The 288,358-nt window shown below is 42.2% G+C and overlaps 3 protein-coding genes and 1 long non-coding RNA gene across 10 annotated transcripts in view; 2 read left to right on the forward strand and 2 right to left on the reverse strand.

Moving 5' to 3' along the window:
* The window catches only part of LOC125882859 (uncharacterized), a 23,499-nt gene extending 8,952 nt beyond the window's left edge, over window positions 1-14,547 (reverse strand). Inside the window, exons 1-2 of the long non-coding RNA XR_007448416.1 lie at window positions 14,439-14,547; window positions 12,729-12,788 (exon numbers count right to left, since the gene is read on the reverse strand). This is a non-coding gene — a long non-coding RNA (uncharacterized LOC125882859). The remainder of the gene's footprint in view (window positions 1-12,728; window positions 12,789-14,438) is intronic.
* Window positions 14,548-33,418: 18,871 nt separating this feature from the next.
* On the forward strand, window positions 33,419-173,237 carry foxp2 (forkhead box P2). 5 transcript variants are annotated; one of them, XM_049566430.1, is made up of 19 exons: window positions 33,419-33,502; window positions 69,200-69,266; window positions 69,969-70,034; window positions 105,406-105,592; window positions 123,375-123,464; window positions 134,010-134,147; window positions 137,298-137,387; window positions 140,009-140,189; window positions 141,374-141,659; window positions 144,020-144,124; window positions 151,111-151,198; window positions 152,991-153,074; window positions 157,628-157,838; window positions 158,844-158,947; window positions 159,103-159,204; window positions 161,718-161,839; window positions 162,094-162,163; window positions 163,161-163,486; window positions 168,379-173,237. In XM_049566430.1, exons 4-19 carry the CDS (start codon window positions 105,416-105,418, stop codon window positions 168,521-168,523), a joined length of 2,319 nt encoding a protein of 772 aa, XP_049422387.1. In that variant the 5' UTR covers window positions 33,419-33,502; window positions 69,200-69,266; window positions 69,969-70,034; window positions 105,406-105,415; the 3' UTR covers window positions 168,524-173,237. The 5 variants fall into 5 exon arrangements, with proteins under 5 accessions (XP_049422387.1, XP_049422386.1, XP_049422389.1 ...); XM_049566429.1 differs by lacking the exon at window positions 33,419-33,502 and adding an exon at window positions 59,027-59,409; XM_049566432.1 differs by lacking the exon at window positions 33,419-33,502 and adding an exon at window positions 59,027-59,409 and having other exon boundaries at window positions 158,871-158,947.
* On the reverse strand, window positions 45,250-53,697 carry ppp1r3aa (protein phosphatase 1, regulatory subunit 3Aa). Of its 2 annotated transcripts, none has more exons than XM_049566428.1 (4): window positions 52,826-53,697; window positions 51,328-51,386; window positions 51,144-51,229; window positions 45,250-49,316 (listed from the first exon to the last, which is right to left on the reverse strand). In XM_049566428.1, exons 1-4 carry the CDS (start codon window positions 53,605-53,607, stop codon window positions 46,134-46,136), a joined length of 4,110 nt encoding a protein of 1,369 aa, XP_049422385.1. In that variant the 5' UTR covers window positions 53,608-53,697; the 3' UTR covers window positions 45,250-46,133. The 2 variants fall into 2 exon arrangements, with proteins under 2 accessions (XP_049422385.1, XP_049422384.1); XM_049566427.1 differs by having other exon boundaries at window positions 51,144-51,235.
* Window positions 173,238-204,267: 31,030 nt separating the features above from the next.
* Window positions 204,268-230,470, forward strand: mdfic (MyoD family inhibitor domain containing). 2 transcript variants are annotated; one of them, XM_049566416.1, is made up of 5 exons: window positions 204,287-204,655; window positions 204,944-205,107; window positions 207,130-207,240; window positions 221,154-221,534; window positions 227,427-230,470. In XM_049566416.1, exons 2-5 carry the CDS (start codon window positions 205,014-205,016, stop codon window positions 227,675-227,677), a joined length of 837 nt encoding a protein of 278 aa, XP_049422373.1. In that variant the 5' UTR covers window positions 204,287-204,655; window positions 204,944-205,013; the 3' UTR covers window positions 227,678-230,470. The 2 variants fall into 2 exon arrangements, with proteins under 2 accessions (XP_049422374.1, XP_049422373.1); XM_049566417.1 differs by lacking the exon at window positions 207,130-207,240 and having other exon boundaries at window positions 204,268-204,655.
* The last annotated feature ends 57,888 nt before the right edge of the window (window positions 230,471-288,358 follow it).

The following is a 288,358-nucleotide window of genomic DNA, read 5'->3' on the forward strand; positions in this document are numbered from 1 at the left end:
TTCCTTACACAATATGAATGGCCCTGGTGGGAATAATATTCCTAGCTCTTTCTGGTTTAATGTTGTGCTCTCCTCACTGCTCCCTCCTTTCTGACCTTACATTCTTTTCATCCATTTGCTGCCATAGGCTGCATTCTTTTCACTTTGGATCTCAACTGCGTACAAGGAAGGACACAAAATAGCTGCAGTGAAAGGCCTCAGAAGAGCACTCTGCCATCAGGTGAAAGAGAAGGAGGGGAACAGAAATGAATAACCTAGATGGCTCAGTAGTGCGAGGGAATTATTACAGCACGTTGAAAGAGAGAAATAACCTCCATGTGAGTAGACACTGTAGCATTCATTATGGTTCTAAAACATTTCTAAAGGTGCGCCCACGTTGTGTACAGCCAGGTCCTGCCAAAAATATGAACCTTATATATTTAGAAATAAATTATTCCACTTGAGCGTTTTCTCTCATTCTCTATTTTATCTGTTGCACCTGTGCCACGCCGCGGCTTGAGCTGGACCCCCTCGCCGCCTGTCCTCTCATGCATCATGTCAAATCGCCACCGTAAACAACCTATTAAGTGACCTATTTATCTGGGCCAATTCTGCTGGCTCACTCACCCCAATTACTTTGCCAGTGGAATGTCTACTCTAGACCACTTCACATTGGTTTACACTTAAATCGATACTTCTGCAGAATCAGAAAGTGCTTCCATGTGCTGGCCCTCTTAGCACCACTTCTCATGGCACCCTAAACATGTTATACAACATTAGAGTTTTGCAGAATGTGTAGCTGTATGTGTGTTCTTAAGGGGCAGGAAGAGGAACTCATATTAGCTGTATTGTCTTTTTGTTTCTGCCTTGTTGTTTCGATTAGGCATGTCAAAGATAGTCATCTCATGTATCCCAATGGCTGCCAGACAGAGGAGAACGTTGTCTGTAGCTGTATTTTTCATGTGTTCATAATAATATGCACTTTTCTGAGTGCAGCCTCCCAGGCTGAAGAATGCTTCAGGATGTCAGTTCCATTTACTTATGAAGTTGTACCAGTGCATTTTCTGCAATTGAGCCGTCAGCGGCTGTCAGTCAGGGGAAATTAACGAGTCTGCTGATTGCACTGCTGGTAATTACAGAGTGCAGCTGGAGCAGTGCTGTGTCAAGCCTGGGAGATATTTTAAGCTTACGTCTGTCCTTTCTCCCAACAGCCAGGTCAAGTAATGCTCTACAGAGGATCAGCTAAAGGCTCTATACTGACCACAGCCAATATCTGCAACTAACAGGAGTGCCTAGTGGTTAGAGACATGCTGCCATAAGTAGAAAGTCATGGGTTAATTTCCTGCAGTGGCTGATGTATCAGTGTCCTTCAACAAGACACTGAACTCTTAGCCTCTTGCCTACGACAAGAAGTCACCCTGGATAACTTTTTGTCCACTTTGTCTCCAGTGTATTTTTTGCATTTTTATATTTCATATTTTTCTGAGTCATGTTGACAAATAGCTTAATTTTGTGTGCAATGTGAAAAAAAATGTGAAAACAAAAATGATGGCTTATAACTACAGTAGAATCTGCAGGTCAAACGCCATCGTCCAAGCTTGCAGGTGCACTTTACTTTTTTCATCCATGCTGCTAACAGATAAACATCGTTGTGAGCTGGCTAGTCATCGTCACAAGCACAAACCCACACCGAGCCATGTCTTTGATGAGTTAACTTATGTATTTATGAGCACACACCCACTGAGCCAAAGAACAAGCTGAGAGCTGCTGCTCTGACACACCTTGTTTATGCAAGTTAACCCAGTAGCACATTTGAACAGAAGTAGCAAAGGGTACTTTCATGACAGCTATTTTGCTTGTGTTTATACAATTGTGGCATATAACCAAGTTGAATCATTCACTTTCCGTAACTGCTTATCCTGTAAGGGGTCGCAGGGGTGCTGGAGCCTATCCCAGCTGACATTGGGCAAGAGGCAGAGTACACCCTGGACAGGCTGCCAGACTATCACAGGGCTTACACATAGAGGCAGACAACCATTCACGGTCACATTCACACCTACGGCCAATTTAGAGTCACCAGTTAGCCTAAACTACATGTCTTTGGATTGTGGGAGGAAGCCGGAGTACCCAGAGAAAGCCCACTCTGACATGGGGAGAACACGAAAGCTCCACACAGTGGGGCTCCCCCACCCAGGGTTCGAACTCTGGGTGACTCCTATAATACGAGCCACTGAACTAAAGTTAATCAAAAAACAGAGAGTAACACTTGCTGGAGTGGGGCTTTAATGCTTAAAATGATGCATAACCAATAATGAATGATAAAGAAACTCTCCTGATGGAGAGATTCTATTGCTATCTCCTAGAGATAAACACACATAACGAACACTATGTACTGTAAATCAGACAATGAGTGTGTTAACTAGCTTTGGATAGTATGTGCTAAATACTAGATCATATAGTGAATTGGTCATCATCCACAGAGCAAATTTAGGAACAGATTGTCTTCGGTGCATCTTCTCTTTACAACCACCAAGATTTCTTAAATACCACTGACTAGCCCACTAAAACCATTAAGATGTACTCTATGTGCCTTTCTTTAATTCAGGATTCACTTAAGAGCTGCAATCTTTCCAGTTAGTCGGAGGACATTATTTAAAATCTAGCCTATGTCGTGGACTGAGTAAAGTTTAAGTGTTCTCGCAGCAGTCTATAAAGCTCTGTGTAACAAATGACCCTGCCACTTAGCCCCCACTGTGGCTTTTAACAGGGCTATCTGGCAGAGAGAGGCAACAAGGGGACAATGTAACTGTCCTCAGCAGGTCCATTTATTAGTCCACACACATGGGTTTTACACAGTGCAGACACACATTCTGCTCATCCGCTCTTCAAAGGCCTGCAATCACAGGGTAAATGTAGCAGTATATCTCGGTTTGGTGGCTGCATGTGCGTATTAGCATGCGGCTCTCTCTTCAGCTGAAGCCTGACTATACACAAAAAGTTTAGATAGCTTCATTTCCATATTGTCTGAGTAGTCACTTATAGCTGTGTCAAACATTGGTTCTAATGCTCACCAAAGCCTTCACTATATATGAATATTTCTGATACCAATTTCACATTTTTATAGTGTAACTAAAATATTTCCTTATGCTTTTCTTTTCTGTCACATATTTTAGTAGCTACAGTACAATGCTCATCATGGCAACAGCACCATATTAGTTTATTTTTGCATCATTTCTGTTCATTTGTGTCACTTCCTGTCATTTCAGACTCAACCATTCCTTACCCAGCAAATAGTTGCTCTCAGCTCATACCACTGCTCCTCAGTCACCTGCTCATCACCTGCCAGTGACCCGTCATCCATTCCCCTAATAAGCCCCTTAGTACCTCCCCACCTACATACAGTAGCCTATACCTTACCTGATTTGTTATCTGTTGCTGACATTGTTTTTAAAGGAATAATGTGACATTTTGGGAGCTTATTTGCTTACTTGTCAAGAGTTAGATGAGATAGCCATCTATTTCCAGGGGACTCGTTGTCACTTTGAGGTTGCCAGGCGGCCAGGAGAGCGACTGTGCTTGAAAAAATGGTCCAGCACGTAATCTGTATTGGAAGCATTCTCTACTTATTGTCCAAGTTATTATGTTCAACAATCAGATCAGAGCCAGCTTTAGGAATCCTGTAGAGATCAAAAGAGGTGGAATGCATTGGCCAACATGCAATCTCTGAACCCATCGGATATAATCTGATGACGATTTAGCTATTCATTAACATTTTAAATTAAAAAAAAATGTAATTGTATTTATATGCAAATATATGACTGAACATTATGACTCTGTACAGATAATGTCTCAAGTTGCTAATCGGACAGTAAACAATGGTCGGCGCACAGAAGAGGAAGACTTGACCCAGATATCCACTATCCATATATCTGCTGGCTACACCAGAACCCTTGAAATACTGGCTGTTGCCCCCAGAGGCTGAAGATAAATAGGTTAATAGGGTTCAGATTGTCCAGCACATGAGAGTGACAGCAGTCTTGTCATCTAACTCTTGGCAAAAAAGCAAATGAGTGTATTGCCTAAAATGTTGACCAGGTGAATGTCCTTTTAACCTTACCTCTGAGTTCCCACAACACTTATCAGAACTGTCCCCTTGTTGAACACGTGAAATGATCACGCCGAAGCTTCCCGTTTGGCCTGAGATTGTTGTTGTGATTGATCAGGGTGTTCTCATGCACAATTCATGCGTATTCCTACAAAAACACAGGAATTTCTCCAGGACATTCCCCAGGAGACTGAAGTTCAGAACCATGTGAAACCACATGAACTTTGAGCCATTTTATGGGACTTCATAACCATGTTTCTTTTCCTAAACCCAAGGAAAGTGACTTTACTCATGTAAACCTACCCTACGTAACTTTACGTTAAGTACGTATCTTTACATTAACTAATAGATATAAGAGGAACTATTTTGTGTGCATTTTCATAAGATATCCTGTGAACCATTGTATGAGATACGTCAAATTCATGATCACTTGCGTGGGTCAAAAACATTTTAGCAAGTGTCTTAACTTCCTTTGCATAATTAGCTATTGTAATTGGCTACCTGAGGGAAAACATACAGTTCACATATGCAGACACATATAGTCCTTGGTTTTGATTCCACACCTTTAAAAGCAAACACATGACATTCTATGTAGACTTTTATCCTACCAGAACAATCCATTTGCTAAATCTTGATTTATATTTGATCTGAAACATTTAGTACAACATTTTGCAATTCACCTCTCACTTTGCTGTATCCATCATGAACAACATGACTGCATTTACTGCACTGAATATAAAGCTTTTACTCAGGAAAGGTGTACCAGTTAGCATGGCCAAATCTCTTCTTCGCCTCCAGCCAGCACCCAGCCGTGCTCAGCGACACAACATAATGTCAGAGAGCGGGCATGTTTTGACCCTATCCGAGCCAATCAATCTGATTCAGTAAAAGGGTGCCAGCTAGCATGATGGAAAGGAACCAAGTCCCTCTCACTGCTTCCAGCAAACCCACCTGCATACACACATACATAGATATATCTTAGTGCTTAGAATTTCTGTGCCTGAGGCAGCTGTGCTCTTGAGTTTGTCCTATAAGAGTGCATTCAGATTTACAGATGAGTGAATCATCCCATTCAAACTCCAAGTCAGAACATCATTTGTGTCTATTTCGTCTCTTTAGAAAGCTTCTGCTTCTTTTAAATCTACATTTTTTTATTCAGTACAGGAGGTGGTGGACAGATGAGCACAACCATCCCTCCTACACATCATCCAAACCAAAAAAAGAATTCATTTTGAGATTTTATCCGAACAGTCTCGGAGGCCAAGATGCAACATCAAAACAGTGTGACCACTAGAATGAAGTCTTCCCTTTAAACAGTAGCTGGTATAAGTAGAACAGGTATGAGGTGAAGAGATGAATGTATTAGTGGAGTGTATTCTTTCGGTTATTCATGGTGACTCAGCTGTTCATGCATTAGTCACAGCTCTAAAAGTGGTGGCCCTCAGACACTCTCTGGTCAAAGCCTACTGAACAATATTACAAAGAAACAACATTTTGTAGAGAGGCTCAGCGCGTCTTGTGGTTTGTCGGTGTCTAAAGCAAAAATTCAGAGACTTTAGTTATATAGATTACCTTAATTAATGCTGGGAATTTGGGATTCTCGTTTAGACATGAGTGTGCATGGTTTGTGTATGGATATATTCATTTAGCAAGAGGGTGCTAAAACCTCTCTAGCATTATCTGTGGGTGCAAATATATGACAAAGTAGGTAAATGGCACGTATAAAAGCCCACCCTGGATCCAGAGGTGTTAGCCAACTATAGACTAATATCTAATCTTCCCTTTCTTTCAAAGATCCTTGAGAAAGTAGTCGCAGACCAGCTGTGTGATTTTCTCCATGATAATAATTTATTTGAAGAATTTCAGTCAGGATTTAGAGTGCATCATAGCACTGAGACAGCACTTGTTCAAATTACAAATGACCTTCTGATTGCCTCAGACAAAGGACTCGTCTCTGTACTTGTTTTATTAGATCTTAGTGCGGCGTTTGACACTATTGACCATCAAATTCTGCTACAGAGACTGGAACACTTAATTGGCCTAAAAGGTTCTGCACTAAGCTGGTTTAAATCTTATTTATCTGATTGTTTTCAGTTTGTTCACGTTCATAATGAATCATCCTTACGTACAAATGTTTGTTTTGGAGTTCCGCGAGGTTCTGTGCTCGGACCAAGCCTATTTACTCTATATATGCTTCCTTTAGGTAACATCATTAGAAATCACTCTGTAAATTTCCATTGTTATGCGGATGATACACAGTTGTATTTATCGATGAAGCCAGAAGAAAGTAATCAATTAAATAAACTTCATAATTGCCTTAAAGACATAAAAACCGGGATGAGCACCAATTTCCTGATGTTGAATTCAGACAAAACTGAAGTTATTGTTCTTGGCCCCAAACAACTCAGAGACTCTTTATCTGATGACATAGTTTCTCTAGACGGCATTGCTCTGGCCTCTAGCACTACCGTAAGAAACCTCGGAGTAACATTTGATCAAGATTTGTCTTTAAATTCTCATTTAAAACAAACCTCACAGACTGCATCTGCGCATCTGCGCAATATTGCGAAAATTAGGCCTATCCTGACCCAAAAAGATGCAGAAAAATTGGTCCACGCTTTTGTTACCTAAAGGCTGGATTTCTGTAACTCTCTATTATCAGGTAGCTCTAGTAAGTCCTTAAAAACTCTCCAGCTAATTTAGAATGCAGCAGCACGTGTACTAACAGGAACTAAGAAACAAGATCATATTTCTCCTGTTTTAGCTTCTCTGCACTGGCTCCCTGTAAAATCCAGAATTGAATTTAAAATCCTACTGTTAACTTATAAAGCTCGAAATGGTCAAGCTCCGTCATATCTTAGAGAGCTCATAGTGTCATGTTATCCCACCAGAACACTGCGCTCGGAGAATGCAGGGTTACTCGTGGTCCCTGAAGTCTCCAAAAGTAGATCAGGAGCCCGAGCCTTCAGCTATCAGGCTCCTCTCCTGTGGAATCATCTTCCTGTTATGGTCCGGGAGGCAGACACCGTCTCCACATTTAAGACTAGATTTAAGACTTTCCTCTTTGATAAAGCTTATAGTTAGGGCTGGCTCAGGCTTGCCTTGTTCCGCCCCTAGGTAGGCTGACTTAGGCCTAGTCTGCCAGGGGACCCCCTATAATACACCGGGCACCTTCTCTCCTTCTCTCTCTCTCTCTCTCTCTCTCTCTCTATCGTGTCCTGTTACTTCATCTTGCTAACTCGGACATTCTGGATGTCACTAACTCGGCTTCTTCTCCGGAACCTTTGTGCTCAGGTTAACTCGTATTGCAGCGGTGCCTGGATAGTGTGACGTGTGTGGTTGTGCTGCTGCCGTGGTCCTGCCAGATGCCTCCTGCTGCTGCTGTTATCATTAGTCATACTTCTACTGTTATTATACACATATGATTATTGTCACATATCAGATATTAATATATACTTTCAACATATTGTACCACAGTAGCCAGAACTATAATTGTAATATTATTACTTTCATTAATGTTGTTGTAAGCTACTGTCATTACCGTCTGTCCTGCATCTGTCTATGTCTCTGTCCCTCTCTCTCTCTTTCTGTCTCATTGTGTCATACAGATTACTGTTAATTTATTATGCTGATCTGTTCTGTACGACATCTTTTACACGTCTGTCAGTCCTGGAAGAGGGATCCCTCCTCAGTTGCTCTTCCTGAGGTTGCTACCGTTTTTTTCCCCCATTAAAGGGTTTTTCTGGGGGGAGTTTTTCCTTATCCGCTGTGAGGGTCCAAAGGACAGAGGGATGTCGTATGCTGTAAAGCCCTGTGAGGGAAATTGTGATTTGTGATATTGGGCTTTATAAATAAAATTGATTGATTTCAGAATTCTCCTTGAATTTTATTATAGAGGACTGCCAATGCTCTTATAGCTAATGAGCTCTTTAAGGAACACAAGCCTAGGAAACAGACAAAGAATAAATAACTAATAATACCTGGTAATTATCTTAGAGAAAAACACAGCTTATAGGTTGGAGGGGAACACTTCAGAAGGTGCATAAATTGAGAGCATGATACAGCAAATGCTTTTAATTTATTTTGAAACCATAATAATTGAGTATGGCTTATATGGGTTGGAAACCAATGAAAACAGGTGTCCGACCTTCACCTGGGAGAGCGCTGTTCATGTCCCGTAAGATCTTGAGGCCAAACCCAATTCTTTTTTCCTAAACCTAACCAAGGTTTTTGTTGCCTTAACCCAACCATGTGTGTTTGTTTTTGAAGGAAAGAAAATGTCAATTCGCGGTGTTGTACCAACATAGTTGAATTTCCTGTGAAAACAGAAGTCTTTACCTTGAAAGAAGACAATGCGTGTAACAGGTAGAACTTGACACTGTGTCCTAGAATGTCAACAACCAATGCACCCACGATACCTTGCAAACGGTATATGGAGGTGGAAAGTCTATGACCAAAACGTCAATACATGACGAGGTTGGAGTGATAATGTGTTGGCAGGGCCATTATCTGAGGAGGGCCTACAAAGATACTAGAATGAATAGCTGTGGATTCAGGTAGGGACCCATGGAGAATACCAGTGTATAGGGTCCAGAATTTTGTGCTACACCCCTGGCTGTCTTCCAAACGAGATCTGATCCAAACTCTGACATGCTAAAGTGTGCTCAGGATGGCAACTTCCCATTGCTCTGATGGCCCAGAATGCTGAAACCCCGGGAAAAGACCAAGCCGAACCCCCAGAAATGTCCCGCTGGACCAAAAGCCTACTTCTCTGACAGCCTGTTATCCTAAAAACAAATAGCCATCGCTCCCAAGTCCCGTTTCTTCAAAAACACACATTACCTATGGTTAGATAAACCTAGCGCCAAAAAAATGTTTACATTGTACATCTCTGTCAACCACAGATAGAATACATTTATCAACCATGCAGTGGTGAATGTGTGGTTAGGTTAAGGCACAAAAACCACTTGGTTTTGCTTTGGGAAAGATCATGTTTTGGCTAAAAAACATAATGTTTGGTGACACAGAGGTCACTGGAAAACCAGGGAGAGGTCAATGAAAAGCATCCAGGTTCAATGGCTCAGACATCGCTAGGAAATGCCGCGAAGTGTCGGTATAACACTTGGGATTGATGGCTCGGTCAGTATAAGCACCTGAGATTGGTGGCTCGACCAGTGCTGAGAAACTGAATCTACTGCAGGGAGGGTGTATTTTCTGAGACTTTGGAGCAATGGGCATTTGTTTTTGGGATAATGGACTGTCGCAAAAATGGGTTTTCAGTCCAATGGGACATTTTTCAGACTGATGGTACTTCAGAATTTAGGGCCATTAGAACAATGGCATGGCACCCTTAGGACAGGGACTACCAGCTGAGGATGTGCCCAACTATCCTAACAGTGTTTCTTTGTGAAACAAAATCAAAGACAAAATCTCTGTCTGCAGAAGCAACTTTTCTGGGAAAACACACATTTGAAGGCACTGAACTTTGGCATAAGCAGCTCTCCAAAATCTATATCTCATAATATTGGTATTAGTCAAAGATACAATAATAATAATAATAATAATAATAAACAATATATCATTCATGTGGAAAAGTAGGAGAGAATTTCCAAAACAGTATTTTAAAGACTCATTTTACACCAGAGTCATTAGTGTCTTTCTTGGAAAAAGAGCCATTGGTTCAGGGTCACTGCTTCAGATTATCTTAAACCTTTCATCCAAGGGCAGAGTATTACATAACTCTGTCTCTATCCTCTGCCTCAAATTGGAGAGGCCCAGGTCGCTCCAGATGTCTGTGTCTGCATTTCATGTTACGCTCATGTGCGTGCCAGCATTCTTGTTTGGGTATGTGCGCATGCTTGTGTGTCCACTGAGGCTGCACAAGGTTCCCTAAGATGGTGCCAGGAACACAGAGAGAGGAGCGATGTCAGGGGTTTAATAACATAATCCCTACAACCTCATCATAACAGCAGGGGAGATGTCTGTGGAGTCTAATTTAAAAACAATAGAAAAATGAAGCCACGCTATATTTTTTCTCCCCACTTTCCTCCGTTAATTAATTTTCCACCGCCATCTCCGTGCCGTCATTTGTATAGTGTTGCCATCTCTGCCTGGAAGAAATATTTACAATGCAAAGAAATAATGACTCTTACTTTACTTTGTCTGGTGTGTTTGTAAGTGCTTTTGCTCCGATCTATAAAAACATGATTTTGCACACAAGGCTTACATAGATTTTTGCAGAGTCCTGGCATTGATTGGAGATGCAATTTGCCAACCTCTAAAATCCTTCAGGCCAATTTCCATATACTTCTTGCTCGAATAACAAACAATGTGAACAACGAGTGGGGAGTGGAATAATATCTTTTAACAATGCAGCGCAGGAGAGAACAGTTTGTGGACAGAAATGAAGTCTACTGCATTAAATTCCGCTTAAATTAGGGGCCATAACAAAGCTGCTGTGGTGTCACTGGGGTTACTATAGTTTTATGGCTGCACAGCTGCACGGAAACAAATGTTATCATTTGTCTGCAGTGACTTTTTAAACCAAATAATACAGAGCTACTTGTGAGGTTTAAAATTGGAACGCTATGATTAAAATTGAAAGTAAACCTTATTAAACATTGTCAAGCTTGGGTGAATTATGCAGACAAACACAGCCTTATCGCATAAGTCATTATACAGCCTGAATGCCTGCAACCTTTTGATGGCAAGTGTTTGTGTTATGTAAAATCACAAAGCAGGCATGCATTCACAGAGTGGCATTTTCTTTCCAAGAGTCATTCATTTTACGCAGAACAATAACACTGTCATGCTTTTCATTCTTCTCACATGTCTGGGCCTCACTCTGGTGCAAGGCAAAATGAACATAGGGAATGTTCTTAGCCAACAGCTGTTGACCCTCCATCTGACCTGGGAGACTTGTGGGAACCTCTGGCACTTGGCCGAGTCAGCACACAAACACACACCCACAGTTTGCACTTTTTTTTTTCCCCGTACGGCGAAAGATATCAGCCTGACTGAACGTTATTGAGACCCAGAGGACTACATGCGCTCAGGCATGCATGCACGCACACACACAGAGGTAGCTAGAGTAGGACGCAACCTTGAAAAAGCTCTGCTCCCCGGGGAATTTCCCCTGAATGGCCTGTTTGCAAGAGCAGAACAATTGCGCGTTCACTCCATCTTTTCATCCCTCCCTTCATCCTTCCATCTATCCAGGGAAAAGAGCGAGCGGAACTTTGATTCATGAGCCAGTGCCAGTGGACAGATGTTTTCCTGGGACACTTCACTGGGACACTGGGACATATAATATGAAATGATAAAATGCAGGAATAAGGAAGCCAAGGAGGAACAAATTGTACCGCTGAGATTGATTTTCTGTACAGCATTTTAAAAAGGATATTATTTATTCCATTGCGCTGTATTATTTTTTGACATAAACTCAACACACTGGGAGGATGTAACACACATGGACATTCATGTTCATTTTCCACATTCCATTTTCTAGTTGTACACACCAACCAATAGGAGTTGCTATTTCAGTGCCAATGATATATGATCCCTCACTGGCTTCCCATTAACGAACACTGCCAACTGACTGTTCACTTCACCCTTGAACCAGTTGTCCAGTTGTAGCTCAGCAAACATAACTAGGCATGGCCGGCCTGGCAAGCATGTTATAGTGGTGTGCATGGGACTCTAAGACAACATATTCTCAAACATATCCTATGAAAATGAATAAGAATAAAATGAAAATGCACACACAATAGTTAGTAGGATATTTAACAAGTAAGCACCCCACAAATTTGTTACGTACTTAAGCTAAAGGGACATGTTTAATGTAAAGTTACGTAGGTTGGGTTTAGGAAAAGAAACATTGTGATGATATATTAAAATGATTCAAAGATCACTTGATTTCTCTTGAAAACCGGTCTCCTGGGGAAAAGTCCTGTGCTGTGTGACCCATCCACCCTCCTGCCTCCTTGAATGGACTTTCAGTCTTTACACAGCTTCCTTCTTCACCACTGTCAGTGCATCAGTCACGTGATTGTAGCCTTTCTGATTATGTGGGATATATACGAAATACTGGCTCGCGATTACTTAGGTTACTAGTTGTGGCGAATTACTTTTTGTTGGTAATTGTACAAACAGTGCATTATGACAGCCTGAATAAGAATGATACTCAATACATAAAAAGTCTGGAGGATGGTAGTAACCTTTCTAAACACCAAAACACAACGCGGAAGTATTGTAAAAACAAGAGCCATTTATATTAGATTTGTACTTAAAATTCTTTACATTCCACGGCTAGCTTTATCCTCCAATATATGCTCCTTATTTTCCTGTCTTCTAAGTGTCTCATCAGCTGGTGAGAATGATAACTTTTTACCTGTGACATGTAAGTTCATCCTCAGTCTTTTAGTATTGTATCATCTATGTAGCCATCTCGTGCATGTGTAAGACCCTTCTACTGGCTTCTTGTTCTGATTAACACATTAAAAGGTCAGCTGGATTCTACAGCCACATTTCTGCTAAACACAGTCAGTATAGTACCCTTACGCCTCGTTTCTATTCACGTATGTGTTTGCGGAGATGAGGCAACCAGAACTGAAATATGAAATATTTCACAAAACATGCCACGTACCTGACAGGTCCTGTTTTTGTCCCATTAATGTTCCAAGCACATATTCCAAACCACTGGACGCTGAAAAACAGATAAAAAATTAGCCTCTCCCCCATGGCTACAGGTAGTTTCTATCAGGTTTCTATCCATTTGTAAAGAACTGCACTTCCTTGCGTTGGACACTAGAGGCATCATCCGTATATTTACGGATCTACAGACACCAGTCACTGCAAAAATGAGGCATTAGAAACCTTTATGTAACCTTTGCAGACATTTTTTTTTCATTTTCAACAGTGTCTTTATTGAGTGTCCCCCCCACAAACAAGATTCAGTTCAACTACAGATCAAGATTCAACAACTAAATACACAGATATAAGGTATAAATAACAAGTGTTGCATGAGTATGGAAAGCCTGACAGGCATAGCAACAGTAACTGAGAAGGGGCAGGGCTTAGCAGATGGTCAGCTGTGGTAGACAAGTCTTTTCCACTGTGCTACCCATACACTGGATTTGGTTGGTTGATAATAACACTGGTGTTTTGTATTTTTGTTTTTTCTCCTAAGCATTTTACAAGCTTAACGACATGATTGCAGAATGCAGCGACTTAGACTTAAGCACCTAAACCTTCTGTTGTATAAGCCTAAATGACGATGAAACCTGGCAAGGAGGAAAAACTGTGAGGAGGATTTGTAGCGCCTCTGTTACTTTAGATGATGCCACCAGCATCGATATCTCACTCCATTCACATCCCTAATCTCCCTTGTAAAGGGTTCATCTCAAAAAGTCACGTAAGGTTATCTCCACCAAGGTACAATCTTAGCCATAATGAGGCTCATGCACTGAGCAGAATAATAAGGGCTAGAATTCAAAGCTGTGCCCTCGGATGGAAGCACATCAGCTCCGACTTTTTTTTTTTTATTCTTATATTTCTCATGTTAAGTGATGTCTCGCTGAAGAGTCTTGCTTGACAGTCCTCGTATCATGCAGGAAGACATTAGAGGGTGATAATATAGCTGCTGATATGAGATCTGACCAGTCAAATGATACTGTGATTCCACATCACAACATAATCTCCACTGTATGAGGGGTCTTACTCTGGATTCGTCTCTGCTAGCTTTTGTATGAGCTGCATGATTTTCCCATTTCACCTTTTCTCCACTGTCATGTTGATTTAGAACACGTTCATGCTCCAGCTGTATTGGACCACAACAGAATGAACAGGCCCACACTGGAGCTTGTGATATGTTCTTCTCTTTCTCTCTCACTACTCTTTCTCCCTCTCACTGTTGCTGGCTAGGTTCTGTCCTTGGCTCAACCTGCCCCCAAAACGAGTATACATTTGCATGCATTAGGGCTCTCCCGTGGCTTGCCTTCTACCCGCTGTGCCGTCGAGTCTGATTAATGATCCAAGTGTGCCACTTCTCACAGCAGCCGGGCAGACCGCCTGCCTGCTCTCACATCAAACATCCAAATGTGGGCAAAAATGTAGAATTTGATTCGCTACATGTAAAAAATGTAAAACAGATGCTTGCCTATGCGCTTGCAAATGCACAAGAATACAACATCTAACGGCGTGTACGCACTTTTGTGTGCCCACGTGCATCCACATATGCACATGTATAAATATACATGCCGTGCAGGGACACACTGTACATCACACAGCTTGCGATTTTCATCCGCGTGCTTTCTGAGTGGAAATAAGAGAGACTAATGAATGAACATACACTCACCTGCAGAGAGGGCAGCTTAAGGCCATCACATTTTCATTATGATCACATAACTGTTTTTCCTTAGCATCTTATGGTAAGGGGCAACACAAGCTCAACCACTCTTCAGGAGGACATATTATGCACTGGACAGAAGTCTACATGTAATTTTATAAAAACACATTGAGCATTAAATCTCTTTGATTCATGGGGCTTGGCATAGAAAGTGGATGCAGCTGGAAAGTGAGGAGGTGGCGACTGTCCAATAGTGGATTGGACCAGTGTGCCATGACACAGCGTAACTGAGTAGGATGACATTTAAAGGACCTTTTTAGCCATATTTACTCCACTATGTAAATTAACAGCCTGTTTTTATTAAAGGTCCAGTGTGTAAGATTAAGTAAGATATATTGGCAGAAATTGAATATGATATGATAAGTATGTTTTCTTTTGTGAATAATCATCTGAAAATAGGATTCATTGCATTTTCATTACCATAGAATGAGTTGTTTGTATCTACATAGGGAGATGGTCCTCGTCTATGGAGATATGTTGCATCACCGTGTTTCTACAGTAGCCCAGAACAGACAAACCAAACAATTTTTTAACTTCTTTAGTGATTTTACTGGTTGAAATCACAGAATCAGGTGGTTTGGAGAGAAAGAGACCTCAGTGGATAATTTAGCTCCTGGTAAAAGCCTCCTGAACGTCTGGATCTTAAGTTATCAGAGAATAAAGGTGAGCACACATTAGCAGGTGCTGGGCTTTTTCTATGACATGCCAAACAGCATCAGAGAAACACTGATTTGTAATGTGAAACTGCTTTATCCAGTGTTTTTACTAGTTTAAATCACCGGCTCCATTTGTTTTGGAGAGGAAGAGACCTCTGTGGATAATTCGGCTTCCGGTTAAAACCTCGTACACAATAACCATTGAAGGAATTCTAACCAGGAGATGTTTCAGCAGGTTGAAATCTGCAATCTTCACTGCTAGATGCTACTAAATCTTAAATTGTACACACCTGACCTTTAAAGGATACATACTGTACTCTAGATCAAATTATTTTCCATGATTCTTGCATCAAGATCGTCATTTAATATCAAAAACACAGGGTTTAGTCTGTAATACATTCAGCTTGTTGATCTATGTTATGTGTATTCACAATAGCTGTAGGTAATTGAAGCTAGGAGGGCACTGTGCTCCATCGTGAACAAAACAAATACTAAAATGAACACCCCACAGACCTGGCATCAATCATGGGGAGTATGTGAGCTGCCTTATTGAACATGCCTCTGTGTGTTCATGCATGTGTGTGTTTCTCTGCAGCTGCGTGGGTGAATCCTGACAAATTGACCAACTATGGCGGTCATTTGGCACAGCCGCATGTGTGTCGATCAGCCGTTTGACATTTATTCCAAGGCAGAGGAGAGAGACAGGGGAGGAGGGAGGGAGATGGGAAGGACTGATGGCAAGGAAGGCTGGGGGTAGCCGTGGAAACCCTCCATGCGTCGGCCCAGGCGTGAGCTGCCATTGGCGGAGCACTCGCCGTTTTCCTGCTCAGGATGGCATCGTCTGGTGCATGGAAGACACCTCTCACGTTCTCTTCCTCCTTTCCCTCCTTCTCTCTCTTTCTTTCTCTTTTTTCTTTTTTTTCTCGCTCTCTGAGTCAAGCTGTCTCCCACAAGCGATGCAGAGGCTTGCTTGTTCAAATGGAATCCCCCACCCCTCCCCTCCTCCCCCTCCGTTTTCAAAATGAGGGCAGAGAGAAAGAGAGAACAAGGCAGGGAGGGGAGGACGACAGATTTGAGAACAGAAGTCAGAAAAATACATTTATTTTTTGACTCCCTCTCACACGCCAGTCTGCGGCTGCGTTTATGGAGGTGTTCTGTTAGTGTCACTACCACAGTGGTCACATCTCATTTCCCCTGTGTTTACATACTCAGCCTGTCAGGATTGCGTTCACTCTCCCCCATATCCATTGTCACACATGCTGCCTGCTGAGCATGGACTGAACTGAACCCTTTGTAGTAGGAGTAAAGGTACTGTCTGTGTGATTAGAGCCATTTGCTCAACAAATATGACAGCGCCTTCTGTGTATGTGTGTAAATGTTTACGTGAATAAATATGTCCATCAGTAGGTTTCCAAGACAAAACAGCCTACACTTTCATCCTCACCTCCTCCATTTGCAGCAGTGAAGCAAAAATACGAACAAGCGGTATTTCAGTACCCAGAGCTGATAATTGAGTTGGGAAAAAAAATAAATCAGCCAACTGAAATTGTCACTTAGCTGACGCTTTTTAGGTGGTGCCTGTAGAGCGTTGTCATGGAAATAAGCATAGGTACAGTGCATGAGGCTCTAAAACTGATCTGTTACCATGGCGAGGGCTTCATTTTAGCCGAGCATTCCAGCCGTAGTTGTGTTAATCATGAAGCGCTGTGAAATGTACGCCTCATAGCGCTTTTCACACATAAAACACACTCGTTCCCAGTGATCAAGCATCTGCTGCAGAATCATCATTATGATCCCGCGCGCAGGGATCCTCTCTGTCCATTCTAATTCTACGATATGAACCTGCTAATCTCTCGCCATCCGTCTTATTTTGCATCAAAGGCATGTTTGATCAAAGGATAATTGGAATGACACATCATACAAGACCTTACACTTTTATCATTATCTACTCATCAGAAAGGGAAGGGGAAAAAAAGAGGTGTTTGTAGTGGAGAGAATGAAAGGGAACCTGAGGTCTTTGTTGATCCTGACGCAAGGCTTTGAGACTCAATCTGCCAATCCTCAAAGGCGACCTGAGGAAAAGTCAAAAGTCGTCGCCACCTTCACATTCCTTCATTGCCATTCTGTATGTGTCAACTGTGTTTTACTGCTGGAAATGTTATTTCGACAGCACAAGGGATGTGATCTTTTATATCATCTCACAGATGGCAAACTAGATGGTGATAGGGGGAGGAAAAAGGACAAAACCTTAGTTAACTGCCCCCAAAATGTGTGCCTCTGTCTATGTGTCTGAACTTGTTTGCCGTGTGGTTGGATGTACAGTCCTATTGTATTTTGCAAATACTTGTGTGCGTGCACCAGAAAGCAACAAAGCCCGCAGCAGGAAATAAATAAACTAGGACTGGAAGAAAGGAAAGCAAAGGGAAAGTGTGCAAAATCCGAGCATCTCTTTCCTATCGATTCAATGCAAAGACAGTCGCCATGGCAACACAGCAGTCCCACTGTAAGCGTCTTTCACTCTCCGCCCCCTCTTGCTCTGCTCGCCGACAAGGTATACAGGCACCCGCCGACGCCGAGCGATTATGATATGTTTTTCTCTGATGGAGTGTTGACAGGCGGGCTCCACCGCTTCTCCATTCATTTCCCTATCTGCATTCTGATGCAGCTTTTAATATACTGCTCCCACACTCAGAAAGGGGTGTATGTCTACTTATTAAAGTGTCCCCTTACCTAACTGAATGCCTGATGAGGAGGGTGGAAAAGTTCATGAAAGGTCACGAGGAGCTGAAGTGTGATGGGCGATCATTTGTGTCTATTGTTTGTGTGTTGGTCAGGAAGATGGAGTGTGAGTGTGTGTGTAGGGGCAGTTAAAGAAAGGAGGGATGTCAGGAAGAGAGAGGGAGAGAGCGCGAGAGAGAATGGAGAGACAGTTATTCACATAAGCTGGCAGCAGCAGGCTGAGGTGCTGTTTCCTCTCGCCTGTCAGTCAAACTAAAATCAATTGGTGTAAAAAGCAATGAGGGAAACTGGACTTAGGCAGCCTGCTCTCTCCCTCCTTCCTCTCTCACAAACACACACACCCCAGCACACAAACACACACGCACACAATATCAATTCCAACTCTCTCTTTTTCTTTTACTGTACAGTCACACACATACCCCCACTTACAGTATACCACACACACTCCCATCCTCTCACATTTCACTAGCCTCGTAGCTGGTGAACCATAACAGGCCTGTCTTCCTTTACTCTCTCCTTGTTAGCAGAGAGAGAGAGAGTTAAAGAGAGCGAAGTGAGAAAGAGAGCTACTGTACATTGTTGAGAGAGGAAGATGTGGAGGGGGAGCCTGAGCGTGTGCATGTGAGTTCACACACCTCAAGGAGAAGGATAATAGCTGCTTTCCAGAGACATAATTTCAGCTCGGTGAAGAGAGACTTGATATATTTTAAGTGATGTCCACGATAAAAAGAAAATGTTAAAAGGGCTCTCACAGAAATCATAATTTTGTCCTTGTTTTTAATTAAATATTGATGCGTCTTTGTCCATCCTCCTCTTTCTATATCTGATGCTACGACCCCGCTCACGACAAAGTCTTTACAAAGGTCAGACACTGCTCTTGGAACATGTGTTACTATGGTTACTATAGGGTTACTATAGTACTGTCAGCCTACTCTGCACAGATATTGGCAAAAACATTTCTTCTCTGAAGTGTGCTCATCGAAGTTGCAGATATGTCAGATCATGACTGTAAAAGTTGAATATTTTATGATGTGAACACAAACAACATCCACATTATTTACCCAGAAAATCTTGGCACTGCTTCTTTCAGGAAACCACACACAGGTTACATTTGTACTTTTCATGCAGACTGGGAGATGGAGGGGACAGTGGATAGTGTGTGACCTCGGTGAGATGCCTGCCAAGCTGCAGACCACTGTTCAAGAACAACAAACAAAACTGGTTGTTTTAACGAGTCATTGCTGTTTTTCCAGTGGCTGTTAAGACTTCAAACGTGTTTTGTAGCAACCCATTTGTGTTTTTACAGCGGCTTTTTAGGCTACAAACATGAGTTTGGTGTAGCAACATATCTGTGTTTTACAATGGCATTTTGGCTCCAAATGTACGTGTTTTGTCACAACCAGTCCGTGTTTTTCCAGCGGATTTTAAGGCCTCAAACATAGGAGTTTTGTCACAACCTATCCGTGGTTTTCTAGCGGCTATTTAGGCCCTATATGTGGATGTTTTGTAGCAACCTGTCTGTGGTTTTCCAGCGGCTTTTTAGGCCCTAAACGTGGATGTCTTGTAGCAACCTGTCTGTGGTTTTCTATCTGCTGTTTAGGCCCGAAATGTGGGTGTTTTGTAGCAACCTATTTGTGTTTTACAGTGGCTTTCTAGGCTCCAAACATTTATGTTTTGTCAGTGGTTTTTGCTTATGTTTGGTGTTTTTTTTGTTTTTCCAGCAGCTTTTTAGACACAAAACCTGGGTGTTTTGTAGCAACTCTTAAGTGTTTTTCCAACGGGGGCAGTGCCACAAAAAGAAGGTGTTTTTTTACCGAGACATTGCTGCTTTTGCTGTTGGGATCGTGCCTCCAAAACTAGGTATTTTAAGCCAAAACATGATCTTGTCCAAACTATTACGAAGTGGTTTTTGCGCCTAAACTTAACCACATGTTAATGTTGTACCATTAACAAGACTTAAAAATAAGAGAGGCTCAGACATGGAGTTGCACATTTGAGGGTTTACTCGCAAGAAAGACTAAGACTTACTTAGAAACATTATGACAATTTATAGTGTGTGAGAAACAAGCATTGGGACCACAGCAGTGTTAAGTTACATAATAAGGTGCAAATGTAACAAAACCATGGTTTGAAAAAACATACAATGCCAACATTTTTTCTGGTGACTGGGTTGGTTTACCATGTAAAATTTCTAGTGTTACTACAACGGGAAGTGAATTACAACGCACTGGTTATTTACTATATCTATAACTACATGTTTCTCATGAATAGTGGGCACAATATCTCATATGGTACAAAGTATATCAAGATTTTTGAGCCATGTTAGCTTCTCTGTGAGACTGTACTCGAGTGAAATGCTAACATTAGCATAAAAATATTCTCTATAATTATGATGTTAACATGCTTGTGTTAAGTAGGTAATGTTTACTGTGTTTGCCATTTTTGTTAGCCATAATAACATGCTAACATTTGTCAATTACACCTCACCTCCAAAGTCCAGCCAAGGCTGATGGGAATGTCAGTAGTTCACAGGTATTTAGTCACAAACCAGATAGTAGGATAGACATTTTGGCCGGATGGTGGTATTAGATGTAAAGTTGTGGGACCAGTCAGATTTGGGGGTCAGTCAGATTTATCCTCTGGAGACCATGGGTGTCTATAATAAATTCCACGGCAGTCCATTCAGTGGTTGTCAAGATATTTTAGTCTGGACAAAATTGGTGGACTGACCAATGTTATCATCCCTATAGACCACACAGCCTTTTCTGTTTTTGCCTTTTTACCATCCGTCCTTTTTTAATCTATGTTTAGTAAGATTATCAGTATGTACTTATTGTGTCCAATATTTTCATATCGAGTATACTAAGTCATTGACATCTGATACTGATGCACCGAAGCACCCTTTAATGTACTCATGAGACGCACTGGGCTGCGTCATTATTATACAAGTCAAGCAACTGACGGATGAGAAAGTCCGCATAGGGTGGGAGGGAGGTGAAGTGAATGGGTCAAACAAACCCAGGACTCTCACCTCAGCTTGTTCTCATTGCCAGGGCATCACACACCACCATTTTGTCATGCCCCTCAACATCTGAAATTGACACCAAAGGCAGCTTTTGGAGTCTATAAGATGCACTGGGCTTTCAACTAACTCCAGTGTGAACCTATCAGTGGCAATACTTGCCTTTAACCAATGGATAATGACACATCTTTACTGAGTGTCCAAAACGGACACTATAGAGGTACCTAGAATGTCATAGTTTGACCTGTAGGGTTACTGACTTGGTGTCAGTATTTAACAAGGTGGGAGTGATAGTTTGTTGGTAATAAATATTTTGCTTCTCTGCCTCTATAGCACGTACACATGGGGCTTCTGAGAGAGAGAGAGAGAGAGAGAGAGAGAGAGAGAGAGAGAGAGAGAGAGCAACCTGCCATAGAGCTAATATCACCAACAAGCTGACAGTCTAAAATGCAAAATGCTTTCGAGGGAAAGGGATGAAAAGTAATTCACAACTTCCAGCCAAATTGCTTGGTAAAAACCAGTGTTGAACCCCTTTCATTACCCAGACACAAAGAGAATTTGACTGGGATTCTTCCAAGGCGAGATAATTATACATCACTTTGTGAGATAGTCTCAGATGAGCTTAAAAAATGAGCGGGATGATGAGGTTACAAGAGTTTGGCTTTTCTCTTTGAAAAAGTATGGCTTGTATCTTGAGTGCCTGTGTGAGATTGTACACTAAATCACTTTCACAAAACACAGCCTTCCACAACATCCAGTGATCTGTGATGAACTCCAGTAAAAGTAGAAGCCGAGAAATTGCTTTTTGTACCATAATTTAGAGAAAAACAGCGACTTTATTATCTATTGGTCTGTTACAGGATAGCATATTATTTTTATGTGCCTTGGAAGTATGGTGTAATCTCTCTCTCTGCACTCATACACACACTCACTAATGAGGTAACATATTACTGTAGTATATATAAAATGTCATTTCCTATTGCCTTGTTAACTCTGGAGGCAAATACATGGTTAGCACCTCTCATGTTGTACTCTCAGTATGTGGCAGCATGTGGATGCAAAAACCACAGCAGAGTATGTGCTGTGTGAGTGATCTCCCATTGGGAGTCCTGTAGAGAGAGCATTAATCAGACCCAGGGGACCTGGGGCTCAGACAGGGCCTTCTACAAGGCGTTTGTGTGCCTGTGGGTGAGTGTGTATGTAATGAGGGGTACAGGGGGCAGTGTTGGAATGACTTTTGACAGACATCTGATGAGTGGGGGAAACACAGAAAGAAAAGCAAGACCAGGATACCAACACCGGTCTGACTGGCTATACTGATCACCAGAGTCAGTAGGATTTATCCTATGAGAACCATGAATGTCTTTACAAAATGTCATTGCAATCCATCCAGTAGTTGTTGTGATATTTCCCTCTGAACCAAGCAGTGTGGGTATCACCAGAGTTACAAGGATACATTGTTTGTACACAATTTTCAAAGCCATTCATCCAATAGTTGCTGAGAAATTTGAGTCTGATGTGAAAGATTTGGTTCATTACTTTTAAGAAGCGAGGCTTTCTTACTGTGTTTTTCGTACATGGTTCTTTTGAGGGAACCTATTATGCTATTCCACATAATTATGAATCAGTAAATTGTGTATAACCCAGGAATTTGGGAAGGCTGCGATCACATGAGTAATGTGCTGATGGGAGTAAAGATGAAAGTAGTCGCAAAAGGAGGCAAGTTAGGGTGGTGAATGGTTCACAAAACACAGGACTTTTCCCAGGAGTCTAGTGAAACCAAGTTAACTTTGATTAATTTTAAAGGTTCCTACCTCCTACCTCGTTTGGTCCGGACTTTAGGACTTTTCCGTTTGATCCGGACCAAATTTACAGGTGTGAAAGCTCCCCCGGACCATGGTCCGGACCAAAGACCCGAAATTTGGTCCGACCAAAATAGATGGTCTCGGTCCAGACCCAACGAAATCATGGTTCGGACTTTTGCAGTGTGAAAGCTTATTTTTCGATAGTTCGGACTTTAAAACCTTTAACCCTATGGGCCCAAACGACGCATAGTGCGTCCAAATTCATACCTGTTCTCTGTGGATTTTCTCTGCGACTGTGTGTCATAGCAAGAAGGATGTGCATATCACGTGAAACAGCGGAACAGTAGCTTTCCGCCTTTGCGCACCCAGACAACTGTAGCCTAATTATGCATGTATGACAGGGCAGTTGTCACCATATGCACTGAGGGAGACAAAAACCACTATTCAATGCGACTATCTGCAATCAGCACATAAATGTATCTCTATGTCAACTGTCCCGTCACATCTGATGTCAGATCAGAGGGGACTGGCACTGTTTGGCACACGTAATGGAGCTGCTCCCGCCTGTACCCCCGGCTGTGCGGGCTCGCCTGGCTCATCCTCGTCCTCCTCCTCCTCCTGCTGCTGCGGTGTGGCACCGTTTGGCACGTCTGGCACGTTTTGGCACACGTAATGGAAACCCAACCTGATTTGATTAACACAGCTGCAAACTAATGAGTTCACATCCCTCTCAGCCAACCACAAACAGCCACAGCATCAGATAGGGAGTATATATTCAGCATCTGTCATCTTAGAAAAGTCAAAAGAAAAGAAACAGAGTGAGACTGCGAGAGAAAAAGAGAGAGCGCGTGCGCGCACGAGAGAAACAGTCAACAAATTGTAAGTTATGTTCGGTGTCTTAAGGGTTTACGTGCTTCATGTGATTGTTTATACAAATGTTAAAATATTCTTGCTTAACGTGATCTACAAAGATGGAGTACATTTTTGCAAGGAGGAGGAGTACGCTGCTGCTCTCTTCTGCCATGGTGAATTAAGTAAACTCTCATTACAACTTCGTGCGGCGCATTTAAGGGCAAAGAGAGGGGCTCATTTGATTGGTGTGATGTGAATCGGCTGTGTAAAACCCACTCCACGCCTTCTCTCCTCCGTCTTTCCGACTTGCGCAGGTAGGAGGGACGGAGGTGGGAAAGAGGAGTAGCTGCGCCAGAGAGCACGGTGTACCAAACTTGCAAAACGCCTAGTTGGCGAAGTGCAGGTGCGCTGCGCCTCCCCCTCACCCGGTCTGCGAAACTAGAGGCCACGTAGGTAACGTCAATATGTCATTTGGTCCGGTCGCCTTAATGTAGTGTGAAACCAAACCAGTCGGACCAAATGTATACAATGTAGCAAAAACATGGACCTTGGTCTAGACTTTCAGGTGTGAAAGCCCCCTTAAGGGTGGCATATAGCAATGTGGACTGCACATTGCAACTAGAATTCCTTTAGTGTTCATTGTTCAGGAGGTTTTTAATTAATTATTTGCAGAGGTCTCTTCTTCTCCCAAACAAACGGATCAGGTGAGTAATACTGGTAAAAACACTGAATGAAGCAGTTTTATGTCACAAATCAGTGTTTCTCCAATGCTATTTTGCATTCCACCACATGCTAATGTGCACTCACCTTAAGATCTAGATGTTGAGGTTTTCACAGGGAGCCAACCCTGTGATTTAAAGAGTTTCTCTGACGTTGCTTGTCATGGAGGGGCTGCTAACTACAGTGGCCTAAGTAAAACATGAAAAACCCAAATGACCCTATCCATTGTTTGCTTTGTCCATTCTTGGCTATCGTAGAAACATAGCGGTGCAACACAGCCAACCCTATAGACCAGGACCTGCTCCCTATGTAGATATAAACCGCTCATTCAAAGGCAACAAAACCATGATGATTCTTATTTTCAGGTGACTAAACACTAACGATAACACACTTATTATATTATAAATTTCTGCCAGTATATCCCCCTAAATCCTACACACTGGACCTTAAGGTATGATGTCACCATGGTTCTTTGCCTAAAACTAACCCACGTAACTTTGAGTTAAGTCCATAACATCACACATGGGGCACTAATTAGTTAGATATCATATGAAACCTTGTATGACAAAAAGTTATACATGTAGCTTCATGCTAACATGAGGGAAACCTGTAGTCTTGGTTGCTGATGTCGTTAATTTCTCTCTGATTTCAGATCAAATACTGCTGAAACATGTCTGGTTGTGAAGATTTTGGTTTACAAACATTACTTGATGATTTTTCACAGTAGAAAGTGCCACTATACTCAGTGCTGAGAAACAAAATATGCTAGACCTGTAAACACTGACCAGTCCGGACAGACAGTTTTCTTTGGGAGGGGCTCTTAAAGAGACAGGCGCTAAGACAGAGGGTGAATACAGATGTTCCAGCACAGACAGTTTAAGGAAATTAAAGTGTTTTTTGAACATTAAAGCATGTAAATGTTGTGATAGAAACCCAAAATACAAGAGTGAACCTGCAAATAGTCATGATAGGTCCCCTTCAAGGGATTTGAGTCACCATTAATTAGCAGCATTCTTCCTGACAGGTGTGAAGTGGAGGGGAGAGCTTATGTTCACAATATATATTTGTGTGTGTGTGTGTGTGTGTGTGTGTGTGTGTGTGTGAGTGTGTGTGTGTGTATAAAGATAAAAAATGTACTACAAGATGGATTTCGTGTCCATGCAGCGCTAACACAAGGTAATTAGACAGCAACTTGCACCAAGGACTTTAACGCTGGGTAACATTGCCCAGGTGATTTAAGTTACACACACTTACATGCACCAAACCTATTGTCATACAAATACACACACATAAAGGGGCCGACAGACACAGTCTTACGCTGGTGATTTACAGTCGCAGAGCTGTAAAAATCGATCGGAGTCAGGGTCACCTCATACACAGCGGCAATGTACACATCTCATCCCTCCATCTGTCTTATCCTCCTTTCTTTACATCCTTTAGAATCCCTCTTTTCTGCCATCCATCTGCTCAACAGCCCACATCTCCCGTATATTTTTCCTGATTTTGTCCATTTCATTTGTCTTTTTTCCCAGCACTTGCCTATTCTTTACCTTGTCTTTCCACATGGCTTACAGCTTCCCATAAATTATGTCTTTAATTTACATCCTTCTGTCAGAATCTGCCCTCTTAATCCTTCTCCTCAACCCCTGCTAGTCTGTTCCCTCTGCGTCTTACTCTCATCCATTGTACGTCGTTAACCTCACATTGCAGTGTGTGTGTTTACAGTACCTATAGCAGTTTTGTGTGGCAAGTCAAGGGGATTACTGCTGGGCATATCAGTAGGAGAAAAAGGAGAAATAGTGCCGTTGAGGAGGCAAAGGGGAGGTGAAGTAGGGACGCAGACAGGAAGAAAATGAGAGGAAGTGGTTGGAAGCAAGAGCACCAGAGGGATGAATGATGCTATGAAAGCAAATGGGAGTGGACAAAATATTCTCTTTCAATATCAGTTAATTGAATGTTATAGTATTAATTAGACCGCTGAGAGTTAAGATTCCTCCTGAAACTGCGAAAATGTCAGAACGCTTGTTTCTTAATTTCATATTCAAATTCAGAATTTACTATTAATGTCTTACACTGAGAGAAGAGTGCAAGTTCAGAGCCAGATGAAAAGTATTACAATTTGTGATTCAGTCCTAAAAAAAAAAGAGATTTGTACAATCTTAGTTATATCCAAGAAGGGTTCTTCCTGAAGGGCTGATGTTCCCATTTGCTTCTGAAGAACCCTTTTTTTTAGGAAAGGGCTCAAGGGTTCTTTGTAAAGCAGGATTTATACATCTGCGCCAAATCCACGCCATATGACCAACACAAAGCTTATGCCGTAGCCTACACTGTAGCCTGGTGTGCAACAGACCTCCTGTCTATTTTTGTAAGCTGAAACCATTTCCCTCAGTGGAAACAAAGCTTTTATGTACTTTTATTTCACAGATAAGAAACAATAACTTGTGAAGACAAGAAAGCCTCCACAAAATAGCATTTCAAGTCTTGTGTGTGATTTATCCTGGCTTCGTATGAGTAGAGGAAATCTCCGTCGGTCACTAGGCTAATTTATACAATGTAAAATGCCACAAACTTGTGCTAATAACGTTAGCATGTTATATTTGTTTGGAAAACATAGTATATGACAGTTTTTTTTGTCAGTGAACCTTATGAGTTGTAATGGAGCTGCATTTTGTAATGTTACCTTTGTTAAATGTTGTTGTCTATGGCTTCATGAGTAGAGGAAAAGTCTGCAAGCCACTAGGCTAAATTATACAGTGTGAAATGCCATAGGCTTGTGCTAAAAACATTAGCATGTTGTATTAGTGGGGAAAATCTGTCCAGTAGAAGAAGTGCTTTGTTTATGACTGCTGCAAATTATAATGAAGCTGATTTGTGTACTTTTAAATGTAACTGTCCCTATTAAGCCATGTTTAATGTGTGTTTTGGGTGATTTTATAACCAAACTTAACAGTACTTCACAGAAACCCAGCTGCCGACTAGTGTTTTGGAGATGTTCTGCAAAGTGACACAGACACAGTAACACTGTATAAATGCTCACAAGGGCGTCGACTAAAGGCCTACCTTTCACATATGGTTTTCGGTATAACCCCTCATGATAGTTTCTAAGTAGAACACTCTGAAAGGGATCCAGGTGGATAGTTTATAAAAGGTTGTACCAGGAACCAAAAACAGTTTTCCTATGGGAACAAGCCAAAGAACCCTATATGGTTTTAGTTAGCATCTTTATTTCTAAGAGTGTAGGGACAGTGAGAAAGAAAACGCAAGTTGAAATGAGGGAAACGATTGAGGCTGAATCAAAAGACAAAGACAGATCATCCTAATTGTGTGACCTTTTCCTCAAAAACAAAGACGGATAGAGTGAGAGAGGGAGAGGGTTTCGTGAAGAAACCCATTTGTGTGAGCCTGGCTGCCAACAATATGTTGATTCTCAATATGGTGCACTCTTTGTGTAATCCCAACTGCCCACACACGGCCATATAATGCAGTACACAAGCACACCTAGAGGAAACACACATGCTCTACACACTCTGCAGCATTTCACACACCCACCCCACACACCCATACGTGCAAAGGCATCGTTACGGGCGCAGACACACATGTGAGGTGAGGTTTTGCACACGTACACCCAGGGATGCACAAAACCACACACGCATTACGGTACGCAGGCACGAAACATGACACAATTTACCTTGGCTCCAGACTCCCTGAATGAATCACCCTGAAATCTGTCCCTTCTGTCCAAAACTCTTAGCCTCAAAATCCCATTCTGCTGTAAAGAGCAGGCAACACAGTCAGTGCATAATGTTGCTTTATGTCTCTTTGACTTGTCATACAGAGGACAAGGGAATTATACGACCAAAGCTCTGAAAAAAAATATCCTTTTGCCAAAAATGACAAATACAGTACGTTGAGTCACCTTCACTATTATTTCTGTTTCACAGTAAAATATGAACCAAAATTAAAGTTGTTAGTGGCGTTTTAACAGGCCCCACAGCTGAACTGTGTATCTTTAGGCTTTGAAATAGTCCTAAGAGGCTCAGCGACATACAAGAGAATGTCAATGGCTTTGCTGGCCCTTCCCCATGCATTTCCCATTTTACTAGTCTTACGGGAACCCGAGGGCCTTCGAAATGAACAGACACTGTGAGCTGTGTCTGAGTGATTTAACCCTTTTGTAAGACCAACATCACAGAGGGAATGAGAAAGGATTGAGAGAGGGAGAGAGAGAGAGAGAGAGAGAGAGAGAGAGTGAGAGAGAGAGAGAGAGAGAGAGAGAGAGAGAGAGAGAGTGAAAGTGAGTTATATGGTTCTGTCAAATGTTGCTCTGACATTTAGGTCAGGCCAACGCTCTAAATGGCATGCAGACAGATTTACTGAGGGCTTTCAGAGAGGCCGACTGCTTGTCTTCTGACTGTCACGTACTCAGGGCTGGTCATCACTATAGCTATTCTTAACCCTTTATTACCTTTGCCTACGTGTCCGTGTGATCCTCAAAGCTGTGTTTTTGTCCTTGACTTACCTGAATGCACTCCTGACTAGAGGTACAAGTAGTAATAGTAGGCTACTATCTGAATCTTAATGTTATTTAAACTTTGTGTATTTTTACTTTACATACGAGGCTCTATTGAGATACTGTGTTCGCATTCTAGTTCCAGGGCTATGGTAATGTTGAGATTGGTCAGTTAGCATTTTTCTCAGTCCCTGTTTGGTTCGGTTCAATTGAACTCAAGTTCGTTTGCCCCCTAAGTGCAGTTTGTTTGAGCACGTAGCGAAAGGGGACGGACCACTCTTCAAACTGGAAATGGCGGCTGAGGACATTGCGACCGTGAACGTTGCTGCATTGTACAAATACATGTATTTTTTGCACTAAGCACCACTATACTGTTGTTGGGTATAAGCCAGCAGTATATTTACTGGGTTAATTTAGCAGTCTGTAATGATTTGGTACCGTGAACGATAACGCAAATGCTAGTGCTAGTTTGCTAACTAACTAATTAGCAGTCATCATTTCCGGTAAGCGCACAACGGCTGTGCTTGGTTTGAGACATTACCCTGTCGAAATTCACACACTACGCCAATGAGTACATAGTGCACGTAGTATACTACGTGGAGGTGTACTAATGGAATTATGTGATTTGAGACAAAGTAACCGTTTTCTAGTTGGAGCCGCGCCTCGTTTTCAAACTGTATGGTTTGCCTAAAATGAACAATGACAGCAATATAGTCCACGATGACCAGCACTAAAATCAACCTGCGTAGTTGTCCCTCCATTGTGACATTAGAAAGTGTCACATTTAACTTGCAAGTGTACTCTTCTTCAAAGTTTTGTTTACTTCCTAGATTTTTCCCGCATGGAAATTCTGACCAATCAAGAGCAGTTTTTTCACTCAAGGCATTTTATCTGGTCCGATTATAAATGCTGCCTTGAGAACACAAACCAACTCTAGGCAGCCCACCCACACCCACACCAAGATCTTTTCCTGACCCTAACCAAGTGGTTTTTGTGCCTAAACCTAACCAGACCTTAACCACAGGGCATCATGATGATTTCGGAACCACGGGACTTCGGAAAAATGGATTTAATATGGTCGGAACAATGGGATGTCGGACCAATGGGCTGTCGGACCAATGGGCAGTTCCCCTCACATTAGCTTAGAGAGGATCTCTTGATGAGGGGTGGTAAGAGGTAGCCTACTTGTCCTAATATTACATAAAGTAGATGTCAGTTGGCGTGGCCCTTGTTTTGTGTTCACTGTGTTTAGAATATTTTTAGTGCTTTATCTTTTCGTCAAACAGCAATTTCTGACAAGGGAATGAAGCCGTTATATTCCTCTCCTCAAATCCAGACTCTGAAGCCAGATTCCATTGAGAAAAAGAGTAATTTAACATTGCTGAACACAAGAGCTGTTGGTCTAGCGCCTCACCACTCAGTTATTTTGTTTGCGTTGTTGTGTGACTTTGCCGTCTAAAAAGGCTAGTTCAAATTCACCAAAGTCACACAGTAATACAAACCAGCTAATTGATCGAGGCAGCCGTAAACCCACAACTCTCGTGTTCAACGAGCCAAAATTGTCAATGGACTCCGGTGGCTTTGAAAAGAGCATAGATGGGTGGAAAGGTAAAGTGGTGAAAATACTCTCTATGTAGCGAACTCTTCAACTGTTTTAGATATTTTTACTTGGGACTTTTTTGTTGCCTCCCTCCACAGCCATACATCACTTAGCTTCCATGTCGGCACTCCTACCTCTTCTCCAAACTGGGGGCATGCCAACATCTACAGTATGTAATACTCTGACTATGGAAAAGTACCCCATACAATCCCTGTTCACAAAATCTACACCATCCCTTTAAGGGTTGTTTTTGCAGTTGGGTTAGTTATAAAGAAACACAGATTTGAATGCTTAATATTTTATAAACTCTGAGTGCAGTGAACCTTTCCTAAAGTTTTGTGTTGTTTATTGGAGTTTGCTTCCACCACAGTTCATCAGACACTACATTAGCGTTAAGTCATCAGTCACAATGCTGGTGACAAAAGGCCTTTTTATTGGAAATGCATCGCTATGGAAACAGCTTTGGTATAATTTATTTTCTGCCAGCTGTAAAACAGTGCAAGTGGAAAAAAAAAACTTTGAGTCATTTATAATGTTTCAGTTTGAAACTGTGGTGGGTGGAAGCTGAGACTGGACTTACCAAAGAGCATAAAGCAGATCAGAGAGTGCTTTGTGTGTGTTTGTTTGTGCCTGAACATTTCTACTGACTCAAGCTATCTGAGTAATACAAATAATGATGTCATCTGTATTAGTCCTGTGTCCCTACGTGAGTGTCAACATCAAGATCTAATAGTGATGAGATAATTAAGGGAAAACATTCCTAATTTGTTTCTTTAGTAGTTCTAATGCACTTTGTTTGTGGAGTATGGAACGTTATGTCACGCTGTGTGGGATGGTGTCGCCATGTTCTGAGGATCACGCTCTGTTATCTCTATTATCTCAAAGTCATATGGACATATGTTGTGTATTGGGATTCATGTTTCCAAATACTGTTGCTTCGTCACTGCAGTCCAATCCTCCCTGTTCAAAAAATTTAACATGGAATGATGTCAACTTCACACTGTAAGCACATTTTAAAGTGATGAGTCACTTTAAAACCAGCTTCATGTCAAAACAATGTGGCTAATGTGTGTAGGCTACATGAGCTATGGTAAAGTTCCATCCATCTAACATAACCAGTGCCTGATCCCTCTTTGCCCCCTGGTGAAACTCCGCCGGATGAAGTAAATGATGTCATCCGGCAGAGTTTGGCTGGCTTTCGGGCTGTTGCTTGGGAGCCAGTCTTTTTTTATTGCCGTGCCAACAGCTGAGACACAGAGTAAAGAAACAGATCAAGAGACAGACCTGCCCATATTTAAAACTTGAACCGAAATCCAATTTAACGGTAAAACTAGGCATTGCTGATGGAACATGTATCAAGATGATGTTACTGTATTGCCTATCTCTTGCCTACAATTTTATAAACATATTTTAGTGCCTTGTTTAGCTGTAATTGCTAGGTTTTGTTAACAGGAAGTGGGTGCCATACTGTTTCCTGCACAGTGAAAACCAAATAGCTGAAAAAACAGCAATCAAATGCTAAAAATATGCAGCACTGAATAAATATAAACCAAGATTCTGTCACTGAGTTGCCTATTTCTTGCCTCAAATGTGTTCAGAAACATGTTTTAGCTTACTTTTAAACTGCAATATGAGATTTTTTTTGGCAGCCGGCCACCATTGCTTCAAACAGACACATTACGTCACCCACCAGTGGGAGCGTTTATTGGTCTGGTGCAGTGCAGTGCATTATGATAGAAGCAGGTTTTCCTTCTCTTGAGCAAAAACATCCTTTTTCTCTGTTTCTCAGGTTCTATAGCACCAATTTCAAAACCATTTGCATCTTTCTACTGCATAGACATCCTAGTTTTATGAAAAGGCCATCTTTTCAGCGTACCTCTTTAACTGCAGCTATCCTTGAAAGCTTTCTTGTGTTACAGAGTGAGTCTGTCACTTTAAGAGAGTGTTGCATTATGGGTTGTCCGTAGCCTCAGTGTTGCTAAGCTAGTGACTTTATGCCCTGTCTGTTCACTGCATGTTAGCTAGAGCTAGCTAGCCCAAAAAGTGTGTAGCGAGTCCTGTTTAACCTGCAAGAGTTATTTGCCAACTCATGTTATGTGTTTTTCTGGCATGAGGAAAATGAGTGGAAATTGTCTACTGACTGTTTTTTAACTGAAGAAATATTGTATACTTGATGGTGTGCTAATGTTAGCAGCCCAAAGTGCCCACTTCCAACAGCCTGACATGATAGCTGCACCAGGTAAGATTTATACTTTATTTCCAAACCATATGTTCAGCTTTTATAAGAGAAACAGGTTCAAGAGTAAAGACCAAGTCAGTTTAATTGATTGGTTCCAGTCCCAACACAAGGCTAGCCTAATAACAAGCCTCCAACACCTGACTCCACACATTAATGCTAATCCTCTGCTTACTGGGGTGGTAAAATACAGAAATTATTCTTCATTTTCTTGGTGACATGCTAAAACTCTTGTTGTTAGCCCCAGTGTCAGCCACAGAAACTAGAAATTAGAAACTTAAGTAAACAGGGCAGGCAATACTGTGTTGTCAGGACGTTGTTTTAAGTAGCAGTATATCTTTTTCACATAAGACATTTTGGCACAGCAAAGCAGGAAAAGCACAGGTGTGAATTTTAAAATTAATGACAGCTGAATTCTAATTAACTGCTTTGGTTTTAGGATCCTTGTATTGTGTGTACATATTGTTAATTAGTAATTAGTAACACCTGTGCTTTTCTTACAAGTAAAAATGGCTGCTGTGAAATAGGTCAATACTAATAGCGCATTCATGTAGTGTGATGTTAAATTAATAAATAGATTTATGTGCTGACTAGGAAAATTCACTTGAACAAAAAGTTGGCAAAAATTTTAGGGTACGACTTGCTGACTTTGACACAGGGCTGTTTCAAGACACTCTGAGGGCCCCAGGCAAGAGGCACCTTGGAGGTGGGCCGTTACCTGCCACAAAGAGAGAAATGTGAACGGCTCGTTTCTCCTCTGACACATCACATACCTGTGTGCCGCCACGGCTCAGCTGTTCGGGTATTTCTGGGTAGTCATGAAATCAACAAAGAGGAAATTATTGGACCTGGAGCTGGACTTCTCCATTGCCGGTAAGCCCATCTTGTGCCGTATTTGACAGGAATAGGGCGTCTGTGACCCCCGTTCAGCCCACAACCGACAGGATTCGCCTTTCATTTCTGCTGCTGGTTGAAATCTGTACTCACACAGCGTGCTCCTGATTGATTTGTTTTGCTTGCGCAAAACTATTTTTAGTCGCAAATGCGAGTAAAATGCTCGCACCATAGAGCTCTGTGGAAAACAAATCACTGTAGCATATATAAACAAATCTAACCTACAAGTAAAAATAAATAAATAATAACTTTCACTGCTTAAAGATATGCAAAAGCTCAGCTAATACCTGAAATGTCACTGGGTACAAACCACGCAGCAGCATATTGAGCGCCAGGTGGCCAGCGCACGCCGTTATTGGACGGCGCATGGACACTCACCCTCTTGCAATTGGACTTTGAACTTATCCCACAGTAGTGGTACCGTGAGGTGCCGTAGTACTATGGTATTCCAACAATGCTAGCGCAGGTGGCAACCAATCATGCGGGACATGGTCTCAATTTGCGTGACACGTGAAAAGAGACAGAAATGCTGTGCAGTCTCACACAATGCAGGATGTCTAGTCACCCTACTTAGCCACTTGCAAGCAGCAGCTAGTAGGGGGCCCCATTAGGGGGGATTCCAACAAAGCCAAGCGGGAGGGCCAAAAACTGAATGTGAGATAACCTCAGATTTACAGAGTACAATTGTAGCTGTAGCCGTAGCTATGTCAGTGAGTTTTCAGTTTATGAAAATAAATTGTAATGTTTTGGCTTAAAAACATTGAAACCTTTTTTTGGTTGTACTGAAAGACCTTAAAACGAGCTGGACATTAAGTTTTTATGGTAAGTACATTTTGTTTTAATGGTTTTAATTCTGGGTTTAGCTCGCAAAAAATAGCATTATCACCATAGCTGTAGATGAGCCATCCTAATCTAGATAGCGTTTAGCATTAGGCTTAGCTCCAAACTTATGTCCAAGTATGGTCATGTCTGACTCCAAAAGTCCACAAACCAATGGGTGATATCACGGTGGCTACATCTATTATTTAACAGTCTATGGTTGCATATCAGGTTGTTTACATGTAATTTGTAACATGGTATTAGGTTGTGCCCGTGACTTGCGTCACTGTCCACATAAAGTTACCTAGATTTGTTAGAAAAATTAATCATCAGAATTAACCCCGATACCACGTCAGGTAAAGCAGTATTTTAGTGGTTGTAAGGGATGTACTGGTGCACCAACAAGTCAAGGACAAAATCATTTTGTGTTATCTGCGTTAGCATATTTGACAGAAACATGAATCTTCACTGGAACATTAAACACACTGAGCAATAAAATACAACACATCTTCTCTGTAGCATCCATATTGTTTTCACCTTCTGAGTTTAAAAAGCTCGCGAACACACCAAAGATGGGAGAACAACTCTCCAACTATGGAAATGGGGCCATTTGAGGAGCATGTGAATGCAGATAACTAAAGGCAAACAAGGCCTGAGATTGGTCAAATTAAAGATACTCATCCTTATTTAGTCCTGGTGGTTACTGCTTTGTAGAATAACTATGGAGATGGCAACATGAAGACTTCACAGTGTCCCTTTACTAGCCAGACATTAAACCCATTCAGGATAGGGCATTACTGTAAACCACAGTATAAGGTTTCATTTGTTGCCATTCCTAATGCAAGTAAATCACAGTATTAACAGTAAGCTACAGTATTGTCTTCTGAATGTGGCTGTCTATAGTAATGAAAATATGGTAAGATGCAGCAACCTTATAAATTCAGGCAAGAATAAAGATAAAAACAGCGAGTGCTCTATACCGAAAGTGGCTGAATAATCCGTACATACCATGTATAGGTTGGATGTTTGTGTTGTCGACTACATGTTTTCCATATTGTTTGCCTTTGAGAGAGAGCAGGTTTCTGGCCTTGAAAATATTAACGATTAACGGCTAATGGCTGCGTTGCTTGCTGGCATACAGAGAACAAAGAGCTGCTTGGCACTGTGGTTTTTCAACAAGGTTCAGAGAGGGCCGCTGAAGGGAAATTTTCTCAGGAATGGCATGTCTCCTTGTATTAGTTGGCTGGGTTGCAGGACAGCAGAGAAAAACAACTCATCATGATTCACTCTGCACTGCAAAAAATGTCCATCTTTAAAAGCCACTTCACCTCGCACTTGTTTTCCTTTTCAAGTAAAATGGGGTGAAATTATTTAGGCCTTGAAAGAAAGAGGTTAGCCCAGAGTAGCTGACATCTACTGCAGCCATCCAGAACCACCTGGAGGGACAACTCGCTCTGATCCCAACTTATCAAATAGCACCGCTTTGTTAGTGGACTGAAATGTCAAAATATGACGTGTTAGGTAACTTCCTGCATCAGTTTTGGATGCTCTGGGATGGGGTGTCAAAGTCCCCTTTTTTTGTACTGTGTCTTTTTAAAATACACTTCCATTTTTACAGGAAATGTACAGTTTTTGCTTGTTACATGGTTACAGTCTCTTTTTGAAAAAATAAAATAAACTTACAACATAGTTAAAACACCCTGTTTTGATATTTATTTAGGCAAAAAAAGCGAGGGGTTAGGGTCAGAAAAAACATCATGGCCTGCCGAGTTGTTACTAACGTCATGTAAAGTCGACTTAACGTCGGCAGCCAGTCGCCGTTACAATTGAACAGCATCTGCAGCATCAGGTGGAAATGTGGTGGAGCAAGACCGAAAGTTAAGGGGGGCAGGAGAGGTGGTGTATAGGCAGTGTAGTGGTAGCTGATGAGGTGGATGTACTAACTTGGTAGATGGGTAGGTTACAGAGGAAGAAGTGGCCGTACTCTCCTATATAGTCTAATGGCTTTTTGGCTGATAGGTGGGTATACTGTAAATGGCTGTCAAAAGATGTGGGTACATCTGCGTATACCCTCCACTACACCACTGTGTATATGTCCAACAAATGCTGACCTTCACCTGGGAGAGCAGTGTTCACGTCTCGCAAGACTATAAAGCCAAAACCTGTTCTGTTTTCCTACACCTAACCAACTGTTTTTGTTGCATAAACCCATTCACGTGTTTGTTGTTGAAGGATAAACAACATCTATTTGCATTGTTCTTCTGACATAGTGTGCTTATTTGAAAGAGACTGTATGTGAATGGTAAGTTTCCTGTGGAAATGGAAGTGTATTTTGCGAGAAGACAATGCAAACGTCGATATGTGACATGGTCGGAGTAAGAATGTGTTGTCATGTGGCATGCTTCACATACTAGCACACTACACTAATAAAAATGATTCCACTGGCTTTTGGCGTTTGGCGTTTGGCACCGGAAACGAACAGCAGGCTGCAGAGTTTGCTGTAGGCACTTTCTTTGTCTTTATACTGCAGTAGTTGGCGGTGGCGGTACAAACTGCCACCAGCCAGTGCGTTTCATAACACTGTCAAAGGTACATCGGTATCTGACACAGACATCCACTGATAAAGGGGTGGAATTTGATGAGTTCAGTTGATGTCCACTGCATCAACAACTGCCGCCACCCAGTGCGTACCATACCACCACAGAGGTTTCTTTGTACGTCAATATCTGACACTGAGATCACTTACAAAGCAGCGGTATTTGACGAGTGATGAGAGATGAGAACAGGCTGTAAGGACATAGAGAGCAGTGTTTGACCCCATCATCACCTTGGTTTGTCCCTTAGTGTGGTGCACTCTGTGACTTTGTATTTAAAAATGTTATATAAATAAGGTTTAATACTGTATTATTCCCTCTCTTGTTGACTCATTTGGTGCTGGTTACCAAAAACTTCTCACCTATGCACTTTTCAAGTTCTCTCCTCGTCACTCTCTCCTCACTATTCCATGTTTGGTGCCAAACCATGACTAAATCTGACTGAAGCTCATGTTACAGTTATACAGCATTCCTCATGAGTGAAATATCCACCCCTCCTCCTCCTCCTACTCCTCCTCTCCTGCTCGTCTTCCTCCTCATTCTTTTCTCACACCTCCTCGTTGTGATGAAACAAACCCAGCCGACAGCACTAAAGATGACAAACAGCTCTGTCATCTCGTGGTAATGCTGCAAATGAAAGCAAAGGAAGTAGGAGCACTTATAATGAGCACCATAAAAGCACAAGATATATTGTGGAATGTGTTCTCTGAAAGTGGAATATATGTGTTTAAAATGAACCAAAAAAAGAATGATTTAAAAAGTCAGATGTGTATATTTTGTTAAAAGTGACTAATGGCTTTTCTTTTAAGAGTGAATTGGTAAACAAATTTATTCTACTTTTTTAAAATGAGTAGTTTGGGAAATGAACTGAAACACAGATGTTTGATTGTATTCATTAAGCTTCTTTTCATATGGTATTAACATGCATTTCGGTGAGCCGAACACAAGCAGACAGCCAAGACACATCACACGTGTCTATCATGTGTCTCGAGCTGACCACTTGTGTCTAGATTTTGTTACCGCCTACTTCACTTATGCTAAAAGGTCAAAGGGCCCTGCGCACATTTATTACATCCACACTCTTGCTAGCTGCTCCCAAGCATACTTGCTAGTCATGGTGGCAGTTGTGTTAGTATGTCTGGAGATATCACTATCAGCAGAATTCAACACCTACCTCCATAGGGCAATCGATGGACAGTCACACAACACTTTGTACAGTTTGTTGTAAGTTGGGAAAGTTTTGATGACTTATGCTGTGTCTCAAATCGTGTACTTCTGTACTTACACTTAATATTTTGAGTGCATAAGTGCATTCACACTGAGAAGTATGGAAAAATGCAGTGCACTATGAGTACCCGGATGGTGCAATCAAAATGGTCAAGAAGTTGAGTGTGGAACTATGAACACTTCTCGCCCTCAATGTTTGCCATCTTGGCTACATAGCGAAAGGGGAGGGACCACTTTTCAAACTGGAAATGGCAGCCAAGGACAATGCGACCATGAACGTCGCTGCATTGTACAAATACATGTGTTTCTTTGCTCTAAGCACCACTATACTGTTGTCGAACATAAGCCAGCAGTATGTTTACTGGGTTAATTTAGCACTCTGTAATGATTTAGTACCGCAAACGATAACGCGAATGCTAATGCTAGTTTGCTAACTAGCTAATTTGCAGTCGTCATTTCCGGTAAGTGCACAACGGCTGTGTTTGGCTTGAGACAACACTACCCTGTCGAAATTTGCGCACTACGCCAGTAAGTACATACATTTAGTGTACATACAGTAGTATACTACATGGAAGTCTACTACCAGAAGTACGCGATTTGAGACACAGCAATAGTCTTTGTTGGGGATTGATACATTAGCATTTACACCAAGGATGTAGGTTTTATTTCACCAGAGGGGGACACATCTGAAACGGGGGGGTTAAGGGTTTTCCCCCAGGACATTTGGAGTGTCAAACACTTGATTTTCTGCATTCTAGTGAATTTTTGTGCACCAATTTCTGCCTTTTCTGCATCAATTATGGTGGAAACATTTAACTTAATTAAAATAAAAGTCCTCCGCTACTTAAATGTGTTTATTGGGGGAGACAAATGTACATGGTCTCACTATTGAGGGGAAGCCCATAGTTTACACTACAAAAGATATGTGGTTACATGCATCCCAGGCTACCTCAGTAAGTAATTTAAGTGATCAGATCATACTGCGTATTGGTGGTTGTTTACACTTGTATTTAATACTGTCCACTTGTGATTAGATCACCCAAGACGCCATGTTAATACCAAGCAAACAGGTCTGTTGATAGTATGTGGCCCCCCATCATTTTGTGTTTAATCTGATAAACACATAAGAATGTTAAGAAACAACCTTAAGCCTTATGGTACCACTCCACTGCTTTATTCTCAGATGAATCCCCCAGCAGTCAGTATACTGCAATTAGCACTGAATGGGAGGTGACAGTGTCCCACGCACGCACAGCTTTCAAATGCCAAGTGACAACAGCAGAAAGACTGGCTGTCTCCGTGATGCAAGAGCCAGCGGACATCTGGGAATGTCGAGCTGCTAAGGGTAGTCAGAGAAGGAGGCAAGGGGTACGGACAAGCATGTAGGTTTGTCAAGAGAGAGGCCGAGATGGCGAAGAGGGGGGAGGTCGGGAGGAGATGAATCTGGCAAGGTTGAAGGTTGAGGGAGCGGAGCACAGGACGCTGACAGGGAGGCTGCGATGGCGGAATGGAGAGACGGATGAATAAAAAGTGGTTCCCTAGACTGGGGTAGAGTGTGGACGATGCAGTCTGTCTGGTCTCCAATCTGTCAGCAGAGTGCCTCTGTTTCCCTCAGGCCACACAACACGGCCCTGCCTCATTTTGCGCTCTCATCCACTCACATACCATGTCCTCATGCACCCCCTTGTCCCTGCCAGTGCACTTCACTGCACAGTGATTTTGCCACGGGGATATATATATAAAAAATAGATTGTCATGTGTTTGTCGCTTTCTGGGTCAGACTACTTATCATGCAAAATTACATTTTAACTTTAGGATTATGCAGATGGTGTCAAATGTTTGCTTGAGGTGAACTCACGATTCCTATATTATTTTAGCATCAACCAAAACCATCAGCCATGTTTTTTTTGTCTTAGCATGTAGTGGAGTCTTTGAAAAGTGGAGCTGCATTGTCATCTGCTGGAAGAACCGAAGCATTACACCTCAGTTTTTAGAAAAAGTGGTATTTTTTCCTCTGTAAGTTACTGGCTTGCACATCCATGTTGCTGTGTAACAATATCATGGCAAGATGCATTAGCCTTAGCAGCTGTAGTGGTATTTTCTATATATGGAGCATAACCATAGAGAGTTATTGACCTTAAAGCCACTCTGTACCTTCCTCATTTTCTCTTTGTTATAAAATTATACTCCCCTAAATTACCACAAGACAACTGTAAGAGGAAACAGTAAATGCTTTAATCTCTTAAAGCTTTGATGACTGATGCTGGGCCACAGGAAGCTCATGTTGAATACTAATGCTAAGGAATGCGCTCCTGAGAATATCTCTCACATGATCGGGAGATCCTTATTATAGTTTCCATCTCTATGCTTGCTTACGCACGTACACAGAGACGCATGCCAACACACACAATCCTGTATACACACTGTAATGTGAGAATGAGGAGCGCATCAGCATATGATGATGCGTTCTCATTTTAGTCAAGACATGTATCACAAGGTTCAGGGTGTGATCCAGAGAGTCAATTAACTTGTCTTCCTCTGCCATCAGGGACACTCAGTGACCTCATATGAACCAGGGTTGAAGCTATGCCGGGCTTTTTCTCTTATAAAAAAAATATATAAATTTTAGAAATTCTACAATTCAAATCAGGTCCTGAGTTTTATCACCCATTTTTCTTAATATGAATCCGGCAAACTCTCCATGGAACGAGACAATGCAGATTTTTTTATTGCTAATGAACAACTTTCACTGATTGAAGTGCCACAATAGGCACATAAAGAGGTAATCCTGACCTTTAAGGTACTCCATTACTATTTGTATCAAGAAACTCAACACTGTATTTCATGTAAGTAAAGTACATGATAAGATAGATAAATAAGATTAGTAATTTATTGCAGTTACATGATTTGTGGATAGCTACTGTACCATCTGCCATCTGGATTTGTGAACGTGCAACCCAATCCCTCTAACTAGTGCACCACTAAGGAATTCATTATCTCTCTGTTCATGCATGTTGGCACCTAGTTTAGTCAACAATATAACAAGTAGCCTTGCACTGCAGTGTAGCCTCAGCTCATCAAGATTCTGTCCTTGTTTCTCACTTTCTTCCTGTCACTGCTACTTTTTGTCCGCACACACTACAGTAGCAGTGCCAGGTTTGCACTGTGCCTCCTCAGAGCCGTGCCCTGTGAAGAGTAGCCTTCCACTGTGCCAACATTGGCTTCTGGCCAGTTTGCTAAAGGTGCCAGCATGGGATTGGAGCCAGCTTACAAAAGGTCAACATACCCCAGACGGGATCAAGTGACTTCTACTGAACTGCGGTGTCACTCAAACCGCCACTTTATCCCACACAGTGTCGCACAGCGAGACTTCTCTGCTTGTGGTGGAGATAATATGTAGAGAGACAAAACAGCCTCACCAGCACTGAAGCATCTGTGGAAATATAGTACCAGAATGAAAGTTGAGACAGTTTCTGTTGTCACAAGTTGTGTAGTGCATTATTTTGTGAATTCCATTTGAATAACTGAAATTTACAACGGTGTATTAGGGTCATTGTTGATTAGAAACAGATAAATAGATAATAATATGGAACTAAGAAAACACTTAAAATTACCATGTTTGAAGTTGTAAATTCATGAGATGAAACTCACAAATGTATAGGAGAAAAAGCATGACTATTTTCTGATAGTATAAAGCCATAAATATGTGAGAAAAACCTCTGAGACTACTGTCACAAACTCACAAGAAGAATGCCTTAAGAGATTTCTGCCATAAAATCAGGTGAGGTAGCACTGAGAACAATAAAGTAGGGAGGAAATCGTGGATGGATAGGTCAAGTGTAGGACTTTCACTCAGGAGACCAGGGTTTGTGTGTGAGACATACTTGGCTTATCATTTCTAGACTCAGCTGACTTATTATTTTCAGTTTGTAGGATGTTTAAAGCTGCACACTGTCCATAAACTTTAGTAGTAGATGAATAGGACCATTTGTGACAACATCATATTTTGATGTTGATAGAAGGATGTGCTGGAGAGACATCCAGCTGATGGCCAGGTAACCTCCTGGACATGTTGACTGGACGTTCAAACAACAGCTATTCAGCATCTCAGTATTTGCAGGGATTTCCTGTTTCCCAGTGGCGTCTGTGACAGGATCAGGTTGATCCAACAATGCAAAATAAAGCGATGTGATTCCTTGAAAAAAAAAAAAACTATTTTTCTGAATTATTTTCTCGTAAATTTGTGACAACAATCTCAGAGAATTTCTGCTTTTTTTCTCTCCTAAATTTATGACTTTCTAATATCAAAGATGAGCTTCTTCCTCTCCTGTAATATTGAGGTTTTTCTTGAAATGTTATCCTCCTCCCCCTCCCCTAGCCCTGTTTTTATTTTTATTTTTTTACTTACAACGGCTCTATGGGCCGAAATAGAAATTTGCTCAAAGCATGTTTTATTATTTTTTCACTACCGTATCATCATGTTTTGTGTATTTTTATCTTTCTTTAAGGTTGGAAATGGCTACTATTTGGCATTTTGCCATCCATCAAATGCTTGCTGGACTGTTTTTCTCATCAGTGGAGAATAGAGATAGAAGCATACATAAGTATAGACAACTGATGGACACATTATCGAAAGAATCCATGGACACATGGATTTATACAGAAGTAATTTTAACCATTCCCATGTTCTTGCAGTTGTAGGAAAGCCTACTTCAAAGTGTATATTGTTACTGACAAAAGAAATTATGTGATTTTTTTCTCCATCACTCCATTACTTATTCACAGCAGTGAAATATAATTAACTATATATAATTAATTTCCCATTACATCACAAAAATGCCCTAATATAGTGTGTAGGCTATATAATGCACTTCTTTTTGTGCACACTTGTTGCACTGGCTTCATATACTCATCTGGTACGTTACCAGATGGCAACATGCTATAACAAAATGGTCACAGTAAATGGTTTCCCAAATAGCAGGTCACCATTTGGAGAGGCATCTGGTATGAGCAGTGATTTGGACCGCACAATGTCAAAAGGCTGAACTTTATCCTATTGTATTATTAACCTGGTAATATAGCACCTTTAGTAAGTCACATGAGCAACATGAGCAAGGATGAAATGGACTATTTTCTATGTGAATCTGACTTAATTCAAACTCCTGTCAGCAGGCACTAAAATTGAAACGATAAATGACTCCTTAGAGAGAGAGGCAAAGATGGGAGCCTGGTTTTCACTGTATAGACTGCGAAGGTTCAAAGAGTTGATTTATCTGATAATCAACATGTAATGCTTCTGAAACTTTCTAAGATTATATTCTTCAAAGACAGTTATGAATCTGACCTTTATTTAAATGGTACAAGTTCCTGGAAATGACTAAATTACCTTTATAGCTATCCCCAAATCCAAGAACAAAGAACTACTGACTGTTAATCCAGTCTGTGAAGGGTGTCATCTCAGAATCAGTGACTTGTCTTGTGAGTAGTACTAAAAGAGTTTGTGGCTATTAATACACGGTCTGTGAACAGTTGCCAATAAGGATTATGACCTTTTCCAATTACACTACAGACGACTATAGCTGCATACTGAACAAAGCAGTCATCTGACATATGCAGTGTACCTTGTGTCAACTCCACCTTGTTGTGAAGCAATCAAGGATTTAACTTCCAACCCAGTCACCAGAACAGAATGTTGGCATTGTACGTTGCAAACCACAAATGTTACATTTGTATATTTCATGTGTATCATATCAGCCTTTTTAAAGTGACTTAGTATTGACTGACTTTATCATTGAAGGGAATGGTGGATGGTATGACACCTAGGCAAGATGCCTGACAAGATGCAGACCACTTCAGACCATTGTTTAGGACCAACAAACAACAAAACAAGCTGGGCTTTAGCAAGTCATTACTGTGTTTCCAGTGGCTTTTTAAGCCAGAAAATGTGGGTGGTTTTCGAAGACAGTGCCACAAAAAGCACTATCTCCAGTAAGAGAAATCGCTACGAGATCAGGATAGTGCCACAAAACTGATTATTTTTTACCAGGGCATCACTGTTTTTCCTGTCAAGATAGTGCCATGAAAAGCAGTTGTTTTTTACTGTGTTTCCAGCAGCGATTGTGCCCCTAAAAGTGGGTATTTTAAGCCTTTAAGACTTGCATTGTTGAAACATTTAGTTTCAATGTATCAACTACATAATAGCGTACAAATGTAAACTATCCTTGGTTTGCAGCAGTGTACAATGCCAACATTTTTTTTTTTTGGCAATTGGGTTGCAACTTCACATTGGCACTTGGTGACATTTATATTCAGTAAAATTCACAATGACAAAACAGCTAAGAATTCAGTGTGTATTGTTTTGCAGAAAGCAATCATTATTGTAACTGATGTATAAGGTTAGGTACAGAACAAGTTGTTCATAGACTTAGGCAGAAGTTCTAAAAAGACAATAATGACCTTTTGCATTTTTTTCCAGAGACCTACTAAGTGCTTCAAAAACAAGTAAATGAAAAAATGATAAGATGGCAAAGGCAAAAACTAAAAAAGAAAATGCATAATACACCTTATTAATGTATGTCTAATACAGTATAAGTAAGCAGTTTAATAAATGGAATCTAAAAATAGCTGAAATTAGATAGTAAAAAACAGAATCTAGAATAACAAACCTAAGGATAGCAAACAGAACATGGGTTATTATGGGTACGAAATTGGGTACAAATAGATCTAGGATACTCTTTGTACCCATCGTATTTTTGGTGTGAAGGCAGTTATTTCTTGTTGAATACCATACAATATACAACTTGTTTTCTAACTTTCCCTGCTGTTGTTATTGCTCATTCAGCCCATAACCAACAAAAATGTTGGCATTGTATATTACTGCAAACCATGAATATGTTACATTTGTACTTCTTATCCACTACGTAATAACGTACAGTGTTACATATCACATATATGGTTTGCAAAAATGTACAATTCCAACCTTTCTCCTGGCGATTTGGTTATTTCATGAGTGTGGCCAAAATTTGATAAAATATAAAAAATGGAATCTAAAAAAGTGCAACATTAATCAACATTTTTTACAAGCAGTTTAGGCTGTAAAAGAACAAAAAAGTTGTTTCTTTCTGAATTTCTTTTATTGAAGAACAGCAAGGAAATAGAAATGTCAAATCTCCAATGCCCCTCTATTGCAGACATCCTTTGTCTACAAGAATCAAAGTCATACTTTGTTCCATTTGGTGTATTGTAAAGTGATATTGGGCCCATAAAACACTGCAAATATACACACATCATACACATAACTGTTTACACTACATCAGCAATAACAACATTCAACAACAGGTGAATTTTTCTATAAATTTCATTGTTTAGTGTTCCAATTAAATTCAAGGTTATTGGAAAAGATACATCTGATTTATGAAGAAAGACCAAATCTCTCCTGATTTACTAATACAGTGGTTCCCAATTTGGAGTATAGGACCATCACAAGAGGTTGAAAGAAAAATTTAAAGAGCCACGGGGCATAATGGGAGAGGAATTAAGTTTAAAAATACCTTTCTACTGCATCAAATTATGTTTATTTTTTCATCCTTACATCTAAATATTTTAAATGAAGCAAGTAAACCCCCCAAAAAATCTCTCTTTGATTGAAATGGTCATACATAGCTCGCCAACATTTGCCCAAGAGGTCACAAGCCAAAAAAAAGTTGGCCACCACTGCAATAAACTCACTTAGAGTTAGAAAAGAAACAACCAAACATGAAAACACACAATCAAACACACAGTGCTGTGTGTAGCATTTGGGGTTTTTTGCACCATTTTTGTAGCTTCCAGTCATCTCCACAATGGTCTGACCAGTCTGAATAAACAGTACGAAGATATTGAAGGCATTACGTTTAATTTAAGAGTGATGATGTTTAAAAATGCTACACACAGCAGTTTTTAACACCCATCCTTCTCTCTTAACTCTCAAGCTATCCCTCCATCCCTTTGTCCGTCGTCACTCGATGTTGTTTCCACTTATAAAACCACCAGCTCAATGAAAATACGTAGAGCGCAAATGCTGGGAAATCATACAGGAAAACAATGAAAAAGAATCCAGCAACTAAGACGATGCAGATTAGAAGTCTGGTGATGTGACTGAGGAGGTATAACACAGTCCACCATACAACTCTATCGGACTCTTTTAATTTGTCAGAGGAGGAACTTGGATGCTTGTGGGATGGGTGGGCTGATTGATTAAAACCCTCCCCGTGGGCGACACGGTCTTCTATTTGTCTACCTGTCTCCTGACGGGAGACTGATCTTTCTTTTATTTGAGTGCCCTGATCCTTTGGAGAGCTTTGGACTGATTCAGTCAATGACTGCCTACTCTGAGCAGCTAAAATGTGGGTGAGATCTTGACTTAGATGAGCACTTGAATTAAAATCTGCCTGTGTTTCTGACAGAGACAGGGTTTGTTCTGCTGTGGTGAGTGAGTGACCTCTTTCTTGTGGGGAGTATCCCTTGCCCTTAGTGGCTAAGGTTTGCTCTAGGCCTTCACAAAGACTTAAATTAGGATCTGTTGGTAGTTCTGTCAAGGAAAATACACCTGAATCAAAAGCATCATCGCAGTCTTTCTCAAAAAGAACGTGGCAGTCTTGTGTAATATCAGGTACATCTCCTAGCTTGCCCATTCCAATATCTGTGTCTCTATTAAAGGCCTGTTCTTGCCGACCAAATACCTCTTCCCAAATCCCCCTGACCAAATCTTCCCCAAATCTTTCTATGAACATCTCCTCCAATCCCGACTCTATCACTTCAAGTGCTGCAGTATTTTCTGCTGTAATGGGTTCTTTTGTTCCCTCTGACAATTTTTTATATTCAACACCTGGAGAGCTCTCAACTTCTGCTGACAACTCTCGTTCTTTCAATTCAGTTGGTGCGTTCTTCCTCTCCCCCTGAGGGTTCTCCACATTACCCCTCAACTCCCCCAGCACTTCTATTTCCAGCTTTCCAATACTCACCCTCTCATCTTTGTCTCTCTGACTCATATCTTGCTCTGTTCTTTCTAATGTCTCAGGTTGGTGTTGAAGTACTGTTGGAGTGTCTTTCTTTGCAACATTCTTGTTCGCCGTATCTTCCGGACCCATTTCATGCCCTCTGTCCCCTTTCTGACCCTTAATATCATCCTGTGAATGACTCCATCTCATTTCTACCACCTCCACTGGGTTTGGGTTGAGTATACGTGTTGGAAAAGGCCTGAATGTATCATGGGCTACTGTCACTTCCTCTTGTTGTTCAGTTATTCCATCACTCCTTGTGCTCTTTCCTTCCTCTTCCTGGTTTGAGACTACGCCACTTTTACCTGATTTTAGTACATTTTCCTGAATTTGTGTTGAGTCCTCCTCTTTCTGAATACACATCTCTTCCACTGTTTGGTTTGGCCTTGACTCTTTATTATGTACTTCTGAAGTTGTTGATGTGTTTCCCCTCTGCCACAATGAATTAAGGTGCAAAGCCTTGTCATTATGTTCCTCATTTAATACCTGGATAATTCTTGATTCTGCACCAATTAGTCTCTTTGTATCTTCGCTTTCTGAACAATAGGAAAGTTCCACCTCTGTCTTTTTGAACGCTTCCAAGTCTTTATTTGATGCAGCATCTTCACTCTCTGATTCATCCAATGTGTATTCACTTGCCAGTATTTGGCTTTGCTTGAGATTTTCCTCACACATTTGGCTTGGATTGGATTCATCTGCATGTGACTGTGCAGGTCTTATTTCATTTTCATTGCTCTCATTCTCCTGTAATGGATTTTCACTGTTTTGGCTCAGCCTGAATTCCTCTTGTTGCTTTTCATCTGCATACCTCTGGGAGATTTCACACTCTTCAGTTTTCTGTGGCCTAAATATCTCATCTGTAGATATTTTATTTTCCATGGAGTTATTCACGATCCCTTCCTCCACTCCTTGTCTGTATGTGGAAAAGACAAACCTCTCCCCATCCTTTGTCCCCTGCCTGATTGTCCCCCTAAATGCCAGTGTGTCATCCGTCGCATTGTGTGCAGTACCTGTAACCTCCCCTTCCCTGCTGGAAGAAAGACCCTCATCCAGCCTTGCTCCCTGTGAGATCCTATCAACGGCGGTGGCATTCTGAGACTCTGGCATTGCTGTCATGTCTGTTGTCTCCGACTCCCCTGAGCTTGTTACTAAGTCTGCTGTGTGTGCTGTGAAGGGCTCATCTCTTCCTATTCCTTCTGCTCTTTCTGTTATTCCTTCTTTTTCTTGCTCCCAGATCGCATGCTCATGACACTCAGTTGATCTGTCAACAGAGCCCTCGGACACAGGCGCTGCCCCCTTGAGGCAGAATTCCTGCGGAGTGTCTGTTACGGAGTTTGTCTGTGACCTTTGGGATGCATCTTGTGTCGCTGTGTTGTCATCTCTCCGGCTGCTGACACATGCCTCTGCTGGCTGGTGGTCGTCAGTGTTAAAGGCAACATTAGCCAATGATATTTCGCGCGTATCTGACAGCTGCTGACATACAGCTGAGGTGTGTGCATGGAAGGTGGTGGGTGTATCCGAGCCCACCTGAATTTCATGCTCTTGACTGCTGGCTACATATTGGGCACTGGGTTCTTTATCATTTGAGGGAGACACCGAGGCTGCTGTCTGCAGCCATTCTGACTCTGGAACAGCAGAATGGTCCGTACAGCTCGGCCCATTAAGAAATGCCTGCCATACATCGCACACAGAGGTTTCTTTATCAGCAGTATCATCTGTACCGTTGAGAAACGTCTCCCACGTATCACTGACAGGAGGTGTATCTTCTATATTTTCCTCTGACGCTTTTGACAAGGTCATTTTAGCCCTCTCAGTCCACATGTCATCCATGTCAGATGCCACCCACTGATTGGCTTTGTCATTATTCCAGTCCAGTGTAAGCAGAGGAATCTGGTGGTAGGTGAGCACCTGTGGAGTCTCGCTACATTGTTTCTTTTGCCGTTTAAAGAGAGAGCCAGCAGAGTCCCCCCATGTAGTCGGCGAAGGCTGAGAAACCTTTTGGCCATTGGCTGAGTCATGTGAATAAGCCTGTGGTACTTGCTGCCTGCTTTGGGAGAGGTAGTCTTGCACACGTGCCAAACGTGCTGCTCTGTTCCTGCTTTTTATGCTATCCACCTGTCAAAAAGGCCAGAGGTCAAAGGTCAAACCAAGTGTTAATGCATGAGCTACTTGAACTATAGCCAGAATCTACCAGCTCTGTTAGTCTCTAAGGTCATCAGCTACAAAAGTGAACACAATGGTTCACTCACTGAGTACTCCTTGATGTGTAACATTACAGTGATGGTGCAATACATTGCAATACTGCTGCAGCCTCAGCGCACAAGCCTATTTTTGTTTACATCATCAACTTGACTGCACCTTTACAAGCATGTTGCATTTATTATTAATAGTTTGCACATTTCAGACGTGCGCTCAAGTGTCAGGTAAGCTGACTTTCCATATCCTTCTGGGGCCCACTGAGCGCTGTGCAGTATGACATACATATTTAGCTATGGAGATAGATTTGTGTCAGTATCATTTGTGTGAACAGATTATAACCATAGTTACTGCACATATTATATTTTTGGATTATTTTTACAATATGACTTAAGTTACTGTGATATTTATTAATGGGTACATTATTTATATTGAAATAGTAATAGATTCATTTTCATGTGCAGTGTTTAAGTGGAGTCATTGTGTTCCCTTGGTTATGAGCTAATCGGTTCCTACCTGCCCTTGTTTTGCGGGGACAGATATGAGTGATTAACAAGAGAGAGTGAGTGCCTTGTGCTTAACAGTGAAAAGAAGTTGCTGTGATTTGGAATGTGTTAGCACTGTTTTGCAGTGTTGGTAAAAAGTAAACAAAGAGAAAGAAACAAATTTTGTAGCCCGCTTATTACCTACAGCCTGGAAGAACTGGGGAACACTATCAAGAGATCAACAATCTGTGTGTAGGCGTGTTATCTGTAAATATAAAAGATCTTCCACAAATTAGAAAAAAAAGTTTTGGGAACTCAAAAGTAATTTGCAAAAATAAAATGAATCTGCAAATGCCCAAATTCCACAAATACAAAAAAAAGAATACATTGAATTAATTACCAAAAAAATAAATCAGGAAATGTCTTTCTAACATTTACAATTTTCAAATAAGTATTTGTGAATCCAGTTTTTTGTTTAAGATTTGCATTTTACACACACATACACAGTTTTAAGACAAACTTTCCACCAGTCCAAACGAAAATCCTCTTGTATCACTCAAACTTTTTGAGATAGCATGATCACCTGTTAATGACATCATTTCCGCATTGGCATTTTTTATATAAGAAGATATTCACAAATGCTTTTTATTAATTTGTAAACGTATTTAATGAATTCACAGATACATATATATATATATATATATATATATATATATATATATATATATATATATATGTATCTGTGAATTCATTAAATAGTGTATATAGTGTATATATATATATATATATATACACACTGTATATATATATTTATATTATCTTACACATTTAAACATGGATTGTTGATGTCGTTGTTGTTCTATTAACAGACTTTTATCAGAGACCCTTTTCTGGTTTCAATTTCCGTCGAACAGTCTTTTATTTCCTCTGTTTTTATACAGGAAATTGTTGTTTTATCATCTTTTAAAACCTGTCTGTTTTATTTTGCTGCCTTGTAAAGCACAAGTGCTTTATTAATTAAGATTATCATAATATTCTTATTATGTCTTCATGCAAATGATATTAAAACAAGTCTTTCTCCATATTTGGCTCAGCTATCGTATCTCTGCAGCAAAAACAAACATACTTTCTCACTTTATATTATCAGATTGTTTTTTTTGTAGCGAGCAGTGTTTACTTCTGGGTGATGCTGGTGTTTCAGTTTTTCCCCCCAGACTCCAACAAGAGTCTGTCCTTCTACAAGATGATAAATGAACCTCACCAAAGGTTTCTGTTCTTCACGGTACAGTAGTGATTGTACATCTGTGCTGTCCTTTCTGTTTGCCTCCTCCGCTTTAGGTGCAGCCTCTGCTCCTGCCAAAAAAAGATTGTTTTTACGTTTACACACACACTTAATGCATGTACATGTATGCAAACACACACACAAAAACATTAAGTATACACACCTGCAGCAACTGTTGATGTGTCGCTGGTCTCTTTGGTCTTTCCCTCTAAACCTCCCCTCCTATGGTTCAAAATGAATAGAAATACCATAAATAAGCTCACAGATATGTTTTACAGCGATCAAATCATTTCCTGTTTCAGTGTTTCTTCCTCAGCTTTACACATTCTGTTATATTTTAGGGATTTGATTCAACAGTTATTTTACAAAATGTTGCAAATATTCCAACAGGGGCTGGAGAGAAACTTAATTTTCCTCTGTTAGGTAGATAAAAAAGAGTGGTGATAGGTGGGAATGTCAAACCATTCCAGCTTTTCAAATTATGAGAGCCACCTCACTGGCACCCTCTTTCCATTAACCACCATGTCTCAAGGCTTAGTTTTATTGGGTCCCCTTTATCTATACGACATCTACAAGTCATGCTAATAACTAAAGTTTAGTGGAATGGTACATTAAAGAGGGGGGTCAGAGCTTTCACCCTGTCTGTGTATTTTATTAGACAGCCTCAATACATTGTAGTCTGTTGTTTTCCTTCGTGTTACCTGTACTGACCATGCAATGATTATGATACACACATGGGTGGATTGTAAAACAATGGGCCCCTGGGCACACAGCTCCTACACAGGAGCAAGACATACAGACTTTGCGGTGGTTTTTCACCTATTGTTTTTAGTTATTTTGTGTCTTTTTGCTGTTCCTTCGCATCTCTTTGTGGTCTTTTGTGTCTCTTTGTCGTCATTTTGAGTCTCTTCCCGGTACGTGTTAATTTGAGCAACATTTTGCAGGTGAAGGCCAGTGTGGCCCCTGGCAATCGGGGCCCTGGGCCTGTGTCCAGTAGGCCCGTTCAGTAATCCATCCATGAATACACAGTAAGAGGTGTACACAACATAGCTGTCATGCAGACAGCTTATACCTGTGCCAGCAGCCGTTGAAAATGAGAAAATTTAAATGTTGTGATGCATTTGTCTGCTGTATTATCACACTTCCATAACTTTTATAGTGCAGCAAGTAAGACCACAACATGGGTACATACATAATACATACAAAGGACATACTGTTTCTGAAGCAGGGACGAGTTTGTGTCAAAGAGGGTAAACAAGTATATCTGGCTTCCTTATCCAGGGTGAGACGTCATGGAAACCTTGACAGGCACCTGGCCTTACATGGGCAATATGTGTCCTGCAGTCCATTACTGAAAAGTTACATAACAGCTTACTGTAAACATAAAATCGCCCGGCTAGCCTCCACCAAATGAGAAGAGCAGCGCTGTTTAAATAGACTCTCACACTGTGTCAAATTTCCTACCGCAGTACCGAAAGTTAGTCAGGACCTTTTCTTGTTTGTGGTTGATTTGTGCCAGTACAAGTTTGCAGGGGATGGATTCATAATAACCTTCATTTTATTTGAATATTGATTACTGTGTGATGTATTGTCACGAGGGCGATGTGACTTCCTTCAGCAGAGACGTGTTTAAAAAAAGATTCAGCATTAGATTCTCTCACCTGTTAGCTCTAAGACAGCTCCTCTTGCTCTTGTAGCTGCTACTCTCCTCTTGCACTTGAGGCCCCTGCTCCTTTGTATTTACTTTCTGGTGGCAGAACAGCACATAGTTCATTTCCTTGTTGTTAGCCCAAAAAGTGCCCACTGACGTCTCGTAACGGAGACAGATCTCCACTCTGGTCCCCTCTCTCTCAAAAGGAGGCACCAGAGTATACTTAAAGGTAAACCTGTCTGTTTTCCTATCGCTGGAACCAGGCACGTACTCCGCCATAAGGTCAAAGTAGCTCCTCCAGCGATCCAGGGTGATCCGGGCATAAACAGACTTGCTGTAGCAGAGGTTGACCACCCTGATGATGCCACGGAGTGTGGTGGTCCCCGGCAGGAGTTCGATGCTTTCCAGCTCAACCATCTGTTCTTGTAGCCTCTGGTCCAGCTCCTCTGGGGACGAGGGGACTGTAAACAGACAGGACATGTAGTACTCCTCCAAGGGATGGGTTGCCTCGTTCTCAGGGGGCTGGCTGACTTCTGGGTCCGTCACTTCAACATTGTCAAACTCCTTAACCGACACCAAGTTGAGGCCAAATGCATCGGCGAATGACACCCTCCTCCAGGGCATGACCGGTGGGGGCTCTGCTTCCTCCTCCTCGTCTGTTTCCTCGTCTGTGGTGGAAACTGTGGGAGACGAGGCCTCCATTCCTCCCTCTTCCTGCTCCCCATTTTCTTCACCTCCCTCCTCTAAAACCGCCCTGTCCTCCTCCAAGGGCTGGATGTACAGACCCTCCATAATGTGCAGCGGTCTGAGAGGCGGCTGTCTGCCTGTCCTGCTGTCCGTCTGGCTCGGAGGGTGGCACAGACCCGAGTGCCCCTAGCCTGGCTGCAGTGATACTGTAGAGGGGAGAGCAGGGAGAGGACGTGACTTGACAGATGGAGTTTGGTTACAGCTGAACATCGTGAGTCTGAGCCAGCCCTATAAATAGGACACATATAACTAGACCACAGCAGGGCCGGTTATCCTCTCAGTTATCCTCGCACAATATGTTTGCTAGTTACAAAATAAATAAAGGAAAAGAACTTTATAAAAGTATAGCTAGTGTACAAACATGTCCATGTTTAAAATATATCGACTGGGTGTCTATATTTTGCTCCTTCTAATGTCAAGATAATCCAAAATCTGTACTAACAATCTGTATATTAACTTTACTTTACTTCTTGTGGCATTATGATAAACAAAATAACAATATGGCTGTGATGGGCATGTTGATAGTGCTGAGTGTAATGACACAGTGTTCTCTTGTCAGGTGATATCAGAGACCGTCATGTACCCATCATGAATCATTTTAATAACGTGATCTAATCTGTCTGTGTAAATACACAGCTGGACAGCTTTATGCCAGATGGGGGTGGTGCTTGTTTCAGGCCTTGCAGGAACGGAAACTGACTACAACTTGAATATTCACTGGCTTGAACAATATTTTATTTGCTTTAGCTGGATGTTAACAAATGCAATAGATCCTCCACTGTGTTCTAGATTGAAATATCTCAACAACTATTGATTCCCTTTCGATTTTGTACAGACTTTGATGTATGTATGAGTTGTAGTGACTTTTGTGATCCCTTACTTTTCATCTGGCACCATCATCGGTTCAGAAATTGAATTGTTTAGAAATTTGGTATATGATTGAAATAAAAAACTGCATAGCTACTTACATTTCCATCATCAGCAGCTCTACTTTGTGATCAGACAGTGTTAGCATGCTAACATGCTCAGCTAAGATGCTGAACATGGTAAATATCAGCATGGCGTCATTCACATCGTTAGCATGCCAATATTAGCATTTAGCTCAAGTTACTGCTGCGCCTAAGTTCAGTCTTTACAGAGATGCAAGTTACTCTACCTACTGTACAGTATATTCAGTTACACACATGAAAGCTGCTGTTAAATATTGGCTGTCTTTATGTGAGCAACTCCTCAGTTTTTGATTTGACAATGTTAAATATGAATAACACTGTTTGGTAGGATTTGCATAATTTTGTGCAGCAGGATGCTGCAGAAAGTAGAACCACAGCAGAAGGGCTACAGTTTAAAGGGATAGAATGTTGGATATATTGGCTGTAGAGATGTCTGCCTTCTCTCCAATATTATGGAACTAGATGGCACTCAGCAGGAATGTCTCTTTCCAGAAATCATGACCTGGTTACTCAAGATAATCCACAGACCTTGTTGGGGTCAGTTTCATGTGGGAACTATTTTCTTTCCACTGGACTACACCCACCAACTGTATCACCACACAGAAGGAAGTGTGCATCTACTGCTAGCTCACTTAGCACCACTGAGCTAGCTAACATTACAGATCACCTGGGGAGAACACCAATAATATTTACATCTCATGCTGTTACAAGCATGAGCCTCTTGTCCATGAGTAGATGCACAGTTCCTCCTTCGGGGGCGGCCATACAATTGGCAGGTGTACTTTGGTCGAAAGAAAATACTTCCTACGTGAAACTGCTCACAACAAGATCTGTCGATTATCTTGAGTAACTGGGTCATGATTCTTGAAAAGACACGTTGAGTTTTTCAAGTAATCATTTTTTGCGCTTTGAGCACCACAAGCTGAGTGACATCTAGTTCCATTTTACTGGAGAGAAGGCAGACATCTCTACGGCTGATATCTCACACTACAACAATCTAAATTGATAAATAGCAATACAGGTAAGAGGAAAAATATGTATTTTTGATTTGGGGTGTGAACTGTCCCTTTCAGAATGTTTGTTTGCAGGTATTTAAGTGTTCCCAGGACAATCTCACCCGACCTGCTGAAGGAGAAATGCTCAGGAGCGGCTTCTGACCTCTGACCTCTCCATGTGCAGCATGCGCAGAAAAAAAAAAGATAATTCCCCCTGTAATTCCCCCTAATGTCTCAAATTGTATTAGTGCTGATACTGAGCTTGAAAGGCCTCTGTGTTAACGGAGTATTGGCACCTGCATTGACTATCTACAGATCCTTGTATCATTTCCACTGAAGGCAGCCTTCATTCTTTGGGTTCACCGCATCTTGGAACAGACTGAAGTATATTCTGTTCTTTGCAGGGAATTGAGATTGTGTGTGTGTGTGTGTGTGTGTGTGTGTGTGTGTGTGCTACAGTCTGAGATAGGAAGTTCAACTAATCCTCAATATGCAATGTAACTATACCCCAAAATCCAGTATATCTTGTAAATAGACATTACTGCAGGTTATACAATCCTTCACAGGTAGGTGAGTGGGTTTGTGTTCTCAAAGGCCTCTTTGTTCTAAGGTTTGGAGCCAAAGAGGTTCTCTTTTTACTTTTAATTGCAGTTTTGGTCTTTAAATAGCAGAGGCAGGACCAAGTCATCGTTTTGCAAGTCTGAAATCTTGACAGTCAAGTCCCAAGTCAGAGCAGGTAAGTCCTGAGTCAAATCCCGAGTCTCAGATAAAGTCCTTAACTTTGAGTTTTGCATACGAAACAGGTCACAATGTGCTCTTCATGAAATTTAATGTGATTTTAACAACAGGGTAATACAATATTAAATTTACAAAACTCATGAATGCTTTTTAAAATTTAAATTTATTTGTTAAAACAAGTGTGACTGAACATTGTACTTTCACAGCACACAGCACTATTAACTCGTACCACACAGAATGAATGTGTGTGTTTCTGTCCTGTCTTGTTGTATCTGACTCATCTTATATTGGGAAAAAAATTGACTTGAAGGAAGATATCAAGTATGTTCACATCAAAAGGTTCAAGTCCAAGTGACGTCACGAGTCAAAGTCCAAGTTGTGTTGCAAGTCTGTTGTGATTCTGTCAAGTTTCGTCTGAAGTCATCAAATTTCAGAGTTCACACCTCGGTTAAAAAGTATCACAGATTCACATTTGCAATTGTAAAAGCAGACACATAAAGACAAGTGTTGAAAATACTAGATATCAACAGTTAATAGAAGAATTTTAACATTCTCTTTGGAAGGAAAACAGATGGAATATGTTATTTTGTGGACCCTTTAGATTTACTAACAGAACACCTTGTATGTCTCTTGTATATCAGTAGATGGCACTATGTGATCAGAGTAAAATCCATGTCAGATTAGCCCCACACCTCAGCCCAAATGAATTTGCATTTTCAGTTTGCACTTCTTTTGTGATAATGACTTCCGAGCGCACAGATGGTGTTAGAGAAATATCATTCAGTATAAAGGGAAAGGGGAATTAAGGAAACTTCCCAAGTGTTATTTACAGTCCATTGTCTGATGTGTTACTTTGGACAGACTGTTACTGGAGTTGGCCAGTAGGTGGCAGCATACCACCACAATTCCTTTAGACTTGTTTTCCCTTCCCATCCTCATTATTTCCCAGATGCTGTTTCTTCTTACTTTTTAATTTCTTATTTTATTTTTTTAAAACAGTAATTACAATTTGTAACCCAAACGAAAACATAAAAATCCAATAGAGTAAATTATGCATGCTATCATAAGCTTGTCCCATATTTTCTACTAGAACAATACATGTTTTTATGATATGAAATAGAAATTTCACAATTTTCTTTCTCCAAAGCTCAGGCCAGTTTTAGAATTTTTTTTTGGGTGTACTGTGTGGCAACGGTGCAGCATATTCTGCATCACCCCACCAATGTGTGTAAATAGCATCACTAATAGGGAAGGATTTCCCTATAATATTAATATGAACATTAATAACTAATATGGAGATGTCGAGTATTTTATGTTTTTAGTCAATAAAAAAATCTATGTTTTATTGACGTATTTTAAATCCACACTGCCATGCGGTGTAAGAAACACCGGCTTCAATCTGTGCATCTATCATTTTTAAGAAAAGAAAGCAAATGTAAGTGTCTTATTCATACACAAATAACAGTTCCCACAATTGCTCATTCATAATATACATACCACGAAGCACAACATTTCTTAGACTTTTAAAAACGTGCCCACCACCCTTTCTTTCTTTCTTTCTTTCTTTCTTTCTTTCTTTTTCTTTTTTTTTCCCAGCTGATAATAATCTGGTCATTCATTTCTTGATCGTGAACGTCTCAGCGGTTTGGAAAAAAAAAAACCAAGACGAGACAGTATAAAGCAAAGCCTTTTAACTTGTGCTCTATGTGTGACTGGCTCCGGATCTGCTATTAAATGAATAAATAAGCTTAAATAGCTTGTGAAGGTGTGACACACTGGGTAAGAGAAATTCCTTCAGTCAAACAGTGCATCTAGGTATATCTGATTTTTGTCATAGCATGATTTATAATAAGTTATAGTTAGTCTAAACTTAAGTTAACATCTTTACTATAAAAACATAATTGCGTTTAATTGAAATAAAAATGATAAGTTGTGAGATATTGACCGGTATTGATCACCCATCATTTTACTGTATGCACACTCCTCCAGACAAATATTAAGATAGATATTTTCTCTGCGAGGTGTTTAATAAGGTGTATAAAATGTATTTAAAAATTAAATCTGATTTAAAATGTGTGAGAAAGTGATGCTGAACGTGCAGCTGACAACCTGACTTTAAAGCTGCTTTAGTGTTTCCTTTCCTGGTTTTCACAATCAGACATATTTTATCTTAATTTTGCATCGATAATTTCTCTTGATTCATGTTCACAATATTAATTAGTATATGTCTTTTATGCAGAATTCTAAGCGTTTTAATAGAAAAGTATGTGAGTGTCGTAGTGTATGGCACATCCTATATGAATATGTTAAAGATAAAAGGAAAGTAATAATGTTTGATGTCGGTCACTGAGAAGGAAACCACAGGAAAAAAAAGTGGAAGTCTTTGTTGAAATATTGCAGGAATATTTATTGATTTCTTTTTTTAAATGAAGTCTCCATTTGTCTTTGCAATATCTCCCCTCACAAGTCAGTCATATACACGCGCACTTATCTTTTGGTCGGAAGGACCGTCCCGTTACCGGAGGGTTACCGGCTCACTCCCCAACAACACCGAAAGACTACCGTGGAAGCTTCCTAACACACCACGCGCAACCCTCCGACACTCACAGAGCAATGGCAGCCCGTGAAACGTTTGAAAAAGGGGAAACAAACTTTTCAAAATGACTTTTTTGTTTACATAGCAGGTGGCCCCTGACGTCACACGGGGTCGCAGTACGCCCAAAAATAACAACACACCTCCGCGCACAAGCAAGTGCCTCCCCTGGGGGGGTTTCTAGTCCCAAATATACTTGCTTGCTGGGATACTGCTTGATGTGTGTGTTTGAATCGTAACGAAAAAAACAAGCCGCGTTCTTCCTCGCATTTGCGCGTCATTCAAACAGGACTCAGTGTACTGCTTTCCCCCTCTGTTGCATTAGTAATAACAGCGGCGTTGACGGGAGACAGCAGGAGAGAGTGTGTGTGTCTCCGACAGCGGTGCCCAGCGGAGGAATATTGAGCTTTTTTATTTACTCTGCAGCTTGTTGTTCATTTTCTCTGCGTTATGGTGAACTTGGACAGTCACGTGTGAAGATCTCTGCAAACACAGAGGACGACGGCTTCTCACCTGGCGTGTCCCCTTTGACTTTACCGCGAGGAAAAATATACCTGCCGCTTTTTTTGTGGTAAGTTTTTTCCACCCTTGCCCAAGAGCCTGTTTCTCTCCGCACTCTTTGACTTTTTTTGTGTGTGTGTGTGTGTGTGTGTGAGAATTAGGGAAGTGGACCGCCGGCCACAAGTTTGCCCCGGTGCTATCTGGCGCTTTGCAACTTGGCTTGCGACGTTGTTATTTACACGTCGCGCGTGGACTTCCTGTGCTTTTTTAATTAGCGAGCAGCTGTGAACATATTTCACCTAGCATTGGAGTTTTCATGTTGGACCTTCGGGCAGCTCTGTCCAGGCTTTGGCTGCCCTGAACGCTCAACGCTGACTTTTGAAAAGCCGACTTATTGTTTCCTATTTAACCTTTAATTCATCTTATTAATGCGGCTTACAAATTATAGCCTATAAGCGAGTTTTATTCACCACTAACTTTCACATGACATATCTAAAAATTAATTTTACAGCTTAATTTTGTCAGAAATGTGCTGAATTCGGTCATATTATTGCTCTGTTGGATTTCAATCTGATCTAAAGGCGCCTTTAACAACACATTATGTCAGATTATAGCTACAATAATGTCACTGAGAGCTATTTATGCTGTATTTATTGGTTGTTTATAATTGTATTAATTACTAAAATGCAAGTAAACAGTGGAATAATTATGTGTAATACAACTTGCAATATGTACATTATGCTAAATTTATATATATTTCTTATTTTAAATTCCTTTGCTGTTGTAGCCATGGCATTTTCATCTCTCACACACAGGGGTTGCATATTTTAAAAGTATTTTTTTAATATCATGTTTTTAAAATAGCATTGTCACACTGTTTTAAGCTGGAACCTTCACACCCAAAAAATGCAATTAGATTTAAAGCACAGGCTATTTTTATAATTATCAATGCTTCATCTGCATGATCAAAATCTACGATTATCAGCAGTCACCTTACCGTGCTTGCTCGCTCCATTTTTATATCCCATCTTTTTTCGTTGTCCAGAAAGCATCAGGGATGCTGGTGGCATATCAGAAATCATCATGACTGATTTTAACAAATTAGGCAAAAGCTTCTAAAAGCATCTGCTGACTTCCTTTCTATTTCACTCAGTGTCTTGCCACTGTTCTCTTGCAATCACTGTGGCCCCCAAAAAATCAATAGATGTAACTTTTTTTTTTTTTTTTTTGGTGAAGAAAGGCTAACAAGGTAGTGGGGGAGCTGCTGAACTCTTCGGGCCTGTCCTCTGATCAGCTTTCACCCCTGGATTAGCTGGATCGACCCTCCTTGTTGGAGCCGCAGGGTGCACAGGTGTTCCCTCCTCAGTTATGCAGGTGTGGGCCAGTTCCCCCCTCACTCAGCAGCTCTCACTCTTCAAAGGGCCAGGCGGCAATAAATGCCCCTTGTGAAATATGTCATCGACAGTGCACAATCAGCTCCTTTGTTGTGGTGCCCCTGTAATCATTTCTTAAAGCATTTTTTTTAAAGCAGTGCATGCTCTGGTGTTTACTTGTTGTCAGGGGTAGTGTGTGCGGTAAGTAAGGTCAGATGATTTTTGTAAAACACAATGCGTTTGTTCCCCCCCAAGGCAGTGGGAGAGATGGAGAGAGACTTGCCATTAGTCTCCCTCCAACACTGACCGTTGTTAGGAGCAGTGCACTTATTACCTCGACTCTCCCCACTCTGCGTCCGTTTTTTGATTGCTGCATTTATCATCGGGCGGTCGTGCTCTACATTATGGTAATAGGAAAATGAATGTCCTCCACAGGATTAATGTGTATACCCTGTCATACGTTTCAATCATTTATCAATATTAAGATTCAGCTTTCAGCTCAATGAACACTGGTTGATGCACGATTGTATCTCAGATATGGAAATTGTTGCTTCCATCCAAGCTGAAGTAGAGAACGCTTTGCAATTTATTTTTAATTTCCAAGAGAAAACTTTGTGTGCATTTGCTGTGAACGCAGAAAACTGCTCGCGCTGACAATACGTGCAAAAATGGGAATCACAGCCGAACTCCGGAGAGTGGATTTTTCTGCACATATCACATCAATTCTGTTTTGAGTCAGAGTACTTCTTAGGCAATGAAACACTTGCTCACTTTTGGATTAGCTTTTGAATTGCACCATCACCCATCCCCCAACACCTCCGTAATGAAACAGACTGCTCGCTCAACCCTTGAGGTGTTGCTGCATTTGGGGGGGAAAATGGGTAAGAAAATCGAGGGAGTGGTGCACCAGCTTCACTTTTCTAAACATCTCACTGAGCTCATCCACGTAACCTGCACACTGTGTTTTCACATGCAGCTAACTCGGCCCTGTTACTAAGCTTAAAGGCAATTAAATGGCAAATGTTCAGGTTTTATCCCAGTTAACTTCATAGAAATGTTTCCATGACAACCTCCATGCAAGTTAAAGCAACCAGAAGTGATCAAGTCCTTTTTTTCTCCTCCCCTCCTCCCTCTCACTTTGCCCCCTCCTCTCCTCTGGAAGAATGGAATTTGTGTTGACAGTTTTGGCCTTTAATGGCACTTTTGTGCCGCGCAAAAGTATTTGTTTACGGGGATCATATACTGCAAGCTGTCAGCTTCGGAAAGATTGACTTCTTAAGATAAAAGAGTGCATTACATGCTTAAGAGGCCACCCTTTTGCACTGTAATTATCCACATCACAGTAATGATGTTTTGTGTGCCACAGTTACTAAGAGTCTTGAGACAGCTCAGACTTTTTTAGTTACGCTCTGGGTCACTTCTTAAGCCCGACTCGACTCTGTTGTGAGGGAGAACCGTTGTGACTCTTTGGCCGGAGAAAGCAGTGCAGGGTGGGGTCAGGGGATGAGGATTAGAAGGGAGATTGCAGGCTGCCCACACAAGGCTACGTTAAGAGCTATCTGAGGAAAGCCAGTGGACTTACTTTTTTTTTCACACCGGCCATTTGTTTCATCTCAGTTCACAGCCCTGTGCAGAATTTGTTGAATGTATTTTTATGGATTTCCTGTTTTCTTGGCCAAAGTTTAAAAAGACTATGCAGTTGCATTAGATCAAAACAATCAAGTGTCAAAATATCTCGCAAAGATTGTTTTGCAAATATTATATCTTGCGTCATTAAACCTCCCTCCAAGGCTCGTAAAGCCACAAACAAAATGACATAGCTCTCACAAGTTAGAAAGTGTAGCTCTTGGCTGGCGTGTAAAACCTCGCAGTGTGTCAGATTCTAAAATGGAAAGGGACATGCATGTTAAATTCTAAAACAAACTTTCAGTTTGCTTGCACAACATTTCTTTAAAGCTGTGTAAGACAATTTATGCCTTTTCATAGAGTTCACCTCCTGGCACCACAGTCTTGATGGTGACCTTGTAGTTTAATAGTCTCCCGTCGAGCTGACACTCAGAGCTGCCAAAAGCTTGGACTGCAACACTAACTGACTTGTCGGTCTGCTTATCCAATAAACTATCATTTGAATCGCAGTCCACCAGCAGCAGCTACACACATTGCTTGCTCCGATTTCTCTCTTTTCCCCTGTTCGTTGTTGAGTTAACAATTGCATGTTTACTTGCTGGTCAGTGTGGTGTGAAGGCATGGCAGCTTTTATTCAAGTCACGGTCAGATGGACAGTGTCCTGGTGTGAAAAAATGTGTTGGTTTTGGGGTCTTGCCCTGAATTAAAGATAGAGGGTCACTCATGGTAAAAGGCAAGGTCACTGTTGCTCAGACCGCGTTCAGCCATCAGCCTGTCACTTGTAAACAGTCAGACTCTCATGTGAGACAGCACTGTAGGCTAACAGTGGGAGCTATCCGCCATTTTTTGTCTTTATTAAGGTGTCTTTCAGTGATGACAACTGTCTTTGGTTATTAGTTGTGTGATGGATACTGTATCCTGCACATTTGGCAATTAAGGAAAGTGACCAAAAAAAGGAAGTTACACTTGTTTTGATCAATTTATAATGATCTAAAAAATTGATTTGTTTTTAATGTATGCGTGACAATGATAACAGAGCTTTAGCTGTAGACTGTTTCTGACCAGGATACAGATACATCAATACCTAACAGTTACCAAGGATTCCTTCCAAGGATCCTTCCTCTTTACCCAGAGAGACACACAAGGAGAGAGAAGGGAAAACAATGTTTATTTCAAACATGTTGTGAGAGGGGGAAAAAAACATGGGGGGGATTCGTGACAGTAACAGTTTTTGACAGGCACATTAGGCTGCAGAAAGAGCATCCAGCTCGGGGCTGAGGGCATATGGTGCTGCCTTCTGCCGGCGTAGCTCTAGACCAAGTTACAACACTCGCGCAGGGTCACGACTGTCTCAGGTTTGTTCCTTCTGTCTCACTCATCTAAATAAAAACAGGAGGGAAAAAACGGAAGCGGGGGGTTGGGTGGCGGCGGCGGCAGTGTTGAGTGGGTTCGGCGGGGCAGGGGGTGTCATATAGTAGCTGTGTCTTTCAGTAAAGGACAAAAGGAATGTTTCCAGTCGAGCCCTTTGGGCCAGGACATAATTTGGTCAAAATGTGCAGGAGAGACATTTGACATTTTCAGAGATGCATCACTGTTAGTTTGGGGTTGTTTCACAGCAACACACTCGCCACCACAATGTCTGTTTCTGGCATGGCAAATCTAAATTTGCATAAAACATAATAGCAGTTATCTGGTTACAAGCAAGTATAGTGTTGTGATTTTATCTCCTTTCACCATCTGAACACCCAGCTTGCGCTCTTGGATGGCAACCCCTAATCCTACTCTAAACAATGACCTTGTTTTCACCACATTGGCTCTGTTGGGTTTTTTACTCTGTAATGTGGAGAGGATGGACTTGGATAATGTGTAGGATGACGCAGGGCTCTGGTCTGAAGACAGCGGATCGGTGGGAGGGTAATTACAGGCTACTGTGCAGCTCTCCGGATTTTCCCCGGATCACAGCGATAGGCCTCCGAGCTCAGCCTCCATCGCTACTCTCCGAGAATGAAATAAAATGGCCACAACATATGGAGGCAGCAAAACAATGGTTTATTTTTATGATATTTGATGAGTGGTTTTTAATTTATATTGTCACTTCTGGCAAGCAGCAGGGCAGATGGTGCAGACTTGAGTGCCCATTAGAGCCTAAATACCTCCAGGCAGCTGTTGGTCATAAACTTTTTTCTTTTTTTTTTTTTTTGTTTTTTCATGCATGTTTTTTTCTATTCATTTTCTCTCTTTAACACGGTTTGGGTCAAGAGGAGTCAAACCTGTTACAACACCTGTTTCTGCATATGCAAATCTGTTGTTTTGTCATTTCATTAGGCAAGGCAAAAAGACAAGGGTCCCTTGTGGTTGCAAATGCGACTGGCACCGGGCCCAGTTGGCATGCTGCACAGCAGAAAGATGCTCGAGGCGGGGTGAGGGGAGGGACGAGAAGTTGGGTTTCTGTAGTAAAGTGAGTCAGGCATTGGATGCCGTCACACTACAGCTCAGTCTGGACGGGTTCCCAAAGTTTGGAGTCAAAGTTGTCTTGGAATTAAAGAGGGGGCCCATTATCTGTCTTTATCTTCTCTGTAAAGAGGAGCTGTAAGTGAATGACGAAGGACATGCCCAGTAGCCAAGAAGTGGCGCACGCGTGCCTGGCACACGCAAAACACCTCCTTCCACCCTCTCCCCCTGCCTGCCCCCTCGGTGTCCTCTTCTCTACCCCTCCTCCTCATCCACCTCCCATCCTCATCCCTTCATCATCTGGCGCTCTCCTGCAGCGCTCGCCTCTTAACCACATGTGCCAGCGCCGGGCCTGCTCTTGCTCCGGGGCTAATTGTTCGCTGGTAAACTGCATGCTTGTTGGTGGGGGTCTCCCCTTCATCCAGGCACACTGCTACAAAGCAGGATGGTGGCGGTGATGATGGCGGTGTGTGTGCTGGGGGGGTGGGTGGAGGGGGGTACAGATCATGATCTCTCCATGCAGTTTATTTTCGCTGTATAAGTCTGAAGATTGTCGGTTGTAATCCGGCCTGTGCTCTGAATGCAACAAATACACCATGAAATTAAAGGTTATTGCAAGAGCGTAATGCAAAAGCTCTGTTTGAGATTAGCAAAGCTGTTTGCAGACCTGGGGAGAATGAGGAGGGAGGAGAGGACAGCAGAGTGTGCTTTTCTTTCCTGTTTTTGACAGTCGGTCCAAGAATCCCCCTCTGGGAACTGGACTGGTTTGTCATTTTTTAAAAAAAAACAGAATTTATTGATATTCTTTGATTTGCCTGCAGTCCAGCTGTGTCAAAATCCTTAAGGACACTGCATCTACTTTTTTTGCTGTTTGATTTTCTGTTCTCGTGGTTCAGTATAACTGACCTGTAGAGTCCTGTCTAATCCATGGTCACTCGTTCTAATCTAGTGCTATTGTAGTCTTTTCATTAGCGCCTTCCTCAGCCCGGACCAAAGAGCTGGATGGATGGATGGATGGAAAGACCTAGGACTAGTCCGGTGCTGAGTTAATCTCATCTGATAACTGAGGCCTTCCTCTGCCTCCCTCTCCTGTCTCTCCTTTCTTCTCTCCCCCTCTCCATCTTCCTCCTCCCTTTCCCAACCATGGATTGGTGGGTCTGATTTGTAGTTCTGCTCCTCTCTCACCACGCAGACGGCATTAAAGCCAGGCCCCACAAGCCCCCTCTGATATGGGAGAGTTCATTAGAGATGTGCCTTTGATGGGCAGCCTTTTCATGTGACTACCGGTTTTTCAAATACCTTGATGTAGAAGCTTAAGAAGGCATTGTGCAGTAAGCCCTCCTTTTGATGCGACTTATTTAGATCTGCATAGTAAATCAGGGGGGAGTAAATAACCAGCCAACAGATGGAAGCAAGGAGATAAGGCACCAGCGAACAATCGCATTTGTATTTTGTTATGATGTTGACAGCAGCTAAAATTCACTAATCTAGAGCCACTGATCTGCATTTCAAAGAAATCTCATTTAGCAGCGGGGAGGATAAAGTTCCTCTCATTGTGTCTATTTTATTGCATTCTTCACTAATTTATCTGCCCACAGATTTAACGTGCAGGGCTCGGTGGTAGGAGCCGGCGTCCGCGCATTGCATAGGGGGTCTTAAATACTGTGAAAGCGGTTACGTCTAGACTGTGAGCTGAGGGTAATTACACGTCTGACCATGAATAGAATGAGTTTGAAGACTCATCTTTCTTCGGGCGGGCCTGAATTGCTCGACTAACACTGATAAGGAGCATTTGGTCCCCACAGAAATATTGCCAGTGACTTTCCATAATGCCCCCCCTCCTTTTCCAACACCAAGGATGGTATTTACTTTTAAGATAAAGTTATTGTGTACAGTAATCTGACTTGTTAGCATAATGTCCTCTTTCATCGCAGGACCCTCCTTTTTCTGCAGTGTGGAAGTATTTGTGGTCCGGGTCTTAAATAGTTTATCTTGACTTAGTGCACGAGCGCTTTATGTAAATATCAGCCTATAGCATTATTAGGCCTTCATGAATACTTGAATGCATTTGCCATATTTATAAGTTGATAGAATTTACCAGTGGTTTTGTATTTGGCATAAAGATATGTGTGGTATTTGTAAATCCCCACGAATTGGAGGTCATACAGACTAATAGCATTCCTAATGCTTTTCCAGTGAATAAAATATGACATCTGCACAGCCCAGAGGTGTTGTGATATTGAAGTCCGCTAAGCAGCAAATAATTTGAAGTAAAGGGGCATTAACTTAGAATGATGTTTTATATCTAAATTATATTTACTATCTGTTTTCTTTGGTTGGCAGCTTTAGTCATCCCATGTAGCTTGGCTTTTTGTAAAATCTCATAGTATTTTTCAGACATTTGTTCATGCCATTACTTTATATACATAGAACTGTATTTCTCAGTTGTTTGGTGTGTAGTAATAAGGCTTTGTAATGGACTAGACCAGATATTGTCTTAGATTTTGGCTATCGTAATATCGTGTTTCCTGGTTTTAAAGGCTGCATTACAGTAACATGTTGTAATTTTCGGAACTAACAGTATTAGACTATTCTACCTGTTCTATTAAGCCTGTTTCCCACTGGACAAAAAACTCACTAACACCCACGAACATCTGGCTTTTGAAATTAATAGGAAAAGTTACAATCTGCATTTACTCACGAGCCAAACAACACTGCAGTAGTCACGAGTAATTAGCAGTTCTAGGTCCGATTGGCTATGATTGGCAGTGATGGAAATACGACGATAGACGGGGTAATATTAGCCCCTTTGCTGGTGTGATGCAATGATGGGGCTGCAAAATACTGTCCATCTCCATCTAATCAGTGCACGAGCATCATTCAAAATTTAGTTTTAAAGAGAAACTGAATAACAACACCGTATCTTCCATCCGTATGCGATATATTTTGATACTGCAAGCAAGGTGATTAAATGTGATTTTAAAATCTAATTTTAGCCAAACTGTCGCGATATAAACAACACACATGTATAAAATCAGAGCAAAGAAAACTTTTCTTCTTTAATGAAATTAGAACAGTGGAATCTGTATTTGTATTTGTGTGTATTGATAATGTATTATGTCAGAATGGAAGAGTCAAATGGCTGAAGATAGATTACAGCACTGCTATCTGGCAGTCAGGGGTTAGAAATACTGCCATGAATTTTTGTGTGTAAACTATTTATTAACAATTGAGAATCGGTACAGTGTATCGATATTTTCTTACATTCCTATGTAGACGTACAAAATGAAAATTAATCATATGATTTTGTGTGATTCTAAACTCGTCAAACCTTTTCATGTCTGTTTCCCAAACAAACAGTGTATTAGTTTGTGCCCACCCCTGCCTCAAACTCTCTCACCCCATTCTGAGTAAATGTTGCACAGCAATCTGTGCAACATTTTCCACAAACTCAAAACAGTGAAAAATTATAGCAGTTGGCATGTTTTGTTTTCAGCTGTGCTCTTTGAGCTGAGGGCTTTTTGTACAGTTCAGAGAGCACATTCCTTGGGATTCAGCAGTCGTTGGTTGCCTGTAGGGGTCATTGGAATTCTGGGAGAATAAAGGGGAAGGAGAAAAAAAAGTCTCGGAGAGGAATATCCAGGCCGTTTTGTGCCCCCTTGTGCCCCCTTGTGCCCCCAGCTGCAGAAATGTGCCCCCACAATGCTCTTAAACGAGGGGAATTATTATTATTTTTGCCTAATGCTCTAAATGTGGCGTATGTGCAGTAAAAACGTCCAAAGCAATCTGTAGCTGCAGCTGTGGTATTGTACACTCTTGCTGCAGTTTGTGTGATTAACACAAAAAATCATCAATACTAATGGCCTCTAAATTATACCGGTGCCATAGCATGTGTACTTAGACGCAGACAGCTGAATGGACCTACATGAGAAATCAATCGTGTCAGTTTAATAGTGTGATTTACTTGGCGCTGAGAGCTTGAGCCTTCCAGGCACTGCACCTTTTAACTTGAGAGAGAGTGAGGAGTGTGTGTGTGTGTGTGTGTGTGTGTGTGTGTGTGTGTGTGTGTGTGGGTGGGTGGGTAATGGGGTGGGGGTGTGGGACTGTAGCTTTTACTGTACTGTACGTTGCCTGTTTGTGCATGCACTCACACACACACACACACACACACACACACTCTCTCTCTCTCTCATGCTTCACAGCAAAATCCAGGTGCACTTTGTTGTTCCAAAGTTTATTGCTTTCACCTACAAACCGCACAGACAATAGTTATGCAAGACACAATCTAGCCCACACATGTCCACGCCGGCTCTGAACGTACCTAGGAAATGTGAAAAAAAAAAAAAAAAAAATCAGCATTTCATGAATAGATTTGGGCTAATTGTACACTTTCTGTTTTGTTTTATTCAGATAGCCGACATCGCTGGACTCCTTCCACTCCTGTGACGGACAACAACAGCAAGTTCTCTCCCATAGGGTGAGTTTTTGAACATGGTCCCTTCATGTCCATCTGTCAAAGAAAGCCTTAACCTTGAGGAAGATTACAGTAGCATTAACAGTGTCTTTTCAAGGATCAGTGTTAAAATTAACAGTAACCTACAGTGTATTCTCAAGATCATTCTTCTTTCCAACTAAAACTCTTTTAAGGGATGTCTTTTTTTGATTGAATAAAATGATAAACTAATTTAGTTTTTTAGTGTCTCTTTGGTTGTGATGTTATAGTATTGTTAGCTCTGCTGTGTTGGGCTGATTGTAGTGGCTAGTGGAGGTCAAGGGGGGCCCATTCCCCACTCAAATGTAACAAATCTTCATCTTGTCCACCTTGATAGAATTCCCCCTCCACTGGGCAACCTTTCAGTTGTGCCTGTTTGGTTTTCACACCCCAGGGATTTTCAATCTACTCTAGCTTAGAAGTTATGATATGCGTTACGGCTGACAAATGTGGGCAAGCTTACACATCAGGGGGTTTCTTTTTATTTACTTTGTTGATGTCTTGATTGAGATTTGTAGCTGAACAGAACAGAATAAAGTGAACAGGGTTATATTAGCACGAAACCTGGCGTGAGTGTACCTGGTATGTATTACTCCATACTCGCTTTACAGAAAGTTAAAGACAGAGCTGCAACTTTGTTCATTGTATTGCTCATATTTTCAGTCCAAACATTTATTTTCTTTTTAGGATGAAATATGTACACTCTGCGCCCGTAGAAAAAAGCAAACGACGCACACTGTAAAGTCCAAAGTGGTAAGTGAAAGCAGTTTTTATTGTCCTTGCATGCCTGGTGATGTGTTTGTTTTTCCCAGATAGATGTGTCCACTGTAATGAGTCACATCAGTCATAACTGTTTGTGAGCTTTGGCTTCAGAGTAACACAATCCTGGGTACTGAAATGACAAAACAGCCGAGCCAGGTATGAGGAAAGTATACCTGTTAGTACATGGACCAAACTTCTCGCATCATTTAGAACCAATAACATTAAAATGTCATCAGTCAAAAAGTTGTCTGGATGTGGGAGATTCATTTACATCTCCAGAGGTAACTGATTTCAGATACCAAGATAAATATTTGTGTGCATTTCTCAAGCACAGTATTGTCTGAGCTGAATATTAAAGGGACAGTTCACCCCAAAATTAGTACATTTCTAAATCTCTTACCTGCAGTGCTATCTAACAATCTAGATTGTTTTGGTGTAAGTTGCTGAGTGTTGGAGATATCAGCCATAGAGATGTCTGCCTTCTCTCTGATGTAATGGAACTAGATAGCACTCGGTTTGTGGTGCTCAAAGCGCCAAAAAAATACAAAATCTCAGAGGCAATGTCTCTTTCCAGAAATCATGACGCAGTTAGTCAAGATAATCCACAGACCTTGTTGTGAGAAGTTTCATGTAGTAGCTATTTTCTCTTTACTGAACTACACCTACCAACCATATCACAGCGCAGAAGGACGAGTGCATCTACTGCCAGCTTGACTAGCACCACTAAGCTAGCTAATGTTACAGGTCAGCCCAGGAGGACGGCAATACAGTTTACATCTCATGCTGTCACAAACATGAGTAGATGCACACTTCCTTCTGTGCAGTGATACGGTTGGTGGGTATATGTTGGTTAAAAAAAAAAAAAGAAAAAAAAAAAGAAAATAGTTCCTACATGAAACTGTTTACAACAAGGTCTGTGGATATCTTTACTCTACTATCCTTACCTAGTCATGATTTCTTGAAAGAGCAATTGCTGCTCAGTTTTTCAAATGTATCTTTTGGTGCTTTGAGCGCGGCAAGCTGAGTGCCATCTAATTACATTATATTGGAGAGAAGGCTGATTATCTCCAACATTTGGCAACTAACACCATAACTGATTTTTTGGATGAACTGTCCCTTTAAATAATACTCACTTAAAAGTGAAATATATAGATGATATCAAGTTTTATTGTGAATCAGTCAATAACTAAAGTCTGACTCTTTGACCCTGCGTCTTTGGAGTTCTGCAAAACTTTGACATGATCAGAAATAGCTCCTTTTTCCAAGCTAATGATACAAGATGGTGTTTGTCACCAGATCAGCCCACAAATGAGTGTGAGGAATCTCAGATCACGTAACTGCAATGACTAATTGTATCTCCATCATGACTAATGTGGCCATTCTATTGATTAGATCTCTGGCATATATTAATGCATCCATGTTGCACTAGTACACACACACATTTCACTTTCACTTTCACGTAGTGATGGCATGAAGAAACACAATAAAACTTTTAATTTTGTTGGTTTGGAAGTAAACAGGGCAGTGTAGAATCAGGTTATAGGTCAAAAGAGTGGTATGTGAATGTTTAAGTGGAATGATTTGCTATAGGTATGTAGCAAATATGTAATCATTATGATATAAATCATTTAGAGGTATACTATGCAGGAATTTTTGGTACTGATTGTAAACACAGCGTTCAAACTTGGCCCCTCCTCCCTACATGCATGTGCACCAGAAGCCACTATTGTACGAACGTTTGATTTGATGTAATGGAAGAGCCGATACTCTACCAATCGCTGGCACCTACCTGTCCAACAGAAAACAGGCCAACTCTGTGTCGCTCTTCATCTTCATCATCTCCTTCAGTACTTGCCAACAAAACTGAAAGTTAACCCCAGATTTACTCAAGTTTTAGAGCAAGCTTTGTCCACTTGGTGTTTTGCCTCTCTATATACATATTCATATTTATACAGTATTTTTGTGTCCAGGGTTTTCGTAACCTCTTGGATGCATGCTGCTACTACCTGGTACCAGGACCATCCTGAACACAACAAATTAAGAAGAACGTTTAAAAAATACACTTCTAGTGGGGCTTGATTGAGCCTAAACATACAAAAGAACAGTGAAATGTATAGTGGCTCCATAGAAATAAATATCTTTTGGTTGAAGGTGAAAATGTCTGTCTGTAGGCTTTGAATCCAGGCCTGAGGTTTATTCAGATATTCTACCCTCAACCTAAGGGAAGAAATCTGTTTATCTTCATACGCCATCGTGAAGTAGTACCTTTGAGGTAAAGATATGATTAAAGCATATAGGCAGAGGCAAAGATTCTGGGTGGCTTGGCTGAAGAACCAGGTCCACCTACCCGAGAGTCCTATCTTCCCAGAGTGAAGCAGAGTCCAGATTTCCCTTTCCACCTAAAAGAGATTTAAACATTAGTTCTTAATTTGTCTAGTATTCAGTTAAATCTTCAAAGATGAACTCTTACTGCATATCTGCTGGCCTAAAAAAGTCCTTCTAATCATTGCAAAAAAGTGTAATTGCCCCAACACTGCAAGCCGTACTTCCAGTGTAGACATATATAAAAATCTACAGCAATTAAATATATCTTTGGCTGCTTTAAAGAAGCTGCAGTTCAGACTGAACAGCCCTCTGCTCACATTTCCAGTTTGAAATTGATTTCTTGTCATAGATCAGAGACCTCTTGTCATTCCACTTCCAATCCTCAAATGGTTTCTCTGAGCTTGCTAACTGTCGTCCCTGTGAGTGGGCAAACAGGGGGAACCTCCACGGATCTTTACCCTGGGCACTCAGAGCAGTCGAGAGGGTAGAGGCAGAAATCAAAGGGACTTGGATCATTCCCCATTGGCAGCCTCCATTGTCTAGCTGATTTGGGATTGGCGGAGAAGGTGAAAACTGCGGGGTGGACTGTGGGGGTGGATGGAGATCAGGCAAAGCAACCCCCCCCCCCCTCCCCTTTTTTTTCTAATCTTTATCCACCATTAACCCCAGTGCCCCAGTGTGTGGCTGAGATCAGGGCCATTGGTCAATCCCCCATTCACTGCCACCCAGAATATTTTAAAGTTAAGCCCCCTCGCTTAACAAAAAAAGTCTTACTCATCAAAGGTTTACTTTCTCCTCATTCCCTTCCTTCCTTCTGCTCTCAGTCCCAAGGATCTGTTGCTGTTCTTCATGCACCCTTCTCTCTATGGTCCACTGTTTTGTCTTCGCACTTAGGCAAAGGGGAGGGAGAGAAGTTAGAAGTTTCTGGAAGTTCCCCAAGTTTCCATATTTCGATTTTAATGAGGTTTGGTTTAGGGTCTGATAGCGCCGCGCTGTGAGCAAATTGGAGCAAAAGTGGATCGAGCAATGATGTCCTGGCCTTTTGCTGATCTCTAGGATTAGGAGCTGTCCTGTTTTTAAATAGACTCCGGAATCATTCTTACATTATTTCCGCAGAGGAAATATTTTTCACACCTGTGATGTATATTCCCAGCTTTTTTCCTTTGGCCCTTTGCTGGTCAGACCGTCCCATATGAAACCCATCACACATTGAAAATATAACCATAACAAGGCTGAATTCAGTCCAGATCTCCTACTCCATATGGACACTTAAGATTTTTCTCTCTTTCTCTATACTGTGGCCTTTCTTGGCAGGTATTTATCTAGCACAGGTCTGATGTCAAAGAGAAATGACTGAGGGACAGAATAGAAAAACAAGAGTGGATGTGGAGGTGTGGGGCTGACGGCGAGGAGTGAAGAAAAGAGATTGCATCGAGAGTGTTTGTCCAGAGTGCACAGTTGCCATGAGAATGGAGTTCGAAAGCAGGGAGGTGAGGAGGCTCAAATGAGAGTTGCTGTCGCTTCTTAAGGAGAAGATAAAGAAGCTCAATGAGTCTATTGATCTTCGTGGCTGCCTATGCCGTTCCTCCACTCTATTTTTTATCCTGTTGTTTTTAAATGCCAAATCTTTGTGCTATTTTGCAGAGCAATACATGATTTAGGAGTTTATAACAGGGGAAAAGATACATTTGCCCTCAGCATAGTCAGCCTCAGCCCCCTCCAGTAGTTCTCTATATGTGTGCCTCATATTTGTGATGACTGATACTTTAGAAATGACTGATTGCAAACACTGCATGCACCACGTTAATTTCTACAAACAAGCAGGGATCTAGTGTTTCACGTGTTATTTTTTCCCTGCGATTTAATTGGAGAAAGCTTGGGTGCGGAAGCCGGACCCGATGGCATCTCTCCAAGAGCCTAAGATTATTGTGAAACCCAACCCGAGGCAGGCATGACATCAGAGCAGCCTGACATTAGTTTGAACTCCTCATTTCAGGTGGGAAGAATTACGAGTGGCTTCACTTGCAGGTGATCGTGTCCAATGAATCGGTCGCACACAGTTGCGCATTCTTCTCCCAAGGTCTAAATGCTGATTGTCTTGACAGATTGAACTCGTGTGTTATCACCAAACTGTCACTCAGCCTCATTTTTCAGCCTGCACACATAGCTCTCTGTTTATGTTAGCCCTTCACAGTCCAGTGTTTTATAGGGACATAGTCATTATGACATAAACTAAATCTACACTATTTTAACCCCACTGATGAGCTGTATTAGTCTCAGACACCGCATGCAATGATAGAGTGTATAAAACTGAACTCTGATTATTTAGGACATTGTCAAAATGTAAACACTCTGTTACCATTGTCACCTACTGTGTGCTATCCACATAAATTTGTTTCTAGAAATAGAGCCAGGCAGTGTGGCCAGAAATGTTGTCACAAAAAATATTTTCATATCAGTCGTTATCAATAACTATCATGATAAGTATCAAATTGTCATTCCTTTAAGTTTAAAGGCTGTTTTTGAGGGAAAGTTGAAGAAATCACAGTTAATTGTGGTTGAAAACTATTTATTGTCAGACGATGACTAATCTCTCAAGACAGATTCTGCAATTTACATTGTAGAATCTGCCGGCAGCCCTGTGTGAAAGACGACTGGGGGGGGGGGGACTTTGAGTTTGAACGCTGCAGCGCTTTAGCAAATCACAATGGAGGGGGCATGGCCGAGATGTGTAGGTGTCCCCAGGAAATGTGTACCTACAGAAACAGCAAGCTCCGCATTCATAGCAACCGCTCCACCCAAAACGCCGTCTCGTCAACGTGAAAAAAAATATTTTTTCCAGCGGATGTCTTAGTTACAACATGGTTGAGCTAACTGGAGTAGTTTCATGTCATATCCGACAACGGGAGGCCTTGCCTTAGAGAGGTCGCCATCTTGCGCCGCCATGTATGTACGGCAGACCAAGCGGACAATCCAGCCTGCCAGAGAACGCGTTTCGCGTGTATAAATGAACCAACGAAGACAGCGGAAGGAAGGAAGAAGGAGGAGGAAACAGCAGAGAGTGTTAGTAGTTCGTCGATAGAGAGTAGTGAAAAGTTTTTTTAGTTATAAAGTTTGTGAATGGACCACACTTACCACACAACAGGAGAGAATGAACCTGAACCGTCATCTGCGAGGAAAAGAAGATGATATATCTCCTTAATGATGGTAGCAGTAGCACCGAATCACATTCTGTGCATTCAGCCTCTCTTCTTGCCTGCTCAGCATCAAACACATGGAGTTCCTCATCTGTATGCTCCGGCTCAAACAGGTATGGCTCTGGGTCCGTGTCCGCTACAAGAAACTCTTCAAAATCGCGTTCAAAGTCGTCCATTGCAGCTACTATAGTCTGGAGATATCGCTAGGCTAAATAAACAGCTGAGCTCTGTTTACCGGCTACGCTGTCAGTCAGTGTGAGGGCTGGAGATTGAGCAGAGAGGGAGGGGGTGCCCACTCGGTATGGCAAACGAGTATGTGTGTATGAAGTGTGTGTGTTACGCTAGAAGAGTCAGAGTTTGGGACGGAGTCTTTTACCCCCTGGAGTGTTACCAGAGTTTTTGGAGTGCTCAAATAAACTGGCCTTTTTCCCGAACGCTCCCCTGGTCTCCTGCTCGTGAGGGATTCATTACAATATCGTAACATGGTTTAGATTTCTAAATAAATATTCACCTCGTCGCTAGATAGACCTACTCCTGAAAAACTCGTGCGCAAGGCTTTTTGTCCCTATGAGGCCGCCGTCATTTACTCGACGGGAGGTGTGAGCGAGTGAGCCCTGCAATCTAGAATTTGACCACTGATGTCACTGTTTTCAACCCATTTTACACACTGGCCCTTTAAGTTGTGAGCTGTAAATTTGCCAGGCAGAAGATAATTTTATTTCTGAGCCTTTCGGGACAAAGCCTCTCCTCCTTTGGACAGCTGCCTCCGTGTCCGCAGTAGCCTGTAGTGAAGAGCAGTGTGAAAGTGAGGTGTGGTCAATCTGCAACAAAGTCTGGGGACCAAAACATCCCCAGAAGTAAACTGCACATTGACTGACAAAAAAAGGACTGCTCTACTTGAAGAACCTCAGGCGACTGAGTGGTCATTGACTGATGAATTGAATGGCCAACTTTCAGGGGGCGACCCTAGTTATAACATTACTGTACACATTAGCTTGGTGACGGTAAACCTTGGTGGCTGGTCTTGTCTTTTTCGTCCTTTTTAATGGGTATCAAGTAGCGTTTAAGGCTCATTTGCGCCCCCGTCTTTAGTAAAAGTTATTTTGTGGTAATTGTTGTTATTGTCTTATCGTCTAGCCCTATCTAGGAAACACATCTCTGTATTTGTACCATATCAACCTCAGAAGAAACTGCGGTAATGAGATTTTGGCTTCCTGTAGTGGAATAAATAATCAAATACAAAGACGGTTTGTATAATTGGAAATGAGCTTATTTGTTCTGTTCCATTTTATGTATATACAGTAATAAGATTTAGTTTGTGACTACTAAGTGACTATGGCATTCACGTTGCTTGACTCAGAATAAACTTTTTTGCACATTAAGTTTTAATTCATAACTACACTTTTTGATTAAATGTTTTATTATGACATTTTTTATTGTCTGAACATTCTTAAGATTCCTTTATGAGATATAGTGTGACATAGATAGTTTTTTTGTTGTTTTTTTAAGTAAAAGTTTCAAATCAAACCACACGGTCACAGCCACTGAAAAAGCTTTTACTCCAGAGGCAACGAGCCAAGTCCTTTGTTCATAATGATCACTTGATCACGGGCTGAAAAGGGATACAGGCGGCGGCGAAATCCTACAAGAGCTTGGAATCTGACTTCCTCACCGCAAACCACAAGCCCAGACAGTGCAAATGTTACTACCTGGTTGGAGATGAAATGGGCAGAAAGCATCCTCATGTGTGTGTGAGGAATAACACACACACTCACACAGCATGCTCGATCTGGGTCATAGAGCTGACAGACAGTGGAATGTGAATGTGTGTATGTTGACAAACTCCACTGCACTCTGAATGGGGTTTGTGATTACACCTCATCATGCGTGCTGCATCGGTCCTGTCCCTGGCCCCCGATCCTTCTCCCTGCCTCTCTCTTCCCTTTTTGCTCGCTCTCTCTCCCCATTTCTCCCTCTCTCACCACAGTGCCTCATGGGCAATCATGTGGTCACACTACCTGACTCCTTGCTGCTCAAGAGTGCAGTTGACAAAAACAGCCCGAGGCCCGTCATGTGGAAAAGATTCAGTCGGCGCACAGCATACATTCTACCCCCCACCCTACAACTCCTCACTTTCTCCCACTAAGTAACTGAAGCACCGGGGTGTTTCCTCCTTCTGTTCACCTGTGAAGGGAAATAGCATGGCTGTCCTCCTTTCTAGGTGTGTGTGCGAGAGTGGATGTTTTTTGTGTTTGCAACTTTGTGGCCATAATGCGTGGATGCCGCTTTAAACAGTGTGCACAAGCGCGTAAGGGGTGAACGCGTGTGCTTCTGCCAGCCCCTCTCCCTCCCACACTCTGAGAGGTGCAGGCAGTTTCTCTTTGTCAGTTGAGTTGCACTCCTCATGTCATGTAACATAAAGCTGGCGGTCAGTGAGAGCTCTCAGCTGTCAGTCAGCTTGGTGGTCCTGGCCTGTCAAGCTGCTCACCTGTGTTTATTGGACAAGACCTGCTCCACACTACCCAGGGAGAGCACCTTGTCTCCCGTCCCTTTCTTTTTTTCCTCTCCTCTCTCTGCTTTCACTTTCACTTTGTTTTTGTCCATTTCTATCATTCCCTTTGTCCATCTTCCTCGCACTTCTTCCCAGTCTCTCAGCACAATATCGTTTTTTATTTAGCTTCTCTCTTTTATTTCTCAAATCCACCACTACCTTTCCTCCCAGTTCTTCTTCCCGCTGTCCTGTGCAGTTTATTTTTTCTGGCTTTCTTCCCTGCTTCTCTTTTTCTGCTATCCCCCTCCGTCCGTTTTTATTTTTTATTATTTCGGGACCTCTTTGTCAGTCCTTCGCTTTAAAGCCGCGCCGTCTCTTTGGCGGCGGTGTTCATCTCTTCTCTGCACCTGGCTGAGCACACGCGCGAGCATGCACACGCAGCCGCTAGACGACTGATTGAAACTTGTGTCTCGAAGTTGCTAATGTTCACTGAAGCATTATATTGTAGATAAAGTAAATAAACTAGGTTACCATGGGAGAAATCTCTGGAATAGACTGCAGTGATCGGGTAGATGACACACACACACTTTCTCTCTTTCACATACACACACATAAACATCAAGTGAATGGCTGAAAGGTGTCAGTGATGTTGAGGTGTGAGTGGAGCACGGGGTGGGGCGATATTTTCTATGGCTCAGGAATTTCACAAGTTTAATGTTTTTTGAGGAGCTCTCTAGAAAGGTAACAGTCGGATTCAAGGGCCTGCAGTCAAGCAACCACTTATACTGTCTGTCCATAGCATACAGCCAGTGCATAGTATAATGCAAAGGTCATTTATTTTTTTTTGCTCAGCAAATTACCCGAAAGCCATACTTAACCAGATGGCTTTCACAGATGTTCAAAAACTCTTTAAAGAAAAGTTATTAACTTAGCTGGAGGTAGTCTCAATCATTTTGGACTTCTTTTATTCACATTCTCTTTACTCTGAACCTATAATTCTACTTTTTCTTTTCAGAAGTTCTTTGAAACTGCGTCAGTCAGTCCAATTCAAATCATTTTTGTTGGAGAGACTCATTAGCTAGGCTAGTTAGCATATTGGTTAAATGCAAGGGCCGACTCTTTGTGGCTATGGGGTTTTAAACCAGGGTCCACTGAATGATCCCTCAGGTTAGAGTGCCAGCGAGGCAGTAAAGCCACACATCGAGAGAGCACCGCATTCATATTTCCGCCTGGTATTATATAAACCTCCCTTGTATTCGCCGTGCTTCCATTCTGTGCCGTAAAGTGGTATAGGTGACATGGTAATACATTTGCATTGTGCCCAGTGATAAATACTCTACCAGGTCTTACTCACTCGGCTGCCTCCAAATGTGTCCGGACAGCGGCTGCATTGTCAAAGGCACGGGGGTCATTCAAAACTCAGTCTCCCTCCCTTCTGCCTTTTGTCAAATATTTCTGCGCGGGTGATAGTTTTCTCATTTATTTAGTGAATAGTCGGCGGGTGGAGAAGAAAGAGAGTTTTACATTATGGAAATGATGGAATGGGTTATAATCTCCCACATATTCATCACGGCAGACATTGGACCCTTGTGATACCGTCCTCCATTTGGCTATTGTTCCGGTTCTCTTTCCACGCACTGTTCCCCTCAATGGGCGAAGCGGGCTTTAATCCTGTCTCTCTTTGGAATGACAATGTTTACTAGCTATCATTCAATAAGGAGCCAGGAGCATGACACACATCCCTCTGTCAGTAAATGCTGTGTGAATGTGCGAGGAAGCAGATACAAAAGGAAGGTATTGTTAGGCCCTGAGGATAGGATGGAAGGGTTAGGCTAGTTCTATGAGGCGATTGGATGTTTGTGTGCATGTTTCATTACCCCTAAAACCTTTCTTGTCTCGCCTTTAGTTAGAAACTGAACTTGTTTATCAGAAGAGGGGGTGGCTGGGTGTGACTTGATTTTTTTTTTTTTTTTTTTTTTATATCTTGACCCTCCCTGAAGCTACAAATATTTTCCTTGAGCCTCCCAAAGTGACTTGGGGGAAATGCATGACCCTCCCTCTGCCGTAAATGACCTTTTCTTGATTTTTACATCCACACAGAATCAAGGTTTGACCAAAAACAAATCCTCCTTGCAAATTGCATCATTACACAAACTATGTGTGCACTTCAGCAGAGTACATGACAGCCACCTGTCATTGGTCCTGCCATATAAAAGCTACAAAATTTTATAAGCTTACACATTACACATGTCTGCACGCGCGCGTGCGCACACACACACACACACACACACACACACACACACAATCATTACAACACACAGCTGGCATTAGCAACATGTGCATATAATGAACGCTTTCCCAAATAAACTGTACACAGCAGTGGCATTATGAGTAACTTAGCACGACAGACTTTTTAGATTTTAAAAACTTAGGCTTTGATGTTTGAAAGTTAAGAGTTAAAAACAAAATCCTGGAGTTGGGAAAAGTGCAGAATTTAGCATTGTCACATGATCTGGTTAGTGCAAACAGTTTTGTTTTTTTTTTTTTGGAATTTTCGATAAGACGTAGAATAAATGGATTTTGACTATGTGAGCCTTGTTTTGCATGATGTGTTCAAGGAGTGTTGGAAATGTGACAATCTGACCATAGTTTTTGTCTCAATTTTGTGTTTTAAAGTTTCTGGCAATGATAAATATTGCAACTTTGGTGATTTCTAAAGAAAACATGCCTTTCAAACCTCCCAGCAGGATTTTGGGGTTAGAGCTTATTTGATATAAGAAACACAACTATTTGAAGTTGCACGTCTCCCCCTAAACCAAAATGAAAAACACAAATCCCGCTCCGGATCTTCAAAGTTATTTGGCTTGCACCCCCCATTTTGCACTGACACCCTCCCCCCCCATAAATAACGAGCAGTCCCTTGCTGTGTATACATTACAGTTAAATAATAAGCCCTGAACAGGCCTATGGAGTTTGCCTGTCCATACAACATGACACTGACATGGCAATGTTGGGTAATTATTGCCTGTAAGTAGGGATTAGGGTTGTGGATGTTGACAGTAAATTGGCTCTAAGAGCGTGTGTCTAACACACCTTTGTGTGGATCAGACACATTCTTGCAGAAGAGTGAAGGTGTCTGTACGTAACCTCCACCCTTCCTCTGTCAGATCGCCCTTGTCATGTATTTACAGTCCACCAATAAATACCGGCTAATTTTTCCCACTCACTTATCTCTTATTGTGAAAGGACGCACAAGTGAGTTAATGAGGTTTCTAAATATATATAAATAAAATCCAGGAAGCTAAGATATTTGTCTGGCCTCCTTTGCTCCCTCCAAATTGTTTTCCCTCCAAAGTCTTGACAGCATTAGGGATTAGTGCCATAGCTGCTAACAGTCATTAGTGTGTTGTTTTCACCATTGTGCCATGCACTGTTTTCTACCACCACCCCCAGCCTTACCTCCTGCGTGTGTCTCCTGCTTTCGTGCCGAGCAAGAAATGAAAAACAATCGTTGCGACCTCCAGCGACCCCTCCTGACGCACAGACAGTTAAATGGTTTGTAAGACGTTTAATTACCAAATGGTATAATCGTTATTCATCTCATCATTAGATGTATGATATTAAGTGAATTGCCTCCCTTGGGTCTCTGTGTTTCACAGATCAATAGATTTAGATGGAGCTTGAAGGGGGTGGGGGGGACCGGTGGGTGGGGTGGTTAAAACACTTCTGAGGCCCCTGGTAGGAACACATGCATTGTTTGTGTGATGCACCGTGGTGACGTTCATTCATTTATTTATGCAATTAGCTTTTATATAGGTTTAATTATGCTAATTCCTCCGTCTGCACCCAGTAATGGCAGTTTTTTTTATTGGATTTACGGCTCCTGGGTTTATTTTGATGGTGAAAGGACATGAAACAATGGACAAGGTTATGGCACCCCAGACTTCCCATCGGCGGAGTGCTTGCGTTTGCACTTCGGGACACTTTGTTGGTATCAAGCATTGTTTGAAGGCATTGTGGAGATTGCTAATGCAGCGTGTACACCTCAGAGGCCCAGTAGCCTGCAGCTTGATATCGCCTGTATTCCCAATGTGAATATGGCTGAGTGGTGATCGGGGACTTGCTGCACCACAAGCTGCTATTCACTGGAGCCGGCACTACTAGCCCGAGTTAATTGTCCATTATCTGCTATTATCTAAGCTCTACCCCTCTCTGTCTCTTTTATTCTCTCTCACTCATGATTCCAGCCGTCACCACCAGTTTCACTCCCTCAATATGCTGTATCCACTGCTTTTTTTTTTTTTTTTACTCTAGCAACCTCATAACAGTGTTGTAGCCAAGTCCTGGCAACTGAGTTCAAATAGTAATAATGATTCCCTTTGTTCCTGAGGTACCTCAAACAGGATTCTGAACATGAAGTCAGCAAAGCATCATGTTCATTCCTTGTCTTATTATCTCTCTACTTGAGTGGGTGGTGCTCTTATGTCTGATAGTCCCACCCACAGTAAAGATTTAAAGAATATATGTATTTTTTTAAATTTGCAGATGTACAGAATTACACCTTTTATGTTTAGTTGGAGTTGGATAACAGTGACAAGGTGTGTGTTTGACAAGAAAAAACTCTTATTCTGGATAAATAAATTCTGTTCATTGAAATTTACAGAGCAACACTTTTATTCTGCTGCCTTTACTTTGATAAGGTGATAGATGCATCTGCTGAGGTGTTTGAGGAATCCTCAGAAATTTCACTTGATGGCACTGTTTTCCTTTTTGCTCCAGCTGAAGCAACAGGGCATGTTTTATGTATGCTGGGCACAATGTGAAAAAGCCCGGCTGTGCCACAGATATGTGTGCTTTCCTTTCTCTCCCCCGTCCCTGGGCACCGAGAAACACGCAGGAACACCGACAAACAACAAGATCGCGCACGATACTATTTTTAAAAAATCATTACGCTTCAGATAAAATGGTTGAAAAGCAAGTACACATTGGCACAGTTACTGCACTATAGTTCATTAATTTTTTGTGTGTTTTTGGAATATTTTCATTCTCTTGGTTGATGCTTCTTTTCCAAAAAAAAAAGTTGGAGGATTTTATTCTGTGTCTTAATTTTTGCCTGCTTGGAAAATATATTTTAATGTAAATTTTAACCCAAAAAAAGACAACAAAAAACTCACCATTCAGCAGTTTAAATTAATTGAATTGCATTCCTTCTGTGCTGCGAGGCGTCGCTTTAATAATTACATCAACAAGATGATACAAACTATAACGCCTGGAGTGTTTCTGCAGTTCATTTCAATCCCACACCTTCCTCTCAACTACCGCTTGATATAGTTGCATTTTCACCTGCAATTAGTCTCCAGATAATAGACCCCCCTCCACACACACACACACACACACACACACACACACACACACACACACACACACACACACACTCACACACACAAAGTCATTCATGCAGTTTACAGGGCTTTAATTTTTGGTAGTGTTATAGTTTAGAAATAAATACAAAGTATTAAAGCATAAAATTCAGTTGAAAGGGAAAAATGGTTGCCCTTTGTCCATTACTCTCCCTGCTGTCTAATGGGGAGGGGGGGTGGGATTAAACAGAGTTTAAATAGAGGTTGGATGGATGGATTGGGGGTGTGTAGGGTGGTGGGGGTCAAGATCATATTAAGTGCTCACAAAGCAAATGGCTCAGCATTAGGAAGTGTTGGTCTGGTGGCCCTGCCTCATGAGCAGCCTTTAAAGACGCAATATATCACAGTGAAAAATAACCACAGCTTGTATTTCAGCGTCGCGCGCATCATAAATAAAGGTGCGCCACGTATAATTGAGGCTCGTGCATGGGGAACTCGGTTGGAGATGAGAAATGGAAATCTGTGTACTGGTAAATAGATAATCACACAAAAGTAATTGAGGTTTTCAAACCCCAATCTAGTCTGCCAGCATGAGCTCGTTTGCATGTTAATCACGTCAGTGATTTCCCTTCATCACAGGGAAGTCCGCGCACACTTCCATAACCAGCTTTTAATTGCATTTAAAATGTCACAGAGGTGGAACACATGTAATTTAGCCAGAACTGTGTCCAAATTAATGGGTACTACTGAGACGCTCCATTGGACAGGGTTGGAAATGAGAGAGGCTGTCCATTGTTTGGGTCTTTATTAGAGATGCCTCAGTCTTCCAGTCTTCTCCATGATAACATCTCTACAGCACCTTTTGAAGTGCATATCAAGACTTCAAAATGGAATCTGACAAGCATTTTGCGAACGACTTAACACTACAATAGATGCCAACTTCTTGCAAAATAAACCAAATGGATGGACATTAAAACAGTGGAAAAAGAAACATCAAAGGGAGAGACCACAAAGCCAAAGTGTTGGGTTTTAAATGGAGAAAGAAAGGGAGGTATGGTTTATTTTCTTTCATCACCAGGTGTTCTTTGGCGTATAAATTACCAAGATGATGTTTCCATAACACAGCTTAGGGCACTCTAGAGAGGGGAAACCTGCAAAACAGACCTATTTAATTTTTCATTGAGGTGGACCATCAGGAGCAATAAGCCAATATTCCTCTTCCCCTTTTCCAGATGCCTTCTACACCGCTGTATCTTACCAAAACCCAAGCCCCTCTTACTTTTTTCCCTTTTTTCCAAAAAAGAAAAAGTTCTGCCGAGACCTACATGAAAGGAAGGAACTGTTGAAATGTTAATTTTACCATCTGCTGTCGAGGCCTGCTACCTTTTTTTTGTGTGTGTGCATTTTCCTTTTTTCCCCTCTGCCTTCTTTAATTCCCAGTAGTTCTGTTCTGTTTCATGAATGTGCTGCTATTTTGGCTGTTTGAAGTCATGGGGTCTCTGCAAGCATGGCTTTGACTGGCTGGAAAATACAATGCCACATGGTGGATGGTGGAGACTGTCCATTACTTTCCTGTTTAAAGCCCGGTCCCTTCTGGTAACCCTGTTTCTTATACCAGTCCCAAGGCTCCAGTTACACTCCCATGCCCACCTCCAGTACACAGTCTGTCAGTCTCTCGAGCTGACTTGGGCTTGCCCTTGCTCTCTCTCCTTCCTGAGTGTGCGCGTCTTTGGGGACCTATTTAGTGTGTTTATCTTAATGCTGAGGATTTTAATCACTCGTTTACAAGACCCCTAGCACCTTTAGCCAATCAAATTTTTTTTCTCTCCTCTCTCAGCACACATTATTGCTAGTTTTCCTGTAAGCTCAATAAACCCCAGCAAATCCGAGATAGAAATGAAATTCTCGACAACTGTGTTTCCCCATCTCTTTTCGCCCTGTCTTCTCATCACAAAAGTTGACACTTTTAAAAGCAAAAGTATATTGCCAAGTTTGCTGTGAAGATTTTGCCAAATGGATAGATTCCATTGTGAGATTTGATAGTTGGCAATTAGGGTGAGACATCCTGTGTGCAGAGTTGCTTAGCATTTTCCTTGGCCGGGACCAGATTGTTTAGTCTGCTCTCATTGTGAGCCGTTTCTGAGCTGCAGTTGACGGTTGTTTGCAGAGCACTGGGGGAAAATGTGAGAGGGGCCAGTGCCTTTCTCTATTTATTTATTTTCCCCGTCCTTGGAGCTGGAATCTGATTTGTGTTCATGTTTCTCTATTCTCTCTGAGCGTTTTTTAAGTGTGGCTGCTGAAATCTAGACTCTGTATGACCTCACTGCACGGCCTGTGTTTCATTAATGACCAGCCCTGTGGTTTGGGGAGAGGAATATTTTTCATATGACACCGCCTTGCATTAGCGCGGAGCGGCAGCTGCACAACCACAAAACCATCCAATTTTGTGGCTTTGAAAGGTGTGAAAAGTTCAGCTCCCTATAGCAAGCATCGCATTTATAATTATAGTCAGCGTATGCAAGAGTGCGCGTATGTGTGTCAAGGAGCGGAACTACTGAAGACTTGTAAAAGAAGCACAAAAAAAGTCACCTGCTAATGAAACATTTGTCTTCATTCTCCTCGTGAAAAATGGAGGTATATTTCAGAGTGAGATGTTTACACACTTGCAGATTTGACATGTTACGCCTAAGAGAAGCCACCTAAAACAACAAGCACAAATTCAAAGTGGAGTAGGTAGCATTTTGACAGCTTGATTCATTTGTAATAAATATTTCATTTCAACATGGTTTTATAATGTTTGGACCCTTAGAGTCCCTAATACAAGCAAGTCTTTTTAAGTCTTTTTTTTTTCAAGTGCCACATCTGGCATGAGAGTTATTTCTTTTCGCAGATTGATTGATTTCCCAGGCTTTGTTGGAAGCGACTCACGCGAGCCACACAGCAATTGACTAAGAAGCATGCAACAATTCACAGACACACGTAGCGAGCCTCTGCACCCCTCCCCTCCCAAAAAAAAAAAAAAAAAAAGCCCAGACACTAGACTACTGTAACTCCGTTTTGTACCTTGCAGGATATTGAATATCCAAAAGGAAACCTCAGATTTGTCCCGTCCCAAAACAAAGAGCCCTTGTGCTGCCGCCCTCTTCTTCTCTTCCCCCCCCTCACTTTAAACTCAAACTGCCGCTGTCATCATAACACAACAAACTTCTTTGAATACATAAGATAGCACGTGTATATTTCCAGATAATTCCCAGCCATTCATCACGGTGCACTCCCATAGCCCTGGCAGCATTAAGTGTTGTGTTGTCAGCTTGAAGGCAGGAGGTGGAACAGGGGAGAGATTGAGGTTAGTCACCGAGGCTCAGGGAGAGCGAACAAAGGAGAAGATTACCTAATAGTCCTGCTATGTATTTGAAGTGGAGCCTGCTGTTTGTTTGGGGAGGTTTTGGGGCTGGATGTGCGGGCAGATGTCTCGCAGGCAGCTGATGGGTACTTTTAAGCTGTCAGAAACATCCCCTTTGCCATTCGTCTTCCTGAATAGACGGCAACAGGCTTCGACAGGGGCAAAAGGCAATACGCAGAGAAAGTTAATGATGTTTCCCAAGTTCAAGTTGGCAAAGTGTTGAAAACATTGCCTCTAAGTATAATTAGGTGGCTTTGTGTAAATTAAAAGTCAGCCATGATGATAGCTTGACAAGTGTTTTAAGCCAATGATGCACGCTCCACGCACTATTTTTGGGGCCTGGTGTTATGAGCTCTCTAATGAGTCTGCTCTCTTCCTGTGTATGTTTGTAAACAGCAGTCTTGCAGGTTGTCACTGAGGGAAAAAGTTCTATATTTTGCTCATGCCAGAAATTAATTCATAGTCACAGCACAAACATCATCGACCTGGTGTAAACCACTTAATTGCATGCCAAGACTGCATGAAACAAACTGAAAACAGGGATACTAGTGTGCATCTGCGAGTAATTTATTTAATTTGTTGCATAATTTTTCTTAGATTAACCTCATTAAGAGAAGACACTAAAACACAGTGTTTGAAAGGTACACAGATTTCTTTATAAAAAACATACTGTTAATATTTCACCAGATGAATAAATTTTATGAACAGGACACGTTTCTTTTTTAAATGTCTTAAAGCTGTTTTTGGACAGTACAGTATAACCCGTAGCACTCTGTTGGTAACTTTTAAAAAATGGCGTCCCTAAATTTATTTTTTTAAATTCCGTAAATTGCAGTCTTCCTTTCTCCTGTGATTTTCAACAAACAGTTACAACTCTTGATTCTCTGAAATCCCTGCCAGCCTTTTCTGTTTTGATAAATTGTACATCTAGTCCTATTTTCAAAGTCATCAGCGATTGCTTTTTTGCCACTCAGAGTACTGAACATGGACAGCTTTTAAAGGCAGTGAGTAGGTATGATAAGTGGCTCAATCCTTGTGCTAAAGCATTTTTACTGAAGGTTTAATAGCTACTGTATAATGAATTATAATGTATTCTCTCCAATTGCAAATTTCCTCTAATACAGCCCTCCTGCCGTAGCAAAAAAGTCCATCTGAATATTATTGTGACCAGCTTTTTAAGAATACAAATCAATTGCATGATTTTAAGTAGTTAGATTCATACTTTTGTTGTAAATTCGCCCCGATGCCAAATGGAGTGGTGCTTGTATAACCGGAATAGCTAACCAATTTCAAGTAGTGACATCATGGTCAGCTCCGAGTCAACTGTATGTTTTAGGATAAAATACGAGCGTTCATGCGAACATTTCTGCCTAGTTTGAACTCATTGAAAAGCAGTAGGCTTATGAATCATCTTGCTGTTCCAATTTAATGGAACATACCTTTCAATGACAGCGTGTACCAGCACATCATCAAAGTGAAACTTCCAAAGTTCCGCTTAACTTGTTGCTGAAATAGTTTCTCGTTTTCAAGAAAATTGCAGCGCACCGAGTCTCAAGAAGTGTATCAGGGAATCTTCCCTGAAGGAAAAATTGCCACTTGCATACTTGTCTTTGACCAAAGTGAAGCCCTCACCCACTCCAGGGGAACATGTGCTGTTTAGGAAGATATAAAGGAGTAATTTTATTACTCGGTACATCTCCCCCTCAGAAGCCATTTCATTTCTCTTTTCAGCCTCCACAGAAGCCTTTATTTGATCTCATATTCCAGAGTATGACTGCCTCAAACCAGTCGGACTCCGTTTATTTTCATTTGGAAAACACATTTAGTGTTGGAGGGGTGGCAGTGGATGGAAGTGGAGAGCAGGGGGTTTGGATGTGGAAGGGACTGAGGCAAGTTTCTCTATCACATGTTAATGTCCTCCTGCAGGGATTTTTTCCACTGTGCCTGATTGTTGGGAGCCAAACTTTATATTTCATTCTCCCAATTTGATCAGCGTGACTTCCCTCGGCGCAATCAAGAAAAATCTTTCAAACACGTCCACTTTGAGTCCTCGCAAATACTTTTCTTGCAAATAAATGTTAAGTTTGCATCCATACAGTGAAACCGATACAGCTGCATACCCTTTACTCAATGCTTTGAAAGTGCAGATCATTGGAAAAGTGTGCCATTTATTAGGCAGCCCACTTAGGCAGCCCAGATGTAGCTGGTCACTTGAGAGGGAGACGTCCTCATAAACTCCGAGACTTAAGAGCGGGCACAACACCCAACTGCAGAGTCAAAATTACCACCACCCATCCACCCGCGCCACATCTTTGGCTATTTACCAAATGCTGAACCAGTGCAGCTGTCTGGAGGAGCCCAAGCTGCAAAAAGGAGTCCCACATTTCCTGAAAACCTTTTCTCCCTCTCCCTCCTATTTATCAGCGTCTCTGTCTGTCTCTCTGTCTGTGCCTGCAGCACCTATATCCTCTCCAGCCCGTGTCTGGTGACAGCACAATGAAAACATTTTTGTGAAAAGTGTCGTTTCAGTGCTCCGGAAGTCCCACTCACCTAAATAGTTCCTTCTCTATGTCTTGTCTGTCTCTCTGTTTTCTTTTTTTCTTTGCCTTTTTTTTAGGGGGGGTGGTGTGGGGGGGGGGGGACGGGTGGGGGGTGATATCGTAGCCTCCACTGGGCTCAGTTCCACACAATGAATTACCTCCAGATGTAATTCCTATCCCCCGCCCTTCGCCCTCAAATTAGTGGCTAGTAAAAATTAGGTTTGAATTAGCCGCGGTGTGGAGAATAGAAGAGTTTGAAATTTCCATATAATGAGTTTATTATTCTTTGCTGGAATGCCGCTTTCCCGAATTAATTTGATCGGGGGGGGGGGGGGTTAGGTGTTATTGGTGTCTAGTTGAATGGTGCTTTAGTCATGAATGGATAGCCACTGTGTCAGCAGTAAGTCAGAAGGCCGAGGTAATGGGAGGACTCTGCAGTCCACTCACCAGCACAGGAACAGGCCGCTCCGCGCCATGATTTCCAAACTTTCTCCATTATCCGATTCATGGTCAGCGTTTAATTTTTCTGTCATCCCGCATGGAAGTATTTTTCATTGCTACTTGCAAATGCAACGAGAGGATTCTTTGGACCTTAGATAGCGGTTGTTGCATAGCATATACAGGTGTTGTGCTCTTTTGACTGCCAGTGGAGCTTGTCTTACTGCCATTCAACTGTATCCATGGTTCTGGGAATGATAATCTCTTTGGCAGAGCTGGAGCTGTGGGATCCTCAGACAATACAGATCACTGTCATAAATGAGTTTCAGATTCATCCCTAACAGGAAATCTGAGTGTGAAACCACTATTATATCTCACTTTTTTTTTTTTTTGTTGTTGGCTGTTCCTTCATGTCGATGACATCTCAGTGGCCAGGAACATTAAAGAAACAACAACTCAGTAGCATGTAGCTTCCGCTGAGAAGGAATTTAATTTAAACTGCAATGTCTTTACTGTATGATAATATCTGCTACTGTGAAAAAAGGGAAGTTGTCTTCCACACTTTGCTCTTTCATCTAATTCCAATCTGCTGTATAACAGGTAAACTGCTGTGAGCCGCACTTGCTTGTTTAAATTTACCCAGCCCAGCCGAGCCTTTGATTTCAGCAACTCGTTTAATTCAAATACGCTTTTGAAGAAAAGCTTTTTTTTTTTTTTTATAAGAAGGGGGTGTTGGGCATTGGAGGCAGCTGTGGTGGTGGTGGTGGGAAAATAAGAGGAGGCACAGGAGGGCCAATTTAACCTGGAGTGTCTGTTGCTATAGTCTACAAGCTCCTCTGTTTCAAGAGGCCCGGTCAGCTTGAACTGTCTGACTTCTGTCATTTCGATCTCTTTTTATTTTTCTGTTGTAATGTATACTTTAATTCCCCGCCCGCCTGCTGTCTGTGTGCAGCAGCGGCGTCGGCAGAAGCAGCTGGAGGGGAGGTGCAGGTATCATTAAGCCTTGGAGAGGCACCAGCGGAACGCTGCTGAGTGCTATACGTGGCTCCTTGCAGCGCGTGTTGATGTTTCTGGGCCCAATGAATGTACAGCCTGGTTTATTTTCAATAGGAACCCGAGGCCGGGCTTGGCCAGCGAGAACCCCCACCCCCACCCCCCACCCTCCCACCCCCCGGCTGCTTACTCGGGCTGTTGATATTGAGTCAAGCAAACACTCTCTCAGGGATGTCCTGTTGGGCGCTCAGCCAAAGTCGCAAATGGAAGTCACATGTGGAGATTCCCAGAGGAAGGCAAAGAGGCCTCAATTCACACCCATTGCCACTACTTTTCTTTTCCTTGTTTAAGTTTTATTAAAAGCAATACTTATCTATCAAAAAATGTGGTTTTGTAGACCAAAGCACTGAGCTTTGCATTTGTCTTAATCACTGATTTATATGATCTGTGAAGAAGATGATTTAAAAATGGTTTATTTCCTAAAATGAGTGCAATTTTTCAAACAACAAAGCAAACAGAACCACCATATTTATTATTGTGATTGCAGCGATCCTGCCCCCTCTCTACCTTCATTCACTGCTCTCACTTTTTTTTTTGCAGTGAAACACATATGCAAATATGTTTGGACACTGTCATTATCAGCCACTTAATAGGCATTTCATTAGGGATTTTCTGAATGCACGGAGCAAGGGAAGTTGCCATGGATACCCTGGTGCTTAAGTACAGTATATTAAAATGGTGCTGCCTTCCAACCACTTATATAATCACCGGTCCGTAATGGTCTCTGCTCTCTGGCCATAAGCAACATATCGTGTGATCAGCGTTGCCCAGGACTAAAAAGAGCCCTACCCCCTCATTATACCTTATTTGGCATTTTATATATTTATTTGTAGGCAGGACTAAAAGGCTCAGGAATTGTGCTTGTGGAACATTTGTGTGGCGACTAATGAATGGCACTGATGTGTGCGCTCTGTTTTTTCACGTGTGTGGCGTTTTGCTCTTTGGAAACAGTGGCTATCACCATGTGGGAGTTGTCAGGGGCAGCTGAGCATATTTTAACAGACGATGAAATCACTTCATTTTGTCTGACTGGCTCTTAAATGTGAGAATGGATGAGGGAGGAGGGAAGTCAAATGGATAACCTCCCAACGCAAAGTGAACATCATTGATGCTCTTGGCACTTCAATAAATGCAACACTCGCAGTCAGAGAAAAGCCACAAAGTCTTTGTCTCCCTGCATCGTTCTCTTTGTCTTTTGTCCTCATTCCACTTGTGTGTATTTAAAAGGCCATAAATACTTATATTTAAATGTGCACCAAGCTTTTTCTCTAAATTTCACTAATTTCTGTCATTTGTGTGCACATTTCAGGATGATAGATGTTAAAGGGTTAATAAGGAGTGATTCACATGGCTAAGGGCTGGGCTACTTCTGACTGACAAACCTCATGGCAGCGCATGCACTTTGTGGCGGCTTGGTAGTACTGGAGAGATGGTGGCAGAAATGACGAGGGAAACCGCCGTGATGGGCGCTTGACTTTGTCTAATGCCCCAGAGGCAATGCACTTCACTGTGGCTTTAATTGAAAATTAATAGTTAGCGTGTGTGTGTGTAAACTGTGAAAATGATAGCAAGGGCCAGGAGACGGTATAAGCAACATCCGTCGTCGTTGTCGTCGCTGCATTTACACTGCATCACAGATCCACTGCTCCCCCACTGCTGCCAGGGTTGGTAACCAGCTGCTGCCACCGTCACCCCCTCCCCACTGTACCCACTACACATGTCTATCTCTGTCTCCCCCCCCCCCACCCCCCCCCTCGTTTCTCTCTCTGTCTCCTTTCACTGTTCTGCTGCCACCACATCAGGACGCTGGTGGGCCTGTTCGTCTCTGTTGACCTTGGCAGCGTAAAGCACTGGAAGAAGAGACGTAGGGAATAAATACCTGAAGGGAGGAGGCACACAGTTGTCACAGATGTGTAGAAATAGGCATAGCATTCCCCCTAGTGAAGCGAGTGTTTCAAAGGCCAGAGGCCTCTTGTTTGTCTTTTCCAGTGAGGCACTCTGAGTAGTTTATTAAAGGGGCTGAAGGAGCTTTCTAGCCTGAAGCTCTTAACGCTGAAAGAGAAATGGGAGAAATTACTGACATAATGTGGATGCTTAGAGCAATTAACAGCAGTTGTTTAATGTTAGCCCCCTTTGCCTCTCTCTGTCGCTGTGTTTTTCTCTCGGTTGCTTGCTTTTGCACTCTTGTCATCTCGCCCCTCTCCCTCTCTCTCTCTCTTTCTCTCTCGCTTGCTTCAACTCCCACTGTCTCCCTCACTCTGCCATGATTGTTTAGTGTTTACCCTCCCCGCCTCAGAGCTCAGAGAGTTGACACTAATGAAAATGCTACATCTTTTGCTCTGTGTTGGTCTCTAAATAATGATATCATACGGCTGAAATATGCTCCAGCGGAGCCTGGGAGATAATGTGCTATTCAGAGCCTGTTAAATCATGCCAATGCACCGCTCAGAGCTGCAAGTTCAAGTGGTCTTTACCCCACGTTAGGGGCTACGTCTTCTCCTAAATAAATCTGTCATAGTTGCCCTGGGTGCCTCTCTTTAAAACATAAAAGTTCTTGCACTCTCTGTAACCTCCACACTGTGGCTGCCTGCATGTGTGTATCTATTGGTGTGTAACTATGAATTTAATTTTGGAGTTGCACCTCTGCCAGATTTAGATGTGTATTTGATTCTATGTATATGGCATAAACTTATGTAGGCAGATGTGTGAGAAAAAAAAAGTCCCCTCTTGTATTAAATCTCCCAGGCCCATGTGGCAGAGCGAGCTGGTGGCAGATGGACTGGCTTTCTGCATCTGCTGTGTGCAGACTGGGGGCTTTGTACTCCTCTCTCCTGGGGAAGACCGAGCCTTTCTTCTTGCCAGTAGATTCCTGTCTGTTGGAGCGACTAAGAAAAACATCTGTGGCATGCAAGGGAGAGAGAGAGAGAGAGGAAAGGAGAAAGAAAGACAGAGAGAAAAAGAGAGAGAGAGAGAGAGGAGGGAATAAAAAAAATTGACAAAAGGATTGGCAAACACCATTAGCCCTAAATGTTCCAGCTCATTGCCTGTTGTGCATTGTTTACAGTAGGGGAAACATGTTGATACATCACATCTGAGCCCAGCCCCGGCTTAATTCAGCTCGCTCCAGCTTTCATCGGCTTCTTTAGCAGGCAGTGGGGACCGGTGGTTTTTGCGGTCCCAGTTAGAGATACTGAACTAATTCATTAGGAGAGACTTGTTCAAATAACTGAATCCTCATGTAAGACATGTGCACAGACACGTTTGCCTTTTATCAAGTGGTAAACCGAGCTTTTAAAAACTGCGGCGGAGGGGAAAAGCTGTGAAATGTTTGTCAGCTTGTGTGTTTCACTTTTTTTTTTGTATAATTTAATGAGATATTAAAAAGCCATAGACTCTCAGCTGTGTTGAGAATTTGTACTTTGGCCAGAGGTAGTGTTCCATGCTGAGAAATGTATTTAAAGTGGAGACAGCGGCGGTAGCGTGTTGGCAAAAGACTCTCGAAAAGCATCATCTTGGTGTTTTGTCTAAGAAAAAGTGAGGGAGCATTCAGCATGTGGAGGTCTCCCCAGTTCTGAACCTTTGTGGTCTCCCTCCCCTCTCAAATTCCTCTACAAAACGCCTCTTCTGAACCCCTCTTACACACACACACACACACACATACACACACTTACACACCCCCCCTCCTCACCATTCCTTTGCCAACTCTCGCCACCCTCCGCCCCCTCCTCTCCGCTCCCCGCGACCAGCCCCCCTACCCCACCGATCAAGCCACTGGTTTTTGTGTACTATTGGTCCTCAGGCGTCAAAACAATCCAGTGGGGCTGCCTGACTTGTTTTAATTAGGCAGCACTGAAACGGCAACTGTCTCTCAGACGTGACCAGGCAGAGGTGCTCTCCCCTCGCACTACTGTAAATACCGCTGTAAATACTTCTCTGGTGATGTCTTTGACAGTAAGCGTCCGCTAGGTTCTCTTTACTTTTTTTCTCCCCCCTTTTTTCCCCACTTTTGATGCTCTGATTTCTAGTGGCATTTTCTCCCTCTCTCTTCATTTTTGATACACACTAATGCTTCCAGGCTTCTGAGAATACTTCTTCAAATGCTTCTTACCGGGGAGAGTGGATTTCTCACTCATTGTTTTAAAGGTAGGTCATTTTATCTGTCACTCTCTCCCTCTCTCCTTTGCAGTCTATTTATGACTTTGTTTGGATGTGTGCTCGTGGTATCGTAGCGGTGCTTTGTGATAGCGTGTTACTTGGTAATGCATGGATGTGACATGGCTAATTGTTTTTAAGAGCCCTATACACTCTCTGCCAGAGCACCGTGTGGAGGCTACCGACTGCCGCTCAGCCCTTCACTAATCCCATTCAGACTCTTTACATCTACGCACACACACACTTTGACATGCACACAATCAGAGCTGAAAGGGAAAGCACCGAACTGTGTGAGAATAAAGCCAGACACACATACCTTTTTTTTGCGGCGAACACACCTCTCGTAGCGGCGTCCTCCAGCCCCTTTTTCTGTCTCCGTTTCCCTCTCGTCTCAGCGATGCCGGGTACACAGAGCAGAGTAGAGAGCCAGTCCGGCAGGTTGTGTGGAAGGGTGCATGTGTGTATATGTGTGTATGTGTGTGTGTGTGCACTTGCTCAAGAGAGAGAGAGGGAAAGAGAGAGCGTTCAGAGGAGCAGATGTGCGATTAGAGCGAGAGTAGCGCGAGCTGCCTGGTGAGCATGCAGCCGAGGCGCGAGGGGAGAGAGCCGGCGAGCATCCTGCAAGGAGTCACAGCACTCCCCGTGTGAAGATCCCCTCACACACTCACACACTCTCTCATTCACACACAGGACCCACCCACACACACAGGCTACCTACACACACACACACTTGCTCTTCCACAGTTGCACTCAAATGCACAGAAAAACTAATTTTTCTTTGTACTTACCTGCAAAAAGTAACTAAAATAAATAAGTATAATCAGGTTTGAAGGCCATTCTGTAAATTAAAAGACAGCAAAGAAGAGATCTAAGTTATAATTGCCATGTCTCTCATTTCCAGTAAAACGGGGAATGAAATGATAAGTAGTGTTTTCCAGTAATTGTGATATATTTCATCAGCGGCAGGCATAAGAAATGATGGTCTAATTATTTCCAGTGTAGAGAGAGAAAGAAGCCACCGTGTCTCTGTCATAAATTTCCATTTTGTACACTGCCCCCCACCCCCCCACCCCCCTTTCCATTCACACACACATATGCACTCACACACACACTCTCCCTCTTCTGTCCCCTCTCCCACTCTCTTCCTCCTCTCCCCCAACTCAAGCCTCTCCTATCGGGCCTGCATGTCCGACCCGCACAGGGGGCCCCGGTCGGTAATTGCCCCGGTGACAACTGGAAATGATAGAATAATTGTCAGGAGAGGCGTCTGGGCTTTCTTTTTTTTAATGGGGCGAGGGTGATTTAAGTATGCATGAATGGCACGGTGGTGGTGGTGGTGGCGGTGGTGGTGAGGTGGCGAGAGAGGGAGAGGAGAAGAGAGAGAGGGAGCGGGGGGAACTGGGGCGGGGGCTGGGTGGCGGCTGGCGGGGGGGAGAGCTGGCTTGTTTATGATGCCATCCCCCATAAACACGGCTGAAGTGATGACACAGATAGTGTTGCCTCTCCACGGGGTGACACCAGTCGACTTGCGGCCGTCGCTCCTAGACACCCTCGGCGGTGGCAGAGGCAAGCACTCTGTTCTCTGGTCAAGCTCTCTGGCACTCCTCACCTTCAGGTAAAAAAAAAAAAAGTCAGGCAGACTCTTGTCCATCCCTCCATCTATCCACCCATCCATCCATCATGCATCCATCCACCCATCAATCGTGTGTCATCCGTAGTCGACTCCAGGCTCTTGGCTGTGTTTAATGGTTGTGTTTTATTGCCGGGCTGTGTCTCCTCTCTTCCCCGCTGGTCGTCCCACTGTGTAACCGTGCAGCCTTGGTCTGCGGGCTCTGTTAATCTGCTGCTTAATTAGTGCTGATGAATGGCTCTGTGTGTGTGCCCAAATGTGTGTGTGTGTGCATGCGTACAAGTGAGTGTGCGTGCCCAAATGTGTGTGTGTGTGTGTGTGTGTGTGTGTGTGTGTGAGTGTGAAAGTGTGTGTGTGTGTGTGCATGTGACTTACTGTGGTATTTCTGCTCTTGCATTGTGTTTTCCTCAGATGTTGCTACTTCCTTGCTAAGCTAATCATTGATCATTAAAAACAAGAGGACAGAGAGTATGGTGAAAGAGAATAAAAAGGGCACAGCCACTGTATAACCTTTCATAAGCTAATAACAATCAAATATTAATCAGTTGCAGATGTGTGTTTTGAGAGGGCAAGGCTTTGACTTGAAGTTTGACTTATTTGTTTTACTCCCGTCTGTTGGTGTGAGGAAAGAAAAAATCTTTGGAGCAGATGTTTAGTTTGAAGAGGAGAGAGGTCACGAGACTGATAATCGGTGAAGCACTAATTATCTTTATCAAAGGCGAGTGGGATAATTTGTTTACTTAAATATTGATGAGGGTGAGCAAGGCATGGTATTGGGCTATTGTGGGCATATTATTAACATTTCATAGGGCTTTGTGCAGGAATGCGAAAGGGACTCCTCTTCATAATTTAATACCCTAATGCATAATGAGCTATGTGATTAGTTCACATGGAGAATTGGCCAAACTCCATTTTGAAGGCAGATAATTTACATTGTTCTCCAGAGTCTGGCATATAATAGGTTCTTTAGCGCAATAAAATTAAATGCTACACATTTTATATTTCAGCTTACAAATCCCCCTGGCAATATTCAGTTTGGAGTCTTCTTTTACAGTTATTTTTTTTCCTCCTTTTTTTCCACGTCTGTCTCATTTTGTTTAAAAAAAGAAGAGGGAAATGAATTTTAAAATAGTTTAACTAAAACACATGTTTACCTACATGTTTTATTTAGAATGCACACTGGCCAATTAACACCGTTCATTAGCCGAGCCGCGTTATTTGTTTTGAAAGTTTAACCAATCACTTTGTTATGCTAATTGTGATGTAATTTAATTTGAGTTCCCGTAATGATGATGCCGCTATTATCCACATAAATGATGCAGTTAAGCAGCACGGCCTCATTTGCATGTGCTTGAAGGGAGAGAGGGCTGAAAGGAGCCGGCTCCCGTATCACTCTGCTTTAATTTTCCAGCTCTGTTCACTCCTGCCCTATGGGTCTTCCTGGCCTGTCGCTGGCTATTGATGATCAGCACTTTTATCTGAATTTTTTTTTTTTTTTAAACGACAAAGAGGCCTTTATTTGTCTGCTAACACGTTCCTAGAACTGCAGTGTGGAGAAATTAAATAATGGAAATACGAGGCTATTAAAAAATGCAAATGATTATTTCTTAGTCGATGTATCAAACAGCAAGGGAACAATTGATTCGAGTGCCCCCACCACACACACCTACACACAGATGCACGCCCCTTACTTCACATTTTCATTGGTCCTGATTTGGATGGTTGGCGGGGGGAGAGTGGCTTCTTGAATTTAATATTTCCATATCAAAGTGGTGCTTTGTTGGCAAGGGCTTAATTTTTAATCTGTTGATTCCATCATCATCTTTGGTTTGGACATTATTCAGATGTGGATTGAGCAGTCGGGTGTGTTTTTTCAAAATGGAGAGGTGCAGTCAGGCTGTCAGGCAGTACACACTGTCAACCAGCCTCTTGCATATTTTTGTAAAAATCAATTTCTTAATCCTAAGAGGAGCAAGAGTGATCCTTTCTTCCGAGCAGTTTTAAAGTCCCCAACCGGGCATGGAGAAAGTGTGACTAAGCCAGTGTTAAAGACTGCCCATTATCTGTTTTGTCGTGGGTTAGACTTTGGTAATTTTCCTGTGGAAAGATTATTTTTTCCCCTGACCAGTCCCCCCCTGTTATGCTCCTAATTGGTTACATAAATCTTGTCTGGTATGAATGAGGAATGTTGCGGTGTTGTCAACTGCAATCTTCACCCTTATTTACCAATTCATTAAGATCTATCGATGCAGGACTGCTGAGGGGGAATGACAACATAAATCAGAGCTGGAGACATAATGGCCCTAATCAACCAGAAATAACTGGAAACGTCACAATGAGCTATGTCTCTGTGGCTGCGCCGGCCGCGGCTCGCTCCCCGCGCCTGTCCGCTGGATCTGCCGCGCTGTGGAGAGGACCGGAGAGTCAGGCCCTCCAACTGTCATTAGTTCCTCTGATATTTTTTTTTCTCTCTCTTCTCTCCTCGACAGTGTAAAGAATTTGTCCATTTTCTTCCTTTTGTTTTCCAACTCTTGCTCCGTGTCAAAGCAGCTCAGTCCTGATCGCTTAGGTGGAGAATAAAATGTCTTTTCTGCACTTGCACACATGAGGTCTATAAATACAGTTAGGTCGGAAGTACCCTGCATTCACCGGCGCACCTCCTCTACTCTTGGTAAAGATGATTGGACGAGACAATGAGGCCTCCCCTCTTTATAGGTCAATTAGCCCTGATTAGGTGGGCCGAGTTAATTAATGGAATTGGCAAATATGCAAATGAGAGCCGACTGATCAGCTTTCGTCACTGTCTCGCTCACCCACAGCGGCGGGGCTGTCTCCTGCTTCAGCAGAATGAGGTGCCTGATGGGTAACGTGTAAATGATATGGGACGAGCCTAAATGCAGGAGAAGAAAACTAGTTTCTCTCCTCCTCTTTTCCTCCTTCTGCGAGGGGCGTGCTGCGCTACATTTAAGAAGCATGCATTTATTGCTGCAGTGGAGGGTTTTTTTTTCTTGTCAAGCAAACAGAAATGGATAAATTATATTTCATCTTAAAATATTTTCCCCTTGATTTTAATTCAACATTTTCATGTTTCCCACCCTTTTTTATAAGTAATTGGATAGCCCATGTACAATAACTGTTTAGCTATTGTCATATTTCAGAGCTGGTTGCACTGCTGTAAAATGAATTTGTATTAACGTAGTATCATGCACACTATTCATGAGTGCCTCTTGCATTTGATTCTAAGAAGACATTGTGCAGACTGTACAATTGAACATGCACTTTACACCCTTTCCTCTGGTTTTCTTTGTCGTTTTTTTTTCTTCCCCCCTCTTTCTGTACTCCACAAACACTGACTCTGACACACACTCACACTCCATTCAGGGACACTTACACACTGTGGCAAATAGTCTGTCTTTTATCTTATTCTGTCTCATCTCCTTATTGTAAATAGAAGAGAATTAAGTTCTGAACATTCTTGACTGGATGTCTCCTATCACAGAACTACGATTTATTGTCAGCTCAAATGAAGAATTGAAATACGACTGAGGTTTTGCTCAATGTAGGGCTCATTGGACAGGAGATAACCACATTTGATTCTGTTGCTTTGAATAATGTTAATCCCGGGGAAAAAAAGGAGCAAAGTCCATTATTCATATTCATCTCTTTTCATTTGGCCCCACTCCTGATTTTGTAAATATGATTTCTTCAGCCCCCTTTTTTTCTCCTCCAAAGCAATCTTCATTCACCGGTGAAACACTTTTGAAATTCCTCTATCTGAGAGCAGAAACCATTACCATACACAGGTTTATAAGAAGTAGTCATTAATGCTCTTTTATGGCGGCCCTTTAGTGCCAAAAAGGAAGCTTTTAATTCTAAGGCATGGCAGCCTGGCTTGCCTTACTTAATCCGAGGGACTGGGTTTTGTCGAACGCAGCTCTCCAAGTGGTCGTTTTTCCATCTCCGACTCCAAACTCACTGCTTGAAGCTGAAGGCTGTAATAAACTGCTTGTGGTCTCACTGTGCTGTGACAACTCGCAACCAGAAAAAATTACAGTACACACCCAAGTACAAACAAACATATGATCATAATCAAAGATTCTTTGAAGGCTGAAATTTATGGTGTGTGTCACAGGCATGTATTCAATCTGATGAAGTTATTTTAAACTTCTTTGCTCTCCATTATTTGGCCTCCGATTACATTTATCATTTTTGAAAAGCAGTGGTTTTAAGCACCGTTTTTTTTTTTTTTTTTTTTTTTTTTTTGTCAGCACATATGTGGCATTTTGATTTATTAAGCAATCTCAAGTATTGAATATGTGAGCCCTTGCCCTTGCCCAGTTACTTCTTTATTTTGTATGCATAGTAACTTATGGCAATGATGAATTAATTTCACTCAAGCACAGAATCTGTGATTATTTTAAATGGTAACCATATCTCGACTTGATCAGAGAGCTGTGAGGAGTCAGCAGACTGTGAAATGTAATTTCTATTATTATTTTTTTTATTTTGATCTCACAAACCAAAAGAATTCCAGCCAGCCACCTGAAATGTGAGCTGATAATGAACGGACGTCTGGGATCACAGATTTACAGGTCACTTCTTTTTCCTTCATCCTAATGAAAATATTTTTTAGCAACTCATGCATATAAGATGAGGATCATTGTTCTAGATGGAGACACAGTGAACATCCTCACACTGAAAATGGATAGGCCAGAGAGTCTGAACGAAAACCGGTGTCAAGCCCGCTGTGTGTTAACAACGTAATGTGCGTGTGAGTGTGTGTGTGTGTGTGTGTGTGTGTGTGTGTGTGTGTGTGTGTGTGTGTGTGTGTTAAATTCCCCAGTGTTCCCCAGACAGTGTTAGAGCACAGCAGACAGCTGTGTATTCCCACTAGATGGATGGCCAGTGTCATAGTGTGTGTTTACTGCACATGATAGAGCGGGAGACAGGCCAGGTAATGAGGCTACATTAAGGGCTTTTAGAGCTCGCAAACAAAGATGGAGGGCTGCTTCTTTCCCCTTTAATGATAGGTGTGTGTGTGTGCTTGGTGTGCACGTGCAAAAGAGAGAGAGAGTGTGTGTGAGGCAATGAAAGGCTCAATTCTCCGTACACCTTTGTTGTGTCACTTCTGGGAAGAAAGAGGAGAAATTCTCCCAATCTCTGGGCCAAATGCGTCGTCAGGACCCTTTCTCAGATCCCCGCACCTGATGGAAGAGACAGATTTGCGTAGCACGAGATTCGAGAGTAAATATTTGCCCAAGCTGAAGAGGAATAGCAAGCAAGGCTGTGGTTGCACAAGGAATGAGAGAAAAGCTGGAGTTGGTCTGAAGCTTTGCAAATAAAGTGTCTGTCTACCTCTGCTTCATCAGGAAATGCCTGTCTTCCTACCGAGCCTCCACCTTAATAGAAATGTTGGAGCCATCAACGAGTCGTCGACGACTGTAAATTTAGAGAGCGCAGAGTTATCTCAGTCTCTCACTATCTTTCCACCACCCCACAACCTAAACACTTAGTATCACTATCATCTTCCTTCCCAAAGCTATACATCTACAGAATTACCAGCGTATTACCCGAGCAATAACAGCCTTCCTCTCTGTTTCCGATCGCGATAATAAGCGGTCTAGGTTCTCCCTCATTGGAAGATTATGGCTTGAGGAAATAGCATCAAATAGCGGGTGTGTTGAAACTCAGGACACCGGCAATTTATGGGATGTCAAACACACGTGCGGGCAAGCAGGCAGCCTCACTGAAGCGGCATTAAAGCTGGCTGCACCGCCGCAGATCAGAGCGAGGGCCCCCAGTAGATATAGTAGCTGGGGGTGGTGCAGCTCCTTCCGACCCAGTTGGTTTAGGACAGACTGAGCCGGGGTCAGGGCTGGTATCCCTCAGGGAGAGGGTACAGGGGCATGGTGGACCTGTGGTGGGCTCACACACAATGTAGATACATGCATGCATATAGTCACACCCTCAGGTGCCGAGTATTGTCACTATCTGTCTCTCTTGAGTATTGTGTGTGTGTGTGTGTGTGTGTGTGTGTGTATCTGTGACAGTTCCATCACCCCCACAGTCAGATCCGCAGCTCGGTAGCCCCGCTCATCATTGCAGCCTGGCTGTGTTTCTAATTGACATTCTAATTGGCAGATTTGAATGCCGCCTTTAGATGGCTAATTAATTTATCTCACCGCTGTCATTAAGGTTAAAGCACCATCTGATCTCTGCGAATATACTTTGCATATATCTGCATTATCATTATGTTGCAGTTAGACATATTGCACCGGTTTTATTTTGGAGGAGGGAGTTTGGAAGATTATGGCGCTGAGATTAAGACGGGTGCTGGGCTGTTATTGTTTGTGTGCGAGATTCAAATTATGCTGACTGATTTTTTTTTTTTTTAAACTCAAGCTATAATGTCTGATTACTTATTTTTGTCCTTTTTTCTTTTTATAATATGAATGTTTTATACATGTGTAAGCACATTAAGAGCAAATTTCATTGGTTTAATATCAAAGCAGCAATTTTCCTTGGACTTCCGGAGTAGTTTGCATTACATTCACATGTTATTAAAAATCCTTATTTCCTCGACTCATATATCTTCAAGTTTTCCGAACATCCATCGCCGGTCCAAGAAAGAAAGCAGGAAAAAAACCGAGAGATCCAGGCTCCATTAGAATGTTCATAAAATTGTAGTAAAGGCAATCAGACAGTCTTTCTCTGAATATTTTAAACATTGGGCATGTAAAATTTATGCCTAATTTGAATACTTATTAGCCGGCTGATCTCGGCTGCAGCCTTGAGTTTCTTATGCTGAGATTCATCACCGGATTGGATGTCACATTGTGCCAGTCTTCCCCCACCACCATCACCACCACCATCACCACCACCTTCCTCCCTCCCACTCACTTTCCTTTTCTCTCTTTCACTCTCATTCTTTTCATCTGTCTCTCTCCGTCACCCCCCCTCCCCCCCACCACCACCACCTTCCCTCACTGCTCCTCTCCCTCTTGTCCTCCCTCTGTCTTCTTCCCTGTGTGTCTCCCTCCATCAGTAGTGAGCGGCGCGGTGTTTAACAGGGGCCTGTTTGTTCACAAGCACGCCTCGTCCTGGCCTCTTCCCTATTTACTTGTGTCCCGGGCAGCTGTCGCCCTGCTCTGTGTAACAGCTCAGTCCTGTTTGTTCTCCCTGCCTGGATCCTGTTTATCCTGGCTGTGGACATCCTTTAAGGCCTGTCCTGTATCTGCCCCTTGTCAAACACACACACAAGCACACACACACAGGGAAGAACGTGTACACACTTCTATTAAAACGGTATTTACTGGCCCAAAGAATACACACGGTACCCATGTGGGCTGGGCACAAATGCTCACACATAATCGTGATCACCATTTGTCTCGCTTTTGTTGTGTGGATGTGGATTATCTGGTGTTAGGTTGCACTTTTTTTTTTTTGAAATATATGTTTTTAAATATAAAAGTGGTAGCTAAAATAGAATTTAAAGTATGAATTATCTCAAATTTTAATCTAAAATATTACAAATAATTGTTTTCCAAATGAGTAAATTCCATAATTCTGGGGTGTACTTTGAGTTGCCTTTTGTTGGTGCTGAGTGTCTTTTATTTATTGTGAGACTGTCGACTGATGTTGGTGGGGCTCCTCTCTGCCCCAGTCAAGGTACAGAGCATTAAATGCAGGGGAAAATGATAAAACATTTATTACTGGAGAGAGAGGAGGTAATATGCATAATTTATGCTGTTTTTAGCACAATCATTAGTGATATTCGTGATAGATTTTTTTCCTTTTCTTCCCCTCCTTTTCCCTCTCTCTTTCACTGGTTTTCCATATCTGATAGATGCCCAGAGAATTAATGTAATATCATATATTTATTTACTGTTGTTAGAATGTGTTGTCTTGCTTTGTGCATCTCCCACAAAGTTTGCAACTTGGTATTAATTGTGTCCCGGGAAGGGATTTTTTTTAATATCACAGATTAAATAAATATATAATGTTTGATTAAAGAAGAGGGGGGAGAAAGGAGCCAATAAGTGACATACGAGCGTGGTGCCTCTATGGAAGCCAGTGTGGCAGATTTTATTTAGCCACAGCACAGATGACAAACCCATTATAGTGTTCATCACCAGCCCTGCACCATGTGATTTGGTGCCTCCTCCTCCTCCTCCTCGCCCTCCTCCTCCCTGCCACCAAATTTTAATTTTGCATGATTAGCTTTGCGTCATTAGGCAGCTTCATTCAGATGCGACACACACTAAAAAAACTGACAGCTTCAAGACGTCAAATATTTTAGGAGTGCCCGTGCTTGTGTTTTCTTGTCTGTGCAGCCTGGCTGTGCTAAAGTGTGAGGGAAATATTATGCTCATTTGTGGATATTAGTTCAAGCATATTTTTATCCTAATTTTCCACAAATGTATTTTTTTAATAGTGATGACAAAAATATTTTTCCTTAAAGGGAAATGCTTAGACTTATGCCCAAATTTTAAGGATAAAAACACATGTACGTACCCCTCCCATTTTAAATAGCACCAGGACGTGCATCTCTTTGTATTGCTTCATTTACACAATGAATGCATAATTGCTCCTCCTGCATCCCCCCCTTCTTCTCCTTTCCCCCCTCCCTCTTCTTTAAATGCTTTAATTTGCAGAGGGGGGAACTGAGGGCTTGATAATGGAAGCGTAAAAAAAAAAAAAAAAAAAATAGGAGGGAAAAAGGGGGGAATTGTAACGAGAAGAGCCCTAACCGGTGCCTCTTAATCACTTCTAGGTTTTAAATCATGATGATGCAGGAGTCGGCCACAGAGACAATAAGCAACAGTTCAATGAGTCAAAATGGAATGAGCACCCTAAGCAGCAGCCAATTAGAGGCTGGCAGTAGAGATGGGAGATCAAGCGCTGGTGACACGAGCAGCGAAGTAAGCACAGTCGAGCTGCTGCATCTGCAACAACAGCAGGTAAGTTGTGTTTCTCCCCCGTCTCGTCTCTCTGCCGCTCTCTCTCTCCCTCCCTCTCACTGTTTTCCCCTCGCTCTCCCGCTCTGCTCTGCTCTGCTCTCTGCTCAGGCAGCGCTGAGCTCTTCTACATAGACAGGAGGCACAATGAAATATATATTTTGTTGTATTGTTTGTGTTTTTTCTACGACACGGGGAAAAACATGTTTGTATAATCGGCTGTTTGTGTTGTTGGTAAATTTTCTGGGTAGTTTGTTGTGCTGTCAGCATGTTTTGCCTGAAGCTGTTGCCTGTGGAGTGATGAAAATGTTTTGCAGTGACTGTTTTTATATATATATTTTTTTGCATTTCAAGTTGTATTTATAGAGAGCTCATGCAGCAATGTGAGGCCATGTGAGAAAGTGTGTGTGTCAGTGAGAGAAAGAGAGAGGCAGACAGAGAAAGGGAAAGAATGTGTGCGTTGAAGCATCGTACGGACCAGTTTGGGCTGTGTGTGTGTGCGTATGTGTGTATGTCATGGCAGCTCTGTATCCACCAGAGGGCCTCCTAACTCGGCACTAGTTGTAGGCTCACACACACATCCAGACGCTGTAACCACAGACCCACCAGCGGCAGAGAAACCTTTGACCGGGACAGTTTTGAAAGACTGATTTGCATGCAGTCTTTCTGTCTCTCTCTCCTGCAACTAGAAAGTCATTTAGATTTTTTTAAACTGCACTGTGAGATCATTCCCTCTCTTACTAACTTTGTGTTATTCCCTTCTTGTGTTACTTTTACTGAATTCTTTCGGTTGGAGGCATGATGCTCCGCTTTCAATCTCTTTAACTTTCCCTTCTTCATACCCATGTTGTATTGTACTGGCTCTATTCTTCTCCATCAGAGCAAGCTGATGGTGAATGAACTGCAGGGGGGTGTAGGAGGTTGGTGGTTCAGTGGGGGGGAGGCAGGAGTTGTGAAAGTCAGTCGCCAGCAGAGTAAAGGAGTCAAGTGTCTCTCGTGTCTTTTCACGGTGAATGATGGCTTTGACAGTTTGCCAAAAGAGCAGTGGGAGATGAGGTCAGAGGGCCGTGCTTCGGGGTGGATGGGGGACAACGCCGCGGGTTTGTAATGATGCGTGCTGTCCTTTCCCCGTTTGATGGGAATTTTCGTGCAAGCGTGCATTTGTGCGCACATGTACTTTTTGGAGGCAGCTGAAAGCCTGTGGTCAGTTCATCCGGGGCGATACAACAGATGATGATGTGTTTCTGTGCGTCTGCATCTATATCTGTATTTGGTGTAGCAAAATGAAGCATGTCGTGTGTGTGTCGTCGTCCCCCCCCCCACGCCATCTCTCTTCCATCCCCCATTCCAACTCAGCACCCATCCTCCAACCCCAGCTCAACCCCAGTGGTGCTGCTGGTGGCTGCAGCAGCATCACAGCACTGTGGCCTTATCCCCCCATTTATCACCACTCTGCCACTCTGAACACAAACACACATCTGATTGGGGTCAATCCTCTCCCTCACTACATGTGAAGGTGTTGGTTCGAGGTCTGCTTTCTATCTGTGTTGATGCTCTTTGCAGATAGAGGGTAAAATAGAAAGAGATAGAAAGCAGGATAAGAAGATACTGTTCGACTGTTGTAACATGGGATCCCAATTTAGTGTCTTACTTGACACTGAAAGCATTTTTTTTTAGCCTTTTTATTTTAGGTTTCATATTTTTATTTTAGTATATTTAAATGCCGTAGAAGTGTGGTGCAAATAAGGAATAGTTGGAAATGTTTTGAGACTTATTTAGAGAGATCTAATATGAGACAACATTACTAATCTAATTGACATAAGCAGATAAAAGTGTGTGTATGTGTTAACTAAGAGGCTATGCTGTAAAAATGAAAAAAAAGGCCACAGCACCGAGAGAGAGAAGCGACGTAAGCATAAAGTGTCTAGTTAAGTCTGAGATGGACGCACGGCTAAGAGCTTGTAGTGGTGGGTTGGTGGGTAGGTGGTGTTGGGGGGGGGGGGGGGGGTGTATGACAGTGTGTGCCTTGTAAAGAGGCCAGCCCAAGCCTTCTCCCAACCCGGAGACAGACACATTGAAATGAGCAGTCCAGCTAACAGGTCTCTGGAGGCTTTTTAAAACAGGGGGCCCTGTGCTGTTAACTTCACACACACTTCCTGTGGCGCGCTCACACTGCATCGCTTTGGAGAGACAGCGCGGTCGGACGAAAGATGGAGGTTTTTTTAAATGCATTTGTTAGCACGGAGTTGTGCTATTTTGCAGTTGTTAGCATGTGCTCATTTGAAGAGGGTGATGTGATGTTGGCAGGTGTGTGTAAGTGAATGACAGTGAGCATGTGTGTGTGTGAGGCATGCAGTATATGTATGTGTCCACCCATCCTTGTTCTTTTTTTTTTTCTTTCTTTCTTTGCACCTGTGTGCAGCTTAAAAAATTTCAGTCCACGTCCGCTCTGAGTCCATTTTGAAGGAAGGCTGTTGGGTGTAATTTTCCACCCATATTTGGAATGACATTGAGTGGTCCAGTGGGTATAGAAGCTCCAGTCTCTCATCATGCTGCTGGGGGGATGATTAATAATAAGCACTGATGAATTCTCCACTGTCCCTGTGGGTTCTGCCATTACCTAGCAGCTCCAAAATACCACCTGCAGCTATAATTAGAAAAGCAGCATCTTAAGGTCTCGTCGCCTCGGATTCGGCCAAAGGCTTTTAGGACACAGATCAAGTTACACAGCAGCCATTTTTTTATATATATATTCAAATATTGATAGATGACTTTTTTCCCATCAAAACAAATAATGCCCTTGTTTTATGTGGTCGTCGTGCTCAACATGAAAGCCACACACTCGCTTATCCATGCATCTGAACGATAACCGTCGTGTCACAATTGAATTTCCAGCCCCTAATTTCTGTCAGGGTTTCATCACCCCATTCCCAAGGTTGTCTAAATAGACCTAATTTGATTTGAGATCACAGATTAGATACCCACTGTATCTGATTGCAATTTGCCAGCTGCAGATATGTATCAGAGCAAGTGATGAATGTTGCTCAGCCCTAATTACTATGCTAAAATGATCACTATAAAAGCTCCCATGTAAAAAAAAAAAATAGGGCAAAGAAATGTGCTGAGCTCACATTACCAATCAATTTATCATTGGCTGCAGTCAGTGCTATGTTTTAATATTAAACGCAGCTATGTATGTACATGGGAGCAATGCATTGATCTTTGGATCTATACCATAATGTCCCATAATGAGGCTGTTAGTTGATTACAGTGGTCTGTAGACTTAATCCTGCCAGGGTTATCAGTGGGATTGATGAGCCAATACTCAGGACTATACTGCCCCCCCTTCTAAATGGGCTCACTACTGTATGGAGTGTATTGATATTCAGAGCAAGATGGAGGCTGTAGCTTATCTACTGTGGCCCGGTCAGTCGTTTTAGACCTCTGGATAGCTGTGGGGACAACCTTCTGTCACTGCAGCCCACTACTCATCCAGATCATTAAACTCAGGCGTAATGAGAAAAGGGTTGCTTTGCAGATTCAGATCTTTTGTCATAAGTGATACGTTTAATTTCCCTCGCTATTGTTTATACATCACATGACACTAGTTGTGTGTGATTTCTTTTTTATGTTAAATGTGTGTTTGTGAGGAGTGGAATTTATTTATTTTTGCACCAAAAATGCGGCAGACTGTTGTCGAGGTCTACCGTACATGTTGGTAAACTGTTTAGGTATGCATTCCAGTGTTTTCCTGAGGCACATGATGCAGCAAAATGCAAACTATCCAACCCCATTTAAATGACTGCAGCGTTTTGACATAAATTACAATAAGTGCGCCAAGGTGCCATCTTACTTCCAGGCTACCCGTCGCTACACGAGAGCTAGGCAGTGGTCCAACTTGAGAGTGACAGCAATTAACCTGCCTTCCTAGCTGTTTAGCTGGAGGAAATAGAAGGGATGAGAAATCTGACAGCAAGTGATGGGTAATATTTAGGGTTTAGGGGCAAATGAAATTCTCCCCAAAATGAAAGTCATTAGGGAGAAAGTTACCCCACAGACAAAGGACAAAATGACAGTGTGCGTGTGTGTGTTTGTGTGTGTGTGTGTGTGTGTGTGTGTGTGTGTGTGTGTGTGTGTGTGTGTGTGTGCACGCTCATTTGACAGACACATGAGCTCACCTCTCTTATAACAACTCAAGTTTGTTGTTTAGCAGTTAAATACTCAAAATACTGACACATATAGTTCACCTACCATCACCTCTCACAAACAAGCCTCAAGCATCTTTCTCTCTGTGCCCTTCACCTGCCTCTCCATTTCTCTCCGTACCACATTTGAGACACACACCCACACACACACACACACACACACACACACACACACACACCTAAGATGCAAATCTGGGCTTTGCCCTTGAGCATAATTTAAAGGCCTAATCACCCAGACTGTCCCTTTGGATGGAAAAGGGAAGGAGGGAGGGAGGATGGTGTCTCTCATTTGCACCCTTGCACAAAGAAGCTCATTAGGTTTATCTTTCAGGCCTGAGATTGCCCCACTCAACTGTGTAAATAAGACACTGGCCCTGGCCTGATGCATCAATCACCTCTCAGGACAGGAGACAGACCTTCGCTGAAATATGAACGATTTCATAAAGGAGCCTTTTGTTACCCATCATCATCTGTGCGAAGATAAGGGGTTTTCTGTAAAGGCTAGAGAAGCATTAGGGAAGCAGCATGTACTGTATGTCTTTGTAAAATTATTTCCTCCTTTTCAGTGAAAAGACAGCTCTTCCCTGGCAATCCTCGTGTCTGACTTATTTACAATGAAAGCCATCTTTCTTTTTATTTCAAGCCTGGCTATCGGCAGACAGTCCCTACAGAATAGTACATACAGGCCTGTGATATATAGGCCTGTAGTTTCCCCCTTTGCGATGACACTAAAGATATAGAGTGTGAATGACAGCATGGCTACTGTTTGCTCACCCTTCCCCAGACAAAACACAGTATTATTCTATTATCTATCAAGACGCCACTTCTTCTCCCCCTTTTTTTCCCCCCCACCGTCTCATTCTTCAGCTCCTTGAAACCTGGCCTGTCCATCTATGTTTAAGACACATTACATGTGGCCTCCTGGAATTTACAGTGGCGCTCTCCCAGTAACTCCATTTCACACAGGAGTCCCCCGAGAGCATGGCGAAATGTCAAGCTGCAAGGCTTGAAAAAGATGAGGAGAAAGGGACAGAGAGAGCGAGCAATGTAGGAATTGCGAGGAGAGGATGAGAGAGATAGACGGGGTGAAATCTGCTGGAAATAAACACTCACGGCTATTTTATGCCCAAGCAGGTGGGAGCTGTGGAGCAGGCGGTGTGGTCTGCAGGTTGAAGGTAGAAAAAGATAGGTCACACTGTGTCTGTGCATGTGTGTGTTTACAGGATATCAGATCAGTGCCACAGAGGTCATTTGCTTTGAGAAGCTCTTTTTGCCTTTATGAAGTTAAATTTAGAGTACATTTTTATATATATTATTTGTTTCAGTGTAGCCAGTTGACATCAGTCTAGATCAGGCGTTGTGTTTGACCGGCACATTTTCTTTCTTTTTCTTTTCCCTTTTTCCTTTGTAGCACATTAACCCAGTGATAAATGAACTGGGTCAGGGTTAACCACCTCAGTGTAAATAAGAGGCAGCCATTCAGTCGCACATACTGTGGCCAATAGTCCTGCAGTCTCCAGCCAACCTAGAGCAGGCCAGGATCAATGGCCACTTCACAACTCATTTCCTTTTACGCCTCCCTAACTGCCCCGCTCCGGCTCAGGGAAATAAATGGCACTGGATCTATAAGTCCACTCACACAAACACATATACAGGCAATGCATACACACTCATACAAACACTCAGTCACACATACTCTGAGTGGACTGGAGCAATTGCTCCAGCTCAATACCCTCCACAATAATTTATTTGCAAACTGCCTCGGCGGTGACTGGCGTATCATCTTTCGTGGCCTCACAATCGAAAACAGGCATTCTGTCATTGTTTGTTGCCACTCCCCTGTCGTTGGCTTAAACAGAGTACCAGTCGTTAATATGGCGGGGTGGAGTGTTACTGTCACCCGCAGCCTGAAAATACACATGTAAATGGCTCTGTTTGCCTCTAATGTGGAGTTAACAGGAGGATAGAGGAAAACACGTGCGGAGGAAAGGGGGGGGTTGCTTTCCAAATGCATACAAGGTAACACATTGCTGTCTGCTTTTTCTGTAAATGGCTCCCTCCCCCCCCAAAAAAAAGGCAAGTGGCTTATAGTCATTTGATAGGCCACGACACCGCTATCCATTTAACAGAGCTTAAAAATCCTACATATGCATATGCCGGGGTGTCTTAAGCTGACAACCAAAAGACAGGATTTGCTAGAAGGCAGCTTTGGAGTGTTGTGAATTTAACAAGCATGTCTAGTATTACAGTTCCTCTCCGCTTTAGCCATGAATAGTAACAAATCAGACTCTGAAACGCATGCCCGATAGTTTGTTGTGTGCACCCCCCCTCCCTCCCCTTCTCTAACTAATATTAAAATGACTTCAAATCTGGTTAAGAAGATGACTAGCAAAAGTAGTAGCATCTTAAATGTCACTGGTGCTCTCTGTCTCTAATGCGCCCCGAATCTCGGTTAACAGATTCCAGGTATCATCACAGTCTTTTTTTTTTTTAGCACACTTGTTAACACTGTTGCTCCGATTACCTTCATCCCTGACCCATTTCTGAATATATAAATGGCTCCATCCTTCTCCCAAGTTGTTTGTAGTTGTAACGCCACCAGGCTGCAAGGGGAGATGCTCTTTACGCATTGCCTCCAAACACCGTATACATATGTAAGAGAAGCCAGCCAGGCTCTCAGCCCCTCTCCTCTTCACAGCTTTTCATACAAATGCAGTAAATAAGCTCAGGCCGTGGGGAATTGAAGGCTCCAAACAGACGAACTGACTGACATGTCACTTAGCGCTGGCTTTGGCTCTCTTCACTGCAGGCTTTAGAGCTGAAGCTGCTGGGTTTTATAGTGTATCAGCCAAGGTCAGGCCCTCACTTTGTTGTCATATGTGTTATTTACAACTTTGTAATGCTGTTTTTTCTATATATTTTTTTTAAATCTAGGGAAATATAGCAAACAGTAAGGCATATATTAAGTCTGTAGATGGGATATATGGAAAATAAACACTTCTAATTAAATCCTTTGGGAGGATACAATTTGTTTAGGGTTGATTCGGAGAATACTCTAGCCTGAGGTTAATGGTGGAAGTCACACTCAGCAGACAGGCCCGCTTCTCTCCAGCCTCCGGTCCCGCTCAAGCAGCCTGCCATTCCTCATCAAGACCTAACCACTGCTTATTTACCCACACTGGTGGGACTTAACTCGCACACATTGATCAGTGATAGCAGTGGAAAGCTGCTTGTTCCACCCTGATAAAAGCGACGCCCATGAGCATATGCAGAACATGCTTTGTGGGCTAGGCGCAGCACTTCAAGCTTGACTAGACACTAAGCTGATATTGGTTTCACGCTTGAGTCCATGGTGCAAAAATCTTCCAATTGAAACCCGGAGATTTGATTGTTTCTTGGTATGCATTTATCAGAAGTTTACATGATAAATATACATTAGCCTGGTGGCTTGGCCATGCGTGGTATTGTTTCAGCGATACCATTCTCCATGCATTCCTTTCCACCTGTTTGGACTTCATCATCCAATTCAGTGTGAACCTGATAATCATAATTTGCACAAAACTTCAAATGGATTTATAGGAGTTCTGTGCATCGTTAGTCTTTGCTGGGGTTTTTGTCACAGAGGGGAAATACTTCTTTGTTGGCACACGTTTGAAATGTGTGAGGAGAGAATCCCTCTCAAAATCACTGAAAACGGAGTGTTTTTCTTTTCACTCTTTCCATATTCTTGACTGTAGCATGACATAATTCTCAGACTCAGAAGCTGAGGTCCCTACAATATGTGTAAAACAACCCCCCATCCCGCTCTTGGCTCAGTCTTGACTTCATTTTGTAATGCCTTCACCGCAGTCCTAAGTGATATGTCATTTATCTTTCATACAAATTTCAACCAGAGGTTTTATTTTCTTAATAACCACTGTAATTGTTCTGTCCTTGTACAGAGCGCTATGAAGGGAGTGATCATGCTTTTGGCACATTTATCAAAGCCCAAGGAAAAAAAATGCAGAAAGGAGGCCCTTTTCTCACATATAGCTGGACTAAGTGTGCGACAGAGTGATAAATTTTCTTGTTAGGAGAAATTACATCCACTAACTTGAGCTACTTCAGCATGAAATTGAAAAAGAAGCATTTCTTGTGAATTTCCATTCTTGATTCAATGAAAGATGTAGATTAGCCCTTTGGAAAAGGGCGGGGAGCACGAATGAAACTAAGGAAGTATGACTCTGCTCACGCTTGCTTGTTCTCAGAAGCGTGATATAGGATGCTGTTGGAAGAAGGCTTTGTTTATGGAAGTAAGGCTCAGTCAGGCTGGTGGCAGATTTAAGAAAAAAATGTTTAACATCTCTTTCTCTTCCTCTCTCCCCCCTCTCTCTATTCCTGTGTGTTTGTGTGTGTATATGCGGTATACGTTTATGTATTCAGACACAAGCCTTATTTATTTTTTATTTTTGCAGTTTTATCACTGGGACTCTCCAAGCCTCTCTGCCTGCTTTACCAGTCACAGTCTGTGCTTGTGATAGCTTCCTCTTTCCATCTCTCTTCACACACACACATATACATGCACACACACACACACACACAAACACACTTCACCAGACCCAGCTCAGTGTGGCAGCCGGTTCTGGTGGTGGTGGCGGTGGTGGTGGTGGTGGGGTGGAACACTGATTGATAGACGCTGGGTGTCAGAGTGGAAGGCAGATAACTATATCTTCTACAGCTCACTTAAAGGTCAAACACACACCGCTGTAATTGGAATATTCACAAGACAACCACCGAGGTACAATGCAGGGCGGAGGAAAGAAAGAGAGGAGGAGGAGGAGCACAGGAGAAGATAGGTGTTACATAAGCATAGAGATGGAGAGAGGAGAGGGGGAGTGATTGTGATCCATGGCCCTTCCACAGGCAGATGTAGTGGCTATTTATTGAGTTGATCTTTCGGGGAAGTGTGGCGTTCATTGAAAGATACAGCGCCCTCAATGGAGAGCAATCCTGAATGAGGTGAGCAGGGGCTAATCGCAAGGCAAAGTAGTGACATAAACTTGTTTTAAACTTTGTAATGGCCATTATGTAAAGCATATGTAGGCTCAGAACAACATAATAATTACAGAATGTAAACATCTGTTTTGTTCATGTCCCTACAGATGCAGGTTAAACTCAGGGTTAGGCATGCAGCGGGTGAGATGAGGCCATTTACAGCTAAGGTCAAGGCGGTCTCTCATCGACCCCAGAACAGGGTTACAATTAGACTCAGCACTTAACCTGAGCTCCTCAGGACGAGACAGTCAGACACTCATACTATTGACCCGCAACAGCAGAACCCCCAAGACAGGATCTGATGTACACACATGCACCCGCAATTGTATCAGAGGGGCACTGGCGAAAATAATTAGAGGCTGATATCACTGTATTTAAGAGGCTGTGGCACGCTCATTTTTTAAGCTAGCACCAAGGTAGTAGCATCTTGTGAAACTAGATCACCTAAGACATTTATTGGCACCAATCATGTCGACTTAGCTTGTTGGGAAGGGGGCTAAATAATATGAAAGCTTTCTGGCGGTGCCACTGGCTCAAGCACTCAAATACACATGCACTACACACGTTGCAAGCTTGGTTTGCTTGTGTCAGTGTTCAAGGCAAAGGCAGTGTGGATTTTAAATGACATCAGCTCCTTTTTTGCCAAATTTGGTTGGCATGAAGACGGATGAGAGTGACACTAGTAACTGTTTTTCCTAATCATTGTTTTGTGTTCCTATGTTTGACTGTATGTGCTGTGTGTCTTTATCAGTGATTTAATGGAGGGTAAACACACTTAAATGCAGTTTACCAACCCCGGGATGCAGCAGCCTTTTATTTAACGCTATAGCCCCGGTCTTTATGTTTATGCGCGCGTCTCCTATGACACTGACATTAGTGTCAGCACATTCATCTTTTCTCCAGCATCTATTGGTATTGGCATTCTGCACAAAACAAGCTCCTCTGCGGCAGCTGCTTGTTCTCCGGTGCCACAGTCAGATTGCTAGTCGCCTCTGGCCATATTTTTGGAGTGGGAGCCTCTTAATAAGGCCTTGTCAACAAAGACAGACACAAGCTCCATGAAAAGCAACTTCATTGTCAGCGTCTGATCCGCAGACAAGAATGATGTGAAAAGTCTAGTTTGCACAGAAATACAGCTGTGTTCAAGCTCCATGAATAGCTACAGTAGGCGTATAGTTAACAGTTTTTTATATCGTGTCATGCAGTCCGATACTGTGATTCCTTTTGGTATCACATTTATTTAATTTGTAAGTGTTCAGATCATCGGCGTACTGTTTATAAGCAACTAGGACAGTTCCAGTTTTTTCCACTGGGCTCAGCCTCTTTTCCAAATGAACTACGTCTGGCCTGAACGCAACATTTCATATCAGGTATTCATCCAGCTGTGTGACCTCCACTCGCCTGGAACTGTGAAAAGGCAAGGGATCATAATCACCTGAAGGGGAAATCAAGCGCTTCGGGAGAGAGAAAGAGCGCGTAATAGAGAGAGAATGTGTGTATTTGGGGTTTTTTGTGTGGCTGCAGATTTTGTGGGGGGAGGCTGCACAGTTGAACACTCATACCTCATGCCAGCTTTGCTTTTGCAAAGACAACACTTGACCTAACACACATACACACACACACACACACACTGCCCCATCTTTCATCCATACAAACACCCTCCCAAGGTCTTCTCTGTCTCTGTCTGTCTCTATTTTCCTTCCCCTCTGTCTCTTTGTGATCATATATAGTGGTTGCTCTCAGTTGTCGAGCTCTAAAGGACTTCCCTAAGAGCAGCAGTAGATAAAGAGTGTTGCTGAATACGCCTGCTGTCACCTTATCTAAACGTTGTGATACAGCACAGGTCAAAGTAAAGACTTTAGAGCAAAGAGAAAGAAGGCTGTTGTTTGTAAATTGAATTGAAGTGGTGAAATATGGAAGGTATGACTAAAGAACAAAACCACTTACGACATCTGTATGACTTGTATGTGAAGTCTTGGCACATCTAAGATTATTTTGGAAATAAGTACAATCAGGTCTTTCTAACCTGATGAAAAATGTCAAAATGCATTTTTTACAGCATGACAAAGCAGTCTTGTTTCAAATTCCACCTCAGTCTCTGTGTTAAAGTTCAGCTCGGAGGTAGCTGAAAATAATTACTCTCTCTCGATAGAACAGATATATCACTGTATTTGCACAGAATATCCATGGTGATAACAGCGGGAGGCGGGATGTCAGTGGATGTTAGCGGTTGCAGTGAACGACAGCAGGCCGCGCTCTTTGTTATTGCTGGCACGGCCTCCCCGACGTCTCAGCAGACACATACATATTGGTGCATATGCACTCTTCAACTCCCACTCAGACATAAACACACAGTTTATCTGTGATGGGCAAAACAGACCCGTGTTTTGTCTTCGTTAGTGGAAAAATAAGTGTGAGGTTACACAATGGTGCTAGACACCTTCCCAAACCCCTCTACCACCACCACCACCGCCACCTACCTCTACTATACGAGCTTTCTTCCTGGGGTAGGAGCGAGCAAATTCATCTCGTCAATCCTCCCGGGAGGGTGTAGCTATGCAGCTCTGTTTACTGTGGCAGAAAGTTAATATAAATTTTCATCAGTGGGGGAAGTTTACACATATGATTCTATTTGTCCTTCATTATTAGCACCTGAGTCTGGGGCTGGGTAGGCATAATTGTCTACAGACACAGGCCAAATAGATGCAAGGGAAAGGCAAATAAGCACACCCCAAAATAATTTGATGCTTGTGTGTTACAATCCTCCACCCTAGGAATTCTTAATCTAGAGAATCAATAAACAAGGGGTGAGAGACGTGGGAGAGAGGGGTGGGGGGAGGAAGACAGAAGGATGAGAGGAAGAAATGAATAATGTGATATGAGGAGGGGAGAGGGAGAGGAGGGAGGTGGAGGGAGAAAGAAGTTGAATTCAAAGTGCAGTGGAGAGGTGGAAAGGAGTTGAAGAGAGCAAACGATCAATATGGAAGGTTTTCTTCCAAATACCTATTATCCACTTTAGGAAAAAAAAAAGGTCCACAACAATAAACGAGCATGAGACAGATTTTTATTCTTGGATGAAGCACTTTGTATGAGGAGCCAGTGGAAGCTGAAGTAGCTGAAAATGCAGAGATAGAGATAGCAGAGCGGGGACACAGGAGCCCATTGTTCTGCTGGATAGCTTTACCTCAGTCCTGAGGCCCGAGCAGATTCTCCATGGACCCCCCCCGTCCCTCCCTTGTTCACTGCAGACTGTTGATTTATTGAGTCATACATTAAAATGCTCATTACTCCTACATGCTTTCCAAATTCCCCTTTTCTCCTTTCTTTCTCATGGAAGCACCATCTGAGAAATTACCCGTAGGTTTCTTTTGGGAATTTGTATGTCTGCATTTTGGTGGCCCCACTCGCCACCGTCCTAGCACCTGAGCCATATTTGGGCAACAGGAAGGGAGCCTGAGTTGTCACATCACATTGCAGAAGCCTTTTTGACATTTGCATGTGTTTATTTGACATTCCTGCAACTCCTCCAGCAGCTCCAGCTTATTTCCTTTCCAAGTACTCAACCAAGCAGAGGGGACTGAATCCAGGTGTGTTGTGTGCTCTGTGTGGGTTTATAGAGGTGATAAGGGAGCTGAGTGTGGAGCCATTGTTGAGGCAGCTGCATGCCATCGCCAGTTCTGACCTTTATGAAAGGATAGGAGTCACTTTTCTCCTGTGGCCGAGTTTCTTAAGGTGAAGGAGATCAATAGCGGCCATAGACGCCCACGCACATCAAGCATGGACTCGATTAATAAAAAAGTGTAACTGCATCAACTGCATGCTTGAGGCTGCTGGTTGCTCTTTGCCCCACCAGCATCTCTGACACAGTGTATACAAAACAAGCAAAGACATGGAGCAGCACCAATCTGAGGCTTTAGCTCTGCACTGTATTGTCAGTTGTGTGATTGAACTTCTAGGTCAGGACAGTGTTTGTAATCTCAACGCCACCCAGCTGCATCCGTTCCCCTATTCTTCCGTGAAGCCTGTTTAGGGCCTCCGCCGTTCCGACAGCGTTCCCCAGTCGCACATTGCTTGTTTGCACAAACTCACGGCCCCACTTTTGTATTCAGACATTGTATGGGACATCTTATCCTTCTCCCCTTCTCTTCTCATTTGTCTATCCTCTCCAGCCAGCCCCTCCAAATCCGTATCCATCCATCCATCTGCCCTGAATCCACTTATATAAGAAGATAGGGTGTAAATATTTTGGTGTGGAGTGTCAGCGCATATCTCTGCCGCCAGCGGGCCGCCAGCCTCAGTCCAATCAGCCATGTTTGTTTGTTCAGCTTAAACTGTTTGTGCCTTGTTTTCTGTGGCATGCGACTCCCTCCAGCTTGAATAAAGTGTCACACTTTTTCTTTTTTTTGCATCCCCACTCCCTCCCCCTTCTTCTGCGTCTGTGTTTCCTGGAAGCGAAGATAGATAAGCCTGGTGGTGTGATGCTGCGTGTGCGTGTTTGTGCGCACCAATAGCAAAAGTGTGTGTGGGAGTTGTCAAAGCTGTCAGCATGACTGGAGTTGTTCTGGCCTACAGCCTAGTGTTGAACAGCAGCCCTTTACTCCCTACAACAAACACACACATACACACACACACAAAACATCTGTTCTGCACACAACAGTAAGACTGTGTTATCATGATGCAACCCATTTCTCACTGATCAGCGATTGATAGGCCATGTTTACAGCTACTTTCTGGAACATGGCAGCATCCTGTCGAGGCCACGACGCCGTGAAGACGTACCTGTCGAGGGCAGCTTATTTCACACCTGTGTCATCATTCCAATATCTGTTATATCCCCTAATAACAACAACTCCCAACGTGATCTGCACTGTCCAAACACAATGTTGCGCCCCTCTCAGATATATCCAATTCCAATGTCATGGCTGCATATCGTGCAGTCTCCAGGTGGATTTGAAAGAGTGACATTCTTGGTGGATGGCTTATTTCTTTCAGGCGTCCCCCCCCCCCCCCCACACACACACACACACACACACACACACACACACACCCCGCCACACAAAATAAGCAATCTGGAGATTTGTAATGGTTTGGCCCAGTATTGCAGGGCCTGCTAATGTATTTCATGCTTGTTTAAGATCTTTGCATGCTCCTTACAAAGGTGCATTGTGATAGGTGTTCCTTATTACCCTGTTCTGTGTGAGTCTAAACACTGGGAGCTGTGAGAGTGGAGGATAGTGGGAGGGAGGGATGAATGGACGGCTGATATGTTTTTTTTCCTCTTCCCCTCTCTGTCAGTCTCCTCTCACTCTCTCCTTTTCTCCCTCTCCAGTGATCTCTGCATGCCTATTAATGTAGCGGAGGAATGCCTGTGTAAACATTCTTGTTTCTCAGTCCGTTTCGCATAATAGTTGCCTGTATCGCCTTTCTCCTGACCTCACTATCTGAAACCAATTACACCAGATCCATTTGGGCTGAATCTTATTTTCATAAGGATCCCCGTGTCGCGGTCTCGGTTGCTCTGTGTGTTATTTTCCCTCCTCTTATTTTTTTCCTCCTTTCCAACCTCAGTGATGGATATCAACATCAAATATGCCTCTGAGTGCCTTGTTATTTATATAGCAGGGCCCAGGCTCTTTTTTTTTTCTCTTCCTCCCTCTCTCTCGCGCGTTCTCTCTGTCTGGCTCGCTCTCTCATTCTGAAGAATGTGTCACATTGTGCTGTTTATACAATGTGTGCATTAATCAGACTGGGGATGTCATTTTTCCTTGCATAGCAACCCAGGTTAAATAGACGGTGCGCCCGCACTCGTCTGTGTTTTTGTCCGCTCCGGCAGCTCTTCAGCAAACTTTTGATGACTTTTCTTGGCATTTTGTGCTTTTTGTGCTTCGAGATGAGCTCCAGCTTGCCATCTCTGTAGAGTGGGAAGTGGGTGGCACAAATTGGTGCTTTTTACTGTAATGGCTGAATACTCAGAGCCAGTGTAAGTGAGCGGACAGGACTTTTTATTATTATTATTCTCTCTCTTACCTTGCACACCGCCAGACTCTCAGAAAAATGGCTAACCCCACTTCCACGGAAGAGGTGACAGGCAGTTTTGAGGCACGACAAACCACTCTGGAAAAGTTTGGCCGCTGTTGATAAGGTCTGTGTTATGTTTGGAGGAGTCCTCTTTATGCAGTCTGAGCAGACTTCTTTTCTAATAAGCTGGGTGCAGTTGATCTCTCTGCTTCACCCCTGCGCGTCACCTCTCATACCCGCACCTCCCTCGATATTTACCTGGCATGGATATTGGAAGTTCAGTTAAAAACATCTCTTTCTTTGTACTCTTGACTGCGTGTTATATATCGAGTGGCTCCCTTGACTTTGGATATAACACAGCGAGTCATTATTGATTCACTGGCGGATAAACATTTCCCGCTGACAGCTACCTCGGGTTGCACTCATCACGCAGCCTTCCCTCTAACTACTGTGTGCAGGACTCACTAAACCTTATAATTACTTTGATTCACCAATCATGGTGAGATTAATTAGGCCCCGTGTTTTAATTAGCGCAGTGATTGGCTGCATTCAAGGAATTTGTTTTGTCTTTTGCCTTCAGTAAAAGGAAGCAGGAGTCAAGCAGTGTTTGGTTTCCCGTCCGTTTTGAAAAAGCACACAAGAAACAAAGCGTCATGTGGCTGTGTGTGTGCAGGTGTTGATGTGTATTTTACTACAGGCAACTTTTTATATGTGTGTGTGTGTGTGTGTGTGTGTGTGTGTGTGTCTTCTGAAGGAAGGCCACAGCTCAGCTTACAGATGTCACATCACACACACACACACACACACACACACACACACTCACACACACATAAACCGGTGGCGACTAGGATCCTCTTACCAAGGAGACAGATCAATGCAGTTAGGACTCAGTGCCAGTGTAATGTGTTTGTTTACTTTAGTTCAGAAAGCCTGGCTCCTCATGAGCACCCAGACAGACAGACCCCCCCCCCCACCAGCACCACCACCACCACCTCTTCAAGCATCCCCCCCACCTCTGTCTTTTCATAATTGATCAGGAGATGGCTGCGTTCCCCGAGGGGTTAAGACATGGCAACTTTTTTTTCCTCTTCCTTCTCATTTTTTTACTGCCTCTCTCTCTCCCGTCTTCTCCTCTTGTTTGCTCAGGATCTCAATGTACTAGTTCAAACATTGTTCCCACCAGCTGGCAGAGCTGCGCCATATGCACGCCCTGTCAAGGCAGCTGTTGTCATGGATACTGGCAAGCACCAGAAAATAAAATGAGCACCCCTGATTCCTGAGGAAGTGTCACTCTCCATCTGAGTTTTATTTATTTTTTTCTCATTTCTTGCTTCTCCTCCTACTCGTCCTCTTCTTTTTTCATCAAAAAAACAGAAACACCTGTGAAGTTGTTGTGTTGTGTGTGTGTGTGTGTGTGTGTGTGTGTGTGTGTGTGTGTGTGTGTGTGTGTGTGTGTGCATGCGTGGGTTTTTTTTCCTCTTCCTCCTCCTCTCCCACTTGATGCTCGTGGGCCTGAAGAATACAAGGCTGTATGGAGCAGCAGCAGCAGTAGTAGCAGCTGTGCACAATGTTCTTTTCTGCCAGACTCTTTCATCCATCTGCTCTTGAAGAATTGGAGTGAAGCTGCTAGCCCAGCTGCCACTGTACCTGTGAAGCCGGAGCTCGCTCGTCACACACACATTCAGTACACACAGCCGGGCGGGAGGGGATCTGTAATCCCATCAAACCCTAGAGAAATAAATTACGCCACATCCCAGCCTCTCTGATTCTTATCATCTCCATGTCTGGCAAACATATCAAACAGCGTTGTTGACAAATTTTACAGTTTACAAATTACAAGATTTTTTCTCCATTTTTTTTCTTGCCATGTGTAAACAGCAGCAAGCTAATTTCATCAGGCAGGGAAAGGTCTCTCTTTCTCCATCTACCTGTCCATCGTTCCATCCACGTATCACCCATCCACTGCTCATAAGCACCCTTAATGCATAGTGTGAAACCTGTGCTGCTAGTTAATTCACTCTAAATGTAATCTGATGTTGATTTTGTCAACTTTAATTACAGCTCCCAGGGACACTTCACATGGTGCTGCCTCTACTTCAAATTGATATTATGAATATGCAAATGTGGTGGTAATTTGCCGAGAGAAGTGGGTATTTCAGTTGAGCACACACTAGACAGGTCAATTCTACTGACGCTCTGTCTTTTTTTTCCCAGCCCGCCACCCCCTCCACACTCTTCTTCAGGGGTGCTCTAGACAAACTGTATTTATCCTTGATCACAGCTCTGTGAATCGTTACTAAAACACATCTCCAACGTAGTGTTAACCACGTCAGAATTTGTTGCGGAAAACACCAGGTGATATTTGACAAGGTTTTGTCCCTGGAAATGTGAATTATCTCTGCTGCCAGCTTCAGGAAGTCTAATAGTTTATTTTCAGTCCCTCTTCCCCTCCCTCCTCCCCATCTTTCTTTCTTTCTCTCTTTCTTTTTTTCACACTTTCTTTTGTCTTGTGTTCCTTTTCTTCCCAGGCCCTACAAGCAGCGAGGCAATTACTCTTGCAGCAGCCAGGCAGTGGCCTGAAATCTCCAAAGAGCCAGGACAAGCAGCGTCCACTGCAGGTAAAGCAGCTCTCCGTCTAATCTCTTAAGTCCATCCATAATACATGCTCCTTCCGAAAAGAAGATTTCCTCTGTTCCACAAGTGTGTTTGATTTGCCGACGCAATCCTCGGACCTGCCATTGGAATCCTAAAGCCGGACAAGCCGGTCCCCAGGAAGCTAAGCGTCACATAGACACAAGCAAAACACAACAGAGACAGATCTCAGACAGCAAAGTTACATCTGTACACAATTTGTGTATTGTTGAGCAAACTGGACAATAATTAATACGTTAAGTAGGGATGCACTGAATGATAGAGCTGATACTGATGTTTAAACACTTTGGCTGATAGCGGATACCAACGTGTTTGTTGCTTATTGTTTCTGTCGTTATTTATACCTCCTTTTATGCCATGGAAACAAATAAACCTTCATTATAAAAAATAACTGAACTGTTAAAAGTAAGCCTTTCACTACACTTTCGTTTAATCGTTCAATGAGCACAAAGTCAATCATACAAATTTGTGACAACCGTCAAAATAACCGTCTTTCACATGAAAAACATCTTTTCTTTAAACAAAAATATCTGTTTCAGAAGCCTTTTCATGATATAAAGTACATCATAATCCCCTCTCTGATATCGATTTCTCTATTTCTCTCTTTTCGTTCAAGTTTCTCACCAAGAATGACATTTAACAAGAATTTATTCGTACACATCAACACAACATTATAACTTCGCCCAACACTATATCTTACTGAATAGAGCTTGAACGCATCATAATGTAACTCAGTGCAACTTCCGTTAGCTTGTAGATATGGCCACCGGCTGCTAACGGCTAACGTTAACTAGCTCTCCTCCTGCTGATTTCAACACAAATTTGTCGTTTACGATGTAGCCTTATCGGGGAAACCATACGGTGCGTCCTACTACATGACAATAGTGAGTTTCCTGTATGTTTTCTTCTCAGAAGGTATCCTGGGGTTCATCCCAAACACGTTTTCTGTCGTCTCGGGACGACAAGGCGCTGTTGGTTCCGAACTCTGCTTTTTAGCCTGCGCAAAATTGATGGGACACAGTGGAAATACTTGGCTATACTGCCATTGGTTATTTGCCGATGGCAGTCAACAAGGAGAATATCGGGAGATACCGATGTTCGGGGGATAAATCAGTGCATCCTTAACATAAGTATATCTAAAGGTTGCATGACACATTCTTTGATCTGGATGCTTTTCTACACTTCTATAACGTTAATCCTGTTGACACGGAACACCCAGAGGTTGGTTAGTTATGTGAAAGACATGTCAGCTTGACTAGTGGGTTACAAAGGCAGCTAATTTTAACTGCCTGTCATTTCCATTCTTCACAACTAATTTGCCTTATTGATTCATAGAGCTGTCTATTTCTGTTGTCAGCGATTTGAAAAAGGTCACACTTGTACACACATACACACACACACACACACACACACACACATTAACACATTGCCTGCAATTCTTTCTTTCCAGCGTTAAGATTTCTCTCACACTAGAGAGTTTTTCTCATTCAGCTCGTTTAAGTCAACAAGACAGTTAGTTGGTTTTTCCTTCCTCAAATTATGTAAGGCCCCTTGACATCTGCTCCATGTTTTTATTATTAGTATTTTTTTATTTAATTTATTTTTAGCCGTTTGAAATTGAAGTGTGGGAGTTTGTGCCCTCCACTCGGCTAATAAGTACTATCAAGGAGCAATGGTTTACCTCATTAGGGGCTCTGTGCATTTCATTAATGTCAGGGAAATTGGCGTTAACCTCACCCGTTGATATTTTCACAGAGTCTAACAATGGCGACACCTTCAATTGGAGTCACACCCCTGTGTACCTAATTACGTACTGGCGAAGAGATAAGGTTGGCAAAGACTCAGTCATGCTTTTGCATTTAAATAATTGAACTCAACCTCATCAAGAGTGTTAATATTATCAGCATATTCACACATAAAGGCATCAGAATTACAAACATGTATGTATTTTTAATGTATATTTTGTGTCTTATTTAGCTGCGGGGGAAAAAGAATTAAATAAAAGCTCTCTAGTTTATTGTTAGGGTCCATTGCGCGTCGTCTGTTTGAGGTTCTGTATGCCAAAGTGAATCGATTCAAACAAATGGGATCCTGATCTACAAATGCCTGCATAGTCACCAAGTACAATACATACATGGCAGGAGGAACAATATTGAACGAGAGCAGTGCGGGTGCTTGATAACCGTCAGCCCATGTCCAAGCCCCTTCCTCTAATAACACCAGCAGATGGTAAATATTGAATATTTACATTTGCTTACTCCATCCTTGCCTCGGCGTTGGCGATATGAATCAATATGAATCAGAGGGGCCTGCCGATCGGCCTGTCCTCAGCTCCCAACTAATCCATCTGTTGATCCAGCCTTTATTAACGTCCTCACCTCTTTGTTCCAAAAAAGTCTCCATGCAGAGCGTCATAGCAGAGGCACTGCCAACTGATACACAAACAGGGCTCAGTGCATTCTGCTTTCAAGATCATTTCTACAGTGGGAATATGCTGCTGTGTGCCCTTGAATCCACTCATTTCAAATGACATTTTAGCTGTAATACTCCATTGTGCAAATATCAGTATGAAGCAATAGAAACTCTGACTTGATTAAAAAGCCTTGTTTTGCTATTGTTCTATTTCCTCCCTCTTTTCAGTACCAGATATTTTTTTTATATTCTTGTCTTAAGGGAGTTTACACAATAAAGCTGCATTATTTACCTGGATTATGAGGCCACACTGGGTGCTATAGTGCAATATTTTATTAGCTTCACGCCTTGATAAGAGTCAATGGCAATCAAGCTGCATGTTTTCCACCGGAGGAATCAGGCGGATTGATCCCCTTGTATGATTAGCACAGCAGAAAGTGGGAAAGGGATTAATATTAGCATGACATCCTGCTTATGGTGGAGATACTGATAAATCCTCTGCCAGTCTTTTTCCCTCTTGTTCTCCCATCTTTGGTATTTAAGAGCGGGAAATGATCCATAGATCATGGCATGTAAATTATTTAGTACACAAGCATCTAAGTGCCTCAGCTTGCAGTTTTAATTACGCGTATTAGCGGCTAAAGGCTCTCGCCTGACTAATTCTATCCGCTCGTTCATCGCTGCTTCTCAGGAGTTGATGATGCGGAGGCAGGCAGCACTGGCATTGGCACGCACGCACACACACAACATGTACAAAAAAAAGAGAAAAAACAGTCCCACAAACACACATACAAACACACACACAAGCTGCTTCTCCACATTTGCGTAATGTGACAGGTCTATTATTACACAGTAAGCCCACGGGAGCACTCAATAAACACCTATTTCTCCCTGTAAATCCCCCCTGCCTCCGCCATGCTGCTTACACGGCTCTCCCAAGGCACACAACACCCTCTCGTCTCCTCTGCTCCTCTCTTTCCCCTCGCTCTCCTCCTCTCTGTGGCAATATCCCCCCTCTGAAAGGCATTTATACACTGACATTTGGAATACAAATAAAGAAACGCGGACAAGGAGAGGCGGAGAGGATTACAGTGGCCTATGAATCTGACAGTTGTTTCGCTCGCGCACGCACGTACATAATGCATCTCGCACACAGCCTGCTCTCATACACAAACACAGGCACAGTGACAGTTGCTTAAAGTTTTTACATTGCCAAGAGTGACTTTGTGCAAGTCTTGTTTGTTAGTGCGTCTATTGATCATTATTGATGAGGAACACCTGGTGGGTGGGCAGATTTTGTGCTCCATGTTTGGAGTAGAAATCTCACACAATGAGCTGTGACGGTGCCAAACACAACCTCCTATCTTACCGTGTCTCATCCTAACATGTCACCCCACGGTGACACAGCCACCATCTCTATATGTCAGTTAGAATGACCCCCTAACTCTATGTCGTGAGTGTGTTAGATGGGGGCTTGACAGTGTGAAGGTACCCCCTCCTCCCGATAGTTAACATCCAATTCTTACCACGGGCGAGTGTTGCAACTGCTGCTCTGCCCCTTTCACACTATCAAGCTGTGAATACATTTTTACAGGACTAATAACCCGAGTCCCATCTGTGCAATGCTCTGCTCTAACTATGAATGAAAATATTTAATGTTTTATGGATCTGGGAGTGATGTTGGTTTAGCTGTTTTCTGTGAATTCTCTAGCTTCCAGCCCAGGTTTCAGATTGGTTGTGGGCACTGGGCCATCCCAGAATGTGTCACACTTTTTAAAGGTCAGGTCCAGGCGTTCTTCCCACTGAGCCAATATCACCTCGATAGCAGAGCTCATCTGCTTATTGGCTTTCATCCGGAACACAGACGCTCGAACAGATGCAGGGAAAAGGGCTGTGATGCTAGACTTTGAGTATAGGTTAGCTGATTCCAGCGTGCGTGGCTAAAGGATGGTAGTTCACATTTACATTTATGAATATATCTTTCCACAGCATCCCCTCTGGTTGGATCTGAAAATAGAGAGAAATTATCACTGTGAAGGGGAAAAAAAGAGAGGGGGAAAATATTATGTTATTCATGAGGAAAACTTCTGTTGACTCTGAGAGAGAAGGAGAAAAAAAAAAAAAACGTCAGCACATTTTAAGTCAAACACCCTTGGTTACTGCTTTTGTAACCAGAAAACAAGATTTTTTTCCCCCTCCCCATCTCCCACCCCACCTTTTTCTCCCCCTGCATTTACAACACCTACAGGACAAGATTGCTAAATTGCGAGGACAGAGCAGGTTCATCATTGTGATGCAAAAGAAGTTGAAATGCAACCCCAAGGCGAGGTAGCTGAGTTTGGGGGATCAAGAGAAAGTGAGAGGGAGGGAAGGATAAAAAAAAAAAAAAAAGTAGCTCAGACCTTTGATGTAGCAGCAACAAATTTACCTTGTGACAGAAGATACATGGGTGCAATAAACGAGTTATACCAGCCCTTACACATGCAATCAGATGATTCTGGCCAGGGTGTTAATTGGATCCTAACCGGCAGATCTGATACGCCTGGGCCCCGGTGGTGAGGGGGGAAAGCCTTTCCAAGTGATGAACTATAATTCACTGAGCTGCTTGAAGCACTTGTAATTTACTGTGTGTCACTGATGAAGAGGCTGATCCAGTGGAGGCCATATTACCTGCAACATCAGAGGGAAGTGTGTGTGTGTCCCCCCTCTCTCTCTTGCACTCACTTGTGCTCTCTCTCGCATTCTTTCTATTTCAGCACTCTCCTCTCTTTGCACTTTCTTTTTTAATTCTCTCCCCCTCTATCTGTCGCTCCCATTTACTCTTGAAATATGTGCACCTGCAGGGAGGAATCAGTCGGGAGTGAATTGTGCCAGTTTAATGATAAAGGTGTAACAATTTGTACTGATAATGACACAAACAATGTGCACAAGCAATGTCACACAGCCTCAGCGTCGTGCACTACATTCGAGAGGCTTAATCAATGACTATCTGCATGTAGAGATAAATCAATATGGAAATTGTGCTAAGCCCATCCCAATCTCCTCGGGCTTTTTTATGAGAGGCTTTTGCATGATGGGTCTTTATGTTATGATAAATTGCACTTCCAATGCACCACTGCCAAACTGCTATGGAAATTGATTTAGGAAAACATTCAGTAATCTACTTAGCTTCAGTCCTGACAATCTACAATATTGATCTCCCTAAGCTGAAAACACGACATGCGTTTTGAGTGTGCGTGGCTCCTATGCGGTTTTACATAGTAAACACACATCTTGCAGACCACACACTTGAACTTCGCAGCGAGGCACTCACCAGGCCAGCTACCCTGTGAGCCTTGGTGGTCCTCGAGTGGAGAGTCCCAGCTATCAATAATCCTGTGGCCATATTTGGTAGTAATTGGCTAGTAAATGAGCAGTGTCGGCTGAAAGGGAGTTGAGAGGTCAGAAGTCCACAAGCTAAGAGGGGGGTCTGAGTTTGGGCCCCCCTGGGATGCTCAGGAGATTGAGATGAAATAGTGGCGAGGGTGAGTGGAGGGGTTTCTCCCGTCTCTTTTCCTCGATGTCTTTCTCTCTCTTCCTGTGTGTAAAATGAAGCTAGTGGCTTAATTAGCAGTGACTCTCCCCGCCAAGGATCCACAGTAATTACCGACCAGGACCCTTCCATTTCTCATCGCAGTTATCTTAAGCAGAGTCTCTAGCGCAGCTCAGTCCCCTGTCCAGTTCTACAGGAACAACCTCTGTCGTTGATAACCGCCCCGCGTTCATCGCCCCCGCGATGTTTATGGCCGACATCTAATCACCAGCTCCCCCCTGCTTATTACTGCTAAGTGAATTGTATGGAAGGAAATCGAATAAAAGGAATTCCTCTCCGCTGGACTTTAATTGTTTAAGTTTGAACTCCGATACAGCACTTATCTCCTGCTTTAGGTAATTTGAGTTCACTCATAAAAACTCACTGCTGCAAAGATAAAGCACCACAAAGTGGAGTGGGTGTAATTGCTGGAAGCGCATTGGTCCAGATAGTTGGAGGCAGAGCCAGCCAGTGAGCGGCACACAGTGGAGGTGTGGTGTTGTGTATTTAATGCCAGAATGCCCAGTTAAATCAAACATAATGAGAGACTTGGGGTGCTGGCTTTGCCTGGAAGAGATACCTGAGCTCTCCCTGGAAGAACTTGACCTTTCGCGAGGCATTGGACAGGCTGGTTACAGGCTGCGGCTGTGACAAGAGTGCTGTAATGATGTGCTTGTTCTGGTGAGGGCCCCACCAGTGTTTTCACATCAGGAGCCAATTTAAAGGTCCTTTGTTTTGCTCTCCAACTTCTGAGGGCAAACCATATGGCTTCAAAGTTCGTGTCAACAGCGTTCTCTTTAAGGCACATAAACAAATAAGGGTTCAAATGGTGAGTGCAGTTAAAAACAAGCACATTTTCTGCAAATGTTAGCAAAGCAGGGGTTATATTTAAATGACTTGTTCAGAAGTAATTTGCAAACTACTCTTTTCCATCCAAATGTGCCTTATTAAAAACAGGAGAAGCACCTTTTCTGTTATTAAGGCCCCCAGTGGCCACATCAGCTACAGCTAATTTCAAACGATTTAATAAATCCCATTAATATTTTTTTGTCCACTAGTGTCGGAAATACATCCTTTTGGATTACAAAGCAGCAAAGGCACAGCCCCAATTGGATATCATGGCTCCTCTTCTACAAGAGAGAGTCTGCGTGGATGTTTACGCCACCGCCATCGTCTAGTAAATGCTCATTAATTTTATCCCTTCGTGGCAAAATCATTTCTAGGAGAGGCAATTCAGCCTCCTGTTCCTTTCAATTCACCGCTCACGTCAATCAAGCCCTCGTGCAGTATCCTGCAAAATGGAGGTGTTATATTCCTGCAATTATCATGTCATATACTCGAAAATGTAAATGAACGTGTGTGTAAAATTAAATTTATGGGTTGTCAGTGAAGAATAAGAACCAGGAGAGCAATTACTTATCTGCTTTCATCTCGGAGCCTCTGATACGTCAAGCAGAAAAGCATGCAGTTAAATGCTGGAATTAGCATTGTGCTGCACTTCACAATGGACGTGGGCCAGTGCCTTTTCTCCCCTCTCTTTCTTCCTCGTGCCTTTTCTCCTGTTTCCTTCCCCTCTTTTTGTTTGGAGCACCAGTGAAATGAAGATGATTATCACCCATTACATCTCAAAAAAAAAAAAAAAAAAGCTAATGAAAGTGTAAAAGGTACTTCCCAATTTCCTAACCTGGTTGTTTGCTGTTTTTTTTCTGATCTTCTTTGTTGGAGTCTTGTTTAGTTTAAGTCATTGTTGCTGAAATCCTGCATTATTCATTTACAGGTATCTGTCTATGAATACTTTTATTTAACCACTTTCACAATGAAGAAACAGTTTGAAGCACAATGCAGAATTTAGATTTAATTCCACTTTACGTATGCATGCGCATATATTTGCTCTAAATCCTACATGTCTAAGCCTGCATCTCTTTTGTGAACCAAAACATCTTTGTGCTAGCATCCAATTAATAGTCTTAATGAGTGCATCACTCATGTTGTTTCTCAGCCGCACTCGTCCCATTGTCGCGGCATCCAACACAAAACCAGGAGTGACTGCGGGGGTAATTACTTACCTAGCAAATGTACCTTTAAGGGTTAATAACATTGAAGGTGTAAGCACAGCATTTGCATAATTACACACGGACTGTTTAATTTGCAACTTTTGACGGCTTTTGTTCGGCACCTCGCTTATTGTGAATGCATTTTCTTTTGGCACTCTTGCATAGAGGAGTCCAGAGAAGAAAAGAGATGTACCACAACATCCACCTCCTCCTCCACCTCCTCCTCCTCCACCTCTTCCACCTTAGATGGAGTCCCTTCTCTCTAAGACCCTAATGAACAATGGAGGCAGGATTTGTTTGAATATGAATATGAATGTGCAGCGGGGCCGGCTGAAAGTTGACCTTCAGCTGTGATTTTCAGTTCATCAGGATTAGTCAAGGCGGGCGATCAGGAGCCACTAATGCATAATGACTTCTAAAATGAAAAATGTGTAGTGACCATGCAAATGTCTTGGCTAATCAAAGAGGGGGGAAAACCTGGGGTGGGGGGTAGGCGTCGAGGAGAGGAGAGCTAAACAAGGACGTGTCAAGGCCTGACAGAGAGAGAGAGAGAGGAAGAGAGGGAAGGAGGGAGGGAGGAGAGACATGCATGGAAAGTAATCAAGGCAGCTTGATTAGCTGGCGATGAGGACAGGGATGTCTTATTGGCCCCTTGACACACCATATAGGCTAGCTACTGTCATAGCAGCTCTCTGCCAAACACTGTCGCAATTAGAGTCAGTGAAGGTGCAGCTACATGTTGATATTTTAATTGTGTTTTAAAGCTTGTTTTCCAAGAATCACCATTGACAAGACGCAGCATCCAGACCTAAAAAAGGTTACATTAGTACATTGTTGTGCTAGAAGCTGATTGAATTACATTTTAAAGGTCATATAGAGGAAGAGGTGATTTCAGTCCCTTCAATCAATCTAGTGAAGCGTGTGTGTGTGTGTGTGTGTGTGTGTGTGTGTGTGTGTGTGTGTGTGTATTCACTCAAGGAGAATCAACTGGTGAGCTGCTGTGTTGTTGCAGCGTGTTGCATACTAAATCATTCACCCATGTTGATTCCATTTTCCATAATACTGCCGCAAAGTCAACAAAATTTAACATTCTTTTCACTAGAAAAGTTGTTCAATTTTTAAGCAGCCACGAGGAGCTGAAACTCAATAATATGACTGTTGGCCCACACTCCCCTGTTAGGATGTGTGCACACAATCAAAGACCGGAGAGAAACGTATCCTTTGTCTATTGATCTGCCGCCTCAGAAGTCGCTCGCGCTGCCGCCTTAGAAGAATTTGGTGGAAATACAGGATATGTATCTTTGTTTTGTTTTGGTGAAGTTCTTCCACTGCAGTTTGACAGCTCGTATTTTAATGATTATCTCCGCAAAATGACATACATTTTTCAAAATGGCATGCCGGCAGAGAGCAGGGAACAAATGTGCCTTTGGCTGCTTTTATGACAATATTAAACTTGTTCACTGCAGCAGGAATCTAGTAAAGAAACACTACACGCACACACGAGACAACGCTACACTGATACATACTGACCCTGGGTCAACTCTGACCTGCAATAGGATGCCAAGTAGCGCACCAACTTTATTGTAATTCACAATGAAAATAGATTTGAAATAAATTCAAATAAGGTACTAGAATGTATAAAAGAGACATGAAAACACCCCTGTTTACACCTGACCTGTGCAGGGCTGCTTTAACTGGCTATGTTGTGCTGGTGCAACTGGATTTGCCTCTTGGCAAAGTCGAGTGAGGACAGCAAACATCAAAAAACTGTAAACAGGCAATTAATTCATCATTGATACCAAAAAATAATATTAACGTTTGTTTACCTGGCAACTTGTCTCCTGTCATTTTGTGAAAGTGGCCCCCAGACAAAGCAAGTTTGTCCTTTTTATTCCATATTTCCCTCCCCTTCAACATAAATTATCGCTCAACCCCCTCAAGCCACGACCCCCCTCATCACGCAGATATGTCCACTTCATCACTATAGTTTTAATCAACTTTAGAGCTGTGCATTTTCACGCTGTTTCACAATAGGAGCACTGATAGGCACGCTAAAGTGGGCGAGTTCAAGGGTCCTGCTAATTAAGGTCTACGTCTATTTAAATCTCGTACTTCTCCCAGCGGGGTGGAGGCAGAGCAAAATAAGATGAGCAACACAAAGGCACAGCACCCATCTGTCCTTCAGCATCTCCTCTAGGCTGCCAAGCGTCACGGCCATGGGAGGCCTGCTCTCCCTACCTCTCAGTCACCAATTACCACACTCCCAGTAGATCCATGCCAGTGGGCCTGACGCACGTCTCTAGTGCTCTATTTTCTTCCAATTCTCTCCTTTTTTACTCCTCCCTCTGTCCACTTCACACCTGCGCTTTTATTGTTTACCCTCCTCTCCTAATTTTCTCACCCACTTTATATCTTATACCTGTCCTTTGCACCTGTTCCTCATCCCACTTTTTCTCACTTTCCTACCCATCCAGGTTCCAGTGTCAGTGGCCATGATGAGTCCCCAGGTGATCACGCCACAACAGATGCAGCAGATCCTTCAGCAGCAGGTGCTCTCCCCCCAGCAGCTCCAGGCCCTGCTCCAGCAGCAGCAGGCTGTAATGCTGCAGCAGGTACACACACATTCACGCTAAACATGCATGCACCCTTAGACAAACATTTAGGGGCAAACACTCTGGCTCATGTGAACACACGCACAACTGAATGCAGGACGTGCCCTATCAGCAGTAGGTGTAGATGCACACAGACACACAGGAGTATACATGATTACCAATATTTCTACTTTAAAGCCCATATACAGTGCTAACCACAAACTACAATCAAACTTTTACTTAGTTAAATCTTTATTTTAATCTTAAAACAGCCTCATTTGGCATTGGTGTCTGGTGTGTGTGCAAGCATACACTTATATCCCCACACAACCCTGAGTCACTCCTCTGCTCCGGTTTATCGCAGCCACCGGTCGCCCATGCCAGCTCACCACAGCCCTGTGTCCTTGACACGCTTACCAAGAGGAATCTGAAATTGACGCACTCGTTCACATCACCTCTAATTAACCGTCTCTAGTGTGTCGCTGGTTCAATTCCCTGACAAGCATCCATCAGGGACTGAGAGAGTAGGGCACAGTCGGGTTGAGCACCAGGAGCTGAATGATAGGTGATGGATGATGTAATATTTGGAATCAGCTCGAGAAAGCACACACTCGGCACAGTCTCGTGTCAGAGTTTAAATGCATTTCTCATTCATAGATTTGATTAAGGGAAGGAGAATTGTTTAATTAAGAATGTCAGTCATTCTGATTATTCCTCTTCATTAAGAGCTCTCAGACTCTGGATTTGGTTTCAGTACTATGGCGTGCCTTTGCACTGGCTTTTTCACAGCAACTAAAGGCACTTATAATTTTACACGTAACATTTTCAGCTTGCATATTTTTTGTACAGTACTATAAGGATTACATGGTCAATCTTAAAGGAGTACTTCTCCTCCCAAATGGCTATTTGTATATCACTTACTTACATTGAGTTACATTAATGGCATGAAGATAACTTTTTTTTTTATTTATTGCATGCCTCCTCAGGAAAACAAAGAATCCAAAAATATAGAAAATTCTTGATAAAGTTAAGACATAAGGGTCCACGTCCAACAACAGCAAACCTGTAGCAAACATCAGTTTAAAAGCTCTCACACAGCCGGTGCAGTTTAATCCAAATCTCATTTATCCAGTCATATGCTCAGTACTTCCCAATCATACGGTGTCTCTAAAACATTATTATTAAAAACTCTTCTGCATGAACAGTCACCAACGAGTAGTGTGCCTTCGCTGTTATGTCAAAAATGACAGCATATGACTGGATAAATAAGACTTGGCTTATACTTCAGAAGTTGTGTGAGACTTTGTAAACAGATGTTTTAATCCAGTTTTACTGCTGTTAAATTGGAGCCCTGTGACTTCAGTTCAAGAATTGTCTCTGTTTTTGGATTCTTCGTTCACAGTGGAGGCATGCAGGAAAAACAAAGTTTTCCTTACGCATTCAATGTAACATGGGTGAGTAATAGGTATACAAATTGTCATGTGGGGGGTGATGTAGTGCATGAAGACTGACCTTGTAATCCTTAAAGAACTGTAAAAACTTAGTTTCTCTCACATGCCTTTTACAGTTAACAGGGAATCCAAAAAGGCGAACATTCTTCATGGACTGAAGTAAACGGTGTCAGCGTGTAACAACAGCAAGACTAAATCAAAACATTTATGTACAAACCCTCACATGAACTTGTGCTGTATAATCCTCATTTATCTAGTTGTATGCTCAGTACTTCCCAAACACATGCATTTTCGCCAAAACGTTCCAATTTAAAACACGTCAGTACAAACACTTGAATGCACGGCCAAGTGGCGTGCATGAGCACACATATGCGTTTGAAGTCTACTCGAACAGAGCTCATACGCACGGTCATGCTCAGGCACACTCAGGGAGCACTACCCATAGGAGAAAGTGTTTTATATTGTAACGTTTTAGAGACTGGATAAATGAGACTTGGATTATACTACATGACTTTTGTGAGAGTTTGTGAACTTATGTTCTGCTACAGTTTTGCTGTTGTTAAATGTGTCCCGAATGACTTAAATTGATAAGGAATGTTCACCATTTTTTGGATTCTTCATTCACCATTGAGGCTTACAAGAAAAACAGCGTTTTCTTGTTGAATTCAACACAACAGGGGGTGAGTTATTGAAAGACAAATGATCATTTTGTGGGTGATGTATATCTTTAATAGGAAAGTTTATCATTTTGAATGGAACCTGTCATACAGGACATTTAGCACCCATAATCCTGACTCAACAGCAATCGCAGAGTCAGAACCTGTCGTCAGTCAGCACAGAGTCAAGTTATATTGTGGATTTATGTTGATTAAGTGACTACAGCAGGAGTTATGAAACATTCTCCAAGGGCTCAATATTAGTGTCTGTAAAATCATGTGGATATTTCAATGGCAGTTAGCAAAGAAGTGGACCATGCATTCCACTGGCCGACTTCATGGACTTCTCTGTCAGGGCCAAAAGCCATCTGAAGGTTATAAGAAATAAAAGTGAAATCATTGTCTAAATAGCTGTCAAAGCATGTGTGTTAAAGGAATCAGTTCAGTGTAGCGAACCTGTTCCTGAGAGGCTTTACTCTGTTTATTTCAGCCACTCCAAAGGAAGCCAGTGCACTCTGGCAGCCAAATGCGTCGTTAATATGATGAATGGTTGCCCCCTACAGAACTGTGGGACTATTAAAAGTCCATATGGAGAGGACTGCGAAAGACAGCTAGGATACAAATGCCAAAAGCAGTAGAAAATGTATTTATAATGTGCAACAGTTTGTGCATAACCAACATGTGAAGTCCAGCTGGAGCTGAAGAAGTGCAGGCCAAAGACTAAATGACTAGTTAATTGTAAGGGATTGACTTTGAGGGTTTTTGCAAGTAAATCAAATCGTATAGTTGTATATCCCCACAATGGCATACAGTCTGAGTTTTATGATGGAAAACATTTACAATAAATCATTATAAATTTGGGAGCAGTGCTGTTTCGTAGCTTATAAATACCACAGCATTATGACATCGTCTGTGATTCATTTAATGTTATTGTTTCTGTGACTGTATATGATACAGTTTAGAGATTTGTACTTAGGCAAATATGGATTTACTCATTCTCATTCTGTGTGTGTGTGTGTGTGTGTGTGTGTGTGTGTGTGTGCGTGTGTTGTGTGTGCACACAGCAACACCTGCAGGAGTTTTATAAGAAACAACAGGAGCAGCTTCATCTGCAGCTTCTCCAGCAGCAGCACCCTGGCAAGCAGGCTAAAGAGGTAGGTTCACCACAATGACACTGATAATTTTTGTGATTAAAAAAGGACACTAAAACTCTTGGATTAGAGGTTTTCAACCAGGGATCCACTGTAGAAGTGAGCCCAATGTGAGTAAAGGCCCAGACTCACCAAACTGACATCAAAGATCAAGTGGCGACAAAGGCTATCTGTTGCATTGCCTGTGTCTCAGTCAAAAAGTTGCACCTGAATATGGACTACAGCTAATGACCGACTAGCATGTACATTCTGCACCTGTGCAAGAGGAAATAACTCTCCATGGCAGCAAGTGGCGGTAGTTTGTATTCATCATTCCAAAAGGGACACCAGAAGACCGGTTTAAGACGCTGGTTAGCCAGTTAGCGCGGTAACAGCACAGCCTGATTTTGCTAAACATGCTGAATCAGATGAAAAAAAGGCCAACAAGGGCCGACTAGTGCCAATGGTGCAGGACACACCGCAAAAACTATGGCTACAGACACTCACCAACAGCCCAACATTGACTGGCGGCTGACCATCAGCTTGGTGCATCAGGGCTCTAGGTTTCATACGAGTAACTATTCTGATCATAGGTTTCACTTCCTCGACTGTTATCTCTACACTAAACTATGAACTTCTGGTCATCTGTCATATCTAACAACCAAAATTTTGTCAGATGGAGGTCCCTGCAGCCAAATCTTATCAAATAGGGATCCGTGACCCAATATGTATCAGTGTAGGGGGTCCTTGACGCAAAAAGGTTGAGAACCACCGTCTTATATAATTAGAAACGTGGGAATATTTGATTGTAATGTTTGAATCGAAGTCTGTGAATCCATTCTCATTTTGTCAGCCATGAGCAAACACTTCCTTTGGTGTTCACTTCAGATGACACATTCCTTGTTTTGTAATTGAACAAAATCAACTTGTTAATTTGTTATTACTGAGTAGACGAACTCACAAACACACACACCACTAATGAACTGTTTCAAGTGATGTTCGCACACACTATGCACTCACACATACTCACACACTCACTGATTTATAGAAAGGAGACCAGAGACAAAGGGGTCCTGCGTCCAACCCGTTAATGAACTGTTACCGCAGGCGTACAAACACGCACAAACACATGCACCACCTCTAAAGTTACAGCGTACGACGCTCATAAATCACGGTGACAGGCAGCCGGTCGACAGACATCGTTCTTTCTGGCTATCAGTGAGGAGGAGATGAGCGTGACAGCCTCAGCCACATTTGTGTTGTTGGGAGCGTCACACGGCGCCGAACCCTGAGAGGCAGTCCAGGGCCACATCCAGGCAGTACTGTATGTGTTGAAGCAGCTAAATTGATCAGTAAAAAGGCGTCACATAAACACAATGTCTTTCTGTGTGTCTCTCTCTCTGTGTGTTGCACCTCTCAGTGTCTCCTCAAGCAGCCCATTATGCTGCCCCTACAGGAAGTAGGGCTGACCTCCCCGCGGCTTTGTTTCTGTTTGGATTTGTGAATAGAGTTTTTCAGGGGACCCTGCCATCAAATATGGAATAGAAATTGCTCCCTTATTTCTCTCGAGGCGGGGGGGGGGGGGCAAACTGCTTTTCTCCATCACTCCATTATGCAGCCTGTTTTCCAGTGAGCGCATCACAAGTTTTGCTCCCCTCCTCCCCCGTCCCTCCACCTCCACCTCCATGCTTTTCCAGGTCCACCATGATATAAACACACAGAAACACGTGACTAGACTAGACTAGAAAGACTGAATATATTCCATCAAATCTAACAGTGTGCACTTCTAGCCAATTATTACCTGAGTTTTCAGATTCAAAGCTTTTGTCTCTCCAGAAAACTGGCTCCCTCTCTGACTTGTTTTACTATGGCGACTGAGTTTGATGTTTTCCATTTTGTTGTTGTTTTTGTTGTTGTTTTGCACAGGGCTTACGCAATTGCCTGTCTGGCCCAGCGATAAACAACTCTGTGAGGCAGCGAGGAGAGCAGAGAGTGGGGGTGGAAGGAGGGGGGCGTGTGCATGTGCGTGCATATGTGTGTGTTTGCACTTGTGTCTATGCATCCACACGCGTGTGATGCTGTAAATCTCTCATTCTGCCAGCTCCCTCTGGCCACATAAGCTGTAACAGACCATCAGTGAAGGCGAGACAATTAACTATCAGGGCTGGTCGAAGGGGGGGGGGGGGGGGGGGGATTATACCCGAGGCTTAGTATCATACACAATCAAAAGGCACATACACTGACGGGCTTGAGAGCTGGTATATCAGCACAGCTTTGTGTCTTGTTTGTGTGTGTGTGTGTGTGTGTGTGTGTGTGTGTGTGTGTGCTCACAGATGTGAACACACACAAAGAGGAGAAGGCAACAACACTGTGGTACAGCCCAAAAAAAAAAACAGGAGGGAAGACTAAGTGAGCACAGGCAGAGAGCGAGAGCGTGCAGAGACACAGAAGAACAGGCAGAGAGGTATAGCTAAGGTCACGGCAGAGGCGAGTGAGTGCAGACTCTCCACACACAGCAAAAACACGGCTCCGTCTCCTCTCTCCTCTCCCACTCTCTCAGTTGTTAATTCGTCTGTAATTTTCCCTCCCCTCCTCTCCTCTCCACTCCTCTCTTGCTCCTCTCTTCCTCCTCCTCCTCTCTATAGCAACAGCAGCAGCAGCAGCAGCTGGCCGCCCAGCAGCTTGTCTTCCAGCAGCAGCTCCTGCAGATGCAGCAGCTCCAGCAGCAGCAGCACCTGCTCAACATGCAGCGGCAGGGCCTGCTCTCGCTGCCCGGGCCCGCTCCCGGCCAAGCCGCCCTGCCCGGACAAACCCTGCCCCCGCCAGGTAAGAGGAAGAGGAGGGCCAGAGGAGGGGAAGCGAGGAGAGGGAGTGGGGAGGAAGAGGGAGGAAGGGGAATGTAGTCGTGTTAATCTTAAAGCACGTGACTTGCAACAGTGGTGGGTCACATGCTTCCTGTGTGTTTTGTTTGCAGGTATTAAGTGTCTGCTTTTGTCACTGTCATTGTGCCTTCCATCTCCAAGGCTGTCTGTCCCACTCCTCTTCTGTCTTTCCATCCTGCCTGTTTTTTTTTTTTTTGTTTCTCTCATTGGTATGCACCTGTGAACCCCCTGCGTTATCTCTTAAGTATGTCTGTCTGTCTGCCTTCCCCTCATTGGTATGCTCTTCCGCCATCCACTTTGTCCCTAACTCTCCACATGATCGTTTTGTTTAGTCTTCCATTCTTCCTTTCTCTCTCTCTCTCTCTCCTTGTCTTATTGTGGCTCTCTTTGTCTACCTCTGTTTCTCTCTCAGCTCTGCTCTGCCTATGTTTGTTGTTTTTTCCATCTCTGTTTCTATTCCCCCGCTCCCCTCGGCCCCCTCCTTCTTTCCCCGGTCGTTGTTGTTGTTGTTGTTGTTTACTGCCTTCACTGAGAGCCAGGGAGCGGAGAAACAGAAGAATAAAAGGACAGAGAGAGAAAGAGGTAGAGGAGAGCAAGCTCCATTTTCTTCTCCCGAGCCAAGTAAACACCTATGTTTGTTGTTTATCACCAAAATGGCGCAGACAGAAAACAACAGGCAGGGAGATGTTTATAGCGAAATCAAAGTAGTGAATATTGCCTAATTGGTTGGCAAGCTGAAAACAAGCAGTGGACAAAGCTTGTTTATCTCAGAGGGAACACGCACACATTCACTGTAATCACAGTTTTATAGTTTGTCCTCATCAAAAACATACAAATGTTTGAGACTGAGGACTAGATGAGTGAACTGATAACAGGTTAAACCTAACTGGGAACAAAAGAGGAAGAGTACACTTCATTGTATTGAGCAGTACAGCATGAGTTCAGATTGAGGTCTGCAGTGAAGCAGTGCAGGATGATAGTCTCACTGAGGGCAAGGCCTTGAGTCATGCAGCTTTATACAACTTTTATGGCTGTTGCAAAAAGTTTGCAGAGTAAAGGCTTCAGCTTTTGTCTCACAGCTGATACTAGAGTTTACATTTCTTTTCCTCTCTGTCTTGATTTCTCTAGCTGGCCTGAGCCCCGCCGAGCTCCAGCAGTTGTGGAAGGACGTGACCGGAGGCGGCAGTCACGGCATGGAGGACAACGGCATCAAACACAGCAACAGCGGCACCGGAACCAGCGGGGGTGGCGGCGGTCTCGACCTCTCCACCAACAACTCTTCCTCAACTACCTCCTCCTCCAATCCCGCCAAAGCGTCGCCGCCCATCTCTCACCATTCCATCGCCAACGGACAGTCCCCCGCCCTCAACCACAGAAGAGAGAGGGAACGGGAACGGGAAAGGGAGCGAGAGAGGTAAAACAACTGAACTGTCAAATCCACCCAGCTTTTTCTGATGCAGCGCCAAGGAAAAAAAAAAGGCAGAGAAGAAGATGAAAAGTTTACAGTTTGCTACCCTTCACACAAGCTTGTTGTTTTTGTAACACGATTCAACGCAGGAACACATCAGAACTGTGCACTCCAATCCAGTGTTTGTCCTCGTTTAAAATACCAGCATCGTTACAAGAGGGAAAACATGATGTTTTGTTTATTTGTTCAATAGTTTATTAGCGTCTTGGTAATATTCAACAACAAAAAAAGGGGGAAAAAAAAGAGCCTGTTCTCCCAGGGGACCACGTGTGCCGTTGAACGCACTTAGCTTGCACACAGATATCAAAAGCAGGGAGAGGAAGCCATGCAGGCAGACGCACTTACAACAAGCCTCTCTGGCAGGCAAGACAAGGTAACCTCCTTGTACATTAAGTATTTAGTGCTTTCTCTCTTTTTTTTCCTCTTTTGAAAATTACCTTCTTTGCTTGCTTGTCATGTAAACAGAATACGTGATGCCTTGAGTGGCGTTTCCAGGATGTTTATCCTTGTGATGGCGTCTTTTTTAAATGCACCCAGCACCAAAACACTGACTGTTCACATATCTGCCTATCTGGCCCATGCATTATTCAAAGGCTTTTCTTGGGCGATATTATAATAAGGACTTAGGATAGCGGTGTGTGTATGTGTGTGTGGATACTTGGTAGAGACTCACACTGGAGGTGGAAGTGCTGTGTAATTGGTTTAAAGTAGATGCTATCTCTCCAGTACCACTAAAAGGAGGCTTGAAAAAGATACCTTTAGAAGGAAGACAGAGAGAAAGAGAGAGGTAGGAAGGGAATGAGAAGAGAAGGAAGAAGGGGGGGGGAGAGAAAAAAAGACGTTTTATCTGCCTGTGTCCCGAGGGGTGTGTGGTGTCTCATAATGATCGAACAAGGAGTATTGTCAGGAGCACTGCTTACTAACATGCCATGGATCGATGTGGGGAAAGCCCCTCTGTAAAACACAGTGTGAGCTCTGCCAGCACTAACACACACACATACACGCACAATATTCATGGGCCACACACAGGCATGCAAGCACATAGCCATCGACCACACACATACATGCTCAGGCATAACCTATAAGCAGACAAACACACACATACTCTGTACGCAACGCACTCCCGTTCGCATTTTTGCGCACAGACAGATGCACACACCAGTGCCAAGCCTAAAGGTTAAACTGTCATCTTTAATAGGATGTGCTGTCTAGGCAGGGTCGTAACTTATTTGGGTGCCATTTGAAAAACGCCAGAGCACCCCTGCCCCCATTGTCCTCAAAGAACATAAGTTACACAGAGTATTAATCTCCTGATGAAAATTATATGGCTGTCTGGATTTTTAATGTTTACTTGAAAGCGTCCACCCCTCCTCCCCATAATGGCTTTACAAGATGGGATGGTGGCTGTGGTGGAGGCAAAGCTACAGCTCACTCTAGATTTCCACTGGGGATGTTCGCTCACACATTAGTCTACGCTGACTCTTACTTAAAGGGATAGTTCAGCCCAAAATCAAAAACATATTTTTCCTCTTAACTGTAGTGCTTTTTATCAGTCTAGATTGTTTTGGTGTGAGTTGCCAAGTATTGGAGCTATCAGTTGTAGAGATGTCTGCCTTCTCTTTAATATAATGGAACTAGATGGCACTTGGCTTGTGGTGCTCAAAGCACCAAAAAAGTACATTTGAAAAACTCAACAGCAATGTCTCTTTCCAGAAATCATGACCCAGTTACTCAAGATAATTCACAGACCTTGTTGTGAGCAGTTTCATGAAGGAACTACTTTCTCTCTACCAAACTACACCCACCAACTGTATCACTGCACAGAAGGAAGTGTGCATCTGCTGCTAGCTCACCTTGCACCACTAAGCTAGCTAACTTTACAGTGAAACTGAGGAGGACATCACTTGTGTTTACATCTCGCACTGTCAAGAGCATGAGTCTCTCATCCATGAGTAGATGCACACTTCCTTCTGCACAGTGATTTGGCTGGCAGATGCAGTTCAGCAGAGAAAAACTAGTTCCTACATGACACTGCGCTCAACAAGGTCTGTGGATTATCTTGAGTAACCAGGTCATGATTTCTGGATTTCTTTGACTCTGCCTCTCCTCCTTATAGTTGGTATTTGGACAGTTCAACTGAACTGACCTGTTTTGACCCCTCTCTTACTGATTATAACCTGACATACACAAACCTCAAGCCTCTGCAGATTCTGAGATGAACTCGAGGCTACCCTTCCCTTCTTACTCCCTCCTTCCTCATTTTTGCTGTCTTGTTTGCTTATTTTCTCTTTTTTTTTCTCCTTCAGTTCACTACATGAAGAAAGCGGAGGGACCCACCCCCTGTACGGTCACGGCGTGTGTAAGTGGCCCGGCTGCGAGAATATCTGCGAGGACTTTGGACAGTTTTTGAAGTAAGAGCACACTGCAGTGACATAGATGTCTCACTCACCTCTCCCTGTTAACACCATGTGGGATTTTGTGTGTCTGTACAAGAAGCTAATATCTATTTTATTGTGAAGCACACAAAAAGTCCTCTCCCTTTCTGCGGGTACAGAGGGGCCTAACAAAGAAAACATCACTGCCTTTCAAAGAGCGCATTTTGACCTCCCAGACAGCCAGTTGACAGGGTTCAGCTCTGGCAGCCCAGGATTCAAACCAACTCTGATCCATAACAAATCTCCTTCCTGGCATGGAAGGGCCTGATAGGTTTGTGAAAAAGCGTCAAAAAGCTAATGGCAACTCGCACGGCCGCACACTTACCTCCACAACAAAGGCCTCCATTCACTGTTGTCATGGTGCAGGCGCCAGAGCGAATTAACTCTTCATGCTCCATCAACAATTTAGTTAATTAGCTCATTTGTAATTGGCCGGCTTTGTTGCCAGGATGTTAGTGGGGGGACATCAAAGGAAGAAGGTGTTTGCAGCACTGCCGATTACAGGTTATCACATTGCCACTCACTGAGAGTCTCTCTCTCCCTCTCTCACTCTCACTATCACTCTTTCCCTGGCTCCCTGCTCTCACACAGAGAAGAAAAGAAAGGGAAAGCTTTAATTTGAATATTCTAATTAGATTTGTAATTAACTGTGAAATAACGATCTGGCGAGTGTTTTTCACGGGCTGTAAATGTCCATGTGAATTCACATAAACTATTGAAATCAGGACATTGTTCCGGCGTATTTTCCAAATTATGCATTTCTCTACAGTAGCGACTGTAATAAGTTGCAGAAAGCTAAAAAATGTACTGATACAAGAAACGAGTCCACCCATGGGGGAGCCGCTGTAGGATTTAGGTCAGGCTTTTCTTTGCTAATTCTACAGCAGCTTGTGAATTAAAGCTAAAAGGTGTATCTGTGGAATGAAATGACTCTAATAAAAATAGTGTTTACCAGTCTTTGAAAGACGCAGCCAGACATGACATTAAGCTGCATTTTCACACTCTATCAACGCATACAGTACACTCAAAGGAGCCATAATTGACGGCGATGGATTTAAATGAATCAGAGGTGAATATGTGTTCCAACTATTGCCTGACAAGTGTGTTTGCTTATCCCCTGTGGAAAATGTGCCACATACATGTCAATGTCAATATCAGTTCTCTACAGAGGACACAGTACATCCAAAGGCATCATGTAGTATAATTCTGAAAGCCACGCTTATGGAAAGCTGGTTTGCTGTGTGCGACGCATTGTCCAAGCCGGACTACATGTGCACAAGTCCAGGTGGAAGAGTTTGCCTTGCAGCTTGGGAACAAATGTGTGTGTGAGAAGGCAAGCGTGTGTCAGATTAGCAGGTTTCCTGATATCTTGTCCTGTCACCTCAGTACACTTACTTAAAGAAGACATCAGTCTATCCCTCTGCACTATACGCTCGCTTCACACGCAAACAAAACCTAAGTCTGTGTGCTCTAAGGATACTGTGTCTAGGTAGCTTAGCTCAGTTATTTAGGCGAGGGGCAGAGATGCACCGCATAAAGTGATGTGCCTGTGAATCCGGTAAGCTGGTAAGCCAATGCAAAAGGATGCATGGTTGTAAAGACAAACTGAGAGAGCGAGAAAGACAGGCGGAGAGAAAACAGGTAGATTTCAAACTTTAAAGCGAGAGCACAGGTTGGCAGACGGTATTTGTAAGAACACTTGCCAGAACATTGGCTGCTACAAAACAGAACAGTGTCTTGGTTCAGCTCCCCCCCCCCTCGTCTTAACCCCCCAACACACACACACACACACACACACACACATCCCTGCAAGTCAGAGGCTGGCTCTATACTGTAACCCAGCCAGCACATAAAAACAGGCACCAACAAAGAAGGCAGACTCGTCATCAGAACAAAGATGGCTGCTCGGTGGCGTGCCTTGGAGCAGTGATTGTCGGTGTCAGAGGGAGTTCTTTAATGTTTCCGGAGATGCCAGTCGGCTACACACACACACTGTGCGCACATACACACACACACGCAGGCACAGTTTAAACGGGGTTACATAAAGCGGGTGTCAGATTTAGATGACAGTTTAGATGTTGGTAGTTGGGAGTGGGTTACGTGTGCGGGGAGGTGGGGTAGGAGGGGGATTTGGGGGGGGGTACCCAAGTCAAGCTGGCGTCTCGTAGCTCGCTGTAGGAGCTCAGCTCAGCGGCGGTGACACGTTTAGTCATCTATTGTTTTGTTGCATGAAGAAACTTGTCAAGATCAGCATTTAATAGCTCTTCAGTGCGCTTTTAAGTGTTCTCACCTGGAAAAGGTAGCCGCGAGGTGGCTGGCACCCTGAATTAGCTCTCTGAAGTTCAAAATGAAATAATATTGCTTGGGAATGTTTCTTGAGTGGTGGGTGTTGGGGCTTGTGTGTGTGTGTGTGTGTGTGTATTTGTGTTAGTTACATGAAAAAGAGAGACAGTGAAACATAAATGCTATTAGTGCATATGCTGCAGCTATTTTTGTGGGGAGCCTTTATGGTAGACATGAAAAATAGACAGTGCAATTAATGCTTTAACATTTCACCACTTCATATGAATCATTTGCATACTTGTTCAAAGCCATGCCTGTACAAAACCTCCTACTTACTTTGTGCAGTTCTTGTATAGACCACTTCAGTTATTGATTTAAAGGGATATTATGGATTTTTTGAAGTGGGATTGTATGAAGTGCTTATCCATAGTCAGTTTGTTATCCGTAGTAAATGTCAGCTAGCACACCCCCAGTTTGGAGAAGCAGGCAGTAGTACCACCACATAAGCTAAGCAATGTACTTCTGAGGGTGGGGGTCAGCAACAAAATTATTTTAGCCACCTAAAAAAAAGTCCACCGAAAAACATCAATATCACTTTAATTGTACGCTATATTAAGAGTATTTTTACCACTTCACCTTTCCATCAGACAGCCTGTTTCGACGGGGAAGCCATTAGCAGCTTCAGTTCCCCATTTATGCTCTCATCAAAGCCGCCAGACTCCATTGAGAAAAAACGTTATTTTAGCTCACTGAACACAGAAGCTGCTGGTCCACCACTGCTTTGATCAGTTAGTTAGTTTGTGTTATAGTGTGACTTTGGTGAATCCAAACTGACCCTTGAAAATGCTTGAGTCACAGAGCAATACATACAAAGTCACTGAACGAGGCAGTGGTAGACCAGCAGCTCCTGTGTTCAGCAATGTTAAATTGCTGTTTTTCTCAATGGAGTTTGGCTTTCAAGAGAGCGATATAACAGCTTCGATTCCCAGACGGAAATTATTGTTTGACATTAAGGTAAGGCAGTGAAAACGCTCTCAATATAGCGTACACGCAAACTGATATTGATTTTTTTTAGGTGGCTAAAAAAAAATTGTTGCTGACTCGTCCACAGAATTAGATTGCTTAGCTTCCATATCGGACTCCAGCCTGCTTCTCTAAACTGGGGGCGTGACATCTACTGTATGTAATTTACTTTCTATGGATAAGTACCTCATACAGCCCCACTTCAAAAAATCTGAACTATCCCTTTAAATCATTCCTGATTTCAAGCTTTAAAGAAGAACAAACATGATTATATTATATCCAGTGTGATGTTTCTTCTCATGTCTCGTCCCCCCAACTTTGCCCTTTCACCTCAAATATCAATATCCTCCCACCTTGATAAGATACAGTCTTATCTACACATAAACAGATACTTGCTCCCACACACACACACACACACACACACACACACACACACTTAACTCTTCCACTCTCTGTCACCCATCTGCTCTCCTTATTACTGGCAGGAAGGCAGGCTCCATGTTAAAATGGCAAGCTCAGCCGCCAACGTGAACGCTGGTGTCTGTAACCCACTGCTAATTAAACCCACAAGGCAGCAGCCAAGTGTCTTCGTCTCTATATAATGTACACACACACACACACATACACATACACACACTGTGGAGGCAGGCAGGCCCCTGGCCCCTGGATAGCTGAGCTCCCCTCTACCCCTCCACATGTCTGCTGCAGTGTGACAAGACCTTTAAAACGGAGGGCATTACTTATGCACCACCACCATGGGGAGAGTGTGTGTGTGCGTGTGTGTGTTTGCATGCTTGTGTATATGCACTTGTTTATGCATTCCACTAGGTGCTTTCTTTGTATATGTGTGTACATTAGTCTGACTTAATTTAATATTGGTGTGTGTTTGTGTGTCACGTGCACATTAGTGGGCCTAACTTGCCGCTCTCTGCTGGGCCTATGTAGCCCCTGATAATACACACACACAATTAGCAGAAGTGTATCATCCATATATGCTGGCTTGAGTAGATTTATTATTGGGCCCTTAGTGGACGTTGATGGCCTATACATATTAATATACACAGCTGTGGGGCAAAACCTTTGAGATGTTTTGTTAGGGAGAGGAGAGAAACGGCAGCATCCAGTAAACAAAAAAAGAAATCTTTATCAATGTCTGTGTCTCACCTCTCCCTCCCCCCTCGCCCTCTCCTTATCCCTCCCTTTGTCTCTTTATTTGCTCTGATTTCTCCACGTTTGCCACATCTCTCAATCTCCATTTCCATGCCTTCTTCCCCTGATCTCACATGGCCTTCATCACATGAGTAATTCCCTCTTCAAGGCAGAAATCAATGCTCCTCTGAAATGAGGCATGAACAGTAAACATAAACAGGAGCCAGGCCTGACAGTGTGACATGTATCCTCCACGTCAACGTTTAAATGATTGCAGTTAAGATGAGTCACTCTGACTCTGTATTTCTGTTTACTATTGTTGTTCATTTTCACCTACAGGTCATTTAGATTTGTTTATAATCACAACAACCAAAAGGCAGCAAGGATCAGAGCTACAGCGTAATGACAATTTTCTTATGAGTATAAAAGATAGAAATAATTTAAGAGAGAAGGGATGGAGGGAGATAAAATAGGAGATGCTAGTAAGAGGGTTTTTTTGTAATTAAAGAAGAGGAGAGAGAGCCACAAAGTACTTTTTTGCCCACATCTCAGTAAATAAGGTGTTCTTTCATTATTGTTTTCAGTCTGCCCGTCTGTGTCCCCCATCCTCCTCCTCCTTTTTGTCTTTGTGTGGCATTATTAATGCACAGTAGGACATGCTGCCATTTGAATATTTCATAAATGCATGTAGTAATCTAGCTGTAATCGCCTTGCTAACTGGCCAGCGGTAGAAGGCGTGTGTGTGTGTGTGGAGGAAGAGCAAGTCCTGTTGACAGGCCTTGGCACAAACACGCACAAACACGCATTGACAAAATACAAGAAAAACAAGCTGCTTGTCGATGAGAGGCAAACTTGATAAAGATTCCCCCCCCCCCCCATTTTTTTTGTAATGAGGTATCTTCAGGGACAGCGAGCAGCCCGCTCTGTGCTTTTGAAGCAGCTGTAATTCATGACACACGCCATACATCAAGTGCATAAGATAGCATTATGGGCAGTGAAATGAAAAGGGTATTTGCAACATTAGTTCCCTCATCCTGCGAGGGACGTGATTAAATGATTAATGTAATGCCCCCTTTTTGCATGCGCATTCTGAAACAGCAATTAGGCACAGGGCTGGAGAAATCCACCAGTTCGTCCCTCCCCTCGCCGCTATCCCTCATCCATCCCACTCCCCACCCCTCCTTCCTCTAATGCTACCTCATTCTTGATTTATAATGAAAAAAAAATATCCCAAGCATTAGACCTGAAATGGTTACAAAAGTATAAGCAGGGATGAGATGGAATGGTTTTTTAAATGCTCGCAGTGTAATTGAAAGGTACAGAGCTATTGTGATTACAAATGTTCTATTCAGCTTTTGATTGGCAGGCCAAGAGAAGCCGGCTCAATGAGTTCTTGTTTTGCACATTGCAGATAAACAAGAAGTGAGGGGTTTGGAAGAGAATAGAGGAATATGTGTTGGGGAGTGTGCATTTCTGTGTGTGTGTGTGTGTGTGTGTGTGTGTGTGTGTGTGTGTGTGTGTGTGCGCCAATCAGTGTTTGTGCAAGTTCATGATAATGTAAGCGAGTGTGTGTGTTCTTAGATAAAGCCAGAGACAGAGAGAGAGAGAGATATTTTGTACTCCCTCTAATGCACTGGAGGCAGCGCTGTAAATGATCATTGAAGGGTCTGCAAGCTAACCTATAATTACTGGAGATAAAGTGGCAGCTCTGGCATTTCATAAGCATGCCTCCTCAAAGCTTGCTTTGTGAGTTTGTCACCAATGATCATTTAGATAGAGGCTCATTACCCAGCATCACAACACTTTAGAAACCCCTTTTCGCCCCATATTTGTGTGCGTGTGTGTGTGTGTGTGTGTGTGTGTGTATCTGCATATGTGTGCTTTACCAGGAATAAAGGTCTATCTTAATGGCGAGGCTCTTTTGTGTCCTACAGACGAAATCCAATCAAGACAAAAACCCTCATTGACTGTTATGGCTGTCTGGCTGCCTTTTTCTTCTAATGAGGCGAACACACCAGATACATTTAATATGTCTGCAGCGGGATAATGCACCTTCAGTTGAAGAGCTGCTTTTGTGTGTCAAATGTTGCCGGTGTTAAATTGTGTGTATTGTTTTCGGTAAACGAAGGAGACAAAGCCGTTCTGCTGGGCTAGCATCTTTTATTCTCTGCAGAAAGCAGCGCTCAGGGTGGCACTGAAGTTAGCCATCTAAACTGGCGCAGGCCTATTGTCATGTTAAACATGGCACCACACACCGTCATGTTACTTCTAATTACCTCATTTCAGAGCAGAACAATGGTGCCTAACAGTATCCTATAGATGATTGTCCCAGTATAGAAATATTATCATGAAAACAAAACAGTGGTGAAGATGATACTGTAATTATCATCCTCCACAATTTTGATCATGGTGAAAATGAGGATTTCTGCTGTCTTTGACATGTCTCATAGTAGTAAAAGATGGTGAGTAACATCTCTCTCTGTCTGTCTGTGTCCTCCCACCTCCAGGCACTTAAACAGCGAACATGCCCTCGATGATCGGAGCACAGCCCAGTGTAGAGTCCAAATGCAAGTCGTACAGCAGCTGGAAATACAAGTAAGTTTCCTGTCAAGTAAGAAAGAGCGAAAACTCTCCTCGGTGTAGAGTTGGAACAAAAAGCCTCATATATTGTTACATTTTCACCATTGTCAACTTCTGCCGTAACTCATTTCTCATTCAAGTTACTTATCATCCAGTCAAAACAAAAATTTTTTGAAAGTTACGTGAGTGAGAGAAAGGCCATACTGCGGTCCGCTTAATACTCCCAGACAAGCAGGACCTGCTGAATTCAACAAAGCCACTAAACAAAGGAATCCTCAGGTCTTACAACGAAAGCCATTATGGCTGTTTTAATTGAATTAAGCGTGTGCTTTATTTTCTCTGCTTTCTTTTTCTTTCTTTTTTTTCCTTCCTCCTCTTTTTCTTTCCAATTAATTGCGAGCGCATCTCTCCCGGTCTGCTGTGTTAATTAACTGCACTTTGCACCTGAAGAAAGCTCAAAAGGAGGGAACTATTTTCAGTAGGTGGAGCGTGACCTTATTAAGAAGTCATGCTGGCTAGATAATGAGAGCGCTGATTGAGCGACATTATTACTCAGCACTGCCGACAAGCGCCCATCTTCCTTTAGAAACAAATAGATACGTATGTTTTAAAGTAGGCTCGAACAAAGTGCCAGCTGGAAATCTTCAGTCTGCCAGTTGAAACCAGGCCAGTGTACTCTGCACAGTCGCATCTTTTGGGTCAGATGTAAAGTCATTGTTAATAAAATGAGATCAACGCTGTGACAATATTAGGAATATGATAGCAAAAGTGTGCATCATAGTGTTCTCTCCCTTCGCCCTTGCTCTCTACCAGAATCTTAAGGCCTGCTTGAAGCCAAGCATTTCCTCCCGCCTAGTTATTTTCTGGTCTGATAAACAGTTTGCATCTAATTGTTAGGCATCTGGTCTTAAAAGTAAATAAATTCTGTTGGCATGTTTTAAAAAAAGGATTTATGTTATTTATTTCATTTTCTGTGTTTTGTTTTTCATTCAAACACAAAGCTATTGAAGCTTGCTCTTTACAGTGTGACCAATTACAGTGGTGCACTTGTGTTATCTGTCCTGTCTCTTCTCTTTTCTGCCTTTCTCTTTCACTCCCACCATCCCTCTCTTTCTCTTCTTCTTTTTTTTTTTTCCACGGGAGCCGTCACTAGTAATGAGGCCCAGCTCTGTGTATGTGTGCACCTCTGTGTGTGTGCACGCCTACTTGCTTGTCTGTTTCCCTGTGTGTTTGCTTCATGTGTGTGTATATTAAGGGGGTGTGTGTGTTGGGGGGGTTGTTGAGGCTTTCACATGGTCCAGTCCCTGTCACTCCCTGTGAATTAGATTGATGATAGGCGATGGCTGGGGCCACTAACTGGACCAGGGAGGCGGGGCCGCCTGGCACCCTGTTTGGAAGACCCCTTCACCTCTCAGCAGCTGCTGGCTGCGCTCCATCCCCCTAACAGTGTCCACAGGACTTTGAGCAGACACTCAGGACCACCTAATTTATGGCCCAACTAGCTTGTTACTGTCAGAGTCTCGCTGACCTAAATTTTGCTATTGACAAAAAGATGAAATGCTATTTGTTTTGCCTGACCTGTCTGCACCCTCTCCTTCCCCCCAGCCGCTCGGATTCTCCTTACATCACCAGCAGAGCTTTTCCTCACTCGCTTCACATGAAACCTTTTTTTTATCTGTCTGTCTTCTCACTCTGCCACTCCAATCTCATGTCTCATATTCTTTATTCTCATCCCTTTGTCTCCTTTTTTTGCACTCCTCTCCTCTAATCTACTCTAATGTACTCTCTTCTTCTCCTCTCTTAACAGCTTTCTAAAGAACGTGAGCGTCTTCAGGCGATGATGGCCCACTTGCACATGCGGCCCTCGGAACCCAAGTCATCTCCCAAACCAGTGAGTGCATATTGCTCCGGCTACCGTAAACAGGCCCCCCACACAGAAAATGAAACAGTTTAACCAGCCGGCAGTTGTGCCGAGTGAGTGACAGAAGATGAAAGGGGGGAATGGGATTTGTAATACCGAGTTATATCTGCTCCTTATCAGGTATTGTGCGGCGTGAGAGGACAATAGAGTTTGGAAGTGTATTAGACAGCAGAGCGGCAGAGTCCTTGGCTAAAATGCAGGGTCATTTCTTTGTGATAGATATAATAGCCAAAACAACCTGTTGGCTGCTGATGACTGTTTGGCTCAGTGGCCGCAGCGGCACTCCAACATGGAATGAGAGAGGAGAAGATATGTCATTTTAACAACAAACACCTGAAAATTACAGCTGAGTGGTGAAGATGGTGTGATGTTGACATAAATACCCGCAGGGCTGCTGAAATTGGTCACAGAAAAAAAAAATATAAAACCCAAAATTGTGAAAGGGGTCATAGAAGACGGAAAATGATGTCATTCTGCGTTTTTCTTTCTGTCGCCTTTTACTTTTTGATTGATTATAAATGCATTTCTCCCAACCCAGCATTTGAATTTAATATTACGATGATACATTTTTGCAAACATTATTTCTTCCCAGTTTTGGACGTTTTGAAATATGTGAGAGCAAAATATTGTTAGCGTGTTCATGCTGCTTAGTAAGTGCCTACTTTCAATAGAATAATTTTCCTCATCACCTCTCATCATAGAATGTAGATAATCACAAGATAGCATAATTATCCCATAATTCCATCAGGAATCAAACTCCCTTTTTATTATTCAATCTCTCTCTCTCTCTCTCTCTCTCTCTCTCTCTCTCTCTCTCTTTCCTTCTCTCTCTCTGTAGCTTTTTTTTTTTTAATCTTCAAAACTCCAGCAGCTTGGTTCCATCTCGTCCAATAAAGAATTTGCAGCCTATAATCCATGCCTGAATATGAATGAATGATGCTAATGAAGTATTGCATTACATAAAGCACACATGAAAGAGCAGCTAATTGCATTTGATGGTGGGGGCAATTCAGACGGAATTCTTAAACGAACAGTTAAGTCCTCAGTTTTAAGGCTCCCCCGTTTTTTGTTGTTGTTTTTTTTTGTAAGGGGAGATAAGATAAAGATTCTGTGCAGGCAACAAATATGCATGTGTGTGTAGATTGATGGATGGATTTCAAATGGCAGCCTGGATTTACACTCAGTAGAATCACAGGAGCAGGATAGAAGCAGCCAAGACATTTGATAAATATGAATAGTCCATGTTAGCCTATCGGGGCTGGAAGTAAGTCCTATTTTTTCATTAGCGAGGCCCACGAAAGAACCAGTGCCAGACGAATACAAGACACCGGTGCACTGTCTCCAATATGACCCCATTTATTCTCTGAATTGCACTTCATTAAATGCTACCTTTTGGCCATGTCATGGATGGATGAGAATCAAAGTTAGCAAGGCTGCAAGTTCTGAATAATAAGATCTCTCTCTCTCTCTTTCTCTCTTTCTCCCTCTTGCTCTCAACCTTGGGTGTGTATTCAGATGAGTGAGGGGTGACAAAGTGCTCACTCCTCCATCCGTTTGACTGTAATCAATTCTATTTTGAAAAAAAAATGGGATTGCACGCCTGCAAACATGTCACGCTTGTTGCCATGTCTCGTAGGTGAAGAGGCGGCAAAAAAGGACAGGAAATTATGTTTTAACATTATAAATATACATGCCCATACACACACATGAAAGGCATTTATTTTGAATTTAGTTTGCATATTTTGTGGTGTTTCCTGCCGTACAGTGTGTGAGTGTGTTGAGGGAAAGGCTGGTGGTATTTCACAGCTCAGTGTCTGGTTTGGGTGCAGGGTGTAGCAGGATGCAGGGAATGAACACATTACACAAACACAGTTAAGAAGAAAACCACTTTGAGTTAATTTGCACATGACATACTTCCATGAAATGAATTAATAATAGTGGTCAAGTGTGTGTTTGTGTTATGGGCTGTCCTTCATAAGGCTTTAGTTAGATGATGTATGAACTGACTGTGTGGTATCAATCAGCCCCACTGATATCAACATGTATATATCCTCATTCTCTGCACTCAGCAGAGGCCTGTACAGTACATGCAGCCAGCCCTTGTCCCAGCCCATCACTGTAGCAGCTCATTACAGCTAAGTGGGCATATAATTATCATCTGAAAACCCCTACATCCACCGGAGTCTCTCAAACTTGACATTTTATCGTATTTATCAACACACGCCACAAATGACCGCCAATACCTTCTCCTCAGCCCTCGCCCCTCCATCTCTCAGCGCCTTCGGCCCCACATTCCCTCCCTTCTTTCAAGTCGGTTTTAATTCAAACTCTCGCACCGAATGCATTCCACTTGTAGACTCACAATTAAGGCAATTTGGTTTGAATATGTAACGATGTCATTACCATTCCAACTAAATTAGCGCAGAGACTAAAAGGTCAGTTAGGAATTTTCCAGTCGGTTAGAGCCTCTCACATGAGATTTGGGAAGCAAACGCAAAAGTGGTGGAGAAGCCGGACGATTAGCGAGCACAGTTGGCATTCGTGCCAGAGGTGACGAGCACTCTCTGGTCCCTAATGTTGAAGGAGTGGAGGAGACAAAGACAGAGTGAATGCGAGTGTGTCTGGAGTCAGCATAACTGTACACGCAGGGTTTTTTCACTTGTCTTCTCAACCTTAGGGAAAGAACAGAACTTTTACCACTTGTGATACAAGGAGGAATCATCTGCAGCTGTAATAGTGACTTCCAGTTGTTTTGTTGATGATGTTTTATCACTTTGATCAGAATTAGTCTACTATGAATAAGCAGTTAACTGTTTATCACTCTCCGCTGCACATTTACTGGTTCCACTTAAAGTAGAAGGACTCATGGCTGAGGTGGAGTTAGGGTTTGGCAATATGATGGTATATACTGTGTGATGACTGAAATGTGTCCATCAGTAGAGATTGGGCAAAAGTGTTTCCACCACAGGCGCTTTATTAGGGGTGGACTATGTAGCAAACCAGGGTTGCATTCTTGCCTGATTTTGCAAATGCTGTTGCCTCACAAGGTAACTTATCTGGGCAGACATGTTCTCAGGAACCTTAAAGGAATACTCCACCTGCAAAATAATCATTTGTTCATCAGTTACTCACCATGTTACCTTAAATTTGTGAAGAAAACATTGTTTTTCTTGCATGCCTCCATGGTGAACGAAGAATCCAAAAAAGGTTAATATTCTTCATGAATTGAAGTCATTGGGGACTGCATTTAACGACAGCAAAACTACATCAAAATATCCATTTACAAACCTTTACACAACTTGTGCAGTATAATACAAGTCTCATTTGTACAGCTGCATGCTCAGTTCTTCTGAACACATGCGTTTTGCCAAAACGTTATGGACATTTATGTGTGTATGAGCTCCGCTTGAGCAGACTTTAAATGCATACATGTGCCCAGGGACACTATTCGGCTGTGCAGGAGACTGTTTGTAGTGATGTGTACTGCAGGAGTTGTGTAAGTGTTTGTAAATGGATGATTTGATATAGTTTGGCTGTCATTAAAAGCTGCACCCATTTACTTCAGTTCATGAAGATTGTACGCCTTTTTGGATTCCCTGTCACTGTGGAGGCACGCAAGAGAAACAAAGTTTTCTTCACAAATTCAAGGTAACACAGGATGAGTAATTAACATACAGATGGTCATGTTGCGGGTGTAGCATTCCTTTAAAGTTCCCATTTTGAAAGAATTTTAGTTTCACTGTTTTCAGGCTGAATTGTTGTCTCACATAAGGCAGTTCTTTGTTTGTATGGAAGTTGCAAACAAAAGAAGAAAATAATCTTAAATGCGATGAAGTAGAGCATGGTTATTTTAAACCATTTCTTCACTGAATTCACAGAAAAATAACTGTATTGTGATATATTTACCATTACTGTGATGTAAAACTACCAATACAAATAATAATAATGGAAGATTTGGGCCATTTCGCCCGCTCTTACTTGGAGTTGCTGCCAATATCTTTTATAAGCCCACAATACAAAGTTCAGTTCATAATGTCATGAGTTGGGTTGGGGTTCTGGACCAGGGTCAGACAACCTCTGTATCCCAGTTCAGACCGACAGCAAACAAGGTTTTACCAGCTCATTGCCTCAGTGTGAAAGGATTATGGGTTGTTGTAGTGGGGGAGATAGAGAAGGAGGGAGGCAGGAAGGGAGGGAGGGAGTGATAAATAGAGAGATAAAGAGAGATGGGGCCGGGATAACACGGAGGCTGATCGTTGGATAATCTTGAACAGCGTGCTCTAATTAGAATTCTTATGATACAATTTGGTGGTTGTAATTAGTGGAGATGGGCTGGCTCCTCTCCACGAGCCTTGTTAGTGGAAACACAGCTGTGTTAGAGAGGAGGAGAGCAGACACTCGGCTCTGTCAGAGAAACCACAAAATAATGCCTTCCTCTCTCCCTCCCTCCCTCCCTCCTCCCTGCTACTCGTATCTGTCTCTTTCCCCGCTCTCCACCCACAATCCGTCTTCCTCCGCCCCAGCTCAACTTGGTGTCCAGCGTCACCATGTCGAAGAACTTGCCCTCGGCATCACCCCCCAACTTACCTCAGACCCCCACCACACCCACAGCACCTATCACACCCATGGCCGCCATGCCCCAGGTGCCGTCAGTACTGGGAGGAGCGAACGTGCCCAGCATGGGAGCCATGCGTAGACGCCACTCGGACAAATACTCCATGCCTCTGTCGTCAGGTAGGACCAACTACTCAGCACTGCACATGACACAGACACACACATGTTGGGTCAGCAGCACAGCTCATCTTCAAGCAGATCTCTTCACAACATGACAGTGTTTATTGTGAGGAAATTCACCTCCTAAATTGAGTGCTGCACACATACACTGATAAATAAAGACATTAAGCTATTAGATTTTAATGTAGCTTACAGTCTGGTCTGTTTTTGAATCATATCGTGGATTAAAATTCAACTAAAAATTTGTTGACTTAACACAGATTTCTCCCTTTAAAACTGAATTTCCATTCATATTTAATGACACTATATTGTTGTAATTTCAAATTACATGTGATGCCTCAGCCCTGAACACTGCACTATTAATAGTACTCAACCCATAATGGTATTCTGGTACTTTTTTTTAACACACACACACACACACACACACACACACACACACACACGTGAACACTGACAGAAACACACACACACACAACCACAGAGGCTTGTTGGTCTTACCAATGTGAGACGTCTGGTGGGTTTATAAAAGCAAGCCTGTGTTTAATCACTCTATATGTAAATAGACAAGAACTTCCTCTGTGCATAAATATTACATGAATGTTAATTAAGTTCAAATAATGGTGCAAAAATACAATATTTATTACATTAAGACATTCCATGTGTTAAGCTTTGCATTTTAAACGGTCCGTCTTTGATGTTTATATTTACTCTCTCTGTGTTTAGTGTGAAGACACATAAATTATTCAACTTCACCCTAACTAACTACACGGATCTCATTTTATGGATGTATTAGTGTTTAAGATCTCTCACGAGAGAGATTAATTAAAAATGCATTTTGTTAGACATAGAAAATGCTGATTTGATGTGCCCCCTCTAACCCCCCACCCCCCACCCCTATCCTCTTTGTCCCCCCCCTCCTCCCCTCTTTCTCTCCCCCCTTTTAATTTGATGAAACCTTGAGTAAATTCAATACCTAAAGGAATAAAAATTTACCAATTATTTCAGGTGGTGACACAGTATTTATTTTTCCAGAGATTGCCCCAAACTACGAGTTTTATAAGAACGCAGATGTCAGACCGCCATTTACTTATGCAACCCTCATAAGACAGGTGAGTGGGAAATAAATTAACTTTGCCTGATTAGATTAAAATTAATTGCTGCATGAATCATGGCAGCTCTCGCAATCCGTTGGTGTGTGTGTATGTGTGTGTGTCAGTTACGTGGTCTCGTTAGTAAACCATTATTTGATGTCATCTCATTTCAGGCTATCATGGACTCTGCCGACATGCAGTTAACGCTTAATGAAATCTACAGCTGGTTCACACGCACGTTCGCCTACTTCAGACGCAATGCTGCAACTTGGAAGGTAACCTTGATGAACCTTCGGCCCCCGCGCAACCCTCCACCTCCACTTCCACCTCGCTGCGCCCTTTCACTCCTCTTACAGTAAAGACTACTCCTTCCTCTAGCTGGAGTCAGAAACCTTTAGAAAGCATATATTTACCCAGCAGTGAGTGATTCACACTCCTCTCCCCTTCTTTCTAACCTTCCTCTTGAATAGAGCCCATTCTTCCCTTTTATTTATTTTTTCCGCCATTCCGCCTTTTCTGTTTGGAAATGACAGCCGAAGGAATTATTCTGCCTCAGATATCGTTTTCTAATTTGGTGCAATTAATAGCGGAGGCTTGGCGCGGAGAGGAGAGGGCTGTGATGCACTAATTATACAGCAGCCACTCCATCATCAGCACCTTTTGTTAAGAGAGACACCCCACCTCCTACTCCTGAAACCACCTTCTCTCGCATATCATTGGTTAATTAGGACGAAAGATGGCTGTTTGCCTGTTAACCAGCTCTCAGCTGTTTGAAGGGGGGGCAGGCCAGAGATGCATGCTCTCAGGCGCTCCCATGTACAAACACATAAACTGTGTCTAAGAGAGGGGTTAAGGGTGTGTTCACGTGGAACTAAAGCAGGGAGGACAGTGAGAATTGGCCTGTCATGAAGGGAGCGCTCTTTATTTACCCACACAAAAGGGCCCATTTGTATATCTGTCCCTACAACTTTATTGTCCTGTCTGCCTCCACAAAGATGGTAAAAAATGTCTTTCCTAGCAGCACGTTTTCACCAGAAGTGTGTCTGCGCGCTGATAAAGAAAGCCTCGCCGAGCGTCACTGTCTCCAGTGTTTCATCCCGTGGCCCCTGCGCGTCATTCGTTAGCCGCCTTTAGCCTTTGTGGCTGTACAGAGGACTGGAGGGAAAACTCGACCAGCCGCTCATCAGTATGCAAGACGTGGCGCAGCACTAGATTTAGCAAAGTGAATTAATTTGGATTTGGGATGCAAATGAGCACATGGGCGTGTGATCACCAATTCAGGAGGGCATGCAAAAAGATCGGTGCCCTTTTCCAGTTTGTTAGGTACAGTAACGCGCCGTGTTTTGCTGCGTAATAATGTTATGACAAGATGTGTTTCTCAGAGGCTGTTTGCAGCACAGAACAACACAACCACATGCATATGTGGCATTTTAAATGTTTTTTTAAAAAAAAGCTCTTGCTGCTTGTGAAAAGCAATGATATCACAATGACATTAGAAATATCTTGTCTCCCGGCCCGCACAATAACCAAGGTGATCTATTTACACCCACAGCGCCGCAATTCCCTTTGTAAGCATTAGTGGGATGATCAGCGACGGGCTTGTCATTTGATTAACGGAGAGAATTTGTTTAAAAAAAAAAAAAAAAGAAACTAAAGAAAGAAAGAAATGAAAGGTAGTTTAATATCTCAGCTTGGTCTCATCAGCTCAAAAGAGGGATCTGCCCCCCCCCCCCCACACCCCCACACCCCACCCCGCTTTCCTTTCTCTCTCTTTTTCTCTCACCCAGAAGCTTATTAGTTCTAACTATATAGCATGCATAATAAAACTGCTCATTTGCTCATTAATATTAAAATTATCATATTCAGAGCCATGGGCATTAAGATCAATCAAATCCTGGGATTTTCAGGTCAGATGCGAGATCTGCTTATGAGTTTTTTTCTTTTCTTTTTTTTTTTGAATCCCTTTTTCTTGGAGAAAGAGCAGTACACACCAAGCTTAGGGAGATGATAAATATGAGAGGCAAGGATATTAAAGCCAAGGTTATTATTTGTAGAGTCTGATGCATGTTTTAATTATGGTCATAGTAATATAAGAGGGCTTTTTTCTCTATAGGTTGCCTTATTTTGTAATTAATGAAAACACCTTACTGGTGTACTGTGTGAAAGATATATCCTGTTTTAATTTAAATACAGCTTTGATAAGACAGAGGAGAGATAATTGTGTCATGTAAGCGTGTATTCAACACCAGATGTGACACCACATGGAGGATATTTGGACATATAGATGTCAGATACAGTTCACCTTAATCCTCCTTATTCTTGCAGGCACACACACACACACACACACACACACACACACTGACACGAGGGCCTCCTGATGACTGTCTTTTTTCTTGCAATACTGTCATCTTTAAAGCGATGTGTCCATTAAGAGAAATGCTTTTCTGGAGCAGAAAGGGTTACTGACATCACCATTATCAAGGCCGGCATTACCACTTCTGTCACCACCATAAGCCATTCGCTATGCTGATTACCTCCTTTTAGCCTACTTACTCTGATTGATATGTACTGTGTGCAGGACTTGTAAGAGCATTCGCTCTCACTCAATTTTTACTAATTAAATCAATGGTGCGTGAATGTTAAGAATTTCTTCAAAATGCAAGAAAAAAAAATCAATTTCCAAGCCTTCGTCTGTCTTTTTTTTTTCTTTTTCTCGAAGGTTAATAAATGAATATGATTCATTTTTACCTCATCCCTCTGACCTGGGTGTCATCTTGTCTCTCTGCAGAACGCTGTTCGCCACAACCTCAGTCTGCACAAGTGCTTTGTGCGCGTGGAGAACGTGAAGGGGGCGGTGTGGACGGTAGATGAGATGGAGTACCAGAAACGCAGGTCGCAGAAGATCACAGGGTACGAATTCTGTCACCCCTCCTTAGATCTAGATCTGAAGGTCAATGACACCCAGAGGATCACAGGGGATCACAGGGCCCAAATTCAGCCCTCTTTTTTAAACACACTCTTTTTCTCCCAGTTTCTTTCTTTATGTATAATAAAGTCTTCCTGCTATATTTTCTGTTTAAATTAATAACATTATTATGTCCAAATCAAATCACAGTGTGAACTAATTTCTTTTTTGTTTGTTTCTTTCTTTACATCATATCCAGGAGCCCATCACTTGTCAAGAACCTGCCCTCCAGTCTTGGCTACGGAACTGCACTAAACGCCAGCTTACAGGTATGAACCAAACGCCTCAGAGACTCCCCAGCTGCCTGTTTGTTTGATTGACAGGCAGGACTACTGCCTGGCTGATTGACCAATTGAGTGACTGAATGAGTGTGGTTGCTGTGAACAATAGGGCTCCACATTAGCACTCGCACTTATAAGAGCAAGCAAGTTTTTTTTTTCTCTCTATAACTCAGGTTTCTGCCTCTTTTCTCTGCTCGTGTGTTTCTGTATCTCCTCTCTCTCTCTCTCTCTCTTTCTCCCTCCCTCTCTTTCCTGTACACCGTCAGACTCAGAAGGCCACCCTGTGGTCGAATCAGGAAGCAACTCTCCCTCTTTCTTTCCATTCTTTCTCCCCCTTCTTTCAGCTGTGGCAGCAGACCCTAGATTGATAGTGGCATGTGCAAATGCAAGGGCATGTGCATTAATATTTATCTAAGCTGTCATAAATGATTTGGCTTCATAGTGTACGCTGGCGAGGTGCTCATGGCAAAAACTTTAAAAATTTAATCACTGTATATAACTTTAATGCGCAGCAGGCGAAAGTGTCAGGAGTTTTTATTATTTGGAGGTAAAGTTTTTGGGGGACTTTTTTTTTTTTTTAATAGCCACACCACACAAGGGCATATGAATGGCAGCTGGGGGGAGGCAGTCATCAGCGGGGTGTCACAGGGGGAAAAATAGCCTACAACAGAATAAAAAAGTTTAGTGTGAGACAACTGTGTTTCAATAATTACTGCGTTAAATCTTCTCATTCCCTCACCTGCCATGTTTTCCTCTTGCATCACTCTCTCCATACACCTCACCTGCCTCCTATACACTCTTGAACCTTTTTTGACATGATTATGCCCTCATATCCGTCCTCCATCTTCCCTCAGCCCTCATGTAAAGCTCCAGCATTCTCTCACTGTCCCATTTTCCACACCCCCCACCTGCAGCTTGCCTCTCACCAACCGTCCTTCAAATTGTAATCCTCACTATTTCTCCTCCTCTCCTCTCTCTCCCGCAGGCTGCCCTGGCGGAGACCTCCCTGCCTCTGCTGGGGACCCCCGGCCTCATGAACAGCAGCTCCACGGGCCCAATGGGCTGCCACGGCCTCCTCGGCGGAGACCCGTCCATCCTGGCTGGCGGAAGTCCACCCGGGCTGCTGGGCGGAAGTCCACCCGGGCTGTTGGGAGGGAGTCCACCAGGGCTGCTGGGCGGCAGCCCCCCAGGCACGCTGAGCGGCAGTCCCCCCACCCTGTTGCAGTCAGCTCACGAGGGTCTCAACGGCTCACTCGACCACCTGGACACCAACGGACACAGCAGCCCCGGATACTCCCCACCAGGACACATGTGAGTTCCTGATGCTGATACTGCATCTATGTGTGCACTGTATGCAGCAACACACAAGCATAAATGTTACTGATAATTAGCGCAAAAAAAAGCAAAATTATTTGGCTTTATTTGATAATTATTTTAAAAAACTAGTCATGTGAAAATAAAAGTCAAGTAAAAATAAGAAACCACGCACTGTCCTTTAACCCAGAATCCGTTCATACTCACTCACTGTGGTGTTTAAGAGATAATTGCGTCACACATCTCACATTTTTATGAGTACCTATCTGAGAATGCAGGCACATGTTCAGCTCCCCCCACTTCCACTCCTACACCAAATTCACTCGCTGTCCTTTTGCCCTTTGTTAGTTTAATTGCCTGATATTTAACCCACGACACCAGTATGTTCTCAGTATGCCATGACCCGAGGGCAAGGTTCAATTTCCACCATGTATTGTATCATAAGCACACTTCTCTCCTCTGTCTCGTGTGTTAATAATTTCAGTGGCACTGTGCTAATACCTGAGGTGAGCCTGACGTTTTGGATAACAGTTAGTTCTAATTCTATAAATAGGCTCTATTACACATTCCTCTTTAATTACACCACTGTCTGCATTATAGGGGTTTAGCTGCTATATTTTATGCAAGACTGTTCCTATTAATATTGAGCAAGTGTAGCATTAATTACTTTAAAAAATCCCCCCCCTCCCCTTCTTTCCCATCTTCGTTTTAATGGAGCTGAGAGAGAGAAAGAGAGTGTTTTTTTTTAAAAAAAAAAAATTAATCTCGTGAGTTTCAGGAATGTCTGAAGCCAGTGATGTCACACAGGTCTGCGTGAGCCCTCGCTGTGGTGAAAGTGGCATGCAAGGAAACACTCACAAGGCACATTCTGACACAAACACACAGAAATTACACATTAATGATTCCACTGTCCATCAAAGCTCATGTTGCAAAGTCAGCCAACATCAGCTCACCACTCCTGTAATGGAGAAAGGATGCACTCAGGCTCCATGCCTCTCTCGGAGTGTATCTGTGAGAAGAGAGCAGCGTTTGGTTAGCCCTACCAGACGTCTATACGTTAATCTATTTGGACGTGTTTACCCCTCTCTGAAATGGGGTGTTAAGTGGAGCAAATCTGCCCAGCTCTAGACAGAATCCCAGTGTTACCACTCCCCCAGGTCATTTAACTTTTAGTAACCGGACAGCATTGACTTTCTCTTTCTTCCTCGCTTGCTTTCTCTTCTCTCTGGCCACGCCGCCTTGACACTGACATGAGTGGCTACGGGAGGATCAGATGCATTCATCCATCCCTCCCTCCCTCCATCACCGCCTGCCTTTACACAGCCACGACAACCTCAAAATGGAAGAAATGTGTTTTTCACGACCAGCTTTTTCCAGGATGTTGTTTAAATAATGGAGTGGCTTGTAGCACTAAACTAAATAGTACATCACCTTGAAGGCCTTTCTCAGGAGAGGACTCCTCAGCACAACCAAGTCAATCCAACAATTAGACAAACCCCTCTTTCCCCGCAACGTCTGAAGGTTAATGCTATCTGCTTAACCGCGAACCAGATCGCCCCGGGCCATGCCTGGTGTGTGCGCGTGCGTGCGTTTGCACTTGTGTGTATGCACGTGCTGGTGTACACCCTAAGGGGTATGCTTAAAAGAAGTAGCACTGTAAACCAGGAAAGACTCTGCAACTGTACAATCAGGGTTTCCAACGTAAATTAGCAACTTCACACAAAATGACCAGAGCAGAATATTTATTCCTAGAAACCGATGTAGCACTGCACTCGAATAAAAGCCAATAAAATCTATGTAATATCACTCTATTTTATCAGCTGTGTCTTGTGCTGTCACATCTAATTGTTTGGTGACCACCCCTCTTTGTTAATGAATCACAGTGAGATGTTATGAATGTCTTTGATTGCCCCCCCAGTCTTCACCCCTGCCTTCACCCATCTTTCCAGTTCCCCCTCCTCCGCCACACCACCTCTCCTGTCCCCCAACCTACCATTAGGCCCGTGGACTAATGACCTTATTTGCATCCCTGACATACCTCTGCATGATTGCTGGTGCTAATCTCCAATTGATGTGAGAGCAGGCATCTCGAGCGCACACACACACACACACACACACAGAGCACCTCGTATTTATTACACCGCAAAGTCCAGCGTTTACTCCTGAGTGACTCAATAATGGCAGCTAGCCATTAAGTACTAAATGGCTCATCCACATATTTTAATAAAGTGTCAGAAAGCTCAGGCCTGTGAATATGGTCCTGCATATTTTTCTGTCCTCAGAGCCACACAAACACCTCACAAGCTGCACATCAGAATAACAGACGAGCAGTATATACATTTAAGAAAAGGTTCATATAAATGACAATATAATAAAACACAGTTATCATGATATGAAATTGTTGGCAAATACTGTACATGAGTAATTGCTTAAAAATACTGGTACGACTATATTATAATGTTTTATAACCGTCAATTAAATGTTTGTGTTCTTGCAATATATATACACATTAACATGAATTCAGCATAATATTAGCAAAGATAAATAGGCCTATTCTGAAAAAAAAAAGTTTGGAAAAACTAACCCATTAATAAACAGTACAGTACACAACATTGATGACAGACTGTTACCCATGAATCCTTTTCAAATAAATTCATTATGTGTAAACATATGAATCTATGTATGTAAAGTTTTAGAATGTAAATGTGAAGGCGGTTTGAATTTTTAGGTAAAACAAAGTAGTGAAAATAGCAAAATACAATTTTTTTTTTTAGCGCAAATATTTTATCAATTAGTTTATAAAATGCCATATAAAACCAATGTTCAACAGTCCAAAACACAAATATTTTTTAAAAATATGAAGCCAACACCCACATTTTAAAAGCTGTAAACACATGATTGGCATTTTCGCTCCATAAATGACATAATATCAAGGCTGTTGATGCATTTTCTGCATTTATAATTGTTTCAGTACAAAGAGATTGGACCTCTTTGCACCTATAAGTCAGGCTGCAACTAACAAACATTTACATTGTCGGTTGATCTGTTGATTATCTCCTCAATTGATCGATATGCTGTTTGATCTATAAAATGTCAGAAAACTGTGAAAAATGTCGATCAGTGTTTCCCAAAGCCCAAGATGACATCATCAAATGTTGTTTTGTCAACAACCCAAGATGTTCAGTTGACCATCACAGAGGAATAAAAAGAAAAAAGAAAATATTCACATTTAAGTAGCTGGAATCAGAGATTTTGACTTTTGTTTTCCTTAAAAAAAAAATACTCAGACCGATTAATCAATTATCAAATTAGTTGGAGATTAATACGTAGATGACAGCTAATCGATTAATCATTGTAGCCCTACCTATAAGGGTTTCATTAACTGACATTAAGGAAATAAATATGAGTATGGTGTGATTATAAAGAAATAAAAACAAGTATGATGTGATTATACTGTGTTTCACAAAACAAACAACAGAATTGACTTTACTTGATAATAAAAAAAATAATAATTTATTTAGTAGACTGAGTATTGTCCAAAGGGAGCAGAGCTAGTGTTTCTGTTTGTGTAACCTCTTGGCCGAGGTGTTTTTCTCCCGCCTCTCACTGCCTCTGTGAATCTGAGGGGCAGAAACAGAAATATTCATTGCTCCGCTTGCATCCTGCTCAGATCAGCCTCCTCTCTTCATCCCACCACATCAGAATATTAATTTACAGTATTTGGCTCTGAATATTAAAGTCATCTGTACCTTTTAAAATTCTTTTCAAATTCAAAGGCCCACCCCCCCTCCACCACCACCACCACCTTCCACTGATGAAGGCAACCCAGGAGAGAGGCTATGAGACGCGTCCTAACATACTACCACTTGATAAGTCTTCCTCTCTCCTCTCCCCACTCTCCTCTTTCAAAGTCTAGGGGGATTTTCTGATGCATCCGATGTGTCAGAAATAATTAGGTTTTGTCAGATTTATCATCGTGGCACAAACCCCTCTCCCTGACTAGGGCCCCAGATCATGTTATGCCTTGTTTGTGTGTGACAGCATTATTATTCTTTTTAGTCGCCCAACACTTTTTTTTTTTTCCGCCCACTCCTCTGTTGTTCTGAAGGGAGAGGTGTCCTGCTCGCTGCGCCGCTTGCTGCTTCCTGCCCAGCGCTTATTGACAGTGGCTAAAGATATTCATCCATTTAGAGTTAAAAACATGTATCATGGTGTCCGAGCGAACTGCCGGGGCTGAAGTTGATTAATGGCAGAACCTAGCTGCCGGTTTTTCCTCTTGAGGAGCGACATGCACAGCCCCTGCATATTAACGAGTGGCTGCGCTTTCTATTAACTAGATAAAAAAGCCTCTCCTCTGCCTTTGCTCCAGGGGGCTCAGGGATGAGAAATTCTCCATTATTTATCATGTGGCCTGTTTTTTTCCCCCCTTTTTTTTTCCTTTTTCATGTATTTCAACCTGGTGTCATCAGTAAACTTTTAAATGCCAAACATGTCTGGAACATCACAGCTTATCGGCCTTACAGGGGCCATGTTTTTCATGCAATTTTCATGCGCTTACTTACAGTAGACGTGAGGCATCATGTCGAATTAGCGTCTCGCAAACAACATGGTTGTTACTTTCACTAGATAATGCATGTAATGGCTGTTACACGCCTGTTTTTTGATACAACAAAATATCTGTCTGCTAGCTGAGCACCGCATTGTGTATTTCATTTACAGAAATCCTTTGTCTCTTTTACATAGTATTATTTTATAGATGTAATATTAACAATTTTCTAACTGTTGGTGCACATAAAAATTACACAAGGTCAAACAAGTGCTCTTGGCTGCAGAAATTGGTCATAAAACATGTAAATCTAACATGTATCGGCTGTGTGATTGTGCCACAGGCCACCCATTCACGTGAAGGAGGAGCCACTTAACATGGATGACGAGGACTGTCCGATGTCACTGGTGACGACAGCCAATCACAGTCCAGAGCTGGACGACGACCGGGAGCTGGAGGAAGGGAACTTATCAGAGGACCTGGAGTGACTAGGATACAGTTTTTGGCCGATGTATCCCCTCACCCAGCCGCACTGTTTCTCTCACACAGACCTCCTGCAAGACTAGAAACCACTCCACAGTCCAAGCAAACCACAGCTGACTCTCTCTCTGTCTCTCTCACCACTGGGACTATTTATTGAGCATGCATCCGGATTGGAGACCGGTCCAAAGGAACTCTTTGTTGCAGCCCTTTGGGATCCCCCAAACATGACAGGCATGAGATGTCTGATTAAAAAGAATTAACTCTTTGAGACCTATTTCATTAGAGATGGCGTGGCCACATACAGTACAAGGATGATGGACTCACGGATGGTGGGAAAAAACCTGAAACAAATGAGCAAATCATGTTCCGTTGAAAGCTAGCGGCCTCATATACTGCCAAAAAGGAAGACGTTTTATGTTTGTGAATAATCCAACCCCCAGTAGTTGTTAATGTCTAGAGACAATTGCTGGTTCAATTCAAGTTGTTGCTCTGTTATCATTTGCACAGGAGTAGTCTCAGAAATTTGTGTCACTGCCTGTATGTTGCTACTATTATAAAAACCAGTATATTATTTTTAGCTTTTTTTTCTTTCTTTCTTTCTTTTTTTTTTTCTAACATCGTTAATTTCAAAATCTGATTTTAGATACCACCAACTGTAAATGCCATTCCCTGAATCACACCAGTAACGGAACTGCGGTACCAAGACTGTTGTTGCAGCTGTCCAGAAAAACAAGTTTAAAAAAAAAAAAAAAAAAAAAAAAAAAAAAGTTGGCTTCCAGTCGATTATCTCTTTGTGATTAAAAGTTAAAAAAAAAATACTGGAAATTAAGTTGGGGGAAAATTAATAGTTTGTGTAAAGCACCATTTACAAAACAAACGCATTTCCGCATAATTTTTCTTCTCGCTGTTCTCCTTACCTCCTCGTTCTAAAGCTTTGTCTACCTGCAAACAGTCACAGGCAACAGCTAGAAACCAAAGCCAACACTAGCAATGGCCAATAGCTTATAGACAGAAGCCACCAAACTCCTCTTGGTCCGTCTTCTGCGACTTTAAACTAGTACAAAGAGAAGCTTTTGTTCCGCAAACTACCTTCGAATAACCTCTGGGATTGTTTCATTTAGCCCTATACAAAGATGATCACGAGAAAGAGAGAGAGGGGAAATAAATGCTGATTTTGATGTGTAATTTGATAACTCATAGAAAAGTCCACTTTGGAGATTTTCTGCCAGACGTACTGTAGGTAAAAAAGGTGATGTGATATTTGAACTGCAGGCATTTTGTGCTGGTGATTTGACTGGTAGATAGCAGCTAACTGTAAAAGTGGATCATGACCAAAACAAAACATTTGTGTATTCAACGGAAGTGCAGAAACATCGTGTTGTTGTGACTTTTATTTTCATTAATTTTCTTTTAAACTTTTTGTTACACATTACACATCCGATGCATTTTTTAATTTTTAGGATTTGTTTTTCTAACCTGGTGAATATGTAATGTTCTAAGTGGGACTGTCAAAAGTAATGTCACGTCTTATTTCCGTGGCGGCTTTGTTCCGAGCCGTGTCGAAACCGAAACTGAAAACACCGCTAACCAAACATGAAAAATATCTAGTGAAGCCAAATAAGTCATAATTTCAAGTTGATATGAAATGGCTCGGTTACCATGTGAAAGCAAATAATAATAGCCATTGCAGAAGAGGATATCTAAGGTGAACGTTAACCTTTTCTAGGTGATATTTGCTTTAACGTAGGGCTGGGCCATATCGAGAAAATCGAATATTAACCATATTTTTTGACCAAATACCTCAATATTGATATTGCGACAATATTGTAGGGTTGAGTATTGGTGCTTTCACAAAATATTTACACATAGACTTTTCATAAAAACAAAAAAAATCATCAGTGATGTGAATATAATGGCTAAGTGGGTAAAGGCAAACAGAAAAGCTAAAGCAGTCCGGTAAGTTCAGAAAAATACACCACTTTACTATAATGCTGCCTTTAAAGGAACAGTGTGTAGGATTTAGTGGCATCTAGTGGTGAGGACTGCACATTGCAACAAGCTGAAACTTCTCCAATGTGCCAAGTGTGAGCTCCCGGTTATAATTCCTTTAGTTTTCATTGTTCAGGAGGTTGTTACCGGGAGCTAAATCATCAGCAGAGGTCTCTTCTTTTCCAAAACAGACTGACTCTGTGATTTAAGCCACTGTGTTTCTCCAAAGCTGCTTGGCTCATTGTAGACGGGCCGCTAGCCCAGCATCTGCTAATGTGTGCTCACCTTTTTGCTCTGATAACACGAGATCCAGACGTCCGGAAGATTTTTACCAGGAGCCAAATTATCCGTAGTGGTTTCTTCCTCTTTAGAACAAACATACCTGGTAAATTAAACCGGTAAAAACACTGAATGAAGCCGTTTCACGTTAAAAAAAAAATCAGTGTTTTTCCAGCATTGCTTGTCACAGAGGGGCTGCTAACTTTGGTGGCCAACATAAAAACACATATAGCCCTATCTAGAGCCAGTATTTGATTTGTCTGTCCTTGGCTACTGTAGAAACATGGTGGTGCGATATGGTGTACTCCATAGCCGAGGGCCCGCTCATTCTATGGTAATGAAAACACAATAATTCTTATTTGTTGTGATTATACAGTAAATCCTACACACTTGACCTTTAAAACCAGAAAATGACAACACTTACGATATGACGATATCCGAAATCCAAGACGATATCTAGTCTTATATCAACATATTGCCCAGCCCTACTTTAACATCATCAAATACTCATTGTGTGGTTCATAGCTTCTAAACTATATAGATACATCTGGTGCTACCGCAGGTGTATTCTGTATAGGTAACCAGCTTTTTATAACACACTTGATACTTATGGAGACTAAAGAGAAGTAGTTATTGTGGAGACTACGTCCCATCATTTCCCTCACAGCTAATGTCATCTAGAAAAGTGTTGTTGCTTTAATGGTCATTTCTGTTTTCAGTAAACCAAAGTTACACAAAATTCTGCCTCCTCTTGTATGGGATAAAGAACTGCTAAAACAACCACATATACACACACACACACCTTGTCAGAGACTAGCATACATGCACGCAGACACACGCAGACCCCCGAGCTTTCGGTCTGCCAACCTTCTTGTTTCGGTTAAACTCTCCAGCTGCAGAAAACGCACGCTGTCAAAGAACCGACGAGTGGCTTTGTATCGTGCTGTAACGACCAAAATGAAAACACTGTGCATATGTTGTTTTCAAGTGTTGTGCCAAGCCGAGGAATTGGCTGTAAGAGCTTAACACGCAGCCACGTGCAGTACTGTACAAACACGCAGCATGTAAAGCACACAAACACACACACACATGCCAGTTCCACGTCAAGAGGGTACTGGGCCCAGGAACAAAGCTTATCCCTTCAATACTTAGCTGGAGTCAGCAAAACGACTTGAAGACGACGTCCTTAATAATCTTATCACACCAAATAAAAAGGACGCTGCGTCTTTCAAAAAAAAAAAAAGAAAAAAAGGAAAAAAAAGAAAGAAAAAAAGGGTTCTCCCACTTACCCAAAAAGGCTTTCTAAAAGCTTCTACCTCTGCACAACAAATTCAGAACAATTATGACAGATTGCACGAGTTATTAGAATGCCACAAGAGCTATTACACTTTACTACGCTTGTCTCATAGGAAGTGGCTCGAACCAACGTTTACATTCCCTGCGTCAAGATATGGAAGATTTGCATTGTAATAGGTTGTCCTCAAACATTTGTAGAATGATAATGTATAGATTACCTGTAAGGGAATATTGTGTTTTAAAAATGCATGTCTAAAAATCATTTGGTGGACTGGAAACAAGAACCAATAAAAAGAATATAATAAAAATCCTCGGGACGATGGCCTAAATGTTACGTACAATGCATAGGAGTGCGTTACCTCAGATATACTGTTTTGGGAGGGATAAAACCTGTCAGCCACAGAATGCATATTACCTGTAGATTTGCATGGGTTTTGTATAAATTAAGTAAAAAAAAAAATGTCTAAAATAGTTGCTTGCACATAATACCAGAAAGACCTCCAGAACTGCGATCTGCTCCTCCACTAGATTTTAGGATTGTCTGGATTTTCTGGGTTGATTTTGTCTGTATTTTGATAACTGTGCATACTTATGTAAAAAAAAAATGTTGGTGGACCCATAAATTTACCAGACTTTTTTCTAAGAGGAAAAAAAAAATCTCAGTGTTTCTTTTCTGACTTACCTGAATTTTTACTGTTTCTCTCTCATTGCTCGCTAAGAATAGCAAACCTGCTTTTTCTGCATCTGCTTTGCGTAGCTGTAAGGCTTAACCTAATGTGTGTATTTATTGCTTGTACCTCTGTGCATACTTTATGAAGCATTATGTCTGGCAGTTGAGTCATGTATCCTTTCTACTGCTATCCTTCTCTAATAATTGGGAATATGATCCCCCTATGTATACAGTAAATTGGGACTGTAGCAAACATATGTTTATGTAATTGGTGAAAACTTTTATTTTTCCGTTTGTTTGTTTCATTTCCTTTTTGATCGAGATTCAACGACTTCTTTTGATACTTTTCATTACTGTGTACTGTGTCCATACGTTAAAGGTTCTCTGACATTAGAAGGTCATGGTTGAGAATTGTAACAGACGTTATTATTTTCTGTATTCATGGCATTTCACTGCTGAATAAAATAAAGGACCAAAACTTGGAATTTGAAAAGCAACTGTCTACCTCCAGCATCAGAGAGTACATTTTTTCCCTGCTCCACTGTTACACATATATCTTTTATTCTACAAAGGCACAGCCATGAAAATCTAGCACACTTTTAAGGAGCTGCTCCTTCAGAGATGTGAAAGAAGGGGTTGGAAAAAAAACAATTAAAGTTTAATGTATATGTTACAAGGCTTTGTTCCAGCTTCCAGCACCTAGAGTCTTGTTTAGAAGAGTGGGACAAGGCACTGTATTGCCCACCCCTCTGGACCTGTAATGGGTTTAGCCTTTGTATGATTCAAGCCCACTGCTTTCATGTAACACAAGCATGTCCCAGTATACACGGCGGTACTGCTGTGTACCATCTGAAAGGTTTTTGTAAGTGACTTACCCAGCTATAGGCGTCATTTCTGGGCTACATGCTGCAAAATTGGTCTTGACACAAACCACGTTGTTAAGTCTGTTGTCATGCTCATGTAAAAAAAAAAAAAAAAATTACCGGCCATATTACCATCAAGGTTCTGCATGAGGTAGAGAAAACAAAGATGTGAAATTTCATCAGACGTCCTCCATTTTCCATCCATCTTCAAGACAGCAGTTTCCTCCTGACACTTCAAAAGAAAAAAAAAAACAACACGCCTTTTAGCCTTTCCACTGATGGATGTTGACTGATAAAACGCTATGACAGGCCGTGTGGCTAAATCAACTCCAGCAGGCCTACCACACCTTGTCGGTCATGGAGCAACCACACACTGACACCCTCATTGAGATTCAAACTGAATCTACCATGACCAATAGGTTGCCCATTAGCTCGTCTGTATGCTGAGAGCCTTCTACACGTTCCAAAGGGTGCTCTGGGACATCGTGGGACCCTTTGAATCATGTCCGCTGGTCATTTAATCGTAACGCTGATGCATGTTCTTTTTCCTTACCATATGATGTCCCATGAGAGGTCAGAACAACAGCATTTTTCATAAAGGCACACAGACACATTTCTCTTTCTCTTCCCCCCCACAATGACAGTCCCAGGCATCAGCCATGGCAGGCTCCTGTTATCTCCTCAGCAATGGCGTTCCAGAGCATTAGCTAGCTCGCAAGGCACCCGTCTTCCGTGCTATTTATGCACTTGGAAGTGTTTGTGAATTCAAGTGAGGGATCGCATACAGAGTGCAACAAGGGCCGCTGTGTACTACACAACATCAGAGGGAGCTCCGACATTAAAGTGTGAGAGCGCCTGCTATAGACCCTTCTTTCAAAGGCCATGAAATAATAATGGGTTGTGGTTAGAGAGGTATCCGTGAGTCACACTGGCTGCTTTTCATAAAGTGGAGTTATTTACAGTACGATGAATAAAAGAAAGGGTAGCTGGTGGTGCAAGCCTTTTCCACATGAATGGTGGGGGGAAGAGAAGACCCTTTAATATACAGTGGCAGAGCAGTATACTACATGAGAGGCTGGGAAACAGAGAACGCACTGAAATTTGAGTTAATGTTTTCAAAAAGTGAATGTTTTTGAGAGCTTTAATGCAACATTCTGGGAAATAAGGTTATTCACGTTCTCGTTGAGAGTTAGATGAGAAGATTTGTACCACTCATAAATATGACTGTGGTGTCAATCTTCTTGTCTAATGCGGGATTTATACTTATGTGTTGATTCGTATCCAACTCTATACCCGACGCTGTATCCCATGCTATAACCTTCCCAGAAATGTAGCCTAACTACATGTCCCCGCGACACAGACCTGTTTATTCTTGTAAACTGAAAACAATTTTCCTTGGTGGGAGCCAAGCTTTTATTTACTTTTGTTTCACAGATGAAAAACAATAAATTGTGATGACATCAAATCCGCCACAATATAGCCTTTGAAGTTTTTTTTGTGATTTATGCAAATGGACAACACCTTCTGGACGGCACAGAAAAAAAGTCTGACAAAATGGCAGGACGGCAAAACGAAACATGCAAGATGATATGTTGCGCTGGTGACGTCGCAATGTTTACAAAGAATGAAATAAAACATATTAAATAAAATAACTTTGTATCTGTTATTTTATGTAATTATTTTAACAATGTCCAAAACGCCAATGTTTTATTCTTACGTGGAGGACCTACGTAACATGCCTTTGTAAATTGTGTCACAGAGGATAGAAAAAAGTTGGAATATTTTCACTTTAGAGGGCACTGCAATTGGTACGGTTACCATCACCAGTATTCTCTGCTAGCCTCACATAATTTTACTGTCCTGCTCTCGTCTACTAAAATAATATCCGGTTTACTGTCAACCGCCTGTCGGATTCCATGTGAACGCAGCATTATCCTGCCTTCATATGCGTAGAGAGAAAGTCCTCTAGCTGCTAGGCTAATTCATGCAATATAAAATGTTGTAGGCTTATGCTAATAACATTAGCATGTCATATATGCGGGGAAAACATGTCTAACAACAGATCGTTTTTGTATCGTTACCTAGGTTAAATGTTGCTGTTGTTTCCAGCTTCATATGAGTGGAGGAAAATTCAGCTAGCCACTAGGCTAATTTCTGCAATGTAAAATGTCATTGGCCTTTGCTAATGATATTAGCATGTTGTATTTGTGGGGAAAACGTGTATAGCAAAAGACAGTTTTTACCTGTGAACCTTGTCAGTTATGGAGCAGACATTTGTTGCATTACCTTTGGCAAATGTTGCTGCTGTTTCCTGCTTCATTTGAAAAGAGGAAATTTCAGCTAACCTCTAGGCTATTTAATGCAATGTAAACTGTCATGGTTTATGCTAATAACGTTAGCATGTTGTAAATGTGGGGAAAATGTCTGTAGTATAAGACAATCGATGCATCTGTGAACCTTGTGAGCAATATTGGAGACGAAATTTGTATCGTAGCTTTGCCTGAATGAGCAGAGGAAAATTCTGCTAGCCACTAGGCTAATTTCTGAAATGTCAAATGTCATAGGTTTATGCTAATAATGTTAGTATGTTGGATTTGTGCGAAAATGTATCTTGAAAAAGAAAAAGACTATCTTGTTTTGTCTGTGAGCCTTGTGAGTTACTATGGAACAAACGTTTGTACTTTTGTTTAATATTCTATTAACGCCATGTTTTATGCGCATTTTAGGTGTGTCAGTAAATCAATCAAACTTTACTGCACTTCCCAAAACCTCAACATTGCAGTGTAGAAATGCCACCAACAACTAAGTAAGGTGTAATTGCAAAGCCACACACCACTACGACACACTACTATGCAGTGCTCACAACTACATAGGCCACTTGCATAGGATACGATGTAGACTCTGCGTACACACAACTATAAATCAGCCTTAACTCTTGGGATAAAGTGCATCAGCATGTTTCAGGCAAACTCTTCCTTGAACTTCGTGACATGGAATAGATCTCTGTATATCTCAGTACAATGGGAAGGGGCCAAATGGCTTACATCCTGCCCTTCTGAATTAGATCCTGGCATCATTCATTTCATCTCCAACACTGACCAATTAGGTCAATTTATGATCCGTCCCCTTGTGGGATTGGGTGGTAAATATCTCTAGTCTTGCAGTTTATTGATTAAGAGTGCCGACTCTCTCTCTCTGTCTCTGTCTTCCTCTCTCCACCCCTTCTGACCTGACGATGCGTGTCGGCTCCCTGGAAGACCCTCGCCCCCAGGCTGCAAAATTGCCTGCTAAATAGTCCGAGGCAATGGCAACGCTAATTGAGATCATCATTATTATAATTGCGAGCCCTGAAAAGCGCGTCTTAAATAATTTGCATTGCTCTCAAGTTGATATTGGACGCAGTGCAAAAATAATTGCATAGCTCGGAGGCATGATGCTCGGTTCGGTGGTGGGCGAGGGGACTCCTGCTCCCCGCCCTCACCCATCTCCAGCAACCGCCCAGCCGGTGCCGAGTTGGGTGCCACTAGGCGTTGTGCTCCGTGTCAGATGCCTTCAGAGGAGTCACGTGTTTGTTGCTTGAGCAGTGGTGGAGCTTTTGGTACATTTTCTGGTTTAGGTAGGTCATGTTTTTGCACACATTTATGTAAAAATCCTTCCATGTTGAGACCTCACAGTCAGCACATTTTCACTCAAATAAGAAGACTTTCAAAAACAGAACGAAATTCCCCATGAGATCAGACTTCTTTAAAGCCTGTACCAGTGTTGTGTTTTCCACTGGTCACTGTGTTTTACCTGAATCCACCTGCCCTGTCGCCACACGTCTGATTTTCCACTCTGTTGAAGGAGCTGCTGAGATAGACAAAAAAAAAAAAAAAAACTGTGTGACCCCGATACATAAAACTTCACTCATCATTACATCAGAGGGACCTGACGTAAAGGTACTTTTCACTTTGTGTGAATGTGATGTGCAGGCATAATGTATGCAAGAGAAATGCCTATTTCTCCAACTGAAACAAGGGATTAACCCAACAAAATGGTGAGAAACTGCTGATATTCATGAATTCTTGCCTGTGGCATTATCTACCACATACACACACACACACACACACACACACACACACACACACACACACACACACACACATATCCTATCAGGTTCTCTCTCCCCCTGCCTCACACACACACTCACCCACACAAGCACAGAGAGACTTGACAATAAGACTAATGAATATGATATGGTGACATGATATAGCTCATTATTTGTTTTCTTTATGCTTTAACAACAACAACAACCCTTCCAGGCTGCTTTTGCCCGTGAAAACGAGCACATCAAACAAGAACGAAGGGTTAGAATCAGATTAGCTAAATCCTCTTAGAAACAACACTCCCCTCAAACACACTCTTTGCCTTTATCGCCTGTGTTTCTCACACAACATATCTCTCCTTGGTACTTTCTTCCCCTTACATGTTGGCTGTGATAAATCAAGCTGTTTGAGGTGGATAGCGTGCAGGTGGCTGGAGAGGTTATGCTGGAAAGAAAGAAAAAAATCCCAACTATCATCTTTAATCCATGGTAATCACCTCTGGCCTTAATCACCAATTCATAATGGAATTTCTAATAGAATGATTTCAATTACCTACCACCACCGGCACCACAGAGTTCTGCAATTAAATTAGGACAATGCAATTGTATGTCTTTGTCTCAAATCTCAATATATTTGTGTTTAAGGAGTGTGGTGCTCCTTTTTTTGTTTATGGAACTTCTGGAGAAGTTTGGTTGTGTGAAAAAGAAAGATTTTTTTATATATAAAGAAAAGGAAAACCTTGGGAGTTGATCATGTGGGGGTTGGGGAGTAGTAAAGAAAAAAAAGGAATATCTAGCATTAGTGAGGAATGGTGGGTTAAATCACTTACTGAAGATTTTTAATGACATTTCAGTGTTCCTCGTATAATTACTCTTCATCCGAGATGGGCCGTAATGCTGTTGGACAGTCGCGGTTCAGGCTCGCTAGCTCGCTTCATTAGCGTGTCATTCCTATTTCACATCAGAGGCTTTAATTGTAATGCTGAATATGCACAGCTCTCCGCAGAAGCCTAATCAAAGTGGATCCACTTGTATTATTAATATCAGAAATCAGCCCGCTTGCTATTTTTTTATAAATAAAAGAATACAGACGCATAAATCAGCTGTCATTTATTAGCATGGCCCTGGCATATCCGCCAGACATGCAAGAAGAGCAACCCCACCCCATCTCTGTTCCTCCCTGCATCACTCATCAAGATTTAAAAAGAATAAAAGACAGAGAGGAGAAAAGAAAAAAAAAACCTGCATTAAATATACATACTAATTCTGCCGTGAAGTAATCAGATTACAAAGCAGGTGACACCCGGTGCAAAAAAATTTGGATGGCTGGCAAAAATGAGGGGATGGAGAAAAGATGGATGGACAAATACAAAGAAAAGGTGGGAGGATTAAGGATTTACATTCAAAAGCAAACAGCACAAGAGAAAAAGACGACAGTGCAGAAGAAACAGTGTCTTTGAGGAGGGGGGCTGCTGAAGACTGAGAGGACTGAGCGTGGCCCCACACAGGTTGTGCTGACCAACTCTAAAAAGCAGCTGTGTTTTGAAATCCTGTGGCAGCGAGAGTCAAAGTGCTGCGAACCGCTAATCCACATCAGCGGAGGGCTTTGGTGCTGATGCAGATGGCACAAGGAGAAGTGCAACTGAATACTTGCTCCGTCTCTGAAAAGAGATACTGAAGCTTTGGGAAATTAACCTTCAATTTGTGGGAGAATAAAGGATGATTTCTTTTGATGTCTAGGCTATGGATTGTTTTTTAAATGGCAGCATGCACTGTTGTGCAAAGTGGTGGTAGCTATTTGTTTTTAGCATAAAGATGGATTGCCATGGTGTTAATTTAAAGATCATAGAGTGTCATGGCAAAGAAGAGACTTGTTTTTTCCCCCTCACCTTAAAAAGCGAGAGTGGACATGGTTCAGTACGGTTATGGGAAGAAATAAGTGGTGGAAGAAGAATCTAGATCAATACAAGAATGTATATTTTTTATACAGTAGGTAAAATAGTCTACTGGTCCTCCTTTGAAGAGTCACAAGAAATATCAGAGGGGCTGTGAGATGACTGGCAGGGGCGGAACTTCCTACAGGCGATACAGGTGGCCGTCTCCCACAAGGGGGGTATGCCAAAATGGCCCCCAGAAAATAATTTAATTTAATTTTAAAAAATGACAAAAAATATACAAAATGAGGCGAAAACTATCCAAAGATCTCACACTAATGGTCAGAATCTAGAAGAGGTACCACTTACAGTCCATGTTCAGTGAGTGTGTTTACATGGACAACCCTCTTATGGTTGGATTTCTGGGGAGTCTGGTTTATGTGTTTAGGCATGTAAACACCATCTTTCATTCATAAGAAACCCAAATAAGCTAGCTGGGGTACTCCAAAAGAAACCAGGATGTGCACAGGGAATATGAATTGCCCCATTTCTCTAGCCTTATGTAAAGACCTTATCCCAAATATAATCATAACTGGGAAAAGCTTCATAAACGTGTTATTCATGTCCATGTAATCACATTCAGTGATTAATCATCATAGTCATAACATGCTAGAATAGCTATGGGTATGGTAAAGCAGAGTGCAATTGGACAGCAGAAGAGTAAAAAAGAAAAAAGAAGAAGACAAACTTTGCAAGATTTATTGTTTGTTAGCAGCGTTGTGTATTTGTGTTGATTTCTTATCAGCTCTTGTTCTCATTTGTGATAATAAATACAATAAATATACAAGAAAATAAATGTTTTTGTTTGTGTCAAGGGAAGCTTGCCCTAGGACGTCGAAGTTCCAGGCGTGGCACTAACTAACAGGGCAAAAAAACAGGGGGAAACAAAAAATAAATGTGGAATAAAAAGTAGTATAGTAAAAGCATAAAATAACGTTAACTAATAAAAACACTCAAGTAAAGTACAAATGCTTTAAAACACTCCTTTAGTACAGCTCAGATTCTTGGACGATACTGGACGAAATGTACTTCCTATCACTGTACAGCTATAAAAGGTGACTCCATACAAGGTTAACATGTGTTGACAGGCCGGGCACATTATGTCACATTATGTAGCTGTGAGATGAAAAAGACAAAATCATCATGAGCACAATCCAAATCTGTACTACAATAATGTGTTTACATTATATAAAATGCTTCCTTTTGCCAGTTAAAGTCAGAAGCCGACAACAAAAGTACGTGCCGGAAGACAACATTGTCACATTTAATGTCAGGATACAAGAGAAGTTATGACAGCTTCAGGTGGAGGAGACAGACATGAATTATTAATTAGACATTAATGGGGAGACAGACATTAATTAGGCATTAACGTGGAGACTCCTCGTACAGAGTGTCTCCCAGTCACATCCTTCCGTGCCTATCTATAGCTCGGCCCACACCCCTCCACCCACTGCATGTTCTCTGTCATCCGTGTATATAGAAGGAGATGTGAACTACGCTCCTACAGAGACTTGTAGGTTGAGATTTAACACTTTTATTTATGTTTTAGCAAGGTGCATTTTGGGATGGTTCTTGTAAAACTAAACCAAACACCACTTGAATATGTGACACACGCAAAGCAGGCAAAGTTTGTCGCACATTCCGGCGCTGCCTGTTGTTCTGTTCTGTTAACGCTCCACCTTCCCTCCTGACATTAATCTGTTTTCTAGAGTTCGCTGTGTGCTAAGGCAAGGGAGGAAAGCGTCTTGCTGTACAGGTGCGACACGCAAACAGGCCACCATACTCGCAAAACATCACTTCAGTGTCAACATGTAGGAGCGGAATTCGCCACAGCTTTGAGAGGAGGTTTATGTCTGATGAAAAGGCTTTCTAAACAGAGAGAAACAGAAAGGGGAAGAAAAATACTGTAAGGAGAAAGTAAATTACTTTCCAGTGTACTGTACATGCTATAATCCTGGGAGAAGGCAGGCGGGGAAATGATAGTGGCAGTGGGGGGCAGTGTTCAAGTACAGGTCAGCTCCATTACCTGGGTCCAGCATGTCTCTCTCACATCCTGAACATACATATATAACCCCAGCTTGATGATATTCTCTCCCAATCTCGCTAGTTTCCATTCCAAACCTCTTTGATCTGTGATTTGCATTTTAGCGCCCACGGGGTGAAAGTTATTTGGATGAGATTTTTTTTTTTTTTTCTCTCCCTCACTGCCTTCTTTTCTGCATCTTCTCACTCACCCATTCACCGTACCTGGGGCTTGTAAACTCATACCTCCCTCCCTCCCCCTCCCCCTCCACCTCCCCTTTCTCCCTGACTCCCTCTTTCCCCAGCTCCCTCCACCCCTCCTTCCCCCACTGCCGCGACGCTCAGGATCTCCTTTTAATATCAGCTATGCCCCAGAACGAAACAAACAAATTAGCTGACGAGAGGAGCGAGTTTCAATCTAAGTTTCTCACCTGTATGTGATCCTTGGGGTGAGAGGCCGGCCCCCGAACAAGCCTCCCATACTGTTAGAGCATGGCTACAGATGATGTAGACCTTGGCAGTGGTGAAAAGGAGCTAAGTATATAACTTGAGGTAACATTTTGGGGTACCTTTAGTGTACTTTTTATTTATTTTTCATGCTAGATATATGTAAGAACATAATATATATATATATATACTTTACTAAAATATTTTAGCATTTTTCTTCCTTCTTCATATTTGACAGCTTAAAGGGTACCTATTATGCTTTTCTTATTTTCTGACATATAATGTTACAATGTCAGATGTTCGTATTAAACATGGCCAAAATTTCAAATAATCAGGTTACCATATTAAAGTAATCCCCGTAAGCAAAAACCTGAGGATTCAGATAATTCTGCTGTTTCCAGCTGTTTTTCTACTTTTGCTGCAGGCTGACATCACATCGTGACGGGTTTCTTTATAAGGTCATCTGCACCAGGGATGCTACTGCAAGCGTTCACATTACGTGGCCTACACTGCCACATAAAGTTACATGCTACTGTCAGGGAAACATGTAATCTTGGCACAGATGTTGTTAATTTCTTCCCAATTTCGGAGGAGATTCCTACTGGAACATGTTTGGTTGTGTTTAGAAGCTTTTATTAGTTTTTCAGGTTAGTATGTGACGCTGTTCTCCTTTACAGTCATTCCCTAGCTGCAATGACGGTGCAGTAGATACAGCGAGCTGTGGGAGTCCTGGAAATGCTGACCAATCACAGCAGAATGGGCTTTTTCAGATGGTAGATTAAAGAGACAGATGCTAAAAAGAAGCATTTTAGACAGCGGGTAAATACAGGGTTGGGTAGTAACCTGCTACAAGTAATACACATTAATAAAAAGTATATTTTTTAGGAAACAAATACTTGAATGTTCTTTTTCTTTAAACTACACTTCTACTCTTTACTTGAGTATATTTTTGAGCCAATAATCTACTTTTTACTTCACTACATATGCCTTTTAGTTCTTCTTTACAATAAGTGTGTCACTGGCCCCCATAAAATAAGACGCTTGTCCTCCGGTCTGCACCAGGCCCCCCCAAAAGTTAGCTATGTTTATTTGTCATGTGCAACGTTAGTCTTTGATTTTATGATAAGGAAGAGGAGGGTAGAGAGGAAGAGATGGAGAGAGAGTGATTATTCATATCTCAGTTATATTGGCTGTACAGAAAGTAACACGTACTTTAAGTAATACATCAACCAGGTACTTTTTTAGAGTAATTGAACTTTTACTTGAGTATAGATTATCAGTTTTTGACCATCAAAGCTATAGTGTGTAGGGTTGAGTGACATTTAGTGGTGGGGTTGAAGAACTGAAACCTCTCCTGTGCCAAGTATGCAGGAAAACTACAGTAGCTGACACTAAAATGCGAACACGCAAATGGCCCATCTAGAGCCAGTGTTCGATTTGCCATTCTGGGCTACTGAAGAGTAACATAGTTCATTCTAAGAAAGCAAAAACATATTTTCGGATGATTATAAAAAATATAGCTATACATATTAGGCTATATATGCCTACTATGTCTGTCAGTAGGAGCCTCTAAATCCTACACATTGGACCTTTAAAGCATGGAAGCATGTATTTTGGGTTTCTACCAGAACAAGTAGATTATGAACCTGAAAATGAGCATAATACTGTGGGTCCTCTTTAAGAGGACAGCTAAAGGACAAGTTGAACATTTTAGAGAATTCACATATTCGCTGTATTGCTGAGAGTTTAGATGTGAGCTACAATTGTGCTAGTTTAGCTTAGCAAAAACTCATAACCTCCCATAACACAACAGTGTGTTGTTTTTACTCTTTGGTTTTTGAGCACATGAAACAAACAAAATATATTGTATAAATTACTAAGCTTTGGAGGGGCTTTTAGGTGTCTTTCGTTACCACCAGCTTTTCCCTCTGTTTCTGGTTATCATGCTAAGCTAAGCTATCCTGCTCTTGTGTGTTTCCCACCTGTGTGATTACTGTCTCCGCCCTGATTCGTTTCACCTGTCCCTCACTACCCTGCCTCCCTTGTGTATTTAGTTTGTGTCATCCTCTTTGTCTCTGCCACTTTGTCTTATCTGTTTCTAGTAAGCAGTTTTCCTTGCGGTCATAGTGTTATTTGATCTGTCCTCTGTATTTTTGACTTAGTTTCTTGCCTAGCATTTTGCCTTTGCCTTCATTTTTTGGGTACCGAACTCTTACTCTCCACAACTCTCACTCTGCATTGTGTCCATGACTTGTGCTTTTGAGTCCTTCCATTGTTGTTGCCTGTGCTCCCCTGATAAAGTATAAGTAAGTAAAGGAAGTGAATGCAACTTCCTCTGTGGGATACTGGACACCATAGCCACAATAAATAAACTGTAGACTTGCAAAGCCAAAAAAAGCAGTGAAACAGAAAAGCTGTTTTTGGAAAGCAGTTCAAATCAAATGCCATATCATCATCATCATCATCATCCCACAAACACATCCTTGTCCTACATCTGTGGACAAACAGCTTCATCGCCCCCTATGCCAGACATCCGTCACAGCAAGTCTCGCTCGCCGCCCATTTGATGTTTTTAAACAATTTATATTTGTTATCATATCAAAGAGGAGGCGTGCGGCTTTCAAACACGCGAGGTGCACGCTCTCCACTCTCAGCCGAGGGGCCCTCTCAGCCAGCCACGCTGCATTCCTTATTCTATTTTATCTCTCTTGGTTTTTGACTAATGTCAGTAACAGCTACCGGTAATAAAATGCTTGTTAGAGTTTGTGCCGTTGCCTCGGAGCGTCGGCTTTGATACATTGTCAGGCCATTTGCCAGTGTTTCCTGATTACCTTGCCACCGACTGCATGTTTATTGATTGGGAGTTAATAAAGCGAAAGGGGGCCTCCGCTTATTTCGCCCTCGCTTGCTTTGCAAAAGGTGAGGCTTCCTTTGATGTGGAAGCGATACATTGTCAGGCAACATAAACGCATGTGTTGTAATGTCAGCTTTGCTCCTAGCCACCTTTTCTTTTTTTTGCATTATGTGTGCAGTACACTGGTTTTCACTTTGACTCTTATTGTCATTGTTGGGAATGAACTGAGGGTGTAAGAAAAAAACAAATGGTGCCAATTACTTCCATTACCTGCAGGCAGTCTGGGTGACTTTATTTTGCTGTCTGTAATGCTGACATCTGATTCTACAATGTATCTTTGCATCTGGGCGTCTTTGTGTGTTAGTGCTTTTATGTTTTTATGTGTAGGGTTGTCACTGTGAGCCTGTCATCTTTGGATCTGTTTACCTGCCGGCTTCTATGTCTTTGTCTCCCTCCTCCCCTTCTTTTTTCTATACTGTCTGTCCCCATGACAGTCAATATGGTGATTCCATCCCTTACCAGCTGATTGTCTTTGTCTCCGGCCTTTCTAGCTTCTCCCACTGCTGTTTACCCTGCCCCTTCCCCAGACACAGGCCGTCTCGCATGATTTTCTGTCTTCTTCCTCTGGCTGTCTTGTATCCCCCCTCACTCCCCACACGCACACACACACACACCTCCGAACTCCACTGAGCCAGCAGTCGTGTCAAATCAAAATAACATCTTTAAAAATTCAGTCAACATTACCCCTACAAACAGCGAGGGCCTCCTTGTTGGCTATTCATGTATTCAGGTGTACATTGTATCATGGTGGAGATGCATTCGGAGCCTCAACATGGCAGTTCCATCAAAATTTGATGTATTCATTCATAGCCACTAGTAAACTCTGTTTGTTTGCAGATAACCGGGATGTTTACCAGGGACAGGAGAGCAGACAGACACATGCAGATCGGTTTCTTATCGGACAAGTGGTGGCCCTGCACCTGCCGGCCGTGTAACCCCTGCTAGGTCCCCAGTGGAACAGCAGCCTGTGGAATATGTCAAGGTCGCCCTGTTTTCCCGCCGTCTTTCTGATGCTCTCCTACCACCTCCCTCTGTCTGTCTATCTTGCTTTGCGTGCTTGTATTTTTGTGTGCAGAGCTGCGACAAACACCATATGTGCTTGGCCTAAGAATTCCCCCTTTCCTCCTCTTCCTCCCCCTTCGTTCTCTCTATCTCTTCCTCTTTCCTGTCTCGCAGTATTTACATTTTTGTTTAGTGTCACATTCTTGGGGTCAAACCACAGCGCTGTAGCCTCGGGCTGGCTCCCAGGCTTGTGTATCATTGTGTTTGCTGATCACTTTCACTGCCTATCATAGCCCAGCACTTTTCCTGCCTTATTTTTTTTTTTTTTTATTCGTTGTGATAAAATACCCAGTAGTGCTTGTACAGGCAGCTTGATCTGGAATAATATGTAAATAGAGAGCACCCTTCGTCCCCCCTTTCTCTGCTTCCTCTTCCTCATCTGTCTCTTTCACTTCCTGGTGTCTCCCGCGCCCCCCTCCACGAGTCTCTCCCCACTTTCTCAGATTCCACCGCTCTCTTCCTTGGAACCGTCCCAAAATCTCATGGTGTCAAAATGCATTACGAACATCAAAACATTTCTGTTTACAACATCGCAGTCGTGTCAATTAAATCTGATAAATTATTCAAACATTTATCTTCCCCCCACCATGCCTGGGGAATTTTTAATCAAGCTTCCTATTTGCTTTAAATTAGCACTGTCAAGTGTGCATTTGTGTAAAATCCCTGGTATCATTAAAGATTTATCAATTGGAAATCTGTTTGGGTTGATTTTACTGTTAATTGGCTAGGAGGCATGCTGTGGCTTTACACTCGTCTGCAACAAGTGCCTCTGAGTTGGGTTGGAGCTGCGGAGAACAAAGATCAACATCCTTGCATAGAGTTGCATTTGAGATCTACAATCTACAGCTGCCGCAAAGCTTTATATACAGACACTGACCTTCCAGCTGCGTGATCATCAACAGTTGAGACAATATTCATTTTTAATGCACATTTATTTTTTCATTAGAAAGGTTAGAAAGTTAAGACAAATAATTAATTAATCAATTCAGTGCATTCGGAAAGCATTCAGACCCTTTCACCCTAAAATCATTTAAATTCAGCCCTCCCCCCCGCTCATTAATCAAAATAAATGTCCATAATGACAAAAGGAAATCAGGATTTATATGTTTTTGTACATTTACAAAGAAAAAAAAAAGAAATATCACGCTTTCCTGTGACTTTAAATTTAGCTTCCATTTTCCTTGATCATCTACTCCTTGATTGGAGTCCACCTGCAGTTAATTCAATTGATTGGACATAATTTAGAAAGGCATACATCTCTCTACATGAGGTCTCACAGCAGAGTCATAATCAAGCCATGAGGTCAAAGGAACGGCCTGCAGAACTCAGAGATAGGAATGTGTCAAGGCGCAGATCCAAGGGAAGGCTCCAAAAAAAATTCTGATGCATTGAAGGTTCCTAAGAGCTTAGTGGCATCCACGAATCTTCATTCAAGAGTGGCCAGATGGGAGTTTCTATTCAGTGAAAGACACATGAAAGCCTGTTTGGAGTTTTTTTTAAAAGCACCTGAAGGACTCCCAAACTGTGAGCAAAAAGATTCTTTGGTCTGGTCTATGATTCAACTGTTTGGCCTCGGTTATGAGCATCATATCATCACCTGCGCAATACCATGCCAACAGTGAAACATGGTGGTGGGGTGTTGTGGGGTGTTTTTTCATCGCAGGGACTAGGGGACTGGTTGGGGTTGAGGGGAAAGCTGAAGGGAGCAATGTACAGAGATCCTGATGACAAACGCATCCAGAGTGCTCAGGACCTCATACTGGGCCAAGGATTTGCCTTCCAACTGGACAATGACCCTAAGCACGCAGCCTAGACCAGAGTAAATTTCACTGACCTGAACACTGACAAACATTTTTTGTCAATGACCTTTTTTTCCAAGACGAAAACAAGACAATGACGAGCTAAAAATAGAGTTTGATAATAAAAACTAAGACGAAATCTATGCTTCTTTCATGTTTCGTGAGACGAGACAAGACAAGACAAAATATTTGTGGTTGACTACTGCACATTGAAAGCCAAGAACGGCCATGCTTGTAATTATCTTCAAATGCAGCATGAGCGACAGGTTGGTAAACTGCGGAGCAGCATCAGCTGTGGGTACAAGTTCTGAGCTGTAATTTAGCAATAAATAATCAGCTGTGTGTGTCTGACTGTGTATGCTGGAGCTGTTGAATGGATTTGTGGAGTTAGTTAGTTGCAGTGGTGGATGTCAGCAACTCTGTCTGTTAGCTGCTAAATGGCAGGTGAGCAAGCAGCGACCTGCCATCGGACTTCACATCTGATCCCCATGGGAGTCCACTCGGTCCGGACTGTCTCAGGAAGGTTTATGGGTTGATGCTGTTTGACAGGCAGGTAGGAGGCTCAATTTTAATCACCAACTCTGTGAGACATGAGTTTATACCACCAGACTAACATGGATTAACTGGATTAGTATAAAGATAAAAAAAAAAAGTCATGAATTTTGTTGAGTAAAATGCTTTGAATTTTCGATAACTAGATCTAAACTTAAACAATGAAGGATAAAAATGACTAAAATGTGACTGAAATTAATGAGCGTTTTCATCTCAAGACTAAGACTGATATTAAATCTAAAATATCTGTCAAAATTAAGACTGGCCAAGACAACGTAGGAGTGGCTTAGGGCAACCATAGAGACAGAGCGCAACGCGTCTTAATCTGAAATTCACGCTCCCAAAGGGGAAATGTGGCCTGCTTTCCCCTCACACTTTCCCCCTCCGTTTCCAGCCTGTTGAATTTTCCCTCAGTCCAAATGCCAAAAAGTTGCTACTTGGTGGGCTGCATGGCCAGTAAGGCTAAAACCCCAAAGCTTAAGCTCGAGCAGAAAAACGGACACTGACACTCGGTATGCCGATGTGTGCAGCAGACACTTTGTCACACGCTCCAAATGTAAGAGTAACAGTTAACTGTATTTATGTATGTTAAGCTAAAGCATTGACAGTATGAATGCAACTTCTGTTATAACTGAGCTAATAATTTTAGCTAGCTAGCTAGCAATTCAGTCGTGGAGACTTGAAGGCGCGGCCGCGGAGGCAGAATGACAGTGAACAAGTGAAGAAGCGGAGGGGAAAGTGGGGCTCGTTTCCCCTTTGGGGGTGTGGCTTTCAGATTATGACGTGTTGCACTCTGTCTCTATGTGAATGTCCCTGAGTGGCCCAGCCAGACCCAGTCAACCATTACTGGAGACACCTGAGGATAACTGTCCACTGACAATCCCATCCAACTTGACAGAACTTGAGAGGATCTGTTATGAAAGATGCCTCATTGCTGCAACGTACTGAGCTTGACTCCAGCCCTTACACCCTTGGGTCTCTCCCCTATTATCACCCAGGGCTACTTTTTTTTTAACATAAAAAAAAAAATGAGGCTGTAATCACTGCCATGAATACTACAACTAATTTGAGTTAATGGTCTTAATGCTTATGTCAGTGTGACATTTCAGTTTTTGTCTTCAATAAATTTGCAAAAATATTCAAAAATCTTGCTTTTGCTTTGTCATTATGGGGTACTAAGTGTAGACTGATGAAGGAAAAATGAATTTAGCTCAAGTAGTCAAAGTATGTCTTTGGCATTCAGTTCACACAGTTTACAGTAGTAAACAGTTTCTTGTTCCTCTTGTTGTGGTTGCATGTGTACATCTTTGATGAAAGTTTCCCATCGGTCTGTGCTGAAGCTCAAAGACTTGACTTGGCTTCCATCAGTGTTTTTCACCCCTGCTAGCAGTACTGTGGGCGTGCAGCTCCAACTTTTTCCACCCAGCTAGGGCCACCTCTGCTCAGCCAAAGCAACCTTAGCATCCGCCTTGCATTTTTGCATGTCTGGCTTGTACAAGTGCACTTTAACGGCAAGTTATAAAACATACTATCTCTGTATATTTGTGTTGCTTGATAAAATTTCCATAACTCGGATGGAAGTCTCAAGGCTTACAGTAAGTTTAAGAACTGGAGCAAATAAAGGCTACCTATTGTCTGACTTGTATGCAAATAGTGTATTTGTCTGGAACCACATCCAACAGATAACATGTTTGAGATAAACAAGACTGTGGTTAACTGCTTTGATTTATATAATCACTAAAATTCAAATTATATACAGTATGTAAAAATGTAATTCTTTAAATGTATGACACTTTATTGCTTTAAGAGAGTCAAATTATCTTGAGCCAAGACCAAAACTAAAGCTAAATCAGCCATAGCAGCATGATCCAAGTAACATTTAAGAATAAATCAGCTGGTATAATAGAATAGTAAGCCAGGCCAGATGGCAGCCACATGTCTGTCTGAGGTCTCCTGGAGGTTAGACTGAGGTCAAAGAGCAGCTCTGTGATCCTCACGCAACCCTGCTCGCTTGCTCTCTCCCTCCCTCTATCGCTCTGCTTCTTACAGTCCCATTTTGTCTTTGTTTTATGTCATTTGCACACTCTTTCCTCTTTCTTTCTCTCCTCACATAAAAGTTAAATATCCCTCAGCAACAGATAAGCGGAAATGGCAGCGCAGCAAGCGTTTTACATTCCATTGTCCTCTTTACATTTGAGTTTGGGTGCAGTTTTTCCTGTGTTTTTGGGCATGTTTGAAGCATTTTTGAAGCTCTATCAGAGATGACATGTTTTGTGCATATTTTCAAACAGTTTCCTTTTGTAATGCAAATGGCTGTGACTGTGTCAATAAGTAGAAAGGCAGACACATGCTGAATGGATAGCCTGGAACTTTGGTGGTGCAGAGTTTTGACTGCTGTGAAGGATTGTAATGTTAACTGCTTGTGATGGGGGGTTGTTTTAGGGCTTCACTGATTCGACTCAACCACACTCACACATCATTTACAAATAGGCACACACACACATCTTGTGGGTTCTCACGTTTGTGCTTCAGTGCTCTCCAACTCCCCAACACACACACACACACACACACACACACACACACACGGTGCTTCCAGGCCTCCCCACAGCCCAAAGAACCTGCAGCACATCTGTCTGCACTGCATCTCCTCCTCCTCTTCCTACTCCTCCTGCTCTGCTCCTCTAACCGTGGCCAGGTGTTTGCCCACAGCCACACAGCTCTTCATCTCCAGGCCGCCAGACCGACGCTGATGTAATTGCTCTCTCCGCTGATCCATGAAAACAGAGGGAAAGGCATGGGAGAAAAGAGGGGAAAGTAGCAAAAGACTGAGAGAGACAGTGTGCGTTGTAAAGTCAGGACGAGGGCTGGGATTATGTGACGGAGAGGTGTGGGTGGCGGGCAAGGATGTATGTGTGACTATTTTATAGAGGGTGGAGTGTGAGGCTCTCTGTGTGTGTTTATGAGAAGGTTAGGGAAAAGTTGGGTGAAATATGTGGAGAAGTTGTCATGTTTTTTTTTTGTGTGTGTGCATGTGTGCGCATGTTTCCAGGTGTGTATGGAGCCATCTGCACGCATGACCTCTCCCAAGAGGGACAAAGCAGCTCCACAGTGGGACTGTAGCGTGCTTTTAGTGGTTGTGTTGTGAGGGCAATTTCAATTAATGTATTCATGATATTTATATATTTAAATATATTTATAAGGGGTTAAACCCACAGGGGGAGGTGGCTTTCCATTTTCCTAATGACATGCAAATGGGGTGTAATGTTTTGTTCTGTCTCAAGCCCATTCCAGAGAGTTCTGTGGCGTAATGGGAGTTAAACCACGGTCTGTATATGTGTCCTAAAGAATGGCTGACACGTCACCGACTGCTAGGAATCACTCAGAAGTTTAAGTCTGACCATTTGAAATCCAAACACTGACATTTTCATTCACATTTAATCTGACGCTGTCATCCAGTTACATCTAAAATGCATGTAACAAGAGCTTTAATCATCGGCACTACACACAGTAATCAGCAATCAAGAATTACAACAGTGTCCTGGCAACACATCTAACAAATTATTAATGTGTCTTTGGATTGATCATATATCACAGAAAAGCTCCCAGGCTCAATATGATTCACTCCATCACACTGATATAAACACTAATATTAAGTGATAGCACTACATTCAAATTCCACTCTGTTAGTTATCCAATATTGCACACAGGTATGTTAATGACGCTACAATTGCTACGGCAGATGATTTAAATGGTCCAATTTTCTGCTCAGCGATAGAACTAATTCATCAAGCATATCCTATTTGTTCCGTCATGAAACAAACAACAACATTAATTTAATAGTCAGAGATTGCAACACTTAGCGGAGATCCCCTGGAGTTTTGAATGAAGTGTTAGATTAGATTAATGTTTCCTCCCTATGTGGCTAACCTGCGGCACGGTGATGAGACGATACTGTATCAAATTAGAGAATCAGAGGAAAAAAGCCTCCCGCTGTTAAAGATCTAATTATTGCAAATACAATAAACAGCTTGATTGTTTTTAATGTCTCCTACTATACCCACTCCCCTATGTTACCATGGCGCTTTATCAGAGACTGAATGAAAGCACGTTTCATTGGGCATAGATTGATAATTTCCTTGTGTTATATTTTTTATATTTCAGAAACCTCTTGATCTACCACCTATTTTGTTACTATATACTATACTCTTAAGTATAAGATTACTCAGTGTTTCCACCTTAGAGAGCTAGACATTTCAGCATGTATTTCCACAGAATTATTTATTAATTAAAAAAGGAGATACTAGCTGTCTCGCCAAGAGTTAATTGAAATGATTGACACTCTTATATCTGTAGGGGAGACTGGGGTTGTTGGTAACAGGGGTTGGTTGGCACCTGTTCTGGTCTTTTGAACATCACAGAAACAAAAATGCAACATCAAAATGTTTGCTTTGTCGACATGAACTCCTCTAGCCTACTATGTTAAAACATGTGAAAGTCACTAACTATTTTTAGTGGGGATAACGTTTTACTTTTGTAGTATCAAAAGTAAAAGAAGGGGGTCTGTGGACTAAACATATTATAAAACTGTGTTAGACAGACATATTGGAAATGTTTTAGTAACAACATGGGAATCAGCTATATTTTGATACAAGATTTGAAAGTCTGTGATAAGTGATGGTAACATGGCTAACCGAAGTATCACAAAGTTTGAGCAGGGTTGTTTAGCACACTGATTTTGGGGTTTGTCGGCACATGTACCAACCAGTAGTCATGGTTACAATTTTTTTTTGGTTTTAGTTTGAACTGAATATTCCTATTGTCTCTATTAGTTGCTTACATGTTTTGTAACTGTGGCAACATTGCAGCAACAAACCTCATAATTTGTGCCAATCAACCCATGGTGGTACTGGTTGGCATAAATTATGCCAGAGAAATGCGGTAGAGAATGTGAGTGCCAGCAAACCTCAGTCTCCCCTACACTAAACATAAAGCTACAACCAGCAACTAAGTTAAGCTAGCATAGTCTTCATGCTAAGCTTTGCACTTAGACTGGAACCAGTAAAATCCACTTACTAGCACCAGCACAGATAGTCCCCGCAAAACAAGTGTTGTTTTTACACTTAGATTTTTGTGTGGATTAAACAAATGAGATGTAACTTGTAAACTGTGATGTTGTTGTTGCTAGTTGGATTTGTTCTATCTTCAGATAGAGCCAGGCTTGCTGTTTCCTTATGTTTACAGCTAAGCTATGTATTTAACATATGAGAATAGCTGACTATCAGTTTTCTCATCTAACTGCACCCTCGTTCCAAACGCAAGGTGTCAAAATATGCTGCTTGGTCAGTGTCCCCCTTTTCACCCTTTAGCGTCTTAATGAGATACACCAGGCTTTGAATCGGCTCCAATGTAAAGCCGGTCAGAACACTGCACCTAGTATAAAGAGCATGAAAGTCAGCTCAGGATTGGCTAGAGAGGAGGTGAATGGGTCCAACAAGCACAGGACTTTGAGCCCAAACACTGGTGCTCATGTCCTGTGTGCAGTGGCGTAATGGAGGGTATACACAGGTATACAGGGTATACCCTCCTCTTTATCTGGCTATTTACAGTAGACCCACCTATCAGCCAAAAAGTCACTGGAATATATAAGAAGGGTACTCATTTTTGTCTCAGTAACCTACTCATCTACCTGGTAGTACACACACCTCATCAACTACCACTACACCAGTGCTCATGTGAAACCCAAAGTCAGTGTTGAGTTAGGCTTATTTTATCACATGAGACGACTCATGTCACATGTCATCAACCACAATCTTTTCCTGACCCCCATGAAGTCGTTTTGCTGCCTAAACCTAAGCATCAACCTCTTCTTAGTCACGAGAGTCAACTTGCCCCTTTCTTGATGGCATCCTAGGCAGCCATTTATGTCTCCTATAGGAAGATCTATCCACTGCCACCAACCCCTCTTACTGCTGATTTACTGCTGAGCCTTTCTGTGTCAAGATACAACGCAAAAGGCTGCGTAATGGTGGGGGCCTCTGCCCAAACGTCAAAAAAGGATGAGTCAAGATGAGATCACATTGCTTACTATGAGCCTGGAAGCCATTGTAATTCCCAAAATGTCGACTCTTCCTTGAAGGTTAATGCATTAAGGGTTTAAACTTCTTTGTGTTGAGGTCAGATTGGTCTCAGATTAGGAAAGTTCTGTTCAAAATCCCTTTTGCTGAATGCATATTCAGACTTAATATTTGAAGAGTTTTGTTTAATTGTATTATTTAAGAGGTGTGGGAAAATCTATGTTTCACACAAACTCTTCTATTAATTTAGTTCCATCAGTGAGTTTTAGTAGATGTCACTCTCTGCAGATGGCAGATTTCTCATTTGGGAACAAAACTCTTAATTTCCATAAACGCTGAGCGAAATCTATGCTGATTCAGCGTAAGAAAACATTTATCTTGCAACAAATTGATTCTTGATATTAATTCATGTGTTCACTCTTCAAGTGTGCCCATGATTTAAGCCTGCCTCTTTTGTATGTCCAACTTTAATTAATTAATGTCATTACTATCATTGTGGTCCGGCTGATTTGGTTGGTTCATCATTTACAGAACTCTCTCTCCAAATCTCATCCTCTCCAGCAACGCTGACATTTGGAGAATTCTTGATTAACATAATTAGACAACTTTGATGGGAGATTTACAAAATCCCCCTTTTCTCCCGTACTGACTTGTTTCCACGCACGTCTCGCTATCTTCACGTTAATGCTGTGAGTCCACGGATTAGATGTGACATTTATAAGGGCATATTTAACAGAAAGATGTATAGAAAATATCCCCAGCCCGTAAAGATTAAATGCAAACGAGTTGGTATTTACTGTATATAGTGCACGGTATCACTGGCACACACTTTTTTGACCTTTCTTCACTTTATGTGTCTTATTTTTTTTACGTGTTTATATTAAAACAAAAGCTGAGGAGAAAGAGTGGGAAAAGAGAGGGAAAAAGAAAGAGACACAAATAGACTCTGGCGTGCTGTTATTTCTCTATGAAGGAGACCACGGAGAGCTCCAGCAGTTTATTGATTTTCAGAACTGCTCTGCTCTCATTGTTATCCCAGGGTGCTGAGTGCTGTTCATTGGACACACGCAGCACCTCAGGCTGTGAAACCCCAGCTCTCGCAACAGGCCCTTTCCCACAGCACACAACCCAGCGCCCCATTCATACCCATTCATGCCTCTCAATAGCTTCCGCCGAGGAGGTATCAGGCAACCATATGGGGAATTAGGGCATCGAGGCTCATTCTCACATCTTTGAAGTGTATTGTGTGCGGAGCAGAAGATGGGGAATAGTCTTCCTTTTTCCAGATGAGAGAATTAGACTGATATTCCACTGCGTCATGTCGAGCAGGAGCGAGGGTGTTGTGCTTTGGTGGAGGTGAAAGGCTCAAATCAACAAAGCAAGCTCATCTATTTCCAGACTGACCGTGCTTATTTTTGACGCAGCTGTTGAGGAGGTTAAATTAGTTTGGATAAGCAGCCAGCTACTCTGACATTTAGCTTGTTTACCCAGCATGCATCACCACATGCTAACAGGAAAAAACAACCAAAACTGCATCTACTTCCCTTCCTACTTTTCATGCATGACTCAAGAAAGGACAAATAACACATCAGAGCGCTTTTGTATTGTCCACTATTCAAAGCAGGGCCATCTGAGCGCCGTCATGAAGTGATGTCATGGCTGCTGCTCACCTTTAGCTCGGGTTTGTCTTTAATTATTGTCAGGGAGGAACACACAGCCCAGCTCATCAACTGGATAAATATTTGACCGCTGTTCCATAAATTGGCATTGGGGGGGTTTATTTTAACGACGCATTCTGTCCAAGCCAGACATCATGCGCCGAGCGATGCACAGTGAATTGGCTCTCTGCAGGTGACCACAGCTCGTCTCGGCATGGGGTAAATTAAAACTCACATTTCTGCTCAGGAAATGAGAGATTTCATACACTTCCTGAATTTGTCTTATTTAATTATAACCTATGTCAAAGCCTAATCTGGGAAGCTTAGGCAGGGCATCCAATTAATCAAGAAATAGGTATGTTTGTGGACTGTGGAGGAGCGTGCAGGGAAGCGTGTGTGTGTGTGTGTGTGTGTGTGTGTACAGATGTGTGTGTGACAGAGGGAGAATTATGAATATGGGAGCATATTTGCGCTTTGTATATCATTTGTGCACTTGCATTCACGTGCATGTGGGTGGCTGCGTGTGTCTGTGGGTAAAATTTGATCTGCCTCAACCCGGGGGGTTTCGCTAACAGGACTCAGGGGTACGTGCCGGCGCCATGTGAGAAAGCTCAAAGCAGGACACACAGGCTATGAGGCGTCACGCCTTAACAAATAAGGATCCCACTGTGATTTTAGCCAGTGTCGCTTTAGCTTGGCTTATGGTTTATGCTAATCGCAAATCTGCGAAGGATCATAGAAATCCAAACAGTCTGACATTTTTGATTATCATTCCACGCTGGACAACAAAGGCAGCAAAGGACGAAGAAGACACAAAACTTTCAGGAGCAAGAACATCTTGCAGATATCAAATTCATTCATTTGGTGGGATTTGGGTTAGAAATGCACGAAATAACATTTTAAAAACAAGACGGTTTCATTCGAGCATTAAGCTGCTACTCCTAATTCACAGTTGCAGTGATCACAAGCGTCTCTCACTTAGTGCGCGCCTGAAGGTTCAGATCACATAAGCAGCTACAAGTCATCTCTGTCACGAACTTGTAACATTGCATCAATTGTCACAATAAAGCCTGATAAATCGACACCTCGGTAAGCCTGAGTGGCATGTATGTAATGTAAAGTAGCATGTCGTAACTCACTCCCACAGTGTGAGTTGTCAGATGTGTGAGATGTGTTTGTTCCACGTGTTATGATGCTGGAGAACTGAGGAGGTGGCTAATAAAAGGCGGATATGGTGTTGGCGTGTGAGCACATCAATCTGTGAGTATTTATGTTCCTGGTGTTAAGTGATCTCTGCATTTAGGGCCTAAGTTTTAAACCAGATTCCACCTTTCTCTGGTTTTCACATATTATCAAAACATCAGCATATGGTGGAGCAATGAGGCTGAATGACGGGTCAGACACAGTTTCTGTCTCGGTGACTTTGGCTGATTGTCAATAAAATTAAATTGATCACAGATGGGTGTCAACTTTGATCTCATATTCTTCCAGGAGCCGGCGGAAGCCATTTTGAATCCGCTCTAAAGCTGTGGCACAGGCTTCTTCTTCACATGTGGAATTCGCATCGCCCGGGCCAAGTTATTGTGATAACCCGCCGAGTGGGCTGTTTTCAACGTCAGTATTAATCGTCAATCACCTGCTATTCTCTTTCTTTATCTGAGGGATACATATTTATGAAGTCTGGTGCTTTTGTGTGTGAACATTTGCAACTGATTATGTGCTTGCTTCGCACTCACAAACTTGGAGTCCAGATGTGCGACTATACAAGCAGAAAGTCAGTCGTTATTCAACTCCCAGAATCCTCGCTCCTTGAGGAATAAGGTGTTTGTTTGCATTGAAACTCTAATCAATTGCAGTAACAAGCCTCATTCTGATCATAAAGAGGTTTTTCTTTAATGAGTCCATCAATTCATGCCCTGTTCATGCCTATTCCCCATCCAGACAGAATGATTCAAACTGCCAAACAGAAAGCCTGCCTCCTTTGACAGTTGGACCAATAAAAGGTTGAATGTTTTGATCAGACAGCCTCAAACAATCCTTTACTTAGAGGGAAAAAAAAAGGACTTACCATAATGCTATTAATCATGCGAGGGCGTCAGGGTTCAGCCGGTGTCACGGTCAGCTTCAAAAAGCCTTACTTATTAAGTTCTACTCATTCTGCTTGGACTTGTGTGTAAAAATCTTTGAAGATTTGATCAGGTACAGGTGCCGGTTCTTGCTGTTCAAAGGGACACTTCAACTCTTTCGCCTGGCCATTAAAGTAGACGCGAAGGCCAACGTAGGCCAACTTTTGCATTTCTATTAGAATCACAGCCTGGTAAGGAATAAGCTTGTTAGAGATAATTACAGATGTTCTGTCCTGGAGCCATTTCTCCTTTTCAGCTAAGTTTCTGCTAAAACTTTTATTCTGTAACAAAAAAAAGAAAGGAAAAAAAACCCAAACATGGTTCGCAAGACGCTCATGATGATAGGGGGGCCTTAGTTAATGATAAAGGTGTATCAGGAAACAAAAACTTGAAATATTAAGACTCTTCTACTCATGTTGTTATCAGTGCGTTAAATGAATAGTTTTTACATACACAGAATGTATAAAAGCCCAATCCCGTTTCATATTTTTACCCTTAGGCTATCACTTGCTCTCCTGTGCTACTTTGCTCCTCAGAACAGCATCAGCATGCTAGCATTTTCATAACAAAGACACTGAGTGTTGAGGGACATTGCGAATACGCCGTCTTCTGTTGTGGTGATTTCTCTTGCGTGGGCTACAGACAGCCTTTTGCGGTTGTCAACATGCTCACAGTTCATTCAAAACTTAAGTTTCATGCTATCAATTGTTCAAACATGTCATCAAATTAAAAGAAGAATGCTTGATTAGGCTACAGGGCAACTAGCGGTGCTATGTAGGCTAACGCTAGCAGCCCATGTTCCTACCTTGCGCTTTTATTAGAGCAGTAGCAAGTGCAGCGACTTCACTCCTGGACTTAAGTTAAATTTTGGGCAGTATATGCCATGAAACAGGGGGAAAGCAACATGGAAATATGTCAAAATGCACGTCTGCCGTGCACAGATCAACAATTTAACATCAACTAGCTACCGAGACACTGGTGGAAATCTAAATCTAGCAATTTCTTTTGTTAATTAAGAAAATGACCCTCCTACAAAGATAATACAATTGTTTTTGTAATCTTTATTAATGAAGAAAATATATCTGTGGGCTTCTTTTGTTACTTTTATGCTGCGGTCACAACATGACTTACAACTCAACTGTATTGCTCAAGTGCTTGTTAGCGTAGTTACACACAAGCCTGTGTGTGTCTGCTACTTTCCACAAAGCATGTCGACTTGCTAGCATAGCATCGCTAACTGAGCTAAATAACACAAAAAAACCCCAGCTACAAACCAAATCGTAAGACTGGTTGACGCTTCACTGCATCATTCAAGTGCTGAAAAAGTTGAGAACCGCTTACTTTGATTTGTGACACATCATGCCTGCCCGTAGTGGCAAGTGTCTGGCTTGATTTTGTAGCTTCATGTCACTGGCTTCTATTGAATATAACTTGTGGCCTGTTGCTGTGTCTCTCGTAGTGTGAACACAACATTACAGCCATCTTGACGATGATTTCTCATTACACCTGGTTTGAAGTGTGCCTCTAAAAATCCTGTTTGGAGGGCCTAACACTTTGCCCTACCCCTCTATCCCAACAAGAGTTGGCTAAATGGCAGGGACAATGGGCTGTACTGGGATTGGGCTAAAATGTATTCAAGACAAGCAGCAAAGACTTAAGATGCTTGGATTACTGCAGTGTGGGAGTTTGCAGTGGGAGTGTTTTTGGGATGTGTGTGTGTGTGTGCACCAGGGAAAGCCACAGACAGAGATGCGTGTTTGTTTGGGGCCTGTTTCCCTCCTTTCCCGGCGAAAAGGAGGATTAGGCTTGTCGGTGGCGTGTGCACCGACTGAGCCGGTGCCTCTCTTCGCCACTACACACTTCAGCAATCAGGCAGGCTGCCAAACAAACAGATGAAGTCAACAGAGAGATGTTTCCTTGTGTCTTCTGAGATGTGACTGCAACAGATGCAACGCTGACACCGACGCTTGACACAGTGTGACAGCCTACTGTGTCTACACAGCCGGCTCCACTTTGACTTATTTCGAAGGCGGGAGGAAGGGGGGATAGAGGGGGATGACACTATGCACATGATCACACACAAGATAATGTTTGTCAGCAGCAACAGCGATGTCACTGTGTAAGAGAGACAAAGACAGACAACGGGGGTTGATTTCACGGTGCAGTCATGTTGCGTGTGCAGTCCTCAAAAGATTTCCATATGCGGAAGGGAACCTCGCAGTCAGTTTTTCGAGGTGCAGGCTTTGATTTGCTCTGTGCATGATTCAATCTCCGAGGTGAACTATGGCCATTACACACCGCAAGGTCAAAATCCCATTACTTAAATGCAATTTTATCCATGATTTTTTTTCTTACAGGCCCCATCTCTCAAATATATCTCCACATTGCCACCCAGATAGGCAAGCTGAAAGCACTGCATGCTGGTTAACAGAGTTCTTGGCTTTGAGCAGCTCTAGGGGATGGAGTGAGGGAGTGTCTGTATCCAGGTAATTACAGTCTGAGGGGGCACAGAGGTCCTCTGTGATTACACATCAGCCCTGTAATGGATTCAACACTTATAGACGGAGAGAGAGAGAGCTGCATTCCTTACCTTCCCATTGCAAAAGCTGGGGACGGGTGGGTGAGAGCAAGCAAGGTGGGGTGGGGTAGGTAGGTATATCTGCAAGATGGATTACGTGGGGTTTGCCGAGTTCAACATTGACACAGATTCATCGTAAATCATTATGCTGGGGACCCGGAGTGATTTCTGCATTAGGAGCAGAAAATGGAGTTCAGCCAGTCAATGAGGGAGGGCATATTTCACATCAATCACCTCCACACTCTCATGTTACCAAGGCTTAAATCTCACTTATACTGTTACCAATAGGGTTCAATGGCTATGATGGCAATCAGCAAGACACTGCACTAACAATACCCTAGTGACTACACAGAGGACACAGCACAGGGCTCCGTCGCCATTTATTTAAAGTGAATTATATATGAATTGAAACTGCTAAAAGTAAAAAGATGATGTTGGTACCAAAGAGGTTGTTTAGATTGTGACTCTGGCCTACATTTATAGCTGTTTCAACTTTTAACTTCTGTTGGCTAACTTTCCCGCTGACTTCCTGCAGTAGTTCTGTTCTTATTATTCACAAAGGTAGGACTGGCCAGGGGCCAGGATACAAACAGCACTTCAGATGCTGGAAGGTTCACTGAAGTACAGTAGATATTCTCAGACAAAGAAATCAACAGTATGTTGTCCTACAGAGTGACCTCACTTGTGTTTGGGGTCAGTTTGGCCCCAGAGAGATTTCACTGCCTCTCAGCTATCTTAAAGGGAAAGTTCACCCCAAAATCAAAATAAAATGTTTTCCCTGTCATCCATAGTGCTGTTTATCAGTCTAGATTGTTTTGGCATAACTTGCTGAGTGTTTGAGATATTGGCCATAAAGATGTCTGCCTTCTCTTGAATATAATGGAACAAGATGCCACTTGGTTTGTGGTGCTCAAAGTGCAAAAAAACAACAACAACAAAAAAAACAAAACAAAAACAGTGGTGATGTATCTTTCAAGAAATCATGACCCAGTTACTCAAGATAATCCACAGATCTCTTGTTGTGAGCAGTTTCATGTAGGAACTATTTTCTTTCTACAGAACTACACCCACCAACCACATCACCATGCAGAGACCACTGTAGCATGCATCTACTCATTGATAAGAGGCTCATGCTTGTGACAGTGCAACATGTAAATGTTACTGGTGCCCTCCTCGGCTGAGCTGTAACGTTAGCTAGCTTAAGGTGGTAGATGAGCTGGCATGCACATGTCCTTCTGCATGTTGATTCAGTGAAAAGTAGTTCCTACATGAAACTGCTTACAACAAGGTCTGTGGATTATCTTGAGAGACTAGGTCATGATTTCTGGAAAGAGACATTGCTGTTGAGTTTATCACGTGTATTTTTTTGACTCTTTGAGCACCACAAGCTGAATGCCATCTCCATTTATACTGGAGAGACGGGAAACATCTTTACAGCCAGTATATCCAACACCTGGCAATTTACACCAAAACAATCTCGACTGATGAATAACACTACACAGTGGCTTTTTGGTAGTTGATGAAGCGGATGTACTACCAGGTGGATGGGGAAGTGACCAAGAAGGAAGTTGATGTTCTCTCCTATAGTGCAATGGCCTTTGGGCTGATAGGTGGGTGTTCATTTGTCATCCCTGTGTTTTATTTTGGTAACCATTCGGCCATCTTGCTTCAGATCCCATGCCCTGTTGTGATTCCTTGCCCCGCCCTAATGTGTTTAACCTATGTCTCAATGTGTTTCACCTTTGTCTCATTGTCTCCCTTGTCTTAGTTTATTTAAGTCCCTGTCTTCCCCTTGTTTGTTGCCAGATCATCTCTACCCTCGAGCAAGAGCTCTAGCTTTTCCCCAGTGTTTCCTGTGTGTGTGTTTCTGACCGTTTTTGTGACCATTCTTTTTGCCTGTGTGACTCACTACCCTTTGCCTGATTAAAAACCCTGAACTTTCATCTAAGTCTGTGAGTCTGCTTAGTGAGTCCATCTCCTGTTTGTGCTTGATACCAGGGGTGTCAAACTAATTTTGGTTCATGGGCCACAAACAGACCAATTCGAACTCCAGTGGGCCGCACCAGTTAAACCATTGCATAATAACTTATAAATGACAATAGCTCAATTTTTTCCCCTTTCTTTTAGTTCTGTTCTGTTTATGTTTATCCATTTACAAAACAAATAATGAAAGCCTGAGATGCAGTTTCAACAATATGTCTCAGTTTTTCCACATTCAGTCAGTGTACTACTCATTGTAACTCCTTGTGCATTTTTCCATACACTTTCACTCTTGTGTAGTAATGCTGGCATCACCACACTAAAGTGGAAGCTATTAAGAAAGCAATTACCTTATCCCCGGCTTTACAAACCACTTAGAAATCAAATTTTTTTTGCAGCGCTTTAGCAAGAGGGTTCCATCAATATGGTTTTAAGATAGAAGTCTGTTACAGATTCTTAATTATTTGCAAAATGCTCAAATCTTTAAATGCAACCACAATAGATTTTCATTGTTTTCTCAGTGAACTGTAAGCCTCTAAAACCTGTTATATAAAGTGGGCTACTGACTGTTTCACTTGCTGTGGAAACCTTGCACCTTTTCACCTTCACAACTGCAGCAATATCAGGTGTGCAAAGACATCCAGTGGGCCAGATTGGACCCTTTGGAGGCTGGTGCTGGCCCCCGGGCAGTATGTTTGACTCCCCTGCAACAGACTTACTGTATTAGGGATTTTGGGGTGACAATGCTGCCAACAAAACCACAGAATCAGATAGAGCCTTTAAAGATCCATTGTATCTCGTGATGTTTTACAGCTGCTGTGTCTGACATCCCAAACTGTGACATTCTTTGTATGGCCCTTGGACCTGATGTTATGAAAAACCCCATATTGTTACGTTCAGGCAGTACACAAAGCATACATTCTCACTCAATTGCAATTTGAATGATCAGTATTGATGACTGTATTTGATGTCACTAACTTGCTCTGTATTTCATAGTATTCAAAAACATTTAATGCGACTGAATAAAACAAATCCAGACAACTTTTAAATATTCATAATGTAGGTCAACTTTGTTTTTCAAGCTTTGAGCCGTAAGGTGTTGGCCTGCTCTTGACTTTCCAAATAGGAGCTTGAACAAAGTAAATAAAGGAAAATCTCAAAACAGGGTTCAACATGAATGGCAGTTGTTATCACATGATTTCATACCTAAGTCACGTGATAGTTGTTAATTAATCGTCATGACAACAGAGCAACTTCTGGGCAAGTTTGAGTATTTTTTTTTTTTTTTTAATTACACCTGTAGGCTATCTGAGATTTTAGCCCCAAAGTAGGTTCAACTAAATATGATATTTTGGCAGAAACGTTTTATTTATTTATTCCCCACATATTTCAGTATACATACATGGAAAAAGTTCCACTATATTTTGCTTTTCCCAACTTTTGAAGGGGGGCACACATGTTCAGGGAGGGCTTTGTTCACTTCTCTGCCGCCAAGAGAAGCGCAGAGAGGCTTCACTGGCTGTACTGCAGGAATCCGGATATGATGAAAATGTTTGAGTCGCAACTATCCGCAGCAAATTACCGCCACTGAGCGTCGACAGCGTCGCGAGGACTTTTATTGACCGTCAACAACATCTGGACAAAGTTGGACCGGGACACACTGGCTCCTAAAGTTACTGAAAAAAAGTTTTTGGACGCTACTCTTTCACCCACTTTCGTCTTTTCTTCCCAGCGTCTCGGGGACAGAGTCGGAGGAAGGAAGGATGGGAATAAGTCAACTTTGAAGCGAGGGAGTTGTCATGTTTGAAAGGTAAGTTATGCTTTATAAACAACATGTCCGCTTTAGCTATAAACACTTAGCTAGCATCCGTCGCTTTTTGAGATAGAAAAGGGAGTGTGTGAACGAATGGGCTTCAGACTTTCAGAAAGTTTATGTAAAAAAGGGAGAGAAGGGGAAATTTCCACTAAGTTTTACTGCAGCTCGACGTCACTTTGTCGGTGTGTGAATAAGCAGACGACTCTGTGAAGTTGAGTAATGACACGGTGTTGCTTTGTGTCTTCAAAGCCTGAGCTAATGATGAGACATTGGTTTTCACAGCGCTGAGGGCTGAGGGAAGGGAGGAACTTCTGCTTCTGCCGTGTGTGTGTCCCAAAAAGACGACTGTCTCATGTCCAAGGAGACTGTCCTTCCTCCGGATGGGCCGGCAGGGCCAGGGAAGGGCCCTCAGCAAGAGACAAGTCCCCTGCTGCCAGCCTCGCAAGGTAAGGGCACTCAGGACAGGCCAGAAATCACCAGCATGGGGTTGTAAAAGTAAAACTGAGGTGTCCAAAGTGAGGTCTGGAGCTCTCCGGATGTCACAAAAAGGCTCCAGTGGTCCTTCAACAAGATTTAATTTAACTAATATGTCATAAAATGGCAGGAAAGTGAGAAGAAACCTCCCAAAGTGGCTCTGCTCTGGTTCACTCCTTACAGCATAGCTCTGCTCTCCTCAGGCCTGTCACCCAAATTCCTGTGGTCCACAAGCCAAAAATCAGTCTGTTTGAGCGCTCTGTGGCTTCAGAACATTTAGGAATCACTAATATATGATTCACAGCTCATGTGTACATTAAGTTCTCTCGTGTGAATATTTATGGAGTGCTTTTTCTCTCCTTGCTGCCAGTGTACGAGCAATAAGGCCGAGCTATAAATATCAGTGACATATCCTGTCAAGAACTCACGTCGCTTGTACGGCCAAACATGGGAAAAAACAAGGGAAAAACCACATATAGAAAATAAGTCAGCGACAGCATTAAGAGATTATCAGTGCATATCAGCATTTCTCAGTCTGCGTGGGACAATATCAGCCTTGTCTTTTTAAATTATATTCATGTGATTTTTTTTTTTTAAGTATACATCAGTATCTGTGCTCCAGTGTTAAGCCTTGATAATGTTTTTGCTTTTTTCCTCAATAAAGTCTGAAGAAACGCCCTGGTGACTATTAACAGCAACCACAGCCAATTATAGTTTTTAATTAACTTTCTAGTTGCCCCTAAGATTATCACATGTAAAATAAGCTTACCCCCACACCCCCTTTTCATTTTTCTTCAAACAAGCAATGAACCGTTAACCATCCTATTTATACCAAGCATCATTATGGCACTGTCAAAAAATAGCAAAGTAGGACAAAGTAAGCAATCACTGGGGCTGCTGGATTGCGAATGGATTTTCGCTGGACCTTCAAAGGCGCTCGCAGTTAAGACTGGATTTCCCCTCTCAGGGGACTGTGGATGTACTGAGAATAGACCAATTTATTTCTAACTGTGATCACTAAATACTGCGATGCATCACACAGTACTGCTGCTAACGCAACTGCCACTGCCATACATCAGCTCCAAGCTGAGATATGTGCCATATCTATCTAGGGCTGCCGGCCTGCGCCCATCCGTTCCACTCTCCCATCCATCACTGCTTACAAACAGAGAGTGTTGTAGCATCGGAACAAACGCATCAAGCTTCAGCAAGCGACATTGCTAGGTTTTTGCTGAATCATTCTTCACCTTTTTTTCTTTAGAATCGCTGCAAAAGCGGCTCAAGAGACAGTATGTTCTTGAAAGAACTTGCAAGCTATGAGAAAAACTGCGCTGTGAGCAGGCATCTGGCACCATACCAGTGAATAAAGTCATTGTGGAAGGTTTATTTACTGAACAAAGCAGCAGTGTGTAGTGAGCAGAGCGTCAGCGTGTCTTGAAGTCAAGAGGCCAGAAGACGCGGCTTAGAGAGATGAGTGAAACTGTCTCTCGTGTTTTTGCACAGCTATCAGGCTTGGAGTCTTTGCCCGCATACTTTTTCCAATTTAGATGAATGCAGCCTTTATGGCAGTAAAAAGAAACTTGGCAGGTAGAGCACACCCGGGAACAGAAGGAGAGAAAATGAGATCCAGAGCTCTGGCAAGGCCTTTACCTGAACCGCCCCACCATGTTGTGCAACCATTTGCCAGCGGCCTGTGTTTTTTCTGGCAAAAGTAGGCCGAGCGGCCTCCGCACCTCTGGCTCATCCAGCTGTCCCTGATATTTTGTCCACTGTGGCTGACCCTGCAGTAAAAGTGTACATCTGTTTCAGCAGGAATGGCTGTAATGCACGTTAATTTAAAACAGTTGAGCTCGTAATAGGATAACATTAAATTAAACAACCGAAGCCCTCTCTGTTCCTCACTACGCTGCATAATATTTTGCTGCTTAACTTTATGTGCAACAGGTTTCCCTTCTTCCACCTTCTTCTGTAACATTAAATGCTTTTGACCCTAGATGCTTGTGACAGTGAATCGTCAGGAAAAACCTCGTCTCCCAGGAAACCAGCTGCTAAAGGACAAAGTCACGTGACCGAGGAGAAGCCTAATTATTGCGAGCCTGTAAGAAGTAAGTTTTAACGACCTGGGAAAGCTGTGGGCGGACAGCAGGATATCTTGGTGTTATTTTTTAATGATAAACAACAATGAGCCGTTTAATTGGGAGAGTGAAAATTATTAACATATTTTGCTTTTGCACATCCAAAAGGTTGAGCTTAATGGCAGTGGGTGTTTAGCAATGTTTTATTTAATATTTAAATACTTCGAATTTCAGCCTCCTTCTTTTTTTTTTTTTTATGAACGTGCTCCAACTGTCAAGAAAAGTAGTTGTTATGACAGTTGCACAGTGTACATGCACGAGGCAGGGTCAGCTGGCCAACTAAAATATTAGCTTCAGTGTTTCCAATTAAAATATCAAGATAGCACCGAGGTCTCTTGGCATGTGAGTGGTAGCATGCGTGCTCTCTCATTCTGCCGTAATGACCAAGACTTGGCTGGTTTCTCCATTTTTTGCTTCTCCTTCCAACCCACAGCCCAGTGTTTTGGAAGTGGGGAAATCCTGTTTGTGGTTCTGGCTTTGACTGTTTTAACGCACTGATTGCATCTTAGCCACAATGTTTTTTCCCCCTGTACCAAACATTTACCTATTGGGGAGGAGCTGTGCCAGCTGCTGGAGGCATTTTTCTGTTGAACCTCGTCTACAGTGCCATTCAGCTTTTACGCCAAGACAACATTGCAGGGCTATGTTGTTCCTACCAGTAATCTACCATACCAATAACATAGATTGATAGCTTTTTTCTGCTTCTTCTAATCTGATTTTGAAACTTTGGAAACCTGTATTTTAACTCTGACATAATCACACTGTTTTATGCAAATGTCCCGACACAGGGAGGATTTACAAAACAATTATTTGGCATTGAACTGCCCGAGTTACTAGCAGGTCTAATTAAGTCTAGATGCACTCTTGCTCGGGAAAATGACTTGATACTGAGCTACGGATTGCAGGTCACAAAAGGAAAGCGACTAAAAGCTTTGTGTGTGTGTCTGTGTTTTATTGTTCTTAAGAAGAGTGAGACGTGTCAGCAAAGGCTAATAGCAGCTGATTGCTTCCATCCATGTAAGTGCCTAGCTATAATAAGGATTGTGTTTGCGTTTGACACAACAGTTCTTTTGTTTCTAGGTTGTTAACTTTTCCAGGGCGCCTTTTCCTGCCTTTTTTTTTCTTGGTATCAAGCTTAATGACTTGCCGGTGGCTTGTTTACTGAATCAGCGAGGAAAAGAGATTCAGTTGCAAAAAAAAAAGATTTTCTGTCAAGAGGTCTTTCTAGCTTGGCAGGTGTGTGGAGTATTGCACTTCTGGAGGGAGGCATGCTTTTCTTTCATCTCAGCAGATAAGCCCCTGTGACAACAGTTTTGCGTTGTAATTGATGTCGTCCCCCTCGAATATCCACACATACTCTCTCTTTCTCTAATGCACACACACACATGCACACACGCAGACTGACTGGTAAGGGAATTTTAGAGGGAGGAAGACACTCTACTTCTCTTTTGAGAGAGTTACAAGAACATAAATAGTCATGTCAAATACAGGCAAAACCCCCAATCTTGCGGTATGATAATCTTTGTGAAAGTTTCATGTACCCATGTCTATTTGTGGTTAAATTAAAGCTGGAAATTCTTACATCCAGGGGGGGCTCAAGCTAACCTACTTGTGTCATAGTCTCACTCTGGTTTTGTTTGTTGAGGTGACCAATCAGCTCACTTGCTGACAGGGGTAATTGAGAGCTCTCTTCCCTGCAGAAACAGGAAATCAATAAGAAATCATCTGCCCGCCTACATCCTTGCGCTCTCTGTTTTTTCCCCCCTGCTGTCCGATTAAAAGCTTGTGTACAGTATGTGGAAGGTGACTTTTCACAACAAAAGGAAGCCTATTGTAATGTTGTAATAACAGCACATATCCTATTTCGGTTATGATAACAGTGTTTTGACAAGTTGTCTTTTTAACCAGCGGGTCTCCTTAACACAGTAAAGTAAACATGGCAGTGGCTCCATATTAGTTTTGAAACTGTTCTTCACGAAGCACAGCATGCATTTGCAGGAGAGTACATTAAACGCCACACGATTAATCATCAAGTGTGACCTACAAAGCTGAAATGATCATTATGAACAGAGAATCATAAATTCGCATGGTTAAAAAGATGTTGAAGTGTAGTGGTTCCTGGGATTGCTAACCACTGCGGCTTGTTAGACAAAAAAAAAAGTACAATTCTGCCCTTCCCGTTAGGCCGTTGTCAGTGAACCGTTCCTCTGTGGCTCCGCCATTCTGGGGGAGGGAGGGAGAATCTTGTGGGGGAGACAGACATTCCTCAAGAGACCGTTCTGGGTTTTCAAGCAGCTGATATCTCCTGCAAACAGGGCCTCAGCTCTGCAGCCCCTGCCTCAGAATAAATTGCTACCACCCAGCACCAGTTTTAGGAGTTTAATCGTCACATTATTCACAGGATTGTCAAATACTTTTTTTTAAATGCTTCTGTGGTTGATAAAGATGACCTTACTAGCTTCCGAAGAACAGGTCTGTTTTTTTTTATCTCAGGAAAAGTCTGTAGTTAGAAAGGAAGGTCAAATAACATGACTGTCTTTTTTTAAAAAGAAAGATATTAGTCTGGCCTTTGTGTGAATCCCTGATTGGACTCTTTAGTAGCACACCTTCAAGGTTATTACCTGTGCGCAGAATTGACCTTTTGGAAGTGAATTTGTGACCCCTAATAAAAGCAGTATAAGGGATTGTTTAACTTGGGATCGTCTCATACTTGCACCTTTCCTGCAAGAAAAGATTCCTTGACAGTGCAACAATTAAGATTTATATACAAAACTATAAAGCGTTACGATACTAGATGGTTGGCAGAGTAAGACTAAGATAAAACAAAGGGCAAGTGCCTCTTAGTCGTCATTTTCATCATCAGTGCTGAAATATTTTTTGCTGCCCAAGTGTTGAATCAACATTCTCAGACTGTCACACTTTGCCTCATGTATATTCTAAAGTTACTTAAGTACTTTAAAGACTTTTTAACCTCATGCCAGTTTTCTTTCCCGGAGTGTTTTTTTTCCAGCCATAGGAAGTGCATGGTGATTGTTGTTATGCAAGATTCATATCTTTATTGTAATCCTCAGAGCCCTGTCTCTGCAGAAATGATGTGTCTAAAGCGCAGACCTATTATAAACGGAACCGTAATTTTCAAGTGATTACTTACCAGTGGGTCATGGAATCAAAAACTGTATAAATAGGGTGAAATGCTAGTGTAGGGGTTGATTAAAATGGCCATTGTAATTCTACCTCTGTTGTAATTATTTTCTCATTGTCTTGGTGCAGATAGATTTCATATGGGAAATTTCAAGTGTGTTAATTAGCATATTTTACCCGAAGTGCCCGAGCCTATTCACTGTTAATTTTTTTTAAAGATATTCAAAATACTTGAGCCAAATGATTAGATATGCATGCCTCAATCCATGGACAGCAGTCCTTAAAGTGCTGATGTTAGATATAAGGCAACATATATGGTTTTTGATTGTGGAAGAAGAGTGTATTTTTTACTTTATCGCAGAGAATCTGAATATTAATAGTAATCTTCCCAAGTCGGGTTTCACACCAGTTGACCTTTGTGTCTAACTAGGTCTCGTGTGGAAGAAATACTCAGATCTTTTACTTGAATGAAAGCCATTTGAACTACCCAAGCAAAGTTTGTAAAAGAAAAGTCTTGTATCCAAAGTATTAGCTTTATGAAATGCATGGATATTTTTACATGGATGCAGCAATTTTCACATTGTAGTTAGTGAGGGCTGTGCAATTTTTCACTGGGTTCTATGTTGTGGGTTAGTTGAAGCTAAGCTAAATCTAGGTTTGGACCCCTTTTTGCCTTCAGAACTGCCTTAATTCTTGGTGGCATAGATTCAACAACGTGCTGGAAATATTCCTCAAAGATTTTGGTCCATATTGACTTCTATCACATAGGTGCTGCAGATTTGTCGACTGCACATTCATGATGTGAATCTCCCATTCCACCACATCCCAAAGGTGCTCTTTTTGATTGAGATCTGGCGACTGTGGAGGCCATTGGAGTACACTGAACTCATTATCATGTCCGGGAAACCAGTTTGAGATGATTTGAGCTTTGTGACATGGTGCATGAACTTCAGCAGGTCACCTTGACCATGTTTACATGCCTAAATGCATTGAGTAGCTGCCATGCGTTTGGCTGATTAGCTATTTGTGTTAACAAGCATGGGTTTTTGTTTCCCAACCATTTGGCAAGACTTTGATGCAGCAATTCTCCACCAAACTTGCAATCCAAAGAAAAGTAAAACAGCACTTAAAGATGATGCAGTGTAGCTTACTGGTAGCTAGCCGCTGCACTTTTTGGGTGAAAGAGGCAGAGTCCTGAGAGTTGATGGCTTGCCAACCTCTGGGAACAAGCCAGGAATTCTGTCGTTCGTAGCTTTACCTTCCAACAACCTCATCCTCCACTCCGTAAATCCACCAGCAAACCATCTGGCTCCCAGCCTGTCCATTCCCGCTAGCTGACTGCAGCACACCCGCTGGATGATGGAGGTGACTGCAGCTTTCTGACAGGTTCGCTAAGCTTGTCTGTTAGTCACAAGAGGCGTCACTTTATTTTGTTTTTGTCAGCCAAATTTCTATTAAGTCTTTAACTAAGTAATTTTGGGCCCCTGGAAAGGTACTTTAATTTTAAATATACTTTCTTGTATGTATTAACAAGTGTAAATGACTTTTTAAAAAAATGTTAAGTATTTTTTTAAATTCAAATACCTATATCAGATTATTATTATATTATTATAGTATTAGTATTATTATATCAGTGGTATAAAATTGTCTCGAAATAACAGTAATATTGTTTATTGCAGTTATTTCTGGAACAATATATCGTCCAACAAAAGTAGTTGTCCTGACAGGCCTGCATACACTATACATAGACAGATGAAATAAACCTAGTCTCCTTTATCTTTTCTATTTTATGTTACCCACACTACCTGTCTGTTTAGCACAGGGGAGGCAGGTGGGCCGCTTGACTCATGTTTACCACCTCCCTAACCAGTGCCACACAAGACAGTGTCAGTGCCTTTTCACAAGCCATTCACAGAGAGGGAAAGAGAAAAAAAATCAGCCAGTTCAAATGAGAGCAGCGCAGGGGGGATTACTTGGCCTCTAACAGGGTTTTGGCTCCAACATTAAGGTTAAAACCCTTTTCTATTACTGGGATCTCTGCTGATGTTGCCCCCGCCAGCCCCGACCCCCTCGAGCTTCCAGCTCCTTGCCCCCTTCGTGTTTGCAGGTTCAGTGCCTCTCTGCTAGGTCATTCTGTCAGGCCCCCTGATCAGTGGAGGGTGACCGGGGACCAGGGGATGGCTCCCGTCCAGACACACAGACAGCCGCGGCCGAAGCAGACCCTGGATAGTGCAATACACCCCCCACTCCCTCCTCTCTTTCAGGCTAGAGCTAAAATCGATACGGGCGTCTCCGTGTTTAAAAAGCCACTCAGAGGCAGACGAGCACCTCTGTCCCAAAGGCTGATCTCTAAGCTTAAGGCCTTGATTGGCATCCTGAAGATGCGAGGCGCTGACCCACAGCTGTCCCATTAGCAGAGGGTTAATGCTGAGATTGATACTGAGCAAATAAAGGAACTAGGTGTGGGGGTATTTTGATAGACTGCCTATCCCCTCTCTGACCCGGAGACAGACCTCAGTTGTATTTTGGCTTTTAGGGAGTGGTAGCGCTACCGCCAGATCCTCATCTCTGACTCCAATAGTGGAGTCTGTGCTGGTGGATCTGCCGCAGATGCACTCTGTATTTATTTGGTGTGTGCGGCTGTCTGTGTGTCTTCTGTTCTACATGTGTATGCCTTCGTGTATATGTGTACAAGTACGCATGTGCATGTCTGCGCGCCTGCCGTTGAATTTCAAACAAGCGAGTTTCCTGTGGAACTTCTACTTCAGCGAGGAGATTTTGAAGCTGGTGGAATATTTGAGTCATCGATGTAACTGAAACTGAAAATACCCCCGTTCCCCTCCTTCCCTCCCTCTCCTTCCCCTCCCGTTCACTGCCGCTCTGTTGCTCCGTTTTTGTTTTGAGTCGTCAGCGAGGAGAGGGTGGAGCACGTTTTTGGAGTATGGAGCCTGGCAGCTCCCTCAGGCCTGCTCTGAGTCACGTCATAATTGATCTTTCTAGAAATTGTGGTAGCTAGCCGTGTAAAGCCTAAATCTGTGCAGGATGTGCAGCTTTTTAAAGATACTGCACTCGCGCGTTGGGCTGACTTTCTACTATACTCCTTCTCCCCTCTCGGATGGTAAGAAACAGATGAGGGGGAATAAAAGGCGTTTGACAAAGCTTAATGCAGAAACAGAATCGTACAAATTCATCTCAGAAATGAGGATAGGACGAGAATAAGGTAGCATTTAGTGTCTCTCACAGCAGCCAGGTTGTAAGGCTTTGAACGCTCCTTGATGTCTTGCGTTCTGCTACATTAGTAGCACTCAAATTAGCGCCATGCCAAATTCCACACAACAGTGGAGAGACTGGAGACTTCTGTGGTCGGAGCTTGGGGGTGGGGGGGGTGGTGGGCTGAGTGTGAATGACTTCCCCTCAACATGATTCATGTAAGAGAAAATGGCACCTCATTGGGACTTTCAATGATTTAGATAGCAGTCAGACATATTAATCTGGGAAAATGTTCCGTTTTGAAATCAAAGGATAATTGATGACCCCCTTCTCCCCCACCACCATCTCCCCCTTTCTTCCACACACGCGTGCACACACACACACCTTAGCCAGCCTCATGCACCGAGTATGCTGAGAGGTTCATGTCGTCACATCAAGCTCTTGTCTTTCAAGTTGCCTTTGCTACTGTAAAATGTAATTAAGCAGAACAAGGTCCGAGGGGGTTATTTTTTTCCACTCAATCAGCAGCAAAATTTGAAATTAGTAAATCCCTGACGCCCTGCTTCTCTCTTTGTTGGGTGAAGGCGGTAGCGGTGGTGGTGGCGGGGTTTGGAAATAATATTAAGCTCTGTCTTCGCATGTCACTTCCCCTTCAGCAGGTTGGAGGAGCCAAATTTGAATGGCTGTCAACGAGAATTAAAACAGGGTGGGAAAATAAGTGTGTCACTGCTGAAAACGAGCTGAGCAATATTGACTGATTGGCCCGGAATGGGATGGAAAAACAGACCAAAAAAAAAAAAAAAAGTGATGTTTCCTGCTTAAATGAGATGCTACACAATATGATCAGCCTTGACAGGTGAAGACAGCTAATAGAGTTCTGTTGCAGGTTGCCATAACACTCCCACACACACAGACCGAGCTTGTCACTTTTGCTGATGAGGATCCAATATCAGAGCAGGTAATTTAGCAATCCTCAGTGGTCATCATCATCCGTGCCGCCGCCATCACCATCATTTTATCTTGGATAAATACAAAACATTGTGTGCATGTGTATAAACTGACAGGGCCAGGATTGCTGTTTGATGTCCAGAGTCACATTTTTTTTCATATCTGTTGGAACAAGTGACATTTCTGTTAGCCTGTGTCAGGTCGCCATCCAATCTGTGTAAACACCTCAAGACAAGACCACAGAGTTTGCATGACACCCACATCTTTACACCATGGGAGTCTAATTTTCTAATCAAAAGCTTCTTCTTGGTTGCCAGTTGACATCACCAATTTGTTCTCCTCTCACTCTGCTGATATCTGCATTATATTGATGCTAATCACAGTTAGTGGGTTTTGTTGTGGCGAGACACTTGAATGATGATCCTGGAGCCGCTTGTCTGTTCCTTCCAGTGCGTCCTTCTAGACAATAAAGAAAGTCCTTGTCCCGGAGTTTGGAAGGTCAAACGGTAAACGAGGCTTTGATATGCCCAAGGAAAATTTCAATCAGAGCCCTTTGTAATAACATTCATTGTACTATTTTCCTCTCTCTCTCTGTGTCCCTCTCACTCTCTCTCTCTGCAGTATAATTCCCCTGGTTTTGCGTCTATAAATATGGACAGGGAAGATGTATAATTTCTAATGAGAAAATATATCCCTTTGGATTGAAAGGCAGGGGCTGTTCCACACGCTGCTGTTTGTTAGGAGGAGAGATGATACCTCGGGCTGTTTTGGCAGAGAGAGGAGGGGGTGGTGGTGGTGGCGGTGGTAAGAGGAGTCTGGCTAGGTCATTGCACATTTACAAATTAGCATTTCAATCATGCAGGTACATGGCCAGCCGAGCAGAAAATATACATGTTTTTCTAATACGAGGCACAAAAAGATAAACAAAACACTGTGGCCGTGTTAGTGGAATTAGCATTTCAGAGCTAACTGTCACCGCGTATTCTGCCCGTTGCTGTTTGGGACTCATAACTAAAAATAAAGGTGCCACTTTGGCTCTCATATTCCATTCAGTGTTAACTCACAAACTCGTAGCGTTGTGTAATAACGGCTATTAGGAGATAAATACAAGATCTGGATTGTGCTGTTTATTTGGCTGACATGATGTGACATTTGAATAACTGTATGCTCACTATGATGGGCATTCTAATAAGCCTAGGCAAACACCTTTCGTCTCTCTTCTCCCTCTTTCTCTCTGTCTCAGGGGCATTAATATTAAAAAGGACTGAGCTTTAGAAACACAGAGCTTGTGCGGTTGTTCACTCCTGCCTTACCTGCGACTCCCGACAAAGCAGTGTGCAAATGAGAATCTCCATACTGCCCTGTTTGACCTCTGTGTTATATTTTCATGTTCTTGACTATTTTAGAATTCTTGTTTATACAGCTCTGTTTCAGCTGACGTGCATGCATGCATATTTCTTCCTGGTAGGTCTACCTCTGTGTGTGTGTGTGTGTGTGTGTGTGTGTGTGTGGGTGTGAGATCTAGTAGGCTTGTGACATATATACTGCATATATATGTACTCCTCGTTGTCTTTCTTCTGTCTTTTGGGTGCAATTTCCAGCTCCCTCCTGTAGGACCTATTTTTTGTGACAAAAACGGAGGTGTTTATATACTCAGTTTTACATACAGAGCGCGCAGTTCTGGCGCAGCTCCAGCGCTCTCCAGGCACTCCGGTGCTCGGTCCCTGTGTGGCGCAGCCACTGAAGACTCAGTGACAAATGGCAATTATATTTGTGTGTTCTTCATGAATCCATCAAACACTGGCCTTTTAAAAATGCTCCCTGGATATTTGAGGCTGTCAGCTACTAGTAGCTGGGACCAAATTGGGATGCTGCTTAGACAGTCAAGAACCACTCACCCCCTAGTTTCCCCTGTGATGTGTGTGACAGCGTGTGTAGGGGAATACCATGTTTTATTCAACTACAAATGTACACTCTCAACAGTTGTTGATGTGCTAGAAATAGGGCGGTTACAAGTCCAATTTGAAGCGTGTGTGTGTGCATGTGTGTGTCCACTTGTTCCTCCAGAACATGGCGTTTTAATGCAACCTGTCAGGTTGTGTGTGTTCAGTTATCTTAGGACACCTGCCCATCTCTACAAGCTTGTTCAACTGTACGTGTGATTTTTTTAAAAAACTTGCTGGGGGTTGTTCATATCAAATTTTGATGCAGTTTGTGTTTCCTGCAGTGTAGCAGTGCGTCTCTGTTGCTCTGTCAGGATTTATTAACAGGCACAGCTCATATTTGCATTCACAAGCTGAATTCTCGGATGTGGAATTAAACTTTATGTTCAAAAACGTCATTACTGCAGTATATTATCTTGAAATTATGATGTATAAAGTTGTGTAAACCCATAGTTACAGCTCGTACAAGTTGTGTGCACACAAAAGTTCACAGCCTGATTAATTTGGATCGATGAATACAATGCAAACATGCACAATGGCTCTTCAAAGTAGGCTTTTTCCTGAATCTTTACAGTTTTACAGTACACACTGAACACCCAATTGCTCTTGGAAACATGCTACATATTTTTCTTTCACTCCACTGCAGATACTGTGGAAGTTTTTGATGCCAGCGTAGCAGGATTCCAATAGAACTTACTGTGTTTCTGCTTTCTCTCATTACGTCTTCATTTGTCTCACGGCGACTGTACAAGTCTGTCATTGCCATCTTTGACAGTATCATCATTATCATGATCAATGATTATGAATATTACTCCATTGTGTCCATTCGTCTCAGTCACTGTGTTCGTCAGGATAAAAATAAAGTGTGCCACTGTGTAAAGACTATCCAGGAACCTGCCACTGAAGCACACTTCTCTGCAGACTTGAACCACTTTTTCGGGCTCTGCAGTGTGTCAGAAACCTGAGTCGCCGCTTATGTACTCTGGGTTTTATGTGGTGGTTTCTTAATAACTATTTATACTTTGGTAAATTGAAAGCTTGACTTCCTCAAAAGGAAAGGTAATTATGCCTCCCAGTCTACTTTGGCCTTTTTGTGCACGAACGTGTGTTTATGTGTGTGTGAGCTTGTGCGGCTAGTTCGTTTAACCTAGATGGGGAAAATGACTGTGTTATTATGCAATATACTACGGGTGATTGATTTAAGAACTGTCATCCTCCAGCTTTGCTGTGTTGTATTGACTTGACAATACTCAAGAAGCAGGTGAATTATTACTACTACTACTACTACTGCAGTGTTAGCTGTGGGTTGTGTGACATGTTTGTGTGTATGTGTAAGGTCTTTGCAAATGAGTTTGGACAACTTAATCATTAGTTATAAAGACAGATTTCCCCTTTGAGTTCCATCGAACCAGTGCTTTTTGTGTTTACATATTAAAATACGTAGGGCTGTACCCGACTCAGAATTATGTCAGTCGAATCAGATTTGGCTGTTCAATATGAATACTTTAATATTTGTTCCTTTTTTCCTTAGAGAGTTTGAACAAGTAGTAAACAAGTCAGTCCCCTGAGCTAATGCGTGCTAACTATGCTAAGAATTGATCGGAAAATTCTGACACCAAGCATTAAACAAAATCTAGAAACTGTGTCGTATTTAGTTGCTGTGAGGTATAAATTTACCACTTCAAAGCAGAAGGTAGAAGATAACGTTATCTTGAAGCCTCTTTTTCTCCAGGCAGCTGCCTCTGTCTTACTCACCCTGGGTCTGGGTCTGCAGCTGTCTGTACCAGAGAGTAGGGTGTAAGCGTGAAGCTAAATCTGGGGACCAAAACGTGTCTAGAAGTACACTGCACACTGAGTGACAAAAAAAGACCCAACTGTTGGACTTAAAGAATCACAGTTCACTGAGGGGTCTCTGACTGTTGATTTGAATCCTTTCCTTTCATGGGGGCAGCTCTAAAAATATGTGGCTACATCTAAAGGGATGAGAAAACACCAGCAGTGTGATTAGAAGATTGGCAATTGTACTCCAACCTGTGGAAGTCGAATTAAAGCTTGGAACTTTCACTTTATCCTGGGAGAAGTACATGATACAGATTATATATTAAAATAAATCTTTTCTGCTTCCTCCTAATAGTGCTTCTGATAGCATTTGCAAGAATCAACAGCGGCTGATGGAAAACAACCAGTCAAAGTTGAAGAGTCTTTAACTCAGCTGCCAGTCATTGCTCGTGAGCTGTGGGCAAACTATCACACTAGGCAGCACTGATGAAATATGAATTAAGCGTTGCCTATCTCTTGCCACAAATGTTTTCAGAGACATATTTTACTGTACTGTTTAGCTGTAATTTGAGAAAGTGTGATTCATCTGCAGTAGAGCAGTAAAACAAGCACTGCCCGCTGGCCCAAGCAGCTACTACTATAAGTACTATTGTAAGGATATAGTGACAGTTTCAGCAAATATGACAAAAGGTTACTTTAAATCAACAACTGTAGCATTAAGACAAATTTTAAGAATAAATCTAAGTATCTTTTTTTCTTTAAATAGGTCATAGCTAGGTGAATAGCTAACTTTTGGTTTGTGATTCTTGTTTATTATAACAATACGTGAGCTGACTACAGCACTACTGTTCTGTGCACCTCGAAGTAACTGTTGCACAACCGGATTTCTATAATGTGATGCTACTTTAACAGTTTCAGGGATCAATTTGAATGGAAATGTCATCTTGGTAAGGCATGAATCATCCTTGGCCAACCAAAGGCCCACTTTGTTGATATGTAGAAACTATGGTGTGGGCGTGTGTCCCCAGCTTCCTTTATGATAATGGTATGCCAAGCATTAAAGAAAAAGACTGATAAGAAAAACTCAAGGTGCATCTATTAAAAGAATGGGTGAAAACGTGGCAAGTTGCAGCTGTCAGAGGTAAAACCGAAGAACAACAACAGATGTAGCCTACTCTGAGTCTCCTTGTTAGCAAGCTTTAGTCTCTCCACACATTGTCATGGTCGGGCTGCAAGGCTTTTGTCTTTTGGAGAAGAAAAATCCATCAACCTGGGCTTAAATCACTGCATAATGAATTCTATCGTGTGCTACCCAGTTGTCTAATTCAAATTGCATGGAATCCTGATCCCTAAAGTCTATATTTGTTTATCGAGGCAGCATGCAGAAGCCTGAATGAGGAGGCAAAAACCCAGTGCGTGTATTTAATTGCTTTGTTTTACATCCACATTCACGTCCGGCCTCTCCCAGGGTGATGTGTTGTTAAAATGCGCGAGGCCCCGATTCCCACACTCTCTCTCTCTCTCTCTTGTTAACTGTAATTGCACTTGTTGGTGAGCTGACAGAAAGAAAATTGAGATGGAAAGAAATTTCCAGCATCATGTTAAGTTCACATTCAGTTTGCATCCACTTTGGAAAATTTGATTTTTGGACAGCTGCAAAACACTTAAACAAAGCTGCAGAGGTTTTCTTCAGCTGTTAAATAAGGCAGAATTTGGTGGTGAAGATACCATATATTCAATGTATATACAGAAAGTATAGAATAGGGGAAATGAATAAGTATGGTTCACACAGACAGATTTAAAAAGGGATGAATAATTCACAAAATCTCAAGTTAACCATGCACTGGTGGCGCGTGCACATGCACAGTGGCTCTGATGTGGAGGGAAGGTAATGTAGGAGTAACTCCCAGTAGAGCTGAATGTGCAGGTGTTCCTCTCAGTAAAATGCCACCTCCTTTGCTCGCTCACATCCTCAGCCTTCTTTCTTATCAGACAGGTCGCTGTCTCCTGACTTTCTGTGGCTGTCACACACACACACTTAGAAAGGCTATCTCTGAGCTTTCAGAGGAAAGGAGATCATTACTGTTGCAGACAGCAGCTATTTTGTATATGCACACTATCACAGGCTCGCTTTCTCTTTTTACCACATTAATCTCTCTTCCTCGCACACTGTCTTAACTCACCTGGGTACTGCTCCTGCAAATGTCTGTGTCTGCCTACAGCGGTGGCTTTTGTGAACCTGTCACATATAAGGTTTCCTATATCTCTCCGCTTCTTTCTGTCATTCTGGGTTGAAATGTTTGCCATGTGATCGATATGATCATGTTAGGAAACGCTGGCAAGATTTGCTGAGAATTATTTAGCTGAGAGTGGTGTGTCTCCATTACTGTGTTCGGCTCGTAAGAACAGAACATCACAAGCTACAGCGACTTTATATGTGAGTAAAAGGTATGAAGTGCAGAGAGTGCAAGTTCTCCAGTTAAAATAAAGTTACAGGGTTATCACGCGTATACCCCCAGAAGGGTAGGAGGAATCTACAACTCTTTGTCTTCCATAAAAGTAGACGCTACAAAAAAGTTGTTAAAGTAAACCACTTACTTTTGATGCTCTTGTATTTTACATTTATATCAAAAACGTACATTTAAATAAATGAGCACACCCTCTGTTTTGTTTCTATATTCAGTTTCATTTTAACGACTTGTAATATGACACTGAGCTTGCAGGTGGTTCAGCTGAATCAATGCAATAACCACTTAACTGTCCTGAAATATGGATTTAATTTATTCAGCTGAAACTACAGACTCAACTCTTTACTAAACATGAGTGTAAATGAATTCTTTTTCTCCTCGTGTTTCCCTCCAGCTCAACCCCAGTCTCAGCCAGTGCCCTTGGAGCCTGCCGAGGGAGAAGCTGGCAAGGACCAAAATGGCTTTCGCCACAACAGCACTGGCACGCCCGCGCTGAGCAACGGCAACGGCATCCACCCTGGCATCAGCGGGGCCGGGGCCACGCGTACATGCTCCTGTGGTGCCAACATCAGCATGGGCGCCACGGGTGGGTCAGGCTCTGGCACAAGAGCAGCCGCGACCACGACAACGACGGAGCAGCCCAGGAAGCATCCGTCCACGCCTGTGTCTGAGAGGGTGCAGAGGAAATTGAGGTCCAGCTTGTCAGTCAACAGTGACAGCAGCAGACGCAGCAAAGGCAGTTCAACGGGGTCACAGAAGCCTCCTTTACCAGAGGGTGAGTATCCAACCACAAGGTACGATGACAGCGAGGGAAAGAGAGCACAGACCAACACACAGACACAATGATACTAACTGTTCTAACGCTTGTGTGCTTGCATTCATCTTTTTCTGCATCCCATCTTGTGCTCATATATTCTGTTCATGAATTCACTCGTCAGACATAGGGATGTCTCAAATATTGAGGCAGCTTGGTATATTTTTTTATTTTTAAAATGTTTTGTGTTGTGTATAAAAAGGCAGATCAAGTTTATTGTAACAAATTGTGCTCCTGATACATCAGCATTGAAAAATACCCAACTGTTTGTTACATATATCTTTATGTATCTCTGGGAGGCGTGCTACATTAAGCTAGCTCGTTGCAATATGGTTAGTAACGCCATTACCAGACCAGAGATAGAAGATCCTACTGACATGTCTGGCAGTTGGAGCCAATTCAGTTTTACTGTGAATTATATGGGTGATAGCAAGGTGGTACAACGGTAGATACCGAGCCAAACAACAAGCCTCTGCACAGCTACAGAATCTCCTTAGCAAGCAGCTAACTCAATAGCACAGTAACATACACGCTCTCCGAGCCAAAGCACAGGCCGCTCCACGGTTACAGACTCTTGTTGGCAGCTATGCCAACAGCACACACAGCCTGTGGTTGCACAGCACACACCCACTGAAACAGAGAAGGAGATCCGCTGCGTGGCTATAGCCTCTCGTTCAGCTGCAAACAGCCGCTAATGTTAGCACAAAGCACACATTCACAGCAGTGAGCAGTAACTGGGTAGCATGGGTAGCACATTTGGCCAGAAAGACTAAAAGGTATTTTAGTGACAGATTTTTTTTATGTGATTATGGCATTGACTAGAGATGTTTATTCATCTATTTATTAGAGTGAAAGAGCTAAGAAAGCTTGTTGGATGTAGCGAACTTGCTCACACACAGTGGGCAAAAGAACTGACACTGATACATGTTCTCTGATGTCAGTAGTAACAAAGTATTTATATAGTAGGGAAGGGATTATGTTAAAGATGGCTCCAGTGTGTAATCTAGTAGGTTTTAAGGCCTACCCAAAAAATCCTGAACACAGAACATTGAAAAACAGTTCAACGGTCTAACTCCACAATTCAGTACTACACAGTTTTTAACAAGTATTTTCTAACATGTATAATAGGTTAAGATAGAAATCACTGATTGTGCTTTACCCGAACTGTAAGGAGCCCATTTCAGCTAGACCGTACTTCATAATTCGTACCAAAAAAAAGGTTTTCATACATTTAAAAAATGAAAAAAAAAAAAAAAAAGTAAACTTCTCTGGCATTTCAGAAAAAGAATTGTTTCCTTTGTTTTGAATTTGTTTATAACTACACTACATACGTTTTTATCAGGAGATGTTTTTGTTTTATGTGCTGGTAAAAACAAAAACACCCCAAAAGATGGGTCACTCGGGTATAGCTACATCATTTTTCAAAGTCAAAAAAGTTCATACTTATATAAATAAATAAATAAATAAATTAAAATAACATGAAATAAAAATTAAGAACAATTTTAAAATCAAGGAAATTTCTTTGGCATTTCTACTTTTAGCTGTATTGAAAACTGTGACACCATTGTATCCTAGCGAACCAAACCCTTAATTTTGTGAACTGTTGCACCCCTGATATAGATAGTTTAATTTATAAATATTTTAAACACAGAAATGCAACAAGCAATTCTTGGTCTTATATAATGAATTGGTCTGTGCTTTGCAACTGTATTATGTAGAAAAATATAAATGCCATGTCTGGCAAAAACACCCGATCAAGTCATCCCTAATCTGCAGCTGCGCAGTGGAATGATACGCTATCAAGCCGTCACCATCAAAGTGATTTCTCTGTTAGAGGGGCTATTCTTGCGAGGCTCTCCTGGAATAATACCCTCTTAGATATTGATAATAAATTCTTACCTTCTCTCACCTTTTAATGATGGGAGTGCATGACCTCTCATATTTATCACTCCCGTCAAGCAAATGACATCTTATCCCGCTCCTGTGCCTTTTATTTTCTTTAACAACAAGTCAGAGAGTCCGTTTGCCATGCGGGGAAGCCGTCACTTTGTCAGGTGCAAGGCGGAGGTGAGTCCAGTAATGAAGCCGGTCGGCTGGCCCTTTTCCATTGGGGAGATAGGTGTGACCGTCTAACGAGGCCTGAGAGCACGGGGTGCCTATTAAAAGTCGTGACCAGCCTTCTTCGGGCCCCTCACGGCCCCTCACACCTCTCTGGGCCCTTTCTGGCTCTCCCTACATCCCGTCAGCACCACCCTGACCCTCATTAACGTTGCATCCCTTCTCCTGCTATTGTACTCTGTGGCTGTGTGTGTGTGTGTGTGTGTGTGTGTGTGTGTGTTTGTGGACATGCATGTGTTCTCTCGGTGTTGTGCTGCATGGACAATATGAGGGGTTAAGGCATGTTTCATTCATTGAACTCAAGGCCTTTGCTGTTTTGTCTTTTTATGTGGGCTTTTACTCCAAGGTGAAGATGGAAAATAAGATGTGATGTGATGTGTTATTAAAAGATTCACAATGGTCAGGTTGAGATATAAGTTTAAATGAAGGAGAAAAGTGGGCAGTCAGATCTTTATTTGATGATGCTTGACTTGAAATATGCATCAGATTGAGTTGCAGGGGATCAAAACATGAAGACGCACGCACACATGCACAACATTTCACACGGAAAGGTGGGGTGCATGCACCAGAGATATTCCAGACATGTCATGTTTTCAACATCTTAATTGGTAAAGAAGAGAGGAGAGGGTGCATAAATATATATATATATATATATATATATAAATCAATGAAACAACAGCAGCTCAACAAGTCTGTCTCATTATGGCTTTTGTGTTGCTTATTTGCAGACACGAGAGCTCTCAGAATCAATATGTTCGCTTTCAACTATTTATTTCCCCCCGGAAAACAGCCAAGCTGTGGTGTTTGAATGTTTACACGGATTAACATAATCTGTTTGCCTGTGAAATTAGCCTCCTAAACAGCCCCCTGAACACAGGAAATAAAAGGCGTAAGCTAGCAGGAGCTAGCTCTGGGGATTCTCCCGCTCCCTGTGTTTCTTGGCACATGCCGTTGGCACCGCAGCCAATCTGTGATAACACCGAGGCTTCTGAGGAGTCATTTACCCACACTGCTTTTGTTCAGCAGGGTGGGTCGTCTCCACTCTTGTCATCCAGTTTGTGTTTTTGTTAATTGTGTGTAATCAGTTAAGGTCTCCAAGCTGCTTTAGGCTCATTTGGAGATTTAGGGCCAAGGCCGCGAGCATAGTCTTTGCCTAAGCTATAAACCACCATGTGTTTGTGTGTGTTAGCTTTGACTTTTCCCTCCGTCATGCATTATAAACAGGCCTGCTTTAAAGTGCATGTGCTGGACCTTCACTATCCAGCCCACATCCGCTGCCCTCTTTACCCATGTGTGCCTTCTTCTGTGCATTTCCATGGCCACCAAGGCTTTGTCTGATCAATCTCTCTCTCTTCATCTTTGTCTGTCTAGCCATCTTGCCCTCGCTCTCCCTCTTTGTGAGTTTGAATGTTTTGCACAGCTTGCCGCTCTGAGGCCCATCCAGCTTGTTTTGTGTCATGCCGCTCCCTTTTTTTTGATGTTAGCTTTCCAGATGTCTCAAACTATTTCCTCAGAGGCGCCGGACGCTGTTTTTTGGCCTCTGCAAACTCTGAGCTTCATCGCCGCTCACTGACATTAAACAGGAGCGGTGTCAGTGTGTGCTGTTCTGTCTGTCTGTTGGTTGGTTTCACTCAGTGTCTCTGTCTGCCTTTCTGTCTGTCTCTCTCTGTTTTCATGGAGATGTGCCTTGCGTCCAGCTCTCTTGTGTACAGTATACGACCCCCCCCCCCTCGCTCCCCTCCTCCTTACTGGCTTCTCTAAGATCCAGACTAATCGCTGGTGTTGAATTATACATCCAAGTGAATAGCTGAGATGGCCGGCCGCTGCTTAATGCCTGTGTACTGTGTTTATACCCTATTCACAGCCTACTGTTACATTCTGAACGCTTGCATGGCTATACCCTCTGGGTCCTTCAAAGTTTGTTAGGCTGAACTTTGAGGTTTTGTGCATGGAGTTTGGCCAGGCAACGTTTATTGTTCTCAGTGGCATTTTGTAGCACTCAGATAGCACCAGTACAGAGTGCAGTATGAGTTTGGTTATGCTGGTATGAAACAAATCCACAACCTGCCCAACAGCAATTTACTGCATGTCCACCAGATGTTCAGAAGTGAATTTATTCTCATGCATCTTCCATCACTGCCAGTGTTATGGCCTTAGATAAGGATAATAAGATGCATTCAAACTTCAGGCACCCTTACAGACACACACACACACACACACACACACACACACACGTACGCTTGCTCGTTTCATGTTCCCTTCTCTATCTTGTTTGTATCACAGTCAGCTAGTGCTTCTGGTCAGCTCTGCAGCCCTGAGCACCGCAAAAAATAGGGTAAAAAAAAAAAAAATCCCCTCTACTTTGATTAATCAAACATGAGCATCCAGCGGTCCTCAGCTTGCCTTCCCATGCCGTCCTCCACACTCTCCTCCTTTCGCTCTCCCTCTAACCCAATCAGTAACAGCCCCTTCTGACAGCTCAAGATGAGCTGATGAAAGTTATGCAAATGTGGCCTGTTTGTAATGCTATTTTTCTGCATCCATCCACATCATGTCTTTTTAACACTCCAAAGCAGTGGCACTCTACTGGCCTCGGTTCAAAAGGGAAGACAGCTGCAAGGAGTGTATGCCAGGCACACTTACCAAGTAATATTTAGTATGATTTAGTGACTTAGATCAGACTAAGGAAGTTCTGGTGTGGAAGATAAATAGTGTATATCACATATTTGTGCAGCAGTCTATCTGCAGGCCATGCAGAAATAATCTTTGTTCTGTATTTGATCAGTGTGGAAACCACTTTAGATTTTTTTTTTTCACTTTATTCTTTACTACTTTGCATTTTGTCAAAGTCTTATTCCAAATTTAACTATTTGGAAAAAAGCAACTTGAGCTTTTATAGTGTGGCTGATAACTTAAGATCAGGTTAATTAAAAAAAGTAAATTAAGATGTTGGATTTGATCACATTACTGTACATAACTATGTTGAGAAATTAAGGCTTATGTTTCATCCGAGTTAAAAAAGTCTGAAAGAAAACTCTGCATCCTGCACTGATATACTGCGTCAATGGAAATAAAACATTAATTTGTTCTTTTTCATTACCTGTTCAACACAGTAGCATTTTAATGAAACTAATTCAGCCATTCAGAAACAGATTTGTGATAGTTAATGGGTATATTGGTAATTTAAAGGGGAACTCTTTATCGGTGTGTAACAACAAGCTGAAAGTTGCCGCCAGCTATTTAAGGACGGTCTGTGAGGAGGTTAAATGTTAATCAGAGGTGTGCGCATTGCTGGCATTAATCCACCTATTTACTGGGAGAAACTCTTGGATTTTGCTAATCATCTTTGTGTGATCAGCTGAGCAGTTTGCATGATAATGCCACAATTATTTAACAGTCCGTTAATCAAAACTGCAGGAGAGGAATCCATTTCTTTGAATTTCTCTTATGTCCTTCAGCCCCCCCTCCTGCCTAGTTAGCCCTCACCCTTTTGCCGAATATCTACTCTGTTCCACCTGTCAGCCTGCTGTGCATGCAAGTCCTCATTCACCCACTCTGCTCTGCGCTGCTTTCATTAACGGGCACTAATTTGAGGTGACTTCAGAGTAGTACCATTTTAATTTATTACAGATACGTATTTGTATTTTGAATATTTGTGTCTGTTTTTGTTCACTGTGATTTATTTTACTCATATGTTTACAACCCCTCACCGTGGCCGTTTTGACGCCAACCCAGACTGCTGCGTCCACTGCATCTTGGCCTGCCTGTTCTGCGAGTTCCTGACACTCTGCAACATGGTGGTGACCCAGGCCTCGTGCGGCGCATGCACATCAGAGGCGTGCTGCTGCTGCTGCTGCACCGACGACCTGGGCGACGATTGCAACTGCCCCTGTGACATGGATTGTGGCATCATGGATGCCTGCTGTGAGTCCTCAGATTGCCTGGAAATCTGTATGGAGTGCTGCGGCATCTGCTTCCCCACATAGGGAGGCCTGCGCTGGAGGAGAGCGGCGTTTCTCTGCGGGGGGATAACTGGACTCTGGATGGAAGAATGGAAGGAAACTGCTGCTGCTGCTGTCACTTTGAATTCAGCAACAGGCAGAGGTTGTGTTTGAGTGTGAGAGTGTGTGTGCGTATGTGTGTGTGTGTGTGTGTGTGATGGTCAGCATATGTGTTTGTGAATGTCCTGTTGAGTGTGTGTGTGTTTGAGTAAAGCATGCCTTGAAAGATGTATTTTGACACTGGGCTTCCAGCTCAGCAGGGGCTTGGAGTAACTCCAGATATATGAACACGTCAGTTAAATCTTCAGTTTATCGTAAGTTGTTTCTGTTACATATTCTATCCTTTGCGTAAAAAGTATTATCGCAGACTGCCTGAAAGATTTTATTGTTACATCAGGAATGCTGTCTAATTGTATCTTGCCTTTGTAATCATTTTGATGATCGACGTGTCTTGTACACCAACCAAAATGATTTATTTACTCTGATTTAATTTCAATACATGTGTTTCTTTTTTTGATGCTCAAAAACTGAGGTTACGGTCTTAGTACTGTACAACACTGTAAAAGGTTTATGTGACATTCCATACAATCTTAGTTGCATACTGTAGTTTTGCAACTTTCATTTACAGTTATCTACTGTAGCACTGTAGAACAGTTGAAACTGGTGAAATATTACAGGTGAATCAGGACTTCAAAAATGCTACTATCTAAAACCAAAAGTAAAGAATGTGCCTGTTTTAGGATGTTTTTACTTTTACGAGAAAAAATCTGCACAAAAATGACTGATAAGCACACAATTGTTTGCTTATTCATGCTGGAAAGTCTATGAAAACATGTTTTTTTTCCAATTAATGTCATCTCTTCTGATTTGGGAGCATCTGAAGCCTCGGGTTTACTGGAAATACAGCACAGCTACTCACCTTTTTGATGAAGCAAAAGAGGTTCTGACCAGCTCACTACAACGTGAAGATAGACAATGGGCCTCATGCAGAAACATTCTCTTAAATTACTTTTACATTTTGTCTTAATTTTCTAAGAAAAGTCGACTCCAGAAGCACCAAACTTTCTTAACCATCCAAATCTGCTCTTACCCAAGTGGCTGACTGTTTCCTTTCCCAAAACAGTATACAAGCACAATGCAAATACTCTAGCATATACCCAAGAAGTCGAGGGATGACACCAAAAAAGGTCTCTAAGAAGAATAACTTCAGCAGTAGTGAAATCAATGTACTGTTAAATAAACTTAAACAAAGTAAACTTGATTTTTCAGAGCGTCAGTTCTGGAATTTCAGGAAAACCAAAAACCAAATAATGGTAAAACATGCTGTAAAAGCATTGTCAGCAGAGGGCCAAGGCACCTGGGAGCAGTAATGGAGCCATTTAGAAGATGAACGATTTTATAATATTTCATTTTATTTTATCTTTTTTTTTTTTATCATTCAAGAGTTTTTATAGTCTTAATCAGGATCAGTGGAATAATAGTATTTCTTAAGCCCACACATTTAATAATACCGTCATTATACAAATACTGTTAAACATATTTTAATATAAATTTGATTCTGTGATATTCATGCTTTTATTTACATTCCTCAAATTCGAAACTTGTGTTTCCTTGCCTTCAACAACAATTTGTAGACTGAAACATCGACATATAGAAAAGAGCTAAATTAAGAAAACATTGGTGGGCCTTAGAAATCAGAAGGTACGTACAAAATGAGAACAAATCGTGGTTACAAAAAAAAAAGAGGACATTTGTTATATAGCCTCCTGCATGAGGCCCATTGTGTACAGCTCTTTATTTCTATGTGAGCCCTCCTCGCATGTTAGACATCAACGATTAGGCTTTGTCAGCTGCACATGGTACAAGTCTTTTCTGTGATGCTATTTTACATACATACTGTGTAAGTATGACTTGTTGAACTGCACTCCCGTTCACGAGGGGTGTGATATGGAATTAAAAAATGGTGACCCTGGTTGCCATATAAGCCGCTTTCGGGTATCAAGCCCAGTGACTCACAATACAAAAAAGGAATCATGAACTGTCATGTTGAAATGGTAAACTAATGCAGGGTAAAGGCAGTTTTCTTCTCCTTTTTTTTTTCTCTGTCCCCTAATTCTGTGTATCTCGAGATGAGTTTGTGGTGAATCACCAGCGGAGTCATTTTCTTGTCTCGGAGATCCGCTTTGATGTTGTTTAAGTGATGATGCTTAATGCTGGCCTTCATTAGCACTGCTTACTAACTGGTTACAAAAAAAACGTCCCTTCCTAACGCCAACAAAGATAATGTGCTGTCATGTACGGCCCGTCTTAATGGCGCACTGTTATTGTGTGTGAGGAGGTTGGATAGGCACCTCTGCAGCAGATAATGTGCAGAAAGTAAACCTCATTTTCATTTTTATGATTAACTCGTGCCAAGAGTGTCAAGAAAATACTTCAGATAATGTGAAGAATTCATTTAAACAGAAAAAAAATGTATACATGTAGCTACAGTAGTTGTCCTCTTATACTATACTGTTGTATGATTTATTTCTTCTGTGCCTTACACTTGATCCTTTTCATTTTCAACTCGATACAACTCAACTCGGAGCTCACAGCTCATTTTCTTAGTTTTTTTGTACATTATCTTCAGTCTCAAAGAGAACTGTTTTTTAAAATAAATCTTCCAAAAAAAATATTACTGTTTTGCACACAGTTTTTAAACAATACATTTCTGTCTCTTCTTCCTTTGTGTTCCAATTGTTAACCAGCAAACTCTTTACAATTCACCTGGGTAATAAATGTGACTTACAAACCTCTCTTCTCTCTAAATATGTATCATGCATCTTCACATACATGGTTAGCATTTCGGACTATGGAAGTTTAGTATTAAAATGCCTTTGTGACACTAAAACGTCACCAATATTGATGATTGCGTGCGAGCTAAGTTCACTGACTTGAAAGTGATCTATGGTGGCAGTGTGTTTTTAATTTCTAAGCTGTCAACTTCAAACTCGTGTGTCACACATGCACTTGAAAGTTGGTAGTTTACAGTAATATATGGAAGTATTCTATCAATCATTATTACAAAAGAAGCTCCAGCAATTAGACAAATATTTTGATAGTTGAATAATCATTTTAGTCATTTTGTAAGCAAAAATGCCGAACATTTGCTGGTTCCTGCTTCTCAAATGTCTTGTTTTTCTTTGTTATATGAGAGGGTATATAATCTGTATATAGTATTTTTGAGTGTTGGTCTTATGGTTAATCCATTTGTCAAGACAGTCTTCGAAAGATTGGTTGGACTCGCTCAACTTCTGCCTACCCACTTTAATACCGTTAGCTCTGTCAGCACTGTTGCCGATGTTAGCACTGTATTGGCTGACTGAGTTATCTCCATGTTGAGAGCGGTGTGCAGACAATGCCCGCTCAGACTCTGAATCCTAGATAAGCTCTGAATGTTGCATATGTCTACTTCAAATGGTTCCACAGAGGAACTGTTGCCACTTCCCTCCACTTTGTTATTTGACTTGTAAATAACAGTGCTTCTACTGCTGTTTTTTGTATCAATATGTTTCCCATCCTCAGCTGTCTCCTTTATTACTCCTTCTCTAGTCCTGTTTGACATTGCTTAACCTGTGTTATTATTGCAGCAACTGGTTGCAGACATCCTAACCTTAAATCATATCCATATCAGACTTGCATAACTCTCAAGGGAGGCTTGGTTGTTCTGAACGCAGGGTTGTATTTACTTGTTTCTTCTTTGTGATTGGCGCAGCTGTGCAGCAGAAAGAATGAGTTTCATGATGGCCACATGAATAACTTCTGGCCATTCACAGCTCTGTGTTGTGCAGTCCTCCTCCTCTGCTCCTGCCTCCATTAGAGCTAGTACTCACCTGGCAGCAGTGTTAGCACTAACATGGAAACATGGCCAACAACACTGGATGAGTTCATCAGGGAGCAGGGACCTCCTGCTGGCTGGAACAGGAGTCTGACCTTCAGCCGACACCACCCCCTGTTAACCCCTCAATTAACCTCCACGTCAGCCCCCCTGCTGGAAGAGCAGAGAGGAAGAGACCCCCCCCTTCCATTCTATCTTTATTTCCTTTTATCATTTTCTGCCTGGATACACCCTGGCCCCAGGAAATTACCATCTTGTTTCACTAATGCGCTGGGGGAAAATATCACTGTCCAGAAAGTCTGTAATCACACAGGAGTTGTACTTTTTCTTTCTTTCTTTCACTTTCTTCCTCATTCACAGAGGAGGCAGAGGGTTGAAAATATTAAAAACTCCAGGTAGAGTGTGCAATGACCTTTTCACAAAGTCGTCCACCTTTCCACTCCTCTAATCAATCCCCCTCTGATCGCTCACTGTGTGCTGGATTGTAATGTCACAATTAGGACGGCTCCATTGTTTCTGTTTGCCGTCTGGGGAGAAATTCAGCACTTCTCTGATCTCAAGGTCATTTCTCTTGCAATATTAAATAAATTAGAGCATGGCGGTGGCCACCTTCTCTGACTAGCTGTGTATTAATCCATCCATCCATCCCCTCTTTCTGCTCAACTGGGTGGGATACAACTCTTTCACTCAGAAAATGAAAGTCTACTGCCCTCGGCCATGGGAACAAATTACTGCTTTTGCTTTATATATAGGGAAAAAAGCAGATGGGTACATTAATGGTGTTTTGTTTCCTTCATTTTCATATTGGAGACAGACCTGAGAGTTTTATACTGATAAAATTATAACCATATTATAATTACATATAATATGACTAATTAGACTGGACAAGAGGGGGAGGCAATGTACGATACTTCCTTTTATGCACCATCTGTTTTTTTCCAGATGGAACATCAATGCTTCTTTTTGTCAAACAACAGAAAATGTAACCGCATGTGCCCCCTCCCCCCAGTACTCTGTCAATCCATAAGATCCATAATAGCCATCATTACCTGGCAGCAAGCATTGAGGTGATTCATTTTGATATATTTATAATATTGTGTTGTGAGTCATTAAAGATAATTATACAGATACAATAACTGTAAGCATCTGGGTGCAATTTTGAAATCCCAGGCACATTAGAAAATTACATGTGTTGTTGCATTATGGCATGTGTCATAATGGATCGTAAACATAATACTGTTTGTGGCTGTTAGATAACAAAGCAGTGGAGGATATAAAGCAGTATAATGGAACTAGATGGCACTCAGCTTGTGGTGCTCAAAGCGCCAAAACAAATAAACAAACAAACAAGACATTTGAAAAAATCAACAGCAATGTCTCTTTCCAGAAATCATGACTGGTTACCAATCCAGAGACCTTGATGTAAGCACTCTTAGGTAGGAGGTATTTTCTTTCTACTGAACTACACCCGTTGACCATATCACAATACAAAAGGAAGTGTGTGACTACTCATGGATGAAAATCTGATACTCATGATACCCATGATAGTACGCTGTATTGTTAGCGAGGTTAGTGATGCTAGGTGAGCTAGCAGTAGATGCGTGAGTCTCTCTGTGCAGTGATACCTAGCACCACTTAGCTAGCTAATGTTAACAGCTCAGCTGAGAAGAACGCCATTAATGTCTACATCTTGCGCTGTCATGAGCGTGAGCCTCTCACCCATGAGCAGATGCACACTTCCTTCTGCATTGAGATATGGTCGGCAGGTGAAGTCGAAATAAAATGTTCCTACATTAAAATGCTCACAACGCAACTCACAAAAAATGTATTTGGCACTTTGAGCAGCCTTGTGAGTGGTTTCATGTTGGAACTTTTTATTTCGACTGAACTACAACGCCAACCGTATCACCATGCAGAAGGAAGTGTGCATCTACAAATGGACGAGAGGCTAGTGCTTATGACAGCACCAGATGTAACATTAATGGCGTTCTCCTCAGCTGAGCTGTAACATTAGCTAGCTCAGCTTTGCTAGGTGAGCTAGCACTACATGCCCAGTAGAAACAAAAAAGTTCCCACAGTTAACTACTCACAACAAGATCTGTGGATTATCTTGAGTGACCAGATCATTGGGTGTTTTCGGACCGGAGGAACTATTTCATTGTTCAAAGAACCTCTGTTTATTGTGTCCATACGGCAAAAACTAGGAGCGATCTTAGTTCTTACAACACTGTTTTGAGAGACATTTTTATGTCAGAGTAAGTACTCTCCCTGCGCAAGAGGAACCATGAGTGACACAAATGTTCAGTGTTTGGTCCAGATGTTGTCAGTGAGCACTTACTGGTTGAACATGACGCAGCACTGGCAGCCCCCATTTATACAAACCTGTTAGCCATGTAAACAACACAAAACACAAATGAGAGCTAGTAATGACAGAAGTGGAAGAAAACATGGACAAATGGACTTACAGTGACATCCAAGCTTCACTGAGTGTATGTTTGACAGACATAAAATGCAATTTTGACTTGTCAAAGCCAAAGTGACTGCCATACCTACAGATGGCAGGCTTACAGTACGTCACCTCAGCGTTTTTATTGGCAGTGCGAATGCAAACAGAAAAAAACAAAAAACCTTTAAGTTAGGTAGTTTCTAGAAGCTCCCCAGTGGGAAGTTGGCAGCAAGGAGTCCACAGAATGGTTTGGTCTGATAGTGCCTCTAAACAAAAAATAAAAAATTGAAAAGTTTTTCAACTTTTTTTTTTTTTTTTTTTTTGTGCACTTTGAGCACCACAAGCCGTGTGCCATCTAGTTCCATGACATTCAAGAAAAGGTAGATATCTCTATGACTAATATCTCTGACACTCAGCAACTCACACCAAAACAATCCAGACTGATTAATAGCGCTACAGGTAAAAGGAAAAATATGTATGGTTTTGGGGTGAAGTGTCCCTTTACATCTTTTATATTCATGAAACCTAAAATCATGCACTACCCTTTTTTCGTTTGAGAAAACATGAACATGTGCACCCACTCAAATACACCACAACATTGTTTTTTCTCCCCCTCCTCCTTACTTGTGTCAGAGTTTGAGAAGACTTGACCTCGCTGTTTAGACTTGTGGCACGACATTAAAATAAGATGAGACGATCGTTCAGAGGGCTGTGCGAGGGGAAAAAAAAAGAGGAGAGTTCAAGTAATGTCACTTTCAATTAATCTCCTCAGGTAGTGGCCCCATTAGCCCTCTCACACAAGGGCCTGGTTTACAATGCAAATAGGGTCATTACCTGAGGAATGTAATTGACTTTGACAAGAGGCCGAAGAAGCCTGCCTTCTTACGCCACGTGTTATTTGTTTGCTTGTTATTTCTCCCTGCAGAAATTATTGATGTGGTTGACAACAGGAAGGGTGCATAACAACTGCATTAACAGTGACAGTTTTTTTGGAATTTCCACCAACAGAAAGTGTGGCACGTCTATTACATTTTTGTATACTTTTTACAAAAAAAAATCAAATTCAAATTGCATCAGTCAGAACAGAGTCTCAGCAAGCAATGAAATGTAAATGATTTCCAAGTGAAACATTTGTATTCTTTGTTCCCCTCTCTCCTTTAGAGTAACAATGTGTGATCGTACTCATACCTTAAATATTTAAAGACCCCCTTTTGCTAAAGCTTTGCTGTGGTACATGGGCCTCTGACTGCTTCTAATCTCCTTGTTACCTGGAGGCGTCGCCACGGCGGTGCAAAGATAACGTGGCAGTTAGCGAGATCACGAGACTGGAGCTTGGAAAAAACAAAAAAACCCTGGATGGGGGGGTGGGGGGGCGGGGGTTGGCACGGTACGGTGAGGTTCAAAGTTTCTGCCAGGCGTCGTGCCCCGTGAAGACGGCAGCAACAACATCTGCCTGAGAGAACGCAAGAATCAGACAGGAATGAAAGGAGAGAAGAGACGCCGAGATGTCTTCAAATCATTTCCTTTCTTCCTCGACAGTGCTGAAAACATCCCCTCCTTCCTCGCACCCTCCCAGTTCAGATGTTGTGGCATCTTAAACCGTACATGTGAGTGGAGTATTTTTGTTTGTGCGCCTGTGTTCAGGGAGGTTTTTGCTGCGCAGGTTTGCAGAGAAAGTAACAGAAGCAGGGGTCTTGGCCCTGTGAATAAGACATCAGCTTAAAGTTGCGCACTTTCAACTTTTCTATTTTCCCTCTGCCCCTGCGTCTGAAAGGCAGTAGACCGTGGGAGAGGCAAATTGAGAGGGACGTGCGGACCAGGGATGCCTGTTTATTTGCTTGTACACGCTCCTTGAGCTATAAATTAGATGTCACCATTGTTACATGTCATTTGCTGATGTGTACGTGTTGCGGTCTCCCAAGCAGCACTTTTGATTGTTTGTTCTTAACATCACTTAAATGAATGCCGTCCCCACTGGCCTCCAGTCATCTGGATCTCGGGGATGATTGGCAGGTTGTTTGGCAGGCGTGCTTGTACCATTATAGTATATCTGAGCACTTCACAATCACATACAGAGCGGGATATGTTTGTGATCAAATCAGTTGCGTGATTTTTAACAGAAGCATAGTGAAATTTTTGCTTTTGAAATAAAGACGTCTTTTGCAATTTGGGTTTCAGTCCATAGTTTGGCGGTTTTCTTGGATTTTCTAGTACTGTCAACTGAAACAGTTCATGATACTGACTCAGTGTCAGAGAGGGTTGGTCGCTCTGTCGCACAGTACTCTCTTTTTCATATATGAGGCTGTTTATGTTCTTTTGAGTGACCTTTTGGTACATCAAACTGTATTTAGTTTTCACAGCTTCCACCAAAAATGCTTTTAATTGAGCATAGACATGAGCACAAACGGAAAACTTCCCTCACCGTGGTTTTTTAAAAAAAGGGATGTTTACAGAGCTGAGATGCGTGTCCGTGCGTGTGTGTGTCTCTTCCTAACCCGACTCAACCAAGCCACCCCACCCCAACACACAGCAAAGAGAGGGCGAGAAAGCATCTAGTAGCTTACCTCCCTCCATGCAGAAAGAAAACACGGATCAAGGTCTTAATAACACCAGCCATTGTGGCAACTATATAGGACTCAACTTTCCGCTTGGAGCAGCCTTTTCACATTGAGTTAACATGACTGACAGGCAAAGCCTCTCATACACACACACACACACACACACACACACACACGCACACACAAATAGGCTGGCTCAAACATGCTTTGTAACAACAGGCAAAAACACAAGATCAAACAAACATGTTCACATGCGTGCTTTTCCACGTTCTGCTCAGGCAAAGTCAAAGCTGTTGTTTCTGCTTTCCCTTTAACAAGTAAATAAACACAGTGTTAATTGTTTGTCAGATCTGTTAAATTGTTTTCCTGCTGTACAGTATGTCTCGGCTAAACACTGACTCTTTGCAACAAACACCAAAACAGCAGTGATAACCCCCCTCCCTCATACAACCAGATGCTGTGCCTCAATGTGTTTATTTGCCTGTCAGGTGTCCTTAATTGTTTCATCTGCTACAAATAAACACATCTCCCATTGCATCTTTGTTTACACGGCCGCTCGGCAACAAACTGCCGCGGTGACAGTTTGTTTGTGATGATGTGTGGTGTGCAGCAGAAGATTAAAAGAAAGGTAACTAGGCATCGGCAGGGTGTTTTGTACACACGCCGCAGGGAATTGGATACACGGGCAAAGTTTACAGGTGTGCATCGGCAACACCTGCTCGCATCCTCATCCGGCAGAGAACTTCATAAAGTGTAAATTAACATGTGTGTGATTCAGGGGTTCATGTGGCACTGTTTTATGCATTCCATTATCACATGCTGGTGATGTTATAGGTTTATTTTGTGCTTAATGACTGAGCTTTAAAGGATAGGTACATCCTAATATATAACATCCCATTTTATATATATATATATATATATATATATATATATATATATATATATATATATATATATATATAAACATGTTTTTTTTTCCACTTAAATGATTTGCTTTCTCACCATGCATATAGATAGGGTTTCATTTGCCCAGGTTATGAGATGTAAGTCTCTTTGTGTGTTATTTCTGTATCCATCTAAATACAATAAAGGTGACCGGGATTTACAGTGATTTGTTGTGCTCAGAGAACTGAAAAACTACATTTCCAGAGACAGTGTCCTCGTTTCTAACTTAAAAACACGTTTTTCCTCTTACCTGTAGTGCTATTTATCAATCTAAATTGTTTTGGTTGCAGAGTGTTGGTGATATCTGCTTTAGAGATGTCTGCCTTTTCTCGAATATGATGGAACCAAATAGCACTCAGTTTGTGGTGCTAAAAGCGCCAAAATTTACATTTGAAAAACTCAACAGCACTATCTCTTTCCAGAAATCATGACCCGGTTACTCAAGATAATCCACAGACCAACCGTATCACCTCACAGAAGAAACTGTGCATCTACTCATGGACAAAAGGCTTATACTCCTGACAGTATGAGATGTAAACATTATTGCCGTCATCCTTGGCTGAGTTGTAATGTGAACTAGCTTACTGGTGCTAGGTGAGCTAGCAGTAGATGCGTGCGTCTTAATGTGCGGTGATACCTAGCACCACTGACCTATCTAACGCTACAGCTCAGCCAAGGAGGACACCATTAATGTTTACATCTTGCATTTTCACGAGCCTCTCATCCATGAGTAGATGGACGCTTCCTTCATTGTGATATGGAAAATGTTTTTGGTGATTTTAGCATCACAAGCGGAGTGTCATCTAGCTACATTATGTTGGAGAGAAGGCAGACATCTCTACGGCCAATATCTCCAACACTCGGCAACTCACACCAAAACACTCTAGAGTGATAAATAGCACTGGACGTAAGAGGAAAAATATGTATTTTTACTACGACTTGAACTATTTCAAGTAGTTCAAGTTTATCTTCAGTAACTAGAACATTGATAGTGGAGTACGAGTTGCTGTTGAATATTTTTTTTATCAAAAAAATTCATAGTTAAGCAACTTAAAGAGATAGTGCACCCAAAAATGAAAATTCAGCCATTATCTACTCACCCATATGCCGACGGAGGCCCTAGTGAAGTTTTAGAGTCCTCACATCCTTTGCGGAGATCGGCGGGGGAAGCGGCTAGCACACCTAATGGCAGACGGCGCCCCAGACAAACGTCCAAGAACACAAAATTGAATCCACAAAGTATCTCCATACTGCTCATCCGTAGTGATCCAAGTGTGCTGCAGCCCCGACATAAAAAGTTGTTTCGAAAAATGTCATATGAACTCTGTTTTTAGCCTCACTGTAGCCTGTAGCTCTGACTGCTTCTCTGTGCTCTGCTTTCACGTGTGCGCGCTTGCGCAAGACCAGCGAAAACATGAGCTTTGCTCACCCATGTTTACATCACGTGACACGTGCACTGCAGGGGGAGACAACAGTAACCACAGAGCTAAAAGATAATTTGCACTACGGTCTTTTAGCAAAGGATAGCCCAACATGTCTGAAGTATTTGTTTGAGCCCGAGTATACGGACGGAACTCAGGCTACTGGACGAAGCAGCCGCCGCAGCTCATGAGCCTAACCCTCAGCCAGCTGCTGAATACTGGAGTCGAGCACTGGAAACCTGGTAGTGTAGTTGTTTCAAATGCAAAGCAATGCCAACGGATGAGGAAAGTCTTTGCTGCTCAGACTGGGAATTGGCGATGCCTGCACTTGAGAATCTGGACATCAGTACTGACGAGCCTTCTGCTCTTCAGAGACCGTGCATCACCGATCACCCTGATCGCGCACACGTGAGCGCGGAGCACAGAGGAGCAGTCAGAGCTACAGGCTACAGTGAGGCTAAAAACAGAGTTCATATGACGTTTTTTGAAACAACTTCGACTTCAACTTCAACAACTTCGGGCTTCAGGATACTTGGATCACTATGGATGAGCAGTATGGAGATACTTTGTGGATTCAATTTTGTGTTCTTGGACGTTAGTCTGGGGCGCCGTCTGTCATTAGGTGTGCTAGCCGCTCCCCCCGCCGATCTCCGCAAGAGATGTGAGGACTCTAAAACTTCACCAGGGCCTCCACTGGCATATGGATGAGTAGATAATGGCTGAATTTTCATTTTTGGGTGCACTATCCCTTTAAAAACAGAAGTCCATCCATCTCTATTGTAAAAGGGCAACTGCAGAACTGGCCCTTTAAGTTTTATTGGACTAATTAAGAAATACATTGAAATACAAATGAAATAAAGTTGAAAACATGCTGCTTTGGTGCAGATAGATACATGAGCACAAAATATCTGTATAATGTGCATTCCTGTTTTAAAAATTCCATTCTTACATACTTAAAGGACATAGGAGACAAGTTTTAGTGTGAAGTTGGATGGGAGTGAGTTAAGTGGGTGGGAAATGTCATATTCTTGGAATGTTTAACGGTGCATCTGGTGAGAGTGAAGGTGATTCTTAAGCTGGAAGGTATCAGTGTGATTATTTTTTTTTTCCAGATTTTTTTTCTGTTTTCTTAAGCTGCGTTGTCTGCCAGGTGATAATTGACATTGTTCGGATACACTGTTAAGAACATGGCTTGTGTTCAATATCTACTCTGTGGTTTTTGAGTGTATGATGAACATGATATAACTTTAAAAACACAAACATTTAAACTAGCATGGGTTCATGAAATGTATCTGGGAATATGCACAGTTACATATTCCATCTAATGTATTGAAGCACAATATCAATAGTTCATTGGCGCTTATTAATACTGTATATTTGCTCTTCTCACACAGAATAGTCCTGGGGAGACGTCTAAACAAGCCTCAGTATTTGAAGCCATCTGAAAGCAGTCATAGGTGCCTCTTTGAGGTAGAGACAGAGCGAGAGAGCCAGCAAGGCACGGAACAAGTGAGGAGGAGGAGGTTTCAGATCGGAGATGCCACATCTCATATGTTGCAAGGTGATGAAGTGCAGATATCTGCCCTTAAAGAATATGTGCCCTGCAGACATGTGTGAGATTTATATGTCTTTCTTCCTTTTTTCCTCCACATCCCAGTCTTCAAAATCCAATCGTGGCGCAGAAAAAGACGGTTTGAAATATTCTCATCCCCCGAAAGAATATTCGAGACGATTGAGCTCGCAGGTTAAAAATGTATATGCAAATGCAGGCTACATTAGAGCATGCACAGGTTGTTAATAAATTAACACGTGGCAGAAATAATTCAGTTTAGCGTGATAATTCTTGGGTGCGAGCTGTCAGCTGTCGCATTGTTCCGGATAGAAAGTGACGCTGAGATGGCAACATGAGCAGTGAACTGTGATGTTTTAGTGTACCTTGCTCTTCAGTCTCAGCACTCTGACACAATAACTGCCTTTTTGCTCGCCTGGCTCTGCATTTTTTGTCATTTTGGAAGAACAAAAGGTTTAATTAAGGATGCCTCTCAAAGAGAGCTTGACACTAAGCATGCACGCACACACACACACACACACACACACACACACACACACACACACACACACACACACACACACACACACACACACACACACATATTATCTCTAAAGGGGGTTTGTGTTCGTGAGCATACATTTCCTTTGGAACCAAACCTACTAACACACTTTCTGTGTAACAAGATGCATCTTAAACGTGACTTGAAGTTCTTTCTGACTTCTATTTCGCCTTCAAAAACACTGATAACCACTATTCAGAGGCGGTGTAGTCGGGAAGAAAAGTACGAGATAGTAAACGTTGTGTTTCCGCTCTGGTTGCAGTGGTTGCTAAGCCGCTGATTGTAGGAGGGCATCTTGACGTTCCAGGCGGGGATGCTGTATGACGAGTGCACTTCCTCTCTTTGCCTCATCCCAGAGATTTGCATAGCAGGAACCCAGGGAGCTGACACTCTGTTTATGTAGCTCAAGGTGCAGGGGATATGTGAGGTGTCAAGTGACTCACAGTCAAGTTTTTAATAAGTGCCATTTGTTCAATCTGCTGTTTAAACACTCCCGTCGCCTCTCAATATCCTTAAAGACTGTATGCCCCGCTATCTTTTAATTAAGTCTCAGGCTAATGTGCCACTTAATTGACTAATCTGAGAGATTTTGTTTTCTCTAATTTACTTGAAAAACCATCGCCAGCTAAGCTTTTTAATATTGGCGTGATGAGGGTGGATACTTAGTGGATGCCTCAGAAGTGAGTGCAGGGGTAGAGAGAGTACTTGAAGGGGAGAGAAACAAAGTAGCGTTAACTCCTTCTAATTCCTATTAGGTTTGACAGCAGGCTGATGGCTAAGTGGGCCATCATGTCACTCTTGTTTGCGTTTGTGTTTTGTACAGGTGTGCTTGCAGATCGCCTTAGTAAAACTTGCATTTGCATATAGTTTCTAATTGCACATAGTTGCATGAAGTTCTCCGGTTGAACTCACTTTGTAGTAGTAGCTCGGTGCATTGCTACTGCGGGAGAAATGTCTTCAGCGGCAGGTTATGAGGAGGGAAACAGAGGCCTATTCTCTGCCACAGCCTCCTGAAACAAAAGGCTAATTCAACAGTAAATTTTTCCAGCCGCTTCGCCAAATGCTCGCGAAGGAACATTCAGCAGCGGCCTGAGATTCCATTTGCTCTTCCAATAAGGTGTGTGTGTGTGTATACATATGTGTGTTTGTACTTAAATTATTTGGCATTTAATATTTAGATAGGGGCAAAGTGTCACCGTTTTCCCTTTTTACATCCCTAAATACAACTTTTCCACTTATTTCTGTTGTGTTTTTGATTATGCTCCATCAGGTAGGCTAATTGGCAAGTGAGGATGTGAATGGTCACAGGTTTATTCGGTGGCTGAGGAACACAATCAGTTCCCTGCTGGCTGGCATGCATGGGCATTAGAGAACACTCAGCATGAAGCATAGGGTGAAAGTAAGGCGTCAAGATCGGTGATGAAAAAGCTGCAGCCAGTTGCAGTCAGATTATCAACCGGACAGAAGCAGTCGGCCCAGGAGACAGCTCAAGGAGGAAACGCAAGGCCAGGCCTGGTGTCATGTCACCACATGCGGGGGCAGTGATCAAATGGAAAAGTAGCGTCAGGGCAGGGTGATAGGACAGCAGAGTGAAAGGCTTGTAAACAATGACTCACCCCGCTAGCTTAGCAAGGGAGGGGAGGGGAAGGAAGGAAGGGGAGGAAGGCAGCCAAAACGAGTCCAAGTGTGTGTGAGAGCCTTGAGAGTGTGCAGTCACAGACAATCAGGCCTCTGTCAGGAAGTCCCAGCAGACATGGGATTTGACTCTGCTGCTGATAGACACTCACACACACAGACAAACATTCGCAATTAAACCTACAAACACAAATACAGTTGCATGTCGTACAAGACAATATCCACAAATAGTCCTTTGCTACATTCATGCATGCATTATATGCCAACAATAAAACACAAGCACATACACACACACACCAAAATCCAATAAATAATTAAATCTCCAGTGGCCGCCCTCAGAACTACAGTGATACATTAATTGGGCAAAATTAGCATGAATTAAAGCAAATAAGTGTAACATGTAATTTATTACTTATCAAGCGTAGTTTAGCAGAGGAAGGCTCCGATTTCCCCCAAGATTGCTTTAACAGCTATAATGCATTTCTTAATTTACTCTGTGGAAAATCAATTTTTTTCAGAGTTCATTAGGCACCAATATGTTACAATGCTGCTCCCCTGAGCACCCAGCTACAAAAAAACATTATGCAAATTCTTGCCAGTGCATCTGTATGTAAATAGCAACGAAGGCCGCGGTCAAATTCTCCATGGGAAGCTTTGTTAGTGGGCCCTTTGTTTCTAAGCCCGAGCCTTGTTCATGATAGTCTGGAAATTAGGAAATGGCTGCAATGTGACAGGTGAAAGCAAACATCCACTCGCTTCTCTTCTGACTGGTACCTGGGATTGATTCTTGTATAATTTTACCAAACTTCGTTCCACAAATCATGCCAGTCTTCCTTTGGAGTGTATATTTTTCTGTGTTTTTGCTTGTTTGCAGTGTATAACATGATACTTTCCTCATCAGAATCGTATAATCAAAGCGTGTTGTGATGGTTAAAACGTGTTGTGCTCTGGGCTTAAAGAGCAGAGGAGTCCACTGCTCTGCCTCGATCGTGGAACCATACCGTGCCTCGAACTGCAGACACTCTTTTTTAAAACGGGGAGCTCATGTCATAAAACAGTCATGGAAGCCACAACATAATCCCGCCAAGCTTTCAGTTGATTATCGGTTTACACTCAACTATGCAGTTTTCCATCCCCAAGGTATAATACTTTCATACGGGACTCTCAGGCACAAAGTCCAACTGAATGTCTCTGTAGAGGCACTCAGTGTGCTACCGACACAATTCAGTGTCAAACTTACATCCAATCAGGCTGACAAATTGCATGATGTTACCCACAGCAATGATGGTTTGATGGTTTTGGACATTGAAGGAGGGTTACGTGGATAAATAGACAGACATTTCAAGAAGTGCAATTACAGTGATTTGTTAGACCCTAGAACATTGTGTGTACAGTACCCGGCAATTTTGTAGTTACTGAGAGCTGAGTAGGATTCAGATATGCTTCTTTCATGCCTCATAAACTGCAATTGTACATGAGAGTCTAGAAAGAACTTTGCTACTTCATCAATTAACTTGGTGCTCAGTATACAAGACAAACTTGTCTTTTGTATTGTCTCTTATTACTAACTTATCTACTGGAGGATTCTGCTTTGTGTATTGTACCAACATATCTTGTCACAAGACCTTCATCAGAGGGGGTAAAATTATAGCCTATATATATCTGGGGTGTGGAATCGAGTCACAACTTGATGACTTTGGATTGAAAATCAAAAAAGACTTGCACACCAATAGGTGTTTTCGGACCTAGTTCAACACCCCCATTTGTCAAGTCTGCACTGAAAGAACTAGGAATAATTGTCGTTCTTAGAAAGCTGTTTTGAAGTTCTTTTTTTTTTTTTTTTAGCTCCATTAGAGTAGGCCCTCTTCCAGCATAAGAGGAACCATAAGTGACGTAAGTGTACAATGATTGGTCCAGATGTTGGTGTACTTTGATTGGTAGGACAGCCAATGCAGCATTGGCAACCCCCATTTTTTAATTGATTTAATTATTTATTTATTTATTTATTTAAGATTATTTTTACATGTACTGATAGGACAGCTGTATATAGACAGGAAAGGTGAGAAAGAGAGGGGAGATGACAGGCAGCTGAGGGCCGCTGGTCGGAATCGAGCCCGGGCTGCTGCAAAGGACTCAGCCTGTGTGGGGCACACACTCTACCAGATGAGCTAGAGGTTGCCCCGCAACCGACATTTTTAAAAAATCAGTTAGCCATGTAAACAACAGTCAGTGACAGTGAACAGACAGTTCATAACAAAAATAAATACATTTAATGGTGGAAAAACAACAACATTTTGACCATGCCACTTCAAATGCAACCATAAAAAAGCTCTTGAAGGTAGTTTTCAAAGGGGCTCTCCAGTGGGCAGTTCCTGTTAGGCGGTCCCCAAAAGTGTTTGGTCCAAAAATACCCAGTGACTCATGACCTTGCTTGTACTCAAGCCAAAAGATTAAAAAATATGTTCCTTAATAAGTGTGCCATGAATCAGTTCACTTACCTTCATTTCCTGAATCAGCCAATGTTAACGCTAATAATTCCCAGCAAGTCAACACTTAATTCCCAGATCCACTTTGTTTGAACTAATCCGACATCACCCAGAACCATAAAGAACTAACTTTACGTTAATGAGCGCCAGTTGGAATAATGATACCATTTATCTCTTTATTTCATTTGGACATAAAATGTAACACGCAACAACGTGCAGAATGACTTTAAAGGAAGAATAGTATTACAGAAAATTTGGAAAGAGAAAGTTAATTACATTTCTCCAATATCAGATGAGTTAAATAAAACAAGACCAGACAGAAACATACAAAATCTATTCTGATGTGGTACAGGTTAATAATGCTAGATGCTACAATGTCAGCACTACTTTTTCTAATGATTAAGTTTAATCACACTTTAAACAAATACATTTTAAAGAAGCTCATGATTAATGTAAATATAATGTATGATTACTCTGTTGTTAAACTGGCATTACATTTGGTAAAGAGTACATTATGACTTCTGTAGGACTCAAAAATCAAGGTTTAGGTCTTGACTTAGGACTTAGGTGCAAAGACTTGAGACTTACTTGTGACTTGCAAAACAATGACTTAACAATGCCATATATACATGCACTACATACACGAGTCAGATTTAGTTGTGATTTACCGTTTGCATATTTCTTTGTGTCTGTGTCATGACTTTCTGTTGTGAACTTTTATTTTGAAAATTATTTTGAAATTGAATAACTTTCAAGGCAGACGTTTTGGCATCATGGCATGGACTATTCAGGTTTCAATAATAACATTATGTTGCAGTTTCAGGATGCTGGTATTGTGCATGCTGGCTCACTAGCTTTATAATGTTATGCCAACCCAAAATATCTGAGAAGAAGAAGAAGACATGGGCTAAACTTTTACCCAAGCAGCATCCTCCAGGACTGAAAAATAAAGTTAGCTGCAGTTCTTTGACCGGCCACTTGAGGCTGGCTCCAGAAGCCAGTCAGTCCCTGTAGACACCCATGTCAAAATGCCCAACTTTACAGCAGAATTAAACATGTTTACAGCCGCTCAAATTTTATTAAAGTTCTAAGTTACGCATAATTAAGGGAAGATTGCTTTGAGTGACAGGCTGTCTGCTGGTACCGTCCTCGGCTTCTCAGTCAGATCCACCCCTTGATCCTCCACAGCGTCAGCCACTTGCCAAAATATGGTAACTTCTGGCTCCCAAATCCAAGATGGCAACAGCCGAAATGCTGAACTGAATTCAAAATGGCAGTTCACAAACCATTGGGTGACATCATGGTAGCTACGTCCGTTATTTTTACAGTCTAAGGTAAAAACCCTTTGATGTACAACATGGACCACCCTGATGAAGATCTCTGGTGATTAGCATTGGTTAAATAAAGTGAATACTCACTCACAGCTTTGTCTTAGTAGCAGATAATAATATATATTAGCCCGATTATAGCCCGATGCAACGTTGTATGGTGTCAGCTCGCATCATAAACAACAATGAGTGTTGTGTGCGATAATTCATCGTTAATGTTAATCCATCGTGCCATCATTTCAAACTCAACACTTCCTGTATCTGTTAAGAATTAAAAGCTCAATATAATTTCGGTTTAGAGAATCCTTTCTTTTTCTAAACAAGCTTTTATTATGAAACATTTGCAGGATCTTACTGTGGAGGATTCAGTGACTTGTATAGTTTGCATATAGTGCTTCAAATGTAGCTTCTGCCGTCTGGTGGCGCTTTTTAAACTACTTCAATAACAATTTGGCTGGGACATGAACAGCCGTTGTGACTATAATTATAGAAATAATATAAATAGGACTAGAATAACCAGATGACACCATACACATCATGAAAGACAGCCAAGGACGATTGGTCATGGACTATCGTGTAGTCTGTTATGTCTGTCGGCCAAGTCACGCCACGATTTTATGACTTCACAATTGCTTAATCTGACATAGTGACTGTTGGAACAGACAAAAATGCTGTGTAGTGTGAACCCAGCATTAGAAAGATTTGCATTTGTTGTGCCTGCTTGTTTGTTGGGGAACCAGCAATCCTTCAGTTGTTGGTTTAATTGTCTCTGTTGATGAACTTGAAGGGTTTAATTGTCTCTGTTGGTGAACTTGAAGGCTCATGACCAAAGTTTGGTTCAAACTAGCTGGCTAACGATTTAGTTGTCAAGCTAATGAGTTAGCAGCAAACACTTTAGCCTTTCTTTGTGTGGTGTGAAAAACATCTCTCAGTGCTGTCATCTTTCCTGTTGTGCAGGAAAAATGACCCAGTCTGGGAATGATTTGTACTCATCCATTGTTTTTTTTATTTGGGCTTTGTGTTACTAGGATACAGTAGTCAGCTACATCATGTCATTTATTTGACTTGGCTGAAAGCCAGCCTTCATTGTGCTGCTCAGTCCTGGGTGTCTGTTTTTATGAGAGCATCTTCCTCTCTCGCTCTCTCTGTCTATTTAGATTTGACCTGATTTGTTGACCATCTTCTCATCTAGTGTGTTTTTTAGAAGTTTTTCCCACACATTTTTCAACTCCAAGAATATGCACTCTTTGTCTCCTTTGCTGTCTGTAAAGCCCGCTGCTACGCTGCAACCAAAACACTGCCTCACCTGCTTGGCTTGGACTCTCTCCATGAAGTAATTCTCACAAAGCCCATAGGCCATGTCGACCATATGGTGCTGCATAGTGTGATAGGTTGTACTACATAGCATACATTCATGAAGGTGATTTGAACAGGAACTAATTAGTACAGTCTCTGGAAATTCCGTTTAATTTAAATTTCAATTAATTGAGTTGTGAACATTAAGATGTTTTAAAGGAAATTTCTGTGTAAGGGTTACACCACGAGCTGGGTGTCTTTGGAGCACATTAATCATTGCTAACAGTGTTTAAATATGTGATAGCAAACAGTTTTGTGATCCTGCTGCTGTGATTACACTCATTTATGGTTACATGCTGGTATAAAAAAGGGAATTAAAATGTAGCAGGCTTTTTTTGTGTTTGTGTGAAAAAAGAAATTGACAAGAGCTCTGCTTTTTGTCTTATTGTCTGCGATCTTTTGAAGTAAACAGCTGCTGCTGTCATGAAGTTCTTTTGTGTTTAAGTTTATTGTTTATCTTGCCTTAATACACATTTAGTTCTGTAATTAGGTTTCACCTCAGCTCACTGTATGAAAAAGGTGTCTAAGCAACCCCTGGCACACACACACACACACACACACACACACACACACACACACACACACACACACACGCACGCATGTCCTGGCTTATTTTGTTCTTAATCGGCTGTTCTCTCAGGTCACACATTTTAATGGCAGGAAAATGTGACAGGAAAACACACACATACACACAAGAGCATTTTGGTCTAAACTTCTTTAAAAAACATTGTGACTGACACAGAGCAAAACTCTCAGAGTCAGCAAATATTAGAATGCCAGCATGAGTCACTTCCTTCTAACCTCGTCATTTGCCCTCCCTCTGTTCCAGTATGTGTCCAGAGGAGTAATGATTGTGACAAAGATTCAGAGTAGTGAAAATTGTTAGTTTTGGATTGTGTTAAGTTGCCTACATGTGTATTACTCTTACAAGTAGAGCAGGGCAATATATCAGTATTACACTGATATCATGATATGAGACGAAAGATCGTGTTAGATTTAGGTATGGTAATATTGTTAAGTGTTGTCTAAAGGCTGCTTTACAGTGAAGTGATGTAATTTTCTGAATTTACCAGACTGTTTTAGCATTTTTTTAATATAATGTAACCCCTTGAGGCCCAGACACACCAAACAGACATCAGTTTACTAGTGGCAACAAAGGTTGACTGCTGTACCGTCTCACGTTGCTTCTGTCTTGGCCAAAACTTTGCACTAAAGACAGCAAAAACTACAGCTAACGGCTAGTTAGCACATATGTTCTGCGCCTGCATGAGAGGAAATAATTCTCCAATCTAGCAGGCAGCGGTGGTCTGTAGGTAAATGTAATCCAGAGGACCAATAAGGTGGATTCAAAATACTAGTTAGCCAGTTAGCACATTAATAATACAACCCAATGTTGAAAGAACAAACAATATTCACTCTGCGCCAGAGAACAATAACACAAACAGTTAGGAACTATTTTTGCTACAGAGCTCAACGGCGGGGGCAACCAGTAGCTCACCTGGTAAAGCGGGTGCCCCATGTACAAAGGTACAAAGCCGCAGGGGCCGTGGTTTCGATTCCAGCCTACAGCCCTTTGCTGTATGTTGTTCCCCTCTTTCCCTCGTCACACTCATCCCGTCCTGTCTAATACAGGCAAAAATGCCAGAAAAATAAAGAGCTCAGTGGTTAAAAATATGTCATATATAACAAGTTAGTTTCGATCTGACGCCCTCTTGACTTTAGCTGTTTCCTCACTTTCGTTTCTCTTCTCATGCACTGAGTTGAAATTCCAGTTAAGATGATGTCATTCACCAACAGGTTCATCTGTCTCAGACACTGACTCAACATGCTGAATCATCCAAAAAAAGCCAACAAAGGCTGGCTAGTGCCAACCGGGCAGGACACACTGCAAAAACTAGGGTGACAAATACTCATTGGCAGACCAACAATGAATGACGGCTGACCATTGGCTTGGTGTGTGAGGCCTCTTAGTCATTATATCCCCATTAATGATAATAATGTATCAAAAATCTGTGTAAATACTTTGTGAAAGCACCAAGAGTCAACCTTATAATATTGCAGCAATATCACTATTAAGGTATTTGATTTTCTTCATGTGCCTAGCCCTGCCTAAATTATCTAATTACTTAAGTTACATAAATTCATTTTGATGATGTTATTTACAAGATTGTAGCATTGAATTCTTAATACCATCTGGTATATTATCATTTTTCAGTTAAATTGACAGACAACACTACCTCTAAATCCTATACCTTTTTCTACTGTCATTTACACTCCTGAAGGACTCAGAAAGTAAGAAACATCCCTTGATATAATGCAGTTAAATTCAACACTCCTCAAAATAATGGCCACATTATTCAATCAAAATCAAAAACAGCAGATTAGGTTCATAAATATGTGGTTTATTACAGGGCTGTTATATTGGGTTGCATAAGAATGTACTGTGGTCCCAAATAAACTGGTAACTTTAATGAAAAACCTAAGTATCTTATTGAGATACCTGCCGGGTGTGATCCTCGGCTTGTACAGGAGGGAAATTTGAAGACCGGGGTCAATTTTAAATGTTTTCCTTACAATACTAAAACAGTTATTGTATACTGTGTATACAATTGTACTGGGATGTGCATAGAATACAGCAGAGCAAGATACTGTGCACTGGAACAAAACTCAACAGTGAAATCCTATTTCTACGCCCTGCTCCTCATTATTACTGCTGTTCTTCTCACGTCGCTGAAGACAGAGATGAGTCGCTGTCCCACTTTGCATCCCAGAAGGCCCGCGTCGCATCATACACAACTTACCGTGCAATGTGCGCTATGTTTGTTTTTAGTAGTGTTTGTATATCATATCTCCTTGTTTGAATTAGAGGCATCCACCAACCGTTCCCTCAGGGAAACATCAAGTAATAAATGCCATTCCCCGGCATGCTTGTTTGAGTAATTTACGCTCAAACGAATGTCATTCCTCGTCTCCAGGTGGTCCTTTCTGCCACGTCTCTGTGTACAAGCCGACACAGCTTTTTGATGGCTACACCTGAGAGATTTGCCCAAATGTGTCTGCTTTTTCCCCAAAGTGGTTCTCAGAGTTTCCGCTCTGGGGTTGTTTACCAGTAAATGTTTTTGTGATTCCCCTAAGCAACATGAGAGTCAGTGTTTTTCTGTTTTTCCTTTTTTTTTCGTTACAAGGAACGCAGCATTTGTTATTTAGTTTTTTTCCCTCTCGCTCTCCAAAATGGCTGGATAGGCTGTCAGTAAACAAAGTCTAGTTCCCATTAACCTCTGATTCCCTCTGAGGAATCCACAAACAAGTCGAGTGCCGAACGACCTCAAACAAACTGTACATGCACAGACACATTGTGCACACACACACGCACTCATGTCCTGGAGAACAATATGGAAATATTCGTCCTTCCTCCCTTCCCATGCTTAGCCCTGGTGCTCTAGCCGTCTGTTTTGCCTAATTGCTTTAACACTAGCCTGGCATGCTAATTGCATTGGGCCCCCTGTCACCACATCATTTACATGGCCTGCTTGATTTGAAATTTAATCTGCTTGAAGGGTTTGTGTTTCATGCTCACTTTAAATCCTAATGCTCTGTGGGATTGAAAGCAGTTTGCATTCTTGAGACTGTAAAATAAATCCTTGTGTATTTGTTTGGCACCATATTTTTTTTTAAATAAATAAGAGACTTTCATTATATTTGATCAGAACTTGGTGTTTCTGGTTTTCAGATAGTTTCAGTCGTGAAACTTACTCTATTGCAAAATAAAAACTTTTGTAATGCCACTTTAGTTTCACTCAGTGATTAAATCAAAGAGGAAAATTGATGAGACGGTGGGCAGTGCCGTGTCTGGATGCTGGGCAGAGGAAACTTGTGGATGAGATGGGAGCGCATGGTGTGTTGGCTGGCCTTTTTACTGCAGATGGCCTTTTTGATGTGGAGCTGAAAGAGAGTTAGACAGACAGAGACACACAGAGGGCTTATACAGTGTAGTGAGCTCACATAGTGCAATTCAATCAAAGGCCAAAAGCTATTTCAATTTCTTAGAGGTCGGGGCCCGTCCCCGTTCTACACTGGCACAGTGTTTCCTCCACTTGTCCTCCACCCAACCATAGCTTTTCTTCTGGAACTGGACTGTGTGATGACACCTTGGCACTCTTGATTTTCAAGTTGTTTCTTTGTCATCTTCAATGGAATATGACCTTTTGATTCGTGAAATAAGTAGAGTAGCAGGGGGAGTCTTAAAGGGACATTTTAAAAGTACATATTTTTCCTCTTACCTGTAGTGCTATGTCTGCCTTTTCTTGAATATAATGAAACTAGATGGCGCTTGCCTTGTGGTGCTCAAAGCGACAAAAATAAAAAGTCACAGCTATGTCTCTTTCCAGAAATCATGACCCGATTAATTTTATTATTACATACCTTGTTGTAGGCAGTTTCTTGTAGGGACTATTTTCTTTCTACCAAACTTCAACCGCCAACCGTATCACTGCACAGAAGGAAGTGTGCATCTACTGCTAGCTACTCCAGCACCATTGAGTGAGCTAATGTTAAAGCTCAACTTAGGAGGACCCCATTCATGCTATCATCTCACACTTTCACAAGCACAAGCCTCTCATCCTAGCTTGCATCTACTACTAGCTTATCTAGAACCACTGAGCTAGCTAAACATTATTTTTCATGTTAGAACTATAGACTGTATATAGTGATGAATGACATGACAGCCTCCCAAAAGTGATGCCAAAAAAATTTTGATCACCCCCTAGTGGCTGGCTGCAGTATAGGTCATAAAGCCCGCCCATTAATGTTAGCGGATGGGACATGGGCCAAACTAAAAACTCAAAGTACACATCAAGTAAATAACAAACAATAAAGTTCTTATTACGCTGATGTATGTTCAAGTTTTCATTTTTTTTTTAAGTTTTGTTTTAATTTGTTTTTTGATGCTATAAAGAGGGGGTTTGACATCATGATTGAAAATTGATTGAAGTGTGCCAATCAGTGTGCTCGCTATCAGTGGTGCTGCTCACAATGGGTCTGACGGGTGTATGGGCAGAAACCCGATTCTGCGGAAATCGCTACTGTGCAGACTCTGGCTTCAAATTAGAGCTTAGATCGGGCCCAAAAAATCCAGCCTGACCCGGCCCGAGCCCATGCACGTTATGTCCGGGACCGGCCCGGCCCATCCAATTAACTGTAATTAACGGCCCGAGCCCGATTTAAACCCGACATTTTCAATAAATTGGCTGTTATAATTAAGAGTATTAAACCACCTTGTTATTTAAATGACAGAAATATAGGATCTTAATGAATGGCGCAACACGGAAGCATGATTATGTAATAAAACAGGTGTTTATTTTAGGATCCAGGTGGTGAAGGGCTGTGCACGCACAATGTTGCAACATTGTAACTAAGTTTGTTGTAACTTTATGTGTCATACAAAGTGTGGCTTAATTTTATTTTTTATAATAGCCTACTGTAGCGTCCGCCAGGACGTGTGGAAAGGATGACGCAGTTATTCGGCAATTAAACCACCGTTTATTACTGAACAGTACAGGTTACTGTTGGCCGTAACCATGCCAAAACAACCAACAAACAACAACTTAGCTGTAACTCCATCTGTGCACTCCTGCTCTCTCCTCCAACTCGTTCATACACACACCAGCACCCGCACTCACACAGCTCTCCTCATCCCCGTCACACTTGCACCCTTTCATTCAATCCCAAACATGCCGTTAACTCACAGAATATTGACATTATAACAAAACATTTACTGCAGGGTCGCTACAATACATAGCCTATAACATTATCAAATCATAGCTTAAAAAAAAAAAAAAAAAGTCATATCTGACCGGCCCGGCCTGGGCCCGTCAGAGAGAGGGGGGCTCCCGGCCCGACCCGGCTTGGGCCCGCGGGCCAGGTCGGGCCGGGCTCTGGCTCGGGCAGAGAATCTAAGCTCTACTTAAAATGATGTCACTAGCACAAGATGGCAGCAACCGTATCTGGCTTCATTTTTGTACAGGGGTAGTAAGTGTAGACATGTTATCCATCTTTGTATACAGTCTGTGGTTGGAACCATTGCCTTCTTACCTAACTACTACTGCCAGCCGCATCACTGTGTAGAAGGAAGCGTGAACTGTCAAGAGTTGGGAGATATCAACTGTAGAGATGTCTGCCTTCTCTCCAGTATAATGTAACTAGATGCCACTCAGCTTGTGATGCTAAAAGCGGATATTAACATTAATAGCGTCCTCCTTGGCTGAGCTGTAACGTTAGCTAGCTCAGTGGCGCTAGGTATGACTGCACAGAAAGACTCATGCATCTACTGCCAGTTCACCTAGCACCACTGTGCTAGCTAACATTGCAGCTCAGCTGAAGAGGATGCCATTTTTGTTTAAATCTTGCTGTCATGAGCATGAGCCTCTCATCCATTAGTAGATGCACCCTTCCTTCTAGATCTAGTTCCTTCATAAAACTGCTCACTGTGGATTATTTGGGGTAACCAGGATTCATGATTTCCAGAAAGACACATTGCTGTTGAGCACCACAAGCCGAGTGCCATCTCGTTCCCTATATTCAAGAGAGGGCAGACACCTCTACGGCCGATATCTCAAACAGTTGGCAACTCACACCAAAACAGTCTACAAAGAGGAATAGAACTACAGGCAAGAGGAAATATATGTATTTTTCATCTTTTGATGAACTGCCCTATAATCAAAAACAAGAAGAAATTCTGAAAATGTCCTCTCATCAGAACCAAAGCAAAAAACTAAAGAAGCTATTGACATCAGCCACAGCTTCAGATTGCAATTACAGTGTTTTCTGGAACACTGTGTGCCGTCAGCAGGATTATAGAGCGCCAGAGAGGACAGGAGGCCACTAACACTGAATGCTGAAATGCTCAGTGGGGTAGTGTGAGGTCAGTGAGTACAAGAGTGGTAGATGGAGGAGGTACGACAACGGGCAAGCTCTGCCCCTGCTACGCCACTCTAAATATTTGCCCTTTCTCCAGACTGGGCTCCCGTCCCAGCCATGATTAGGCTCGCTCGTGGTGCTTTTATTGGTGTAATTTTTGGAGATCCGGCCCATGTTTCCAACTGTCACCTTTTATAAGGCGAGCATGACTTTACAGTGACCGCGCTGACCTCTCTGAGAACAGTCAAACTCTCAAGGAGACCTGACAACTACAGAAAATTCAAAGTAACGCTCATTATCCTCAGTGAGCAAAACAGGCTACTGAACATTCACACACACACTATGGGGCGCACAGGGAGGGTAATTTATGTGAAGATGGAGCCACAGATGAACTGGATTGTGGTATTGTGCTTTTTTTTGAGAAATTAAAGCTTTTTTTTTGTGCCTTATTTTTTTCTTTTCCCCATACAAGTTCAACCAAACAGAGAGAATACAGTCAATATTAAGTCAATTATAAATATTTATAATCTACACATTTTAAAAATCCTGTCAATCACAAAGATGTGGGGGATAAGCTCACAGCAGCTGGTTGGTCCGGATGTGATTTGCATGCCACATAAAGCCTCAGCTTGCCATCCCCGTTTTGTTTTTGACTTTGCATGCCTGCTTGTTCTCAGTGCAGATTAAATATAGAAGTTTTGTTCTCGTTGAGGATAGATGTTTTTTTCCCCCCCCTCCAATCGCACACACATACACACACGCCAGCACGCACAACACAGAGGCAGTATTGACGCCTGATGCTGATGGCGATTCATTATTGAAAAGGAAATCGTCTCAATATGACTGGAGTTTGTTATGGGGAGCTTTGTTCTCGTCATCTATATTGCAGGGCATCTTTGTCAGTCAGCACTGTGAGATCTTTTTCTTCTCTCTGTGTTTGTGTGTGTGTGTAGTTGAGAAAGAGTTTTCCGCTCTCTGTACTGTTTGTCAGTGCTACTGTCCTAATAACTAACTGCCTTGTTTTTCAGTTGATAGAAAACTAAGATACAGTACTTTTCGGGTTTAGCCTAGCAGTCGGTCTCTGATAACATCTGGAAACCCAATTCTGCCCCCCTGGAGTTATGAGAACCTTCTCGTAGGAGCTTATTTTTCTGCTATTCTGTCATTATCTAATTTTTCTTGTCCAGTTCAGACAGATAATGATTGTGTCTGGCTGTGGTCACACCTGATCTCAGTATCCATATACTGTGGCCTGGTTTGTATTACTGATCACATTTTATGTGTGAACATGAATTTGTCCATTTATGATGCTCCTGCTGTTGACATACATGAATTCTACAGAAAATATGAAGTAAAACATCACTCTAACAGAGACACAAGTTGTGTCTGAAATTGCTTTCTCTCTCAATTATTGTTGTCTACATGATAAACATTCCATACAGGGGGCACTCTATATCAATCAATTTTGTTTATAAAGCCCAATATCACATATAACAATTTGCCTCAGAGGGCTTTACAGCATACAACATCCCTCAAGCAGTAATTTGAGGTTTTGAGCACTTCCTCTTTGGGACTACAAATATATATAGTGCACTAGGTAGGAAATGTGGGACTTCAGATTCTGCCACAGTGGTTCTGGTTCTCTTCAACTCGGAAGATCGAGGACGACCTGGTCCACTTTTCCAAAGAGACAAAAAACAAACTGACTGTGGCTCTATCACTCACCTTTTGTAAACGTGTTGTTAACCATTTCAACTTCCAGACTTTAGCTGGGACAATGATGCTTCCTTAGGGGCCAAACCCTTTGACTTTACCAAGCAGTTCAATCAGGAGAGAGAGTAGAATGACATAAAGATAATATTTGATATGCAGTATGAGTGTACAGATTAACAGATGATTTGTGCTGATTAGGATTTAACAGAAGTCTTTGGTACTTGGACACCAGAGGGAGATATTTTGTAATCGAGGGACATCAGAGCGGCAGCAGGATAAGTCCCCCCATGGAGTCCAGACACTAGTGGTGGTGGTGGCTGATGATGACTCTGAGGCTGCTGAGGCAGATGAGGCTGATGAATCTGTAAAGACTAGGTGGTGATGGGGAGATGTAGGGCATACATGACTGCAGCAAGACAGAAGTACGGCAGAGAAAGAACCATATTTAAAATGAGGAGCAGTAAGGTGATAGGCTGACAGAGAAGGTCTGTCGCTGTGCTTTTGGTTGATTATGAATCAGCTGATGACTAAACTGACCTACCCAGACAGTGTCACCTAGAGATAGTGAGTGAGCATGCGTGGGGGGAGAAAGAAACTAGCCTGAGCATGAATAGTGTTGTCTTCCTCACTGAACTTTCCCTAGAGCTTCATTAAAACTACAAATGATAATTTTGTGTGTTCCTTTAAGGGATTCACTCTCTGTGGTGTTTTCATCCAAGCATATTGCTAATATTGTGCAAGAAATAGAGATTTGATAGCGATCTGGAACAGAAGTTCACTGGAGGTAAAGTCTGGTTTATTTGTGTTGTTAGGTTTGTGTTTGAACCTGATGAGTCAAGGCAAAAATGTAGTGTTGAAAAGGCAATTTCAACCCTGGGTAGAATTACTCTCTATTCACAGTATGCTGTACTGTGTTTCATAGCATGACTGCATACTGTGTATTCTGTGTACATGTTGCCTGGAAAGCAGCCAGGCCATTTTATTATATGAAAATGCACTAGTGGCATTTTAGTACATAATAAATAAATCCTTGAATCATCTAATCTGACATGCAACTTTACCGTAGGGTGGATTTTTTTATGTGAGTTTTGTAGCTCATTACCTTTTGAGATGTGACTTTTTCTATCTCTGTGGCAACATGTCAAGCATTTGGATACAGAAACCCACTAAAAATGATCACAACACTTTGCATAATTTTTGAGTAAAGAAAAAAAAAAGCTGTCTGAAAATAAAAGGCGGCTGCTAATTTTGTGAAATCCGTTAAACCATCTCCCAAAGTCACATCTGTGCTCTCATCAACAAGCCTCTGATTGTCACTTTAGCTTAGCATCCACTTGATTTCATAATTTATTCAGAAGTTAGGACCTGTCTATGCACGCGTGTTGGTGTTTGCGCGTGAGCGTGCGTCATGCTTGCATGGGTGGGCGAACTGGCAAAGTGTCCCCTCTTAAGAGTGCTTGTTGTGTGGCATTCTCTCTTGATTTCATGCTTTGCTGATGGAAAATTAGGCCCAGGCGTATCTCTGCATGAAGAGGAGGTGTAGGAGGAGGAGGAGTGCTGATGGTTGCTGTTATTGCCTCAGGACACTCTGCCCGACAACAAGAAAACTAGAGCGATGAGGAGGGAGGGAGGCTGTGTCAGTGGCTGCTAATGCACTCTAAACAAGATGATGAGACACATGGAATCCCCAACGCGACGCCAAGGAGCCTCAGAAAAGAACATATCTCTCTAACTCCCTCTTTCTATCACTTCCCCCATCTTTTTTTTTTTCTCCGCATTGTTGTAAAGTGCAGTTATGAGTCTGGCATTCTAAAACATTTTAAATGTACTCTCTTTTTGTGGTGGTTTTGAATGGCATATAGAAGTGTTGAGGAGTTCATTTGCATTTTTTGTCTTGTTTTTTTTTTTTTTTTGCCTGTCTGTTGCCCAATGAAGCTCTGAGGATAAAGTGCTTAAAGGACTGCAGGCACTTCACTTGAGTTGTTTGGTTGTTCAAAGATACGCCACAGTACACCGCTAGTTGAAATGCAGCTCAGCCCACTGTCAGACGTGTGAGGAGTATTTTGAGGCAAAGGAAAAAAAAACCTTATAATCCCACTATGTTATGTAAGTGGAATAAGAGCCTTGTATATTGTCGGGTGCCTGTGTTCGTCATGTCACAGGGATCAAACAACGCACAAACGTTTGCAAAACTGCTGTAAATTCAAAAGAAATTCTTTTTTTCAGAGACATCCTCTATTGTTGTTTGCCACTTAAACAGTTTTTAGAGGGTTAATAGCAATAGGCTGAATGCTCTGTCCAATTATAGTCCAGTTCAGTTTTTTGGTTTTATTATGTTCATAAAAATGTGTTTTAGGCCTTGTCTACACATAGAGAAATATTTTTGAAAACATATATTTTCCTCTGTGTTTTGGCCTTTGTCCACGCGCAAACTTTCAAGGTAGCCATTGTTGCGTGGTGTCATGAGCATGCGCCAGAAACAATAACAATGGCGGACTACCAGTTTGTTAACTTTTTGCCCCACTTCAGCATCTGCAGTTTAAAATCTGCCAGAAAGTTCTGTTTTGGATCAGGCTCAGTCAAACCAGCGGATTGTTTGAGAGAGATGGGTTGTCGATGGGGGTTGGAGGGAAAACTTGAGCATGTCCAGAGCATCCCTTGTATCTTTGAGTAAGCTCCTGCATCCTGATATTGAGGGGAATCAATGGTGATGTGATCTCCTGTAGGTGTTTTGAGAAAGGTAATGTAGCCTGTACCTTTTACTAGCTCTTTGACAAGGGGAGACTGCAGCAGAAGGCCAGTGTTAAAGGAAATGACCACTTGAGGATGAAAATACAGACAGTATTTACTCACCCTCATTCCACTTTTATAGCATCATTTCTCACCATGGTCAGTTAGCCTACAGGCGTAATGTGTTTACACGTCAACTCGTACAAGACTTGAGAATGTTCAGAGACGTTCTTGTTCTCGACTCTCGCGAGTTGCATGCTAACTGACCACGTTGAGAAATTATGGTATAAAAGTGAGTAAATTATGTCTTTTCAAGTCAATTTTGCGTGCCGTGGCTTCAGGGCACTTGGATTATGACAGATGAGCTGTTCTGACTTTTTTGCATTAGCGGAGTTTTATTACATTTTCAAAATGATTTTAGATGTGGGTTCCATGCACTTCAAGTGTATCGAAAAATCCGGCTAGCTGTTATCCTCCGATAAGCCGAACGAGGTTTTGTGGATTAAAAAACTACGCTGGACTTCTTGTCAGCATGAGGGTGAGTAAGTACCGTCTGTATTTTCATTCTAAAGTGGTCATTACCTTTAAGGTATGTTTTGCATTTACATTTTGGTCTGAATATAGTGTGTGCAGGGGTTGTTGATTTAAATCTAATATTTCTTTAGGCATAATTTGGTTTTTTTTTCTTGTGACCACCATAGAAGACAGAAGAGATGATGCGCAGTTCCAATAACTAAGCGTTCCTTAGCAAAAGATCCTTTAGAGTATTAGAACTGGACCTCTACATCGTCTGGCGGTTTTTGTCCTCCCTGTGGGAACACTAACTTCCCAGTCACTGTGATGACTGTGGTCATGGAAGAATCCACTATACGTGGACTGAATTCCCGTCCATGTATATATGAGTGTGTGTGTCTGCATTGATGTGCATGTGTCCTGGAAAGTAGAAAAAAAACCTATAGTAGAGCTTTACCAGCCAGTGGTCCCTGTATTTGGCCTCTGGTATTATGTAACAGCATGGGTTTTTCCGAACATGTGATTTATCCTGGAAAAAACTATATGAATCCTCTACTGTGGTATTTAATTTGTTCTGTAATCCCATAGGTCTTCTGTGGTTCTATGGTTTTTGTCACACTGTTTCACATACTGAGTTTTGGATGCAGCATAAGCGTGTCCCACGGGTTGCCATTTTTATTGACCCCTGACGGGCTGTTATTGATGTCTCATTTAGTGGGTTTAGTAAACTTTTTTCCCAGTAAAAGTACTCTCTCAAATAGGATAAACTGCTTACATTAATTTAGCTGACTGTATTACATACCTTACATCCATCTCATTAGGTTGTAGATTGTTTTTACATTCTGAAAATATGCTTAATTTGGGCATTGATTTCTGGCTTTTGTAGGTCACAGTGCTTTCAGCATTTTGGCAGGATTAAATCATGATTGTATGAAAACTGCATCAGCAGGAGCACCCAGCTTCATGCATCCTGTTACCAGAAATGCTGAATTTGAGCTCCCATAATGAGCATTTTTCAGGAGCACAACAAGCACTTGGTGGTAAAGTGCACAGCCACTCTGCAGTAATAACGATACATAGTTTAAGTCAGCAGTTCACTCAGTTCAGTGAAAACTTGGAGCTTTAGGAGGAATTTTTGGGCTTCCGCACTGAGATTGGTGGTCGACAACGTCTTTCCCAGCTTTAAGGGGAAAACAGTTTACTCATCCAATCAACAAGGAGGGAAAAGAGAGGGGAAAAGAGCAGTGAGAGTGTAAAAGGGAGCACGGCGGGGTCTAGATGTAAAATTGTCCATAACACCTGGGGCCACTCAGCGCAATGACGCACATTAAAGAACGCTGGCTGTGGGGACTGGCAAACACTGGCCACATCTGGACCAGTTTGCCATCACAGAGGGGCTCCGTTGAGCTGACTGCTCGTACTGGATTGGACTTGACTTGATGTGGTGTATGACTGGAGTGGTCAAGGCTGCTTACAGCCTCTATTTTGTACTTCTTCTCAGATGACAAATTGAGAAACGAGGATACAGGAGGCAGCAAAGAAAGAAATGGTGAGCCAGAGAGATGGCATAGATATACTGTAAATTTATCAATAGGTCATCTCCTTTCTTTTCTCTCTCACTTCAGAATCCTGTAATTGAAGTTGGAGTAAGTTTAGGATCTGAGATTAGCAATCTTAAGTGTTCGTTCGAGCCCTGCGCTTTCCATCTGCAGCAATCACTGAAACTCTAATATTCTATTTCCACAAAGTAATCACTGAGGAAGTTAGGGGAATCTAACTCATTCCAGCCCATCTGAGTCCACAGATAAATCAATATTCACAGACAGAGCCTAATATTTGGTGTGGGATAAGACTTTTTGTATGATCTCATAAGCAAATGGTGCCGAAAAGGACTTTTGAGGATGGAGGGGAAAGACATTTGAACCTCAAAGGCACAGTCAAACCACTGTGAGCCAAGACTTAATTACAATGACCTTACAACAGGGCAGTAGCCTAAAGCCACGCATCCAGGCTAACCAAGCACCTCCCCACCAGTGCACAATACACCCCCTGCTGCCATCAGACCTGATAAATGAGTTCTTTTCCTTGATTGCTGCATCAGGGCCGAGAGCGGGAAATGGGCAGAGAGGAGACGGAGTGGGAGGGAGTGAAAGGGAGAGGAAGGTAGGAGAACTGGGGAGGAAAGAAGTGGAGAACAGTGCCACTCTGATAAACTGCAGAGGAAGAGGTTGGTGCCAAAACTGCGGGCAACAGGCCCTGATTGTGGTATCAGTGTAGTGTCTATTGACTTGTGTCACCTCTCTATCATTTTTTTTAATACATGTTCAATGTGTATACATCGTATAATAACCAGGAAATGGATGTAGTAATTATCTAAGGTCAGTTTATTCAATGACAAGAACTGGTGTAAACACACCGTTGACTGTGTTTTTACGTCTCTGTTTGCATTTTTAAGGTCAAGGATGTCTGTGAGGCCAGCAGCAGCAGCTTTGTTGGTCAAAACTGGAGGTTTACAAGTTTGTCTCTGGATAAGCAGTAAAAAAAAAAAGGAAATTCCCCTTAAAAGAACAGCTCACCTTAAAATCAAAAGTACATATTTTTCTCTTCAGTAGTGCCATTTGGTAATCTAGATAGTTTTGGTGTGAGTTGCTGAGTGTTTGAGATAATGGCTGTCGAGATGTCTGCCTTATATCATGTATAATGAAACTAGATGGCACTCGGCTTGTGGTGCTCAAAGCGCCAATAAAAGACGTGAAAACTCAACATAATGTCTCTTTCCTGACAACAAAACCCGGTTACTCAAGATAATATACAGACCTAGCTGTAGGCAGTTTCATGTAGGAACTTTTTTCTTTCTACCAAACTCCACCCGCCAAAAGTATCAAGTCAGCAGTTCACTCAGTTACTCACTACTCAAGCACCATTTAGCGAGCTAACGTTACAGCTCAACTGAGGAGAACACTAGTAATGTTTACATCTCATGCTGTCATGAGCGCAAGCCTCTCGTCCATGAGTAGATGCATGTTTCCTTCTGTGTGGTGATATGGTTGGTGGGTCTGTGGATAATCTTGAGTAACAGGGTCATGATTTCTGGAAAGAGACATTGCTGTTTAGTGTTGCTTCAATGTATTTATTTGGTGCTTCGAGTACCACAAGCCAAGTGCCATGTAGCTCTAGAGAAGGCAGACATCTCGATTGCAGATATCTCCAACAACTGACAACTCATAAAAAAACAATGTGGAGTGATAAATAGACTACGGGTACGAGGAAATATCCCTTTAAGCCTTTAAGTCTATGGCTTGTGCTCGAACCCACTGGTTAGCCTGAAAAATACATTATCGTCAAGCTACACAAGTATGTATCGCTTCCTGAAAACTTGCAAGAGAGACAAAGTTTTGACCTGACAAGAATGATAGGTAGATTCAGCGCACTGTTTTTGTCATGAGGTGTCTTATGGCCCAATAGAAGTCAGTGGATCCTCAAAGCGCCCAACTGATGCTCAGTCAAAGCTCTGTGAATTTCATTCACATAAACTGTAACTTATTGGTTTTTACCAGGGGCTGATTTACTCACTTTGAGAGTCAAGCATACTGTACACACACATGCACACACACGTTGACAGACTCCCAACATTTGCAATTTGCATTCCACACTCTCTCCATCACTCTCTATTTCTAAGAGTCACTGGCTGCCACGAGTTGAACTTGGTTTTTGATTAAGTGTTTGTAGGTAGCGCCTCGGGCCCCGTCTCTCATAGATAAGAAGCAGTAATCCTGGTGTGTGTGTTATTGTGTGTTTTCTGGAGGATTCCGTGGCTGTCTGCCGTGGGACCGAGAAGCGGTTTAAAAATTCAAGAATTTAATTTTGCCATATTTCCCCAGCTGTAAATGAAGTGTCATTAGCTTCCTGTCCCCACTTTTATTTTTTGAATGAGCTTTTAAATGAGCCCCTTTTCTCTTTAAGTCGATTACATGTCAGATTTCTAATGACAAAACAAATCAGAATTTAGCGCGAGCACTTAATCTCATTCATCATCTCTATTTAAGATCAAAACATCTGATGAGTAGATTATTTTCCCCTTTCCCTGAAGAGGATCTCATTTTCCAAAAAAGCCCCTTTTAGGAAATGTTCCCATGTTTGACAGCATGCCAGTCTTAACAAAGGGGAAATGCTGAGTTCCCTTTAATAGATCTATATTCATTTTCAAATGAGTTGATTAGCCAGCACAATGTCATTGGATTCAGGGGCCCATTACACATTTATGATGGTAAATTACTGAACATTTACAATCCAAATGAAATTTCATGAGGAGGGGATATTGAAAAAATGGAGGGAGAGAGACGCTTTGCGTTCATCCCTGTAGCCTTGCCTCATTGCATCTCTCTTCCTCTCCCTCCCTCTCTCCCTCTCTCTGTCTCCCCCACTCTCTTTTCCTCTGTCTCTCACACACTCTCTCCACTCTTGTCTGTTTCTTTCTCACATATCACATCAGTGCCCCCTGTGGTCCAACTGGGCATCACAGAAGGGTCTGTAGTTGCCTTCACTCACACAACTCTGTCGCTGACATTTTAGGCAGTGTGTTGTTTTGATGCTGCCATTCAAATAATATTGGCTTATCTGCAGGTGAGCCTGCACGTAAACATTCAGTGCTTGTGGTTTTTTTTCCCCCTTAAAGTATGGAGATGCAGACAGAGTGCGGGGAAAGGATGGATGTCTGGTGCTGAGCAGGGTTGCTCCCCCTCTGTCTTCGGTGTAGTGTTACATGTAGGTTCAAACGTCCTATAGATCCCTGAGCAAACACCTCTCCTCTCCAATCAGCGCTCAGCACTGTGCAGCCCTGTCACTGCGTCCACATCAATATTTTATTTTGGCAAATTTGCGGTGACACGCATTAGTACAATTAGGGGCAAGTTTTTACTTGGATTCCCATCTTCTACAAGGAGAGAAAGTGATAAAGGGAAGCTGAACCGGCGCTCTCTCCTGTCTCCGTACTCTCTCTACCCTCTCTCCCTCTCTCTCTCCAGCATGGCTGGTTCGTTCCTCAGCCCTCCACCTCTAAATAATTCATCATCCAATCAATCATTTTCTCTTTGTTTTGGGCCCCAGTGCCTGAGATGAAACGGCCTGCTGCCAAAGCTGCTTTGCCTCATCTGAGGCCTGGAAAACATGATCTGCTGCTGAGATTACAACACACACACACACACACACACACACACACTGAAAGCACATCTAGCGCTGTGTAGTGCTGGTCCCACATATTCACTGTTGGGAGTCATACACATTCATACAGATAAGATAGGCGTGCACACATGCAGCGAAGAGTTGAAATGTTTTTACATTTCACTCAAAATGACAGCAGGTATTTGACTGAAAATTAAGCCTTTGTGACCACAAACCTCATCATTTCGGTACATTAAAGAAAAATATGAGAAAAGGAATAAAAACAGAATGTTTCCATTCACACTTTTGTATGTATTCAGAGTACAGTTATAATGTGCAGTATTTACAGTGGCCAGATTAATAGAAGTCTGTCATCTCTACCTGGTCTTCCATCGTGTCAAACAGATGTATTGTGTGATCTGTGGACTTTATGTTTTCATATTTTTTTTTTTTTTTTTTTTTTTTTTAATTTTTTAATGGCATGGCTGTACGGGAGTTCTGTAATAGAACACAGCCTGTGTGTCTGATCTCCCAGCTGTAACACTCGGGTTTGGTTAGCTTATCTAAAGGGCCTGTCTCCGCCTTAAAGCCTGTGTGGAGGCAGCCTTAATAGGGGGAAATGTCTTGGACAAGTGATTTGAAGATATTTTGCTTCATCCCTTTGGAGCGCTCTGCAGGTGATGCCGCGAATGTCTCCTTCGTTTGATGTGGAACAACACAGATCCGCTATTGAGTGATAGCTTCAAATGCAGAAAGAGTGAGACCCTACGTGCTGCTCCCCCTACTTGAGCTACATCAGAGGAAACTGACATCTATTATGGTAAAGAAAAGACAAGTGTTTGAAAAATTTCAAGTACGCACATTGCAGAAGTGTCAGGATTTTTTTCAGAGTGCAATTTTTTTTTGTTCACTCTCTTTTTTGTTAACAAGGTGGTTTTAAGCCAAGCATGTCTATATGAACTCTGTTGGATAGAGCATGAAAGGATGCTGCTAGCCCATCATGGTAATATTGTAGCCCCCTAAAGAAGTCACCACAAGTCCCTTGTGTCCTTCTAACAAGAGGAGATTAAACCCTTCGAGTAGAGCTCAAATCCGAGTAGTTTTATCAGCCCACTCTCCTTCGAAACTTTTGTCAAACAAAAACTGGCTTTCGACATCAAACGACAAAGTCTTTACTCTGTTTCAACCTCACCACTTTTGATTCGACCAAATTACTCTTGTCAAAATGAAACCCAACAAAAAACGCTTTAGTGAGTTTCTGTAATTTTTTTTTTTTTTTTTTTTTTTTGAGCCGGGAAGTCTGAAGTAGCCGGATGTCTTATTCTGCAGGGTTTTTCTGATAAACTGATTACTGATCAATTTGAATTTCATGGACTTTTTTTTAACTATTACAATGTCAAATTTACTTTGATGTTCATTTGTACCTGAGCATAGGCATTGACTTACATCTTTCCTCGAGAAAATGCTCACAACACTGATTGCTCTTACCTATTATTAGCATTTTCTCAAAATCACACAGCTGTCACTTGGGTGGCTATGCCTTTAATATATACTAAGACAGCATTTATTGTGTTGTAAACTATTCAATGCTCATGTTTGCTGTGTTCTTTGGTTGTTCAGTTCTTTGCCATAACAGCAGCAGCCAAGAGCCAGTTCTTGTGGAGTTTGTGGATGGACGTTGTCCAGCTCAAGAGGGTCAGACCATGTGTTCCAGCTTTCACATTTAGACCCTCTTCACACCTTGCACTGAAATGGGTCATTGGATTGCAATCTGATAGCGCTTGACCACATGAAAGTATAATTGTGTTTTCAGTCCACATGTAACAACTATGTAGGCAAAATACGTTATTGCGTGCATCTGCTCCAAACCAGTGAGGTCGCAGATGTTCTCCCCACCTGACGCTGAAGCTGCAGAGTGAATGGTGGTCTCTCACTGATCTAATGCTTACACTACTCTGGTGTCTCCCTTGTCTCAGTTGCTCTTCCTGAGGTTTGTACCATTTATCTTCCCCCGTTAAAGGTTTTTTTGGTGGAGTTTTTTCTTATCCACTGTGAGTGTCCAAAGGATAGAGGGATGTTGTATGCTGTAACGCCCTCTGAGGCAAAATGTGATTTCTGATATTGGGCTTTATAAATAACATTGATTGATTGATCCTTCCTGACTGGCTGTGGCGTAGGGCTGCACAGTTAATCCGAATATTATCGAAATTGCAATAAGGTCAAGTGCAATATCCAAATCCCAGCTTGGGCCCACAAATCACATTCCAGACGTAAGGCAACATACTTGTTAGGTGCAGCAAACATCACATCATATATATTTACAGCCTAATATTTTTTCAGTGAAAATAAAATGCAAATATTACCATTCCCACGAAAATTGCAACTCATGCTTCAGTCTCAATGTCTGTCAAAATAATCACAATATGACTTTTCTTTGTATATTGTGCAGTCCTACTCTGACTTACATAACAAAGAAAATCATCGAACAGCAAAGTTTTTTTTAAATATTTGTTTTACCTTTGCTCCAGTATTGTCTGCGAAAATGCAGGCAATATCATGATGTGCACCCTATGTAATTGTAATGTAAAAAGGCAATTAATAAGTTTCCTCCTTATTATGATAGCTGTTGGAGCTGGACAGAACAATCAGATCTCAGTCAGATCTCAGTGTGGACACTGGAGGCACATATTATTACCAGGTGTAAATGTAATCAGATTAAATCATATATAGATACAGTCTGGGTACGAAACACGTTTTAATAGGTGTGTCACTACCTGATTGCTCCTTATGGTGATGATTATCAAACTGTGACAGTAGTGTGAGTATAACTTGTGGGGAAGAAGAAGGAAGTGATCATGGAAGTGTTAGATAGCAGGTGAAAGCACATCATCACCCTGTGAGGCTTACGCTTGGGCCCGTTTATTTTTTACAACCCTGTTGGGACAAACAGAGTCACAGCAATCTGTAAAAACTGTCATATGGACATAAATTACACCAGCAACAATCAACATGGATCGCCCCCTCATTTGTTATTACACTGTAGTGGAAAAGGTGTTAAGTGAGAAAGCTGTTGTTCTGGATAAAAGCCTCTAGTAAACACCTAAAATGTGAACCCAGAAATGCTAATTTCACCCTTAAAAATAAAACATGTACACCCCTGAAGCCTTGAGTGTAGGTACCACTTCTTCCTCTGCACATGAAATGTAATAGCCTTGTTGAAATGTGCCGCGGGGGACTCACATACACAGTAAACGCATGTCTGAAGTCTGATAAATAGCGGAGGTGGATGAAGAGACATTAACTGTAAGTGTCCTGGGCACTGTAAAAAGACAAACAGCTTTATTTATCAGACTGGCAGAAACACTTTATCAAGACAGACGCAAGTCTACGGGAGTAAATAAAACACTGTGTGAGTGTAAAAAAAAAACTTAGAGAGAGGAAGATAGAGTTCAAGAAAGAAGATATAGAGAGATGGATGAGGAGAGAGGAATGAAGGGGGTGGGATGCAAGGAGAGCGAGGGAAGGGGACAGGCACCAAGTGTCAGGCGGAGAGCTGAAGGATCACCCAGGGCCTAGTAATCATGCCCCGTAGGGCTCAACGTCAAGCAGCTCTAGTGTGAATGAGCGATCACACCTACCTGCCCCCTGTTTGTCCCTCTCTCGCGCTGCCTTTCTCTTTCTCTCTCTCTCACACACACACACACACACATTCAATAACACCATGTGCAGCAAGTGCAATATCTGCCCCACTTCATGAAATAAATTGGCCACCTACCAAAGACAGCAAGAGTCAGATTACCTCCGGTGAGAAGTCAGCTATCGCAATTATTGTTACAGAATGTGTCGAGAATCCGTTCAAATATGTCATTCCAAAACATGGCCTCAGCCCGCGCGCCCCTTGAATTGTAAGATATTTATTAACAATTACGAATTAATTGAAGAAAATATTTGGTTCATATATGTCAGTGTAATTTAGGCGGCAGAATGTGATGAGTTCTTGGTTTTTATTAGAATATCATTAACCCTCTTGTAATTAACCTCGTTCAAAAATTAACCACGTTATTATCAAACCAAGCAAATAATTGAAGCAGCAGCTTAATTTATAATTTGACAATTTGCTACCTCTTTTTTTTCCCCCTCTCTCCCTCTTTCATGTGTTCCTTTAATAAAAAAGAGGAAATGGAGAGAAACATTTAACAGCAGTGGCTTTAATGAACACGTAGCGTGGTGAAAAGGAGAGGCAGAATTATCTCGCATTAATGGCATCTGTGATCCGTCCTCTTAAACTGGACTGCATTAGCAAAGAAGAAACACCCCCAGAGTCAGGGAGGGAGCGTGTCTCAAGCACGGCCTCCTACTTTTTCTAAGGCACAGACAGAGGCCACAGGGGAATGGTATGGAGATTCGGCCCTGGTGGATAACACAACCAAGTGTATGTGTAGGTTACAGAGAGCAGCTAAGCAAGGTGTGGGTGTCAAGGCTCTGCTAAAGAAAGGAGAGGAAAGGATGTGTGTGGCAAGAGGTTAGATGTTAGATGAAAAAATGTTTCATGGAAGATCTTTTTTTAGACTGTCCATTGAGACAGTAATGTTGCCCACTTAGACATGTTAACACAAACGCTTATCTCCTTTTTAGTGATGTTCATATGAGCCTCACCTTGATCTTGTGGACTGCAGTATTTTTAAAATCTTTAGGATTATTTTTTTTTGACTAGCATTATCATAATGCAGCTGGAGAGTGACAGGAAAGTGGGGCCACAGGTTGGAATCGAACCTACCAGATGAGCTAGCGAACTATCTTAGTTACACTTTTCAAAAGTAGTGTTTTTGCATTACATCATTCACTGCCGACAATAATTTGTGATGATACTCGTTATATTACTTTTCCTGTACAAGTCACGAAATTGGTAATTGCGTCCTTTCTTTTCAAAATTCAGATGTTACATAATGTACCTCTATCTGAATGTCAGTTTAATCTCCGCTAAGCATAGCTAAGGCTATATAACTGCAAATGATTTTATGCCTTGGGATCCTCTGTCTCCAATGATCAGTATTTCCCAAGGATCTGTCTGAAAGATCAATACACTCTCATCCCAGCTCGTCAAGTATTGCGGCTTTATTTTACTGCCGCAAAAGGTGGCTTTTGGCGTCCCTGTCTGACGCTGCAATCACTCACCAAGCAGTGGTATTTGAGTTCAGAATGAGAACAGGTTTGAAAGATGGAAAGTCATTAGAGGACATTCAACATTTCATCCAACTACAATCTTCATCAGCTCCTTGTTGCTTGTAGCTGCAGCTGTCCACGATTAAAATCCAGTTTTGGTTGTTTAGCCATTGTAGGACTTATACTACAGCCATTTTCTGTTGTCGCAGAGGGCTTTTTGGTGGGATGTAATTCTTTGGGCTTCAGGTTGTTGTGCTTACGGTTCAAGTAGGTGTTTCAGGAGGTTTGAGGTCATGTTTTTGGCAGTGGAGAGAGTTTTAGTACCACTGCCTGAAACAACGATGTGCTTGTGATCTTTCTCGCTGAATGTAAGCGTTTCCAGCTTCTAAGCTAGCTTGCTGCTTTGTGCTAGCAAGCACAACAATTACAAAGAAATCTGTAAAAAACTAAGGTTGAATCAAGTTCTTTTTGTTTTCAGGGTAACTGTAATATTATTACTGACATTTTAATAGTAATTTCTTACACTAATTGTGTACGGGAAAGACATAATATTACTCTAATGCATTACTAGTAACGTGATACTGCCCAACACTGCTGCTGGGTAACTTGGTAATTTCCCTGTGGGATCAATAAAGTCCAATTTTAACCTTTTATAATACATCATCATTTACTTGTTATTATATTTTGTGTTAGGTAAATTAAAATGCAGAGTTATCACATAAATATAGTGCAGTACAACAAAAACAATACAATATTTGCAATTGAATTGTAGAGTACAAGTATAAGGTAGCAGGAAATGGAAATACACAAGTAAAGTACAAGCATCTCAGGATTGAACTTAAGAACGTTAGTTGAGTACTTTTCATCTCCAGACACACTTTCCACCTCTGATGTGCAATATGCTGGCTTGACCCCTACTTGCTCCCGCCTCAGATGCTAGACATCAAGGAACTCCATCCCTCAGAGAGTAGGAGTGGCTGTCCGCCAAATCTGCCTCATCATTGACCTCAATGGACCGCCACTGCGCGTCTTCAGGACAGACGTTTAACTGCCATACAAAACTCCATGGCTCACTGCCTATTCAATCACTCATGTGACAGTTAACGGCCCACAGTGCCTAATGATTTTCTGTCATGTTCAGGCCACGCTGCGGAACCGGAGGATTAAATATCGGCTGACGATGGACACATCAACCACTACAATGGCCCCTGTTCATCAGCCGAGCCTCACCCTCCCCTGTTAAACCCCTGAAGGAAAGTGAAGTATGGGGCCACCTTGTGCCGCTCGTCGTGGGCCGGTTCGTTATCATCCTTCTGTCTGCTGGTAAGCTGTTAATACAGTATGCCTCATGGCCTTCGGGACATTTTGCCAAGTTCTCAAGAATCTTAATGTTGACTGGGGAAATGGAAAGGTACTTTTCTGTCAAAACCTCTTTTGGTGTGGAGAGAAAAGTTGGGAAAACATGCATCAGGTGGCAAAGTTCTACTCTAAACTCACTCCATATACACATGTGAACCCACATTCAGAATTTGGAGGTTTGGTCACTCTCACTGCATTGTTTCTTTCATTAGAAATACCCCCTTCCTTCAATTTCCCTTTACATTTCACAAGTTTTTTTGCTTATGTTGCACTTGTACCACCTTCTGCAGGGATGTCAGTTGTCTGTGTGTACACAGGGGTTTTGAAGTTTCAGGCCACTAGCTCCCTTGCTCTGCAGGCCCAACTTGCTTCCTAGAAGCCCCTGTGTTGCGTCTGAACATGGATCTTGTATTCATCCAGGCTCCTTCCATGGCTCTCCTCCTCTACACATCAACATTGTTTGCGGACGGGGCATCTCTGGCCGGAGTTGTGTGGGAACTTGGGAGTATTTATTATTCAAAGGCCTTGTTCCTTATGCTGTTTTAGTAAGGGGGGAGCAAAGGTGTGTGTTTGGTAGAGGGAGATGCAGGGCTGACACAGTGTCACTGACAGGGAGAGCTTCAAAATCCCCACAGTCGACTTCCCCCCCATTATTTGTTCCAGTCCAGGAAGGCACAGGCAAGATCACACAGGAGTAGAGCTCCGAGTGTGTGTCTGTGTGTGTGCTTGAGTGTGTGTCACTGCTTGGCATTTGTACTGCGGTGCCTGTGTGTGGAATCGTGATGCACATACGTGTATGTATATGTGCACTTTTTTGCATGAGCTGGCACAGAGAGTTATTTATAGTGTGGTGCGTGTGTTTGTATCTTTAGGTAAGTGAAGGGCCAAATGATCGCAGGTTTATTTGATGGTGTGGAGTGTGTGTGTTGAAGCTTTCACTCACCTATCATATCATGGTTTGTTATTACTGGCCTTGGCAGGTCAGTGTTGAGAAAGCAGCTTTTTATTGAGCCAGTCTGAAAGTTTATTCACAAAAAAATCAATGCCATTGATCTGCTCAACTCATTTGTGGTTTACACCTATCTGTATTTACCCAAAACATTGCATTAAATCAATGAAATTAATCACCCTCTCATGTTGTCTCTTCCTCACACAGCCGCGTACACGCACACACTCACAAACCACACACTCTTTCCCATTGCAAACAGTCATAATGAACAGCACCAAATGTCTACAGCCTTCAGTCCTCCCTCTCTCCCACCAGGCAGCCCAACTTTGCACACTTTACATACAATATTCATGCGATGTCTGAGAATGAGGATTCACAGTCTGGTCATCTGAAAACACCCTGGCAATCACTGATTGTCTCTTGTCCTTATGAAAGAGAATAATTCTTTAACATGCGCCAAGACTGTTCAAAAACAGCCTTTTTTGATGAGTGACACTTCCCGTCCTCCGGATGCTTTTTATGTGTCGAACTCATTAATAAAGCAGCACCCTGGAGAGCGAGACAGGGGACACATGAAGTGTGCGTTTGTGTGAGTGTGTGTATAACTTTTGGCGTTTGAATTGTCAGGTGTGATTTTGGGACTCTGATCTTCACACAACAAGGTTCAATCACACTAGTTGTAGTGCTATTTATCGTTTTTTTTCTTCTCTGACAATCTACCAGTTTTCTTTTCGGAGCAAAGCGGTGGGCTTTTTTTTTTTTTTTTTGTCAAACACTGAATATTAAAAGAGTAAGAAGTGGAATTCCCTGCAGTGAGGTGTGTTACCCGCAAAAGAATGAGGGGGAGTGAGAATTCTAAATTACTGTAGATGTGCTCTATTAAAAATAATTCTGTTATATATTTTTTTTTCCTCCCTGAAATGTCATCTGCAGCTCACTGTATCCGTTAGCATCTTTTGTTCTGGATTTTTCTGTCAAATAGTCAAACTGCAGCTTGCACTGTGGTTCATTCTATCACAAACACAAAAGAACATCATTGCAAATTTGCTTATCAACGTGTTCTTTCAACATCTGTCTCGTTGCTTTGTTATAATTTTCAAGAATCAAATGTGCGTGGTTATATTAGAGCATTTAAATGGTAATCATCGACTGCCTTTTGTGTCCACGTCGCTGGTGTGTGCGTGCTTGCGCTGCAGCTGCACACGTGTGTTTAGGCTTCTCAGGCGTCTGTATTAAAGCTTAATGCACTTCCATTCTAATAAGACATGGGGGTTATGATGAATGCAATGAGTGCATATTTTGAAGTTGGACAATATGCACAGCAGCATCTTATCTATGTAATGCAAGTGTGTTTATGAAGCCTTGAGGTACAAGAATGTTTTCTAAGTGAGCTTCTCTCGGCAGAATGCATTTTAAGTGCCTAAGACGCACAATGCATACACACAAACACTGACGCAGACATGCACACACACACACACGCAGTCACGCACAGTAATTTAGAACTGTAGGCTTTTAATCAGCATATTAAATGTGTCAACTCATAAAGTAAAATGCTGTAAATGCTTTCAATATTCATGTTTTCGTATTTGTCAACCCACATTTCATAACAAATTCATGAAAAAAGCCTCTCCAACTGCATGCTGGGAGAGGGCTTTGTGCAGTGCATACATTTTTGAAAAGGCACCATCCATTTAGAGCTCATCATCAGAGATTTGCATCCCAGGCCTTTGAAAAATAAAGATAAATATTTTGTATCATGCATTTTTTAAACGCCACATCAATAAACATAATTCTTAAGATCGGCTTTATGCTGGGAGTAATTTCTTGTTTTGCAGAAGAGCAACACTAATGGACTTTTATGTCACTTTGTTTAGTGAATAATTAACACTTATACAATATGTACAATCACAGAATTGTATAATTGATCATTACAGTTGTTTTTCAAATCCTCCTCGGCAGCAGCTAGCTGTGAATAAATAACAGGCTGCCTCGGCAGGAGATTGCATGCAGTAGGCTGGCTGTGTTTAGCGAGTGCTTTTAGAGCTGTTGACACGCACAAGAAGCAGCTTACTTACCTTATTCTTCATCTGAGGCATGAGTTGAATATTTGCTTTCCAGCATGTGATTCATCAAAAAGGCAAACGCTTATTGTTCCCTTGTCAAACTAAGTAATGTTTACAGAATATCTTTAAAGCATTCCTGTGGCCTCTGAGGATCTGGTGTTGTCCTCTTGTTGTCCTTATTGTTCTTAATTGTGAGTATGGTCAAATGTAGGATTTATGACAGCATGAAACACTCAATAAATTCACAATATTCTCCCATTAATCATCAAAAATTGCCCCAGACTCTTAAAATGATACTAAAACATATCGGAATCACTTTATTTGGTGTTGTTGTTTTTTCATCACAGATATATCTTGTTTCAGTGAACAACCCTTTTAGTGAAAAACAACCTTAAAAAGCCAGGCTTTTCAAATATTTGAAAAGGCATCATTTCTTTCAATATGAAATATGCCAATGCTTGTTTAGGATCTTTTGCATTTTTTTTGAGGTTGCTGCTTATTGGAGATGCACTGATTGTAAAATTCTGGGGCACAAAAGATTGCATCATTATAAATTTGCCCAATACTAATTTAAATTTAGTAGAGCTTGAAAGCTTCATAATGTAAATCAGTGCAACCTCTGTTAGCTGTCAGTTCCGGCCACCAACTGCTAACAGCTAACAACGACGAAAGTGAATTTACTGCGTCCTTTTGACTTGAGGGTGTCCAGGAAAAGATTTCTGTTCAGGTCAAACACATTTCTGTTGTCCCTGGGATGATGGGGCGCTTTTAGTCTCTAGCCCTGCTTTTTAGCCTGTGCAAGATTGATCTGAAAGCTACTCTTACCTTTCTTGCATTTCACACCGCACTTAGAAAAAATTTGAGCATCTACAACTCCCACCTCCCTCCAAAGTCCCATCCTCCTCCTCCTCCTGCAACTCCACCTCGCTCCAAAGGCCTACTCCCCCCTCCTCCTTTACGTCCTCATTACATCTATGATAGACGTAGGCGTTGGCAAGGTAACGTTAGATACACGGAAGAGGAGAACGAGTGTAAAGTTATAACTAAGACAGTCAAATGCAACTCCGGAGTTTTAAAACTCAACAAGTAGCGTTTACATTACTAGTAAGTGGAAACGCACAAGGAAGATAACGTTAATGTTTCAGAGGCTACGCTGCAGTAGGCTAACGTTGGCCATAAGCAACTGGATGCTGTGTTGTCATATATAATGGTATAGCCTATGTTACATTAGAGGCAAACTAAAAATACCTGTCCAGCAGAAACTCTGTGACCATCTCGTCCCTTTTTAGCTGGAGCAGCAGGATGAAGCTGCATCAGTCTTCGCCATCGCACGAAAGCAGAGCCTATGTTGAGTTTTGGCTCTTACAGCAGAGTTCTCTCGGGGATGTTACGCGAGCGGTTACGTCAGTTGGAGACCTCCACATTGGGAAGACAGACAGGACGCTCGGCCAATCATTGCATTCAGTCCGAATGTGCCATCAGCTTGTTAAAATATTGGACGCTGCTATTGGTGACTGCCATCTTATTTGCCGATAGGCCGATGGCAGTCAACAAGGCGAATATTGGCCGATACTGATGTGCTGCTGATAAGTTGGCACATCTCTGGTGCATATTCAGCCTGTTTCTGCACTGCAGAGTCTTTTTTATTGTTGACTGTTTAATAGCCTCTTTGCTGCTGGACATGATATTCACAACTATCCAGAAAATTCACTACAATCAATTTATTGTGAATTTTATTGCAGTGTGCATAAAGACAATACATTGTCGCACCCCTTATCAGATGTTAGTCTTACACTTGGAATGACTTTGACATAGAATCAACAAGTTTTGCAGTCGTACAAAATAGAAAGAAAGAATGCCAGCATGGGGTATGAGAAACAACAGAAATGAGTGTTCATGCAAGACATTTGTTGATGTAATCCATGTTTCTTGTTGGAACTTGAAGGTTAGACGCTGCTCAGAAAACGTGTCACATCGTCGGTAGAGATCGTCTTCGACCAAGGCATAATTTTCTCAGGTTAAAAATAGCTATATGTCTCTGCTTTTGGATTTCTCTATCTAATGAGTATTTAAAATGAATGCAATCTTTGCTCTGCATGTCTGTAGCATGATGAATCTTCTATTAATGGAGTGCAAACAGTGTCAGCCATAACCTCATAAATGCTTTTACTGAGTCATAATAAACAATTAAGGAGTAATTAATGCATTTATTAAAGTGGTGATAAACATATCAGAAAATCAAAACATTATTTCCTCAGCTTTATGTGGACATATTCTTACAGTTATAGTGTTTTAATTATAACAATAAAGAAATTAGCTTCTTTTTTTTTATCACAGGAGATAATCGTGAGATCAGTTAGCAGACAGTGTTGGCATATGGTGAGCCACTCTAACTGAAGCTGACCTCTCTGCATCACTTCTTTTACCCCGTTCTCTGTTTTTCTGAGTATCACTGCACCCACCTGCGTCTCGTTCCCAACATTCCCCAGGTTTTTATTGGGAAAAGGGTTCATGGTAAGCATATAACCCAACAGTTGGAAGTGCAACCCCTATCCCAATAAAAACACATTCACAAGCATGTCTAATGGGCACATGGCCCGCGATGTAGAAAACAGTCTTCACATGATCTAAAATAAGCTCACACCCACATTTCTGGAGGTCATGGGGTTCAGGAAAGAGGAGCAAAGCAGGTGTGTTTCTGTACGAAGCACCACATGCTGGAGTCTCCAGCATGGCTCTGTGGCAACGCATCAGAGATCTTCTAAACCCAAAGGGTATTTACATTATCAATTAATAGCATATTTAAGTGTCTGCATGAAAATGGGTCCACATGGAATAGCCATGAACACCTCACAGCATGGAACCACAATTAATTGCATTTTGAGAGGAAGCAGGAGAGGCCTCTGCTTAGAACAAACTATGCCCTTCACATCCTGTTACAGCAAAGAGAGTCACTTCACTTCTAATCTCTATAAACAGATATCTGCACATGAATGCAAAATCAGTAGGCAACAGGACAAGATTTTGGTATTGGAAGTGTTCTGGTTTCTGTTTGTATTCCGAATAGCGTTGATTTTTTTACAAAAATGTTTAAACGGGCTTTGGTTGCATGTAGGTAAACAGTTGAGAAGGGTCTAGCTGCAGAGCTCCAGGCTTCTCCATCTGACCCTTTCTGGTCCCCAAGCTTGGACAAGAAAATGATTTGAGTACGCCAGAGATGATCATCAGGATGTGTTAGCATGCGTTTATTAGTTTGAATACCCCACAACCTCTAACGATGACACCAAGGTAAACAATACAACCTAAATATTTTGACATAACTGTAGCCTATAAAGTTAGGTTAGATGACATTATCAAAATGTTAAGTAGCGAATAACTTATACTAACCTCATGAGTGATGCTGGCTAGCTACGCTAATATCGTATATAGTAAAGTTAGCTTACATTAGCAGATTCATAAGGTTAGTACTAGGGATGGGTACCGCACCCCGGTATTGAACGAGCCCTGGGGCTACATTCTTCAAGACCGCAGTATTGATAAGCTCTGACCTTAACAGTTCTGCTATCGGTACTGGAGCAGTCGCTTTTTTTTTTTTTTCTTTTTTAACAAGATAAACGTTATCTTGCACATTTATCTCTCCCTGAAGATGAGAGATCTGTCTCGCTCGCCCTGGCTGCCTGCTGTGTGTGAGTGGAGAGCAGGGGGGTGGGGCTGTTGTTCCAGTGACACACACACACACACACACACACACATACAAGACAGCGCATACACCAACTCAAGCTCGTAGCCTACCTTTAGATAGATAACGATGGCGGAGAGAGCCAAACAGTCAAAAGTGTGGCTTTACATTACAAGAATTGATGCAGACACAACGCGTTGTCACAAGTGTGACAAATGTTTTGCGTGTAAGGGCGGCAACACTAGTAATTTGTCAAAACACCTTGCGAAAGTGCATCATATTCAGACAGAAAGATGTACAGTGTTTGACTGCCCTAGCACAGCTAGTTCATCTATGTCCAGTCCAGGTTTGTAACATTATGCTAGCAGCCAACACGTGGAGTTAATAACCATTAGCTATTTTGCGGCCCTATTTACTAAATAGGGTTTCAGATTTGGGATTTTATTTGTGTATTTTTCAGATACTTCTAAATACATGAATATAACCATAATAGCCTGGGCTGGGTGCGTGGGATTTCCCCCCCTCTGGTCTATATATCCATAGTGATTAATGTTACATCACCATATAAAATACCTACAATACCTAACATACCTAGAATACCTAATATTTTTACTTGTAGGCTAGATTTGTTTATATACGCTACAGTGATTTGTTTTCCACAGAGCTCTATGGTGTGAGCATTTTACTGCATTTGTGACTAAAAATAGTGTTGTGCAAGTAAAGGAGCACGCTGTGCGAGTACAGATTTCAACCAGCAGCAGAATCCTGTTGGTTGAACGGAGGTCACAGACACACACAGGATTTTGACAGGATTTTATTTGACAGGAATACGTATTCCTGTCAAATACGGCGGCCATAGTGCTTCGCGGTGCAAGATAATGGCTTACCGGCGACGGAGAAGCCTGGCTCCAGGTCCAATATTTTCCTCTTTGTTGATGTCATGACTGTCCAGAAGTACCTGAACAGCCAAGCTGTGGTGGCACACAGGTATGTGACGTGTCAGAGGAGAAATGAGCCGTTCACATTACTCTTTGTGGCAGATAATGGTCCACAAACCTCAGCGCACTTTAGGGACTGTTCTTTACTTGTCAGGGGAGGGGGGTGGCTGGTTGATTTTTATTTCATTTATTTATTTTATTTTGATCCCCCCTATGTTCATCACTTATTGATGCTGTTTTTGAAGTATGAATAAGTCAAGTAATTTATTCCATTGAAATATCATTGATGTATTATAGAAAAGTGATTTATCTTTTTATAAATGACAAAAGGCACATCTGCCTGATTTTTGCTGTGGTATCGTGATACTACTCAGAACCGTGATACTTTCACTGGTATCTTACCGTGGGTCCCAATTTTGGTACTGTGACAACGCTATTATTTTATGTATTTTACATTTCAAGTTGTAAAAAGTAAAATGTTTTGTTAAAAAACTATTTTGTTGCATAATGAGAATTGAGAAAATAAAGCAATTTATGTTAATTTGTTTTTTTCTTCCTCAAAAGAGTACCATTAAAATACCGGATCGATAAGCAGTATCGATAAGAGTAGTACCGTCAAAATCTTAACGATACCCATCCCTAGTTAGTACTTAAGTTTTTAGCTGCTTAATGTTACGTTACCTAACTTATTGAGTTATAGTTATATCAAAATATTAAGGTTGTATTGTTTGGTATTGGTGGGGCTTCCCTAGTGTAGTGGTTAGAGCACCATCCTCCATGTGGAAGGTCCAGGGTTCAAATCCCGCTGAGTCGACGTCAGCAAGGGTATTTGGTCGCAAGAGGCTCTCACCGCCAAATCAGACAGGATCATATTAATCTGAGCCAAGTACTCAATGAGAGTGCGTCTCAAGCCTGTCATAAATGGGAGGTTACAGACACAAAAGCAGATTCATTTCATTGTTTGGTATTGGTGGAAGAGGTTATATGACATCTAAATTAATCCTTTACACGCTGTAGCCTGTAATACAGTTTCAGCTAATCATATAATACACTTATTTATAAACAATAAGCATGACAGACAATGCACATGTAGCCTAAACCTGAATTATACATTTATAGGCTACTTTATGTATCAACAATAGGCACTAGCAATACACACAATACACGCAACATCATGCAGTGACACTGACACATTTTTACTGATAAGAACGCATTCTATACACACATTATTTTCCACCTTAACAGAGTTTGGCCCAAGCCTGGAGTTCTGCAGTGGGACGTTATTGAACAGTCTGGGTGGAGGGCAAAAGAGTCAAAATGCATTTCTGAAATGCAGTCTTGGAAGCTATTGGTTGTCGTGTGATGATAAATAAGCTTTTTATTAGCTCTTTCAAAAATGTTCATCTGTTTGAAGAGACTAGCCAAAATGTCGTCTGGACCTTAACACTTCACCTCAAGTTGCTAATCGAACAGTAAACAAGGACCGACACACGGAACAGAAAGTCTTGGCCCAGATAGCCGTATTCTGGATGTCCACTGACTACAGCACAACCCCTGAAATACTGGCCTTTGCCTCCAGATGGTTATTGTTGTAAGACAGAGAACCGATGGGGTCTGAGATTGCATCACATCTGCTTGAAAAGACATTTGAAATCATATTAAAAAATATTCTGTTTATGTGGTATTGCTTGAGATGACTAACAGGCTGTAGTTCTGGGTTGCTCCTCTTCCACTTCCCCTTCCAGTCTGTTACAGTCCTAGCAAACCATTTTAAACAAAGAACACATACAGGGTCTGCTACAAAACACATCACATACTCATTGAGCACCGATCTCGATCGCTGAGCAATACTTCAGATAACTTCTATATATGTGCATTTCTCTCCTCTCCTCTTTTAGACTGACAGTTAGCTGTGCCTCCGTGCACACTGCAGTCACCCCAGCAATACTGTGGGCCACATAATACTGCTGCTCTCTCCATTTCACCGTGCATTCATCTGTGAAGTGGATAGAGTTGCCATTAGGAAGAGACAATGCAGTTGCAGAAATGCATATCACTTTGCCTTGATAAGAGGGAGACAAATAGGAGGAATTGTGTTTGTTGGGAGCCATCCTCGGCGGGCACAGGGAGACTCTGAGGTTCTATTTCTTCTGCGCAGTTAACCTTTTTCATTAAACCACATTGCATAATTATGGCGAGAGTCAGCGGCATCCACCATTGTTGTTTAATTAGCCAGCTAATGTTGTTACTCGGTGCTGCAAACCCTTCATTTGTCTTGCTTAAGGAGCCTCTCTCTTTCCATTACCATAGGGAAATTGAGTTTGTTATTTATTGTAAGAGGAGAATATGCAGCAGTTATGTACGTAAGCTATTAAATCTTAATAAGCTCCAATTTCTGCTGTTACTATGTGTTGATGGCGTGCAACGATGTTATCTTCATCCCAGTGCCTCAGAGTGTTAGTCATATACAGTAAGTAGACTGAGGCATGCAAAATTTGTGTTTGTTTTAAATCTGTCCATCATACAGAAGCTACAAAGTCCCATAAGCCTCCTGTGGCATTTCATATGTGACTTCAGTTAGTGTTGTGAGGGCTGAACAGCAGCAGGGGTAGGCAGTGATAGTGGACCATACGTGAAGTTGCAGACAATTATTGATCCTGGCGATATTCTCCAGCACTTAACCTTTACACTAGCCGAACGGGATATGAAGTCCCTTATTGAATGTGTACTTTTATGTTCTTCTCTGGTGACAAGCCTAATCAATAGTCCCCCTCCTCACTCTCATTAGGGGCAAGAGCTTCCAAGACTATCTTTAGCCTGGAAGTCTATCTGCCTTTGTGCCTGGACGGCCCCAGGACCACTTGGTGGTCTCATTCAGCAATGTAGTGTGGCTGAAGTTTTGCAAAAAAGCCACAAAACAACTATGAGGAGAGAGTTGTTGAGGAAATGTTTTATAATTTTCCAAATTAGGGATGAACAATATGGGAAAACAATCTAATTGTGATTCAGAATGCATTTTTTATTGTTCCTTATCTTCTGTTTTATTCACTACACACAAGCAATAAGTATTTTATAGTAAAACCAGAACAACATTGGATACAGAAAACATATACAGTGCTCTTTCATGTAGGCCAGGCCCATCATGTTATAAAGAAATCAATGAAAGCATGAATTGATATGAATAACATATCTTTATTTCGCTATTCAATTGTAAAAAAAAAAAAACTTAAGTCACAGTAAAATATAACCTGTAACTTCAAGCCTTGTAAACATGTAATGTATGAAATGCCTTAACGTAAAGTGGGAATAGTTATAGTTAGTTAAAGCAAAGTTGTTGTTTTTTTTCACTGTGCGGTTCTGTCTGCTACTATGATACGATACGATATGATCCGATCCGACATGGTACAGTACGGTACGGTGCGGTACGATACGATATACGATATACTTTACTGTCCCCTAGGGGAAATTTGATTAGGACTCCAGTGCTGGCACATGTAGATATGATCTTTTAAGGAGAATGGAGGCTCTAGTTAAGGCACAGAGGAAGTGTGTCAACCACTGTGCACACAGAGGAAAGTGTTTTTGTTTTCCCTGGTAGCTATCGGTAGCTATCCCCAGTTAGCAAATAGTATCAATGTAAGTTTGCAGTTGCTATTCTCAATAGCAGAAATGGCAGACAGTGAAACAACTGAAGTAACTGTGGAAAAAAAATGCAGAGTGTCCTGTATTGTTGGTCATCAGGCCCTGTAGAATACATACAGCAATCCAACTGTCTTTGCAATATCGGCACCGCCAATCGCATTGTCCGTTTCTGCAAAACATGGATTAGTTACATTTGTAAGTTTCATACGAATCATATCAGTGTTTCTAAAGTGATGCATTTGTGACTACATATGAATGAACTGACTTTGTCTCCAAGAGGTTTACGTGATGATGGATGGCATGACATCTAGGTGAAAAGACTGTTGGCCGCAGCCAACAAACCAGTTGTTTTTAGTGAGACATCAGGCACTCTTCCAGCAGGGGTTGTGCCACCTAAAAGTGGGTATTTTAAGCCAGAACATGATCTCTTTCTCACCATAATCAAGTGGTTTTTGTGCCAAAACATAACCAGACATTAACTCCAGAATTGTTGATGCATAAAGAAACATAAAGTTTCAACATGGGCTACAAAATAATGTGCAAATGTTACTCATCAGTGGTTTGCAGAAAGGTACAATGCCAACATTTATTCTGCTGACTGGGTTGGTTGGAAAGTTGTCTGTTACTGCTTTGAACAAAACCTGACCAAAGAACAACAGTGCACTGCAGAACAACAGGCCAGGTGTGAACATTAATATGAAAAACACAGATATGAATCTTACTGATCTCCAGTCACTGGCTATGGCTCTGCAGTCGCTTTGTGGTAAATACATTAACCATTTCTGCTTCAGCTTCCGTGGTCAGAAAGCACACAGAGTCTCTGCTCTGATCACCAACACCTGTCTGCTCTCAGCATCCACTCTAACTCTCTCTTTCTGCCACAAATTTGCTACAGCGAGCAATGTAATAGGCTGTGTCCAACCCATTTGTTTAATCTCAGGTTTTGCAATTTAAAAATTGCGTTCTATTACATTGCGATGTCCGTTTAAATTCCAGCCATGGTCCAAAATGTCTTTAAAGCCAAAGAAGGCACTTTATTTTAACACTCATGTAGTAAGGAAGCCACTAAAGGAACTAGACTTTTACTCTCCTAATCTTTTTTTTTCCTCTTATGTAGGCAAGATGTTTCTTGATAAGCACTATTAATCATTCCCCCGCATCTGTTCATACTTATACACTTTCACCTGAAAAGTCTTTGCACTCGGAAAATAACGCTTCTCCTCGCAATTGCCTGACACATTATCTCATTAAAATGTACAAAGAAAACTCCTTCTCTTTATCTCTGATAATCTAATTAGCATCAGCCAGATGGTTTAATAAGGGATATCGGCGCCGTTTAGCCTCCCAAACGGCCCGCTGGAGGAGAACAGTGGAAGAGGCTCCTCTCCACTCTCCTCTTCACTCTGAATAGCTCTCCAGGGTTCACATTATTGCTTCCTCTGCCTGAGGCGAACCACTCCAACTCAGGAGTTTAGGGAGGATGAATGCATCCAGGAGAGAGACATGCTCAAAGTGAATCAAATAGGCAGAGATGTTGGATACTGCTGGGAATGTTTTAAACCAAATAATGGCAGATAACTGACTTCACCTTTAGTTCCCCCAAGGAGGGAAAAACATTTCAGATTAGGCTTTAAATCTTTCTGAGATATATCAGTCTGTTCAGTGTGTGTTTAATTGTTGCCAAGGTAGCATTGTACCAGTTCTGGGATTGTTCTCGGCTTGGATTATGTGAATTTTACATCATAAAAAGCACAAAAGACTTGCATAGTAAAGCAGTTTAGGCTAACTTCTGTCTTCCATCCTGCAATGCTGGGAGCTCCGTGGTCTTGTAACTTTAAGCTGTTAGGCCTGACAAGGCACCAGTTCAAATAAAGTCAGGCTATCATATCATTAAGGAGGAAAAAGTTCTATGTCCAGATTACATTAGAGGAGTCTTAGGCGTCTGGTTTCTCTGGTTCTGACACTTCTCTCTCCGTAATGAGCGGATGCTGCCGCAGCCGAGACATGAATGCTCAAGTGAAGTCCGGTAGACAAGACATCCTCAGCCAGGCCCTGCATTGGCAATCTAGGCAAATACATCGAGCAGAAAGAGGCTTGCCAGCGAGCCAAGCAGCCAGACAGTGGAGCCAGTCGCTACAGCCCTCAGAGCTGGCAGTGAGAGAGACATGCTCAATTAACTCTCCAACTTCAGCAGGGCTTTTCCTGCTGGCCAGTGGAGAGGAACAATAATGACTGGATTTAGAATAAAAAGATGTGCACATCTACAAAGAAGGGGGTGTGAGCGGGGGAGAAGATGAGATAAGGGGCTCCCATTTAGATTGACGGTTGGAAATTGTGGAAGGTCAGCGCGGTCTGTGAAGCGTCACCCAGGCAACTGCTGTGGCAAAAAAAAAAAAAAAAAAAAAAAAACACAGTCCAGCCAAGCCTGATCAGGGTGTGAGGCTTCGCTGCTTAGCTCTCCCCTCTCTCGCTTTACTTTTTTTCCCGGTATTTCTTTATGAGGCCTCACAAATGGGGCCTCCAACATATGTCACAGGACGATAGTAGAAACCTCTTGGTGAAAAGAAAATAATGGGATTTTTCTTTTCTTTTTTTTTTACCCTAAGAATATCATGAGAGTCAGTGAGAAGCATATTGGATAAGTCTGCTTCACTGCATCGTCCTTTTTTTTTTTTTTTTTTTAAGATCACACTTGGAACAAAAGTTGCATGTGTAACTTGGAGGTTGTCCTGCAGGATTTGAGGGACACTAAGAAAAAAAGTAAACTCTGGCCTGCTGACAGAAACAATCTTCAATCTGGAAGATTTCTATCTCTTCCCAACACCTGGCCTGTTCTGTACGCCACAGACACGTGCACCAGGTAATCAGGGAATGCTAATGAAGTGGTTTATTATTGAGCTAACCGGTTTTCCAAACTCCAAAGGCACTGCTTAACAAAAGGAAAATGGATTATTTCCCCATCAACAACATTTAGAGGATCATTAGGAGGAGTTCTGCACAAGTGGCCTTAGGTAAGAGATTTTAACAAGCGCCTGCATCTCTGCCTAATCTGCGCCCGTCGCTGGCATATGCAGGCCGCCACGTGCTAATTGCGCTCAGCTGCAATTGAAACAATATCTAATTGTCGGCTGGATTAATTAGGCACATGTGCAGTTGTGCATTCCTAAACAAGGAGCCACATAAATAACACCCAGTAGAGCCCAACAGATGGGGAATCGTCAAGCCTTCTGAGTTAGCTCATCGCGAATGAACACAAACAAAAATCAGCCATAGAAAAGTGATATTTTTTCCCCGTTTCCTTTTTCCTCTTTAATTTTATTTGGCTGTCACTTGAGATTCCATATTGTTTGTTGTGAATTAAATTCAGCACCAATATAGCTCCTCTAATATAACATCTAGTATACTGTACATACAGCCGCAGAAATTATTGTCTTATGCAGCGGCACTTTTTACTCTATTCGACTGTCTTTGCTTTTGGTATTTTCAGCAGCAGTGCCGCAGTGTTTACATACACTGTTCGACAGTTTAAAGGAATTTGTAGAGTCAAATCCCTCCTCACATCATAACAGTAATTACATCCCTTAGCACTCGACACAACCTTTCAGTCTTTTTGCACTTCAGGCACTTTTTAAACTGTTTTACAATCAATTAGACCCCACAGCCCCCCCTGCACCGCTGCACTCTGTGCTGATCAGTAGCTTCAAAGATATTCATAATATTCACGTATACAGCACATTTTACAAATTCACAATGTGCGCATGTGTGTGTGTTACTGTTTGTATGCTCCCGCTTCCACCGTCTGCATTTCCTCATGCTTGTGTGTTGAACTTTGCCAGGTGCTGAGCACAGATCACACACAGAGAGGTCTTATTAAACTTTGTGCAGACCTCACTCAAAACTTTGACACACACAGAGAGCTGCGAGTTTGCATTAGGAATATTAATGCCCATATTAATTTTGTGTTGACCTTTTGCCATCCACCGGCTGCATACCGCAGTCCAAACAGACAGAAGCTGTTTTTAATTCCCTGGTCTCAGGGAAAGAAACACACACACTTGCATGCATGCACATTAATGAAAAAAAAGCAGCCTGCTTGTGCAACATATTATGAAAACACAATCAGAGGTACTTTCACTTGAACTTTTTCACTAACATCTCTCACTGTGTATTTATTCCTCACTTCATCTAGCATGTTATGTAAGTGTATATACCTCCTTGTTTGTATTCATATTCAAATGTTGATGAAAAAGACTGTATATTGTACTTTGTATTAAGTGTTGCAGCCATTAAGCCGTAATTGTTCCAACCGCAGCGTGGACGCACATTGTACAGGCTTCACAAATGACAAAGCAGCCACTGTTATGAAAGTTAAAAAGAAAAAATGAGTCAGATATGTTAAAGCATACTTTACAAAGCAGGTGTTAGGAAGCTTTAAGACTTTGAACAAAGCAAATTACTTTGGTTGAAAAACCCCAGCAACAGACACATCCCAGCGCGCGGCCTCTCGACACTATTCCCCTCAGAATCACGCTGAAACGCTCCCGGACACAATTTCCAATTGTTTACGGCTAATTTGCGGCTGTTTTCCACACATGTAAACACACCAGGCGAGAAAGCTGCGGCATGCCGCTGCAAGAAGCCTTTTTTTTCCCTCTTTCTCTTCCTGCGAGGAAGCAGTGAGTTAGTTTACCTCCAGGACACGGAGGCTTTGGGGCCATAACAAGCGATAGGCAATGTGACAGGGACAAAGGAAATGCATTAGTCAGCCATGTTGTGTGTTTCTGGGAATCCACTCTGTGTGGAGTTCACTCAGGAGAAATTACATTTCTGCTTTGATTTAATTAAAGCTAAATATTGGGCAATCGTCAGGCACTTGGCAGGGTATGCTTGACACTGTAATTATCTCCTGAGGTGCTTTTGTCTTAAAGGCTGCATTCATGCGTGAAACCAATTCCAACGTTGACTCGTCAAGGGCTGCACATTTTTTTTTGTTTCTTAAAAAAAAAAAAAAAAAAAAAAAAGACACTGTTTGCTTACTGTTCCTCTAAGCCGTCTATAACCTGTCACACGGGCTGAGGCAGACCTCTGGTGACTTTCAGAGCGGTGAGACGAGGAGCTGTTGAAAACAAATACGCCGGCTGCCCGTTAAGTTTGTTGCGGGGGAAGAAAATGCAGTTTGCCTTGAGTAAATTTCTCCGTGCTTTTTGAAGCATTTGTAATACAAAGGTTGTCCTAATGCAGGGGGAATATAACTACAGTCATGGATTAATGGCTCTTTACCTTCTGTAGCATCCTCTGAATAAAACATTTTCATGATGGTATACAGGTCTGTGACAAGGTGTATGATTTCTAAAGGAATACAGTATGTACAGTATGCATTCAGAGTGATGCCCCCCCCACACACTCTTTTTTTATTTACTGTATATATCAACCATCTCTCTCAATTCTTTCTGTTCACTACGCTCTCTCTTTCACTCTCAGTTTTCTCTTGAATTATTCACCAGTGTCATCATGTTGACCTGTTCCTTGTCAGTGCTGTAGCTGTGTGCGTGTGTGTGTGTGTGTGTGAGTGTGTGTGTACGTCAGCACTGCAGCTGTGTGGGTGCATCTGTGTGTGTCTGTGTCAAGGCCAAGCAACGCTCTCCTCATCCAGTCCTCGGCTGTAATTTGTGTCACTGA

Source organism: Epinephelus fuscoguttatus, linkage group LG22 (genome assembly GCF_011397635.1).
Source record: "Epinephelus fuscoguttatus linkage group LG22, E.fuscoguttatus.final_Chr_v1".
Lineage (NCBI taxonomy): Eukaryota > Metazoa > Chordata > Actinopteri > Perciformes > Serranidae > Epinephelus > Epinephelus fuscoguttatus.

Excerpts from the sequence above, each read along its gene's own strand:
- ppp1r3aa (XM_049566427.1), bottom strand. The coding sequence starts at position 53,607 with ATGGAGGGTCTGTACATCCAGCCCTTGGAGGAGGACAGGGCGGTTTTA. Across the intron at positions 51,236-51,327 it reads CACATCAACAGTTGCTGCAG|GAGCAGAGGCTGCACCTAAA; the intron begins GTGTGTATACTT and ends TTTTTTTGGCAG. Across the intron at positions 49,317-51,143 it reads GTGAAGAACAGAAACCTTTG|GTGGATAGCATAAAAAGCAG; the intron begins GTGAGGTTCATT and ends CCTTTTTGACAG.
- mdfic (XM_049566416.1), top strand. The coding sequence starts at position 205,014 with ATGTCCAAGGAGACTGTCCTTCCTCCGGATGGGCCGGCAGGGCCAGGG. Across the intron at positions 205,108-207,129 it reads CCTGCTGCCAGCCTCGCAAG|ATGCTTGTGACAGTGAATCG; the intron begins GTAAGGGCACTC and ends TTTTGACCCTAG. Across the intron at positions 221,535-227,426 it reads GAAGCCTCCTTTACCAGAGG|ACTGCTGCGTCCACTGCATC; the intron begins GTGAGTATCCAA and ends ACGCCAACCCAG.
- foxp2 (XM_049566430.1), top strand. The coding sequence starts at position 105,416 with ATGATGATGCAGGAGTCGGCCACAGAGACAATAAGCAACAGTTCAATG. Across the intron at positions 134,148-137,297 it reads AGGCTGTAATGCTGCAGCAG|CAACACCTGCAGGAGTTTTA; the intron begins GTACACACACAT and ends GTGTGCACACAG. Across the intron at positions 144,125-151,110 it reads GACTTTGGACAGTTTTTGAA|GCACTTAAACAGCGAACATG; the intron begins GTAAGAGCACAC and ends TCCCACCTCCAG.